Source organism: Lethenteron reissneri, chromosome 57, assembly GCF_015708825.2.
Source record: "Lethenteron reissneri isolate LAM-NWPU_2019-01 chromosome 57, ASM1570882v1, whole genome shotgun sequence".
In the NCBI taxonomy this organism is placed as follows: domain Eukaryota; kingdom Metazoa; phylum Chordata; class Hyperoartia; order Petromyzontiformes; family Petromyzontidae; genus Lethenteron; species Lethenteron reissneri.
The window spans coordinates 1,204,615-1,485,629 of record NC_083835.1 but is presented as its reverse complement, the minus strand read 5'-3'; the positions used below and the strand labels follow the sequence as shown (position 1 = coordinate 1,485,629).

The following is a 281,015-nucleotide window of genomic DNA, read 5'->3' as shown; positions in this document are numbered from 1 at the left end:
CACAGAAACCCAACCTGCATTGTTGTAAATGTGGAGCACTGATCACCTTACATATGCAGGTGGCCCTATTATCAGAGCGTTGGCATCATTTCGTGCTACCCCGATGTTTTTTTGTATGAATCCGGGACCCCTTGGGCTGCTTGGAGCCCCGAGCTTTACTCAGTTTCGCTTACGCCTCGCACCGCCGCTGAGTCACCATAGGAGCAAGAAGGCAGCAGCAGCAGCAGCAAAAGCAGCTGCTGATCTCGGAATGACGTCGTCCAAATACAATCGAGTGCAACGTGAGCGAGTGGCAACGTCGTCGACACTAACTTGTGGGAAGACGATCGGCCAGGATCGTCCCGGATGGAGGAAGTTCTTTTTTGCTGGAAAACCTTCACGACGACAACAACATTCGCGTGATCCACCAATCCTCGCTGCCTTCACAGTGCTCCGTGAACAGGCCACGCGCATAGCCACCATCGCCGCTACCGAGCACGCCGGCTTGCCTCGTCAAAGCGCGCTAGCAGACGCTGCGGGAACGCGGCGTGGGATTTTGGCTTCTGAAACTGTCAAAATTCGTAAATGTGGCCTCCGAATGCGGCGAAAGAGTCAAGGTGACAATGCAGATGAAGGCGTCGAGACAAGGAACGCGCTGATGCTCTCCAATTCAAGCACACGCAGTACAACGCATGGACCCCCCTCCCCCGCAGACTGGTGGGCAGAGGGAAATGTAGCTTCAATAAAAGCTCACGCTGCAGAGAATAGCAGCGAGATCTTTACACTTAAACGTTTTTTAAGCCACAGCCAGCAGAAATGCGACGCACGGGGGGAACTCATCTTCTGCACGGTGATTTTTTTTTGGGGGGGGGAGCGGGAGGGTATCGTTATTGGCAGATCCACTGGTCAATGTCGACATGTTTCATCATCATCATCATCGCTATCGTCTCGCCATGCTCAATCCACTGCTAGATGAAGGTTTCCTTCCCCAAGCCGTCGCCATACCCCCACCATCCCGCGATGATGCAACGAATGGAACCACGCCCGCGGGCCTAGCGTCAGCGAGTCGTGAGACGCGCTCCGTAGCTACTTCTATCGCATGGAGGACACGTGTTCGACTTGGTGGGAGTCATCACATCGAGGATGAGTGTCCACCGGAGAAGAGCGTTCATTGCACAGCGCGCAATAACGCGCCGCACGCGCTGACACGTACCTACAATCTGCAAGCGCGTACAGTGCGTCACAGCAAAACAATACTTGCACGCATTGTAAACAGAACAATAGCAGCAAATACAACGTGCACATGACATTAGCGGGGACTTGACACGGGCATTGCGCGCGCGCGTGTGTGCCAAGGCCACGGGGAGTGGTGGCGCAGTGGTTAGCGCGCTGCGCTACGAGCCCGGTACACCACGACCCCGACTCACGCTCACGACCCAACACGAGTGGAGAATACTTTGAGCCGGTCCTGGGCCTCCCCTAGGTCGACTCAGCCTCAAATGAGCACCTGGCACGCTGTGTCAAAACATCAGCACTGGGGAGACAAAGGCGGCCGGGCGTGGTATTGGTCACACAAACGCCTCGTGTGCCGTTCCGGCCTTCACTATAAGCTGCCCGCGAAGTGCCCTTGCCCTAAAAGACTGCTTGACGCTATACGGGGGATCTTTGTTTTCGTGCAAGGCCAACGGGTTAAATCTTTTTTTTCTGGCCAGGCCGAATTTGGCGTCTGCGTTTTATTTGAGACGCAGTGGTGCAGTGGTGGTGGTGAGGGTGGTGTGGTGGTGGTGAGTGTGGTGAGGGTGATGGTGGTGTAGTAGTGGTGGTGAGGGTGGTGTGGTGGTGGTGAGTGTGGTGTGGTGGTGGTGAGGGTGGTGAGGGTGATGGTGGTGTAGTAGTGGTGGTGAGGGTGGCAGTGAGCGTGGTGGTGGTGGTGTGGTAGTGGTGGTGGGGAGAGTGGTGGTGGTGAGGGTGGTGGTGGTGGTGTGGTAGTGGTGGTGCTGGTGAGGGTGGTGAGAATGACTCAGACGAGGATTTGCTCAGCCAATGGGGAGGAGAGAGGTCGGGCAGTGTTTTTATTATTATTACTAAAACTTTATTATTATTATTTACACTTCATTATTATTTAAACTTTATTATTATTATGAATACTTTATTATTATTATGAATACTTTATTATTATTATTTACACTTCGACAGCCGCATCGATTCGCTCGGCTCCGAGCCCCCCCCCCCCACCCATACGTCTGCTCGCTTGCGAACGCCTGGCATAGCTGCCCCCCCCATCCCCTCGCCTGCCCCCCCTAAACCCGGAGTCGTTTCACTTCCCCCGGGGCTCCCCGAGCCCTGCCCCCCCCCCACAACCCCAAACAGCACCGCTCCTGAAGCGGGAAGCGCAAACCGCAGGTCTCGCAACGCCGGAGCAGCGGCGCTTATTGAGGAGGGAGGGGGTGGTGGGTGGGGGGAGGGTCTCGCGTGCGACAGTGTCAATGCCTGGACGTTCTGTCCTCAAAAAAAGAGAGAGCATCCATTAGTCTAAAAATAGCTCGGCGTCTTCACGTCGCCTCCTCCTCCTCCTGAGCCCTCGTGCGGCGCGCGCGTGCATCGCGGCGCGCAAATTCATGCGCCGTGCGGTCATTGAATGTTTTTTTGTATTTCGTTGTTGCATTAATCGTCGTCGTTGTCGTCGTGACGATTAACACCACGTTTGACCTGTGCGCTTTAAAGCAAAACGATTGCATTGTTGCGCACGCGGGCAGAACGTGCGTCTGTGGCGTGGCAGAGAGACAGGCGAGTGCGGCGTGCAGGCGATGGAAGAGGAAGGCGGCGTGGCCATTTGACACGAGGCGCACGGGCGGCTTACTCTCGATGCGCAAAAGAGAACAGGCTCGGGCTGCGGAGCGGTGCTGGGCCCGCTCGCTGCTGCTGCTTCTGCTGCTGCTGTTGATGTTTTTTTGCTGCTGCTTCTGCCGCTGCAGCTTCTTCTGCTGCTGCTGTTGATTCTACTTCTGCTGCTGCTGCTTCTGCTGCTGCTTCTGCTGATGTTGCTTCTTCTGCTGCTGCTGTTGATTCTACTTCTGCTGCTGCTTCTTCTGCTGCTGCTTCTGCTGCTGCTATTTCTTTTGCTGCTGCTTCTGCTTCTTCTTCTGCTGCTGCTTCTGCTGCTGCTGTTGATTCTACTTCTTCTGCTGCTGCTGCTTCTGCTGCCCTAGCCCTTCGCGGCGGTGGGTCGTGTCGTGGCGGCCCCACGCCACCCGGGCGTCTCTGCGCTTCTGGGAGGACGGGTTCCCCAGGAGGCACAGGCACAGACACAGGCACAGGCAAAGACACAGGCACAGACACAGACACGAGCAGCCCATTCGACATTGCCAAATGCGTTCACGGCGCCGGCAGGACCGTTGCAGAGTCCAGCCAAGGGGAACCCCCGGCGGCAGCTGCCCCTGTAAGCAAGGCACACGGGTGAATGGCGTGCATGGGCTGTGGCCAGCTGCTGACCATGCCAAGTCAGCTTGCGTGCGTTCTGACCGCACAGGGCTGTGGCCGGGCACCTCAAGGGGATGCATCGACCCCCCCCCCCCCCCGACCCACTGCTTTAGTTTACGAGATCACTACCACCACCACTACTGCTACTACTGCTACTACCCCCTTTATCTCGGTCATTCTCTGTGGACACAGCCTGTCCGGCGACGTCACGCCCGTGTTGCCAGACGAGAGACATTGCCCCCATCTAGAGGTCGCATGAAGAAAATAAAACGATTTCGGATGGTTGGCAACAATGTATATTGTTAAATGAGCATTCATTTTTTACAAGTGAGCTTAAATGTAATTGGCTATGAAGAAGGCCCATTCCCCAAAACGTCGCCTATTACATATATATTTATTTTTGTTCCTTAAAAGGCCACCGTCATTGCCAAATGCAGCGGCCGCATCACCAAATGATGAATTTGCAGACGCATCTCCTTTTCAGATATCTGACCACGTGGTCCCTGTGACGGGGCCCACCAGCGAGCGCTTTTTAAAATCGGCAGCGCGGTGCACTGGGCACGAACTCGACCCCCTGGTGAAGACGCCAAAGGCTCGTGGCATTCTCCGACCGGCAGTGAACGTGCTGGGACAAACATTCATTGTACTGCTGTGGTGGCTTCTTTCGCTTGCGTTTACAATCAGCGGAGGGAGTATTTTTTATGATGATTATTATGAAAAAATATTTTAACGATAAAGATTTGCATTTACAGGATGCTTATGAATGCTTCGGAGACTCAAAGTTCCTGACATCATCACATCTCAACCATCCCCATGCCCTGCTCGCAGTCTAGCCAAGGGTTACCCCCCCCCCCCCCCCACGGCAGCTATAAGGCACAAGGGGAATTCAGCAACAGTGGTCTACAAGTGGTAAAACAAAAAAAAAACTATAAACAATTTCCTCGTTAAAAAAAAAATATATAGAATGTTGGGACTTGAGATGGGTTGACAATTCCAGCAGTGGAACGTTGTGCAACTTAGTTTGTCCACCTCTTCCCATAAAGTTCCGATTGTTTTTGTTTCCCCCGCAGTCTATAGAAGCTTTTTTAAATCCTTTATATTAAGTTCACTTGCTTGCTTGCTTACGACCGTGCAGATCTTTCGGTCGTTTTTTAACCCACTTCCCGTGATCCAATCGAGCTGATATTTTGCACACAGACTCGTTGTGTGTGACAATGTATTTTCGTGAAAAAAAAAATTCCAAAATTTTACACTTTTTAGGATTTTTTTTTTATTATATTTAATTACCAATTGCTTAATGGTGGCAGCCATTCATCTGACTCATAGATGGCAGCCATCTCAAGCCAGAGGACGAGAGGACTCTAGCCGCCACGCATATAAAGGATTTATAGTGAAAAACTTTGTTTTTACGGGTTAATTTTTTTATCTCTAGATCTGGTAACAGTGTCCGACACTTTTTTTCTTACGTTGCCTCCTCCTGGGAGCGCGACAGCCGAGTGCCTCGGCCTTGCAAGAGGGGCCACGCAGAGGCGCGGTTGCTAACAGAGGCGTGGCCGCATCGCACGTGGAGGTCTTTAAAGCCAGGAGGAGGTTTGGCAGCTGTTGTCTGCAGAAGTAAACAAGCTGCTTGGTGGTCGTCGTGGTGGTGGTGGCGATGCTGCTGCTGCTACGTTGGCAGTGGTGCACCAGAATGGTTAACAAAAAAAAGTCAACATTTATCAACGACACTTAGGGCAACGTTTCGGGCAATGCCCATTTTTCACAGCGCATAGAGAGGCGGAGTGAATGTGCCGTCATGTTTGGTGTACATCGTGGTTTCAGGTCGATCCGATGCGTGCTTTTTTAATCCAGGATTGTGCGAAATTTCACATCTCATCGAAGCTCGATTTGCGGATCGCTTTTGTTTGTATTCGTTTGAAAATTGTAATCACGTCTTTTAGTGCGTACCTAGGTATTTATCCAGATACCCAGGTATGTACAGCGCCTGGGTGAGACGATAACCTCCGCGTCATGCGGAGTGAAACGTCGGACACCGTGCCGAATAAACCCACTCGCTTACGACCCAAAACATCAAAAACAAAACACCAAATCAGGAGCCGGGGCTGCTCTATTTTATTTCCCTCTCCCTTCTGCCAAGACACTTCGCGCATTTATATTCTCCGTGCACTCGCAAACACCCTTAACAGCCACCCGGCACAATACATCACGTACCTTTGACATTGATACCCCAGGTATTCTTTGAAGCTCGAACCACCACCACCACCACCAACCAGCCAACCACCACATTTAATGCTTTTTTTTCCCCATTACGGCACAAACAATATGCTGTGCCGGGTCACCATGCCCTCCTTCCTCTTCCTTTAATGGGGCGTTCTGGGTACTGATGACCCGTGCTGCTGCGGCTGCTGCTGCTGCTGTACGCACAGTGAAGAGCACCGAATGTTCGCTGCTTTTACTCCCGCGCTCTCTAAACGCCACGCATGTTTGATAGCGGCCTCTCAAAGGCTGCTAACGACGGAGTTTAAAAATGGGCAATTGCTCTCTCTCGCTCGCTCTCTCTCTGCGTGTGTGGCGGGGTGGCTGGTGGAGTGGGAAGAGTTCGGGGGGGGGGGGGCAGTTTACTCCTTCACTGGCTGGCGGTGATGGTGGCGGTGGCGGCGTGGATAGTTCGTAGCTTGGTCTCAGGCGTCGCGGTGTTTGGCTGCGGGGTGGTTCAGTCGGTGGGTGGAGGGGCTCGCAATAAGGGCTCCGAGTATGTATGCATGTACGCTGAGCTTCTTTCGCACCGTACGTAGCCAACGGCGATAATTTGAGGTGCGGAGTTGAAGGGTCCCGACAGAATCGTCTGCCATCTCACGAGGGCGGGTTTTGTAAACACTGAAAGGGGATTGGGGTGCGCCCGAAGAAGAAATTAATAACTGCAATGCACAACATCCCAAGAGGCAGTCATAGATGTGGCAAGATTAGAAAAAAATGTGTGGCGGATGGGGGATGGAGTGAGATGAGAGATGCAGGCACCAGTGGAGATTAGGGCACGTTATGTTAATCGCAGTGTTATGTTAATTACGATTTGCATATAAGCTGCTATTTGACGCACCCACATGTTTTCTCTTGAGCTGCTTGAGGCCCTTACGTGTGTTTTCTGCTTGGGTTTGCCTTGTGCCCAGCGCTGCCACCGAGGCTGCTCCACAGACCCACAACGGCAATGTCAGGGAACCGTCGAGATCTCGGGGGTTTAATCTGGGCAGCCACCCGTGATGAAACCAGATTCTCGAGCGAAGTGAGTTGATGGTTTTACCCGGGTCACACGCACACACACACACACAAGTTCACACTTAAACTGCCTTCATTTTTCGATTTAAAGCTTTTGTGACTGCAGGAATTCATCTTCTTGGTTCTTTCGGTAAAGTCACGTAGAAGGGAAATAATAATAAAAAAACATAATAAAATACAATTCTCACGACGTTTCGGCCACAACGCAAGCAGCCGTCCTCAGGTGAAGAACAGGTCTGTCGGGCTGACAGACATGTTCTTCACCTGAGGACGGCTTTATGGGTAAAATATACGTGCATTGTTCTATCTGAATGTGAATAAACGATTGTTGTAGGCCATGGTACGTCTTGAACACTCGAGTGCACGTCAGCAGCAGCAGCATGCCACGTGACTCTTTGTCGTTCGCAAGATCCTCCCAAATGTCGATCTTCTTCTTAGTCGTCCGGCGGCCGATCTTGACGTAGAGCAACAATTATAATTGCACATTGAAGGCGGTTGAGCCGGACGATCGCGTGCGGAGTAGCAGAGCGGCGCATCGACGCCTTCTTCGTATTTGCGAATCGGTCATTGAGTCCACGTCCTATGTTTCGCGGTCGTTTCCGGGTGACCACAGTCGCACACCGGACATGTATTTTAAAGTTCCGTTTGTGCGTCGAGTATTCGCATCCGCTGCTGCTGCTGCCACGGTCCGTTTTGCGGACGCGGTTTAGGGGATGTGTCCCAGACGCTTCGCGGAAGATCGGAACCCTTCCTATCGACGGTGCGCTGCTCAAGGAAATTCATTGGCAAGCAGTGGGTTTTTCGTGCGATCATCTTTCCAGGGGGCACATTTTTGCGAAGTTTGCACCGGCTGCGAGAGTTGCGGATGGCAGTTGTCACGTGCTCTGGCATGATGTACAATAACGGCACACCTGGCAGATCATCGGTGCTAGAAAACACACGATACCTGTAATCATTGGGGGTGGCCAGGTGGCTGAAGCTGTATCAGCACTGACTGGAGCTGTATGCTTGCCAGAGCACTGAGGCGCCACTGCTGAAGACCCTGGGTACAAACTCCAGGCTCCCATCAGACCCAATTCTGATGCGTAACATTCTACACCGCATCAGCACAACGACTCCATTCACGCTTGCTGCTATATATTTGGAGTTTGCGGTGTCTCTCTCTCCCCGTGGTCGCGTGGATTTTTCTCCGGGTCCTCCGGCCGGTTTTCCCCTCCACATTTAGAATATTTGGCTGCAATAAATTTCCGCGTGATGATAAGCCCACTTCGTTGAGCTGTCATTTATGATAGCCAGGTCGCTTCTGAAAAAGAGCTACACAGCTCAGTGGGCCTCAGCTGGTAAAATAAAATAGTTTAATAGTTTAATAGAAACACTGCAGAGCTGCACCGTATTGTTTGTGTTCTTGACTAAAAGGTGACATCTGTGGACGTCTCTCAAAGTGCTCCACATTGATCCCGGAGGGCCGAGAGACCGAGTCATTCACCGACCGGGTTTTGAACTGGCCACTTCCCCTAACTGTGAGTCAAGGAGCGGAATGCCACAACCCGTTTCGATAAAGCACTTGTATTATGACTAAGAACGTGAGTGCGTGGTAAGCATGAACAACCCTTCCAACAAATGGGGCGATCAAGCTTGGCTGATGGTGATGATTGATGAACTTTAATCAATGCGCGAACATCGCGAAGACACCGTTCTCAATGGGAATGCCAGCGTTTTTTTCCGTTTCAGAGTGTGTATCTCATCCGACGGGGCTTTTCACGAAATAAACCGCATGCCCGGAGGCTTGTGCTCATTGCTGCGGCCGAATCGTTGTCTGTACCAGGGAACGCAGGTCACGCACAGGCAAAGGTTAACCAGTAGGCAGTTTTATTTACGGATGTTTAATTCATGGAGCTTCACTCGCAGACGCGCACGTGCATAGTCTGCTGCATGTTTAATGAAGTGGCTTGGAGCTGTGGAGAAATATTTACACGAGAAATCTGAAATCCTGCCAATTTCACGGGTAAGAGGAGTTGCCCAAAAGTTTGCGGAAACATTCATCCTATTATCCGCATTCATACTCATGTGACCGCATGGATACAGCGGAGTTCATTTCTTGGTTGCACGAGGATAATACGATGCGTCAATAGCGCCCCCCCCCCCAAAAAATAAAATCAGCACGAATGAGGAGCTTCACCGGATTCCCACCCCCTGCATTTGCACACTTCAGGAAAAAATCCCCGGTTGTGCCGGACCCACTACAGCCAAACCCTTGCGGTTCAAGGTCTGAACTCGCAAACCCTTCCGACCGCGAGCCACTCGCTCTCGAGCCGAGCCACCTGGTCCAGCGTTCAATGAGAAACCCTGGCTGGGTGATGACTCAGCCCATCACCCCCCCCCCCCCCGGGCTCAATAACGTGAGCACCACTCTTGTCTGGAATTCGCCAGCTTTTTTTCTCCTTTGGGATAGACTCAGCCCCACCATAGGAACGCGGAATTGCCACCACGGGCCCAGGGCTGAGAACGGTAGGCGAGCACCGCCAAAATAGCTCGTTTGAGAAGGAAACTGCTCCAACTTTGTGTTGTTCTCGTTGCTGCAAGGCGTCACGAGATCAGGGGTGCAAGGTGGAGGTGGCTGTGACCTCCTGCGCGCAATGAGGAAGGCTCCATAGGCCGTGAGCGTGGCCCGCGTGAGCAGACCGTTCGTGAAGAATAATCGTCATGATAATGATTAACCCACAATAATTACCGGAGCTTTAATTTCGCTTTATGGGTTCCGGTATTTGTGGTGAGCAGCCGTGACGGCCTCGTCACCGCGATGAGATTCCTCGTGACCCCCCCCCCCCCCGCCGTTGTCCATCCGTTGCTGTGAGCCATGGACGAGGGAAGACGCGTGGGGAATATTACAAGGAGCGTGGAAGCCATCGCGGAGTCAACGCGCTTCGTCTCGCGGACCCTGAACGTTGACGCCTTCGCCGTCACTCTGCGTCCTGGCCGCGTGCTACACTGATCAGGTAGGAGGAGTACGAACCAGGTACGAATGACTCCCCACAGGCATCCTGCCCTCTCGCCCTGACGAGGGTAACTAAACGGCGCGGTTGACTTCCCGTTGGCACCACGGACGGGTGATTAATTTTCACTTAGCGGCCGCCTGCCGGAGGAGCCGCCGCTCTCTCGACGCCGGCCACAATTTTGGTTTCGCGGCAAGGGGTGGTGGTGGTGGTGGCGCCGGCGGTGGTGATTCTGCGAAACCCCAGCCCCGGGCGAAGAGCGGGCAGCGAGCGAGTGAGGCGTGGTGGCGCGAGTCGGAGATGGGTTCATCGCTATCCTCTGCCCGCGTCCTCTTCTTTGAACGCGGGGAGGCTGGGGGGGGGGGGGGGGTGCCGGCAGGAAAAGCCCCTCTGTACCGGCGTGAACGGCACCCTCCTGTTCACCTTCTCACGACCACCACCACCACGTGACTTTTTTTGTGTCGTTGCGCGCGGCGCGTCGAGCGGCACGTGGCTTTTTTTTTTCATTGTGTTTGGTAATTATTTGTCGCTGGTGACTTTGTTTCGTATCGAAATCGGCTCCAGTGCTGTTGCTGCTGCTGGCAGCAATGAAAGTGGTTTAGAAGTCTCTGCAGCCGCGTCGGGGCGGGGGGGTGTTACCTTCACGTGGCACAGGGGAGCGGTGGCGCAGCAGTTAGCGCTACGCTGCGTTACGAACCCAGCGACCCGGGTTCGAATACCGCTCACGGCCAACACCGGTGACAATTATCTGAACCGGTCCTGGGCCTCCCCGAGGTCGATTCAGGCTCAAATGAGTACCTGGTGCGGTGTGTAGTAAACATCACGGGATTCGGGCGTTGTGTTGGCCACCCACCCCCTCGTGTGCCGTGCCGGCCTTCATATGTGCTTCTCGCTAACAGGACTTGCCCCTAGAGTCTGGGCAAGCTGCACGGGTGGTCTTTATCTTTGTTACCTCTGCGTCCACGCACAGGAGCCACGTGACCTGTTTGCGTCGAGGACTCGTTAACAGCGCTCAGGAGCCGTCCATAAATGACGTCACGCACCTGGGGGGGGGGGTCAGACATTTGTGACGTCACATCAAAATGCGCAACTTTAAATAAATATAGACAACACGTTCTACTTAATTAAATAGACTTTTTAATAAATGTTTTCTCCTACAACATCAGAGTGCAGCGCCACATTAAATACGGACTACAATGACAATAGTTTAAAGCGATTTGAAGCATGTTAAAAAATTTTGGGGGGGGGGGGCAGAGCTTCGTGACGTCATATTTGAGGGGGGGGTCTGACTTTTTGTGACGCCGTGTGACGAAGGGGGGGGGGGGGGAATAAAAAATCGTCCAAAATCGCGTGACGTCATTTATGGACGGCCCCCATGCAAACTTTGGAGCATGTCGTCGACCCATAGAAATACACAGAGACACATAGAGATACTAAGAGACTCGGAGAGACACGTCTAAACTCATAGAGATGCACTGGGACACATCGAAATATAAACATACACATAGAGATGTAGAGACCCACAGAGACACATAGAGATACTGAGTAACACATCTAAACTCACACAGATGTCGGGACCCACAGAGACAGATAGAGATACACAGAGGCACATAGAGATGTAGAGACCCGCAGAGGCACATGGAGATACTGAGTAACACATTGAAACTCATAGAGATGTAGAGACCCACAGAGACAGATAGAGATACACAGAGGCACATCGAGATGTAGAGACCCACAGAGGCACATGGAGATACTGAGTAACACATTGAAACTCATAGAGATGTAGAGACCCACAGAGACACATGGAGATACTGAGAGGCACATAGAGATGTGGAAACCCACAGAGACACATGGAGATACTGAGGGACACATTGAAACTCATAGAGATGTAGAGACCCTGAGAGACACATGGAGATGCTGAGTAACACATTGAAACTCGTAGAGACCCACAGAGACACATGGAGATACTGAGAGACATATTGAAACTCATAGAGATGTGTAGACCCACAGAGACACATGGAGATCCAGAGAGACACATGTAAACTCACAGACATGTAGAGACCAACAGAGACACATGGATATACTGAGAGGCACATAGAGATGTCGGGACCCACAGATGCACATGGAGATACACAGAGGCACATAGAGATGTAGAGACCCACAGAGACACATGGAGATACTGAGTGACACATCTAAACTCACAGACATGTAGAGACCCACAGAGACAGACAGAGATACTGAGAGGCACATAGAGATTCGCGTGTTTGTTTCTGGCCACTCTGGCCTCGCAACCGCGATAAAAATAAAAACGAATTGCGATGTGAGGAAATGCGGAGAAGCCGGAGGAAAGCCACCCAGAGCAGGGGGAGAGAACTTCACAGAGAAGTCCACGCGCGAAAGGCACCCAAGCCGGCAATGAAACCCAGGGCCTTCTTGCTGTGAGAGACACGTGTCACCCACTGCGCTGCTGTGGCCCACTTTCATTCGCAAAAAATGCGTAAAACTCACGAAAAATGATTCTTATTATACAGCTTCTATGCAGCATTTGCAGCGGCAGCAGCAGCAGCAAGACGCTGCGTTTTGACAGCTCGCCCTGGCTGGCATTACAAATCGATGTCCCCTCCCATCCCTCCCCTCCCTCCCGCACAGTCTTAAGCTCGTGTGCCGCTCGTCTCGACAGCCGCCAGGGCGCCCTGCCTCGGCATCGTCTGTGCCCACGTAACGATGAACATCGCGTTCGTCGTTACGGGCTGCCTGGCGAGGTCGTGTTCTGTGGCTGCGGCAAAATCCGTTCCGGTCCGTGGAGATTTGGGGGGCCGTGGTGGGGGCGGGGGGTACACGCCACCCAGCCGCGCGCACCGCGCACTCACGCGCGCTCTCTCTCTCTCGATCTCGATCGGTCCAAATAATTTCAAATCAAAAGCCAAATAATTTGCTTACCGGGCTCATGTCACCACCACCACCACCCCACGAGCGACGTCCAAGAGCTGCCCCACCACCACCATCACCCTGCCCAGTGCCGGAGTAAGCTAGTGCGGGGCCTGTCGCAAATGTTATAAAGGGGTCCTAAATAAAGTAAATAAATATTAAAACACAAATTTGTAACTAGCATAGTAAATTCATTGTATTTTTTCATTGGCTATACAGCCAGATAATACAACAAATCGCTAACCTTGAACACCCAGTCGTTCGTAAAAATTGAAGGCGGTATAGTACTATAGTAATAGAGCAAGTGCAGAATCACTGAACCGGAATTGATGGCTTGAAAGCATTTAGCGCGGGGCCCTTGAAATTGCGGGACCCGTAGTACATATGTAGCTGCTACATGTGTAGCTACTTGTGCTACTACGATAATCCGGCACGGACCGTACCCCACCAACACCTTCGGGTGTTTAGAAGAACCCCCACCACCCCCTCCCCCACATGTCGGCTTGGCCTCCTCCTCTCCCGGTTATTTTCTCAATTTTTGTATCGTTCATTTGTCCGAATCTGGCGTGTCAACTCGACGATCTGGGGGTCTCCCCCAACCCCACTCCGCCACCACCTCCTTCTCTCCCGCAACAGCACAAATTAAAAGTGGTTCGATAAAAGATAACGACAACAACAACAACAAACCCCTTTTGTGCAAAAGAACCAGCAACAAACTACGGCTTAAGAGTTGGGAAGAAGACCAAATAGTAGCAAACGTGGCATCACGCGAGGCTTCCCAACGCGATGTGGGAGTAAGCGCGTGCTGATAATTGCTACGGAAGCAGTAGGGGAGTAGAGATGTGAAACAAAAACTACATTTACAAACAGTCCCATGTATCGATCCGGTTTGGGGTGGTATAACCCCCCCCACCACCCCACGTTTGATCAATTCGTCTGGGGTTTCATTGAAAGAAAAGTCCGCAATCGCAACAAAACTCAATCAAACTTTATCTTTCGTTAAAAGCGCCTTTCAGTGTGCGTTAACGATGTATCTCTCCATTACAAGCGATTAAAGTGATCGCTAGGTTCATCTGCGACCATGCATTTTGTGACATCAATTGAGGTGTGCCCCCGCCAGGCTAATAAAACAGGCACATTGTTCAGTGTTTTCGGTTCGTTTTAACTTTGGAAGGGACTGGTTTATTATCCCAGTAGCACAAGTGGCTACACATGTAGTAGCTACATATGTAGTAGCTACACATGTATATGTAGTAGCTACACATGTAGTAGCTACACATGTAGTAGCTACACATGTAGTAGCTACACATGTAGTAGCTACGGGCCCGCACTTCCATGGGCCCCGCGCTAAATGCTTTCAAGCTCTTAATTCCGGTTCAGTGATTCTGCACTTGCTCTATTACTATAGTACTATACCACCTTCAACTTTTACGTACGACTGTGTGTTTAAGGTTAGAGATTTGTCGTATTATCTGGCTGTATATCAAATGAAAAATACAATAAGTTTACTATGCAAGTTAAACATTTGTGTGTTTTAATATTTACGTGTTTTCTCTCTTTAGGGCACCTTTATGACAGATGCTACAGGTTCTAGATTTGACGCTTTCGTGACTGCAAGGATTCATATTCTTAGGTTTTTTTTTTCGGTAAAGTCACGTAGGTAAAAATTTTAACTTAATAAAAGTAAAAAGACGGAAGCTTGTGTTGCCTCCGAAACGTCGTGATTTTTATTTATTTTATTTTACTTTTATTAATTTTAATTTTATTTTTTTACCTACGTGACATTACCGAAAAAACCTAAGAATAAGATGCTACAGGCCCCGCGCGATCTTCATCCGGCACTGGGTGTGAATGAGGCGTGGGCACCTCCACGTGGACTGCCTGTGGCCAAAGGCACACGGACGAGCTGGCTCAGTCGCTCCGCTGGCTGCTGCTGTCTGGAGATCACTCAGCGGCGAGGGACCGAAGCGGATGTGACGACGACGAGGAGGAGGAGGGGAGTGGATGGCGAGCAAGAAAATCCTCCAGGTAGCCGGGGTCCCCTGCTCATATGCCCATTTCGTAAATGATTCTTAAAATGCATTTATGATATGTATATGCCGAGTGGCTGTTGCTGCTGTGTCCGGTACAGCGCTTTGAGATCCTTGATGAAAAGCGCTCTTCTTCTTGGTTCTTTCGGTAAAGTCACGTAGAAGGGAAATAATAAAATAATAAAAATTAAAGATAATAAAATTCAATTCTCACGACCTTTCGGCCACAACGCAAGCAGCCATCCTCAGGTGAAGAACAAAGCTGTCGGAAAGACAGCGTCTGAATGAGACAGCCCTGTTCTTCACCTGAGGACGGCTGCTTGCGTTGTGGCCGAAACGTCGTGAGAATTGCATTTTATTATGTTTTATTTGTATTATTTTATTATTTCCCTTCTACGTGACTTTACCGAAAGAACCAAGAAGATGAATCCCTGCAGTCACGAAAGCTTTAAATCGAAAAGCGCTTAGATTCGATCTGTAGGAGATCTAGAGTGACACCAACCCTGGTACGGATGGACACACGGCACTGATGCATAAACGCGTTAGACCGTTTTTGTTACGGGCAAGTGTTGAATTCATCACCTGCTTGTGTATCTTTGTTTGAATTTAAACAAAATCCTGATATTTGTATTCTTGTTGTTGTTGTTGTGTCGTCATCGCCGCTCGCGTTGTTGTGTGAAGTGCACGGCTGTGATAGATCGTTACAACTTCGTTACAACGTCCCCGTCCCATCGTGAACCACCACCAGCCCCTTTGCAATGCGTTCTACTTTTTTTTTAACACAAAGTTGCTGAGCTACACGCCCAGAGGCCCCCCAAACGCCAAGCGGCCAGCAACAAACAGGCACTTTGGAAGTTGTAACAGACAAGAGTTGACATAGGCATGGAAAGGGGGGGGGGATTTAAGAAACTCGCCCCATTGTGTCAACTGGCACACCGGGAGATCGAATCAATCATCGCAAGTCGAGTTTGCGCATCAGTCCACCGTGTAGAAAACGTTTACCCTTTGAAACGATTTTAGCCGTAATTTGGTAACAAAACATAAACACACACACAAGGATGGCACTGTAATTGCTAAATCTATTCGTTATATTCGAGGCGTCATGCTCCTCTCCACGCAGTCAATGTACGGGACAAACTGTTTACGACACATTAATGTGTACATTAATGTTTGACGAAGCTCATTATTCCGTTACGGAAACAGCCTCCTGGCTCACACACAGAATATCTCTCTCTCGTTAAACGCGTTTCAAATATTGTCGGCACGTTGTATAAATATTCGTGGCACTGTAATATTTGCAGGCCCTGTGGGCCCTTTTCTTATGGAGCCTGTGGAGAGATTTGGGGCCTCCTGACTAAACTACTTTGAGGAAGAAATGAAAAGACAATAACATGGAGCAATAATTGTATTGTAATTTCTTAATGCTACAAGTCAATAGGCCAATGATATTGTTAAGTGTACAATACTGAACATGTTTTTTTTTACAGAAATGGACACGGCTAATAAAAAAAATGTTGAACGTTATTTTGTGTTACCTGGTCTTCTTTCGTCATCTGCTTAAGTGCCTTGACCTTTAGAAAACTTAACCTGAGTGTCTCTGTAGCACGCTGCACGGTAGCGCAATCGCTGTTCAGACGAGTGGGGAGATGGGCAGTAAGTGAAGTTTCTGTGCCTTAAGTGAAGTTTTTGTGTTGGAAGTGAAGTGTCTGTATCGTAAGAGAAGTTTCTGTGCCGTAAATCGGACTGTCGTGAACCGGATTTAATGTTTCCCAAACTGAAAATCTAAATGATTTTTTTTACTTTCATAAAAAAACATAAAATCAATACTTAATTGAATAGTGACGTTTCGCATATGTTACGCGCTAACAAAAAAATAGGCTTTAAAAGAAATACAATTCCGGATAGAGTGACAAACTCACACTTGCGCCATTATAAAACACCCTGAGATAAAGTGATGAAACCGGTCCTGGGCTTCACCTAGGTCGACTCAGCCTCAAATTAGTGCCTGGTGCGGTGTGTGAACATCGCCACTGGGGAGACAAAGGCGGCCGGGCGTGGTGCTGACCAGCCACCCCCTCGTGTGCCATATGTTACGCGCTAACAAAAAATAGGCTTAAAAGAAATACAATTCCGGGACAGAGTGACAAACTCACACTTGCGCCATTATAAAACACCCTGAGATAAAGTGATGATAACCACCGTGACGTCATGGTTCGCAGCAGCCCAGAGGTCACCGGTTCGATCTTTCGGCACGGCAGTTGAAGCAATGGGGCCACGTGTTTTAACCGCCCCCCCCCCCCCACTCGCTTGTGGATGTTGCGTGTGGTTGGGTAAAGTGTGAATATTCCCATCTCTTCGGAAAAGACGTCTGGCTAGTGTGGAAGAGTAGGCCAAAGTAAAAATGTCCTCCACTGAAGGGAGCTCCAGTCTTAGCCTCTCGAGCGGAGAACATTCCGCCAGCAGTGACTTGAGCAAGCTATTGCAGGGCTGCGCCTATACATATTCGTGGACTTGTGAGTGGGTTCTTGCTGCTGTGGTTTGTAGTGGGTGCACGCTGCTTGGCACTGCGCTACGCTGCGCTACGAACCCGGCCACCCGAGTTCGATTCCCGCTCACGGCCACCAACACCATCAGAGACGCTTATCTGAAACCGGTCCTGGGCTTCACCTAGGTCGACTCAGCCTCAAATTAGTGCCTGGTGCGGTGTGTGAACATCGCCACTGGGGAGACAAAGGCGGCCAGGCGTGGTGCTGGCCAGCCACCCACTCCTGTGCCGTGCCGGTCTTTCTCAGGCGCTCCTCGCGAACAGCACTTGCCCTGAATAGTGTGTTGTGCACGCTTGCACATATACGTGTGTGGGGGGGGGGGGATCTTTATCTTTGTGTCGCTACAGATGTGGGGTTCCTCCTGTGTGCAGCACGGCAGGCGGACGGGGCTACGTCTTGCACGGCTGCTCTGAGCCATCGGCGCTCAGCAGCAGCTCACAGCTGCACCGCGACCCCGCAACGCTGCTGCTGCTGCTATTTTAGTACCGAGGCGTTTTGGGGTTTTTTTTGGGCGGCGGGCAGGCGAGGAGTGGCGGGGGACGCGGTTTGCGCAAAGCTGTGCGGGAGCTTGAAATCCGTTGTGAAATGAGACGAACCCTCCTCCATCCACCGATGTGTTTTCTCTCTCTCTCTCTACAATTGCACGACTTAAAATGTGCGTGCGCGCGTGTGTGCGTGTATCATTGCGGCGTTTAAAAAAAAAACAATAACCACGTCACGTGCGTTTCCAAAAGGGCTGGGGGACCTTGCAGCCAGACATTAAAAAACACCCCGACACACACAACAACAACAACAGGGAGCGAGCGAGAGAGAGGAATGGATGGATGTGTTTTTGTCGCTTTGGAAAAAAAAACACATCTGTGCTCATTTCACGACTGGGAGGAGAGGAAGGCACCAAATGCGATCGTTGTGGCGGGGAGGTGGAGCCACAACCACCACCACCACCACGTCTCTTACATCTCCCGCTTGCTGCTCGCTGTGCCTACGGCCCCCCCTCGCTACCTCTTGCAAAATGTTTCTTGGCGTCGGTGATGATCTCGTTGTTGAACCGAGATGACGATGCGGAGAGGTGGGGTGTGTGACTGGTGGTGGTGGTGCCTCGGTTATCTGGGGGGATTTTTTGTTGTTGTGTTTGTTGGGAAGCTTCATTATTGAAGATCTACCCCACCACCCTCTGTATGAACGCCATCCCCGTCTCCCTGCCACCCCTCCCGTATCGTGGCTGCGAGATGGTAGAGTCCCAGACTGACGGCTCTGGAAGGGTCACACAATGCGCCGGTTTGCCCAGGCTGCTCTCTGCGGGCACCGCTGCCGGCTTGCGTGTCGCGGTGGGGGGAGAGGGAGGTAGGGGTGGGGAGACCAGCACCACACATTTTGCAAACAAAACGAAATAAACGTGAAGTCAAAAAAAAATCAACAGCAGCGGCGGTCCCCGTCGTGCATTTCACGTTCAGAGATGGAGCTCTCTGTTCACGGAGGCCGCGTCCACGTCGCACGGCCGTTGCGGTGTCGTGCGTCGTGCGATGATCGTGATGACGATGGCGACGACGACGCTGCCCGTAGAAGACGGCGCCATGCGCTCGATGGGATGGATTAGTGGCGGTCCTGATGCATCACCGAGACGAATGATGCAACTGAGAGCGCCGTGGAAGGTCACGTGACGACAACAACAACAACAACCGTGGATTGGGAAAGATGGCTTCAGGAGAGCCGCCGTGCAATTGTATTAAATTAAATTCGGCTGATTTACAGATTTTTGTATGAGAACAACGTTGTATTGTCCATCATTATCGTTGAGCTCAAACAATTACTGATGAACATAATTTTTTTTATATATACTGTATTCTGGGTGGAGCGGTGGTTAGCACCGCTGAGCTCCCAGCCCATCGACTTGTGGGTTTCTTGACTCCTGCCCACGGCTAACATCAGTGGCGTGTGACATCTGACTCGGTCCTGGGCCACCTCTCCCTTCACCAACCCGTACTGAGCAGCGTGGTGAAGTATGGTCAGAATGACCCCCATGACCGACACGGCGTGGGCAGGTCGCCATCTGGCTGCGGATTTACAAATGGCCACGGTGATCATGCTGGATCCACTGCTGGATGAGGGCGATCCTGCGATGTGACAATCCAGCCAGCGCATGCACAGGGGCTGACTCCATCACTCCATCTCCACAGTGGATGTGCTCTCAGACGCGTTGCATTTACTACGTATAATACATTCCTGCGGAGAGAGCTGGTAGGAACGTTGGGTTGCTCGGTCAATGGCCAGGGTCAACAGCGTGTATTCCGCAAATATGCCCGACTGTGAGGGCGGGCACAAGCCGGCGTGAGCAGGTTAAACGTTGAGTTTTATAAGGGCACCACGGGGTGACCAGCCCCACCCCACCCAGCCCCACCCCTCCCACCCCCCACCCAGCCCCACCCCTCCCACCCCCCACCCAGCCCCCCCCCACCCAGCCCCACCCCTCCCACCCCCCACCCAGCTCCACCCTCCCCACCCAGCCCCTCCACACCCTCCCCACCCAGTCCCTCCCCACCCTCCCACCCAGCCCCTCCCCATCCAGCCCCACCCTCCCCACCCAGCCCCTCCCCACCCTTACCTTCCTCCCCACCCAGCCCCTCCCTGCACGACGGACGGACACAATAATCCGCTGTGGGCTGGTGTAACCAGGAGTTTCCTACCAGTATATCGTACATCTAAATCACGTGACTCCGGTGTGGCCACGCCCACTGCATCCCTGTCCCCGCCCCCTGTGAAAACAGACTCCGCTCCTCTACCTAGCGTGGCCTCTCACTGTCCTCGTCTCTCCCGACGCTTGGCTCCTGCTGTTGCATTCATTTCCCATCCCGCCCCTCTGATTTCCCGTTCGTTTTCTTCTCTCTTCCATCTCTCGCTTCTTTTTTTAAATCTTTCCACGCATTGCATCCTCGACTCCCCTAGAATATTATAAACTCCCGAATAAATGAGCCTATATATGTACAAGGACTGTTTTCTTGGAATTTCTCTTACTTGATACAGCTATCGTGCTGTGACGGTTCCACCTGAAGACGGAGGCTTGTGTTGCCTCGGAAACGTCGTGATTTTTATTTTATTTTAGTTTAAATTTTATTAATTTAATTTTTTACCTACGTGACTTTACCGAAAAAAACCTAAGAATATGAAAAATTTGCCTTCATTTGCTCAGAGAGTCAGGATGGCACCTGCTCTCAACATGTTTTGATGCGAATCATTTTGAAAGTCTTGTTACCCGGACGGCTCCGTGGCCAGAAAATAGCAGACGCCACACGTTCCCGCTCATCCAGAATGTGTGTCACGTGACGTGCGGGTTTTCATCGTGGTGCGTCTTTCAAAGACGACCGCTTGCCGGCGGCATTTGCAACTTTTAACAAAAGGTCACCACCCATACACCCACCCTATTATTATTGGAGGTGATAAGCCAGATTACAACGCGTTGGCGTACACGCGGGACTTGCACTCAGAACGCGCCCTTCACCCACTCTCCACGTGGCATTACGCCGCCACAGCAGGCCCGCTCAACACTCTGGCCTCTCACAATCAATGGGCCAGGGCAGACATTGGTGTGGGTTTGTTTTTTTTTTGTTTTGGCGATGGTGGTTGTTGTTGTTGCTGCAAATTCTAAGCACCGCATTGCCAGGCTCGCAGCCAAAATTATACGACAAGGCCGAGCTTTAAGCCTACCTCCTTAAGACGTGCGGCGCTCACACCCATCACCCATGGGGGTGGTGGGGGGGGGGGGGATTCCTGAATATTTGAGCAAAGTGGCCTCAGACCGCTGCCAAGAAAACCCCAAGCAGGTTTGAGTGGTCACGTCGGGATCGCTCTGCGATGGAGGTTTGTGAGCGCATCCGCACGGTGCTGGTTGGGGGAGAGTTTCTTCAGGAGCCGGAGTGGAACACCTCGAGTGAACCCAAACTCATCCAGGGAGCTTCCCCAGAGCTCCTCCTTCTCGAGGCACCGAATTCGCTGACTTCCTTAAGAAGCCTTCAGCCGCGCGGGGAGAAACGTCGGACGTCACTTTTGGTGCAATAGATTGATGTTATATTAAATCATAATTACAGCTGGGTAGAGTGAACTTTCCTGAAATGTACAGTATTGAAATAATATCATACGGATGGCTACACATCTCATAAGGACACATCGTATTTTGATTTAAAGCTTTCGTGACTGCAGGGATTCATCTTCTTGGTTCTTTCGGTCTTTCCGACAGCCCTGTTCTTCACCTGAGGACGGCTGCTTGCGTTGTGGCCGAAACGTCGTGAGAATGGCACGTCGTATGTTGCTGTTACTGACTTTATAACGTGAACTGGCGCAAATGAGAGATGCCGTTGGCAACGCGAACGCACTTGCGCGTGGTGCTGCAGGGAACTAGGAGACGGGCGAGCACAACAAATCCAACGACGACGACACCCGCCGTCGTCGTCGTCTGACGCGTCTCTGTTGTTGTGATACACAGCACCCGGCTCGCATTCCCCTCCCATGTTTTTTGTTGTTGCACGGAGCGTTGAAATGCGGTGTTTTTTTCTGGAAGACTTTGCTGTTTTTTTTTCAGGATTTTTCTGTTGCGTGTAGTTCACTTTAAGATGTTTTCTTGTTCATGTTTTTGTTTTGTTGCGGTTGCACCCGAGTGAAGAGCCGCATGGCTCACAGGGTCATTACCTAATACATGAAATTGAAACTGACCGCTTCTGCCCTTCCACCTCGTGTTCTCCCGGGCTAATCCCTCGGTAGGGGGCGGGGAACCATAGCACTGGGTGTGGCTTTAACAAGTAAAACAAATATATATATAATAGGCGACGTTCCGGGTAATGGTCCTTGTTTGCAGCGCATCGTCAAGAAATGTCCATCGACTCAAGCCGCTACATCTTTGTAGATTTCCTTTCGAAGCCACGGGGTTTATTGGCTAAAGCGTCGTTCCTCCAAATGCGTGTTCCTCTGAGGGGGAACAAAATAAAACGCGTTTCGTCCCGCTCGCGAACAAGATTAGCAAAGTACTTTTTAAATATGTTGTTAAATACCGAAAGACTCAACAAGAACACCGTGGGCTGAACGGAAGATAATAATCAGCAACGATCGGGAAATGCCCCCCCCCAACCACTCTCCTTCATAGCACACAAAGAAGGGCCATTGACTGAAACGTCGACAATTATATATATATTTCCTTTTAAGGCCAGAGTTTTATTGACGGACGTGTTAAGCTTGTTGTTGTTGTTTATTAATTGGTGCCTGTGCACCACTGCCAACGCAGCAGCCGCAGCGGCAGCATCACCAAATAATTTGCTTCATTTCGGACAAAAAAGGAGACGTCTGAGAATGTTCGTAGCTGGCAAACCCCACTTTTCACCAGCCCCCCCCCCCCCCACATGTAAACTTTTAAACATAGAGTCACTAAATACGTCTTGCATTAGCTCAGCAAAGTGTTTACCATGATCTAATAGTCTCCCTCAACCCTGCATGCACCCACAAGTCGCCAAGTTCATACCCCCGCATCCTCAGCACCCATTTCGTCTTTCCGCGGCAGCGAGATGTTATCTCCCTCGCCCGGTGTGCAGGAGGTCGTGGGTTCGATCCCGACCCTGATGCCGGCTGCTGTATATTTGGAGTTTGCGTGTCTCTCTCCCTCTGTGGTCGCATGGATTTTTCTCCGGGGTCTTCTGGTGTTTCCCTCCACAGTTAGAATCAACATCACGCGTTTAGAGTATTTAGCTGCGATACATTTCCACACGATGAGCCACTTCGTTGAGCTATCAGTCGTGACAGCTAGGTCGTTTCTGAAAAGGAGCTGCATAGCTCAGTGGGCCTTACCTGAGAAAGTAAAAAAAAAATCCAAAGCTTTTTTTGAAGACCATCAAATCATAGCCAGCTGAAATCCACATCCCCGCCAATGACTGCACAAAAACATTGGTTGTGTGATAATGTTAAGCCCAATGACCGCAACGAGAATGATCCCCTGTTTAACTGTTGGGGCACGTGATATGCACGAGCAGCACCAACGAATGCCAGTCGTTGGGTTCACAGTGCGTGAGAGGTTGGTGTGGCCACCTTTGTGTAGTCATCAGTGTTGTTGTTCTCATTTAAGGTTGAGTCGACCTAGGGGAGGCACCGGATCCCTTTTCAGATATTAACCATGAGGAATAAAATCAAGTCGCCCGGTTCGTAGCGCAAGGGCGATAACCACGACAAAAATAAATATCCCCGTATAGCCGTAACAGACTGTTGGGGCAAGTGCTGTTAGCGAGCACCTGTGAAGGCCATGCCAATACCACTCCCAACACACACACAGCCCATTCTTTTGTCTTGGGTGGAAGCTCAGGATTTAAATCCAGGCTCTTAGCATCGGTGGCTCATCAGCTCTCTTAAGTCCCCGCAGCCACCTCTCTAGTTGTTGTGCTGGTAGGAACGCGAGTGGGGAGAGGAGTATTGTGAGATTACACAATGGGGAGGGAGGTGTGGTGAGGGTGGAGGGGGGGAGTTGAGGGTCACCCTGACCCAGCCCAAGGTATAGCGTTAGGAATGGCATCAACCCGCTCCGGGGTTTCGAGACTGTGAGACTTTCCACATGACCCACGCCGCAAAAATGATTACATTGCTTCGTTTCGCATTGGCAATTATTTTCCATGGCACCTGCCATTTAACATTATATATATATATATATAACTCAGACACCTACATTAGTTAAACATGGTTGTTATCAAGATTAAGCAGCGTATATTTATTTATTTGATTATCGCTCAAGATTGAATTGGGGAGTAAGAGAAAACAAATCAATCAAGCGTAAGGATCATATTTATTCCGACAGCTTGCAATGAATGTTTTAATTGTTATAATCGCTTTATTTATTTTTTCAGGGGGCTTTTGCAGTTCCCCGCGTGTGGTTCATTCAAAGTCGTTTCACTCTCCGAGAGAACCCCCAGGATTTCCGTGCACATCGGCATTGCCACTCCAACCATAATCGTGTGGGTGATATTCACCCACCTGCTCGCCCCTCTCTATTTAAGTTGGGAGTGGCTGGTGGATGCTCAGTATCCATTGTAATGTACACGATGATAATATAATAATGTGTACGAATAAATTAAATGAGCGATTTTTTTCAACACTTTTTGGGAATGCTGCTTCGTCTAAAATTAAATTCATCGTCATCGGCCATCATCAGTCCACTGCTGGATGAATGCCTAGCCACAGTTAGCTGCTGCCACTTGTCACGATCCGACGATGTAGAAATCCGCCTATAGCACGTGCACACGGAGGTCATCGCTCCATCTCCTCCTCGTTGGTCGGGCCTCTCAGACGCATTCCATGCCATTGTTATTATTGTAACTATTACTATTAAAATTCACCATCGGCCGTTAAAAGAAATGACGTGAAACTTTGGTTTGGTTTTACTTGAAATAATTCAAGCACGAGAGGGTTTAAAAAAACGAATTGGAGATTTTGTTTCTCCTTCTTCTTGTTGTTGTTGTTTTAACGGGGAATGGAGGGATCGTCCCATTCCGCTCCCGCCCATCGCCTCGACACCCACTTCTCCCCCCGGCAGTCCCGTCTCGCCTCGCAGACAGCACCGCGTCTCCCCTCCCTCCCCGCCTCCCTGCAGCCTCTCTCCCGCCCACCCGGCCGCTCCTCCAGCCACCCAGCCACCCAGCCATCCAGCCAGCCACCCACCCAGCCACCCAGCCAGCCAGCCACCCACCCACCCAGCCACCCACCCACCAAGCCACCCACCCACCCACTCACCCAGCCAACCACCCACCCAGCCACCCAGCCAGCCACCCAGCCATCCAGCCAGCCACCCAGCCAGCCACCCAGCCATCCAGCCAGCCACCCAGCCACCCACCCAGCCAGGCACCCACCCAGCCAGCCACCCAGCCAGCCACCCACCGGGCCCCCCGCCACCCCCACTCGGGCCAGACCGGCGCGCTCCGTGGCGGCGCGGTCCCTACGTGCCCAGCCTGCGAACAGCGAAACTCCCGCGAGGAGCCTCTCTCTCTCTCTCTCCTCCCCAGCCGTCGTGGTTCGCGCTTGGGTTGGGGAGGTGGTGGGGGCGGTGGAAGGGGATTAGGATTGAGACTGGGATTAGGACTTAGGGTTAGAGCTCAGGTGAGAGGTAGCAGAGTGGCTATATGGGTGGGGCTGGCGTGAAGGCTGAGACCAGGTTAGGTTGGGGCTTGGGGTCAGAGCGAGCGTCAGTAGGGTTAGGGGTTTGGTAATGGCATGGGTTTGGGTTTTACGATTGGGACTAGAGTTGGAACGAGACTTTAGTTAGGGTTAAGGCTAAGCTAAATGGTTGGATATATAATTAGGGTTGTGAATGTGGTTAGGATGGGGATTGAAGATAGATTTTGAGTTGAGGTTATAGGTAGGAACAGCCAGTGCTGTCTGGGGCTCGATATTAAAATATTTCCATGGGAGGGGGGGGGGTGTAGACTAAAGGTGAGCGGTACAGTCAGGGTGAGTGTGCAGGTAAAGTCTGACGTGAAGGTTTGGGGCTAATGTGCAGGCTTGGATTAGGAGCTAAGCGACGCAATAAGACAATCGCTAGAACGTTAGCAGAGGCTGTGCCTTGCGAGGGTGTTTGGGCTATAGGGCAAAGCGTCGGGTTGCGGCTGTGATGAGGGCGACGTTGTACACGGTTACATGCACCGGATGCAATTGCGGTCTTGTCGCAGGGTATCATGTACTTATGTCATCCACGTGCACCTCGTGTCTCTGTCCACGTGCACCGCATGTCTCCACGTGCGCCTTCTCTGTGCCTGTCCGTGTGACTGAACAACGAGGGGGTCGGCTACCAAAATAACAAGAGGAGACATTTTGTTTTCGAATTCGGTAAAACAGCAGATCCCTCGCTTACTTCAGCAGTTTTTTTTTTCTGTTCCGGCTGTGGTTGTCCCACCTGATGACGATTGCTTGTGTTACTTCGCATCGGCAGCCGTTCGAGCGCCCCTTCGCTAACCACCCGTTAGAGGGCGGGCGAGTTCGCATCCTGGTTTGGTGGGGGGGGGGGGGGAGGAGGGGGGTTGACTTAGCCCATCATCCTTTCGGGGGTCGATAAAATACTACCACTCTGTGGGGAGAAGTGTGGTCGCCCCATGAAAAGACTCGCCCTTGGCCGTAGCAACGTGGAGTTTCCACCACTGGTAAGTGACACGCGGTGGGTACACAATAAATAATTATTGCTCCTTGGCTTTCACCTGGAAATGCAGTCCCATTACTTATTGCTCATTTAATTTGTGTGCGTGCGCGCGCGTGCACGGCGTTATTCGTGTAACTGTGATAACTGTGCAGTGCACATTCTGTAAAGGCCGTGAAGGTGACCGCAAAAAGTTGATGCCCGGGGAAGTCCCGTCCCACACGGAGACTCATCGCCTTCCTCGCCGGTACCGCAGTGAGCAGTGCATCACCCTGTTTAGGAAAACGGCCTGCGAAGATGACCTCACATAACTACTTCCGAAGTCATTTAATTTTTTAATGTTTACCTCTTCAACCCACACTTGGGTGGGAGTCTCTGTATACGCAAAAGTAGTGTTCATTAAATGTCATTCAAACCATAATTTCTAAATCCACTTGTTTGCGTTAAGATGAATCAAAGTAATTGGAGAAATACGTACGATGTAGTTTGTGTGGTCATTGGTCAGCGCGGTTAGACAACCAACTCGTTAAAATTGAGAGCCCAGATAAACCACAGACAGTGGCTTGACACCCGCGACCTCAGGTTTGAACCCAGGACCTCAGCGAAGCCGGGGCTTAGTGCTCTGACTCCTTGGATCACCTGGGGTGGTGACCCTTCCTGTGCTGAGGCACGCGTGGGTTCACCCCCACACCTGGGTCCAAGAGTCGATCTCCATGTCCACCGTGTAAACCGCACCAAAAAGAAACGCAAATATACCTAGCAATTGATTCCTTTGTATATTAAGTTAGATATTGCATCCAACGCTGAAGTTGTGACATGTAACCTCCAAACAGCGCATCAAGATCTCGGGAAGACCCACAGACAACCCGGGACATATGCTACCTCAAAAGAGAGGATCCTGGAAAAGAGAAAACAAAACAGGACAGGTGGCAACCCATCGACGTTGATGCCCCTGGGTGCCTTACGAGCCCAGGTGGCAGGGCGGCCTTGGCGAGGGGCTTCTCACGTCGCAGCGCACCGATTTGGGGGGGCGGGGGGGTTGGGGGGCAGGGGTGGGGGGTCTGCGCCCACCCCCAAGCACGTGGCGACGCGACACTTTGGCTCAGAGCAAATCCGCCTCCCGAACGTGACTCGCGTCTGCTGCACGCGGCGCGGGCGTCGACAGAAAGTCGACTTCTCGTCGGGGGCAGAGAGAGACACACGCACAAAATAAATAAATAAATGAGCGATGGCTTCGGCCTTTTAGTTACACGAGAATTGTGCGTCTCTCGAAGCTCGCGAATATATCCGATACGCGACTGACGCGCGTGAGTTGTGCTGATGCTGTTGCTGCTGATTGCGCTGCCTGTGATGGTACTGCTGCTGATGCTGCTGCTGGTGCTGATGTTGCTGCTGTTGCTGATGCTGATGTTGCTGCTGCTCCGATGCGTGTTCGGGTCACGCCGCGCGCCGTTCGAACAACGACGTTCCGACGCCTCGCTCCAGGCGTGCCGGGAGCACAATTCAGTTCCACTCGTGGAGAAGCCCCCCACCACCCCCTCCCGCGGCACGAGCCACAGAGCTCCACCACGGGGTCACTATTCTCCACGAAGTCACCGCCGCGTGCCAACCCCGCTGTTGTTGGATCCGAGGCTTCCGTGCTCACATCGCTTCATGGGGGCTGTTTGACCGCAAGCACGGCAACAACGGATGCGTCGCTGGGCGCGATGGAGCCACGTTTTAAACCCATGAGCCCGTTTCGTTGCAACTTTGCCTAATTGTTTTCGAGGATGCACACGGCGGCTTATGATGTGCGGTCTAAATCACCTTGCTCCGTCTCGCGAAGCGTCACGCTGAGCGGAGAGAAAGTTTGCCGTGAGACAAGGTCCATGGAGATGTTACTCAAGGCAGACATGCTAACGAGACAGTTTCACGGTAAAGGTTTAACAAAGTATCCCCAAATTGGCCCTAGAAGAGTTTAGTTCCTTGGGCCCAGTTGATAAATTAACTTAGCAGAAATAATTAGTGTAACGGTAGACCCTTAACGTGCGATATGCCTTTCAGTGCTCGGCTTGAAATTCAAAACGTTGCAACGTGAATTCCACTTAACCACAATAACAACAATAAAGTCGCTTTGCGTGTGGCCGCATTCGAGGCACCGATGGTACGCTGCAACATATTTTGATTCCATGTTTTATCATCAAATCGACAGGAAAGCTCAACCTCTATAGGTGCCACCCCTCTCACTTCATGCCCCCACCCCTTCTTCTTTAGGCCCCGCCTTTTTCTGTTTAGCCCCTCCCCCACGATTCTCCAACCATCCCCCGGGGGACAAGGCGTTGGGCTGGTTTCGGTGGACGTGGGGCATTGTGGAGCAGTAGGTGAGGGGATAGGCGGGGGACAGCCTCACCACAACAACAACCACAATCACACTTGGAGCAGAAATATAGAGTCGTAGTATCTTGCAGCCGAGTGCGCAAGTTCACGCCACGATCTGAGAAGCTTGTAACCTCTAGGATTTACAGAACCAACTTGCACCGTCTCACGTCCGATGTGATCGTTTGCAATAGTGTTGACCTGCACGCGTTGCTGTACATAGCCATCATCCTAACCCGGGACATTTACAACTTTAAATAAAGTCCCCAAATCATAGCCCTAGCTTTAGCCCCAGCAAGTACCCTGTTCCTCAATTGAATACTCATCTAAGACTTAGTCTTACCTCTACTCTAAACCTTTATACTATCTCACACCCAAAACCCGAGCTCCAACGCTAACTCAAGCCCCAATTTAGAAGCTGAGTCGATTGTCAAGCAATTTCTTTGACCAAATGAGCAATAGAGTGGCATTCATTTCCAATGGTGGACCTGATTCAATGGTGGATATTCCACATTCCCATGGCGGTGGCGAGTCTGTTTAGAGCACGAACCAACTTATTTACTGACACGCAAGTCAGCAAGCCGACTTAATTTGCACTTGAGCGTGGAGTGGAAGGCAGGCCGAGTCAGAGTTGAACTCACAAAGCCGGCCAGACCAAGCGAGTCGATTTGCCCACAAATCAAGGTAGTGTCGCCGCGCCTGCACCGGTGCGGGGAGTTTTCCCTGCGAGGCTGGGTCGATGCACCTTCCGTGGCTGGCCCTAGCAGCAGCAGGAGGCGGAGGAGGCTGTAACGCCCGTGAGCTCGTAGGCTTTTTTGTTTTTCCACGGCGAACGGAGCTCGCGAGGGCGCTCAGACAACCGATGGCGCGCGAGCCGGGCACGTTTTGGGTTTCGCCCGCGCAGCGTTCCCCGAATTCCGCGCCTCGTCTGGCCACGTGGCCGCGGCAAATGCCGCTCCGCCCGCGCGTCCTCGCCAATCTGGAATCCCCTCGGCCGCTCACCGAGTCGACAAAGGCTCCGTTCAGACCGCGGCCGCTTCAGTGCAAAAGTAGCGATGTTAAAATTGCAAATTGGTGCGCAGTCGTAGGCGCTTTCCGCAGTTGTTGTGAAACGCGTCTGCGGGGCTCTGTCCGTGTCAAAGAGCGGCTCTTGGCGGAACACGAAGCTCCGATAATTCCCTCCCCCACCCCCCCCCCTCCTCTATATTTTGGCCACTTTTCAGATGACTTCTCGGAATCCCGTGAGAGGAGGCGATTGGCGAGAAATGTAGCGGGATACAAAAAAGTGTGTGGGGGGCGGGAGGGGGGGGTGGGTGCGGTGGAGGTGCCACGTTACGAAGTGACACAAATCTCATGCAAACGATCGAGCAAAAAAAAACTATAAGAGCGAGAGAGGTTTGCGTTTCCCAGCGAGTCGTGTAAATCGATGCGCGGCGCAACGTCGAGAGAGCCGTCGTGCGTTCGTGAGCATTCGTTAGCCGCCACCGCCGTCACGGCTCTCTTCATTTAATGGCACCGAAGGCCCCCCCACGCCGATGAGCAAAGGGGGGGGGGGGGGGTGGGGGTTGTGTGGTAACGTGGTCGGCGATTGCATAACGCGGCATCTCACTCCGTGCCCAACGGACCGCGTTTCATAAACACATTCCAGGCGGCTGCGCGCGTCAAACTCCCTCCTCCTCCCCCCGGCCGCAAATTCTTATCACGTTGCATATTGAACAACGACACAAACCCCTGTCATTAGCGAAGAATGTCGCTTGGCAGTTGTCCTGCGGGGCGACGTTTACTCGGGCAGTAACCTTGGATATCGACGCCGGATTTATTGTTTGTGTGTGCAGACGCAGAAAGTGGCAGCCCGTCCAGACGGTGCCAACGCACCGCCTCGACCTCGGTTGTGCCCAATGCGCGGACGTCAGATCCCCCGTGACGCCAAGATTTGTCGAAGCCGGGCGCGTGCATCGACTTTAGCCATGGAGGGGGCGGGGGGTGGGGGGCAAACGCTTGCCTGGGCCTGCCTGCTCCTTGAGGTGTGCAGGTCTCGCTGGAGACAAAATCTGCAGTCGACTCAAGGGGCGCGCATGGCTGGCCCACGGCTCGGGCTTGTTTGGCTTGGCGATGTGTGGGTGTCCGCGTGCTTACGTGGCCGAACATCTGTGACTTCATCTTGGACGTTTACACGCGGCATCGTTTGGCTATGGTGTGCGTGCGTGTGTGTTGTCTGAGCATTAGGCTCCCGCTCACGGCCAACATCAGTGACGATTATTTGAACCGGTCCTGAGTCTCCCCTAGATCGACTCAGCCTCGAATGAGTACCCGATACGGAGCGTGAACATTGCCAATAGGGAGACAAAACTGGCCAGGCGTGGTGCTGGCCACACACCCCCTCGTGTGCCGTTCCGGCCTTCATAGGTGCTCGCTAACATCACTTGCTCCAACAGTCTGTTAAGGCTATACGGGGGGTCTTTGTATTTGTCTTTGTACTCGGATGCCACTCAAAAATCAAGATCGTTATTTTCAAGGTAACGCCTTCTTGTCTGTTACGCTGAAGCCACTGCTGAGTTTAAAGACGACCCCGCAAAAGCTATGGGGTTGCTCGACAGAGTTGGGCGACGCATTCGAGTCAACACACACGCAGCACAGCCACGCGAACTCCCTCCTGAAGCCCTCTCGCGGCTCGCTGCGGACCTCAACGTTGTCATGTAGCTCCCGAACATATTGCCACGATACGCAGGAAAAGAATAGAGGCAGAGACGAAGAGACGAAGATGAGGAGTGGACCGTGAGCAACCTGTCAATGTGAACGGATTGGAATGATATGATCAGCTGTTGACTTGGACACCACCGAGTCACAGTTTGGGAAGAAGCATCCAGAAGTATCAATTCGGGTCTCTCGCAGAATAAAAGTCGCCCTCCGTGTTGGAGAAACTGCGCACGGGTGCGAATTCCACAGGGAAACCTCGACTGGACGTCTAGTGAAGCTTCATAGCTCATCGGATTCTTCCAGTCTAAATACAGATTCTGATTCTAGATTTGAAGCTTTCGTGACTGCAAGGATTCATATTCTTAGGTTTTCGGTAAAGTCACATAGGTAAAAAAAATTGATTAAAATTAATAAAAGTAAAACAAAAATTAAATAAAAATCACGACGTTTTGGAGGCAACACAAGCTTCCGTCTTCAGGTGGAACCGTCACAGCACGCTGTGACGGTCGTGATTTTTATTTTATTTTTATTTTACTTTTATTAATTTAAATTTTTTACCTACGTGACTTTACCGAAAACCCAAGAATACAGATTCTGATTGTGCGATCCCTTCAAGTGACACCTGGTCTCTCTGCTAGTAATGTTCGCCCCTAAAACCGATATTTTTTAATTCGCAAAACCGGAATTTAACAAATTTCCGTGCGGAGCCAAATTGAATAGGACGGCGTGTATTCTTGGTTCTTTCGGTAAAGTCACGTAGAAGGGAAATAATAAGATAATACAAATAAAACATCATAAAAATTCTCACGACGTTTCTCAGGACGGCGTGTGTTGCGTGTTTGTGCGTCTTTGCAGTCATTTGTGACCTGGTTGCGACCCACCGACTCTCTACGCATCAGAAACCAGGTGGAACCAGAGGTGGCTGAAACCTGGTGTCGAACCTATGACCTCAGCGGCGCGAGCTCAGCGCTTTGTCCTTCTTGTAAGTAATACAAATCTAAAGCAAATATTTACAACAAAAACACGCAGCTCGGGGCTCGTGTTACCCAATAAACCGCATTCGACGCGTGGCAGAACGTTAATAAAGTCAAACGTTTTGGATCATTTATGCCCCCCCCCGTCCTCCCCAACAGCAGTGGCGGTCACGCGCCACACCAGCAACTTACTTTGACCCGAGTTGACCAAGTCGCAGGGCCAGTCTGAAGTTTAAATTCCGGCTGCGGCTCGTGTTGCGTGTGAATAAACATTGAGGCCCGGGTCACCCGGATCGAGTGAGGCTGCGTGTGAGTCGCTGCGTGCGCCGCTCCCCACGCACACAAAAGCGAGCGACGCACGCGCGGACGCACAGGCGCGTGCGGGCTGTCAATAGGCTACTGGGGACACGTCGCACTGGGCCGGTTCGCTTGGAGTTAACGGTTCAATTCTCACGTAACGTCTGCCAGGGACTTTTGCCCACGTCTGCCATGTGCGAACAATGAACGCCGTGACGTCGCTGCGTGGCATTTGCCGTTCTGCGGTTGCATGCCCGATTCCTCCTCGGTTGTCGGGAGTTTAAATCGCACGCAACATTCGCCCGCAATTGAATCGTCAATAATCCGGCTGCGCGGCAACTGCTCGACTCACGAAACAACTTTGCAGATTTTCGTTTTTTAAATCACCAAATCAACTTTAAATTAACGCCGCGGATCGCGTCGGAACCTTGGGTTGCTTCTAGAGGCGTCGAGCCTGGTGAGTGACTCAGATTGGGGGTCTCGTTGGGGCGGGGGGGGGGGGTGCCGAGTGCGGAATCACTCCGCCTGCGTAATGTACGCAGTGCCGGATGAAGCGAGTGCTGGGCCTGGAGCACGATGTTATAAAGGGGCGGTGCGGGGAAGAACAAGAAACTCAACACAAATATCCGTTCTTACTTTGGTTTCTTACCATTGAGTAAAAACTAAAAACAAACAACACTCCTTGAATTAAAAAAAGGAATCACAAATCTTCCCGATGCAGAATACTCACAAAGAAGCGGCCACGTGACGAATGTTTCAGTGCAAAATTCACAAAATCGCATCTGCAGACGTTCTCTGATGCAAGGGACGCACTGCTGTGCAAGATTTATCCACGCATTTATGTGTTCCAAGTCTCGATGGTGATAAACATTGTGATGAAAAAGATATAAAATCACTAATTGATAACAGTGGCGAAACATCCTAAAACGGGATTCTCCTGGGTAGCAGTTTTGAACCTTGGCGAGGCTTTCTTGGCTAATTACTGCCCTGATTTGTGCTCTCACACAAAAACAAATATCCTCCGTGTAGCCTCAACAGACTGTCGGGGCAAGTGCTGTTAGTGAGCACCTATGAAGGCCGGCACGGCACACGAGGGGGTGGGTGGCCAACACCACGCCCGACCGCCTTTGTCTCATTAGTGGCGATGTTTACACATCGCACCAGGTACTAATTTCAGGCTGAGTCGACCTAGGGGAGGCCCAGGACCGGTTCAGATAATCGTCACTGGGTGTTGGCTGTGAGCGGCAATTGAACCTGGGTCACCGCTACACTACCGCTCCCCACTGTGTACACACACAAAGACAAAGATCCCCCGTATAGCCTTAACAGAGGTACACACACACACATGCGCGCCTGCATTGGAACAGGTTGTACAACTTGTTTAGACTGCCTTGCCAAGTTATACCGCCGCCGTTGTCGTGTTGTGGTCTGTGAGGTCGCGCGGCTATCGAGTGGAGCGCGTGTGAAAGTCCACGCGGTGCCGCGTTACTGGACGATGGCTGCCACAAGTTGTCGCGTGACCACGCTACGGGCTGCCCAGCTGTCTGAGCGTCTGAGCGCTTCGTGAACTGACCGCGATCTCGCGTGCGGCAAGGCGATGTTGGACCTCTGGCGGTGTCCGTGCGAAGTGCAGCCCAGCCAAAGCGCACGGAGGGAAGTTGCCCCACGACTCGCAAACTCACAACCAGCAAACAACAACAACAACAGCTACAACACAGAGAGAGGAGGGGGGGGTCTTAAAATATCCCGGTCCACGAGAGATTTTGTATCAACGTTTGCAGGATTGTTTTCCTTTTCAGGCTGGCACTTTTTTTTCCCCTTCTTTTATTTTCTCTTTCTGGAACACGACCTCTTGAAACTACGCTCGGCATTCTTGGTGCGATTAGCGGCCAGCTGAAACAACCCCGATGGGGGTGCCTCCGACAACAAGGAAACGAGGATCCCTCGGACGGACGGTGACCTGTCAATCAATATCAAGTCGCCAAACTCAAAAGGTTCGGCAGACTCCTGAAATCCCGTGGGTTTCGGCCCTGCTTGCAATGCCTCCCCCCCCGCGCGTATTGGGCTCATCACACAGGACGTGGAAATGCGATCTCAGCGTCGGTGTCGAATGGAATTGACCAAACATTGTGATGTCCTGAGTGCCTCCTGACACAAAAAAAGAGTATTGATACCAAGTAAGGCTTTACCGGACAAATAAAGAATATTGATACCAAGTAAGGCTTTACCGGACAAATAAAGGCCATTACGGTCATCGTTAACCTTTACATCTGTAGTCGATGACATCCATTCAACATGGCAAATGTCAGAGTGTAGTTTGTTCAAATAATCGCGGCGAGGGCCAGTCCTCATCACTGTTGGTAGCCCCGAGATGCGGTAAGAGCATCGACATTCCCATGACAGGGGACAGCGTGTCCCAACGGCACGGCCACTCGTTGACTTTCACACAGCTCTGGAGTGCCGCAATGTCACGGGGTCGTCGGTCAGCAGGCCGAGAGCCGACAGTTCGTCTCCCGTGGCTGCCCGGTAATGTTTGAAGGGCATCACTGACGTTCTAAGGGCACAACATAGGACGAGGACACCGATTAAAATGGTCACTTTTTTTTACTGTAAACGTATCCAACTGCAGGTAAAGGCAGCGGGATGGGTGAACTTAATTTCAGGGACACGATGGTTCTGAGCTGATCTACGGTCGACGGTGCTCTTAGTTTCGGGACACATTCTGTCACGTTTTCGGGTCTCTCTAAAGTAATCTAAACTATTTTTTTATTTTACCAGCTAAGGCTCAACTCGAGCTATATACAGATCTTTTCCAGAAGCGACGTGGCTATCACAGCTGATAGCTCAACAAAGTTGGTGGATTATATCATCGTGTTCATTCATGGCAGCCAAACACTCACAACTCGACCAGATCAAACGTGGAGGGGACAAACCGGAGGAGCTGGAGAGACCACGCGGGAGAGAGTCACGCAAACTACAAATACACAGCAGCAGGCGTCATGCTTCGAATTTGGGAATTGTAACCCTGATGCCGGCACACGATTACCTACTCTTGCGAATAAATACCAAACTCAACTATTTTTAATTTGACCAGGTAAGGCCCACTGATCTATGTAGCCCTGTTTCAGAAGCGACCTGGCCACAGTTGATAGCTCAACGAAGCGGCTTATCACGTGGATATTTATAGCAGCCAAAGACTCTAAACGCGCGTTGATTCTGAATGTGGAGGGCGGGAGAAAAACTCTGAGGACCTGGAGAAAAATCCACCCTACTAGCGGAGAGAAAGAGACATCCAGACTCGAAATATACAGGCACCAGGATAGGGTTCAAACCGACGACCTCTTGTATACCAGGCGAGGTAGTTGACATCTCCTTGGCCACCGCAGCGTCCCATCTCAGTTTGGGTCGTTCGCGGCGCAAGACGTCGGGAATTCGCGCCTCCCATCAGCTCCCCGTCCGCGACAACCACACTCGTCGCGCGAACGAGGAGTTGGCAAAGTTAAGGGCACCAAAAGGAGGAAAGATTGACGCGAACTACGCGGGGAGGTTCAGCGACGTTTGCCAACGTGGCCCGAGCGAGGAGAGGGGGGGACCCGTACGTCACAAGGCGCCACGTACCGAAGGGCACAAACCAAGGGGGTGGGGGTGGAACAATTTAATAGGGTCCGTCATAAATGTAGGGAAAAGGGTAAATGTCATCGCCGCACTTAATGAATCTTTTTTTTGTTGTTGTTAAATAAAATGTATGTTTTATAGCGATGCACAACGATGATTCATAGCCCTGGAGTGCGGTGGGGTTGGGGCAGCGTGCGGGATCACTTCGCCGCGGAATGAAATAAACACGGCGCGCTGTGAGCTTCGAGGGGACGAGCGAGCGAATGGTTTCGCTGCTCAGACGGGCAGTGGGCCACTCGAGGTCCTGCCGCCCGTTAATCATTTGGACAAACAAGGATGCGTGAACATCGGTTGGTGGAGGAGGAGGAGGCCCAGGAAAATGTCCATTATGAACGAATCGAGGGCTCAGGTTCAGCGTCAAGTGCTGCCCCGTGCTGGTCACTTCTCGCCATGAAACGTTTTCGATTCTCAATCTGAACGCGAGCTGCGCTCTGCCACAGCGGACGGGACCGCGAGCAACTCCGCTGGGCTTGCAATGGCAGAGGTAGCATGATCGATGCGATCGCCCGGCGCGGCAGTTTAAACAATTGGCAAGTACATTTTTTACATAATTTAGGTTTTTGGGTAAGATCGCGTTATTTATAAATGTCAACACACCGGTGGGCTAAAGTAGTCAACTATTTGTCTTTCGTCAACGTGACACTTTTTTACTGATTGGCCGTGTCGGGTGGTGAAGGGTTGCGACACATTTATAAATAACGCGATCTAACCCAAAAACATTAATTATGAACAATATTCTTCGCGAAAGCCTGCTACGTGTTAAACAAAATTACCTTCATCAAAATAAATCTATAAATTTTTTCATAACGAGATGTTAGCTACCTCGCTTGGTTAACAGGAGATCATGGGTCCAATCCCGACCCTTACTCCTGTATATTTGTAGTTTCCACGTCTCGCTCTCTCCCCATGGTCGCGTGGATTTTTTTCCGGGTCATCCGGTTTTTCTCTCCACATTTAGAATCGACATCACGCGTGTGGAGTATTTGACTGATAAAATTTCCACGTGATAAGCCACTTCGTTGAGCTATCATTTGTGGGCAGGTCGCTTATTTGAAAGAGCCACGTAGCTCAATGGGGCCTTACCTAGTGAAATAAAACATCGCTTTAAATCCTCCACCACCACTGCCTCTGTCCACCCAGAAGTTTAAATGGGTTCCCAGGGGTTAAGTTAACCCGGTGGCCGTATGTGGCGAGGTAAATTTTGGCTTCTCCAAACTTGTTCAAGATGTTTGGGCAGCCTGGAATAGTCGACAACACGACCCGGAGTGGAGGCCTTTCCACCCGCAAGAAGCCTGAGTAATCACAGGACTGCCACGGTTTTTTTTTAGACTCCTGCCATAAACTACGAATTCAAGGAATATACAAGCCAAATATCAGCTCTGACCCTGTAGCTAACACGAAACTCATCTTTCCCATCAGCGTATTAACCGCCATTCCTATGATTCTCAGCACACGGACAATCCTTGACGATGGGTCGCCTGTCAGTGGTTTCTCAGACGTGCCTCAGTAGTGCTACTTTATTTGTTGAATGTTTCATCACCAAGTATTTGGAAACCATTTGGTCGATTTGTCTCTGGCATCTGTAGGGCGAGCCCCCGATAGTCAACGCAACACGATGCTTAAGTCTTGGATCATCTTTAGGAGATGTATCATGACCCCCCACCTCCTCCCGTACAGACAGACACACGGACAGACAGAGCTAATGTTATTGACGTTTTCAACCATAGCTGTAAGTCGTTAAAATATACTTGTAAGCTACTGCCATTATGTCACTCGAGTGGTATCACTCTTATACACCGACGTAACGATTTAAATCCTCCTCCTTGTAGCCGATGTTGATGAAGAGCAACAACTCTTATTGTACGCTGCAGCAGTGCAGGATTATCGTAGCAGCACAAGTAACTGCAAATGTAGCTACGGGCCCCGCACTTTTAAGGGCCCCGCGCTAAATGCTTTCAAGCTATCAATTCCGGTTCAGTGAATCTGCACTTGCTTTATTACTATAGTACTATACCGCCTTCAACTTTCATGAACGACTGGGTGTTTAAGGTTAGCGATTTATCGTATTATCTGGCTGTATAGCAAATAAAAAATACAATTACTTTACTATGCTAGTTAAAAATGTGTGTGTTTTAAGATGTATGTTTTTTTAAACTAGGGTCCCTTTTATCACATATGCTACAGGCCCCGCACGAGCTTCATCCGGCACTGCGCGGCAGTCGTTGAGCCAGACGTTTTGCGTCAGGAGTTGCAGAGTGGTGCATCATCACCATCTTCACCATCCTCCTCCTCCGTGTGTTTGTGAATTCGGGCATCGAGTCCACACGTGACAGCTCCACGGGTTCTCTCTCCTTCTCGATGGCCGCGGTCGCCGCCCACTGACGGAGGGTTTCATTTATTGATGTTAAACTTCCATTTGTGCATCAATGCGTCGGCAAACGATGTCACTCCAGCGCAACGATGGCGCCAATAAACCGCGAATGAAAAAAAAATGTCTTAATTTCTATGAACGAAAGAGGCTTCGGGCCACGTGACATAGGTGTGTAAAATCAACGTCGCGCGTTTAGAGCATTCGGCTGCTACAAATGTCCACGCGATAAGCCACTTCGTCGAGGTATCGTTTGTGATAACCAAGTCGCGTCTGAAAACAGAGCTATAGAGCGGCTGAGTGGGCCTTACCTGGTCAAAAAAACCACACGTGTGTTGAGTTTATAGTTTAGTGTAGCTACAAGATAACAACTGTTTGCTGTCCTCGGCTGTGTCTTCCCTGACGCACTCAACTCCGAGTGCCTGCACAGCCACACTGCTCGAGGGGCTTCCGTGGCCGTCCAAAGACCTTTTCGCAAACACTTGGGGCCGTCTGTTTGTCGCATCTCCCCGCTGTTTGTGTTTCTCTTCATTCGATTTGAACGTGCACTAAGCCCCCGGAGAGACTGACTCGCGGTTGCAGGAATGTAGCACTTGCATCGAGGATGCTCACCGGGATGAGCCCCACTCCGACGAGCAGGGCGGCACGTTGAATAAATAATTCACCGTTATTTTGTTTATGGCCTTCGCCAAGTCTCGAGACTCGTTGCGGGAGGGATGTTTGACCATTCCCATTGGTGATGTTGTTGTTTTTGTTCTGGCTTGTGGGAGGAAAGTCGTGTTGAGGAATCGGTCCACCAGGCTGAACGTTACGTACTCTGGGTCATATCAATGCACACGCTCACCACGCTACAGGTCAGAAAAACTCACTCACTCACCACTCTACAGATCACAACAAACCACGTGAACCCAGGCACGGAACGCAAACGGTTTAATCTCACGAGTAATATTAATTATCGGACACATTCACCCACTCGCGAGGAAGCGCAACTGTTCAAGTCTGCAGCGCAGATCGCCCGGCAGCCCCGTGGTGATGGCTCTCGCAGGAAGTTGCCGCCGTTTAAAGCGCAGCGCCGGGCCAAGACCACACGGGGCCAGCCTGGGAACGCTGCCTGGGAATTCCCGCAGGAAAGAGTCTGTGTGTAGTAGTGTATAGTAGTGTAGAATGTAGTGTATAGTGTATAGTAGTGTAAGTGTATAGTAGTGTATAGTGTATAGTAGTGTATAGTAGTGTATAGTAGTGTAGAATGTAGTGTATAGTGTATAGTAGTGTATAGTGTATAGTAGTGTATAGTAGTGCATAGTGTATAGTAGTGTATAGTGTATAGTAGTGTATAGTGTATAGTAGTGTATAGTAGTGTATAATGTAGTATAGTGTATAGTGTATAGTAGTCTATAGTGTATAGTAGTGTATAATGTAGTATAGTGTATAGTGTACTGCAGTGAATAGTGTAGTAGTGTATAATGTAGTAATGTATAGTGTATAGTAGCGTATAGTGTATAGTAGCGTATAGTGTATAGTAGTGTATAGTGTATAGTAGTGTATAGTAGTGTATAATGTATAGTAGTGTATAGTGTATAGTAGTGTATAGTGTATAGTAGTGTTTAGTGTATAGTAGTGTTTAGTGTATAGTAGTGTATATTGTATAGTAGTGTATATTGTATAGTAGTGTATAGTAGTGTATAGTGTATAGTAGTGTATCATGTAGTATAGTTTATAGTGTATTGTAGTGAATAGTAGTGTATAGTGTATATAGTAGTAGTGTATAGTGTAGAAGTGCATAGTAGTGTAAAATGTAGTAGTGTATAGTATAGTAATGCATAGTGTCTAGTAGTGTATAGTGTATAGTAGTTTATAGTGTAGTCACTATGTGTAGTCACTATACACCACTACACTACACTGTAGTGTAGTGGTGTATCGTGTAGTGTATAGTAGTGTATCGTGTAGTGTAGTAGTATATAGTAGTGTATAGTAATGTAGCGCTAAAGTCTGTGTATTGTAGTGTACAGTGTAGTGTATAGTGTAGTGTACAGTAGTGTAGAACTAGGAGTCCGTCGCCAGGGAAAGGGAGGTGAGGACCACCACGACTTAACGCGCTGCTGTAGTGTATAGTGTAGTGTATAGTGTAGTGTATAGTGTAGTGTATAGTAGTGTATAGTGTAGTATAGTGGTGTAGTAGTATATAGTGTAGTGTATCGTGTAGTGTGGTGTATAGTGTAGTAGTGTATAGTGTAGTAGTGTATAGTGTAGTAGTGTATAGTGTAGTAGTGTATAGTGTAGTGTAGTGGTGTAGTAGTATATAGTGTAGTGTATAGTGTAGTGTATAGTAATACAGAACTAGGAGTCTGTCGCCAGGGAGAGGGAGGTGTGGACCACCACGACTCAGCACACTGCCGCCGCGACCCTCACCAGGAGATGTGGACTGAGAAACGAGCGCACGCAGCGCTTTGGAGATTGTGTTGGTGCGTGTCTCAGTGGCGGTCACATGCACGAAGCTACCGACCTGCAGGGATACAAAGTGTCCCGTGGATGAGGGTACATCACAAAAATAAAGGGTTCTGAGCTCTCCACACGGTCGTATTGAGATCAACACCCTGGTTTGCACGCATTTTCAGATTCCAGACAAGACAAATATCAAAAACCATTTATCCCCAGGGTTTGTTGAATTAATTGCGGTCGTTACGTTACTCTATCGGACGATCAAGTGATATGGCAGACCACTCGCCTTGCAAGTCCATCTAGTCATCCCACTCACTCTCCAGGGTTGGATAAAATGTTCATCAATTTGCGTGAATTTTAAATCGGATGTCTTCTGGATGGACCTGTCCCACAGGAATACGAAATGTCCGTTGATTGCTCGGAACCACCGAGAGATGAGAAGTCGCAACATGTATGTCGGTATGGCATAACACATTGTCTGTTATACAGTTAAGACTATATATATAAAAAAATATGATTGGATAACATAGAATCCTTGCCTATCTGGTCAGATGTGAGACGCTTAGAAAGCCGCCGAGACAGTGTTTGAATGGGCTACCCTCCTTGCTCGGCTGGTGTGAGACTACATAGCAGTGGGAAGTGCAGTAAAGTCCATTGTTGTACTGCACTCTACCGCGATGTCTATGTTGCCCGCCGCCCTCACCAACCGGCACTCGGACCACGACCCCACGCAGCACGGGGAGGCCCTCAATCCAGCAGTGGACCGACAAAACGAGCCGCAGAAGGTGAAGCTCGTACACGCGCGTGGGGTGACGTGGCCCACCGCAATTTTGATCTCGAGACGTGGAAACTCACCCCGGATCATGCGGCGTGGGCCGCGTTTGCTCTGACGGAGCCGCAGTCCACTCCCAGCGCCGACCGACCGACCGACGCGTTGACCCAGGAGGAGGAGGGCAGGGGAGGGGTGACGAATTAACGGAGCGCATATTAATACTGTCAATATTATTCATAATCAAGGTTTTTGGGTCAGATCGCGTTATTTATAAATATGTCGTAACCCTCACCACCCGACACGGCCAATCAGTAAAAAATGTGTCACTCTTTCAAAGGACAAAATAATTCACTTCTTTAGCCCATTTGAAAAAGTGACACATGTTTTACTGATTGGCCGTGTCGGGTGGTGAGGGTTACGACACATTTATAAATAACGCGATCTGACCCCAAAACCTATATTATGAATAATATTGGTCGCGAAAGCCTACGTGTTAAATTGTTTTAAGTATGCTCGAACGCGTGCATTATTCATACACGGCTAATCGTTAATAATGGATGCTGGCAGGGGGTGGGGGGGGGGGGGCGATCACTCGGCGTGTCCCCCCCTCTTACCGTGGGAGACGACGGCAGCCGTGGACAGCCGCTGTGGGTCACGGGGTCACACTGCACCGCAAAGCCCCCCGTTGGTTCTCTGCCATCACTTGAATTAAGAGGGATTTCAACTTATTCTTTGGGTCTTTTGGTAAAGTCACGAAGATAGGTTCAAAGAAAAAAAAAATCTACCACGTTTCGATCGCAACACAAGCAATCGTCATCCTGATGACGATTCCTGATGACGATTCCTTGTGATCGCTTGTGTTGCGATCGAAACGTCGTAGATTTTTTTTTCTTTGAACCTATCTACGTGACTTTACCAAAAGACCCAAGTAATATGAATTCCTTCTTGCTATGAATTCCTGCAGTCACGAACGCTTTAAGTCAGGATTTAAACTTTTTATTGCCTGAATATATACTGTATATCTATAGAGACAATAAAATGTAAAAAGACAAACAACACACAAGACGCGTGTCGATAACATTATGACCCCAAAATAAATATATTTATATTTTATCACAGGCGACGTTTCAAGCAATGGCCCTTCTTCACAACACACAAATACAGATTCCAGAAAGAGATATCGCGTGGATGACAATATTTGGAGACTGCACTTTACACCGTGGGTCCTAATGAGAAATAGATTTACAAAAAATGTTTCCAAATGGACCGTTTCAAACTGGCGGCTGAATTGTTACTACACTAAGAGTGGCTTTCGAATAACACACAAATAAATCAATCATCAAACATAATTACTCGTGATTAATTTGTTTATTAAACTTATGGAGGGGTGTAGCAGTGGCACAATGTTGCAGACTGTGCAAGCCAAGTTTGAGTCGGGGCCACGGCTAATAGTGCGTGGTCGTAAGTGAAATCAAAATCCGTGAAGAGGCTCGTCAAGGACGCTGCTGCTGGGAAGTTGGAGGCAGTCGCCCTCCAGCAGCAGCGGAGGGCAAGAGGAGCGACGCTCACAACAACGAGCGGAGCGCTGGACGTATAAAACGCAGCAAGTATGACACAGCAGGGAGCACGCGGTGGTGCATCTGCCAGTCATCTCAGTCAGTGAAACCACAACACCTGGGTCTGTGCCGTGACCTCCTGCCGGCATCAGTGCACCTGGCCTGCAGAGGCGTTGTGCTGAGGTCACCGCCACCAAGGTGGCGAGAGTTTGTGTCTTCTGACCCTCTCTTCAGCGCGGGTTCCCTTTGGGTTCTGTGGCTTCCTACCAAAGCAGCACAAAATACAAATGTAACTGGGATTGGGGAAAAAACATCCCAATGCTGAAAATGACTCAAGTTGGATTACACACAACATTGCTTCCTACTGCTAAAACTTGGCAGCCCCCACCGCCTATAAGAGTATGGGGACTCATTGAGGCTCCCCTATGTAAACGAGCGTAATCCTAAATAGGTAATGCAAGTCGAAATATATACTGTACGGCACGGTCAGGAACTGGAACTTGGGGCTTGATGTTCTCCTGAATATCACCGGGCCACCCACCGGTCACTGAAGTCGACCCAGTGACTCGTAGCCACAGTCAGAGAGGTATCGTGGATGTGGTGTGCCGGGTGGACATGATTATTTATTTCTCGCGGTTGCCGACCCGACAGACCCGGTTGAAATTCGGCCCAGCCTACACTGTACCAAAGAACAAGGCAACCATCTCCTTGTAGCCATTAACTGTAGGGGCAAGTGCTGTCATTCAGCATCTTTTTAAGGCCGGAACGGCACACACGAGAGGGTGGTGTGGCCAGCGCCGCGTCCGGCTGCCTTTCTCTGCCCAGTGATGATATTTACACAACGCACCGGGGTGCTCATTTGAGACTGAGTCAACCTCGGGGAGGCCTCGGGACCGTTTCAGATATTCGCCACTCTTCTTGGGCGTGAGCGGGATTCGAACTCGGGGTCGTCGGCACCGCAGCGCGGCGCGCTAACCACTCCGCCACCGCTCCCCACACCGCCAAGGACACGCACGCGCATGTAAACCCCGTACAAACATTTATTGCAGTAATTGTGCAACACAGACCGATTTCACTTGATGCGGGTTAAGGTGAAAGATATTGAGGCCACAATGTCATAGAGGGGGGACCCTCCCCCACAAAGCCTTCGCTAGCCCACCACAGCACAGCAGCCCAGACCCACACCGGCTCCTTGGCCCGTGTATCCTCCTTCCCCACCCCCCCCAGATATTCATCTTCGTCTGGGTTGACGATGTTCGTTTGTCTAACGCTCAACGGCGATGCCTCCGAGACTGCCCGTACGCACCGAGCCTGCCTTAGCTAACAGGGGCGGGGGGGCGTTGAGCCGCACCTGCGGTGGGTGGACTCAGGCTTGAGTAAAACGAGCCGAGGCAAATTCATGGCTTCACTTCCCTCCCCCTGGGTGGATGAACCCGGAGAGACGCGCGGCACTCGCGAAAACGTGGTGCGAAGCACCAAGAGGAAGGAGGATTCGGAATTTTCTCAACGATCTTAACCGCTCCTACTGAACGTCTGTGAAAATAAAAAGAGCTTTATAGCTTAAACACGTCGGCTTTCGCGACCAGTATCATTAATCGCTCATTGGAGTCATCGAGCGGTGTAAATACAAGATTCTGATTAGGTGTGGAGATGGGACGACGATTCGTTCCCCGAAATGTCTGCCGCCTTAGGCTTGCAGAATGAAGGAGTAGAAACCGTGGCCAGCTTTTCTCACGCTCCTGGGTTCTAAATCGGAGTGCGGAATATGGGGGGGGGGGGGGGGTGGGGGGGGCATGAATGGTTACGTTCAGGCGGCATCTGATCCTGTGATGAGTGCCGAAACCCCTGCACCGTCTCGAAATCATCAAAACCAATGTCAACGAAACATTAGGTGGCCCGTTGCGTCTCTATGCAGCTTGCCCATTAAAGAACGAGAGAACACGATCAGCAGGCAGAGCATACCGTATTCTCTGGATTAGAAGACGCTCGGGGAATTCAGACGCGCGAAGCGAGTGTGCCCGGCGTCAATCAAGTTATACGAATCTGGTCACACGCAGACACGCGCCTACGGGATGACAGTATAAGATGCACCCCCCAAATGTTTTTGCGTTAAATTACAAGGGATGAAAAGTGGGTGTTATATTCGAGAGAATACGGTATCTGCTAAGATGACCATCTGGTTGATGACCTTGACAAGATATCCATCCGTTTTAAAATACGTTTTGCGAACCTATCAAATAACGAAAAAAAAAATTCGACTGGTTAATGACAAAGGCGACGTGACCCAGCCGAGACAATTCTAATTCGAGCCGCGAGCATTATTATCGCACGCCGTTTTGTCGCGCATCGCAAGGAATTTTCGGAGAGATATTTGAAACCTGATGAGTTATTGGCATCTCCCCGTGTCGGGATCATCGTTAATCAAATGCTCAAATGACGCAAGCGGTGCCATCCATCACAGTGTGATGAAATATCTAGCAACAACAACAACAACAAAATATTGTTTTTCCTTATTTAACGGAGACATTGGGATCGTTGAACGGCTCTGTCTACATCTGCCCATTAATGAGCACAAAGGCCATTGGGGGTTCCATCCCAAAGATGTCCGAGCCAATGTATGAAAGCGTGGGCGTGCACGGTATTAATGGAGCCCCCACTCTGCAATGAAATCATTAGCTGGTGTTGAGAGATGAACGCAACCTTTGGAGAGCATGGGTCGATGTGACCTAACCTGGCCGTGGGAGGATGGGGAACGCGGTGGGGGGGAGGGGCGGGTGCATCAGTGCTGGAGATAAAAAATAACAGAGAAAGGTGCAGCGCTGGAATTGCTTTCTCAAGCCACTGCTGACAGAAGGGCCTCCACTAGAGGGAGCTGTAGACAGCTCCTTTTGAGGAAGTGTTTGCCCATCCATGCGAGCAAGACGTTTTGTAAATGAAAAGGTGGCAGTACCCACATTCTACCCCACCACGTGCAACCTGCCGATCGACTGTGGTTCAGTCATTTGTGCCGCTGGGTGGATATCGGCGGTAGGGGGTGGGGGGGGGGTTAAAAAAAAAGTTCCCCATTCCTTCAACTGCCGCGCCGGGAGGTCGCAAGTCCAGCACGCGAACCACGACACGCACCGCGGCAGGCGGGAGTCCTGGGTCACCTTCACAGGGTGCTTAATTTAGTGTTTTAACACTTCTGAGAATTTGCAACAACACCACGAGAGATGCGCTGCCTCCGAGCTCTGGAGACCACCTGGAGAAGATTCCAGGCGCGCGTTGACAACGATGGCGAACAAGTGGGAGAGACTCTTTGACTTGTTGAAGCTGCTAACATCACATTTGTTATCACGTGGTAGTTTATTATCCATATTCTTAGGTTTTTTTCGGTAAAGTCACGTAGGTAAAAAATTTAAATTAATAAAAGTAAAAAATTAAATAAAAATCACCACGTTTCGGAGGCAACACAAGCTTCCGTCTTCAGGTGGAACCCTCACTTGATACAGCTATCGTGCTGTGACGGTTCCACATGAAGACGGAAGCTTGTGTTGCCTCCGAAACGTCGTGATTTTTATGTTATTTTTATTTAACTTTTATTAATTTTAATTTTTTACCTACGTGACTTTACCGAAAAAACATAAGAATATGAATCCTTGCAGTCACGAAGAGAGGGTCAGAAGACACAAACTCTCGCCACCTTGGTGGCGGTGACCTCAGCACAACGCCTCTGCAGGCCAGGTGCACTGATGCCGGCAGGAGGTCACGGCACAGACCCAGGTGTTGTGGTTTCACTGACTGAGATGACTGGCAGATGCACCACCGCGTGCTCCCTGCTGTGTCATACTTGCTGCGTTTTATACGTCCAGCGCTCCGCTCGTTGTTGTGAGCGTCGCTCCTCTTGCCCTCCGCTGCTGCTGGAGGGCGACTGCCTCCAACTTCCCAGCAGCAGCGTCCTTGACGAGCCTCTTCACGGATTTTGATTTCACTTACGACCACGCACTATTAGCCGTGGCCCCGACTCAAACTTGGCTTGCACAGTCTGCAACATTGTGCCACTGCTACACCCCTCCATAAGTTTAATAAACAAATTAATCACGAGTAATTATGTTTGATGATTGATTTATTTGTGTGTTATTCGAAAGCCACAAGCTTCAAATCTAGTTTATTATCCGTTCTTTTTCCATTAAAAACGATGGTCCCATGTATGTGTTAACATCTTTTTGAAGCCCCCTGTTTATCGCTGCGGGCACGGTGCGAGTGGGTAGGTGGGGGGGCCCGGAGGTGGGGGCTGACGGCTGTCTGCTGCTGCTGCCGCCGTGCTGCGTCGCGAACATTGGAGAGTGGAGGGCGGGAGGTGTGGAGTGGGGGGGGGGGGAGCTTGAGGTTCCTTCCTTTCCAAGTTTGATGTCCTTCCCCCGCACCAACGATAGAGCACAGGTTGGCTACGTACAGCGATAAAAAAAGTTCAACGTATACGCACATCCTTTGCATCGATGCGGACGAGTGAGAGTCGCCACGTTGTGTAACATGCACGCGCGGCGTGCGCCGTTGGGGTTCGTGCGACTCGTTACAGGCAGAGGAAGCGATGCGCCCACTCGCTGCTGCTGCTGCTGCTTCTGGCGTTAGTTTGAGGTTTGTACCCAGCCCGTAGCAGGAGTTGTAATTGAAACGCAACCCGGGGGATTTCGTCAGCCCCTTTGCAGTGAAACTGGCTGGTGACTCAGCGGACACAGCGACTTCGCGTGCCGCTTCACGAGGGGGTGGATACGATTGGTACCACTTTGAACAGGACCCAACAGTGGTTTCTTTGCCCCGTGGACAGACTCGCCGTCGTCATAGAAATGTGGAATTTCCATCGCTGGCACAGAGCTGTAAACAGGGGAGATGAGCACCCGCAGCATTGCTCATTTGAGCAGGAAATCGCTTTAACTTGAGCTGAAACCAACAGGCAACTTTATCAGAAGCCTGCCCTTTTTGGGGGAGGAGGTATTGCTTAGTAGAGACTGTTCTGTCAAGCTATTGGCTAAATACCTAGAGGAATAGAGCTTTGGGTGGCCAAGAGAGGAAATGTGATAAATCCCCACCTGGTTAATGCGTTTCTGAATCGTCGCGGAACGTAAGCCTCTTTGCCAAGGCAGGGGAGAGAGAAATCCTTCATTTGCAAAAACGTGCGAATTGATGAGGAACCGGGAGGACGGCTCGTTCTGCATTGCGCAGAGCGAGAGCGGCACAGAGGGAGAGGGAAGAGAGAAAGAGAGAGACAGGGAGATGGGGGGGAGAGAGGGGGGAGAGGGAACAGAGGGAGAGAGAGCGATAAAGTGAGCGAGGGAGTGAGCGAGAGCGAGAGGGGGAGTTACATAAAGCAAAGATACAAAATACGAAATGATGAACGAAGCAAAGTGCCGACTACATCGAGCATCTTCTTGTTTCCACTGATCGTAAAAAGAAAAGAAAAAAAAGAGAGTGGGAGAGGGAAGAGAGGGAGAGACAGGGAGATGGGAGGGAGCGTGACAGAGAGGTAGAGGGCGAGGAGAAGCTGAAGCAGCCGGCGAGTTTCTCACGAGGGAGACGCGAGCTCTTGCCTTGTCCGGAGACGATGAGCATGAAGAGATTTGCGAGCGAGGACGCAGCAGCAACAGCGGCGGCGGCGGTGGCCGCAGTGCAACGGCCGCGTGTTCGACTCGCTGGGGAACTCGGGGTGTAGGCGAACATGCCAGAAAGGTCGGATTCGTGAGTGTAAATATGTCAGTTACATAATCATCGCATTGGTGCACGGACAGGCTTGCTGGTCGTCAAAAGCGTCGAGTAAACTGGCCGTGCACATTTGGCTGTCAACCCCTTATCAGTGCCCCTACATTATTACGGACCAATTCGGACAGTGTTTGTCATCCGCGTGCCCCTTTATAAATCTCAACGTTCATCCGACAAAGTCTCATCACGAGGGAGAAATACAAATAGGACGAAATCATTTTTGTCGCCCGCATTGAAACGGCTGTCCGCCGTATGGACCTGAAACCTCAATTTCCCTGTACAAGACTACGGGGTAAAAACCGCGTGGGTCGACAGCCACGCAGAAGTAAGCGAACGTACGCGGGATTCAGAATATACACTGCTGTGCGACCAGGTGGGATTTGTGAAACGTGCGTTATAACACGCACGGTGGAGCCGTGCATGTGTATACCACAGCGCGCGACGGGTCGTCATCGGCTACTGGTCTGCAATAAATCGGCGCTTTTGAGGCTCGTGAGTTATTTCCATACAAGTCCAGGACGTCAATGATAATACAAATAAAACACTCCCTCCACTTTTTTCCCAACCGTGCCATCAGAGACATGCCACTGGGAGCTCAGTGGCAGAGCAACGCATGCGACACCGCGCAAGAGTGCGGGCCGTGGAAGGAGATGCCACAGAACTGCTTTCAAAGTCCCTTCAAGTGACCTTTTATCCACACGATGGGGCACTGAATGTTCACACACTAGATAGAAAGAAGCGTGAAAACAATAAAGAAAATAAAGCGAAAGAAGCTCAGCACAGCCAAAGCAACAATTTTAATTGTCAGAACCGGAATTTGGCAAAAACAAATGGTAAAAAAAACAAAACAAATCTAATCAAGTGTGTTTTTGCGTGTGTACTTTTATGAGCAAGTCGAGTTTCAGGAACTCGCCAAGCTTGAGCCGCGACTTCACTCACGGGTCACTCGGAGCCAGCAACTCGGTGGTGACCGCTGGGTCGTCAAGGCGTCGTCCCTTCTTCACTCGCAATGCGAGGGCAGAAACAATCACATTGCGTGGACCGAACTTTAAATATATTTTATTTTTTAAAGTGGCCAATGGCGCTTCTTCATGGACCATTAATGGAGAGGCCAGAAAGATAAGTGTATAATAATAAAGGTTTGAGAATGCACTTTACACCGTGGGGCCTGAATTTAATTTTTAAAACGTTTTCTGATGACCAGTTATTATTTTAAATTGGTATATGAATAGTTACTCACGAGCTACTGTTCGGCAACTATTGATGTGCTAATATTCACGTGAAACCAACTGGTCATTCGAATACATTAGAAAAGAAAATGAACATGCAGTCTCAACCAACTCCAATCGTCCACTCTCTCTCTCCCTCTGTGGCCTATGTCGTTGTTTTGTTTGTTGAGTGTGCTTGTGCATCACTGCCAATACAGCAGGAGTGTTGTTTACCCAAAGTATTGCCTGATCAAACCCCTCTCTCGTGACTTGTTGCTGTGATCAGTCTCTCAAACGTCTCTCAATCCGAGCTCAGCATCCATGCTGTTTAAACTAAAGGGGTGAGGTGAGGGGATGCCCACTCCTTTTGATATCGCGCGTCACTTCAGTCACTTACCTTCACGTTTAAAATGGTGAAAATGCTCTCGTTAAATAGCGACACACATTTATTCCCACCGTGTTCGCCCAGTGGCTCGCCGAGCTACATTGGCCTCCGGTTGCCGAACGAATACGTCATGAGGTCGCACTCATTGCACACACACACACGGAACAAAGTGCCCGCCACAGATGAACCACAGTACCTCGCTGGTCTCGTCAAGGAGCATAAACCACCGTCACGCAAACTCCGCTCATCCTCGCAGCGACGGCGGCTTTTGGCTGACAGCCGTCGGACAAAGACGGTCGCCGCATCGCTTTCAGATGCGCTGCTGCGGCCGTCTGGAACGCTCTTCCTTCCGATATTAGGAAGCCACTGGAGCTACGCGCTTTTAGATCATCAAGATTGACAAACTCATTTCTTTAGAAACTGCTTTTTGTGTTTAGTTTGTTGGCCTTCTCCCGCACCTCCGATTAGCGCGGTTGGCTACGTAGCGGTGCTCGAAAGAAGTTCAACGCGCTTATGTACATTATTGTTGTTACACACACAAGACGGTACCTCTCAATAATAAGTCACTGCACGTTCACAGGAGACACACAGCTAAAGGGGGGGTGGGGGGGTAAGTAAGGAGTGACGTGGCTCAGGTGGGGGGAAGGAGGAGGAGGGAGGGGGGGGCGCTTTCGTGAAGCAGGTAGAGATCGTCGCAGCGTTGACAGCAGTCCCAATGTGCAGGAGAACGGTGGACTGGGGGGTTACGCACGCACGCACGCGCGGACGCACACAAATGTTCGCATGCCAAGAAAACAAAATAAGAATTCCGCGCAGAAGAAGCTTGCTAACACCGATTACAAAAATGTCTTACAGCACAGCTGCTTTTGTACATAAAATGAACGTATCAAAACGTGGACGCGAGTGTAAATATATATATACGTGTATTGAACCATGGACCATGGTGTATCAAAATCGTCAGTGGCGGCGCTACTTTATGCAAAACCTTAAATGTAAAAAACAAAAGTGATATGCGTTCAAAAGTCCCTCTGTAAAACCCCACTGACCAAATAAACCCAAGAGCGCTGCGTGGAATATTACAAAGGTTTGTGTGCACAGGGAGCAATACATCATCCGCAATACTTTTTGTTTAAAGATATTCGTTTTTTTTAACACTCAATTGCATATTTGTAGTAAACTAGATAATAAATAAATTAAACCGAACCTGAATTTGAAAATTCCATTATGACATTACAATGACCGACGCACGATCGCCTTTTTAAAGACCCCCCCCTCCCACCACCCACGGCTTTGACAAGAGCACATTTCAATTTGTACAGGGGAGAAGCGCCACAGGGACGGCACCTCGAGCTGGCCAAGCCGGCAGGAGACGCTCACTCCACACGGCCCGACCCAGGGGAGTTGAAAATCACGGTCTCACGCACCGCCACGACACCCCAACACGGTGCCCTCCCACGACACTGGCGAGCGCCACGCCGTCCCGGACGTGGCCGACCCGCAGCACCGCCGCTCTCGCTAGCGTCCACTTTCCCCGTCGGAGAAAACTGCGGCGGCTGCGTCGATGCCCGGCGGCGCGCAAAGACGAAAAGTTACGAAGGGTCCCATCCCATCGCGGCCCCGCGACCGCTCGGCGGTCACATGGCGGTATCCCACACTCCCTTGCGCTGCTGCAGCTGCTGCTGCACCTTGGCGGTGGCGGTAGCGGCGGCAGCGGCACGACCCTCCCCCGCCTTGCCGACTCCGTTCTCGATGGGTGGTCCGGGCTCGGCCGAGCCGTCACGAGGTCGCGGGGCGCGGGCCGCTCCGACGTCCACGCGCACGACGACCCCGGCCGCGGCGGGGGCGGCGGCGGCGGGGTGTGGGGTCGGCGGCCCTCCGTTCTCCGAGGGCCCGTTGAGGTGGGGGCCCGGCTCGACGCGGGCGCCCAGGGAGCCCTGCTTGCGCAGCACGGCGGGCAGCGTGCCCGGAGACGCGGACGCCTCGGCGGGAGGGCAGGGCTCCTCGCAGAGACGTCGCCGCCACTCCAGCACCTCGCGCAGCGCCGCCTGGTCCCGCTCCGTGCTCAGCTGCTGCCACATCTGCTGACCAAACAGGATTCTCGTCAGACTCCACGTCGACACCATCAAATAGCGACGCTGGATCGCGACAGTTCGCCAAATCACCAGAGTGGTAAATCCTTCACACCACCCCGCACCCTCCCCCCCCCGATGACGCTGATGACGGTGATGTCGAACCATGATCTTGCGACCTGGAAGTCTACTGCCCAACCAAGTAAACTATATCTCCTGCCCAGAGCGCAGACACAGAACAGTGAGCTCGAGGAACGTCACATCACGCATTGTGATATTCGACTGACGATGGTCCTGTCATGCGGCCGCAACATTAGATGACGAAGACAACGACGATGTGGATTCATCGATGAATAATTGATGATCGCGACAATGATGACGGCCGACGACGATGCCGACCTGTGGATGGCAATAATGATGCCGTCAATCTGATATTGTGAACGGCAGGTGTGACTTCCCCCTGCGCCAACGTGGAGTCGAGTAAAACGAGACACCAAAGTGACACCGCAACTTATCGTCTCGGATGGCACCACTAAATAGCACAATTAATGGCAGGTGGATATTTCAATGGTGGCGGGGGGGGGGTTAACATGACCCCTGTGGAGTTGAAGCCCCATCCAATTCATGTCACAGGCCATTGTGTTCCGTTTGCTGGTAATAACCGCAATGTATTCATTATAGCTCTCCTTGATTTCCCACAGTCAGTGTTCCGGTACCCTTGGGATCCGACCCCTGGGCTCATTATTTGCAATGCCGCTGCCGCTGTTGCGATGTTTTTTGTTGTTTGTTTTTGTTACGGAGGCGGCATTCACGGCTTGGCAGCAGGACACAGGGTGCTGGCAGCAGGAGGGGGCTAGGGGGCTCTCGTGGCCCACGGGAGGCACCAGAGCCAGCGGTGAGCGAGAGTCACAGCGCCGTGTCCCAGACAACTCTCACCAACAAATTGCCCGCGCAACTCACAAAAAAAATAAAAGCAAATCGGTCCAGTTTGCAGCCTCGGTCGCGATTCCCACGGCTTACGGGTGGGTTCAGCAATGACACTTTTCCCAGGTACACATCCGAGCCGAGCCAGCGTAGGGCCGACCATAGCAAGACATCTGAATCTGGCTCGAGGGGGCCAAGCAGGGCCAGGGGGTGGGGGTGGGGGGCGGGGCTGATGACGAGTGCGTTCGCGTACGACGTCAGCAGTGGAAAATCAACCCGCGCTCGGCTGGCTTGAATGTGCCATTCATTGGAAGAGAGCACACGCGAAAAAGAGCAATCAGCAATGAGCTACTTAAATGCTGTGCATCGGTCTCCAACACACCGTTCATGCTGCTGAAGCAGTAACAAATTGACACGTTTGTTCACCGCGTGACAACTTTCTGAACTGGCTGTGTCGGGCGGTAGAGGGGATGCACGACACACTTCGGAATTGTATTCACGCGATCTGCCCCAAAAGTCAATCATGAACCACAACATCGGTCGCGAAAGCCAATCTTTCAAATCTATTTTCCATCCTTACAACCTTTTAAAATGGATGGCGAACATTGATAAAAGATATTTCTGAAAGTGGCATTTCAATAATGAAGGTAGCACCATTTGTCTCTCAGGTTCACACTTGCAGAGGAGACTGGCGACACGTGAGCGACCCGTGGGAATTGAACCACAAACGAGAGTGAAATCGGCTCAGAGGCACACATGATGATGGGATACTATTACAACAGTACACTATACTATTATAACAGCAAACTATACTATTATAACAGTATATTATACTATTATAACAGTACACTTTACTATTGTAACAGTATATTATACTATTATAACAGTTCGCAATACTATTATAACAGTATACTAGTATAGTGTAATATGATATATTATAATATACTATTATAACAGTACACTATACTATTATAATAGTATACTAGTATAGTATACTGTTATATATACTATTAAACTCGTATCATATTCAGCTGCCATGTGACACTTGCAAATGAGACTCACCCTCGGCTCAAGTTCTAACCCCGGTTAAACAAAATAAACTTGAACACTGAAAACGAAACACCCATTCGGTATCATGTTCACATCGTTCCCAAAGTGCGCGCTCACACAAACACGCAGCGCGTAATGTAACGCGTCAACGGTGGCGCAATAGAAACCAAGTACTAAAGACAACCGCTAACACCGTACCTAATGGCAATGTTACTATTTGATACTCTTAATTATTTAACATTTTTCCAGGTAAGGCCCACTGAGGATTACAGATCTTTATCAGAAGCGACCTGGCCATCAATGACAGCTCAACAAAGTGGCTTATCGAGTGGAAATGTATGGCAGCCAGATGTATGTATGTTGAACTTCTTTAGTACCGTACGTAGCTAACCGCGCCAATCAGAGATACCCTAAACGCACGTCGATTAGAAATGTGGAGGGAAAAACCGGAGGACCCGGATAAAAATCCACACGACCACGGGGAGAGAGACACACGAACTCCAAATATACAGCAGCAGGCGTCAGGGTCGAGATCGAACCCACGACCTCCCGTACACCAGGCGAGGTCGTTAACATCTCGCCACGGCGGCGCGTTCGTGTACACGAACCATAAATACTGCGCGCCGACTCCTGCACAGTGGACGTTGGCAAAGATCGCGTGACGTTATTCGAACGTCGGTCAAAACAGAAGTAAAAAAAAGAACGGGAGGCAGAACAAAATGACCGTCCGCTGTCGTAAGTAGCACCGGCGATTTCTGCAAGAGCGGAATTAAACACGGTTTTCAGTGCGACGATGTCTAATTTGATCACATCACTCAATTGTGATAAAACCCACACTGGGACATTGTGCGCTACTGGCAGGAGGCAGCGGTGCTTGCGCTCCACCCCTCCCTTCACCCCCCCCCCCCCCTCCACGGAGCGCTCACTCGCTTGCTGCGACATTTGGTTGAGCACGACAGCAGCGCGGGTCAGCGCGACCGTGTTAGCAGCGAGCGGCACAGCGAGCGAGAGTGGGCGCAGCTTTCTCCCCGGGGAGGCGTGGGGCTTTGCCGGCGTGGGGCGCTCTAAGAACGGAGAGGGGGGGGGGGGGGGCACTGCCGCCCCGTGATGTCGCAGGCGAGGCCCCGGTAGGGTCACCGAGATAACTGCGGCTTATTCTACGACGCAAGCTTCGTGATAGTCATGCCCAGCGATTCATTCAGCCGGAAGAGTCCGGAACGCTGTTCCAGACATTATTTTAGCCACGCCACGCCACGCATAAATCTCATCTTATTTTGTAAATTTTTTTACTGCATTGAAACCTGTTCAGAAGATTGTCAGAACATAGGACTACAACATTATTTACTGTAATGTTAGTACCTTATGCCGACAAACCCTACTCCATCCAAGCCCTAATCTTGTTGGTAATTTAGCTAATAAATAAAAAAAAATTCGTTATTATCAAAACCACGTGAGAATTCACCGTGAATCAGTGCATCTGTCACCAAGGTAGCCCTGGATCACGTGCATGGTGGAACGGACAGGGCGAGCAGTGGGAGCAGCACCAAAGAGGGAGCGACCGCCCATTGAAATAGCAAAGGCGTATCCTAGGGGAATGCAGGCTTAGGAGGCAGTGTTTGTTGATGCAAAGAGAAATTGTGCCATCTTCTGTAACTTATACGTCATTAAAGATCCCGTGCACACAATGAGGGAGGCACACTCTCTGTCACAGCTCAATGGTGCACAATGTAAGCGTCACCTCGCCACGATTACTTTCTACCACCGAACCCAGGGCCGTCGTCGGCGGGGACTGGAAATGTCAAGCATCGTCGTGAGCAAAGGCACGCAAGTGCATCGACTTGTTTTGGAATTGTCAAAGTGGCAACGACAGATGGTGAGCCCTAATTACTTAACTTCTGGGTCTTGGGTAGAAGGTAAACGCGCAGCCACTGCAATTGCGTGCTCATGTCACTGCAGGTGGAATGGCCCCCACTGGGTGTCTCAGCAGTGCTGGCTCAGTATGTACGCTGACGTGAGCATTATTTGTCTCCTCAGCCACCCAGCTACTCTGGATACCTCGATGTCACAGGTGATGGGTGCGATGAAAAGTGCCTTTGACTCATGGAGAGTGTGGAGGTAGGAGGGGAGTGGTAGGGCGCTGCGCCACGAACTCGGCGACCCGAGTGCAATTCCCGCTCACGGTCTACATCAGTGACAATTATTTGAACCGCTCCTGGGCTTCCCCTAGGTCGACTCAGGCTTAAATGTGTACCAAATGGGGTGTGTAAACATCGCCGCTAAGGACACAAAGGCGGTCGGGCGTGGTGCTGGTCAGCCACCCCGTGCCGGCCTTCATAGGTGCTCGCTAACAGCACTTGCCCCAACAGTCAGTGAAGGCTATACGGGGGACCTTTGCCTTTGTCTTTTGTACCGTTGGGTGTGAGTGCCTCTAACAAGTACGGTGACAGGTACAAAACAATATTTACCCTTGGGTTAATCTGACCCAGAGTCTTGGCAACTATGTAGTCAAACACAATTTGAAGTCATTACATGATGCAAATTACCGAAGGATTTGTACTACGATGACGTTTTTACTGCATAAGTATATTTTTTCAAGTGGGGCAGGCGCGGGTTGGGGGGGGGATGAGGTTATAAGTCAAAACGGAAGAAACGAAAATGAATGCAAAGCAGAATAGGGGCAAGGTTCGTGAGCGGCATTAATCTCCGCTTTACTAAGTAGCACAGACATTTTTTTTTCATATTGCAGAATTAAACAAAAATCAAACAAACAAAACCCCAAACAGCCACCGTCAGCTTTTTCCACGTCAAATGTTCGGCCACGCGGCATCAGGACACACGAGGCTGTAAATATACCAGGGTTGATCCAAATGAGCTGTCACGCATCAAAACCGATGGTTAATAAGGAATATTTATATATAATGTAGAACCAGACGAGACAGACACCGAAGAGACATCTAGAGAAATAAATAAAACTCTGAAGACGCTTAAACTACAGCCACAACTTGACAAGAGGGAGTAGTTGAGAACTCAATGGGGATGACCCGAATCAGCGGACACATTTTGACTTTTGCAGCCTTATTTTAAAAAGTAGCAAGAGCCATGCCGGGCATAAGCCTAATTTAAAACTGTCGCTTTAAGCAACATTTTAATGACGTGGCACGGAATAAAATTGAATAACAGGGGGGGTGGGTACACGTCCTGCTGAAAAAAACGAGGTGTCATTTGTGGAAGAATAGGAAAAAAAAACGCTTTCCCAAATGTGGATGGTGGCACTTCTCATTTTAATTGACACTGAGGAGAGGGAAAGGATTAATGAGGGCCTGGTTGTTCGGGCACGACAGGCACCCGCGAACAGTCGAATAGACTGCGGGCACCGTGACCTGCTGCTTTGACTGGGGTCAAACAACGATAAATGATGCAGGTGGCAGCCTGGGTGGGGTCCGGGCGGGGGACGACGACGACGACGATGAACGCGGCTTTAAACGAGCGGCCTCGAGCCGAGCCCGGTGGGAATGCGCGCACCTGCCAGGGGAGGCGATCGTGGCGCCGGCTATTAACCCCCCGCTCCCCCCGCCGACTGGAGTACAACGAGAGCCCAGGAGTTGAAGGAAGGGGGGAACGAGGCCCCTTCAGCCCCATCTGTCTCGGCACCCTTGTCCCACCCGGGCCACGAACACCGTGTCCCCTACCCCCCCCCCCCCCCCCCCCGTCGATGGCAATTTGTGAACAGGCCACTCTCCCCTTCCACAACTGCCTACCCGCGTACAGATTCACGCACGCGCACGTGTGCACGTGTGCACGTGTGGGCGTGGGGAGCGGTGGTGTCGTGTTTAGCGCTACGCTGCGCTACAAACCCGGCGACCCGAGTTCGATTCCAACACCGGTGACGATTATTTGTAAGGGTCCTGGGCCTCCCCTAGGTCGACTCAGCCTCCAATGAGTACCCGGTGTGGTGTGTAAACATCGTCACTGGGAAGACAAAGGCGGCCCGGCGTGGTATTGGCCACCCACACCCTCATGTGCTGTGCCGGCCTTCATAGGTGCTCGCTAACAGCACTCGCCCCAACAGTCTGTCATGCCTATATGGGGGATCTTTGTGTGCGTATTGGTCCGGAGGTTCGGGCACTGCAACGAGAACCCACCAGAGTTACAATGTCTGCCACAGCTGACCTCCCTTAGGTTGACTCAGCTCTAGTATACGCCACCTTTTCGATGCCCGCGGGAAGGGAATTTTGCACCATCTGTGTCATCCACCAACCCTCCGCAGTGCTGGATTAGGGGACGCGAACTGCCACCACGAACAAATAATTAGCTGCATAATTCCCAAGTCATATTCAGGGCCGGATCAACACAGGGGCCATCAGGGGCTCTAACTCGGAGCCTCAGACTTTGAGGGCCCATCAATGAAGGAAATATCCTACTCTATGTTGGTTCCAATACAATGCTGTATCACTTTGATAAAGCCTAGCAGGAAATTGGGCTGTGACACGGCCTTGCGGTAGCGCGTTCACCACCTGAGGTTCATGGTTCGAGTCCAGTGGCTGCCCTGGTTAATACTAGCGACCCGTGTATTTTATTCCTGTTTAGCGCAGTGGTTGTCTCACTGCGCTCCGAATCCGATAACGCGAGTTCGATTCCCGCTCGCAGACTACAACGGTGACGGACATCCGAACCGGTCCCGGACCTCCCCTGGGTCGTCTCAGACATAAATGAGTGCCTGGTGATGTTGACGCAAAGTCAGTCGAGCATTACATTCTGTCCACACCACTCCGTTGTGGGCCGTGCCGGCCTTTGCAGGCGCTCGCAAGTGGCGCTCGCCCCACCAGTCCGTGCAGGCCACAATGTTTGTGCGTGGGGGCGAGTCTGCGGGGGCAGCCTGCCCGTGCCTGGCGCTACCTGCTGTTTGCGAGCAGCCTCGTGCTGGGCGCTGGGGGCCCGGGCGACGGGTGGAGGCGACTGGGTGCTGCCGACGGCGCTTGGCGGCTGCTGCTGCTGCTGCTGCTTTGGCTGTGGAGGACGGCTCCCTGGGGGTGCCTCTGGCCCATTGGGAGCTGTGTGCGTGTGGGTGAATGCGTGTGCGTGCGTGTGGGTGGGTGCATGCGTGTGCGTGCGTGTGCGTGCGGGTGTGTGCGTGTGGGTGCATGTGTGTGGTCATTGGTGAGCATCGGGGAATGGGGAGATGAAGCAACAACAACAACAGTTCCGTGAGAATTGCTTGTTGAAGAAGAACGCGATTTAGTCAAAATTGTGCTGTTGTCTGTTCCTATATTAGGTACACAGAGTACGACACTTAACAATCGTCATTAAGCATCATCGTCAAACCATTCAACACCAACCAAGAATACATCTCCATCAAACTAAACCGAATCACCTTTAAACTCACAAACCATCACCTTTAAACTTGGAAACCAAAAATTTGTTTCCTTGGATCTTCCTTCGTCTGCCTTTCTTTCAACGTCTTCTTTAATGTCTCTCTCTGTATTGGTCTCTCGTCTGCCCCTTCTCTCTCGCTGTCTCCCTGTGTCTCGAGGGCCCTGCTTCCCCCACACAGAAGTCTCTGCCCATCACCAGAATTCCATTGCTCACCAACGTATGATCACCAACTAATCACTTAATTTTTGTATGAATGGTCTTTAAAAGTATTTTGTCCCACTACAACTTTTGTTACGGGAAATGTATTACACATCGATTCTGTTTGTGCACTGCGTTCGATTTTTTTCTGCAACCCAGTTTTTTTAAACTCTGATTTACTATTTGCTTAACCGTCGTGCATAAGCTGTTATCCGTGTTTTTTTCTCACTTTAGTCATTTTGACCACCCACCTCACCGTTACAAACGTCGCTCTCCCTGTCGCTGCAGCACTCGCCTGGTTCAACAAAACAAACGACAAATTCAAACGCAGAACCCGGACTCGACAAATCCCATTCGCCCTCAAAACGCCGTAGTCCGCCCGCGGGTCCCACCGGCGTTCGGTGCCTCTGCCGGCGCCGTGCTGCTGGGTTTGGGCATCGCGCTCCTGGTTCCGTTGCTGGCGGCGGTGGGGGCGGTGGTGGTGGTGGTGGCCGTCCCCTCCTCGTCGAGGCTGGGGTTCCCGTTGAGCGAGTCGCTCCCCTCTGCCACGGGCAACGCTGTTTACGATCGCCGCGCGGGAACAACGCCGGGGTGTCACGCGAGAACGCGGTTGTTTTCCGACTTTTTCACGTTACGATTCGCACGGTAAATGTACGCGCACGTCTGTGTGTGTGGTGGAACTTCTTTCGCACCACCTTACGTAGCCAACCACGCTAATTTGGGATGCGGGGGAAGGACAACAAATGAAACACAAAAAACAAGTTCTAATACAATTCGTTTTTTTTCAATGTGTATCTAAAAGCGCACAGCTCGAGTGGCTTCCTAATATCGGAAGGAAGAGCGTTCCAGACGGCTCGCAGAAGTGCATCTGAAAGCGCCACGCAATGCGGTGACCACCGTCTTTGTTCGATGGTGAGTTGAAAGTTCGAGGGTTAGCTAAGGGTCAAATGGGTGGGAGAAGGTGGCTCCTTCTCGCAGTGGGCCCACCCGTTCCGTGTCCTCACGTCACCTTAAGCGCAGCGAACGCCGTCATCTAGGCGAACATTGACGGGCCGATGCGTACACCCTCCTTCACAAGGGGAGCATTGAGGGCACAGGCCACAGTGCAAGTGCGATCTGCAAACCTCACTACATCTTACTTATCTGACGTAATTGCGGAATTATAGCATTCTTGTGGTTTTACCAAGACAACCTCGTGGTGTTACCAGGACAATCTCGTGGTGTTACCAAGACAACCTTGTGGTGTTACCAAGACAACCTCTGGGTTTTACCAAGACAACCTCGTGGTGTTACCAAGACAACCTCGTGGTGTTACCAAGGCAACCTCGTGGTGTTACCAAGACAACCTCGTGGTGTTACCAAGACAATCTCGTGGTGTTACCAAGACAACCTCGTGGTGTTACCAAGACAACATCTGGGTTTTACCAAGACAACCTCGTGGTTTTACCAAGATAACCTGCTTTAATCACAGGCGGTCGCCCGGATTCAGGATCTCAGCTGTGCTCCAGCACATGCATGATTGTGTTTGTTAGAATCAAGAAGCATTAATCATCACCATCAGCCATGATCTATCCACTGTTGGATGAAGACGTCCCTAAGCCACCGACATCTCTCACAGCCTTGCAACGCAGCAATCTAGCAGTAGCAATAAAATTTTCTCCGGGACCTCTGGTCTTTTCCTTCACATTCAGAATCAACACGCGTTTAGAGAATTTGGCTGCTATAAATTTCCACATGATGACAAGCCACTTCGTTGGGCTACTATTTGTGGCCAGGTCGCTTCCGAAAAAAACAGCTGTGTAGCTCAGTGGGCCTTACCTGGTAAAGTAAAAAAAATTGTTTAGTTTAATTCCATTCCTGCAGGAACCGTGGACGGCTCTACCAGTCCACAATTGCCACTCACCGTTCGGCTGCCTGATGCGTCTCCCGGCCGACGACCGGCGCAGTGGCAGCTTCCCCGTGCTGAAGATGCTGTTGAGTTCGTCCAGGGGGCTTGTGAGGGCTTGCGCCGCAGGGCCGCATGCCGCCGCCGCCGACGACGCCGCCGTCCACCGCGGTCGCTCGGCTGCCGCGTGGCACCCGCCGGGCGCCCGCACCCCGCGCCCGTCCTTCCGGCCGATCGCCGGCAGGGTCTCGCCTGACGCGGGACGCGCGCCGCGGCCTCCGCCGGTCTGCCCGTCCTTCCCCTGGGCCTTCGCGGCCGAGTCGGCGGTGTCCTCGGAGGCCTTCGCGAAGTCGGCGCCCGCGGGGCATGACCTCGCCGCGCCGGACAGGGCCTGCAGCCGCTGGGCCTTGCTGCTGGCGGCGCGCGCCAGCTCGTTGGGCGAAGGCAGCGAGGACTGGCGGCAGCGCAGGGACGCCGCGGTCGCTCGCGGCCCGCGCGGCGGGGCGGCCGCGGTGGCGGTCAGGGGCGGGGGAGGGGGCGGCGGAGGGGGCGGCGGGGTGGTGGCCCTCGCTGCGACGCCGAGCGCCGGGGCCTCCTCGTCGCCGGGGGACGCCGGGCCGGCGCCGTCCGGCGGCCGCGAGACGTAGCCGATGATGGCCGTGTCCAGGATAGGCAGCTGCTTCACCTCCAGGGGCGTGAGCGGCGACTCGTCGAAGGGCGGAGGGCAGCAGTTGGAGCCGCTCGTGGGGAAGACGAGCAACGGCGGGCGGTGCGGCAGCAGGTCGGGGAACGGCGCCGGGATCCGGTACGACGGCGGCGGCGGCGGGGACCGCGCCAGGAACGGCGGCGACGGTGGCGTCGCGGCCGCCCCCTCGCCCGGCCCGTCGTCCTCGTCTCCCGCGCCCCGCGGTGGCCTGGCGAGGCGCCCACGGCGCGAGCCCCCCGAGTCGTCCGGCCCGGGGCTCGGGTGGAAGTACTTCATCTCCTCGTACTCGGACTCGGCCGCCTCCGGCGTCGAGCCCCTGCCGAAGTCGCCAGCCATCTCGATGTAGACCGGCTCGCCGTCGTCCGCCTCCTCCGCCCAGAGGCGGCCGGGCTCGCCTCCGGCCGCAGACGGCGCGGGCGGCTGCGGCTGGGCGCCGATCTCCTCGTAGGAGCCGCTGAGCCGCGTGCTGGGGTTGCGCTTGGGCTTGGGCGGCGGGTTCTTCTTCATGGTGCTGTAGTCGTCGCTGTGGGGCCGCGGCTTCAGCTCTGTCGGGGCGCGGGACCGCAGCGAGGGTTGTTTTACTGACCGTTCACGAGCAAGTCGTCGTACGGCTGACCAGCTGTCAACACGGTCGCCAGTCAGATCACGTGAGTGAGGGTTGACCGTGTGGATCTCGTGCATAGCTGCTAGGTTAACATGAAGCCACCGCATCTCTACTTTTGGTAGACCTCAATGCTTTTGAACAGTCCCTACCCAATAAGTATAAAGGGCCCCTATTACAGGGCATTATTTTGGAACGGTTTTAGGCAATAAAGGTAAAGGCGCCATAAGGAAGAGAATTGCGTTGAGCTAAAATGGATCAGAATTGAGATAAGTTCACTAGAGAGTTCCAATTAAGCTGACTGCCACTTGGCGTCTGACGTTTGACAAGATCAATCACATGTGGGGCGATTTGGTCAAAGTGAAAACTCTCGCCACTGCTCCAACGATGGGCGGTAGCACATATTTATGGGCTTTCAAGTGATTTAAAAATCGGATGGCTACCTTCTAGGTACGATTTTAAGATTTTTAACGAACATTTCAGGTGCTTTTTCACATTTTTTAAAATCATTTACATGACATTACAAAACTTACATAATTTAGCGCTGACACCTATTTTGGTAAAAACAGCACGGAAATTAAGACATTGATGATGTCATATCCTGTGACATCATACTATCGGATGAATCTGAAAACGAGGTCTTCTACGGATCTTCCAAAATCATCTCGCTACCGTGGCGCCCACGGTGGCGAGGTAGTCGGTTCGATCCCGACCCTGAGGTCTGCATATTTGGTGTTTGCATGTTCTCCCCGTAGTCGCGTGGATTTTTCTCCGGATCCTTAGGTTTTTCCCTCCACATTTAGAATCAAACATGCGTTTAGAGTAATTGGCTGCTATAAATTTCCACGTGATAAGCCACTTCGTTGAGCTATCATTTGTAGCCAGGTCGCTTCTGAAAAAGGGCTACATAGCTCATCGGGTCTTACCTGGTAAAATAAAAACATTTTAATAATTTATCTTCAGAATTTTTGCTAGATCAATCCTAAAAATAAAATTGACAACACATTCCTCCCAAACGCTGACCTGCCCTTCACAAGAACCAATCTGAGTTCACTACCCACCATCTATTCCCCGCCACTTGGCATCTCACCGGACTTGTCGAAGGGCTCCGCCTGGTTCGTGGCGCCCGCGGAGGAGGTCCCGCCAGTCCCCACCGCCTCGTACGACGCGCTGAGCCGCGTGCTGGGGTTCCGCTTGGGCTTGGGCGGCGGCTGCCTACGCGGTGAACCGGCCGCCCCTCCGCCGGACCCCGGCGCTGCCGCGGCCACGCCGCCCACCCCGGTCGCCCCCTTCCCTCCGGCCGCTGCCGCCCCCCTCTCGCTCCCCGTCGTCACCTTCTCTCCAGCCGCCGCCGCCAGCGAGTGGAGGGACGGCGAGCGTGGGATGGAGCGGCCCGCGGGACGCAGCGCCGCCGCCGCGGGCAGAGTCAGCGAGCCGCGGCCAGCGCCGGACGGGCCCTCCGAGCCACAGCAGCAGCGGCCCGGGCCGGTGGCGGCACCTCCGTCCCTCCCTCCGTTCGTCGCTCGGCCTCCGCAGGTGCTGCGAGCGTGGGGAGGGGGGGGGCAGGGGGGGGGCAGGGGGGGGGGGGGCGGGCGACGGCGTTCACAGAAAAGCACCGTCGGTCAGTTATCGGTTATCCCTCGACCGTCACGAGAATCGTGGCGCCGCGCGTTATCGGGGCACCGCGCGTTATGGCTCAACGATCGGTCGGCTTTCTCCAAAGTGTCCCCCCCTCACCGCGTTCCTCGCTGCCGACGTCAACTCTAACTTCACCGTTCTGTGCTCGACCGCTGCCTCGCACTGTTGAGCCGTACTCTTCCATTGTGGCATCCTCACCTTCTCCCTCCCCCGACGCCGAGTTACCAGCACCAGGCGAGTGCGCTTCGTGTTCAAACCACGCCGGGCTCAATGTTTCTCTACGCTACCTAGCGATGGTTAAACCGGCTCGCGTGCATGCCGGGAGACGGCGGCGTGGCCCTCAACCGACAGCGGATTGCCTCCACCTAAGATATGTGGACGGTCGGTATCGCAGCTTTGGCCGCCGCCCGCGACGTGCAGAAGTGGGAGCGGCGGCTCGCTCTGAATGTCAAACGGCCTTTCCTCCCCTCCAGAGACGCGAAGCATCGCCCACTAGGCTGTGCGGCGGAGGCAGCATGGATGAAAGTACAAATGTCTGCTTTGCCCCCCCCCCCCCAACAGGATAATGCAATAGAGAACATATTGTGAGGGCACAGTAAAAAAAAAACTCGGTACATTAGTCAATAACACTGCGTTATAATGAACGAAATGTATACATAATAGGTGACGTTTCGGGCAATGGCCCTTCTTTATTGCACGTTTATTTGCTACGAAGAAGGTCCAATGGTAGAAATGTCGCCTATAACAGTCGACATTTAATTTTAAGGCCACAGTGTGACCACAGTGTTAAGGCCACAGTGTCATTCACAAAGGCACAGTTCTGATAAAAGCAACGCATGCTCACATTGCACCGGTGGGGGAAAGAGAGAGGGCCACTTCTCATCCAAGCACACCGTGCGGAATAAAGAAGAATGCAGACGTAGGCACAGGCGATCCTGCACTGAGATGTTTTGACCACGGGCACCGAGCAGCGCTCCTCATGGCAGGAGGAGAAGAGGCCAGAGTCCCCAGAGTTGTGTACGAGGAGAGCGACACTCAAAGCTCCACACAGACTCACGGAGGATCCCTTGCCGATCGGCGTGCTGCCACCTGCACGTCACCTGGCAGCCCTCCTCTCCCTTCCTCTGCCTACCTCCACCCTCAACTCCCCCCCCCCCCCCCAGTGTTCCCTTCAAGGCACCAGACACCCTGAACGTCGTCCCGTTACGTCAACGAAAGCTCGTACCGCGGAGAAATTCTATTCTGCATCCACCGCGATGGTGGCAGAAGAAACGATTTACACATTGGAAAAGATGCAGGCGAATGCATGCGAGGTGACGATGACGATGGCGGTGACGCCGACGACGCCGACGATGGCGGCGTTGGTGCCGGCGGCGAAGCCTGATCACGGCGGCGCACCGCACGGCTGACGGCCGTCACCCGCAAAGCAGAGGTACCGCCCGTCAGGCGGGGGGCGGGGGGCAGGGCGGAGATGACACCCGCGGCACTCACCCCTTGGCGGGGTCACCGCCGGCCAGACCTCGGCGCGCCGCGGCCACGGCCCTGGCGGTGGATCCCCGCGCCCGGGCGTGCGAGCGAGCGGCGCCGCTCGGTGCCGCCGCGGCCGTGGACGCGCGCAGCCCCGCGTCCTGCGCCGAGCCCGGGAAGCCCTCCGCGCACGCCGAGTCCCAGCGGCGCATGGCCAGCCGCTGACGCAGCCGCTGACGAGCTATGAAGCGCCGAACCGCTGTCGGGAAAGGAACGAGGCGGGGTGGGGGGCGACAGAAAGAGAATGGGGGGGGGGCGGGGGGGGAGCAGCGGCAGGGTTACGGGGGGGGGGGGGCGGCCCACGTGAAAGGACGGCATGGAAATGGGGTCTCTTTACATATGAAAGGCACACGTGGGACCCAGGGACCGGGAGGATTGGGTCTGACACTAGCACACAGCTGGCCTTGTAAACAGGGTTTTTTTTAATGTTTTTTTTTGCGGGGAGTGGTTTGTGTTTTTTGTTGTTGGGCGACTGGCTGAGGCACGCGTGCCATATGGGCTGTGCAGCCCCCCCCCCCACCCCTGTGTGCGCTCGCGATTGGGAATTAAAACGCTGTCTGGTGGGGGCGCCGAGGCTCCCTCGAATGCTTACAAAGTCAAATTTTCTCTCGCCCCCCACCGTGGCAGAGAATAATTTCTCAAAGCGGCGCGACGCTCGTCGCGATTGGCCACCGCGCTCTCCCTCCGCGTCGCTCTCGCCGCCCACGGTAAACGTTCCCAACAACGCGGGTTTAACGACGAAATCATATTTTCGTGATCTAAACCAAGAAAGAAAATCTCTAGTACGTTCGCAAACGCGATCGCGTTGCGGGATTTGAGATTATTTTACCGATGGCCGGCGGAGATGCGGCGGGTTTCTTCAAGACCGGCGAGATATCGACCGCAGATTTAAATGCAACGTGCGCGTGTCTGCGTGACACCGCGCAGAGAGGCACGTGAGTTTACGCTTAAGGACACGGGTCGTCTTAATCGTAAAGTCATGCCAGCCTCGAGAACTCTTACGGGAGACCCTTGTTCTTGGATTTTAAACTTTTCTGATCAGCTTCATCTTAAATAACAAAACATTTCGTAATTTTTGCCGCGACGCATAAAACATGTGCGAACACGTTTTACGATTTGATTAATTCACCGCGGAAAGCACCGAATCCGAGAAGACCTTAGAAGCTAAGCAGCACCGAGCCTCGATAGCGCTTGATATGTGTTAGTTATTTTAAAAATTGTGCATTATTAAACATATGCCTTTGTTTGTTGTTACAGCGGTAAGTCAAGAAAGGTCTAAGTCTGTGCTCTCTGGTTTATTGAGTGAAGAGTAGGCCTATGTCCTTGCCCAATCATGGCCAGCTGGACCACCACGGTGGTGAGATGTTCACTACCTCGCCTGGTATGTAGGAGGTCGTGGATTCCCGACCCGACGCCTGCTGTATATTTGGAGTTTGCATGTTCTCCCAGTGGTCATGTGAATATTTCTCCGGGTCCTCCAATTAACCCTGCTGCTAGAAATTTCCACGTGATAAATCATTTGTGATCAAAAGGTCACTTCTGAAAAAGAGCTACATAGCTCAGTGGGACTTACCTGGTAAAATAAAAATAGTTTAGCTTTAAATAGTTTTTTTTTAACTCTACACACACACAAGGTGGCCACCATGCCCATTACATCAGATGTTGTGGGCACTGTGTGATGAAGTATACGGAAGGCCGACACTTCTTGGCATGATGTCATTTGCCACATGGGATGCGGATAACCGAAGTAAACTCAAATTGATATTGTAAATAACGGTACCCCCCCCCCCCCCGCTCCAATGTTAATTTAGCCAGGCTCGTGTGACAGACACGGGCTGGCACATTCACACGCTACTCAACAACAACAAAGTGCTTGCCACTCGTCAATGAACTACAATAACTCGCTGATCTCATCAAGGAACATGAACCTTCACGCAAACTCCGGTCGTCTTCACAGCAGCGGATTTTGGCTGGCCATCGATCTAACAAAGACGGAGGTCACCGCATCGCACGGCGCTTTCAGATGCGCTTCCGCGGCCGTCTGGAACGCTCTTCCTTCCGATGTTAGGAAGCCACTGGAGCTAAGCACGTTTAAATGATCTAGATTGAAAACGCCTTTCTCTCGAACTGCTTCTTGTGTTTAGCTTGTTGCCTTTACCTCGCACCTCCAGTTAGCGCGGTTGGCTACGTGCGGTGCGAAATAAGTTCACCGAAACGTACGTGCAGCAGCAACTGACAGACACATGGGTGGATTAAGATAAATGTTTGTTTTCATCTGGTGATTAAACCAGTACCCCCCTCTCCCCACACTTTTTTGCGCAATGTTTGTTGAACGTTGTAATTAATTTCTCCAGAGAAGCAAATATTTATCACACAATGTGTCCTGACCGTTGCCTTCCATGTGTTAGCCTTCTTTTTGAGCTCGGCAAACAGAGATTGCAAACCGAGAGACAAGGCAGTCAAAGTGGAGCCGCGAGCTGGAAAGACACCGAAGTTGGCTCACCACCAACAGCTTCCGAGGAGCATTGCAAATTGAGAGGTTGAAAATAAACTGACTATAAATGATCATTATCATCATATCATCAACATAAAATAAAATTACTGAAGATTAATTATCATTTTGTTTGTTGCGGTTGCACCCGACTCAAGAGCCGCATGGCTCACAGGCCTCTACCTAATAAATGAAACTTCAAACTTGAAAACTTGATAATCACCATGATTATGTCCTTTATTTTTAACCAAGCAAGAGCTAAATGACTCGAAAAAGTACGTTTTAAATGTAGACCTGGGGTAAGACAGCATGAAACAAAACACTAAGGTAAAGGTCCAGCCCTGCGATTGCTTGCTCACACCACCGCTGCCAGAAGGATCATCACCAGAGGGAAGTCTCAAGCGCCTCTCTCGAGGGTATGGGCCTACTCTTCCATTCTGGTCAGGCGTCTTGGGAGAGTGGGAATACCCACGTTGAACCCCACCACACATGACCATCGACTAACTGCGATGCCCCATAGAATACGCCGGCAGATTGGATCGCCAACCTCTGGATTTCAAATATGACACAAGGTTGTTGCACTTATCATTCATAAAGTTCACGACCAATTTTACACTGATAACAATCCCCATGCGATAATACACGGCACATCCATAAAGTAGGCATTTCACAAAGCCGTCGATGCATTGATGCAAATCAATTCTCACGCCAACGATGTTGGCATTGAGATGGGTGTGTGTGTCTGAAAATCAATTATTCATGATTCGTGACAATTACATGCAAATGATGTGACATTGCAGGCTAACAAGAGAGAACAAATGAGCGGCAACAAGAGACAGAGAGCCAGTCAAGCCGAGACGAACGTGAAACATTCTGAAATCAAAACTACGATGATGAACCTCGACAATTACGTGCCGAAGAAAACACACGCCATCCTGTCCCTCTCATTGTTGTCGTTCACACTCACGAGTTTCCTCCCGAGTGAGTGGACATCCACTTAGGGCGACTTGGGGCCGTTGCGTGTGATTGCTGTCCTGGCTACGTACGGTGCTGAAGTACATACCACCATCATCATCACCACCACCATCCTTACCACCATCATCATCATTACCACCATCATCATCACCACCATCATCATCACCATCACCATCACCACCACCATTATCATCACCACCACCACCACCATCATCACCACCACCATCATCATCACCACCATCATTATTTCCCAAGCTCTGCAGTCCTCTATATATAAACCTATTTTAGGCAATTGTTTTTCACCTGATGACGATTGCTTGTGTTGCGATCGAAACGTCGTGACATTGTTATTATTTTTTTTTTTCTATCTACGTGGCTTTACCGAAAGACCCACAGAATATGAATACAATTAATACGTGTTTATACACGTGGAAGGAAACCGGAGCACCTAGAGAAAACCCAGTCATGCGTAGGGCAACGCTGTATCCCACACAGAAGGAACACATGGTCTGTACATTGATGTGCTGCTTTCTCTTGGTGATCCAACTACCCTCGCTGCCTCCACAATGGTGGATTACAGGCGAAGTGCATAGCCAATCATCGCCCACATACAAGTGATTTTTTTGGAATAAAAAATATATCATAAAAAGCTTTATATGAAGGTATATACAGCCCCACTAGGGGCCTACTCTCCCACGCTGACCAGAAGTCTTGAAACAGTATTATTATTACTACTACACGATTAATCATACGCACGAATCGTATACACTCAACGCACTTATTTTGGCAGCTGCTCTTGCGTGCGCTGCTGGGATCTCCTCCCTTGGAGCCGCGGCGAGAGAGAGGAGAGGAGAAGGAGGTAAGAGGCTCAGGGATGCGCGGTGGATGCGTGATGAATGACCAGCGTATTTATCAAGCCATTTAATGCGCTAATCCCACCTGACACCCCCCGCTAATGTGGCAGCTGGGGACGTCTGTCCAGAATGGGGCTTCCTGGCAGATTACCCTCATTATTATCATTACTGTGCAACACAACCACCGTGCATTATATAGTCATTGAGTTTTTAATAAGTGGATGTTTGTGCGATCCCACGCACCAGCCCTGCACGTTTGCAGACAATGTGCCGAAATGCATTTCGAAGCGACGATTTCACGATTTTATTTGTTGCTGTTGCTAGCTCGGACCCACTGAGCTACATAGCGCCTTTTCAGAAGCGGCCTGGTCACAAATGATAGCTCAACTTAGTGGCTTATCACGTGGAAGTTTATAACAGCCAGATACTTTGAACGGATGTTTCTAAAAGGCCTATCTTCCTTTCTCATTTTCATCGAGTGTGACGGTGGCGGGTTTCACGACACATTTATATATTTACGCGATCTAACCACAAAATAATCTGTATCATGAAGGAGGTAATTAGTAGGAGTCTCAACGCGGCTGGAGAAATGACACCTCGATATTTACAACATGTCAGAGGATCGTCGTCGTTCACCCGGTATCCCGTCCCTTGCTGCGCACACGGAGTCTTCTGTCCTCTTACTCATAATCAACGTCTTTGGGTTCGATCGCGTTATTTATAAATGTGTCGTAACCCTCCACCACCCGACACGGCCAATCAGCAAAAAAGTGTCACGTTGACAAAAGACAAATATCTTCTTGATTCTTTCGGTAAAGTCACGTAGAAGGGAAATAATAAAATAAAATAAAAAATATAATTAAAAAAATATAATCATAAAGTAATATAAAACAACATAATAAAATAATTATTTTATTATACTTATTTATTTAATTTTATTATTTCCCTTCTACGTGACTTTACCGAAAGAACCAAGAAGATGAATCCCTGTAGTCACGAAAGCTTTAAATCGAAAGGATCCATTCTGTCCAGGGTCCAGAAAACATTACTCGTCCGAAGGCCCTTCCATGTAAGACGACTTTGACGATAAGTTTTTTTCTTTTTTGGGCGAGAAATAACAAAGAATGTGCAATGTTCCGAATGAAAATCGAACGTGGAAACAGATCGCATGGGTGTATGTTCAAGAGGATCAGCTCCTACACGGATGGACGGATTTTCTTTTGTTGACCACGTAGTTCATGTATAAATTATGTAACCATAACAGTGGGAGATTGCCTAGTGAGATGTTGCCCCGTATCCTCTGCTGCCTCTCCTCCCCCTTCCTCTTCTCTGTAGTTTGGATTTCCCTCCCATCAGTCACCCATGCTGTTCACTCCCTGCCCAAGTCCAGGCTTAAGACCTTCCCTTGTTTTTATTTCCCCTATGACAGCCTTCTAAAATATAAATAATACGTACAAAATAATAATTTACATTTATAAGGCGCAATGTATCCAGGGATCTCAGTGCGCCAATGTATCATATGCGCGCCTCCTTTACCTACATGATGCACACGTTGTCGCTAGTTTCTATTGACATATGCTTACATGTACGTGTCGCGATTTAAATCCTAAACTGTTAAGAATCATTCAAGTTTAGCAATTATTTTTTTACACCAATCCTGAAAGTAAACATTTGAAATGTGGATTTGACCAATTAAATATTGACGAAAGAAAATATAATGACTGCGTGTGAACCGTGCTCTGGTATTGAAATAAATATCTGCATACTTCAACTTTAAAATTACAATAACGAATTCTCAAAAATACTGGACCGTTGTATGACGAAAACTATCGAAAACGAATAAAATCCCCAATTTTGTCGACAAATTAGCAACCCCCATCGGCGTAGTGTTTGTGAACAGGCGGAGGGAGCGTCCGCGCAGTGATTCATGCACGGCACCAAGCACGTACAGTCGAACTGTGTTACATTCTTTTCTTTCTCAAAAAACGTGTTGTCGGTCAAGGGGCCCCAGTTGCATACCACTGACTAATACATCAAACGCTGTCCTAATCAATGCTGGGTGACATGGATCATCGGCTTGGCAGACGGCCAGCGATCACCTCCTTGCCCCACCCACCCACAACAAACACTCGTGCTGGAAATAATCTACACACGTGAGCGGCGGAAGACAGCAGGGGCGGCTCAATCTCAGCATCGCCAGCTTCAGCTGTGGCGCAGAATGCCAAAATGTTATTTGGCACCACCCCCACGCACCCCCGTCCACCTCGCCCGTCACATCCACCGCACGAAGGCGACGCTGTGTCGACGCTCTTTAAGGCAGCGCAAATTACTGCGGACAAGAAACATTCATCTGCTAATTGAAATTGAAAAATTACGGAGAGCCGAAGTGAATGTCAATGGAATGAAGCAACACAGCTTTGCAGAACGGTTCTGCACCAGACCCTCCTCGCTATTCTTAAATGCTCAATAGGTTCACATTAGGTCGGCTCTATTCACATAAAACAAAAACAAAGATCGCCCGTATAGCCTTAACAGACTGTAGCGGCAAGTGTTGTTTGCGAGCATCTATGAAGGCCGGAATGGTACACGAGGGGCTGGGTGGCCAGCACCACATCCGACCGCCTTTGTCTCCCTAGCGGCGATTTTACACACCACACCAGGTACTAATTTGAGGCTGAATCGACCTAGGGGAGGCCTAGGACCGGTTCAAATAATCGTCACTGGTGTTGGCCCTGAGCGGGTCACCGGGTTCATAGCAGAGGTCGCAAACGGATTTTGATTCCTTACCCATACCCGTACCCGGCCGCACCAGGGTCGCAAACGGGTACCCGTACCCGGCTGTACCCGTACCCCACCCGTACGGGTATCGGGTACCTGATTGCGACCTCTGGGATGAATCCATGTTGCAGGCGCGGGTGGGTTGATTCTAGGAACTTGAATTGTGAGAAGAGACAAGACGTTGGGAAATGAGTGACAAACAGTTACTCACCAGTGACTCACGGCCTACCCGTACCCGTACCCGGCCGCACCAGGGTCGCAAACGTGTACCCGTATCCATACCCGGCCGGGTACGGGTAGCCGGGTATCGGGTAGGGTACGGGTATCGGGTACCCGATTGCGACCTCTGGTTCATAGCGCAGCGTGCTAACCACTAGACTACCGCTAATACACACACACGCACGCACACCTAACAAGTACTAGCAAATACAACCTTCAATCACAGTAATTGACCCGATGGTTCCGCGGTAGAGCGGGCGGCTCGCAATGGGAAAGGTTGCGAGTTCACATCCTCGTTGGCGTGGTGGGGGGTTGACTCAGCCCATCATCCCTCTGGGTCAATAAAATTAGTACAACTTTGTGGGCAAGTCAATATGCTGTTGAATGACTTGCCCCCGGTCATCAGAATGTGGAATATCCGCTCCACCTCGGGCCACAGGGCAGGATACGGGAGATGAGTACGTACCGTCTAAATGTTAATTCGAGCAGGAAATCACCGACTCGTTTGTTTGTTTGGACTATTGCAAAGCCGGGAGCTTGTAATGCCACGCTTTGGCATAAGTCCCCCGGCTGGGATCGGCTCAGCTGCGAGCGGTGAGATCAGGGGCTCTGTGCGGCTGTACCAGCTGCCCCCTTTGCTCTCAGCCCTGGCAGAGTGGTGGCACGTGGTCCGATTCCACGTAGACGGAGGGGAGAAGACGGAACGCAAGGAACCGCCTGACGCCAGAATCAGAATCGCTTTATTTAAACTGGAGGAATCCGATGAGCTAAGAAGCTCTTTTTCACACATGCCCAGACATCTTGGCAGCCGGGCCACATGGTGCTTATTCCATTTTCCCACCGTCAAACTGGACACTAAGTCTCGAACTTGTAGTAGTAGTAGTAAAAATAGGATTGGTTAAACTACTATTTAATAGTAATACTACCATTGGTTAAACTACGACGTGAGTGTTCACGGTTTAACCTTTGGTTAAATAACTACGTGTTTTCACGGTTTATTGGAAGGCTAAAATACTGTGTGTTTTAATAGTTTAACTATTGGCTAAACTACGACGTGTATTTTCACGGTTTAACTATTGTCTAAACTACTCTGGGGGTTTTCACCGTTTAACTATTGACTAACTACCTACTACGTTTGTTTTCACGGTTGTGCGAGCATCTTGTGAGATTCTCGTTCAATTCAATTCCTGAAAAAACTCCGAGCACGTGGAGCGAAACGTCGGACATCATGCCGGACAACACAGATCCGGGTACAGACGTACAACCCAAAGAAGCATCGAAGAGCCGCACCTCTCGTCAAGTTTGGGAGGGAAAAAGAAACCAACCCGTTGAGATGATTTCATCAAAACTTCGAGCGTTTTGATGGAATAATCTCAAGGGTTTTGCCTCGAATGATGGCCTTGGGTCAGGAGTGGAAAGGCCATTGACGTGGAAGGAGCCAGACCTTGGATTCAGCTACTCCTGTTGACTAGCAGCAAAACGGTATATTTTTGTTGTTGTATCGGCCATGGAGCGTTTACAAACTGAGTTGAGTTCCAACGCGAAATCAGTTTGGTTTACTGACGTTCAAATGTTCCCCGATTCACTCCAATCACACATTAACTTTCAGTGGCTTCCTTATCACTCTTGTATTGCTTTTACCACGTCACCTGCTTCCATAAGTGTCACACCTTGCACAAGTGTGTCTTCTCAAAAAACTGCGTCGTTTCCTCTGACACGTGAAATGCTCGTTAGTATAATCGGCCAAACAGCCTAAAAGCTGGACCTTCTTTGAAAAAGTAGCGAGTTTCAAGTGAGGCCTTGCAAGGAAAATGAGGGAACGTTATTATCCATAATAAAGGATTTTTTTGGGTGAAATCGTGTAAATATAAATCTGTCGTTAAACTCGCCACCACCTGACACAACCCATCAGTAAGGTTCGTCACGTAAACAAAACTTGCCAATTAGTTACTACTTCAGCACACCGGTGTGTTGGAGAGTAAATCCACAACATTTTACAATTCGGGTACTGTGACGTTTTGCTGGTGATTGCAACCAGCTTCATCGGGCGACAGCCAGAATTGGCAACAATATCCACCTTTATCATGGACAATATTGGTCGCGAAAGCTTACGTGGTCAAACAAAGTTTTAGACATCATTATCGTCTTCATCGTAACTGCCTCCGTCCGCGTGCGTGCGCCGTGGTGCTGGGTGCAAGCTGAGCTCCGAGTGACCCCGGCTCAGTTTTAAACACGAGGACATCTGGCCTTGGCAAGCGCTCGAGTGCAGAGACAATCTGAGAACTTGCCAATGGTGGCGTGGCGAGTGATCTATTTATATATTCATACATCAGATCACAAACAAGGGGCTCTTATTATGAACCGTAATGAGATTGGAAAAAAAATCCGCACAAATTGGCATAAAAGCTCACGGCTTTGGTCAGTGTTCTCACGAAACATTGTTTTTCCCAGAGCTGAGGTTAGAGTTGAATTCGTAAAGCCCCGGAGGTGGGCATATTGCAGCATCCTGGTCACCAGTTGTTGCCGCGAAGCAATTCCGCGCGTGCGGTCGGCACGAGCTCATGCCACTTGTGATAACCCGGGTTTCAAGAGTCACGTGTGAATAAATATGCTTACTTACTCTTCCGATCGTTTGCTCCTGTTATTGGTATATCCCCATGGCGCCAAGTCTGTCTCGACTCTCTTCTCATCTGGCGCTGTGACTTTCTATCTGCTATCTTCTTTGTTTCTGTTTTCGTTGGCCAGTTACTGATCGCTGCCTCCACTACCCCGCACCCCCCAGCGTGCGTGATGACCTGTGTGGTCACACACACTCCACGAGCCACGTGGCGTGGTGAGACGCTCATCCAGCAGTGGCTGTACATAGACATATGTGTATACATCCCTGTGAGAGACCAGCACTGAGAAGGTGCAGTGAACGTGTGTGTGTGTGCCATTTTGGCTGTGGCGACGTCGTGGTTAGCACACTGCACCCTGAACCCGGTGACTCGAGTTCCATTCCCGCTCATGCCCAATGGCAGTGGTGAACATTTTAACCAGTCATGGTTCTCTGCTAGGTCGGCTTAGCCTTAAGTGAGAACCTGATGCTGTGCATAAAACATCAGAACCGGGGAGAGGAAAGCAGCCGAGCACGGCGCTGGCCACAAACCCCGTCGTGCGCCGAGCATGGACTTCCTGGCTGCTCAGCTCTTGCCCCGGCATCCTGTTGAAGCTATACGGGGGATTTCTGTCTCTGGTGCGCCCTGCTGCCCGGTGGACGTCGAGGGGTTAGAGCGCCCTACCCTTTTGGCAGACGACCACCTTCCGCTGCAGCTGGTGGCAGATCTCGGCCAGCTGGTCTCCGTGCCAGTGCTTGAGCAGGACTCGTGAGGGGCCCAGCTAATGGAGACACACGTACACACACAGACAAAGAGACAAAGCTCCTCCGTATAGCCTGAACAAACTGTTGGGGCAAGTGCTGTAAGCGAGCACTTATTAATGCACGAGAGGGTGGGTGGCCAGCACCATGCTCCCCGGTGCCGATGCTTACACGCCGCACCAGGTACCCACTTAAGGCTGAGTTGACCTAGCGGAGGACCAAAACCAGTTCAAAAATTCGTCATCGCGAGCGGGAAATCGAACGTGGATCGTCGAGAGTTCGTAGCGCGGTACGCTAACCGCTGCGGGACCGCTCCCAATAATGCAATCACACACACGCATGCACACATCAGCAATCAAACGTAATTACATTGTGCCATGAGCAAATATGCACTGTAGGCGAGCACGGTAACACGCATGATTATTATTACTTTCTAATGTGCAAAAACATACAATCACCCTTAAGGCACGAACACCATTTATATGCACCGAATAAATCAAATCAATCCGACATATGGAGAGGCTGTCACTTTGCATGCTCAAGACATCAAAGGGCCATTCTAATGTGAAAAAGCGTGGCTTAAAACACAGTAAGTGGAATTAACGCACACGAGAGGCAACAAACAGCCTCCTGCCTGCGCCCGCGTCCCCAGCAAACGCGTGGCGACCCCCCCCCGCCCCCCCCCTCCACGATGGACGCGGGTTCGATTGATCTACGATTCACACAAATGTTGCGTCTTAGGCGTCGCGGGATTGACGCGCCGCAGTCCTTCTCAATTAAGCCTCGTCCGTTATCACTCTGACATGGAAGAAGCCGCGGGGATGATCGATTTAAAGTTCGGCGTTGCGTGTGAATGGTTGCGTTTGCCTGCAGTGGTGCTCGCTTGGTCGAGAGCGAAGGAGGGTTACATTTGCCCCTGTCTCTCGCGCATTTTTCAGCGGGATCGCACCGCACGTTCGTCCAGACGTCCGACGTTATGTCGGAGGTTTCGTCGAACACCGACGAGGTGCGGTGGCGCCGCTGATTTTGCTCCCATTTCTATTTTGCCTCCTTCGCTGCACTTTACGCGACTTGTTTCACGATTTGTCATTTTGGCGACGCAGGTGGGTCACCCATCATACAGGTTTGTTGGGTCAGATCGCGTGAATATAAATGTGTCGTTACACTCGCCACCGCCCGACACGTAAACAAAACATGTCAATTAGTTACTAGTACAGCACACCGCTTGTGTGTTGTAGAGTAAACCCACTACAACATTTACAATTCGATTACCGTGATGTTTCGCCGGTAATTACACGCAGCCTCATCAGGCGACGGCTGGACTTGAAGGAAATTCCTCCTCCTGTTTGGGGGTCGTGGCATTAATCGGGGCGGCCGCGGGAGTCGAATCGTAAAGCTCTGCAGTGAGCGGAGAACGCGGAGGCGGTCAGCGCCGCCCGCCAAGTGTGACAAGTTTAAAAACCCACAAGTTAAAAAATAAAATCTACGAGTTAAAAAACCCACGGGTTTAAAAACACACGAGTTAAAAAAACACACGGGTTTTAAAACACACGGGTTTAAAAAACACGAGTTAAAAAACACACGAGTTTAAAAACACACGGGTTTAAAAACCCACGAGTTTAAAAACCCACGGGTTTAAAAACACACGGGTTTAAAAACACACGAGTTTAAAAACACACGGGTTTAAAAACCCACGGGTTTAAAAACACGCGGGTTTAAAAAACACACGAGCTAAAAACACACGAGTTACAAAAACCCACGAGCTAAAAACCCCACGAGTTTAAAAACACACGATTCTAAAAACCCCACGAGTTTAAAAACACACGATTCTAAAAACCCCACGAGTTTAAAAACACACGATTCTAAAAACCACACGACATCGTCGCTCTACGCAGCGCCGCGTTCGTCTGGAGGAATGTGATGTGATGACGTCTCAGCGCGCGCAACGGGATGGCCGCGGGAAAGATGGAGCGAAGACATCGGAACTCAATGGGGAGTGAAATGAATGTCGTTTGTGCGGCACCGTGGGTAAACGGCGGTGCCCGCGTTGATGGGTTCAACCCTCGTTTCCTTTACATATCCTTCTCTCCAAACGCGGAAAAAAAGTAATTCTTGCCAAATCTACTAGCCGCACAGGAGTGGATAATTCTATAATTTCAGTCGCATTTATTCAGGACAAGAAAACTCTGGACCGGGTTTCGACATGCAGTGTCTCCCCAGTGCCCGTGTTTACAGACTGCGATGGAGTACTCATTTTTCAGGCCGAGTCGACATAGTCGAGTTCCCAGGCGCGGTTCAGATTATTGCCACTGATCTTGGCCATGAGCTGGATTCGAACTCGGCTCGCAGGTGTCGCAGGGATCATAGCGTAGCACGCTAACTGCTCCCAACTACCGTGCTAATACACACGCACACTCACATATGCATTCATACAGACACAGAATTCACAATCAGGCAAAGTGCAGACACACACACACAACTCTCACACAAATCATAACACTCATGCATAACACGAGAACAACAGATAACCCTTGTGTCCCACCTTTCAGCGGAGCCACATTTCCCCATAAATTCATTACGAAAGATAAGTGGATTTCCCCCCCGTCCACCGGTCATCATGGCGATGTCTCCCCTCTGTCAACGTCCTGCGCTCGCTCACGCCCAAAACCTCGCGCGTCATGCTTTGTTTTGATGGCTCCCTCAAGGAGACGTGGAAATAACGGAGTCGTTTTGTCCGGGGTGGGGGGGTGAACTCGCAAACACCGACCAACCCGCAAGACACCCCGCCGACGCAGGAGGTGAGCGTCAGCGCCGTCGTCCGACTGACGGAAGGCAGCGAGGACGCTGCAGCGATGCGTGCGGTGCGGACGCCGCGAAAGGAAATTGGATTCACGTTGCGATCGCTATTCTTTCTTAACAAAGTAACAAAAGCAATCATATCTATGGGATACCTTTTTTTTGCCAGTATAAAAAAATGAAAAACAAGAATAAGTTTTACCATTATCTGGCAATAAAAGAGGTGTTCAGATGTTCAAAGACCAAAAATATATCTTTTGCAAGGCATTAAGTCTGCATTAACCACACATACTTGTGGCATAATAGGCAAACAAACATGCTCTGGTAATATATGCATTGTCTTTGAAATGGATTGGCGTACGTAATTACGGCCCCCTTTATGAATCTACGACCGAATGAAGGTCTCTTTGTTCTGGTAGTGTCCGCCGTGGAGATTATTTGACCGTACTCCACCACACCGGTTAGCGCGTGTTGGGCTTGTTCAGATGCCACTCGCCACTGATCTTAACCACGGTCGGGAATTGATCTCAGGTCACCAGGTTTATTGCCGTCAGTTAACGACCGCTCAACCCCACACTATGGATATAATTACATTGTTATCGCTGAAAAAAGCAATTTTTTATTTTATTTGTTCAGATTAATTTTAACGAGGCAATACAAAGTGTGAACAATATTTAATTGTCAAACACGTGACTGGAAAATGTTAAGTTAATTTTTGCCGTAAACCCAGCAGTGAAATCCTATTCCAGCAATGCTGGAAGTTCCACGCATACGCAGCGAAACGTCGGACATGGTTCTGAACAACGTTACGCAGTACGAACCAAACACAACTTCTAGACAACGCTACGCGGTATGACACAAACACGCTTCTAGACAATGCTACGCGGTGAGACCCAAACACGCTTCTGAACAAGGCTACGCGGCAAGACACAAAATAAACTTCTCAGAGAGCCGCAGCAGCAGCAACACAATGATAGCCCAACCCTATGCAGTTGCAAAACCGTTAAAACAACAACAACAACGTGGGTGTTTGTATGTATGTTGAACTTCTTTTGCAATGTACGTAGTCAACCGTGATAATCGGAGGCGCGGGGGAAGGACAACAGACTAAACACAAGCACGAGCAATTCTAGAGAAATGAGCTATCAATCAACAATGGGGAAAACAAATTAACTGAGAGTGCAGTCTGTATAAAGAAGAAGAATCTTATCAAAATGTCAGTCTGTCCTTGCCAAAGTAACCACCCCGGTGCGAGGGAGCTCTGTGGTGCTGGCCTCAACGGTGAGCTTGAGGGGAGAACAACAGCAGACTTATGTGCGAGCTCGATGAACAAATTCCAACAGCGATACATTCCATGAAAATCAACGCAACTATGCCGGCCCGTTGACGGTAGAGCCATGACAATGGAAGTGCCACGTAAAAGCAAGTGCAAACCCCCCCACTACCCCCTAAAATTTGAAACAAATAAAAAAAGCGCAGTGCCACACGTGTGGTTTGGACCAGAGAACAAACAACCAAAAGAAAGAATTTAACATTTTTAGGAGAGAAAAAAAACATCGCTCATCCCACAAACGAATAAAAAAAATATCACGTTATTGTCTGAGAGATCTGTCGAGTAATTAATTTCAACGGAGTCATTCACCATCTGCCAAACGCAGAGCGATTAGCAAGTCAAAGCAGGGATCTGCGCTCCCAACATGGAGCCCGAGAGCTCATCAATATTTCAAACGATCGCCGGTTTGAGAAAATGTGTGGCTTTCGCACGGAAATGTTGGGTTTTTATGATGCAGTAACATTGGCGATCGCTTTAACACGAGGTGGCTTCGAGGCTAATGACACCGTCGTGAGAGCACTCTAAGAGCCCGGGGATTGAGTCCCGGTCCACTCGCCCGAGAGACAAAATCGGATTCTCGTGTGTGTGGAGTTTGAATAGCCTCTTTGCGGCCACCAATTACTGAACAACCCAAAGACCCCCCCCCCTCCCCTCCTGCTACCCCAATCCAACATTGACAACAGATTGTTTTCTCCACTCTATCCGAGTTAGCCTTGTGCGAGTGCGATATGTATTGTTGACATGCATGGTAAACATTTTAAGAGAAATAACTCGTGCATCTGCACACAGAAAAAGGAGTGTAGGCCAGAGCATAGTTCTTCGTTGCACTGGCGGCCCCTGACATGCGGCCCCAGACAATACACAAAGAGTGACAACACCACCCAATCATCATCGTGCTGTTGTCAAACCCCCGATGGTTTCAAACGGTGTGCTGGCCCTCCCACTGATGATGTCTTATCGGCGAGAGCGCCCCCCCTCTGAAAAGGAGTGAAGAACACTGGGCTGGGTGGTGGCTGCGCGAGATGGACCCATTGTAAAGGAGGCCATATGCGGCCTGTGGTGGTGAACATGGCAGTGTTTAAGTCTTAAGTCTGCTCGACGAACCTTACGACTCATTATTGTTTTTTGAGCGGGTTAGGCCATGTAAAAAGAAAAAATGTCTGAACAAAAAAACCACCACCAATTATGAATCATAATATTGGCCGTAAAACAAAAAAAAACATACCGTGTTTAAGTTAATTGTGGAATGTTAATCAAGCCTGAGTCTGTGTGTTTGACGAAGTCTAGTGTTGAGTCACTATTTCTAAATGTAATGACGAAGTAAAAAATTCCAAAGACTCTTCGACAATCTCAAAGGTTTCCTTGACCAGGCCCAGCCCCATTTTAAGCCTCAAATTCTCACGATGTAAAAGACACATTTGAACTTCTGGTGTTAACATTCTGACCGAGCGAACGCCAATTCCTGGTGCGCGCGTTCACGCGGTACGCTCCCTGGGACCGCGGCAGGCACCACCATCAACCCGCGAGCTCGCACCCTACGGTCCTCCTCCATTGCCTCACGTCTGCCTGCCGATCCGTGCCCTCTCAGATCACTACGCCCCCCACCAGCAAACCCCCAACGTGCTCTCAGCCCCCCAGTCAACCTTCGCTCAGCAGTCCGAGGTCACGTTGTTCTCTAAGTCCTTGAGCCCAGTGGTCCAGCCATCTGCGCCGTCCACTCCCTGGCCCTGTTTAAAGTGCAGGCGAGAAGACCGTCACGCTTTCCACTGGACTTTCATACTTGAATATGAAAGGCACTTCATGAAATAGTGGTTGTTATTATTGTTACTATGAACGACCGACTCTCATTCTCACCGTAAACTTGCAATCGATAAGAGTGCAACACGCTTATAGGAATGCGCGAGGTTGTTGTATGAGCTTGACGGGAAACAGATAATGGGAGGGAATTCCAAAGTGGAGTGGAGCGAGGGAAGACGCGGCAAGAGGAGTGTGGTGAGCTGCGGTGCGGTGGTTGAACGCGGTGCGGATGAGACTCTGGTAGACCGAACGTTTAACATAGGTGAAGCAATCAGTGAGCCTTGAGATGCTTGGTCAGTTAATTCATGTTCCATTGATAAGGGGGCGGCTGTCACATGGCGCAGCAATGCAGCGCTACGGGACCAGGGCGCTCACGAGTCCGAACACCACGCAGTCCAGCACACACCAGCAGCGAAACACGGGAGCTTGTAGACGATCATGCACACGGTGGCATTGAAACTAAAACTACAAAAAAAACAGTGAACTCCACTTCATGAAAACCGCAACTGTGTAATCGTCTGCTTTGTCGCCACGCTTTGTCGCAATCCCTTCTCTCACCGCTACCTAACAACGCATGGGGGGACTGCCATCCGCTTCAGAACACCATTGCCGACGGTGCGACACACGCGGTCTTTAACAGGCTACGGCAGATGGCACGCTTTGGTGAATCTCCTCGCAAAAATCGTCTGCCAGCTGTAGCAATTGAACCATCACACCACCCAGCTCATCCATTGCTAAGACTTACGGTTTTCGAATGTGTTCTCACCTGGACATAAATTAATAGAATTAAACAACACTACAGAGTGCGCGTGCCGAGTTACTAACCTCAGTAGCCGTCTACCCGTAGAGAAAAGCGTGATACAATGCCGCGCACAACACCGTTGGCATGTGTTAAAATACAACGCTCATGTCTGCCCTGTTTAATTAAAATGCCACTGCGAGCAGAGGGTTATCTCTTTTCGAGGAAATCTACACAAAGCAAGCGTGGATTTAATAATGACATTAACAGGGTTTCTAAGCCAAGGTCATACACACAATTCGTCTTTTGTTCTTTCGTGTAAAAAAATGTACAACCGATACACGGGAGGTTCTTTCATCAACCTCTAAGTGACCTCCACAGCGGCGACAATTACATTTACATACGCGCGTATTTTCAAACGCAGGCGTGCGCGCGCGTACAAGAACACAAGGACGCAGAGACAAAGATCCCCCGTGAAGCCTACACAGTCTGTCGGAGCAAGTGCAGCGAGCGAGTGGCACCCGTGAATGCCAGGGCGGCACGCGAGGGGTGGCGTGGCCAACACCACGCGCAGCCGCCAACGTCTCCGCAGCGCCGATGTCTACACGCGTCGCTCTCAATACTTATTTAAGGCCGAGTCGATCTAGGCGAGGTACAGAACCAGGTGAGATATTCGCCCAGCGATGTTGACCGCGTGCGGGAATCGAAAATCGCGCCGCGTGCTAATCGCGGTGCGCTAACCGTGACGATTACCGCTCCCCAGACAGGACATACACACGCGCGCGAAGCACACTCAACGTTACCAACACGGGCAGACTTCTAGTGTCACAGTGCAACCCCGACATGGTGACGCCGCTTCCCGGGAGGAGCTGGCGCTGGCAGGGGCAGCAGGCGAGCGAGCGAGCGAGCGTGGATCACCAACAACCACGCCGGCGAGCGGCGATTGCTTTCGCAGCAGTCAGTCCGGCGGCGATGCCGGCAACCACCAAAACACCGACCCTAGTATCCGAGCACAGCGCGGCAAGCTATAAAACCCATCGAAATGCCTTCCGGGCTCGTTTTATTTATTGCAAAAAAAAAAAACCATTTAGCTTGCTTCTGCGAAATATGAAAAAATAAATGGCTTCTTGCGCGCGTGTGTGTGCGTGCGTACGCGGTCTCGGATCGCCTGGCCGCCGCTTCTATCGCGATCTCGAGCGTAGCTCCTTCCTCCGCCCGGCGCGCTGCAAAGTAATTTTATATCAAGGCACAGGTGCGTGCGCTTCGCCGCGATGAAGAAGGCAGGGCTGGCGCGTCGCCGCCGCCGCCACCACAACGGAGGAGGGCGCGGGGGGTGGTGGGGGGTGTGGGCGCAGGGATGGCTCATTGCACGGGGGGGGGGGGGGGGATGCGTGTGGATCGGAGCGAACTCCTCTCGCCGCCACCGCCCGAAGCGTTTGGCACCCGTAGCGGCGAGCGGGAAGCCGGGGGGAGCCGAGGGCACGTGGGCACATCGAAGAGAGGGGAGGCGATCGCACGCCGAGGAGCGGACTCATCTCTGCCCCAAGCACGGTGCGCGGGACGGAGACGTCAATGGAGTCCGAGTGTGGGTGTGCGTGATGAAAGTGCGCGCGTTGGTCAATGACACAGTTCCAAAGAGGAACAATGATCCCGTATTCTCCGGATTGTTGGGGGTGCTGACTGTAATCTAGTAGGTGTGTGCGTGCGTGATGAGGTTTGTATAGATCACGGTGGCGAGATCTTAACTACCTCGCCTGGTGTACATGAGGTCGTGGGTTTGATCCCGACCATGATGCCTTTACATTTGTAGTTTGTGTGTTCTCTCAGCGGCGATGTAGATTTTCCTCCGGCTTCTCTGGTTTTCCCCTCCAGATTTCGAAACGTGCGTTTAGAGTTTGTGGCCGCTATAAATTTCCACGCGATAAGCCACTTCGCTGAACTACCGTTTGTGGTCAGGTCGCTTCTGAAAAAAGCTACGTAGCTCAGTGGGCCTTACCTGGTAAAATTCAAATAAAACTTGGAACTTTTTTGACCAGGGACTCGGGTTTGATTCCCACGCTGCCCCCTGCACCGTGGATCACGTGACCCAGCACTGTCATCCCCCGACATCCCCCAGCCTCCTTAGAGGCTGCTCAACGGCTTGAACGGCTCAAGAGCCCCGATAATCACAAATAAAATGTTGCAAATTTCACAGTGTCATACGAAAGCAGACGAAGAAGACTGAATACATTTCACCAACCCAAGCAGCCTCCATCACAGGACTGCCTGCCTCGACAGCTCCCAGATCTGCGTTCCCCACGGCTGGTCAGCATCGTGAGCTCTTGCAGCCTGAAGCCGCCTTGCCTATGAAACACCTCGCGACAAGCCTGGGGTGTTTCATTCAGACGCTGTCTTCCCGACAGACCTGTTCTTCACCTGAGGACGGCTGCTTGTGTTGCGCCCGAAACGTCGTGATTTATTTTTATTTAATTTTCTACCTACGTGACTTTACCGAAAGAGCCAAAGAGCATGGATTCCTGCAGTCACGAAAGCTTCAAATCAAGATTGAAAGGGGAAAGGTTCGTAGGTCGTGAACGCGTTCTTAGAACCACCACTCGCACGGCCTACGATGCGATCGCTAACTGATGAATGTGACGAAGTGAAACGTAATAGAGGTTTTTGTGTTAGATCGCGTAAATATATAAATGTGTCGTTAAAACCCGCCACCACCCGACACAGCTAACTAGTAAGTGTTGTCACGAACACATAACGTGGCCAATTCGTCACTAGTACAGCACTAACCGGTGTGTTGGAGAGCCAAGCCACAACATTTACAATCTGAGTACGACGTTTCGCCAGAAATTACGACTAGCTTCATCAGGCGACAGCCAGATTTGTGGAGAAGTCTTAATGTTTTGTTCCTTATGTAGAGGCGTAGATGTGGTGACCACGCTTCTGCGCTCTTGCACAATGGGGGGGGGGGGGGATTACTGAGTCAACGTGCATTATGCATGTGCATTATGCGAGCCCTTTGAACTTGTCCTTCCTGTCTATGCACGTGCATAATGTACGCATGTTTTCCAATCCTGCATCGTGCAATGTTTTCCTATTATCTGCAATTTTTTGTTGTTGATAAGTGGAGTAACATTGGGAAGCGTATCCTATCATACGCGGGTCCTGACTGGCCATGTCCCGAACCCCCCAACACGCCCTGCATAAAATTCCATCGCAACTCCTGTTATGTGTCACATTTTCTTATTGTGCAAAAGTGGAGGCCATCTGGGAAAAATGTATCATATTTTCAGTTCACCCACAAACAAGCGGCGTGAATTCGCCGACATGAGGATCCCCAATTGCCATCCCCCACATTGCCGCGGACAGCACACACTTGCTCTCTCATGCAGCATCGGAAGGCACAGCGAAATGAAGACGCACGCTAAACCTACACAATGGTCCCTTCGTGCGGCCAATGGCAAGTGGCCTGACATCATCAAATCATTATGTCCGTGGAATGCCTTTCGCACAGTACGTAGTCAAACCGTGCTATTCGTAGGGGCGAAATTATAGTCGAGAACCCGCTTTGAATAGCCCAGAATTTGTCCAGAAACCTTAGAGGTGTTGTGATTGAGTCCTAGAAATTATGGCAGCAAGAGTAGTTTGTGAGGTCACGCGTATGGGGCAAAACTCCTTTGCTGTCCATGCACGATGACCGACTGCATTAACCTCCAGTCTCCCCGGCCACCTCTTGCATTGTCCATCTCAATGAGCCCTGAGGACAAACGAACGAGTGAACGAACGAACGAACGAATGAAGAGGCGCAAGAGCCGCCGGCGGCGGTGTGGCCAGCGAGGGTGTCCCATGGCCCCCGAGGCTGCACGTCGCGTGAGCCGCAGCACGTCGCTTCCCGGCCCACGCGACGCTGGGAACGACCGGCGGCTATTGTCAGCCCCGGCTCCTCACCGACAAGCAGTGGCCTCGCCGCTCGCATGCGGTCCACGCAGGAGACGCGGACGGCATCGCCGCCGCGAAGCACTTCTTCGTGTTGTGAGACGGGCACACAAACTCGAGTGCGGAGAGAGGGTGCTGACACGGTGAGAACAGTCAGCGGCGCTGGACTTGCAGTGGGAAATTTGCTTAAATCCAAGCCCACCCCCAGCTCACCCCCCTGTCTACCCAGCAGCGTGCGTGGCTATACTGCAGTGTACGTCGCGTGTGGTGGGGGAAGGGTGGGATACTCACACCTCTTCTAAGATGTCTGGCCAGCATGGAAAAGTAGGCCAAATACAACTTCATACGGGCTCTCTGGAGCTCCCCCTAATCGATGCCCTTCCGCCAGCAGCGGAGTGAGTGAGCAATTGCAGGGGCTGCACCTCTTGCCTTTACCTCGGACGCAAGTGAAATGACTGGCTGTTGTAGAAATGTTAATATCTCTAGAATATTCTTGGTTCTTTCGGTAAAGTCACGTAGAAGGGAAACAATAAAATAATAAAAAATATAAAACAATAAAATTCTCACGACGTTTCGACTGCAACACAAGCAATCATCATCAGGTGTGAAAAACACAGCAAGAACATTTGAAAAAAGTGGCGGTTTTTTCTTAATGTTAGCACCACGGACAGCGATTTTGGCAGTTGTTCAGATGGACGAGTCCATCTATGTAAAAAAATTACTACAATGATGATGTCATCATCGCGTGTATGACCTTCTACTCCGTGCAGAGTAAGTGTGCTCCTCCCCAGTGTCATTCGCAATCATCGTTCATGCGCTGCCAGTAAGTTATTACATCCCAAAAAAATGACCACCTGTGGTCACGTGATTTTGTTATAAACACCACAGGCTGATTTTCCCCAGCAGTCTCCGATCCAGCGACTACACCGGGCACAAGCGTCACGGTGGGCTCCCGAGATTCGGCGCCTTCAGGCTGATCTCGTTAGAGGCAACACCAGGCTCTTTCCAGAGTCCCTTGCAAACGTCATCACGCTCGCCGCAATCATTCCCGGCGAGGTGGAACTACAAACGAGATTCGCTCCGGGAGCGGGATGACGCAGGAGGCCCCGTGGCTCATGCACGGCCCAGTGAACGCAGGGAGCAGGCCAGGTAGGCGGTCGGGGGAAGGGGGGGCAAACGGGAGGCCCTTTTTTTCCCCGACGCAGCGTGAAAACCCAGGGGGGTTGCTGCCTCTGATTTCAAATTCTTTTCTCCAAGCGGTTGCCATTGATTCCGCGCGCGTGTGCACGTGCGTGCGTGTGTGAGTGCGTGTGTGTGCGTGCGTGTGTGCGTATTTTGGAGAGCGCCTTCATAGGTGCTCGCTAACAGCACTTGCCCCAACAGTCTATTGTTAAGGCTAAAAGAGGAGTTCTTTGTCTCTGTCTTTGTGCCGTGCAAGCCTGTGATGCACGCGGCAGTTACACCGGCAGCGATTGTGAAAATACCCTTGGCCGTGTATGGGTCAGCTGAGGGCAGCAGCCCACAAGGGTAGCACGCTATTGATACGACAAGTCGTTTGTAAATGAGACCTTAGGGGTGAATTAAATGCAAAAAAAAGAGTCAATTTTTTTGTTCAAAATTAGCATTGAGGCGGTGCTCGTCTATTCGCAGTCCTTAGCCAGTAATGTAAATTCCACATTACTATGGCAGGGGCGAATCCCACCACAGGACACTCGCCGTTGATTTCCCACAAAGTGGCACTCATTTGATCGATCCCGGGATGAGGCGATGATGCCGCTGAGTCAACCCCCAACCCGGGATTTGAACTCGCGTTGAGCCACGTGGCTGGTCGAGCGACCCGGCTGGAAACGATCAGAAGTGAGGATGTGAAATAACCAGGTTTGTCCGTGCATAACGTCATGGAAAGATTGCGCACGAGAACTTGCAAATTGAAGGAACGCTCAAAGTCTGTAAAGCAGAAGCTTCAAGAGTTAGCGGGTTGAGGGAGCAACCGTTTCGATTTCAAGCTTTCGTGACTGCAGGGATTCATCTTCTTGGTTCTTTCGGTAAAGTCACGTAGAAGGGAAAGTAATAAAATAATAAAAAGAAAACACCAAGTAGAGGAGCAACCGTTGTTGTGCGATACACGTATTTGCGATGACCGTTAAACACGAAGCCTGACCGACAGACTTTTATATTCGGTAACAAAGGAAGGGACCAAGATGCAGTCAACAATGCACAGATAAATTTTAGGTCAGACATGAGGCTAAATTCAGTGGCAGATTTTACCCGGCGAGTTTAGGTTTGGAGCAGGTTTGTACATAGTGGAATCTGAATGAATAGTGATGGACATCTACAACAAGAGCGATATAATTCATGGATATTTATGGGGAAAACACGATTTAATTGAGTGCAGATATCTGCATTCATGGATATATTATATTTAATTTATGCTATTATATGTATCTGAACTATATCACCATTAAGAGCCCCTTTCCCAAGATCATTAAAATGACTCTGTCCATCTAACCATATTCTGAATAATATCCAAAATCAAGTGAATACATATTTTTTTAAATATAGAAAATAAAAGTGTACTCGTGCTCGAATACCTGTGGAGCGGAATCTTATTTATATTGGTGGCCCCCAGAGCCAGTGGTGGCAATTCCACATTCCTATGGTGAAGCCCAGGAGATCCGTATGATAACCGCCAGTGACGTCACACACTGCCGTACTCGCTTTGTTAACCCCGTTCGGAATGATGAGCCGAGTCGATCCCCTACTGGGATGTGAACTTACATCCCACCAAATGTGGGTTGAGTATAATGCGCATACAACACACAAGACAACAAAGCTCACTCGCCTAACCATTCACACTCTCTCGGTTGCGTGAGCGAACAAGCCGGGCACAGCCACTTCATGGCGGAGGGGGCTGCCGGGACTAAGTTAAGCGCGATGCTGTGAGTGAAGCTGCGCCTGATGATGCATGTCAGGGGTAGAATAGCAGGTTGCCATGCGGCATTACATTGAGCGGTAGACGCTTTTACACCATTGGAACCTCATTTGCCAGTAGCAAAATATGATAATTGATTTTTTACCCTTTTATCTGACAACAAAACTGACACCTTTTTTATTTACAAGGAGTCATGTTTGAATTGACCACAATACCTGCAGTCAGGATACAAAAAAAGTGTCAGTTGTGTTGCCAGATAAAAGGGTAAAAAAACAATTATTATCGGTGACGCTTTGTGCGACGGGGTCTGTGATGCTGCCTCACGATGCTGCAAGTCGGTGATCTGTGATTGATGCTGTGCTGCCAATGTTGCCCGCGTGATGATGCACGTGAGTAACGAAGCGTGCAAGTGACGCCGTGTGTGATGCTGTGTAACGCTGCAGTCGGTAACCTGTGTGATGCTCTGTGTGATGCTGCTGTGCCTGTGGTATTGTCTGATGACGCTTAGCTGTGATGCTAATAATATTAAGAACTTGTAACGCGCTGCCGCTGTACGATGCTCACCCGCTTCTCGTAGAGACGGAATGACTCAGAGGTACGAGGAACCACAGGACAAAGTGAGAAGGCAGCCAACAAGGCAGAGGGGCCAGTGCCAACGTTTCTTCCAAGCTCTGCGATCCTCTATGTTAAGCTGCTATCGGCCAATGAATGAGTATTTACACTTGGAAGGAAACCGAAGCACCTGGAGAAAATTCACAAATGTGAGGGGACAACACTCGATCCCGTACTGATGCAACAGGTGGAGTCAACATTTTGATGTGCCACTCGTCTCCTGGCGAGCCTAGGGTATGGCACGTCCCCGACGCCCTCCGGAAAGGGAGCGTCACAACATCTTTGGGGTGATCTGCCAATGCTCACTGCCTCCAAAGTGCTGGATCACAGGCCACATGCGGCATAACCACCACCGCCCAACTCATCACACGATGCTAACGTGTGTGATGTATGTGCGAGTGACGCTGGAAGAGGGTGACGCTGTAGCGAGCGGTGCTGTGCTGCGTGCTACCTGCCACTCCTTGTAGTCCGCAGTACTGCAGAATGCGACGGCATTTCTCTTGAGGGGCCATCTTGCTCCTCAGAGGGATCAGCACCAAGGACAGCTCCCTGTACCTGTCAACATGGGAACCACGTGTCAATTAGCGTGTCAAACCGCGTGTCAATTCGCGTGTCAAACCACGTGTCAAATCACGTGTCAATTCCTTTGCAAGGCCTCCCCCAATATGGGATTGTAACCACTGTGGCGCAGGCCTGCTGTTTATAAGATGGCGTTTTGGTGGGAAAGCCAAAATCACCGTCAACCTACAAACCACGGTCGACATAAAAAGTTATAAGTTACAAACAAACTCAATAAGGATTTCCTGAGCGAAAAAAACCCAGAATAATAATACAGTTGAACCAGAGCATCACCACACCGCACAACATTCATTCAGGATACGCCCTCACAATTATGAGACGACCGAGGTGAGCTGCAAGTAGGAATTAAACGGGTCCCATCCAGATATTACACGACTGCTCGAGACGAGCGCTCATGAGGGATTGCCAGCATTTGACCTTGGGGGACCTTCGTCCTTTACGTCAAACTGTCTCCGCGCGCAAATGAGCGTGGGAGCCTCACTCATCTCTGACTGGTGGCACTGATTCGATGGTAGACATTCCACGTTCATGTGGCATTGGCCAGTTTATCCTTTACTAGCACTGGAAAGACCGTCTCTATGCAATTTCAGAATATTTTATTTTATCCATGGAGAAATCCGATGAGCTATGAAGCTCTTTTTCCACAGATGTCCAGTAGTAATGGTTTTCAGAGTATCACGATGTGCACGAATGTAATAGACTCTTTATCGTGATAATTCGTTGAATCGCTGATGGGATGGGATGGCGAATATCTCCACGCATAGTCAAATCACCCATAAGAGGTTGAGCATTTGGTGATCCTGGACCGATTTTACCTTCCAAGCCATCCTTACTCCGCCTGTAACAGACATCGGCTGACCAGCAAGCAGGATTCCTTCCTTAATTGGGGTTCCGCAGTGGCAAGATATTCACTACCTCGCCTGGTATCCAGAAGGTCATGGGTTTGATCCCGACCCTGACGCCTGTTGTATATTTGGAGTTTGCATGTTCTCACCGTGGTCACGCAGATTTGTCTTCGGGTTTACCCTCCACGGTCAGAATCAACGTGCTATCATTTGTGGCCAGGTCGCTTCTGAAAATATATATCTCAGTGGGCCTTAAATGGTAAAATGAAAATGAGTTTAGTGCGATGAACGTAAATTCTGGTCCCCGTTCAATCGCCATAATTCACGGAACGCGGACGACAGCAAAGTGCACGCAGACCGCCCGTCTTTACTGCCCCCCCCCCACAGTGACCACGTGCCCCCCATTAGGAGGATGTAATGGCCCATGGGGAGCCCTGGGGCGATGCCGCGAGGTCAAGAGGTGGGGCCGTGGTTGTGTGTTCACACGGCACCCCTGGGACAGTCTACCGGCTGGCCCACGGGCATCAGTGCGGGCTAGGGTTACTTAACTTTTAATGTATTGCTCAGCTACAATGGCGTTTCCGTTCTGGAACTGTGCTGATGTATATTGGTCAACGCTGTTATACCCCGCTGACTCCCTTCGGCGGTTCTCACGTGATCCATTGTTACACCTGTAATGCTGCTTACAACACAGACACGTGTTTCCCTTGCACAATGGGCTCACGTTTAAAAGGCGCATCATCTTACACAATCACTCGACAGAAGTCGGTCACCTCACCTGTACCAGTGAACTAAATTAACCCGATGTGTTGACTGAATAAAGTCTCGGGAGTGAACTAGGCTGAAGTGAAATAAAAACAAACTAATAAAGGAATGTCTTTATGTTGCACATTCATACATGGCCAGACTCAGGTAATTAAACTCTGATATATTGATTTGAAGCTTTCGTGACTGGAGGAATCCATACTCTTTAGTTCTTTCGGTAAAGTCACGTAGGTATAAAATATATTAAATCACGACGTTTCGGGCGCAATACAAGCGTCCAGTCATCAGGTGGGACAACCACAGCAAGAAACAATTGCTGAAGTGGACAAAAGAGCTGCTGTAACAAGAGGCTATATAGGTAAGAAACTTTACCGAAAGAACCAAAGAGTATGGATCCCTGCAGTCACGAAAACTTCAAATCTAGATGGATTGTTTTATTTTATACCTACGTGACTTTACCGAAAGAACCAAAGCGTTTAAACTCCTGATACTTGAAGACCAGTTTTAATCAAAAGCGATCATCATCATCATCACCATCTGTTCCCTTTCTGCAGCTCATTAACGACAATGGGACTTGACAGATTTCCACCACCGTTCTCTGTCTTTAACCAGTATCACTGCGTCGCTCAGTCTCAATCATTTCCCTCCAACATCTTGAACCGTTGCCTCGATTTCACCGTCTTGGCCTCTACTCCTGATTCCTTCCATTTTTGTAATCACACGGCCAAGTACAGGATCCATGTTCGGGGGGATCAGTCTCATGACGCATCCAAAACCACGCCATTCTTCTTCCCTGCACTTAGTATCACGTCGTTGTTTTTCCTGGCAATTCGAGTGAGCTATCAGAACTCGAACCCAGGCTATCCCAGCGAAGCTCGCTCACGGCTACGACAGGGGAGGATCATTAGGCCCCAGAGACACCCGGCCACACCTAGGACACTAATAGCATTACCGTTTTAATAGCATATTCCCGTCCACCACAAGCAGAGGAAATGCCAGCCCGAGTGTAAGTGGCTGTCGAGTTGGGTGTAATTGAGACAAGTCATTAGGACGATACACCAGTGAGCGTGTGCATGGGAGACCCGGTGTCCCATTACATGCTTGAACCTGACGCCAGCAGAAGGCACGACAATCATCATCTGCAAGTGCAGAGGACAGGAGCGAGGCAGCTGCCCCATTACGGGCGTCATTATTGTCTCTGGCAACTGATCTCATTCTCGGGGGAAATGTGGAAAATTCTAAAATATTTCTCGCCACGGCCGCACGCGCTCGCTCGGCTCAGCCAGCGGAGGTTTGACGTCCCGTCCATAATCTCGTATTCATTATTTTCTTCGATGAATGTTGTTGTGTGAGCAGTCGTTTGTTTGTTTTTCACGATTTGTTCTGCAGTGTACGACGCGCCGGTCGATTTTGTTGCCGAAGGCGCCGTCTGGATACAAACACCGATTTGTTCGCAAACGCACGCGAAACGTCGATTCATTTGCTTATGTGCGTACATCGCAAATGTGCGTTTAACTCATTAGCCCGGAGGGAGTAAACACCTTGCTTGTACACAGAAACATTGCCAAGGTGGAAAACGAAATAACTTTAGCAAAGGAATTGTCCAGGTATTTGGGTGTGCTCAAGAGTAGAGAAATGTTGTCGATCTGCTGCCACAATATGTTTTACGCAGAACACAGAGATGAAAGCCACTGATGTCCAGCAGACAGGACCGCTGGTTCAGGTCTCATTATTAAAACCTACGCACAGTACTGGGTGAGCGTCGGTGCAGTGCCAACGGCTGAGCTCTGGCTCTGAGAGAAGACAGTGCCCTCTGCTGATGGCAGACAAGAGGCTTCATGTGCCATGGATCCCAGTCATAGGACCAGGCTCAGGTAAGGTTCTCATCAGGGTAATAATATTTATGAGCGGCGCAGGTGAGAGCCAGACGATCGTTGTCTATCGGTGTCGACTCCAGCCGGTTACTTTGTTTTAATTTTCGATTTAAAGCTTTCGTGACTGCGGCCACAAGTTTATGCCGATTTTGCAAGAAGCGTCAAATGAAAACCAGGCATGAGACAGTTAATAGATGATCGGCATATCGACAAGGCCATGCTGAAAATAGTAGTGCATGATGATGATCATCATCAGCCATGATCAATCCACTGCTAGACGATGGCCTCTCTGTGTCCTCACCGATCTTACGATGCTGCGATGTAATAATTCACCTAGCACCTGCACACGAGATGATATCATCGTTCCATCTCCTCAGTAGACGTCCCTTCAGAGGCGTTCCATGACTGCATGGTATGATTGTACGAGTCACCTGAAGCCTCATCCAATCACTTTTAACCTCATCATTTGTACACAACCAATGAAAGGTACATTGAACAAAAGTACAAAAGAAATGACCCGTAAATATGTCAAAGCCATATCTAGAAATGGGAAAGTTATCTAAAATGTGTACAAACCTTTGACGATCATCATGATGAACTGTTTTGCTCCGTTTTTTTTGTCTTGGTCAAAGGCCACAGGCTATGCTTGGCTCACCATTACTACAACGTTAGGCTCGACTGGTCCCTTGTGGTCAGTCAACTCACGACTCTACACTGAACACACACCCAGGCCCTCTGACTCACAGCCTCACTGACTCACAGATGAACAACTTGTATTTCTTGCAATGCAGGTGGCCCACTTTGGTAATTTTCAGAACAACGCTGGGTCAGGGAAATGGAATTTAGCCGGGTGGTGGTGGCTATGCACGTGGCTTATTATCCAGCCCCGTGGAGGCAGCCGCGAGGGTTGGTGGGTCACCACACAGATGTTGTAAATCTCCCTTCCCGTGGGCCTCGAGGAGGTGCCGTCCCCTGGCTCGCCAGGAGAAGGCGGTACAGCCAAGTGTAGCCTCCACCTGTTCCGTCTGTACGGGACAGAGGGTTATCCCCCTGGCACAAGTGAGTTTTCTCCGGGAGCTCCAGTTTCCCACCACAAGTAAACACCCATTAATTCGCCGATAACACCTTCATATATAAGAGGACTGCAGCTCTTGGCAACTGTTGGTGCCGGCTAACCACGTTGTTGCTGCCTTTCCCACTTCCCTCTGGTTCCTCGCCACTCTGAGAGGTTTTCTCTTCTTCGAGAGCGAGAAAATCCTACGCGACGGCGCGTCACAATCCGGGAAGATCATTGTCATTATAATCACGTGATTGGAACATCTGAAACTGTATAAACTGGTGCAACGAGCGGCTTGCACCTCACGCAAGCCCTTTTGTCCCTTTCGCTCCCCATCGACTGCAGACTTCCTGCGGGCAAGTGCAGCCTTCATGCTGCCTAGCTTAGAGATCTGGGTGGGGGGGCCCGCACTGCATACGCCATCCCCTGTCACCTCCTCCCGGCCACTCACGCCGAAAAGACAGCGTCCTCGGACAAGCCTGAACGTTTCCATTAGCGCTGCGCAGCGCACAAATGTCAGGTCTTTAATTACAAGGTGACCATCGTACCTGCAGATCAATGGGACGTTAATGGTTACATTTGCCGGGGCTCAATTTAAACCTGCCCACCGGAAACCCGAGCTTCTGCTTGCGATGGGGCAGCAAGGGCTCAGCCACGTGATAGCGACGAATCAACCTGTTTTAATTCGCCACAGCCCACAAGATGCCACCTGACGGACGTGCGGGCACAATGCCCACGGCAAACGAGAGTTGAAGGCAACAGCGGGAAAAAGGAGGTCCACAGAAGCGGACCGGACTGGGTGTCACTCGGGAATAATTTGGACGTACGAATGCAATGCCAACAGCTCCTCCGTTTACAGAAATAGGCGGAGGAAGAACTCCGGAATGGCCTGAGGAGCCACGAGACCTCGCAGAGCCTGGGATGGAGAGGAGAGGAAGACATTTCTGGAAAAATATCGGGTTTAGAGCCAGTCAAGCACATACATTGCCGAGAGGTGCAGACTGAAAGTCCGGTGACGTGATCTACGGCAACCGGGCCTCGGTCCATCAGACTGCGTCGTCTCAGTTGCAGCACTGTGTTCAACCCCCAAACACCCCCCCCCGGTCCTGCCACCCACCCCATCTCCCCCCCCCCTTGTACCCCGCCCTGCCCCCCATCTTGCCCTACTTACCCCCCCCTCCCCTTACCGTCCCGAGACATTGTCGCAAATCAGATTCGGGATTCGATTCAAGAATTTTGGCGAACGCAGTGGCCGCTCGTGGTTGCCGGGGTCACGTGAACTCATTACAGGCAATGCACAAATAGAAACGAACATCGATTCTTGCACATGGGGGTCGCGATTCATGGCTCGAATTTACATGAACGAGTTGGTGCGTTGGAAGCCTCGCGACCGAAGGCAAGAGAATTTCAATTCGCCGTGATCAAAGTTGCTGTCGCCCTCGTATTTCTGCAATCGTTTCCTGGACAATTGGCGATTGTGAAAGTTGCTGGGTTTTTCACCATTTGTTTCTCATGATATTGGAGCGTGGACACCAAAGCTAGGGATACGTGTGTATGGATATGCACGTGTGTTGAACTTCATTCGCACCGTGCGTAGCCAACCGTGCTAATTGGAGGTAGGTCATCGTGACCTCTACGGCAACAGGCCACGGGCAAAGGTCCTTGCGGCCTGAGGTTCAAGGCTCATGTTGGCCCCAAAGTGGGGCCTCATAACCATGGGTGCCCTCTCATTTGTCTTAATTTAAATTGTGCAAATTTGAGATTTAGGTTATCACATTCGCATTACTCTTGTGACTGATGCCACGGCGCGACCGACGACCGCATCGTGCACACCATGGGCTGCTGTAGGAATCAAACTCGTCCACGAGGCTCGGTGGAGACGGCGTTCGGCATGGAGGATAAACCACGAGCCGGCTTGCGCGGCGGTCAAACGTGCACTCGTTTCACCTCGCCGCTCACGCGCGCACACACACACGCGCGCGCACACACACACGCGCCCCAGGGGACTCTGGTTAAGGTGTAAACACCGTCGAGCTCGCAGGGTGATGGACACGTGAAGCGCGCAACGAGATTTTACGTCCTTCAACATCACACATCAACGGGCCAATTACGTAGCGCTGCACACTCGCCTCGATCGAGGGTTGAAGGCGAGCGACCGAGCGAGCGACCGAGCGAGCTGGTCTCGTTGCCGCTATTTTGACACGCGGCTGTTTCTATTCCTCTCCTTGAAATGTATTTTTAATACGCGGCGGTGGCCCGGCGCACGCAGGCGGTTGATCACAGCGGCCGTGCCCCTCGTGCGCTCGCGGGGAGGTGGAACCTAAAAAGGATTCCGGCGGAGTCCTCCGGAGCAAAGCGGCGTGGCGACCTTCGCGGATGAAAGCGACGGGGCCGGTTGTCACCGGCGGAGGAACGGCGCGCGCGGGACGACAGATCCCGGCACGCCGGTGACCTTTCCACGCTCGGCCCGTCAGCGACGCCACGTTCGCTTTCATTTTCTTTTTCCCCAGGGGATACATTTTTTTTTTCCAGCCGAATGAGCGAAACGTCAGAACGTGCGTCGGGGACGACTGTTGATGATGATGTTGTTGTTGTAGCCGCCGTTGAAACCCGTGGCTTCGGGGAGGCAACGGAGAGGAATGTCTCGGGGTTAAACCTGGAAGGAATCGGGAACTCCACTCCTTCATGGCCGCTGTGCACCAAGGACCCTTGCTTCGTGCGCTACGCGATCATTTGGCATGACAGCATTGTTTACTAAACATCGATAATGATTATTATCTGTACGCTGTTGTGTCTAAAGACCTGCAATTGCACCAGCATGCTGTGCAAGGCAACCTTGAAAATATGAAAAAAAAATTGGCGATTACGCTGCTGCATTGTGAGTGGTGCACGCGCACCTTTAAGAAACGCACAGATCCGTCAACAAACACTGCGGCCTTAAAAGGAGAACATGTATAATAGGTGACGTTTCTGGCAATAGCCCTTCATGTGCTATGAAGAAGGGCCCCGATGTTAAATACAGTTTGTTATTTTAAGGCCACACAGTGTTGTTGACGAATATGTTGAGTTTTATTTATTTATTTATGTATAAATAAAATAATTATTTTAACTTATAAAACACCCTTAAACGATCGTTCTCAGGGCGCTAAACAGCATGGACAAAAGCAAACGACACACCGGCAAAATCCGAATGATTCCCTTCAAACATCTACAGATATTCTGCCCGCCGCGAATCAGAGAGGAGAGATCACCCCCGACCATCACCAGCACCCCTCGGGGAAGAGAGGGAAGGCAACGTGGCCCAGCCTGGCAGGGGGCAGTTCTGCGCCAGGGCACCGTAGGGATTCGAGAGCGAGGCTCGTGCGACCCAAGACGGCGACTCGCGACGTCGTCGAGGCTGCGTTGGCCACGTCGTCTCTTTCCGTGTCGCTCGCTGCTGTGATCACAGAGGCCGGGCGAGGTTGTCAGCCACTGCCACGAGCTGGACGCTCGGCGAGGGTAGAGGTCAGTCAGGGGTCAAGGCCGGGAGATGTCGTGCATTGCTCGACGACGTTCAAGTACGAAGATAAAAAAAACGCCGTCCGCTCGGAGGAGCCGTAGCCGAGGTGACAAGAGGACACGGGGCTGCTTCGTTGGAAATCGGTCTTCGATCGATCGCTTTTAGTCTTTTCCGATTGATTTTATTGTGCCCTCAAGAAGGGCCATGTACCGAAACATCGGCCTATTATATATATATTTTGTCACGGCTTTCAATATTAAGGTCAGGCACAATTGGAGGCACTGCACAGAGAAGAGGCAGCCACCGGTAGCAAAGAGGTGGAAGGTCACAGTGCATTGTTAAGCATCGACCAGCACTCATCGCTGAGAGCAAGCTACGCGGTGATTGTTTCAAATCGATGCCACAAATCCACCATCCAGTCAAACTCCAATTATTATCCATGACAATTTGGCAATGGCTCGGTACGGCACCTTGAGTTGTAGTTTTATTTTAACACCGTAAGGGGTAATGGTGCGGCCCTGCGATTGCTTGCTTAAACCGCAGCGCAGCGCGCTAACCACTACAAAGACAAAGATCCGCCGTATAGCCTTACCAGACTGTAGAAGCGAGTGCTGTTAGCGAGCACCTATAAAGGCCGGCACGGCACATGAGGGAGTGGATGGCCAACACCGCGCCCGGCCGCCTTTATCTCCCGAGTAACGATGTATAAACATCGCACCTGGTACGAATTTGAGTCTGAGTCGACCTAGGGGAGGCTCAGGACCTGTTCACATAATAGTCACTGATGTTGGCCGTGAGCGGCAATCAAACCCGGGTCGCCAGGTTCATAGCGCAGCGCAGCGCTAACCGCCACGCTAACACACACACACGCACGCAGCAACAGAAACTGCACCAAACAGAGACTCAGCGCCGGGCAACGCACCGGTCCAGGAAGTCGGCGAACGGGAGTCGCGCCGGGAACCCGAAGCGGCGCAGGCGGACGGTGTGCAGCACCCGCGCGTGCCGCAGCTGGGCCGACACCAGCTCGGCCTCGAAGGCGTCGGGCCGGCCGGCCTCGTTGGGACGCACGCAGCGCAGGTGGTGCTGGGTGCAGCCGCCCAGCCGAAGCAGCGCGTCGCTCAGCGACATCTGATGGGGGCCGGCACGGGGGTGGTACGGTCACTCGGGGAGACAAGAGTCTTCAACATGGGTGAAGGAATCAATGAGGTAAGGTCACTGGGAACAGTAACCAAGGTAGGAGCGATATGAGGGTGGTAAAGGATGCGACCGATCGCCGGAGAGCGAGTCGGTGAGTGCTGGATCATCAATGACCGCGATTGTAGAAACATTCTAGAATTATCATTAGCAGCAACCATTATGAGTCCACTGTTTGATGAAGAACTCCAACCCCGTCAGCATCTCGCATAATGCTGCGATCCAACCTTCTATTAGCCGATGTCATCGCTCCGTCTCAGCGATGGACATTGTCCGAGGTGAGTTGCCAATGTTGTTAATCTCATCTCTTCGCGCAATGTCTCCTGCCCAAGCTCACTCACGTAATTATAGCAGCAGACGTATTTTTCAAGTCGAATCAACCACTAACTTATTGAATTTTTCAAACATTCCAATGCAGCACCCTCCACTGGAATGTCTTGAGACTTGGCGAGTCTTTTGCTGGATAAATAAAGGAACATTATTCTTACTGCCACATCAGCTGGCACCAAACTCCTCTCTCTGGCCCATGTAACGGTAACCCCCCTCCTCCCTCTGAGCACTTCATGAGCACGGCCGTTCGTGACCCCACCCCACCCTCCGTAAGGTCACGCTCGCAGCTCGGCCTCTCAGATAAATTCACTCGCAAGCGGCGAGCACAGGTGACGGCACGGGGCGGGGATGTGACGGCCACCAGCGGCGGTGATAGCGTCGAGGGTCACGCGAAAGCGACCGAGCACTTTGCACCGCCACGCTCCGTGGGGGGGGGGGGGGGGGGGGGCAGTGTGGGGTCTCTCGCCTGTAATGCTTCTCTCAGCGGGGGGCTGATGCCTCTGCCTCGAAGCCGTTTGCTCTCACGTCTGGTGGTGTCATCGATCAGCTGTGGCCTCCGCTTTTTTCCGATTACACCACCCACGGGTATGGTCCGGAGTTATTGCAACGTTTGCACACGTATTTTGTAATTTCTGTATCTCAGTGAGCAAGGTTTTATTTTTACAGTAGAAATCCGGGAATTTTTAGTCATCTCTTGGCAGGATGAATATGAGAGGTGGGATTTAGACTGATAATGTCATAACGTGCGCTCCGTGTTTGCATAAATGAAATATGTGCTGCACGTGCCCGTGATTTGTATGTTGAGCTAGAATGTTTATTCATGTTGCTGAGTAAAGATATCTTGTGCATTTATGTGTTTATTTTCAATATTTGTTTTTTGGTCTTATTCCTATTCATAATCTGCTTTTGCTTCCAGTGTCACGTCACGGGATGGAGTGTTCATTCAGACCTCTCTCTCAGCAGTGCATACCCAGTCTGTTATAGAATGATCCGCAAAAGGAGATATCACAGAACCACTTCTGAATTCCCTTCACGTTACGTTTTCCTCCCAGCACAAAAGGGAATGGTGGACTATTCCATATTCCCTACCAAAAAAATATATATATATATTTTGCTCACAAATCAAGCAGATGTCTTTTTTTTTACTCGTGAAAATTTAAATTTAACATACATGTTTGTGTACAGTTATTTTTGACCAGGCTGAAACCAGCAACTCATTACAATTGGGATCCGTATTAAATCATGGCGTTGGGTGCTTGGATGCGAACCCAGGATCTGAGTGGTGCCGGGCTCAGCGCTCCGACCCCTAGGCCACCCGGCTAACTCCATTACTTTCCCATGCGTACGGAATACAAAGTGTGGTCTCCCGGATGAGGTCGTGAGTTGATCAGTTCTTCTCTGAAGCTCTCTCCACGTGCTAACACAGGCATCTGCAGGTGCTGATGAGGCCACCACTGCGCTCGGTTTAGCACACACACCCTGCCACCGGTAGAGCTGCTACATTCACCACAAAGTCAGAAACATTCGATGCTTGAATTGAATCGTGATCATGGATCACGAAAATGTGCCAAATCACACGGGGGGTAAAATCGTTCTGAAGCTTTACTACACTGTGCAAATTGCCAGCTGCACGTGATAACAGGGGCGACACGGTGGTGAGATGTTAACTACCTCGCCTGATATACAGGAGGTCGTGCGTTCAATCCCGACCCTGACGCCTGCTGTATATTTGGAGTTTGCCTCTTCTCACCGTGGTCGTGTGGATTTTTCTCAGTCGGGCTCTCTGGTTTTTCCCTCCACATTTAGAAAGAGGCGTTTCGATTATTTGGCCGCGCAAATTTCCACAAGATAAGCCACTTCCTCGAACTATCATTGGTGGCCACGTCGCTTCTGAAAAATAGCTACATAGCTCAGTGGGCCTTTCTTAGTAAAATAAAAAAGCAGATTATGGTTTATACATAAGCTCCTGCCCCAGATTACGATCATCATCGTCGTCGTCATCATCAGCAGGTGTACTCACCCGCAGCTGAGACGTGAGTGTCAGTTGCTGCCCCTGATTACGATCATCATCATCATCGTCATCATCGTCGTCGTCGTCATCATCAGCAGGTGTACTCACCCGCAGCTGAGACGTGAGTGTCAGTTGCTGCCCCTGATTACGATCATCATCATCATCGTCATCATCGTCGTCGTCGTCATCATCAGCAGGTGTATTCACCCGCAACTGAGACGTGAGTGTCAGCTGCTGCCCCTGATTACGATCATCATCATCGTCATCATCGTCGTCGTCGTCATCATCAGCAGGTGTACTCACCCGCAGCTGAGAGGTGAGTGTCAGCTGCTGCCCGTGCTCCAGGCTCTCTGCCAGGCTGCTGGCTTCGCCCTTCTTCTTGAGCAGCTGCAGGAGGAAGAAGGAGAGAACATAGCGACAACGCGTTTGGAGTTCGCCGACACGACAGCTATCTCACAGGTGCGACGCGGGCGGAAAGGTACGACCAGCACGCTTTGGCTATGTACGGTGTGAAAGAAGGTCAACATACGTACACTCGTGTACGACGAGGGTTACGCACCGATGCATCTGTTTCATGCAGAGTCAAGATCAAGACGCCATCGTGGCCAAAGCTGTAGATGCCACCACCACACCTCGCTCAAACGCATTCTACCAAACGCATTTTGACCGCAAGTGTTGTGGTTAATGCAAACATGATCTTTGTATAAAAGTTTTGTTGCCAGATAAAAGGGTAAAAACCTATTACTATATCTTGCTAATGTCAAAGGAGGTCTCATAATGTAAATGCTTACTCCGAGCTCTCAATACTCTGATGGTGCATTGTCTTTGAGTTGTGCGCCTATTGGCGTCATCTGGTTCAACACCATGGGAAAATGGGCTCTAAGAAAAGCTGTCTCGGGTGTGGACCAATCAATTTCAAGGACAGTGCATACATTATCAGAGTTGACTTTTTGTTTGCATTTTGACTGCAAGTGTTGTGGTCAATACAAACATGATCCCTTGTATAAAGGTGTCAGTTTTGTTGCCAGATAAAAGGGTAAAAACCTATTACCAGATCCCAGGTATCGACAAAAGTTTTGGTTGAGTATGTACGAGTCGCGATAGCGTGTGATGCCACTTGAGTGATTCAGCAGCATGCCGTGGATGATGTGTAGTGAAGAGCAGTGTGTGATGTCACTGCAGTGTGACACATTCATTCCTTAAAACATTCCACCTGGATAATTGCTTCAGATGGAACACTTTATTTGCACGGGTGTCCAGGGTGCCAGCTCACATATACGTAGCAAGCACGTGTCGACGCGGGGAGAATCATTTCAAATCTAGAACTTGTTGCTTTGCTGTGAGAAGGCACGGCAGTGCCCACCCCAGCCTCACTTGGCTGGAGCCATCGTGAAGCCGGTAAGATCATCTGACAAAAAAACGAATTTGAAGCATCACATCTTCCAAAGCATTGCAGCTCGCGAGCTGCAGCTGGCACTGTGCAGTTGGACCCAGAGCTCGCCTCGTCACAACGCATCGGACGCCTAAGCGCGATGAGTTCGGTCGCACGACGGCGTAACCGCAATTGCAGCGACGAGCAGCCGGGCTCCGAATCGTTCATCGCCGCAGCGGCCATCGCATTCCACTACCGGACCCACCGATTCGAACTCGGGTCGTGCGCGCGAGCGAGCGAGCACGGTTACAAGATGCACGGACGCCTCTCTCTCACGCTGGACGCCGAGAGTAATTCCGAGGGTGATTCCTGCGGCGAATTCTCTTCGCAGAACTCCCCCCCCCCCCCCGCTTCTGATTACCGAAGCTAATTCGACCGCGGACCCCGGGCGTATCCAGCGCGGCGGCGATGGCGCTTATTGCGGCTAACGGCTCGCTTATTGCTTCCCATCGATCAGTGGCCCCCGCGGTTCCGGGGGGGGGGAGGTTCCTTGCGAGGGGGGCTAGAGGGGGAGTGCCGCGCTCACCGCAGCGGCGGCAGTGGCGTCTTAGTGGGACGAGCACCGCGTGTGGCTGGTATCTGACGGAGTCGACGCGGCTCCGCTCGTCGCGACGCGCGACAAGCGGCGGGGTCAGGCCTGACACAGCAGGGGCGGGAGGAGGACCCTGCCTCGCTTTGCCCAACACGCATGAATATATAATAAAATGCAATGATTCCACATTGTGCCATGGATTGTACGTTTCTTTTTGAGTTTTTGGGAAGTGTTATTAAGTTATTGATAGTCGTATTTTTCTAATTTAATTTCCTTACAGGGTAAAGCCCACTCAGCAATTAACTCGTTTTCAGAGGCAACCTGGCCATACATGCCAGACACGACAGCTCCTCGAAGTGGCTATATCATCATCATCACCATCACACGTGGGGATTTATAGCAGCAGCCAAATAAGGGAAAGACATTCATCTTCTTGGTTCTTTCGGTAAAGAGTCTGACTCTGTCGAGGAGACAGAGTCAGACTCTGTCTCCTCGACAGACCTGTTCTCCACTTGAGGACGGCTACTTGCGTTGTGGCCGAAACGTCGTGAGAATTATTTTATTATGTTTTATTTTTATTATTTTATTATTTCCATTCTACGTGACTTTACCGAAAGAACCAAGAAGATGAATCCCTGCAGTCACGAAAGCTTTAAATTGAAAGGGAAAGGCATGTTTATAAATGTCGAGGGGGGGAGGGGGGGGGGTGGCACAAAACTGGAAGGACCTGGGGAAAAATCCACGCGACCACCAAGGTGAGAGAGAACACGCTAACTCCAAATATACAACACTTGGGTCATCTACATCATGGGACCTCCTTTGCCAGTAACGCAATATGAGAATAGGTTCTTCCCCTTTAATCTGGCAACAAAACAGGTTTTAAGTTTTTAAAACTGACATGATTCCTTGTTAAAGGTTTAAGTTTGGTGCTTTGACAAGTTAACACCTGTTTTGTTGCCAGATAAAAGAGATAAACCCTATTCTCATACAACACTTGGGTCCGGGATCGCACCAACGACCTCCCGCGTGCCAGGCGAGGGAGTTAACATCTCCTCACCACTGATGTTAGATATTACTCACCACTGATGTCAGATATTACTCACCACTGATGTTAGCCGTGGTGGCTGGGGAATCTAACGCAAGTCGCTGGGCTGACTGCGCAGTGCATTTTCTGGCCGGTCATCGAACAAAGATTGAAAAGTATTTCTTGATAAGTGCTTTGTGTGTATAGTTTGTTGTCCTTCCCCCGCACCTATGATCATCATGGCTACGTACGGTGCCAAAGAATTTCAACATACGTGCGTACATTAACCAATGGTCCACTGCTCTGCCTCGCATGCACATTAATAGGTGCTCGCTAACAGCATTGACATTGAAAGTCTAACCAGACCAAACACTCCGCTTGTTGAAGTGTCCCCATGGTCTCACACCGGCTGTTGTTTTATTCTCCTGCTTCATTATAATTGTCCTCGATGTGCACGGTTCACGGTTTATATGGTTACACCGTACCGAATCTCGAGATGGTCTTTGTATTTCATTCATTATTCATATGTTAATGATTATTAACGCCCTCTGTATATTATGCGTGCGTGTGTAAGGTGTGTGTGCGTGTGTGTACAGAGCTTTGGCAGAGCAAGAGTGGAGTCCTGCGCTACAAAGCCGGCGATCGGAGATTGATTCCCACTCACGGCCTGACACCAGTGCCGATTATCTAAGCTGGTCCTGGCCCTCCCCTAAGTCGGCTCAGCCTCAAATGAGTACCTGGTGCCATGTGTAAAACATCACCACGAGGGAGACAAAGGCGGCTGGGCGTGGTGCCTGCCCCCATCCTCCTCGTGTGCCGTGCCGGCCTTCACAGGTGCTACTCGCCAACAACACTTTCCCCAACAGCCTGTTCAGGCTATACGGGGGATCTTTGTCTTTGTCTTAAGCTTTGATGGCAAATTGAAAGTCTTTTAATGCACGATGAGAAGGAAAGTGCAATTAATTCTGCACGCTAGCTCGTACGCATTTATCTCCGCGTGTCAGCTCGCATGCATGATTACGTTGCGTGCGTGCACGCGTTCATCCACTCGTTCCTGCACGTGTTCATTTCAGATTACATTCGAAATGTTGTGTCGAGACGTGTGCATCGTTGCGTTTTCTGAAACGTGTGCAACGTGAGAAACGCGTGCATGCGCGCACAATACACAACACGCTTCAGACGCTTGAAAACATTCAAATAACATTTTTTTTGTTAAAGTCAGCGTTTCCTTGTTCATGCAAATGAACGGTAGTGCTAATTTATGTTTACGCTACTCCCCCTTCCCCCTCCTAAGGAATTTCCATGATGAAAATTCCATGATGGAAATGGCACCGTTTTCACCGGGAGCAGTCTATCTGAAGCACAGGCCCCTGCTGCTTCCCACGAGACGAGAGTCGATACATCAACGGTGGAGAAAAACAAGTACGGGCCGAGTGAAAGTTTAAGTGAGCAAACCTTCCCTTTTGCGGGATAGCTGCTGGGCCGCTGTCGGGCAAGTCTCTTTTCTGTGAAGTAAAAACGAAACACCGTCGCCTGGCGGGACGGACATGGTCACTAAATGTTTGCAAGCACCCCGGACATCGGAGCACCGGCCTTCAGACGGTGCGTGCGTACTGTATGTACGTTGAACTTCTTTCACGCCGTACGTAGATAAACCGTGCTAATCGGAGGTGCCGAGGAAAGACAACAAACGAAACACAAAAAGCAGGTCTCAACAAATGAGTTTTCAATCCAAATGTAAAACGCATGCAGAGAGGGGGGCGGCAGCGGAGCGGTGATACACGTGCCTCGCTGCAAGGAGTCCCTGGGTTCGATTCCCGACTCACGCCGCCCTTCCGTGCGGAGTTTGTAGGGTCTCCCCATGTTCTGCGTGGATTTTCTCCGGGTTCTCCGGTGTCCTCCCATAGGTAAAGGCACACGGTGCCATTATTTAGGTGTCGGACCGAACAACCCAATGTAGGAGCCTCCTGGCTTTGCAGTGGGTCCAGCGCCAGTCCTTTGGACTTACACCAGGGTGTGGACACGCCGCGAGCCGCCCTCAGAGCCAGCATTTAACGTTCTCTGCTCTCTATCAAGGAGAGGGTGGGAGCCACGACTGCCGGACCCGCGAGGCAGCCCAGGTGAGGGCTCTAAACAAGAGCAGTGTGCATCTTATTCAAACACTACACTTACAAATCAAATATACAGTCAATCATTGATTATCCGGCGCGCGATTATTCGGCTGCATCCAAGATTACCCGGCGGTTCCTGGCCGATCCGGTGAAACCGGCAAAACGGCTCCAAACACATCATGTTGTTGAAACAAGAGCGTAAGAGTGCGTTCATCACCCCTGGCAGAGTCTTTAAGATTGGAGTGGTAAGTGTGTTAGAGTAAATACCGTGACTTGTTACTGAATGCAGAGTGACCCCATCACCCCGCACAAGAAATCTGCTCTTATCAAGACGCTCATTCATTGAGCTAGAAAGTGTCAGATGGTGACAGTCTGAGAAGTGAAATTCAAGATGTGAAAGAAGTGCTGCAAATGAACGGTTACAATGATTCACAAATCAACAGGGCATTGAATGCCAAAACAAAATCAAATAACACGAGCATTGAAACTGCCCAAGTAATTAAAATACCATACATTGTGGGAGTAACTGATAAACTAGTATGATGTTTGGAAAAACAAAACATTCGAGTCAGATTTGGCACGGTACGTAAAATACAAAGCTATCAATAGAAGGTGTGTACAGGATTAGCTGCAAGTGCGGTAAATGTTTGGTTGGGCAAACAGGATGAATGATCAGCACGAGACTAAAAGAACATCAGAGAAATATAAAATTATTCCAAATACAACTGTCAGCAGTAGCAGAACACGCGTGCCAACGAGGACACTCAATTGATTTTGATAATGTTGAAGTTCTGTACAAAACTAGCTACTACTGGACAAGACTAATTCGAGAATCTATCGAAATTGAAAGAAATAAAAATAACTTTAACTGTTCAGATAGCTACCGCCTTAGTGCTGCGTGGAAGCGAATCATCAAATAATTCATTATTTAAATGCATGCCTATACAGGCCACCATACTTGAATAGAGATTACCGTTGGTACAGCTATTTTAATACCCACAATAGACAGGAAGGCCAAGTTCAAAGGGCTCGCACAATGCATAATGTACGTTGACTCATTAATCCCCCCCTCCCACTTTGCGCGAGAGCGCAGAAGCGTGGTCACCACATCTACGCCGCTACATAAGGAACGAGACAGGTGGACTTGGCTCTCCGACACACCGGTTAGTGCTGTACTAGTGTAGGGCTGTTACAGAGGGGCTGTTTGTGTAGGGCTGTTTGCATGGGAGCTAACGGATAACAAACACAGTGGGCGGGGACTCCGTGAGCACACGGGGTGGTGCCCGCAACGACGTCCGCACTGGACGGCGTGAGGGGGGTTTCGATCCTCTAGGGGGGTATAAAAAGGGATGAGCCAGAGAGCTCGGGGTTGTGTCTTAGAGTAGTTAAGGGAAGAAGGAAGACCGGCCAGATAGGCCCTGGACTCCCCCTGGGACGCCGCCCTTGTAAGGGCAGCGCAGGCTGGAGCCAGTGGCGTGGTCCCGGAACCAGAGTTAGTCCTCTGGGATTCCGGGTACCGTAGCCCGACTGACCAGTGTCGGGCCAGACAGCCTCCCCTAGCCCGTTAGTGGAGGACTCGGCTAGGAAGGCTAGTTAGAGGTGAATTCCCAGTTATACGGGTGAGGGGGCCGATACATCCCTCAGCGCTGTAAGACATTGAGTAAATAAATACGTGTGCCTTACCTACGGTGTCCACGCGTCTTCAAGAGTACTTCACTAGTATACTACTCTACACTATACACTACACACTAGTGCTGTACTACTGACGAATTGCCACGTTCTGTTTACGTGACAACCCTTACTAGTTGGCTGTGTCAGGTTGTGGCGGGTTTAACGACACATTTAATATTTACGCAATCTAACCCAAAAAAACCCTATATTGTGTATGTTTATTTATACCAATTACACATAGTAAACAAACTTAAAACATAAAAAAAGCATACACAACACCTGTAAACATAATCTTACGTAAGAATGTGCAAAAATAATATATATTAAATCACGATTAATAGTGATTATCTGGTGTTTTTGAAAATCAAGCACCCCCTTCCCTCCAAAGCTGCCGGATAATCGATTATCTACTGTACGTACATATGCATGATTTTATATATATTTATATATATATTTACGTATAAAATAATTTATATGTGTGTGTAACGGGATACGTCGCTCGGAGGGACGTTGACCGATGGTCAGGGATAATAGCAGAGGAATTGAACGCGTCCGAGGGGACATCCACCACGGAGATGGAGCGGCGGCTGAGATCAGCTTGTATGCAGCTGTGAGAGTGAGGCTGCAATACAATGGGGGTTTGGTACGAAGTCTTACGAGACCGCGTACGGGCTGATCCACAGGTGTGGGATTGTGACTGGAGTTACGAATTAACATTACATATTTGCCCAAACTGCTTCTTCCTCAACCTAAATCATTAGCACTAATGAGTCGAACTCCACTGGGAACAGCACCTTAATTAGCCTGCCATATTCGGTGTAATGAATGCGAAGAAATATTGTAACATATTTGTAATTGTCACTGGCATTTTAATATATATATTTTTTCATTCGTCTAATTTCCACGATTGCTGTGGATACCTTAATTAGATTCTAAATTAAGCACAGAGAACCGCTGGCCTCGACAATGGTCCCACATGCCCCCTATTAGCCACTCTATACTGTGTTCTGAATTGCGTTCGTAATATTCTGTGTGCTGTGCATCGTATTCTGTCACATCACAGTGTTCTGTGCCTCTTAATAATTTCAACTCGTAACGCACACCGCACAGTATCCACTCACGTCTCAAAGAGAGAGAGAGAGAGAGTGGATGAATCTCCCTGCGTATAGCCACCCAGGGCAGTCTAATCGCGTTACGCCAGTGAGTTGATCAGTGGGTGCTCCCCACCCTCTTCCAAGATGTCTGGTCAGCGTGGAAGAGTAGGCCAAACACCCTCTGGAGGGCCAGAGAAAGCTCTAAACGTGGAGGTCTTCCTGCGAGCGGCAGTGACAGCAGGCAATTGCAGAGCTGCACCCTTTATCTTGGTACACTGTGCTCTGCGTATGTGTAATGACAGGGTGCCACCTGCCGGCCTGGACGGGTAATCGCGGGTATGGGCAAGGCTATGTAACAACTAATCAGAAGGGGGCGTATCTGGGTTAAAGGTAAAAGTTGGGGTTAGTCGGGAAGCTCCGGGAACCTGCTGGAAGGTTCTGGAAGGGGGCGTGGCCAGATGCGGGGCCTGGCCACGCCGAGAGGTATATAAGGGAGATGGAACCGAAGGTTCAGGGTTGTTGCAGGGTCCCGGGTCCTGGCTGCGTCGCTGCTCGCCGTTCATCTCTCTCCATCATCTCTCTCCATCGTCTCTCTCCCGTCATGTCTCTCCGTCATCCGGCCGCATGGAAGATCCTCCGCACGGCTCCCATCGCCGTCATCGTCACACCAGTCAGCCAGCCGTGTGGTTGGATGTAGGCGATGGGACTATGACGAGAGGTCGGCTGTGTGTAGCTAAACTAGAGACGTATCTATATATTACTCGGTGTTGTGCCCAGTGTGAGAATAAATAAGAAGCCATCTACACGAGGGGTCTCGGCAGTCGCTCATTACGTATGTATGAATGTGAACTTCTTTTGTGCCGTAAGCAGCTATCCGTGCTAAGCGTGGTAATTGGTACGCGAGTGGCTGCTCCTTTGCGTGCGTGCACACAGATAGTGGCGCGTCGATGCCGTGTACATTGTGGTCCGCATATCATGCAATAAACTAAAAACTATGACAACTAAAAAACATTTCGTGCAATGTTCTGCGTGGCACACCCCATTTCACCTCGGTGGTGAGATGTTAACTATCTCGCCTGGTATACAGGAGGTCGTGGGTTCGATCCCGACCCTGATGCCTGCTGTCACATTTGAAGTTTGCGTGTCTCTCTTCCCATGGTCGCGTGGACTTTTCTCAGGGTTCTCCGGTTTTTCCCACCACATTTAGAATGGACGTGCGTTTAGAGTATTTGGCTGCGATAAATATCCACACGATGAAAGCCAACTTCGTTGAGCTATCATTTGTGGTCTGGTCGCTTCTGTATAGCTCAGTGGGCCTTACCTTTTAATATAAATAGTTTTTTTTTTATTTCCTGTGCCCGTTTTCTGCACAGTGTTATAACCGCGACATTCACCCCCCCCCCCCCCCCCCCACCAGGGACGTTCGGTCAGGGGAGGCAGGGAAGACAGAGCCTCACCTGTCATACTCCAATGAAAATAGCTATTACTAAAAGTAAAAAAAAGAATAATCAAATAAAATAAATATTAAGATGTTTCCACTGATCTGTGTTATAAATGTCATTTATGTACGATTCCAATAAGTTTTATAGTCAAAATCGTCCAATTTGCGGAGCTCCGCTGCAATTCAGTTTTTTTAATCTCCTGTGCCCGTTTTCCGCACGGCGTTATAACCGCGGCATTCACCCAACGTGACGGGGGCGCTTGCCCCCCTCCCACCCCCTCCCACCCCCTCCCACCCACCCCCACCCCTGGGGGCCGTGCCACGCACCTTGCTCGTGAGCGCCGTCGGCTCGCGAGGCCGCGCTGCGGTGGCGGTGGCCGCGGCGGCGGCTGCTGCCGCTGCTTGCGGGTGCAGGCGGCCTGCCTTGGCGAGGCGGAAGGGGAAGCGGTTCCCCGTGGGGGGCAGCAGCGCCCCGGTGGGCGACAGCCGGGCCTGGAACAGCTGCCTCAGCACCACGTTTTCGCTGGCTGCACAACAACAGCAGCAACAACAACAACAATAATGATGTCAAAACAAGGAAGGAAAATCATGCGTATGGGTTCTGTTGTCGTCGTCGTCGTTGTCAGCTTGTGATTTCCCACTGCTCGGAAACCCCCCCCCACCCACCCACCATTCTCTCCCATTCCTTCCTTCCCTTCGTTGTCCTTGTCGAGCATTGAGCCTTGAACTCTTTGATTTCGATTCGCTAACTCTTCCGCCAATTCTTCCTCCGCCGTTTTTATATTCCCGTCTTGGCCTTTGCTCTCCAACAGCCGTTTGTCCTCGGATGTGTTTATTATTAGCAGCGCAGAAGCCAATGGGGTAGAGGGCAGGCCAAAACGTGTTCTTGCAAAATACATATTTGAAAATACAGTCATGCTTTCAGCACTGGTTTGTGTTAAAACCTCTTCAATCAATCACTACAATCACCACCATGAAAATCAACCGTCACCATCAACATCATCGTCACCGCGTTATCGTTTTATTGGTTCCGGATACACGCGCACGTCACATTATACAGCCCGCTCGCATGCACGCTCACTTACTCTTCATGACAAAGAGGAGGCTTTGAGGGAGCTGGTCTTTGTTCTTTGCTGCCGCCCCCGTGAGGTCGTAGGTGACCTGCGAAGGAAGACACCGGAGGGCGTTTCACGCACAGCTTCCACGGCTCCAGCGGCGCGAATTTCACCGCAGCCAGCTGACGCACCACTCAGGACGCGTCTGCTGTCATTCCCAACTCCGAACGGTGGTCCGGAAACGGGACAAGTCAGCCAGCAGTCACGTCGGTCTTCTAAGGACGCCACCCAAACCGATTGCGTCTCGTGCGCCGCACGGCATCATGTAGGGCCCTTTAGTCGATCCACTGCTGGATGAGGGCCTTTACGATGGGTCAGCGGTGGCTACGCACGTGGCCTGCGATCCACGACTGTGTCGGCATCGAGGGTTGGTGGATCAGAATCAGAATATGTATTTATACTGGAGGATGTTGTGGGCATCGAGCTGGAGCCATGCTCAGTACAGCAAGTGGACTAATCGCCATCTGTTTCCATCTTTATGGGGATAGAGTGCTGCCACGAGCAGGTCGGAACGAGACGCGGGCACTTCTTAAATAACGCCGGTTGTTGGCAATACCTCCCGTCATCCTAACTGGCCACTGAGAATTAATTTATTGCACGTTAAGGGTACCGCAATTTAATTAACGCTTTATTGTAATGGAGAGCAATGGTCCGGCACACAAAGGCACTTCCGAACGAGACGTGAGAGCCGTGTTTTTCATTAGATTTACACTCCCCCTGGGTCGGGTTTGTTTAAAGAAAAAAACACACCAAACGGCCAATTATTGTGAAATATCAGCGGTGGGCAGAGCACACCGAGGGCATGCCGTGGGACGGCGAGGTCTAGCGCCGAGGGTAGCGGAAGGCGACAACTTCTTGGCTGGACGGCTCTCCAATGCGCTCGCTGGTTATTTGGCAAGACGACCGACGTTTCGCTCCGCGCGCTTGGAGCTTCTTTGGGAGTTTAACATTTTACGCTAGCTTTCTGAAGAAGCTCCCGGCACAACCGGTCGATTAAATAAGTACCACTCAGTCGGACATTTAACGGTGGTTATCTATGGGGAATACCCACCCCCGCCATAGGAACGTGTAATGCCTACTCAATACTCAATTGAACAGGAAATCGCTGCGACTATTAATCCAGGGCGCGGCTGCTGGACTCGGACCGCAAACCGAGGCGGCGTCACCGCCCCACACATCAGGAGAGGCTCGGCAGACAGGGGTCAATACCTCTCCGGCAAAGTGCTTGATGGTGAAAAGGGTCTGGGCGTTGCCGTTGCGGTCCCTCCCCGGCATGCTGAGCACCCCGTTGGTGTGGCTTCTCTCCAAGGAGCCCTGTATCCTCTTCACCAGGGCCTGGTCTGACGGCTGAGGCGACGTGCTCTCTTCATCCAGGAGATGCAGCATGCCCTGCGGTCTCTGTGTGCCGCAGAGTAATCACAGGGTCATAATTATCCACCACCACCACCACCCCCGCGCCACCACCTCCTCCGTTTCATGGCGATTGTGCACGGCGGTGAAACCCTTCGTGTTAGGGAACGACCCACGGAAGTGGCTAACACAGAGCTACCTCTGAGATCTCTTTACTGTGCGGGCCAAACGTCTCTTAGAGGGCGGTACTTTCCCATCCGTTACGCAGGTGAGAGTGATGATCGTCGCATGGGAGTCTTTAAACCAATATATTGTCAGTTCTTCAATCGCACCTCCAATTAGCACGGTTGGCTACGTCACGGTGCGAAAAAAGTTTTACATACATACGAATTTAGCCAGAACCAAATGTAAAGTGATGGGTATTTATTCGCAATCATTCGTGACCGGGCTAAGACCATCGACTCACTACCTTCTACAGAACGGTTTAACCGCGACGCGGCTGCCTGGATTCGAACCCAGGATTCTCAGCGGTGCCAGCTCAACGGCCCGACCTGAGCCACCTCCCAGCGGAACTCCGCTTATTTTTCATGGGCGGGGGTCACTCGGGGACGCATTCATATCACGCACGTGTTACCCACGCACACAATCAAATGCGCACATCTCGTGGGTCTCACATGGGTAGAGCCGCCCACTACTATCGGAATTCGCAGAATGCCCCGGCGTGCGATTGATGAGGCCGCCGACCAATCATTGACTGCGGGCCCTGCCTACGCAGAGAGGTAAACCCTCAGCGTTCCCGCGGGCCCGTTCCCGCGCACGCGCCTGAACGCCGCCCTCCCCGCCCCAGAGAGAATCCCATCCCCGTGTCCTGCGCTGCCCTCTTGTTTAACATCGTCATTTGCAGCCGCTTTAATTTGTCCGTGTAGGTGCGGTACGTGGGGGAGAGGGGGGTGCAGTGGGGTAGCAGGGGAACGCAGAATCAATTTTGATTCACCGTCTGAATGTGTGTACCATCTGTGCAGTGCTATCCGGCGCCGCGTAATCTCCCTCCCCCCCCCCCGTTGCGTCCGTACGGGTAGGACGTGTACCGCGCGCTATTCAGCCACAGAGCGCGAAGAGCCTCCGCTCAGTCTTATCGACTTGCTGGGGAAAGTGATCTCGGCGAGCCGTTTCTAGACGGTGCTTTGTCCCGACTCTTCCGCACCGTCCAGACGTGATACGGCAGATCGACTGACTGCGGCATACGTTTTTTTTATTTGCTGCTGGCAGGAAAGAGGCGAGGCGCGATTTAAGATACGCGCATTGTTTCAACCTGTGGCAGCATCGGCCATGCGCGTTAGAAATGCATAAATGCGTGACACGCACTGACACGCGTTGTCTATTACACCTTCGCGAGTGCTGTTTGTTGCTGGCGGCTTGGCAATTTTTTGCCTTTGGGCTTGTGCACAACAACAACATGTACATATGTATATAAGAAGCACGCAAACGAAATCGCAAACAAAAGCACCCGTCAACAAATTTGGCAAAAGTCCAACGTGCGACACCAAAATATAGCCGGCGCAACAATTCTCCCGTCTCCGTGTGGAAAATACAAACGCTCATCCTTGGCACGGAACCCAATTAAGACGGCGCGGTGGAGGCGGCAGTGGCACCTGGAAGAAAAAGTCGAGGAGGCGCTGGTTGCCGTGGAGACTGCCGGTCTCCGTGGCGACGCCCTCCTGGGCGCACTGGGTCTGCTCCAGCGCGAAGAGCTGCAGCTCGGTGTGCTGCTGCAGCCGCTCGCTCGCCAGGTTCACGCACAGCTGACGTGCACGCGCACGCACACACACACACGCACGCACACGCACACACACACACGCACGCGCGCGCGCACAAACACACGCGCACGTGCACGCGCACACACACGCGCGCACAAACACACACGCGCACGCACAGATAGGCACCTGCACGCGTGCACACTGGCATGCACGCACGCACGCACAAGCCGGTCGGCACTTGTGCACAAATGCACGTGCATTTGTGCACGTGCATTTGTGCACGGGCGCATGCATACGCAGATAGGCATTTGTACACACAGGCACACACACATATTTACGTGCACTTTTACACACAATTGCATACAGGAATGCATGCACACGCAGATAGGCACTTTTACACACAGGCACACGCACACAGGCACACACATATATACGTGCACTTGTACACACAAATGCATACAGGAATGCATGCACACGCAGATAGGCACTTGGACACACAGGCACGTGCACGGATCTTCTACAAGCTGACATGTAGATGCTACGATTGGGTCGATAGAATGCTAAAATATAACTTACATAAACACCGCGTGCGCAAATTAGACAAACGTATGTTTTTCCTATCAGCATAGGAGTAAAATACAACTTAAGGTTTGGTCTATTGGCCTTCTTAAGCGAAAATTCATTATCGTTCCACACACATGTACGTATTTATATATTACTCATACATGAGTGTTTCAAGACATAGACTTGTTTTTTTTACTATAAAAAAACATTTACTAGAACATCTATAGCCAATTTGCCCACATAGGCAGCGTCTACTGAAACAATCTTGTGCAGGCAGTCCACACGGCTGCCCCGCTGCTTTCAAAGCACTCGTCAATGTCCCACCACTTGCCAGCTACAGATTCTTCTCGACGTCCCAACAGATTAATGAATCCGACGAGCCCGGGTCTGGCCTGTGTGACAGGTGCTCCAGAAGATCCCATTCAAACTGTCCCAGACAATTACTGCACCACCGGTACATGCCGTGTGCAGATTAGGGTTTGCCAACTATGACTTGAAGATATTCCGTGAGATTTTTTTCTTCTTCTAATTAATGTATTTTATTTAAATATCCGATTAAAATATCTTTCAATAGACACGGGGAGGTCGATGCCAATTCTGGTAGAGACACCGGCCAAACCTGGAGGGTTGTCAACTCGAGTGTAGGGGTACATGCTTGTCATGGAATTCCTTTAGATTTTTCTTTATGAGTATTATTTTTAAAGAAGATGGAATTTTCTGATGAAGTCAGGCATTTTCCAAAATCAATCTCGACACAAGCCTGCTTTGGGTGGAGTTGCAGCAGCAACTGGGCCATCATAAAAATGGTTAATGCCTCGATTGCCACATTTCTTCGATACAATATGAACTGTATTTACATCCTCAGAGTTCAAATGACAAAACAGCTTGTCGCCGTTCTCATGTGCAGATGAGCAACGGTGCCACCATCTCTGATCACGTTACGAGTCTGCCATCTAGTGGCAGGTATAGGAAAATCCATATTGCACGAGCACTGGCATCATACGATATTTAATGTACAATTTTTACGAAAAACTCGTTTTACATTTTACAAAATTACTATCTTTACGTGATAAAATATCCAATCCAGTTATGTTGAAATAATTGGGCATAAAATGGCTGTAATTTCACTTCTTAGAAAAGTTAAAAGTTACACTTTTGTAACATTTTAATTCCATTTTTATTTGTATTTTATGGAACAGCCCTTACTGGTATAAAACTCAACACACTGATCCTCAAACCTTGCCCATTAAATATAATTTAATAAACAGCTGTAGCTCACTGGCAGGTCCATACAAGTGCAAAAACTAAACTTGAATCGCATTCGAAAGTTCCAATGGGTTAGTAGCACATCTCCTTTGTAATGGAATCGTAGCTGCTCCACTATAGAGGCCATTCGATTTTCCAAATCCATTTTGATATTGTTCGAAGAGGATATCTGGTCCTTAGTTGAGAAGCCAGCTCACCCATACCTATTGTCCCCACCCACCCGCTACGTACTTTCACGCACCTCCGATAATCACGGATGACTACGAGCGGTGCGAAAGAAGTTCAACACAATCTTGATTTGAAGCTTTCGTGACTGCAGGAATCCATACTCTTTGGTTCTTTCGGTAAAGTCACGTGGGGTAGAAATAAAATAAAACGATTGCTTGTGTTGCGATCGAAACGTCGTGATTTGTTTTAATTTATTTCTAACTACGTGGCTTTACCGAAAGAACCAAAGAGTATAAGTTCAACACACACACACCTACCACTGCTACTTCTTCCACAACCCCCCCACCACGACCAAAACCAGCCCAACCCTGCGTCCAGAGGAGGGGGCGGGGCTTAAACATAAATAGGCGGGGCTTAAACATAAATAGGCGGGGCTTAAAGATAAATAGGCGGGGCTTAGATAAGAAGGACCCCGCACGAACGAGAGCCGGGTTCCACCCCAATGATCGAGATTCGAGTTGGCAACCTCCCGCTACTCTACGATGCCACGCGGCTGGAGAGTTAAAATTGCTGGAACGCACAATTCAGAGCGATGGGAGGACACGAAGTGTGCGGAGACTGGCACGCGAGGAGGTAGAGGTCTGCCAATAAAACACGTCCGCTGGCGCAGCCGCATGGCTTGCGGTCGTTTACCTGCTCGAAGGAGTTCTTCTGAAATCGCTCGAAGCCGCATATGTTGAGGATGCCAATTTCCATCGTGGGTTCGCTGCAACACAAAGCGTACCGGCGGTCAGGGCAGGAGACATCGCAAGATATCCTTCACCGTCGCCACGTCGATGTGCGGTGCGCACCGTATGGGTGGCAGATCAGCCACGTCGCACCTGACTGGACTGCCCAGCGTCGAAGGAACAGCAAGCAAGAGTGAACGCCCGGTGTTTATGTTTAAGATGATATTGCTACGTACGTGTAAGCATCTAGATTTGAAGCTTTCGTGACTGCAGGAATCCATACTCTTTGGTTTTTTCGGTAAAGTCACAGCAAGAAATAACATTATTGCCGTGGTTTTCCCACCTCATGATGATCGCTTGTGTTGCAATCGAGACGTGATTAATTTTATTTTATACCTACGTGACTTTACTAAAATAACCAAAGAGTATGTGTAAGCATGTTGGACTTCTTGCGCACCGTACGTAGCCAACGTTGCTAATCGTGTTTGTCCGCTGGGCGGGTTGTGCTTGCAGAAGGGCAGTGTAGCTTGATGGGCTTCACTGGAGAAAGACACTTTCTGGCGTCCCATACCGGTCGGTGCAGCCAAAGTAATTTCTTCCACAGGTGTCTTTGTCTTGACGAAAACCACTCACTGCCCAATGGAGTCAATCGAATCAAGTTGTCATTTATTTTTGCTTAAAAGCCAAATGCAGGGTGCTTCAAAAAAATGCGAAGACTTATATGGAAATATCGTTTTTAATGGTAAACAACGGATAAGAATACACTGTGACATGATAACAAATGTAAATGTTAATAGCTTTAAAAAGTCAAAGAGTCTCCACTTGTTCACCATCGTAGTCAACGCGTTGCCTGGAATCTTCTCCAGGTGGTCTCCAGAGCCCGGAGGCAGCAAATTCCCTGTGGTGTCGTTGCGAATTCTCGGAAGTGTTCACATTTTTTTAAAGCACCCTGTACATGAACAAGTATAATGACGCCTTTTTGCCAGTATCAAATATGTGCATTGCCTTTGACAAGGCCGTAGCCATGTTGTAGTCAACATTGGGCGGGACCAAATCTTCCAGGGGGTGTGGGGGTCCCCCCCCTCCCCAGAAAAAAAATATCTAAATTTGAAAACGAATTTCCTGCCTAAAATATAAAAAAATTCACTAACACATAGGATGGATTTTTTTTACAATAATGTCTAATAGCGTATTGTATTACATTGCTCTGTTTCTTTTTCCTTTTTTATTGTATGTATTGGCAGAGATTAGGGATTAATAAAGTACAACCATAACCACAATCACATAAACAGAAATCTATTTAATAGCAATATATTGGGGGGGACATTTAGAGCAAATTTGAATATTGTGATGTCCCCCCCCCCCCAATATATTATAATAACGGCCTTGGTCTTTGAAACTGATTGGCTTAGACTTACCAGTGTTAGACCAGAGCACGCTAAAAGGCGAGCTGTACAAAGACAATGCACGTATCAGAACATTTACAGCTTGGGGTGAGCAGCTATATAATGGGACCTTTTTTGCCAAATGAAAGTATATCTGCAGTATATATCAGAGTATGTTTTTTTTGCATGATCACCACAATTACGGTGTGTGGTTAATGCAGACTTTGATTCCTTGCAAAGGGAATCAATTTGGTGGTTGAACATCTTAACACCTGCTTACTCCTTGGTTCTTTCGGTAAAGTCATGTAGGTAGAAAAATAATGTATTGTTATTTGATAATTTTTTGGTTCTTTCCGTAAAGTCACGTAGGTAGAAAAAAAAGCACGTAGGTAGAAAAATAATAAAATTTATATATTTTTTTTCACGTAGGTAAAAATAATACAAATTATTTTATTGTTTTTTTCACGTAGGTAAAAAAAATTTTACGTAGGTAAAAATAATAAAATTTTATTTTATACATGTTTTGACGTAGGTAAAAAAATAATAAAATATTGTTTTTATTATTCTTCTACCCACGTGACTTTACCGAAAGAACCAAAGAGTATGGATTCCTGCAGTGACGAAAGCTTCAAGATTAACACCTCCTGTTTTATTGCCAGAAAGGGTAGACACCTATTATTATTTTTCATACACCAATGAGCATTTAGACGTGGGAGCAAACCGGAGCATCCCGGAGGAAAAAAAAAACGCACACGCGTGTGAGGAGGCGGGGGGGGGGCAACGCTATCTTCCGTGTACAGGTGGAACAGGTGGAGTCCACGTCCGCTTAACCGCCCTCTCCTGGCAAGCCAGGGTATTGCAACCATCTCCTCGGCGCCCAACGGGGGAAGGGAGGTTTCACGACGTTTCTGTTTGATCCACCAAACCCGCTCGCTTCCAGAGTGCTGGGATCACGTGCATAGCAGCCACCGCCGTCGTCTGAAGCTGATAGCTACCGGTCAACACAGCTCTCCTGCTTCCGCTCTTGTCTCTCAAATTAATATTTAAACAATCCCAAACATGGGCTGTCATCTTCTCAAAAATACCTCTGTCTGCTGCGGTGTTTCATGACCTTTCATTCTTGGGCCTTTTTGCTCATTTACAGCTTCAACGTAAACATTCGTGTCGTTGCTCATGTCACCGAGATCTGCGATTTCATCGACGCAACACAAGCCACTCCGCATTGTATTCTCTCACAATCTTGGATTGGCTCGAACTTGACCCAATTAGACATTGTCAAAACTGACGTCTTCCTCAAAGGTGATATTCCACTGCTGTTTCTATATCCTGTCTACTGCTGTGACCGATACATATATATGCCTTCACCACCTTCCTCTTGATACGTGTATGTATGTATGTTGAACTTCTTTGGCACCGTAATGTAGCCATGATAATCGTAGGTGCGGGGGAAGGACAACAAACTAAACACAAAACGCATTTCTAAAGAAATAACTTTTCAACATAGATTTAAAACAGCATAGCTCCAGTGGCTTCCTAATATTGGGAGGAAGAGCGTTCCAGACGGCCGCAGAAACGCATCTGACAGCGCGCGATGCAGTGAAACTTCTAACTCTCCTAGATGGTCTCCAGAAATCATTCGCCAATAAAATACATAATCATCGAGAATGTAACAGCCAAACTCATCACCCACGTCGCCCAAATCCTCAGATCCCTTCACGATTGTGACCGCAACAACCCGGCAACGATGGAGAGCTACCGTCTTCATTTGTGGTTACCGGCAAAAAATCGTCGGCATGGAAAGAGAGAGAGATTAAAACCCCACGTACACATTGCAAAAATTCAAATTGCTCAGAGTAAATGACACTGGAAGGTTAATGTCCGTGCTCAACTCCATTATGTAACCGAGGCCTGGACATGTGGAGGGGCAATTTAAGGTAATTTTCAGTTCAATTTGCTTCCACTTGTTTAGAACCAGGTGGAGTAGTCGTTTAAATCCACCCCCCACCCCCACTGTTCTGATGGGGGATTGGCAAAGCTGGATTTAATTGTGGTACCCGATTTTAATTACATTTATTTGCAGATGCATTATCAATCATTTTGATTCTGTCGATGTGTGTGGGCGTACAATGTTGCCTCTCTTGTGAATGATGTCACAGATTTCGTTGGTAGCAACCCCGCTCGGTAATTCGCTTTAGAATTTGCCGGGCCGAGCTGGAGCCGGTCGCGGCTTATGGGGCAGAGGACTTGGCCGGCATCGTTGAGTTCAACGGTTCAAATTAGTCTCGGTCACGGCCTTACTCGAGTTGACGACAACCTGCAGAATTTTAGTCGACCAGTTCTATGCTGATGTTGTTGTCGATGTTGCTGTCAATTTTAGTCAAGCCAATATTTTCATTTAACCATTCCCTTGGTCTAGTTGGCTGAAGCAATCAAAAATGTAGTCAAACACTCGCAGGTCTCTAAACGCCGGTGTGAGATGCGCACAATTCTCCCTCCACGACGCCGATATTATCAGCTCAGCCCATCGGTGAACTCCGTAACACCAAAAAACGTTGAATACAGAAGCAGTAAATAGCCTATTACCAGCTATGGTCCTTCCTCCTGTCCACCGCAGCCTCCAATAACATTACCGATAACTTGGGTCCGCGTCCTCATTCAGACTCGTTCGTCATTTCGTCTCGTCGCGGTCAGCGCTTCGGTCTCTGACGGGCGGGCAGCAGCCGGCGCGTCGTCACGCTGGACATATTTTCATCCACTCACGGCCAGCGTTGACAAAAGGAATAATGAAAAAAAGAATATTTGCCCCGCGAATATGTTCACCGCTAAATTTCTTCCGCGAAATTAACACCCGCGGTCGCGTGTCACCTCCCGCTAATAGCGCCGCCTGCCGCCGCCGTGCATCGTAGCGGTTGACGCGTCTTTGCGGGCCGCGTCGCCGCCCGTGCGATGGACCGGCGTGTCCGGCTCGCGTCGAATGCTGCAACGGTGACGGCGGCGGCGGCGCGCGGTGGCCGCGTGAGTAACGAGCGCGGGAACGACCGCAATCGATAAACAGCCGGCGGGAAATGTTATCGTTCCAAAACACTCCGCGAGGCCTCGATATCTCTCCGGCGGTCCTTTTTGAGGTGCGTGATAATGCAGTTCTTCACTCCTCCCAAACACAATAAATTTTACCCGAGTCCCAGCCCTTATCAGCGGCTCATGCGGGGCCGTGAGTGTATTAACATGTAAAAGAGATGTGTATGAAATGGGAACGTAATGTAGCGCGCGTGCGTGAGCCTGCCCGACGGGACAATGAAATATCTCTCTCCCGCGGCTTCTCGCCCGCGCTTGCCTCGGCAGAAAACGTTAATAAATAATAAATGACGCTCTATCGGGAGAGCGGTGACTCAAGCAAACTCCGTGCGGTTGTGCCGTGTTTGTGTGCGCGTGTTTGAGTCCTCACAGAACTGTATCACCGACAGAGGAAGCAATTCCGCACGGCAGCGGCGCAAGTGATGCCATCGTAAACACGGTGTGTGAGTTTAAATATGTGACGGGCACCACTGTATCATCATCATTGCATCGCCACCACCAGCACGCCACAAGTCGACATCTAGAAATACGAGTGGAGAGAGGTAAGCAGAGACAAGGAGTCTCTTCGAGATGGTGAGGGCAATCGCGATCCGGGATCGGACTGGAGCCGGCTGAGCAGTCTGCGGATTGGGGTGTCGCGGTTTAATTTGCAGCCCAGGAAGCGGCATTACGGATCATCTTGAGTTTGGAGGCGAGGACTTTGAGGACACGTGCCGCACACGAGGGAGCCGTGGCAGTTGACGGAAAATTAGCAGAGTTCAAAAAATAAAATTTGTCAAGCTACTTGGTCAGCGGACTTCGCTACGTTGCTTTTGTGTTTAGTTTGTTGTCCTTCCCGGCAACTCCGATTAGCAGGGTCGGCTACGTACGGCGGCGCGAAATAAGTTCAACATTCGCGCAAAGCACAATTAAAAAAAAATAACGAGTCGGTTAAATAGCGGTAAACGTGTCAAACACAAAACGGCGCCGGGGAGGCCGAGACGTACCTGCCAGCGGCCGCCTGCAGGTAGCGGTTGGCGCCTTGGACGAGGAAGCCGAAGAGGCGGCCGTAGATGGCCCTGGCGAGGAGGTCGCGCGCCCACGACGCCGCCTCGGCGCTCAGCTTGCGCGCCAGCAGCTCTCCTGCTGCGGCAAGCACACGTGGACCAGGTGGGGGGGGGGGGGGGGTGTGGACCAGGTGGTGGGGGGGGTGGACCACGTGGGGGGGGGTGGACCAGGTGGGATGGTGGACCAGGTGGGGGGGTGGACCAGGGGGGGTGGACCAGGTGGGGGGGGGTGGCCCAGTTGGGGGGGGGTGGACCAGGTGGGGGGGGGGGGTGGTGGGCCAGGTGGGGGGGGGGGTGGTGGACCAGGTTGGGGGGGGTGGTGGACCAGGTGGGGTGGGTGGACCAGGTGGGGGGGGGTGGACCAGGTGGGGGGGGGGTGACGGACCAGGTGGGGGTGGACCAGGTGGGGGGGGTGGACCAGGTGGGGGGGTGCACCAGGTGGGGGGGTTGTGGACCAGGTGGGGGGGGGGGGGTGGACCAGGTGGGGGGGGTGGACCAGGTGGAGGGGGGGTGGACCAGGTGGGGGGGGGGGGGGACCAGGTTGGGGGGGGTGGCAGTTGTTTGATGGATGGTTTCTGCTGCCCGGTCACGTTACCAGGTAAGGCCCACTGAGCTGTAAAGCTCTTTTACAGAAGCGACCTGGCCACAAGAGACAGCTCAACAAAGTGGCTTTTCACGTGGACATTTACAGCGGCCAAATACTCAAAACGCGTGACGTTGACTCGAAATGTGGAGGGGAAAATCGGAGGACCTGGAGAAAAATCCACGCGACCACAGGGAGAGAGACACACGAACTCCAAATATACAGCAGCAGGCGTCAGGGTCGGAATCGAACCCACGGCCTCCTGTAGACCAGGCGAGGTAGTTAACATCTCGCCACCGTGGCGCCCCTTCCTGATCCTCTTCACACCACGACAGCTCGCCGCTCACTTCGTGACGCCGCTTCCGTCCGTCTGCATCTCCATCGCTGATCCTCAGCCAAGGTGAGTTAAGGCAATGACGCAAGGACAATAAGGGTAGGCCTGAACTAAGTCTATTTGGTTGAACGATGTAAGAGAACTCAAGAGGCCAGGATGTAGTCTGATTTGCAAGAGCGATCCTGGGTCAGCAAAAGGACAAAAACCAGGTTCGCAGCGGTGCCAGGCTCAGTGCTGTTGATGTCCGAAGCCATCCCGGGCCGCGGGATCATGGAGCCTCTCTGTCACAGATTGCTGTGCACCGCTCCCTCTGGAAGAAGACCGCGTGGCCCATCGCTCACACGTGCATCCCTGCTCGAGCCCACAGCTGTCCCCTACGCCAGATTGACCACACCGTCTGCTTCAGCCACGAGGCCATCTGCATTAAGGAGTTGTGCGGCCGTAATCGCTTCACCACCTTGGGCCATTAACGCCGCTTTTATAACACCAGCGTACAGAGTTAGCTAACGATGTAAGGAGGCAATGGCCCTTCTGGAAGAAAAAAAAACCAGAGAGAGCGTAGCCAGATTGGCTAACAGACTGCAGTTTACGAGTGCAATGCCTGGAAACCATTGCAAATGTTATAAAAAGCTGACAGTTGCGAACTGATGTCGCCAATAAAACCATCTCCATTGCTAAATATCAACTCTTTTGTTTTACCAGGTAAGGCCCACTGAGCTGTGTAGCTCTTTTACAGAAGTGACCTGGCCACGAAAGATAGCTCAACGAAGTGGCTTTTCACGTTGATATTTACAGCAGACAAATACTCTAAACGCGCGATGTTGATTCTAAATGTGGAGCGAACAACCGGAGGACCCAGAGAAAAAAATCCACGCGACCACGGGAAGAGAGAGAGAGACGCAAATTCTAAATATACAGCAGGCATCAGGGTCGGGATCGAACCCACGACCTCCTACATACCAGCCGAGGTAGTTAACATTTCCTAGCCACCGCGCGCGACGATAGCGCCACAATTGTCTCAGCAGCGAAGACGATTGCGGTGCAGTTATCAGCGTGGTCGAGCAGAGACAATCCCTCACTCACGCTTCACTCTCAGCGGTGCTCGGGTCAATCGGTCTGCGGACTCAAGCGGACCGACACGACCGACTGTGGATCTCGGCGAGCCACCTGCCGTGCACAGCGCAACGAGGGCTTCCCTTCTGCTGCCCCAGTTCCTCCGGGAATTCGCGCTCTGCGATGATAGCGACGCCGAGGGGCAGCTCTCTATAATGCATGGGATCCCCAGAGTGGAGGGGCGGACGCGTCCACATGCTGTGTTGGCTAGCAGCTGCCGCTACCGCCTCCACTTGTATCCACCCAGCACAGAAGCTCAACTCAACGCTGCACCTGTTACTCTAACATAAGACAGCGCCACTGGCGGAAATGTTCAGAAAACTCCAGATATCGCTCGAGAAAATCCAACGACTCACTCCTCCACCCACATCTTCTACTAGAAATGGCCGGTGGTGTTCGCTCAACCGTTCACCTCACATTTGCTCATCCCAACAAGGAGCTCTGTATATAAGTAGGCATCGGACCTGTAATGCCGGGCAGTGTGTGTATCGTTGGAACGTACCATGCGTCAAAAATGTTCCTAAAGAACATCTAAAAAAAAAACAGTTTAATTCACGGTCAGCGAACCCAAGACGTACGCAACGCGATACCTTTAGTGTAGATCGTGTCCGAGGTGAGGGCTGTGCCGAGCTCCTCCGGAGACACTTGCAGCATGTAGGCGACTGCCAAGAAAGTGACGGCCGCGGGCGTGAGCAGTGGACACGTGCGCGCGGTTACACAGAGATGCTCAAATCATCCAACTGTTCCAGAACGCGGCACGTGTCCTCGTCAATGTCAATCAGCTGCGTCCGTCACGAGAAAGTCAACGGCACGCTGGATCGCGACACATCACAACGGGCAGCAAACGTCACTGTGGTCACATTTACATTTTAGCTTCCTGTCCACATTCCGCGTATACATGAATCCGCCACTTGCACAGCAGCTGGGCATATATATCTACACACATAAAGGGACACAGAAGCGAGGCCCATAAAGCCACAACTAAGGCACCTTTTAGATTCTTACAGTTAAATTTTAATGCCAGAGGTTCAGAGCAAAATAAATGAACAAGAAGTTGTTGTGACGTTCTCACCCCGTGCCCCTACCAGACATCTGTGAAGAAGAGCTTTACAGCTCATCGGATTCCTCCAGCATAAATTCATGTTCCGATTCTGGTTGTATGTATGTTGAACTTCTTACGCACTGTATATACGAATCGGAGGTGCGGGATCTGATTGGCGTTGGGCCACGCTCCTTGAGGCCTGCCCCGGGACTCCTGTGGGTTGTACCCCGTGATACTGGAGCGTGTTTCTCAAACTTTCTTGGACCCACGGACCACTCAGCCGATGCAAACATTTCCACGGACCACCCAGCTCTTAAATGCCAGTAATACAAAATGATTCCTTCTGTGTTACCGGAACATTTTTTGTTAAACGCAGCTGTAAGTTTTTTTTTAGGGTGAAGGCATTTAGATCTTACGGTGATGGTAGTTTAATCACGGCAGACAACCTAATTCCATTTTCAAATTCAATATCCTGAGTCAAATATGAATTAACGTCCGAAACAAAAGTTATCAGCATGGTCATTATTTCCCGATCAACGTGCGTTTACACCACCGCCCCGCAGACCACCTGGAGGAACATCCCAGACCACTCGCTGGTGGATCCAGAGGAAGCACACTCTGATAACCACTGGGCAGAGGAAGCACACTCTAATCACCACTGGGCTGCAGGGACGATCCTGGGAGCAGAGGCAGGCGCCCCACACTCAACGCTCTTCACTCATCAACAAACACCGCCGACAAACGGCTCCACGCGTCGGCGCTGGCGATACGAGATGGGCCAGAGCACATTTACCGGTGTTGAAAAAAAAATCAATCACGGTTTAATGTCTTTTATTTGAATAGATAATAGCCCACTGATGTTAATTTCCACTTTTACAAGGAAAACGTGAGAAGTTGAAGATGCAGCGGTGGTTAATTTAATTTTAACAGATCTATGGGGATATCTTTATCAATCAGCGTGGAATCTTCCCATTTAGGGTCAGATACACGTCTGGATAAGACAGTATCGAACACAGTCTGGTGGGATTCACCCCACCGATGGTGACAAGAGCAATTTTTACTCAAAATTATTTGGACAATTTTATTCGGCTTTTGCCACTCGATTCATTTATTGACCTCTTGTGGGCATTCCTGCACAGCCTCAATCGCGGGCAAAACCAGCGAGTTACGTGAAGAGAAAGGCACGATTCCCTAAAGCAAAGCCAGACACTTAAGATATATTCTTGCCTGTACGGTATACAGAGTTTTGCTCGTGTGTCTATACGCAATTAACACACGGAGAGAGCAGTACGTGTTTTTATTAACAGGAATTCAAAGGGACCGAATTCTTTCGTCGTAAGTGTCCGCTTGGTACCTTCATGTGGTTAAGGTGCTCGCTGTAGCCACGCCATTTACGATGTTACTCGAGCGGAGGCGGTGCAGGCACCGCACCGGAAGTAATGGTTTTGATGCGTCAAGGAAAGGGAAACAGACGTCGTCTTTGGTTGATTTCCCCACCGGCCGCGCGGCTCCGCGCAAGTGAACGCGCAGGAACCCGTTGCGCTATCGCTCCCCGTTGACCCATCGTGCCGGGGGCGTGCGTGCACAAGCAAACGTCCCGGCAAACGCGAAGCCGCGTGCCGGATCGCACGACGCGGAAGATGGATCGTGTGCGCTGGCCATGCAGAAGCGATGCAGATGACAAGTTCTTTCTGAACGGCTGTTGATTTCAATTGCAGTTGCTGCCATATGGAGGGTCAATGATGAATAGCACGTCGAAGTTGCAATGCAGAGTTTTACACGTCGGTATCCCTGCGCGGCAAGGTGGACGTTGGTCGAATTTCTTAAATTCTCCCTGCCGCTGTTAACCCAGCAGATATATATGGAGGACAGTGAACAGCATTATCTCAAATGTTTTATTTCCTTATCTTATATTTATAAAGCGCCGTTATCCAAGGCGCTTTACGAGGGATATGAGTGGTACAATGAGGGTAGTTAAAAGTGATACGGCGAACAGGGATGGGGTATGGGGAGGGAGGTTCGTGGGGGAGGGGATTACGGGGGGTACCTCGGGATGTATGGAACGATGGGCCAGGCAGAAGAGGTGGGGGGTCTTGAGGGAGGAGCGGAAACGAGACAGGGAGGGCGCTCGCTTCATGCGGAGGTGAATTTTGTTCCAGTTGCAAAGAGGGGAAATTAAAATGGCAGAACACCACGTGGCTTGTGTGGGCATCGTTCTACGCTGACTGGTCACCGTTCGTTTTCACTCAAAATTGCACCCAACTAAGACCCATATTTTGCTCTATGCGTCCAACGCTCAAGAGCACACAATTGGATTGCCGCTCATTCAGCTCTAACTGTACCTATTACATTAAGCTTCCGTATAGGAGCATAACGCCATTGCGTGTCTCCACGGAGATAAAACAAAATGAGTCACAATGCAGTGGCCTATTGGCTTTCCAGACCATTATCATCCGGCAATATTTGTTTAAGCAAGCAACACTCTGGAGCGGTTTCCACCTTCTGGGTCTCTTCAGACGTCAAGGATCGTTGAACAAATGCAACTTTGCTACGAGGTGTTGTTAGAAAGTGCACGCCAAGTCTTGTCTTGAAGCTTTCGTGACTGCAGGAATCCATATTCTTTGGGTCTTTCGGTAAAGTCACGTACCTACGTGACTTGGGGGTCGTGCATAAATGACGTCACGCGATTTTGGACGATTTTTGACCCCCCCCTTTCGTCACACGCGGTCACAAAAAGTCTAGACCCCCCCCCTCAAATATGACGTCACAAAGCTCTGCTCCCCCCCAAATAAAACATGCTTCAAATCGCTTTAAACTATTGTCATTGTAGTGCGTATTTAATGTGCCGCTGCACCCTGATGTTGTAGGAGAAAACATTTATTCAAAAGTCTATTTAATTAAGTAGAACGTGTTGTCTACATTTATTTAAAGTTGCGCATTTTGATGTGACGTCACATTTCTCAACCCCCCCCCCCCCTCGTCACACATCGTCACAAATGTCTGACCCCGTTCCCCTCCCCCCCCCCCCCCCTTAGGTGCTTGACGTCATTTATGGACGGCCCCTTTAGCCAAAAGACCCAAAGAATAAGTGCACGCCAGTCAAACTACCGGTCGTGCTGTATTGCATTGAGAGTGAATCTCATGGCGGGAAGCGTCACAGCTCTGAGCGCACGTTCCTCCCCCCTCTGCTGGTACAACTCAGGGTGGCAGGGGGCGCTCTCGATGCATCCGCTGCGTTATATAATCCCTCGCAGTGGCACCCAATCGGACAAATCTGCGCGCTAAAAGTTGGCCATGTAAACCCAGTCAGTTTGGCATGGTCCCCACATGCCCCGGTAGACGATGAAACAAGGCTCTGTTGAGAATACACCACAATGGCTTGCTGTGCTCACTCACCTATATCAAGATACATTCATCAATTGATGTGCTTTGCTGAAATTGCAGCATTGGCGGTGCTCAAATTTGTTGGTGTCTCCTTAGCCAGCGATAGAAATTCCACATTAATATGGCAGATGCTATGACGGGTATGTTAGATGCAGATCGCTAAAACGAACCCATCAAAACGATAAAACAGGGCCACAAAATTATCAGCGTTGGCTTTCCGACGCGAATACATCAATTCGACTTTAAACTTTTAAGTGTGACGCTCGGTATTTTAATACGCAGATATTTCATGGCCACGATAAATCCCTGCTTGCATTTTAATCAAAGCACTGTACTAAATTAAGGGGGGGGGGGAAATGCCATTTTTAATTAGGGGCACCGCCACGAAGCTGTGAATTTCAAAATGCCACCCTGCCATCGTGCCCGCGGTACAATATCGCGGGCAGTAAAAAGCGTGCCGTAATGAATTTTTTGCCGAAACCAGTAAATTCCCCCGTATGATATCTTGACGGAGGGCTGAAGGGGGTCGCGAGCAGACATCTGCACGGCGCGTTGGGCTCCCGTCTCTCGCCGGGAAATCTGCTCGTCGTTTTAATTACGAGGGGCTGGCCGCAGATGCCCTGTTTGGCCAGCTACGCCTCCTGGCAGCTAGAGATAAGCCCAGGGGCCTGGATCTGGCCAGATGGCCTTCAGCATCTTTGGCTACACTACAGCTAAACCGTGGCTTGGGGATGGGAAGGGGATATTCGTAACACTACTATACGTGTCTTGAAAGGGGGCAGGTCTTTGCTTAATGTTTCAACACAGATACACCAGGGTCAAAGGGAACTTATCAGCGGGTGTGCTAGCAGGGCTTGTTGTTGAGGTATGTGTATATGTACGTTGAAATTCTTTCGCATCGAACGTAGCCAACCGTGCTAGGCCAGGGGTGGCCAGGGGTGGGGATTTTTATGAGAATAGATTGTGTGGTAAATGGTTGAACATTTGCAGGATTGATATTTCTGTATATTGCGATGCATAGGGCAAACACTTGTCAGTCTTCTTGCAATACCTCTTCGGTTGAAGTCAATAACTATAGACACATATTCAATATCATTATCCTACGAGATGATTGTGAATTCCAATGCGAATTTTGATGGTGGCTGGGTACCACTTCTGACATCCGGAGGTCCCCTAGGCTAAAACAAACTCCGCTCAGAGACGTTTTGCTATGTTATGGGTGCAGTATAAATGCAAATATTGACATTAAAATATTATTACGTAGATTATTTTTCAGGTGGCGCTGCAGGGCTGCGGCCCTGTGCAGTCATCAGGGCTAAGCCCTCTTGGGCTTCTCCTCCACGCACTCCGCAGAGAAGTGACACAACTGACCGGCCATGGAATGTGTGACATTGTGACCATCCTTGGAGACGTCCCACAGCAGGACAGCTGATGCCCGGCCCAATTGGAGGGATGGGGGGGGGAGCCATTCATCAGCATTTTCGCTGTCGCTTTGACGCCGAGCAGATATCGTCATCGTGCGCAGGAATCCCACTGACCGCCACGAGCTCGCGGTGTTCGGGCAGTGTGGGAATCCCCCCCCCCTGCTCTTCCCCACACCCCCCCCCACCCTTCCCCCCACGATTGACCCGCAGGCCTCTGCCCCCAAGAGGTTTGATCCCAAAGGTCGGACACGTGCTCCGTATAGAGGATGCGATTTAGCATTTTGTCAATAGCGACGACGACAACCACAGGGAAACCCTTCGAGAATTGCGCTGCTGAAATGGTCTTTTCACAAAGCCACTAACAGTTAGGGATGCAAGTGAAGAGGAAAGCTTGCGTTCAAATAAATACATTCGAACATGCTCCGTCCTGAAAATCACTAAGTCCAAACACTTCCCATCTTTATCTTGTTTGCCTTTTTGTTGATCGATTTTGATCTTGATCAGCCTTCAATAATCACCAGAGGTTTTCATGAATATTCTGCCTAATGCAATTAGTGAGGCGTTAGAGATGCCACGGGGGGCGCACGACAGCCGCAGGAGGAGGAGCAGAGGAAGGCCAAGGGAGAGATGGTTTGGTGTGGTGGAGCAAGCTACGAGGACGGTGGATGTGACTTGAGAAGACGCTCAGGGTGGAAGGCGCATGAAGAGAGGTAAACTCGGTTTTCAAATTTGTCTCCAACAACTGTTTTATTTTTGCAACCTTTGCGGAATGTGACTTTTGTTATTGCTGTCGTTGCTGTTTTTCTCAAAATGATACGGCAACAAATCAAAGTGTCTGGTCTGAAGAAGAAACTGTTTGACGAGTAAATTATGACCAGCTTTGAATTGTGGTTTAAACACGTGGAGTGCACAACGAGGTGTAGAGAGGTGCATGCTCAGAATTGGACAGGGCAAGGCCGTAGCTATGGAGTCAACATTAGGGGGGACCAAATCTTCCAGGGGGTCTAGCCCCCCCCCCCAGAAAAAAATCTAAATTTAGAAAACAAATTTCCTGCGATTTCCTGCCTAAAATATTAAAAAAATTCACTAACACATGGGATGGACTTTTTGTTAATTTATTTTACAATAATGTCTAATCGTGTATTGTATTGCATTGCTCTGTTTTTTTCTTTTTACCTTTTCTTGTTTCATTGTATGTAATGACAGAGATTAGGGATTTATAAAGTGCAACCACAACCACAATCATATAACATAAATCTATGCATTGTTATATGAAGATAAGTCCAGATATTGTGGCCAAGGTTTAGCAATTTTTTATTTATTTACATAGCATATCGTTTTTTTAAAATATTGTTTATAGCAATATATTGGGGGGACATTTTGAACATATTTGAATATTGGTGGGGGATGTGTCCCCCCCAATATATATTATAATTGCGGCCTTGGGACAGAGACAAGAACAGGAACGATTTCAAACTAAACAACTGTTTTATTTTACCACGTTAAGGCCCACTGAGCTATGTAGCTCTTTTTCAGAAGTGACTTGGCCACAAATGACGGATTATCATGGAGAAATTTATAGCAGCCAAATAATCCAAAAGCATGTTGATTCTAAATGTGGAGGGAAAAACCGGAAGACCCGGAGAAAAATCCACACGACCTTGGGGAAAACATACGAACTCCAAAAATACAGGCATCAGGCTCGGGATCGAACCCACAACCTCCTTCGTACCAGGCGAGGGAGTTAACATCCATGCTATTTACAACGTTTAGGCTCTGCTTTGATAGCAGCTGAATACTAAGTATGTGCGTGTGATCGTTTTGTTTTGTTCACTAACACCGCGCTGTGCCAAGTGTTTGAAAGCAGATGCTGTATTCGACGAGGCTGGTTAGTCGTTTGTGGTTATCTTTATATATGGCTGCTATAGCTGCGCAATTACAAAGATCGTACAAAGCAAGCTAGCAACAACAGAAATGTGTTTCTTTGTAAGATCGATGTTAAACAAAGCATGGCCAGACAACCATGTGTCAAGGTCAATTGCTGACCTACAACAGACCCATTTGTCAACAAGAATGTGGAATTTCCGCCAACGTCACACGGCCACAAATGAAGCCGAGTGATGTCTCGACGTTTGTTGAAGTAACACACCGCATTCCCACATGGACTCACGTTTACACGCGCGGACACACACAAACCGCACAATGCTGACACACAGACAGCAAGAACTACAAACTACATTGACGTGTACTATGAGCGACACACTGCAGGCAGACCTCGAAATCGTTTCCTCCCAATCGGAGCCGAGTTAACGTCCATGGGCATAGATCTTAGCTCTGCAGAGAGCCACAAGGGGGCACCTGTGACTCGGGCACGCAGATATCACGGAGTTATTGAACTTGATTTGGAGCTTTCGTGACTGCAGGAATCACTCTTTGGTTCTTTCGGTAAAGTCACGTAGAAAGAAAAAATGAATTAAATAATAGCATACGACGTTTCGATTGCAACACAAGCAATCATCATCAGGTACAAATGAAAGAGAAAACAAACCTAGTAAACTAAAACATATATAATGCAATACAACACAGAAAGTCGACTAGCATAACATTGCTTGTGTTGCAATCGAAACGTCGTATGCTATTATTTAATTATTATTTTCTTTCACCGTGACTTTACCGAACGAGCCAACGAGGAGTTATTGAACATTGTTATACCGGCAACGAGCACTGTGCCGTGCGTTTGTGTTGCTTTTGTTGTTTTCGTCTGTCTAGCTGTGTTCACCCGCTGCTCAGGAAGGGACCATTACAACTAAGTTAGCATCAGGGCCGCCACCAGAGGGTGTCTGGAGTGGGTCCTCACAACATGACCACAAGGGGTCTATAGCCCACCCAAGTTCACTCTCCTCCTAAGCGCTATGCTTTATATCGTCACAGTGGTGAGATGTTAACTATCTCGCCTGGTATACAGGAGGTCGTGGGTTAGAACCCGAGCCTTGGACGCATGCTGCTGCTGTATATTTGGAGTTTGCTTTGTCTCTCTCCCCGTGGTCGCGTGGATTTTTCTCCGGGTCCTCTGGGTTTTTCTTCCATATTTAGAATCAACGTCACGCGTTTAGCATTTATACATTTCCACACCACTAGCCACTTCGTTGAGCTATCATCTGTGACAGCCAGATTGCGTCTGACAAAGAGTTATACAGCTCAGTGGGCCATAGCTGGTAAAATAAAGATAATAAAAGAGTATAGTAGTAATATGGCGGCCCCCCACACACCACAGTTCTCCTACTGGCCCCCCAAATGAAGACGAGCTGGAGCCGGTCCTGATTATCAAATTAACCTTATGGCGGGACCCCGGGGTCCCGAATAAATGGAAGTCAAAATCGAAATTAAATTAGTTATTTTTGGCGACTTCATTCCACCGCGCACACAAACGCCGTGACCCGTCTGGCGCGGATCGTTTCGTTGCCGTGTCGTGTCCAAGCGCAGCGGCGAGGACGAATGCGCACAAGAAACAAAACTTTGAAACTTTGATTAGCGCGTCGTGTAGAGCTCGTCGAGAGGAATATATTGCCGTGTCGTTCGCCTTAAACAGACATAAAATTACGTCACAACGCAGTTTTTGCGAGAGCCGGGGACTTATGGGACCCCGGGGTCCCGCCATCAGGTTCATATAATTGACACGTGATAACCTTAGTAGAAGAGTACTATGCTCTCAATATGAAGCATGTATCGTGGGCGTATGCGTGGATCAGCTGGTGATTCAACGCGGCGGTGGAGCGAGCGGCTCGCAAACGGAAGGCTGCCAAGTTCAAATCCCGAGTTTTTTTCCGGTTCATTAAGCTCCTAATTCCCCACGGGGGGTCGATAACATGAGGACCGATTTGTGTGGGAAGCCAACTGTGGCCATCCTATGGGTAGGGTCGCGCCCACAACAGTCACAACGCTCGGGCACTCCACCGCCCTTCCTGTGAAGGTCTCCTGGCTACTTGTGTGAGAAGTTGGGATTGTGGTCTGGGATGCTGACCTAATAGACTCGTTTCTCCGCTGTGATAACTTGTTTTCTTCATCATGGGACCTCCCTTGCCAGTATCAAAATATAAGAATAGCTTTTACCCTTTCTGGTAATAAAACAGTTGTGTTGAGATGTTAAAACACCAAAATGAAACCTTTTGCAAGGAATCATGTCCGCACTGATGCTGGCAAGGGAGGTCCCATTATGTAGCTGCTCGTTCCGAGCTCTCAATGCCCTGAGAGTGGCATTGTCTTTGTGCTGTTCGCCTTTTGGAGTCCTCTGGTCGAACACTGTTTGTGAGACGAGGCTCTAAAGAAAGCTGTCTCTGGTGTGGACCAATCAGTTTCAAAGACAATGCATCATATACTACCAGAGTTTATTTTTTGTGTTTGCATGTTCACCACAAGTATATGTGGTTAATGTAGACATGATTCCTTGCAAAGGGTTTCTGTTTGGTGTTTTAACATCTTAATACGGCTGTTTTGTTGTCAGAAAGGGTAAAACCTACTCTTGTAAACTTGTTTCTTGTTTGCGCCTTTTGTTTTGGTGAGATTTCTTCATACTCTTTGTTTTTTTCGGTAAAGTCACGTAGGTAAATTAAAAACAACTAAATTAAATGAAAAACCACTAAATTAAATGAAAAACAACTAAATTAAATGAAAACAACTACATTGAATGTAGTTGTTTTCATTTATTTAATTTTTCTACCTACGTGACTTAACTGAAAAAAAACAAGAGTATGAATCCTTGCAGTCACGTAAACTTCAAATCTAGAATTGAATTTTCTTCATGTTTCATTTATTTTAGATTTCCTGAGGGTTTTCACTTGCTTGGTAGTAGCTATATATAGGAATTGGCCCTTATATATAATTAACGTACAGCGTTGTGGGATGCAATTAGCATGACTGACACGATGTGAAATTAAATTATTATTGTTAATATCTCCTGCACTGACACGGTGGTGTAAAAGGGAGGTGAGCGCCAATGCCCCAAGGCTCATTTGAGCAGCATGAAGTGACCGAGCGAGTGGGCGCCCCTTCACGAGAAGTCTATACGACTCTCCGTCCTGTGGATCGACTGCAGTCGAGTCTGGCGTGTGTCGTGACGCTGGCCAGCGGAGTCGGTTCGAGAGTCAGCTGGTGCGTGGGTAGCCGGCAGAGGTCGCAAACGGGTTTTGATTCCTTAACCGTATCCGTACCCGGCCGCACCAGGGTCGCAAAAGGGTATCCGTACCCGGCCGTACCCGTACCCGGCCGGATAGGGTACAGGTATCGGGTACCTGATTGCGACCTCTGGGATGAAGCCATGTTGCAGGCGCAGGTGGGTTGATTCTAGGAACTTGAATTGTGAGAAGAGACAAGACGTTGGGAAATGAGTGACAAACGGTTCCTCACCAGTGACTCGCGGTCTACCCGTACCCGGCCGCACCAGGGTCGCAAACGGGTACCCGTACCCGGCCGGGTACGGGTAGCCGGGTATCGGGTAGGGTACGGGTATCGGGTACCCGGTTGCGACCTCTGGTAGCCGGGCGGGCGGGCGCGTGAGGAGCCGGGCGGGCGCGTGGGGAGCCGGGCGGGCGGGCGGGCGCGTGCGTGTCACTCACTGCGCTGCAGGAGACGCGTGTCGGTGACGTGCGCCGCCTCCGTGCTGGAGATGCCCAGGAAGTGCAGGTCTCCCAGGTGAAGCACGGCCGACAGCACGAGCAGCAGGTTTTCAACGTCCTGCCGGAGGCAGCGCGGGCGAGAGAGTTAGCGAGCGCCGGTCACGGACCGTTCACACCCGACGTGCACGGCCTCCCAGTGAGCGCTGGCGGATTCTCTGTCAACGAATGCTGGGCGATCGGCGGTGCACAGCCGCCTACGTAACTGTGAAAGGACAGCTGCGTCCGCACGCAAGGAATCCGCACGGTCATCGTTAGCGGCGAGCCGGCGAGCGCGCGCTACTCGGGAGAGCTGCCTGTCAAGGAGCCAGGCAAAGTCAAGATTTACGCTTCCGCTCATCCTTCTCCTCCTTCTATCTGTGTTGCTATGAATTGAGTAGCCGCTCTAATTGGAGGCTCAGCGGAGCGTGAAAATCCCTCGCTACCCCCGGAAGTCGTCCGCAGTGGACACGGGTCCACGGTGCCGCTCTGCCCTCGCCGTGCCCCACAGCCGCATTCCCTTCGCCGCCTCCCGTAAAGAGGCTGGCAGCACTGGACGATCAAACGTACAGCCAGGTACGACGCGATTCCCGATCCACAAATACGAAGGCGACATCACGGAGATACACTCAGCTGTTCCTGGCGCGGTTTTCTGGTTTGACCGACTGAATGTGAAATTGTAGTTGTCGCTCTGCATCAACAACAGCAGCCGGACGAAAGAAGAACACCAGATACGGCCATGAGAGGGCACAGAGTGAGCGTGCAAGGGAAGGGTGCAGCGCTGCGATTGCCCGCTCGTGGGTATTTGGCCTACTCTTCTCACGCTGGCCAGACATCCTGGAGGAGGTGGACGCGTCGACCGCTTTATCCCACTGTGCACGACCTACTGGGGTGAATCTGACTACACTGCTGGCTGCTGGGTGGGCACAGGCGGCGATGGGTGGTTTATGAAACTTGCACCAATTGTCTCAACTGCCGTGCCGGGAAATGGAATCGATCCGGCGACCTCTTGATTGCAAGTCCATTGCGCGCTGACCATCACATCACTCGCTAACCGTACATTAAAAGATCGCGCGGCCAATGTGTTTCTTTTTAAGGGGTTTCACATGTGATTACTTCATGTGTTCTCACCGTAACAGAACATATTTTCCACTTTTGGCTATACTTGCACGGAGGCTATTCGTAATGTTCCTACGTAAGGATTGTAGATTTTATTTTTGCCCGTACTTTGCTCCGCAGGATAGCCGGATCTTGAAAATGACCTCACAGCTTGTAATGTCTTCTGCACAGCAGACGGTGGCACTTGTACAATTCCCCAGACACTTCGGGGAAAATAAACCTTTCACCCCTTGTAAACTGACTTTGTGGTACACGAGCTCACTGCGAGGCAATTCATCAGCGATCGAAGGCAGTGACATATTTTTTTTCTCATCCCCCTAAATGTGGAGCGCACTGCGCTTAACGAAGAGCGATCCCTTTTATGGGGGAGCTCCTCGAGCCCTGCAAACACAAAACGTCGCCTTCCAAACGCGATGACGATGGTCAAACTTCATCTCCCTCTCCAGCCGTCATCAATCCACTGCTGGACGAAGGCCTGCCCAATCCTCAGCCCACCGCCTCCCGCGATCCCGCGAAGCGCTAATCCACCCAGCACCGGCGCACCCGAATCAATATCATCACTCCATCTCCGAGGTCTGGGTCCTCTCACGAACGTAATTATCTGCCGGGTGGCAGGGGAGGGCCGGGAGGGCAGCCAGGCAGACAGGCAGGCGTTGTTATGGCTGCTCATGGCCAGGGCTCACTGGGCTGTAGGCAAAACCTTCCGAGCCATTCGACTACCATCTGCCTCCCCACTCCGCCCCGCGTTCCACACCATGGCCGTTGCCGGCCAGAGGCCACGGAAATACAGCGGGGAACGAACATCCCTGAATAAAACCCCTGAACAATTCTGCAACTCAATGCGTTCTGCAACGCATTGGCACCGTTAATGGGCTGTGTGCGCTTTCGATCCGGGCCGGACGCGGGCGCATGATCATATCCACACCCTGAAGCGAGAAATCGTCGCGGCGAACGCGTTCACCGCTCCGGCGGATTTTCTATCGGCCCTCTTTTTACCATCCATCAGTGGAGCTCCCCGGGGGGGGGGGGGCGAGGCACACCAGGGTGGATCAATGTGTCGCGGCCACTCCACTATCTGCACTGCGCACCACCGCTGAGCACCCCCACCGCCCTACCCGCCCTCTCCGGGCCTCCTCGTCCGTAGCCGGCAATAATAATGAATGGATTCGTCCGGACTGCCGCGGGGGAATAGCGTCTGTGGCAGCACGCCGAGCCCGTGGCTCCGAGATCCGGGGGGGGGGGGGGTTGAGGCCACGGCGTTGACAGCTGAGAAACGAGCGTGGGCTCTCTGGCGGCGTGAAAGCGGTTGCTGTGCTCGGGTTTAATAACCGCAGGCCGGCCAGCGTGGATGGCACACTAATGCAAGGGTCCACCACCACCCCACCGCCCCCCGTGTAGCCTGTAACAGACTGTAGGCGCGAGTGCTGTTAGCGAGCAGCAGCAACACCGATGAAGGCCGGGCATGGCACACGAGGGGGTGGGTGGCCAGCACCACGCCCGGCCGCCTTTGTCTCCGAAGTGGCGATGTTTACTACACACCGCACCGGGTACTCATTGTGAGGCTGAGTCGACCGAGGGGAGGCCCAGGACCGGTCCACCTTGGTGGCCATTTCTACCCCCAAAACCACCCCCAGTATTGACTATTATATTGATTACTACATTGACGACTATATTGACTATTATATTGACTACTACATTGACGACTATATTGACGACTATATTGACTACTATATTGACGACTTTATTTACCCAAGAATGTCTGTGTGTAACGCGTGTGACGTCACTCCACGTCGACCAGCCCCCCTAATTAATAATCATGAACGGGTGACGTCACTCCGCAAGAAGAAGGTGGAGCGGAAACGAAAATTTGTTTACGCAAAACAGCTTTCATTTTGACCTTTCTTCATGGAAAGTAAAGCTAATAAAGAAATCAAAGACTGTGTGTGCGTCCTGCGCGTGACGTCACTCCACATGGGGCAACGCCGCCCCCCCCTCATTAATAATCATGAGCTGAACAATTTTTCTATTTAATATTTCATATTTACTGCAATAAACACCCGTCCTTGGACGGGCAAACAAGCTAGTTGACTTATAAAATTCCCCACGAGGTGACGGAGGAGATATAGACAACATCTAGAACTGTAGCGAGATGAGAAAATGGGACAGATGCAGGGCAGAGAGATACAGACAAGAGGCAGACATGGAGTCAGATGAGACAAGCCAGTGATGATAGATGCATTAGCTCTTGAATGCTCATTGTGGTTTGAATCTGAGCTGGGATTTGGTTCACCCTGAATGTTGTTGCTTGGGCTCCTGAGGATCCCCTTACATTGCTCATGCCCAGCGCCCCCGCGAGACTAGGAGAACACAACGCCGGCAGCAGAGAGAGAGAGACAGATGAATATTTTCACGCCACAAATTGACGGCGTCCTCTCTAAATCTAAAGTCGTCGGGGTGACGGCAACGAGAAGAGGCTGAGGCGACCGGTGACTGCGAGCGACTGAAGCTGACGCCACGCGGCAGGGGACGCTTCCCACTAGGGCTGAACGATTAATCGATTTCAAATCGAAAATTGAAACAATGCGATTAGCACATCGCAAAGGCTGCGATTTTTTGCGATTTGAAAAGTACTATTACTTTCTTGTTGGAATAGTTTTATTATTTATTATTATAACTTTATTCATTTAACTTAACAATTGTTCTATGTTTGATTGTTCTATTTCAGTTAAAACATTTTAAGAAATACATGTTGGAAGCAATTCATACATTCTTAGTTCTCGTCCTCGCATTAGAATATATAGAGCAGTTCATATTTTGATGGTATCATGTGGTAATGCTCCATCACATGTTTTTAATCTATTACACAGTGAATATTGAACTGAAGCTTGACTTTAAAAAATGTCATCGCAAATCAAATCGCAATCTCTGTCAGAAAAATCGCAATTAGATATTTTCCCCAAATCGTTCAGCCCTACTTCCCGGCAGAGGGCGCCGACACTGAAGCCGCGTCGCGCGCGCTATCACAGATTTCGTCAGGGTCGGGCACTGCCGATGCAGATAAGGGGACTAAATGTTGGCACTGGATGCATGTTGAACTCATTTCGTGCCGTACGTAGCCAACCGCGCCAATCGGAGGCGCGGTGACACCGGTGCATTGGAGGGAACGAAGATTGGTACTGAAGCCGCATAAAGTGCAAGCAATTACCGGCGCTGCTATTGAAGTTTGCCTTATTTCGTTTTCTACACACAGGCAGCCGGCTCGACGGGCACATAAATGAAAGGTGACACGTGCAGTCCTGCAACTGCTTCATCACACCGCTGCTGGCAGAAGAGCTTTCCAATGGAGAGCTTCAGAAAGCCTCTCTCAAGGGAATGTTGGCCTAATCGTCGGCTCTGAAAGGTCAGCATTGACCCCGGCAGGAGTCAAGGCCTCTGAGGCTTGCGGATGCTGAGAACCGTACGGTTATAATCGGGGTTTCATCTCACTCAGGTCTGACAATATTTCCGGACCCCTGACACACCACATCCAGGATACCACTCACATATGGCCGCGACTGCTGATCGGTCAACCGGTGAATCGGAACATATTCGGTGAGCAATGAGCTCTTGGTTGTGACTCGAGCGCGACACTGGTGGCTGCTGCTGCTGCTGCTGCACCGTGCGAAACCACCACACGTCTAGCACACGGGTCGGCAACCAAAATTACAAGAAGAGGCATTTTTTTCGAAATCTGTAAATAAAAAAACCGCAAAGCATCAATAGCCGCAATGCGCGTGAATACAAAGACGGTGGATTGGTCCTCAATAAACGACGTCTCACGAAGCGGTCCTTAAAGAGCCGCAGGTTGCCTACGCCTGATCTAGGACGCCCCCGCGTGAACGTTTCTCTGCACGGGTTTTTTGCCGACGAGGCGTGCGTGTGCGTGTGTGTGTGCGTCGTGGGAGGGGCGCGCGTACGTTGTTGCTGAAGGAGAGCGCCTGCAGAGCGGTCTTCACGGCGTCCAGCCTCTCCTTGTCGCTCGTGCTGGCCGTGGGAGTGCTGCCGCAAGTGCTCTCCTTCAGGTACCTGCCGTTCAACACAGAGCCACCGCTTCACTGCCTAAGCCACGCGAAGGGCCATCGCCGAGGCGGCCAGATGGTGACCACCTCGCCTGGTATACAGGAGGTCGTGGAATTCGGTCCCGACCCTGACGACGCCTCTTGTATAATTGGAGTTTGTGGTGTCTCTCTCCCCACGGTCGCATTTATTTTTCTACGGGTCGACCGTTTTTTTTCCTGCCGCTATTAGAATTTACATGCGTTCAGAGTATTTGGCTGCTATAAATGTTCACGTAAGCCGCTTCCCTGAGTTATAATTCGTGGCCAGTGCACCTCTGCAAAAAAGCCATCTAGCTCAGTGGACTTTACCTGTTAAAATAAAAACATTGTTGGGTTTACTGTGTGTGCAACCCGTAAACATATGTCAGCATGCACGCTGCAAGGCGGCGCGCACAGCAGCCAAACCGACTGCAGCAGCAGCTGCTGTGATCTCTGGAGATCGTTGCTTTGGTTGGGTCCAGGGTTGGATTGTGCCACTGTCCAACCAGGCCTTGCGAGGAAATTGTTCCTGGAGCTTGGCCAACCCACACACGCTCACCGCAGTGTATGCCATTTGCCAGCTGATCGAGGTTCAGCTTGAAGTGGGGCCCAGTGTGTTATGGCCCAACTTGCTCCATCAGCAAATGGCCATTTGCTCATGGTCCAAAACAAAAGCTCTATTACCAATGGCTCTGTTCTGTCTCTCCATTCATAAATCATGGGTTTTTTTTAGTCTAACAGTCAATTGGCTTTCCAGACCAATATCATCCAGCGGCATTATTTAAGCAAGCAAACTCTGGACCAGTTACAGCCTCTTCAATCTCAATTTTCCTGGTTACCAGACGTTATAAATTATGGGGGCCCGTTCAATACAAAAAAGCGATTAAAAAATCAAAATATGTTCATATTCTTGGGTATTTCGGTAAAGCCACGTAAATAGATCAAATAATAAAAAATCATACAAATAATACCAATATCAGACGTTTCGATCGCAACACAAGCAGTCGTCATCAGGTGAGAAATATCTCGGATGACGATTGCTTTTGTTGCGATCGAAACGTCGTGATATTGTTATTATTTTTTATTATTTTATTCGTATTATTTTTTATTATTTTATCTATCTACGTGGCTTAATCGAAAGCTTCAAATCTATAATTTACTGAAAGACCCAAGAATATGAATTCCTGCTGTCATGAAAGCTTTAAGTCAATATTTAAAATATGTTTAGTCCAGTGTTCTTCATTGCAAGGCCCGCGGGCCACTGGAGTCCCATGGTGACCTTTCATGTAACCCCTGACGTGCGGCCCCCGACAACACAGAAATAGTGAAGACACTAAATAAAAAAAATATATAATTGTTATCGCGGCATCTCTTAAGGAAGGCCAGCGTCTCGAGAAGCTGTGACTTCTTGTCTCGTTGTCTGTTAAAAACTCTAACAGATAGGTGAAATTCCTCTCCGTAGAGGGTGTTAATTCTAGATTTGAAGCTTTCGTGACTGCTTTTCGGTAAAGTCACGTAGGTAAAAAACCTAAGAGTATGAATCCTTGCAGTCACGAAAGCTTCAAATCTAGAATTAACACCCTCTACGGAGAGGAATTTCACCTATCTGTTAGAGTTTTTAACAGACAACGAGACAAGAAGTCACAGCTTCTCGAGACGCTGGCCTTCCTCAAGAGATGCCGCGATAGCAATTATATTTTATTATTATTTATTTTTTACCTACGTGACTTTACCGAAGAACCTTAGAGTATATATAGTGAAGACACCCCATCACCGTGTTGCTGTAAAACCTCCAATGGCTTCAAATGTGTGGGGGGCCCTCACGTTGATTGATGTCTTATCGGCAAAACTGATCTCCCCCCACCCCCCTCTGACAACCGGTGAAGAACAGCGGTCTTAGTCCACGACCTAACCACCTGGCCATGGCACAGAAGCGCACGGCTCGTGAAGGCAAGCGGCGTGACTTGCCGGAAGGACGCCATGTTGGACAGGTAGAGGTAGCTCCGCTCGTCGGCGGTGAGCCCGCCGGACATCAGGCGGAAGATCTTGAAGTTTCCCTGGTGCGCGGGCGCGGACACCAGGCGAGACTTCTCCAGGCAGTAGGCGAACACTCGGGCTGCGCGCCGCCGGAGGGAGACAACCCCACAAAGTCAGCCTCACGGGCAGGAGAAGCAGCGAGCGAGCAAGAGAGAGACGCCAATGAACCAGAACGTGTGTTTATACTGCAGGAGGAATCCGATGAGCTGAGAAGCTGTTTTTTCACAGATGGTCACGAGGGAAGAACGGGAGACGAGCCATTCTTCCCGTGGCTGTTGCTCCCCGACGTCTCACAAACACTGCGCTTTAGGCGGATGGATCATCCAATAGGTCACGTGCATATGTACGTTGAACTTATTTTATATGCGTACGTAGCCAACCGTGCTAATCGGTGGTGCGGGGGAATGACAACAAACTAAAAACGAAATGGTAAATGCTCCATGTATAGTTTGTGATAATAGGATGCGTTGTAATTTGCTCAGCGGAGCTGAAGGAGTGTAAGATTGTCGCGGGGACCGTTATGATTAAAGTAAACATAAACACCTTTGTTCATCCTTTCATTACTTTGCACGCGTATCTCCTCGCGCGTAATCACAAACACACGCACAGGTTTAGAGATGTGTATACAAGCACATACTCGTGCTCACACAGATAAGCACGTGTGCACAGGGTTGTATATACAACACACACATCGCCCTCACAGAGTGATGGGGAAAGTGCTGTTCACGAGCAGCCAGTCTCAGATCTTTCCCCCGCCGTGGGATGGCTGCAGGCAGATTTTTATTCATACATAAAGTGTAAATGCGATTCGCATTTCGCGTTGTTTTATTAATTCGTGACCCCGTAACGTACGTGCCAAAAGTGATCCCTCGCTTGACGCGTTTTGTCTCGACGCGTCGCTTTTCCAGGGATCGCGTCCTAAGCGCGCTGAGCGAGGCAATCAGCTCATCGCGCACGGCCAGCGCCAAACCAACGCAGCCACGCGCGGGGAGGACCGGCCCTCGGCACGTCACCGCCGCGGGTCTCACGCACCACGCCGGCCCCGCCTGCGGAGTCCGCGCAGCCGCTAATTTGCACGCGCACGGCGGAGCTTTGTCGCGAGCCGCTCCTGGATGCGAGGCTAACGGCCGCGAATTGGCGGGTCCCGAACTCCGCGGCGGCCGCGCGATGGGCCGGGTGAGGCTCGCCGCTAATTGGCCATCGCCCCCCGCGCGCGCTCCCCCGTCACGCTTCGCCGAGGCGATACCTTCCAATGGCAATTACACCGGCGTTGTCGCCGCTGCCAAGGTGCTGGTCTGACACGCGGAACCCATGGATTTCCGCCTGTACTGTATTTATAAATCTTTCTACTGGCGCTGTAATGTGTGTGCGTTTTTTTCTTTCTCATTGCTGTTTCTTTTCCTTTCATGCAGGACAGCAAGACGCAATTCTGACCACACCTTGCCCCCCCCCCCCTCCTTGCCATTGGCCCCGCCCACTGGTCCTAGGCCCCGCCCACTACTCAGGTATCCTTGACTCACAAGTCGCGTTTAGCGAGCATGTAAGTTGAACTTCTTTCGCACCGTACGTAGCCAACCGTGCTGATCGGTTGGCTACTACCCAGGTAGCCACGGTAACTTCTGCACTTGTATAGCTCCGCCCGTATACTGTGTTGAGCATGAAGCCAGGAATTAAAAAAGAAACATTAAAAAAAAACCTTTTTTTAAAACACGCTTTCATGAAATGTACTAAAAAGTTAAATAGTAATGGAAGAACTCCACGACTCCAGGAAGTGGCCCCGAAGCTTGCCATAACATAAGGGACCGTGGGAAATTACAGCCAACGTTAGTTGACCGTGGACAATTAGACCCAAGCCGAAACATAACATGTAAAAAAGAATGTTTAAAAATATATTTTTCATAATAGAATATAGTATTGTCATCAGTAAGACATAAGCATACCAAGTTTGCAGTCGATACCACATTGGGAAGTGGGTTGAAATAGAGTTACAAGATTTGAGGATACAACAACAACAACAATAGACAGAGTGAGTTACATGAAAGCGTGTAATAAAAATGTATTTTTCACAAACGGCTGGGGGCACCGCTCCAGCCTGAAGCGAGCGACGGCACAAGCTGGCGCACCGCGCACCTCCAACAGGGCGGCCGCTCCGCGCGTCGAAGTGGATCTCCAGGTGCTGCGAGAAGCGGCTCGACTCGGCGTTCACTGGGCGTCACGGCGTTGCCGAACGACTCCAAGAGGCAGCTCACCTGTCCGGCAACAGGCACAGCGTGCAAAGACAAAGTTCTCCCCCCCCGTATAGCCTCAATAGACCTGTGGGGCAAGTCCACATACACACACACAATCATGGTGTGCTCACGTGGCGCCTAAGCCAAACCCAATCTAACCAGGGATTTTCTCATCAGAATCTGGTAAAGACGAGTGAATTTCAAATGCCATTGTGGCTAAGGGCAGCTCAACACCTGAGCGATCATCTTCTTGGTTCTTTCGGTAAAGTCACGTAGAAGGGAAGTAATAAAATAATAAAAATAAAACATAATAAAATAAAATAATTCTCACGACGTTTCGGCTACAACGCAAGCAGCCGTCTTCAGGTGAAGAAGACGGCTGCTTGCGTTGTAGCCGAAACGTCGTGATAATTATTTTATTTTATTATGTTTTATTTTTATTATTTTATTACTTCCCTTCTACGTGACTTTACCGAAAGAACCAAGAAGATGAATCCATGCAGTCACGAAAGCTTTAAATCGAAACCTGAGCGATCAGTTGAGCAATCCAATCACTCTCACTCATCGCCTGCTTACACGAGGACATCTTCGGTTTGAAGAGCTCCACTTCATTCAGTCCCACGCACTACCGAGTTGCATGCCACTCATCATGAAGGCGTGCGCCTGACTTCCGAAGATGGCTGCGAATTGGGGAGAGCCTTCATCCAGCAGTGGACTGATCATGGATTGATCACGAGTCTGAGGGTGCGAGCATCGGGCTGGAATTTCAATTGTTCGGGTCGAGCGTTGGGCGTGAGTGCCGCGGTGCGGGGAGAGGAATGGAGACACACACTAAATAAGGAGTGTACACACACACACAAGGAATGGAGAGCTACTCTGCATCCTTTAGTATAAAAACAAGGGCGGAAATCAGGCATCACTAATTTAATCGAAGAGGGAGGCGGTGATAATTTCAGACCCAGGAACACAACCCTATTTTCCCCACGAGGTCGATTTATTTGTCGAACAAAGCTTTTCCTAACACGGCATTTTCCAGGAACGTAACCCCCCGCTTTCGGCGAGGTCTGCCCGCATAATCCTTTCATCCCGTTGCACAGCGCAACGCCAAAATGCCACCCGCCCATCCACCACCCTTCTTTGTTGTTCTTCCCCCCCCCCTCACCTCCGATTAGCACAGTTAGCTACGTACGTTTGTGGAAGAAGTTCAACACACGTACCAACACACGGAGAACCGTACGTCCGGTGCCGCACGCTCGTCCCGGTGCCGTATCAATTCCGCACGCAAGTACGGAATTCCCCGCAATTCCGAGCGGATCGCAACTTTGTTAAAACCGTAGTCAACGGAGAGCGTGCCGAGCTGTATCCGCACCGAGCGGTGGTCGCCAGCTTAGCGTGGGACGCGTTGCAGCCGCGCAGTTGAACATCGCCGGGCGCTTTCGGCCGCGGTGGATTCTCACTCGGTGCTGATTTTTATTTTCGCGGCAGAGCATCGGACGCAAGCACGCGGGCCCACTTCGCCTGCAATCACAGCCACCGCCGCCACTTGAACTTACACACGCGGCAATCTTGCCCTTTCACCCTGCCTCCTCCAACCCGAATTGCTTCGGTGCAATTTGAGGGAGATAATTAGCCACGGAGGGGGGGGGGGGTCCCTCTCTATTTGCGCGGTGCCCCTCCTGAGGGCGACACAGCTGCCGACGCACACGGAGGCGTGGAAGCCAACCTGGTCATAATCTAATCTAATCAACGCGTTCAAAAAATTAAAGGTTAAATGGCTCGAGGACTCTCCAGGAATACACCAGCACCCCCCCTCTCCCCTCCTCTACCGTACCTCAAGTGCGCTTACATAAGCAGCACAACAACACGCGACATCTCAACTCCCAACATTGAACAAGCAGCACACACGCCCCGTGCAGACACTGAGCTTCCACGCCACTTCAACTATTTGAACGGAAAAAAAAGACAAGGGAAGGTGAGATGGAAGGATAAAATTAACAGGTCTACGACAGTGGCTGGCATGGCGTGAAAAAGCGAGGGAGGGGGATTGGGGGGCGTTGGGGGGATGGGAGGATGGGGGGGATAGGGGAGAGACCTCCCGGCGGCAGCTTTCCTTGTGCAGTAGTGGTGGGTGGGGCGTCGGTGGGGGGTGGTGGGGCGTGGGGTGGTGGGGGGTGGTGGGGGGTGGGGTTACAGTCGCGCATGCTGTATGCGCTTGGAACAGGTGAGAGCACCTGCACCTTACCCCACTGCAACACGTGCACTCGCTACGGATCACTGTGGTTGTCCCCGTTTATACTGCAGGGTGGACAGACGTCGGTGACGCCGAGGACTTTAGGAAACTTGCGGCAAAATTAAAACGAAAAATTCTCCATCGCGGCGGTGCGTGGGACTCCAAGGTCTCGTTACGAGGCCATCGGCTCGCGATGCGTCACATTGAAATAATTTTAGCCATGAAAGCGAAAAGGGCAGCAGGGATCGCAGCATTCGTACGCCACCAACTCACGACAGACTGACATCTCCGCATTGCCTCCAAAAACTGTTCGCAGGCCGTTTTTTATTCGAATGGCCCGACCGAGAGGCGAGCTTCTTCACGTTGTGGGCGCGAGGAAGCCTCAACAAAGCGCTCGCTACTCCAGCTGACATAATGGGCAAAACCCCCCGCTATTTATTTAGAATATAATGGTGGGGTGGGGGCATTCTTACATTGCACGGTCCATCACAAGCGCGCGGCGTTTCACAGCGAATTTCGACCGTGACTCCGGCATGCCAATGGCACTACTCATTTTCGAATGACGTCAGGAGACCTTCAATGTCCGCAGTGTAGTAGTTGGGGCACATTATTTCATGATGAATACACCCGTGGCAATAACCAGGGTGGCCTGCTGGATTCGAACCACGATCCACTGGCACCGCTAGGACATGTCACCACCATGACCCACCTTTGTTTTCCCATCAATATTCATTTTATTATGTTGAACGTGACAACCTGTCCGTCATGTGAAGGTCTCTGCTGGTGACAGTAATTGGGGATCGCATTAGGTACGTCTCGAGTCGAGACCTTTCATCGGGAATGTTTAATTTAAGAGCGTCATTGTTACCCCTAGGGTATCATTACTGGGTGAAGGCCTGCTGAGGGAAAATGTGAAATGAAAAAAAAGGGAAGGTGAGCATAGACGTGTCTTTATATAGCCGGATAATTAGACGTAGATGTAATTTATAACCAGTTAGTCTGCATAAAGAATCCATTTGGATCTCACGCAGAGGAGTATGACTCTGTTGCTATTAAATCTTGATTTTAAACTTTCGTGACTGCAGGAATCCTTGCTGTCTCCTTGCTGCGTCAGAATAGCCTGTGGATGGTGATATCGCAGCTGCTTTGGAGATGCCTTCACGTTACCTCGAATCCAGACACTTCGAGGGGAACCCCCTTTCCTACACGCCCTGCAATTTAAGAAATCATTGTCGCTTGCTACAAAGCGTGGATGCGGTTAAATTACGGACAGCCGAATACCTGGATTCAACCCCCTGGATCTCAATGACGATGCTGTCTCAGTGTTTCTCTGACCCTTGAGCCTCTCCCCCCACCCCCTCCTCCAACATGCCATCGTAATATTCTTGGTTCTTTCGGTAAAGTCACGTAAAATGGAAATAATCAAATAATAAAAATAAAACATAATAAAATAATTCTCACGACGTTTCGGCCACAACGCAAGCAGCTGTCCTCAGGTGAAGACCAGGTCTGTCGGGAAGACAGCGAAAGAACCAAGAAGATTACGATGGCATGTTGGAGACAGCGTGTCTCCCCGACAGACCTGGTCTTCACCTGAGGACGGCTGCTTGCGTTGTGGCCGAAACGTTGTGAGAATTATTTTATTATGTTGAATTTTTATTATTTTATTATTTCCATTCTACGTGACTTTACCGAAAGAACCAAGAAGATGAATCCCTGCAGTCACGAAAGCTTTAAATTCAAAAATGCCATCGTAAGTTCCCGAACGGCCACTCGTAAACACTCACGTGTAGAAGTCGCGCGTGCAGCTCGGGCCCGTCCCCAGGCCCGCGGAGCAGCAGGTGCTGGGCGATGTGCTTGCTCGCCTCGCTCTTCCCCGAGCCGCTCTCTCCACTGACGCACACACGCAAAGACAAAGATCCCCCCCCCCCGTAAAGCCTCAACAGACTGCTGGGGCAAGGGGCCGTCCATAAATAACGTCACGCACCTAGAGGGGGGGGGGGGGGTCAGACATTTGTGACGATGTGTGACAATGGGGGTGGGAGGGGGGGGTGAGAAATGTGACGTCACATCAAAATGCGCAACTTTAAATAAATATAGACAACACGTTCTACTTAATTAAATAGACTTTTTAATAAACGTTTTCTCCTACAACATCAGGGTGCAGCGCCACATTAAACACGCACTACAATGACAATAGATTAAACGATTTGAAGCATGTTTTATATATTTCTTTGGGGGGGGGCAGAGCTTTGTGACGTCATATTTGAGGGGGGGGGGGTCTGACTTTTTTGTGACGCCGTGTGACGATGGGGAAGGGTAAAAAATCGTCCAAAATCGCGTGACGTCATTTATGGACGGCCGCCAAGTGCTGTTAGCGAGTAGCAACTATGAATTCCCGCACGCCACTCGACGGGGTGGGTGGGGCCAGCACCCCCATGCTGCCGGCTGCATTCATCTCAAGTGCTGATATTCACACACACCGCAGAGGGTACTTATTTAAGGCTGAGTTGACCTAGAGGAGGCCCAGGACCGGTTCAGATATTCGCCACCGTTGCTGATCGTGAGCGGGAATCGAACATGGGTCGCTCGGCTTGGAGCACTAACCATTACACTACCACTCCCCAGCTATGTGCAAAGAGTACACACACACACATAGATGACACCGATGTACTCTGTAGTCAAAATTAAATATGTTTACAGTCAGAGTGAGAGAGAGGTCAAGCCAGCGTCCACAGAGGACATCGGTCCTGAGGTATGACCACCTCCTGACACACGCATCCACAGCGCCACTCGTTGGCCAGCTGAGTTCATGTTGAAGGTGGGCCAAGTATGCAATGGACCAAATCCAGGACCAACTGACCGCATCAGCAAACGCTCAGTTCTTCTTTACGAGAGTCATTGTGTCACCCCATGGTACAACCAGGCGGACGCGGACAGATGCACAAACAGACGTACGGACAGACAGAGCTAACGCATTCATGCTTTTCAACTCTAGTTTTGGAATACGTTAATAACAAAAAAAAAGAACAAAAGTTCTTTATGGATGGGGAGAAGGGAGGATTGGGAGACCGAACATTGGTGGAGACAGCCGCTCAGAAAACAGCGACGATAACCTTTGCATTCGTTAGAGAACAGAGGAGTCGCAAGCGGCGTGGAGTGAGAGGCAAAGAGAGTGAAGGGGATGTGGTGCATTTCATCTTGGAAACAGCCTCGGTATTTCGAATGGGACGCTTCACAGAGGCTTTCGCAGCAGCAGCCGCAGCAGCAGCAGCCGTAATAACCCTTGGGAGAGCGTGGCTAGGGAGAGGTAGGGCTCGTCCCAAGATTGCATGGGTTAGGCTCGAGAGAACATAATTTACAAAGATAAGGGGGGCGAGATGGGAGGCGGCTTTGGGGGGCGAACATGAGCCAAATAGCCATTGCTGTGGAGGATAAGGAGGGCGGCAGGCAGTGAAATATTTCAATATCAGAGAGACGGCTTTGCGTTAAGTCACGAGCACTTCACCGCCGCCCCCACCCCACCCACGAGGCAATGCTCTCTGAGTTACTGCCGAGCACATCCATAGGCAACCCCTAAAAACATCACCCTCCCTCCTCCCTCATCGGTAAGCGGCTCCAAGCAACGACAAGCGTCACGGGCAACCGACTGCAAGATCCTCAATCATTCGCCCGGGATGCTGGTCTCTGGACGCCCCCAATATGTACATGTGTACGGTGAACTTCTTTCACACCGCACGTAGCCAACCGTGCTCATCGGAGGCGTAAATCTGCACAGCTCCCCGGTGAGATTTCGGGTCGCGGCTCGGTGTCGAGGTCTGACGTTCGCTCCACGTTCTGGGAGCTTCTTCAGGAACACGTGGGAGAGAAGCCTCGGAAGGGGCGATACTTCTTCAGGGAGGCCAGGAGAGATATCTGATCTCTTGAAGCTGCAGAGGCTTATTAAGGACGTCACTCAAATGGGTTTACGTTGGTAGTTGCATGGACCTCGTCACGGTTGGGCAATGGTGTATTTTCCTGTGTTGAGTCAAGAGAAAACTCCGTCTCTGCACTTCGACAAATGCCATCTTCAGGAACACACGTTAAGCCTTTGGAAGCAATGGGGCAATGCTTATCTTCATTGCTGTGGGCAGGAACGAGCATAATAATACTTTTACAAATTCAATAAATAAAAAATAACAGCCATTTGTGGTCTCCTACCAAGTGAGACAGAGAGGATGATTCCCACTAAACCAGATCTAGAGGTACCGTGAGCCGATGACACTTTTCCCTGAAAACTGATCAAATATATAGGCTCTGTTCGAGATCTGGCCTAGCAGGCAGGGCCCAGGTTCCCATAGTAACTCTACTGGGTGAACTAAACATCCATCAGGCTTGCGAGCAGCAGTACATAAGCCATCGATAGGGCCACCATTTAGAATGTTCCTCCAGGTGCCACGTTCTGTCAGGCCCTATCCAGACCTAGTCCTGGATAGGCAGGGTCCGTATCAAGTCACGTTTGTTGAAAGAAAGAAAATAACTCCCACAATTTTTTAAGAGTGAAAATTAGCAAAAAAACAGTGCCATTTCAAGCTCATTAACATTTCATAATTACACCGAAATCTGCGTTAGATGCATAAGACATCCCGAAGGGCAAGAGGTTTCCACACAGGGCCAGCTGCTATCTCCATCCATGCACTCCCACTTCTCAATTGCTGATCTCATAGCGCCCGAGAGGACAGTGCGCTCCCCTCCGTGAACGCTGCCCAACAAAACCTCCTCGTAAATCAGTGGGGTGTTGGGGGGGGGGGACACACTTCCCCACTCATTTGCAATTCAACCGTAGGCGACTTCACGTTCAGACCCAGAGGCCCTGCGCAAACAATCCTCCGCCGCCGCTGAAAACCTCTCCCTTGCGTCAACGCAGACATGGCAAGGGAAATGCAGAAATGCGCAACGTACTGGGCGCCCCGGCCGCTTCATTCGCAGCGTGTGGCCAACTCTTTAATCACACCCGGCGCGACTCGCGAACGTCTGCAGTTCATTTACAAATCATTCTTCTCCCAGCTTCCACTTGCGTACTATTGCTCGAGCCGAGTTAATATTTCAGACTTAATAAGCGCCGCTGAAGACTTTTGCACGACAAATAAACGACCGTCATTCAATTACCTGCAACGCACCACACACAATGCCCCGCAGTGACCGAATCCCAAGATGGATCGGTGTAAGAGGGGCACGTACGCAGTTCTGTTTGGCCTGATGCTGGTGCAGTGATCTCTAAGAGTACTAACTCTTAGGTTTTTTCGGTAAAGTCACGTAGGTAAAAATAAGCAATAACAATAAATAATAAAATGATAGAAATAATAATAGAAATAAAATAATAAGTCACGACGTTTCGGCCGCAACACAAGCGTCCGTCATCAGGTGGGACAACCACAGCAAGAAACAATTGCTGAAGTGAGCGATTTTTTCTTGTGTTGCGCCCGAAACGTCGTGATTTATTATTTTATTTCTATTATTATTTCTATCATTTTATTATTTATTTGTATTACTTATTTTTATTATTACCTACGTGACTTTACCGATAAAACCTAAGTGTATGAATCATTGCAGTCACGAAAGCTTCAAATCTAGAATCTCTAAGTGTAGGCAGCAGAGGGATGGGCCACCCGGCATAACTATACACCTGTGCCTCACAGCAGGAAAGACCTGGGTTCGACTCCTGGCTCAGTTGCCTGTATGTATGGAGTTGTTCTATGCTGCCCCTGTTATGCATGGTTCTCCTGTCCCTCCTATAGCTAGAAAACAAAACGTTAAATCTAACTGGTACTGACCAAAAACAACCCAATGGTAAAAAGTTACCTTTGCAATACTCAATTGGGATTCCACACCGGCAACGTTAGTGTCGACACTTGCTATTGGACTCTCTTGTGAGTCCAGTCCGATCACAAATTCGCGCTGATCACACGGTGTACGCTCTTTGGAACAACAACTGTTTAAAGCCAAAACTGGCTCACACTCAAGGATGGACCCTGAACATCTGTCGCTAACTGGTTCCAGGTTTGTTGGGCCAGAGACCCATACTGAAAAAAATGCTTGACAGGACCATTTTGAAAAACGAGTCTTGAGACTGAGTGAGGCTTTACTGGTTAAACAAGAGCGCTAATTTAGACTAATCAGAGCCAAGTCCTCCTACACTCTGCTCGATTCCTGAGGAGCCACCGTACATTGTACTGAACGCGTAACGATTCGCTACACAGCGCTGCCCACATTCAGTTAGATCATTACGTGGCCTAAATCCCCCAAAAATCTATTAAGAATCGCGCAACAAATTATTCATCTCGGGAGCAGTGAAACTCATTCAGCCACGAGCCTGACTAGGTGAAAGCGGCTTTAACATCTCGCAGCGGTAAACCGACGCGGGCAACATTTCAGTCTCGTTAGGGACGGTCGTTACTGCGCAGACTTGTTATGAACCCCACCGCTACGAATATACCTGCCTAGGGGGGCATTAGCCACAACGACTCTCTTCACCCAAACGGGAGGGCTTGCATACAAATTGGGCACTGGCACGCTCAACAATCCCATTCCCAAGACTAAATGAGCACAAATCCTGGCTTTACGGCCGTTCAGCTCTGGCCACCGCACCGAACGGCGTTACAATACAACGGCTCTTTCCCCGACAGAATCGCCAATTGCTTTGCCGCTTTCAAAAGGCCACGTGCTCAGCTTGTTTAAGCTGTTGACCCGATCTGCGAGCTGCGCACGTGTAATGCGTGCTGGTTTTATTGGCGAGGCTTGCGAAGCACCGAGGGTTTTTTTTTCGATCAAAATGCCGTTCATCGTCAACGCCTTCCGTCTGTCTTAACGTGTCACGCGACGGGCGGTGCGCACAGATACGCACACTTGAGTCATGTCACGTACGCAATAGAAGTAGTCTTCCCGTATTATAATGAGGACGTCAATTTAGATTCTCGGGATCTGCGTCACTGCCCATTATCGTATGATGTTCCAATTTGCCTGTGGTGGCGAGATGTTAACTAGCTCGCCTGGTATACAGGAGGTAGTGGATTTTTTCCCGACACAATTTTTTTTTGACCAGGTAAGGCCCATTGAGCTCTAGATATTTTTCAGAAGCGACCTGGCAACAAATAATAGCTCGAGGAAGTTTCTTATCACGTGGACATTTAAAGCAGCCAAATAATACTCTAAACGCGTGTTTATAAATACGGAGGGAAAAACCAGAAGACCTAGAGGAAAATCCACGCGACCACAGGGAGTATGTGCAAACTCCAAATATACAGCAGCAGGCGTCATGGTCGGGATCAGACCCATGACCTCCTGCATACCAGGCGAGGTCGTTAACATCTCGTCACCGTGGCGCTCCATTGGACAAAGCATTAAGGGGAGGATGCAATGGAAGTAAACAGCGTGGCAGGTTTTTGCCCAGTCGTGAGAAGTTACAGGCTGACAACAACGGCAACAAACTTATCACGTACCACTCGCCTGTTCTGGCCTATACACACAATTATTAAGGTTATTTTAATTTTAACACGTAGGCTTTCACGACAAATAATTTCCATAATAGAGGTTTTTGAGTTAGATCGCTTAAATATAAATGTGTTGTTAAACCCGACAGCTCTGTCTGTCACCTGGTGATGCAAGTGGTAATTACGTGGTACTCCAATTGTAAATGTTGTGGGTTTACTCTCCAACACACCGGTGTGCTGTACTAGTATTGAATTGGCACGCTTTGTTTACGTGAAAAACTTTAGTAATTGTCTGTGCTGGGTGGCGGCGGGTTTAACGACACTTTTATATTCGATCTAACCCAAACAACTCTATTATGGATTATTGTTATTTTTATTCCAGTGGATGTAAATTCCCATTGGTTGGGCTGAACGTTGGTTCGTATAACGCACGAGGACTATCGGCGCCAGTGGGGGGGGGGGGGGGGTCACAGCTCGGCTGGACGCGAAGGGGTGCGGGTGGTGAACCAGTGACAGCTCCCGCTGTGTGTGCCCACTGCCGCCGTCGCGATTGGTGGCTGCTGCAACATTTTCGCAATTCATGCAACGCCGCTTGCAATCCATTACCACCCAGCACTGGAAACACCTGCTCGCACCGCTGTGTGCGAACGTCTTGGAAATAGGCACGCGCGCACACAATCACCGCTCTCTCGTTAATGATGGAACTGGTTCAAGCCGATTCTTGTTGGTGCGTTATTATCCGGTGTGAAAAGAAAATTGCCCATGTCTTTAAACGTACACACACACACACGCACGTGTGGCACATGCAGGCCGGTGGCTATGCACGTAGCCTGTGATCCAACACTGTCGAAGCGGTGTTTGGTGGATCACTTAAACGTTGTGAAACTCCGTTCCCGTGGGCATCGAGGTGCCAGGAGGCAGTGGTACAGCAAAGTGCGGATTCAAATCATCCGAGTTGGAGAGCAATGTCCAACACATAAAACAATTGGGTACGACGTTTCACTGGTAGTTACAGCCAGCATATTCAGGCGGTTGCCAGAATTGTGATGCGCATGTTACGTACGCGATCTGACCCAAAAATCTATTATGAATCGTAATATCGGCCACAGAAGCCTACTACGTGTTAATTAAGCCTTTCTGTATCAGATGGTGCACCATCAATGCTTCTGTAACTCTCTGCAGAGCCATGCCAATCAGGCTATGGCAGTGAAGCGTGTAAATGTGCCGACGTAATGCTTCCTGCCCTTCCCCAATGATGCTTCACGGCATTTCCCTGGGTCAAAACTGCAAACACACAGAGGGCTGCTAGCCTCCATGTAGAAATGCGCAAGCGTTAGGAAGTTTTTGTGTGCTGCTCACAATACAGATTTTATTCATTTTCACACAACACTAATGCCGTTACATTTTCCACAAGACACACAAACGCAATATTTTCTGTCCCCGTTAAAATCCCTCTCAGTGCACGTCATTTATGCGAGAGAAGTCTCATAAATCTACGAGGCCTCGTGTTGCAACCAATCTCGCGTAAGATTTCCCAAAGGTGGAATAGAACCAGCATCGTATATTTTAATAAAGAGAACCTGAGGTGGTTTGGATAAGCGAAGGTCATTCGGTCCGTCTGGCTCGCACACAAAAGCCGTCTTGCTTAATCTTGTTTATAAACAGTATGTAAATATAAGTATGGTCAAACAACCTCCAATGAACATCACCCACATTGGCAGGCCTTCGTCCAGAAGTTGATTGAAAAACGGCCACGAATTACCCGTCTGATATTTTGAAATACATCCTTCACCGTCTTTTTGTTTTGGTGCCAAGTCTTTATTTTTTATTCATTTTTGATGTTGCCTGTCAGGAGGGCTTTAATTTGCTTGGTGTGTGCATGCGTGCGCGCATTGGGATTCTTTCATGGCGTAACGCAGGCAACCGCGTATACGCGATTTGGCCCTTGTATATATCTATCAATTTATGTACAACTTTGTGGGATGCTGTTTGCATGAATGACGCTGCATAGAATGAAAGTAATTCTTCTTGGTTCTTTCGGTAAAGTCACGTAGAAGGGAAATAATAAAATAATAAAAATGAAACATAATAAAATAATTCTCACGACGTTTCGGCCACAACGTCCTCAGGTGAAGAACAGGTCTGACATGTGTGCATGTCATTGGGTTTGTTTGTGTGTCTTTCCGACAGACCTGTTTTTCACCTGAGGACGGCTGCTTGCGTTGTGGCCGAAGCGTCGTGAGAATAATTTTTTCATGTTTTATTTTTATTATTTTATTATTTCCCTTTTACGTGACTTTACCGAAAGAACCAAGAAGATGAATCCCTACAGTTACGAAAGCTTTAAATCGAAAAATGAAAGTAATTATTATTATTATCACCGTAATTTTACGAGACGATGCGAAATCCTCAAGACAGAAGACAATGGGAACAGCGAGCGCGTCGGCCAGCCTTGAGCAAACGCCAAGGCCCCACGGAGGCATGGTGGAGAGCTGGATATTTTAATAGGACAACCCCGTGGCGCAGTGTGAGGCTTGAACCCCCACCGCTACCTAAATTGTGCTCTTAAAATGAACGTCGTTATACACGCGGCCTTACTGAGGGCCTCCCGCCGAGTGCTCGACACGAGAACGTGAAAAAATGAAAATCTACGGAAATAAAAAAAAGACATGGAAAAAAGACGACTACACATTGAGTGCAAGTAGGTGGAAACGTACCCATCGTGCGGTGTGAGGGCTTTACTGGTTTGTTAGTCACAGTGCCGCGTGTGCCTAGAAGTCGGGGCTTTGTCTCTCGTCGAATTAAACCCAGGGGGAGGGCTGAGACGTTAGGTGAAAATACAGCCCGGAATATAGCTCAAAACAATGATTTTTTCACCAATCTGGGAAGTTTTTGACAAACGGATTTGCCCACCGTGCCCTTCTGCCAAACAGATGCGCAGTGGGGCTAATAGTGGATTACACATACCGTCATCATTAAATTGCAAATACATTTATAACATTTTTGACATGCCTTTTTCTGGATTTTGTTGTTGTTATTCTGTCTCTCACTGTTCAAATAAACCTACCATTAAAATTATAGACTGATCATTTCTTTGTCAGTGGGCAAACGTACAAAATCAGCAGGGGATCAAATACTTTTTTCCCTCACTGTACCTACGTGTATTAATTCCTGCAGTCACGAAAGCTTCAAATCAAGATTATACTCTATTGTTATTGGGTTTTCACTGGTGTGCCAGTGTTTTATTTTTAATAAGATTTTTTGTTTGTTACCTTTGACGCACAGCACAGCGCTTTGAAACCGCCCATTTAAAAGGCGCTTCACAAAACCGAGTTTTTGTTGTTCCGATTATGATCTATGGAATCTCACCCGAGGATGAAGCACTGAGAGCGCCGCTCACGCAGCATCGTGTGGAACGCGCGCTCGGCGCAGGCGAAGACGTGCGGCGGCAGCGACGGGCAGAAGCGACCGCAGTGGCTCGAGTACAGCTGCGTGGCCTAGGCGGGGACAGGGCGAGGCACGCCGCAGCGGAGTTAACTCCCCGTTGCCGTCTCGGCCTTTTATTATTTCAGCCGGCAGAGGCCCCATTGGGCCGAGCAGCTCGGTTGCAAGGATCCCTCGGCAGTGGCAGCAGTAAGAGCCCATCGCGGGGCGGAGGGAATGTGGAAACTTAACAAGGGCAAAAACACCTCCAATAACATATACGAAACCCTTGCCAAAACTTGCTGCGAACAGGGTAAATAATGAACAGTGCTTAAATACAAATAACAAACGGTGTCAAAATGTCCTGCCACCGACATATGCAAATAAACCGTATATGTACAGCCTCATTTCATAACGTAGCTTAGTTAATGCATCTATGAGCACACACAGGTGGTCCTGCAGCATGGACTTAACCCAAACATGGCTCGGGAAGGTACATGTGGAGTATTTAGTTTGGTGGTGAGGACATTTCAGAATGTGGATGCTGTGTAAGAGAAGTCCGTGGAACCAGTCCGCGTCTTTTACCCCAAGCCTTTCGAAAAATTCAGCAACGTGCAAATCCATATGTGTTACAACTTTGGCCGCTTCTCACTGTTGGGTCCTAAGGCTTGTGCTCAGCAACTGTTTAAAATGAAACTAAATAGAACACAGCGCATAACATATTTCCAATCCTATTCCTTGTCCTTCTCCCGCACCCTCCGATGAGCACGGTTGGCTGCGTACGGTGCCAACAAAGATCAACATACAGACATCCAATTGTGCAGTTGACCTCCCACTGGCGGTCGCTGGCGCCAGGTTGGCAGAAGCAAGCGCTGAGGGCCCCCAAGCAGCTCATGGGGCTCCGGATTCAGAGTAAAAATATTACGGACACGCAAAATCGAACACTGATCTGGATTTTATCAACAATAAAACACAGCCACCAGTTCATGGGCCACCAACGAAATAATGAAGTGCCATCACCCTCAAATTAGTATGAGGTAGTACTCTTATCGCAATGCGCTATTGAAACAGTGGTGGACATTACATGTTCACAAGGCAGGCCAAAATACTTTTCCGAAGACAACTGTAAAAATGTATCCACAAAAGAATACCCATTTTATCAGTTCCAGAAGGATGATTTGGCGGTCAACTACAAACTGGGATTCAATTCAACATGCCAACCTGTGAGCCAAGTGCCCTGCCAATAGCACCATCTCGGCTGGAGCCACCCACGGAATGAGTCAGCCAGCCAGCACACATCGGTAGGTTTACCGCAACGCATTAAACATATATCATGCTGAAGACATCAGATGTATGCATACGTAACACAGAGTCACCGAATGCATGGGAAATTTGAATTATGGGGTTAGGGATATTGTGTAGGGACACAAAGATTAATGCATGGGACCCGTGCCATACCACTTACCATGTTCGAATAAATTGGGAGCTCCTTGCAAGGGTTCACAACAAGCAGGGTATCTCCGATGTACGTCTGCAATGACAACAAAAGTCAGAGCGTCGGTTACGTGATACCGGTAAACATCGCCACATCGCAGCGACGTCTGCTTGGCAAATGGCTCCATTGTTCCACCGCCGTTCCAGTGCCTCGCCCCTGACCCTACGAGCATTGCCCATGCAGCTCATTATGCTACTATCGATATACAGAAAGGAATTTGTTATTTACCATTCTTCCTGCAACTCACGAAGCTAAAGTACCACAATGGATGAGTAAATCACTGAAAAGAGAAAAATAAAAATACCCTCTTTCCAAAATACGAGTGTTTTGTTATTTTCAAAAGGTCACGACCTGAGCTGAAGGAGCATGCACACGCACGTGATGCAGAGAACGGCTCGGCAACCACTGCCTCACTGTCATCTGCGAGTCGTAAGACGACTAGATATTGCGCGAATGGCAGTGCACACACGGAGCTTGCTTTGGACGAGGCGAAGAGAGGAATGGAGAGACCGCACGCCAGCCATTGGCCTTCCATCCCTTGAGGCGGACAACCAATGGCAGACACGACCGCCAGCTCCTCGGGATACGGGGCTGGACTGGTCAGGGCAGTGGTGGACGGGGTGGGAGTGGTGTGCACGACCAGCAGTGGTACATATGTATGTTGAACTTCTTTCGCACCGTACGGAGCCTGCCGTTCTAGAGCGTAACTTGTTTATTGATAATATAATATTTGTATTCACGGCGCAGGAGTACATGTGGGAGTTAATGCTTTGAATGCAGGCCGCTTTCCCTCTTTCTATAAGTCAGCGGATATGAAGGTTGGAGCCGGGGAAATGTTGACCTGGTGAAACTGGGTCGGGTAGAGATGGCCAATTGCGGTAACTGAATTGTGATTGGTTAAGAGCTCGGCTCCAATTTCCCAGAGCTCTCTGGAAAGTTCCTCCTAGAGCGTTCTAGAAAGTTCTCTCTCTAAAGCTCCCTCTCTCGTGGAGGCACCTTCCGCCAGAAGTGGAGTGAGCAAGAAAATGCAGGGCTGCACCTTTACCTATTTAAACGTAATCCGTGCCTCCTAATATCCAATGAGCATAGAAAGGGCCACAGAAGAAAGCCGTAGAATAACACGCTCTCCGCGGCCCAAATTTATACGAGGCCGCGGTGCCCCATGCCAGCCAACTGCCGAGCCGTAATCAAATCTTGTAGCGTTAAATTGACATACCAAGGTGCAGTTACGGCCGGCTCAAAGCGGCAGGCAGGCAGCCCAGCGACAGTTTTACACTTCGGGAAGCTGGCAGCCACCACCGCTTGCAAGCGGGAGCATTCATCGCATTAAACGGCCGTTCAGCAACACGGGAGCATCGGGGACCGGCGGAATTCACACCGACTGGAATGCTACGATGGGCGACTTCTTGCGCACGATGTTCCGTGGGCCATCACGGATAAACACAATTCACTTAGCTTCTGCGTGTTATCTGCTACGGTGCGGATTAAGGATTTTTTTTATTGACGCTATACAACAGTAAAACAGTGCTGTCTGGATGTGCATGCACACACAGACGTCACAGCGAGATTAAGACCTTGTAAAAAAAAATGTTTCCGATTTCCTCGTCATATTATTTTAAAATGTTCGTGACTTTTGTTGTTGTTGATGTTATCCAAACCACAAATGTGATCAAATATTGCCGTACACAATCATCGCATCATCCACACCAGCAGCACGCCTCTCATGTGCCCTGTAAAGAGTAATGCGACGCATCAATAGAGCAAACAAATCATGGTTTCCTTCTCAAGTAACAAGACGCATGGATTGAGATGGATTTATTTTGCATGGCGAGCGAGCTAAGAACGACTCTGAGTTGACCATGCCAGTTGCACGCCCACAGTGCATCTTGACCATGTGCTTTTGTGTATTTGTGGTGTTGGAATAATCTTAATAAAATAACAATTTACCATCATCAATTAATTTTTACATGGCACCCACGTGGCAGGTGGGGGTTCCAGTTTGATCATCGGTGGTTTCCACAATTTTCAGAATCAGAATCTTTATTCATCCTGGAGAAATCCGATGAGCTATTAAGCTCTTTTTAATAGATGTCCAGTAAACCAAAGGGTCTCAGCTCAATAATCCACTAAACAATTGCAAGCGTAAACAATCATACTCTAGGTGCAATAGGGGAGGAGAGGGAAGAACCCCCATGGAATATAATATATAGTAATCATGAGAAACCTTTGACTAAAAAAAAAACATGATCTATTTTTAACTATTTGAAATTGTGGACGTATTTGAGAGAATCTAGTCATGGGAATTCTATCGTACAGTAGTTCTAATTCCTGCATTGTATACTGCTTGGAGGAAATCTCCTCTTATCTGCAACCATCTTATCTGCTGCACCTTTGATCGATTGGGGCTGGCTAAAATTGACTGTGTATTTTTTCTTGTTAACCGCAGGCTTATGATTGACTTTTTTACGTTATCTGTAGGTTCCTTGGACTTCCGGCAACGACACACGTGATCAAAAGACACAGAGTGACGGCTTAAGATTTTACATGGGATTAACCTACTCTGATCGCACATATACCATGCATTTACACAGATATAAACTAAACTCTCTGGTTCTCTTTGTAACGTCACGTAGATAGAAAAAATAACAAAAGAAAACACAACGTTTCGGTCGCAACACAAGCGTCCGTCTTCAGGTGACTCAGTATGGATTCCTGCAGTAACGAAAGCTTCAAATCAAGACATAAACTAAACTATTTTTTATTTTACCAGATAAGTCACACTGAGAAATTTAGCTCTTTTTCAGAAGCGATCTGGCTATTACAAATGATAGCTCAAAAAAGTGGCTTATCACGTGGAAAGTTATCGCAGCCAAATATTCTAAACACATGTCTAAATGTACAGGGAAAAACTGGAGGACCCGGAGAAAAATCCATGCCATCACAGGGAGAACACGAAAACTCAAAATTTACAGGCGTCAGGGTCGAGATCGAACCCATGACCTCCTGTATACCAGGTGAAGTAGTTAACATCTCGCCACGGTGGCGTCCTTATACGCGTGCACGAATGCCACCACGGGTGACGCCTGACCCCGGACAGGAGCGCGGTATTCCGCCAACGAGCGCGACATCGCGAATGCCGACGTTCATCGAGTTGGAGCTCAGACAGGCCCCCGATACGACAAGCCAGCGGGCGTGCCAAGCAAGTTATCTGAGTGTTGACTCGCAAGCCCGTCTTTATCGAGATGATCGCGGTAGGTCACCCCGAGCTAGACTGGGTGCGGGTCACGTCTCAGCCTCTGCCCACCAACGCTCATCGTGGGCAGCGCTGCTGGATGAGGGCCTCCCCTCGGCACATGGCTTGTGCGGGTTATTTGTTCAGCGCGGGCTGGCGAAGGCGTAATCCAACAATGATTTTCGCTGAATACGTTGGCATGGCTACGACCGCTAAGGTATCGCTGTATTCGTGTTGGTCGGCACGATGCCGACGTTGTCCCCCAAGTGCCGGGAGCTTTCGCTCGGCACCGAATTAAATTCAGAGAGTGAATTAACAAAAACCCGTCGGAGAGCCACACCGCACGGTTGCTACAGCGCCCGAAACGTGCGTCAGCATTGCCAGGGGATGAGCCCGTTAAGAGCTGCGCTTGTCAAGGGCCCCCTCTCTGCCTGGTTCCGATATGCGTCCGAGCGGCTCACTTTGCGGCCGCGTTGATGCGACGGCAACGGCAACCGTCACGGCGGCCCGCCCGTGCGGTCAGGCATTAAGGAGGCCGTCGTATCCCGACGCTGACCCCATCCCTCGGCGGGGTCTCGATGAGATAATTTGACGTGCGCGGAGGTGAGGCTTTAATGCGACGGAGTAATGCATACATCGCGCTCATGAATAATGCAGTGGCTACGCGTCTCACTCGCGGTTTTGTTTTCATTTTGTCGGCCGCTTTGATGGCGGCGTTCGGCGCACCGCACAGTGGCATCTCGCGTCTGCTGCGGTTGTTGCTGTGGAACTCGATGTTTCTGCATTTAAAAACATTTAATAAGTCCATGCGTGCGCCGACGTTGTGCAATTATTACCGTTAAGCGCTCACACGTTTAAACTTTGTTCTAAATCCGCTGCTTGTAACAACGTGACGTGTCGCCGTTATGTTAATCTTCGAATTGTAATGTTTTCATTACAAAAAAGGCAGGGGGGGGGGGAAATCACACGTGTGAGCTGTAGCACTCGAAAGTGCCGGAAAAACGATAGACGCAGGCATTCGCTGCTGCAGCGCCATCTAATTCTGGCCTCAGTGCAGGTCAAGCCTACAACACCTGATATGTTCACTTGGCAGTATCCCATCCAAGCACGTAACAGGCTCACTCGCTGAACAGCTTCCCACGTCGAACGAGATCGCACAAATTAATATAACGTGCTTAGCGCAGCTTTCATCACCTCTTCAATGTAATGGCTTCGCTCACGTCAGGTGCACTCCATTCCCTCTCGGCGTGCACAGATGAACGAGTTTATAATGTAGTACGCGGGCATTAGTAATTGTGCAAGAAATGACAGCCCGTCTTTTCATTTTGGTGCTAAAAATCAACTTTCAGCAGGAACTAGAAGCGAACGAAGCGATTTTTAACCCCCTCCCATTACGGCCGTGTGCCCGGACAGTTCGCACGGCCCGAAGATCTACCCTCGTCACGAGTTAACTTCGCGAAATAAAAAAAACATCGGTCGGGGCGCTGCTGTTTGAGGCGTCGAGGATTTGGGGGAAATCCGGCGGCATTGGCGCTCGGCAGCCGCACTGCGAATCGTCGCTGCCTGAGACTCGCAGCTGTGTCACCCCCATCATGTGGGGAGCGGAACTCCCGTCCGCGCACAGACTTTCTCTCTCTCGCAACGACATCGGGCGATCGTGGCCATCCCTACACATCGATCGCTTGTCCATGATGTTTACTCAGGACCTCGTGTTGTTGTTGTCGCTCTGTGGACCGGGAGATCGACGATCGATGTTTGGTCGCTTCGTTGACGGCATTCGTCGCGATTTCTCACTAAACAACAAGAGTGGGGGCCGTGTGAAGGCTGCCATCTTCCACTAGCGACGCAAACGTCCGATCCACAACTACGAAGGGGACGTTATGGCGATCCACTCCGTTACTCCTGACGTGGCTCTCTGGCTTGACCGCCTGGAGGTGAACTCTTTGTTGTTGCTCGGCATCTTCGTAAGCCACACGAAATAATAATAATAAAAATACGACTCAAGAACTCCTCTGCATTAGATCCTAGTCCCCGTTGCATCCAGTTATTCTAATTGCTCACTGTGTCTTGTGCTACCTCGAATGTTCCCAATCAAGACACATTCATATTCAGTCTGTATTCACGTTTCCTCATTCCCATTTCGACCGCTGACAGTGATGAACGTTAAATTACTTATCCTTTATTCTATCAAGCGAAGATCAAATAAGATTTCATATCCCGTGCGCCAGAGTGACCTATATAGTGGCAGCTATATATAGATAGCGCTATATACATTCTTAATTGGTAAAGACAGAGTTTATTTAGCTATAAAAGCCTCAGCAAGTCTTAAGACTTTTTTTGGAAGCATCCGCTTGAGGATCATAGACAAACTCAGTTGGCAATTCTCTTGCACGCACAACCGAATTAAACGTGCTAGCACATCGCTTTTAGTCTGTGGCTGCCACGTAGCGCACATCCGTTAAGCAGAGGTCGCACGCCAAAAAACACCGGGGGGGGGGGGGCGGGGTGAACACGAGACAACGTGAACCTTTCGAAGCGAGAGACCACTCTGGCGTGGTGGCATGTGCATGGCAAGGCTGGCGATGTAGAAACAAAACAAGCATCCTTTCATGATCGACCGAGACGAGATAAGCCGAGAGGAAGCATTTGTGGCTGTGAGCATGCAGAGCCTCGGTCAAAATGACTCGTGCCACGAGCTCCCTGGCTAATGTGACAAAGCGCAGCGTGGTTCCATTACTGAGATGCAATGGGACACCCCGCGACATTCCCGCTTAATGAAACCCACACAGCGCGGCCTCTCGTTACCGCAGTGTGGCGGTTACGCACCAAGAGGCGGAGATAATGCGGGAAGACGCGCGCGGTGCGCTGACGAGACCCGGCACGAGATTCGGCGTTCGGGGCGTGACTGTTCAAGTTGGCGTGGAGGACGGGGACGTGAGGGGCGATGGTGGCCGAGACTGGCGATGGGGGTGGTTGTGCCGACAAATGGAATACGCCCGAGAGATGAGGTTGAGATGAAATTGGCTTTTGCCCTGGAGCTCGATGGCTCGTGACATCAAGGGACCACACGGGATCGTGACAACAGTGGAGGCCTTCATCCAGCAGTGGATGAATCATGACTGCTGATGATGATGACGATGTTGTTACGTCTATGCTTATGGGATGAATACAGCTAGGCAAGTGACACTAAAAATCGAAAAAACTATACAAACGTCATGGAAAAAAAACCAGAACAAAAATAGGTTATTGATGAAAACTTTGACCCTGAAGAGTATTCATTCGCAGACTCACTGCGGGAGTGAATCGTTGCATGCAAAACAATAATGACATTAATGACGGCACTACTGATGACAATGTTGACACTGGCAAAGATAATGACAATGATAATGATGACACCAATTACTAAACCACTGTGGTGTGCTCTGAGGAAGGGCCAATGCCCAACTGCACTTAATTGGTACATGCAGCAGCTATCTTCCTTTGGTAGATTGGACAATGTTAAAAATATATTTTAAAAAATGTGAATTATAATTCAGGAAAGTACAGTTTTATGTTATCTTACTGCCAATGCCTGGAAGGAGGACTTTTCCAACCAAAATCAATATTTATTTTAAAAAGAGATAATGTGATTTTAGAGTAAGCCACATCTGTGATAACTCTTGCCTTTTTACACGTGACACGTCGTTGTGTTCGACACTGGACAATGGTCCCATTGTCGTTATAATCAATAAACTATTGTCCTTTTTTCCTTTTCAGCCAGCGTTATTGACGAACGTGTTGAGTTTTGTTTATATATCTATATATATAAAATCGTTCATGTCTGTCTGTCTGTGTGTGTGTGTGTGTGGGCGAGGTTTAGGACTGTGACTCATGCAGCTGCAATGGCTGCTTTGGGTACGCGGTCCAGACCTCCCCAGAAACCCTGGCTGACAGAGGAGGTGTTCAGGTTAATTGAGAAAAAGCGACAGGCTCACTCTCATCGCCTACAGCATCCCACGTCAGAGAATGAGGAGGTTTACCGCAGCCTTCGCTCGGAAGTTCGGAGAGCCGTAAGGCGTTGTAAGGATGGGTGGTGGTCGCGGGTTGCTGAGGAGATGGAGTCTGCCTCAGTGGCCCGTGATCACAAATCACTATTTAACTCCATCAAAAAAGTAACCTGCAGCGCCACACCTATTACCATCATTAGAGGAAAAAACGGTGATCCAATCTCCGACCCCCAGGAACAGGTTTGCAGATTTGCTGAGCATTTCTGTGAGGTCCTGGGGGAGGGAAATTCTCTCAACCAGGAAAACATCATGGCACAAAGTGGGGATAACCCTGCTGAGGCTGCGGTGCCTCAAATATTGGAAGAGGTCACCCCCTGTGAGTGGCTGGCTGAGGTTCCAGCTGTTGAGGAAGTACTGAGGGCGATCCGGAGTCTGAGACCAGGGAAGGCACCGGGCAGAGATGATCTCCCAAGCGAAATGCTGAGGGAGGGTGGCGTTTGTGCACAGACTGCCCTATATGACATCATAACAACAGTCTGGACCACTGGACGGGTTCCGCAGGACTGGAAGGATGCCCTGGTGGTCCCCCTCTTTAAGAAGGGGGACCGCACAGACTGTAACAACTACAGGGGCATCTCACTCCTCAGTGTGCCGGGTAAGGTCCTGGCAAGGATTATTCAACATCGCCTTGCTAGGCACGCTGAGGAGGGGCTTGCGGTGCCCCAATGCGGTTTCAGGAAAGGGCGGTCCTGCACAGATGCCATATTTTCTGTCCGTCTGCTACAGCAGAGGTGTAGGGAATTCCAAAAAGACCTACATCTCTGCTTTATTGACCTGGTCAAGGCCTATGATACCATCAGTAGGACTGGACTCTGGGTTATTCTTCGTGCTTTCGGAGTCCCTGACCCTCTGCTCACGATCATTAAGGACCTTCATGATGGTGAGCGGGCCCGGGTAAAACTACGCGGCCGGGAGTCGGAGCCTTTCCCTGTACACCTTGGGGTGCGACAGGGATGTCCTCTGGCTCCCACATTATTTAACATCTATTTTGACCGCGTAGTTCGTGAAGCCTTCAATAGCTGTACCGGGGGAATTTCCGTTTGGTACAGATATAATGGGAGGCTGATCGACGCCCGGGTGCGATCAAGGGATGGCTCCCTATTGGTCAACCACGTTATGTATGCCGATGATTTGGTAATAGCTGCTCATTCAGAAGAGGAGTTGGAGGCGCTGCTGCTGAGACTGGAGCGTGCCACTAAGAGGTGGGGCCTTACCATCAGCCCCACCAAAACCAAGCACCTGCCTGGGTATTTTGTACCATCGGACACTCCACCCCCACAACTCCCAATTGGTGATGGGGCAGTTGTGGAGAGAGTGGAGAGTTTCCCATACCTGGGCAGTGTGCTTATGACCGGCTCCAGTCTATCAGCAGAGGTCTCACTCCGAATCAGTCGAGCGGCAATATCTTTTCATCGGTTGCGTAACGCTGTGTGGAAGCTACCTGGTCTGTCGCTCCGCACGAAGCTTCAGGTCTTCTCGGCCACGGTCATTCCCTCCCTTCTCTACGCTTGCGAGACGTGGACCCCCCTGGTGGAGCATCTTCGCTGGTTGGAAACATTTAGGCTGGCCTGCCTACGATCCATTCTGGGTTTAACCAGGCTGGATTGTGTGAGGAGCTCACAAATCCTTGAAAGATCTGGGCAAGGTCCCATCAGTGAGCTCCTCCGGCAGGCAAGGCTGCGTTGGCTGGGTCATGTAGCCCGCATGCCCAGCCACCGCATGCCTAAACAGCTTTTGTTCGGCCGGATCGAGGGGGCTAGACGGGCGCGGCACGGGCTGGAGAAGAGATGGAGTGATGTGGTACAGGAGGACGTGGAGCTGAGTGGACTTGCCGATGACTGGTACCAGCGGTGTCAAGATCGGCCTCAGTGGAGGAGGCTCGTGAAGGACGCTACTGGGCAGTTGGAGGCAGTCGCCCTCCAACAACAACGGAGGGCGGAGGAGCGACGCTCACAACAACGAGCGGAGCGCCGGGTGGCTAAAGCACAGCAAGTTGGCACAGTAGGGGGCACAGGTGGTGCATCAGCCAGTCATCTCGGTCATCTCGGTCAGTCGACCAGTGGCACCTGGGTCTGCCCCGTGACCTCCTGCCAGCGGGCTTTCGACACTTCACGTGGCCTCAAGGTGCACTTGGCCTGGCACAAGCATCGTGGTGACGTCACCGCCACTTAGTGGCGAATGGCGGTTGTTGTTGTTGTTGTTGTGTGGACTTTGGCCCATACGCACTTTCATTGGACGGCGGTTGCCCCTGGCAACGGCTAGCCACGCCTTCGCCGCTTTCATTGGACCTGGCAACGGCTAGCCACGCCTTCGCCAAGGGCTGCAGTTTCATTGGACGGCGGTTGCCCCTGCCAACGGCTAGCCACGCCTTCGCCACTTTCATAAGCTCCGTATTTAATTAAATAATAGCCATTACACAGTATTGTTGGAGCGCTAGGGGGGGGGGGAAGGAACGCCACCCGTACCCTGCCTCTTCCAAGCCGACAATTTTAGGCGAGGCCGCAGGCTTTGCACGCTACTAGGCCTCGACACCCACCACGCCACTCTGAGGTAAATTCATCAAAGTTTTTCCTACTCTTCACTACACCCCCACCACAATGTGTGCTATTAATATTACTTTTAAACCCAACGCGCCAACAATCGATTACTTTAATGTTCACTGTACAAATACTCATTAAGCTGGGTGAGCGTACTGCCAGTCTATCATGTACACTGTAGCCTGCTTATTAAGCTCGGTGAGCGTACTGCCACTCTATCATGTACACTCTAGCCTGCTTATGAAGCTGAGTGCGTGTACTGGCAGTCTATAATGTGGACTCTTGCCTGGTTATTATAATCGATTCTTTATATGTTCTTTGTACAAACAGTCATTAAGCTGCTTGAGCGACCCCAGTTCGATTCCAACTCACGCCCACCACCGCTGACGATTATTTGAAACGGACCTGGCCCTCCCCTAGGTCCACTCAGCCTCAAAAGCGTAACTGCTGTCGTGTGTGAACATCGTCACTGGGGAGACAAAGGCGGCGGGGCATCGTGGATCCAAGTCCCGGGCGAAGCCGGGTCATGTGTATGTGTGTTTGTGTTTATGTGTATGTCTGTGTGTCTCTATGTATGTGTGTATGTATGTGTATGTATGTGTTTGTGTGTATGTGTGTGTATGTATGTGGGTTTTTTTAATGTCTTTATGTGTATGTCTGCGTGTCTCTATGTATGTGTGTATGTACGTGTGTGCATGTGTTTGTGTGTATGTATGTGTGTGTGTATGTATGTGTGTGTCTATGTATGTGTGTGTATGTGTGTGTATGTATGTGTGTTATGTGTCTGTCTGTGTCTGCATGTATGTGTGTGTGTATTGTGTATGTGTTTGTGTGCATGTATGTGTGTGTTTGTGTGTATGTGTATGTCTGTGTGTATGTGTTTGTGTGTATGTGTGTGTATGTATGTGTGTGTATGTGTTTGTATGTGTTTGTGTGTTTACGCTCGCATTACACAAATGTGTTGCTGGTCTAAGGCGTTCCTCGCACAGCATTGCCGCTTTATTATTTCAGTCGTTTACTGCCTTACGCACCCTGAAAGTCGTGTGTGTCTGCAGCAAGCGCGTGTATGTGTACCTATGGACGCGCGCGCGTGTGTTGTGTAGGGGGAACGGTAGTGTAGTGCTTAGCGTGCTGTCTGTGTCTGTGTGTGTGTGTCTGTCTGTGTCTGTCTGCATGTGTCTGTGTGTGTGTCTGTGTGTGTGCGTGTGTGGTGTGTGGGGAGCGGTAGTGGAGTGCTTAGCGTGCTGTCTGTGTGTCTGTGTGTGTGTGTGTCTGTCTGTGTCTGTCTGTGTGTGTCTGCGTGTGTCTGTGTGTGTGTCTGTGCGTGTGTGGTGTGTGAGGAGCGGTGGGTGTAGTGCTTAACGCTACGCTGCGCTACCAACCCGGCGAACCCAGTTCCATTCCCGCTCACGGCCACCACCGGTGACGATTATTTGAACCTCCCCTAGGTCCACTCAGCCTCAAACGAGTAACTGGTGTGGCGTATTAACATCGGCACTTGGGAGACAAAGGCGGCCGGGCGTGGTAGATCCAAGTCCCGGGCGAAGCCGGGCCATGTGTATGTGTTTATGTGTATGTCTGTGTGTCTGTATGCATGTGTGTATGTATGTGTGTGTATGTGTTTTTGTGTATGTCTGTGTGTGTATGTATGTCGGTTTTGCCGCCGTGGTGGATCCAAGTCCCGGGCGAAGCCGGGTCATGTGTATGTGTTTATGTGTATGTCTGTGTGTCTGTATGCATGTGTGTATGTATGTGTGTGCATGTGTTTGTGTGTATGTATGTGTGTGTGTATGTATGTGGGTTTTTTTGTATGTGTTTATGTGTATGTCTGCGTGCCTGTATGTATGTGTGTATGTACGTCTGTGGATGTGTTTGTGTGTATGTATGTGTGTGTCTATGTATGTGTGTGTATGTGTTTCTGTGTTTGTATGTGTATGTATGTGTGTTATGTGTCTGTCTGTGTGTCTGCATGTATGTGTGTGTGCATTGTGTATGTGTTTGTGTGTGTTTGTGTGTTTACGCTCGCATTACACAAATGTATAATGCGGGTCTAAGGCGTTCCTTACACAGCATTGCCGCTTTATTATTTCAGTCGTTTACTGCCGTATGCACCCTGAAAGTCGTGTGTGTCTGCAGCAAGCGCGTGTATGTGTACCTATGGACGCGCGCGCGTGTGTTGTGTAGGGGGAACGGTAGTGTAGTGCTTAGCGTGCTGCCTGTGTCTGTGTGTGTGTGTCTGTGTGTGTGTGTCTGTGTGTGTGTCTGTGTGTGTGTCTGTGAGTGTGCGTGTGTGGTGTGTGGGGAGCGGTAGTGTAGTGCTTAGCGTGCTGTCTGTGTGTCTGTGTGTGTGTGTGTCTGTCTGTGTCTGTCTGTGTGTGTCTGCGTGTGTGTGTCTGTGTGTGTGTGTCTGTGTGTGTATCTGTGCGTGTGTCGTGTGTGAGGAGCGGTGGGTGTAGTGGTTAACGCTACGCTGCGCTACCAACCCGGCGAACCGAGTTCGATTCCTGCTCATGGCCACCCCCGGTCAAGATTATTTGAACCTCCCCTAGGTCGACTCAGCCTCAAACGAGTAACTGGTGTGGCGTATTAACATCGGCACTGGGGAGACAAAGGCGGCCGGGCGTGGTGGATCCAAGTCCCGGGCGAGGCCGGGTCATGTGTATGTGTGTATGTGTTTATGTGTATGTCTGTGTGTCTGTATGCATGTGTGTATGTATGTGTGTGTATGTGTTTGTGTGTATGTATGTGTGTGTGTATGTATGTGCGTTTTTTTGTATGTGTTTATGTGTATGTCTGCGTGTCTGTATGTATGTCTGTGGATGTGTTTGTGTGTATGTATGTGTGTGTCTATGTATTGTGTATTTGTGTTTCTGTGTATGTATCTGCGTGTATGTATGTGTGTTATGTGTCTGTCTGTGTGTCTGCATGTATGTGTGTGTGTATTGTCTATGTTTTTGTGTGTATGTATGTGTGTGTTTGTGTGTATGTGTATGTCTGTGTGTATGTATGTGTGTGTATGTGTTTGTGTGTATGTGTGTGTATGTATGTGTGTGTATGTGTTTGTATGTGTTTGTATGTTTACGCTCGCATTACACAAATGTGTTGCAGGTCTAAGGCGTTCCTCGCCCAGCATTGCCGCTTTCTTTTTTCAGTCGTTTACTGCCGTACGCACCCTGAAAGTCGTGTGTGTCTGCAGCAAGCGCGTGTATGTGTACCTATGGATGCGCGCGCGTGTGTTGTGTAGGGGGAACGGTAGTGTAGTGCTTAGCGTGCTGTCTGTGTCTGTCTGTGTCTGTGTGTGTGTGTCTGTGTGTGTGTGTCTGTGTGTGTGTCTGTGTGTGTGCGTGTGTGGTGTGTGGGGAGCGGTAGTGTAGTGGTTAGCGTGCTGTCTGTGTGTCTGTGTGTGTGTGTCTGTCTGTGTGTGTCTGCGTGTGTCTGTGTGTGTGTCTGTGCGTGTGTGGTGTGTGAGGAGCGGTGGGTGTAGTGGTTAACGCTACGCTGCGCTACAAACCCGGCGAACCGAGTTCCATTCCCGCTCACGGCCACCACCGGTGACGATTATTTGAACCTCCCCTAGGTCGACTCAGCCTCAAACGAGTAACTGGTGTGGCGTATTAACATCGCCACTGGGGAGACAAAGGCGGCCGTGCGTGAGTGGTGAGGGAGGGAGAGTCGTGAGGGAGGGAGAGTGCTGAGGGAGGGAGAGTGGTAAGGGAGGGAGAGTGGTGAGGGAGGGACTCAGCCGCAAAACGAGTAACTGGTGTGGCGTATTAACATCGCCACTGGGGAGACAAAGGCGGCCGGGCGTGGTGGATACAAGTCCCGGGCGAAGCCGGGTAGTACAGCTAGTATACTATATTTTACTTTGTGTACCACTGTCAAAGCAGCCATCAGCATCACCAAATAATTGGTGTAATCTCTGTGGAAGGGTTAGCCACGGAATCACCCAGGACAGAATGAGCTGCGATGGTGCGCGCCGTGGCCGCCGTGCTCACGTAGATCTGGTTGTTGCTGTAGCGCTTCTGTATCTCGTAGAGGAGGCTGCTCTCCGTCAGCTCGCTCAGTGTGGCCAGGTCGTCGCTGGGCGCCGGGGGCATCAACTTCACCTGCTCGCCAGTGCCACGCGGACGCAGAAAGCCGCGCAGGGTCAGCCGAATGTAAGCATCGCTTGAAAAAGGTCATGCGCCTGCACATCACTCTTTCACCGGCATTTCCGAGCCGAGACAAATGTGGGGACCTCCTTGTCAACGGTGGTTTGCTGAGCCACTGAATGGGGCCAAGCAGCGCCAGGGGGTGGGGCTAATAGAGCTTAATTTTGGAGCTTTCGTGACTGCAGGAATTATTTTTTGGTTCTTTCGGTAAAGTCACGTACATTTCGATATTATACTAGGTTATTTAATTTTAGTGTGTTTTTCTCCTAATTTTCCACTCATTGACATGCTAATTTTTTCTCTGCCCCCTCCCTCTCTCTGCCCCCGCCCCCTCTCTATATTTAAGGCCCCGTCACAGAGACGACCTCTCTCTTTGTGCCGATACGTGTTCTCTCTCTGTGTATCTTTATAATGTCTGTCTGCTTATATGTCTGTCTATAGTATTCTGGTTAGATTTTTGTTGCTATTTCTTTTATACCTGATGATGATTGCTTGTGTTGCAATCGAAACGTCGTAGTATGCTATTATTTTATTATTATTTTATCTTTATACGTGACTTTACGGAAAGAGCCAAAGAATAAAGCTAATAGAGCTGTCATAATGTACATTACATCACTGCGTCAACTACACGCGTCTCGCCTCATTCGCTGCGTGCGACGTCGGTGGCACGGTTCGGCTTATGCAGTGGAAAAACAAAGCTTGTGCCTCGTGAGCCATGCCGGGCCGGCTCGGGACGGTCCCTGGCACGGCTCGGTTGTGCCAGTGGAAAAGAGCAGTCGAGCATCTGATGTAGCTCATCCCTGCTCTTTTCTAAACGAAACAATTGTTTTTATTTTACCAGGTAAAGCCCACTGATCTGTATTGCTCTATTTCAGAAGCGACCTGGCCACAAATGATAGCTCAATGCAGTGGCTTATTGCGTGGACATTTATAGTAGCCAAAAACTCTAAATGCATGTTTCTAAATGTGGAGGGAAAATCCAAAGGTCCCAGAGAAAATTCCACGCGGAGAGAACATCCAAACCCCATTTTTCAAGGCATTGTTAGGGTCGGGATCGAACACACGAAGTCCTGCATACCAGGCGAGGTAGTTAACATCTCGCTACCATGGCGCCCTTTACCTAAGCGCGTGGGAATACATCCCTATTTCCTCCGTGGCTGCGCATCACTAGCTGTGGCAAATTATTGTCGTGTAGCCTTTGTGCCCTAGAGTTAGTAACGGATTACACCATCTTTAACAGCACTGAGCCGAAAGGGCTCTCACCTGCTTTATAAACAAAGCATTTAATCCATTCGTTACCGCCATCCTCTTGAAATAACTCAGATAGATATTCAACGCACCGCCGCACAGCCAATGGCAAATGTGGTCATGCTGTGAGTCAGCACGCAAGCTAACGCTTATCGCTGCCGTAGAGGTGACACCCTGGGCTGAAAGATGATGGATGCAGCCTCACATTAACACACGGCGGCCTGAGATAGCGGCAATGTGCAGATGTAAAGGAATTACTTTATTAGCCAGGAATATTGAATCTTCACAAACGCATTACAATCGATAAGATAAATTTATGCAAATAGATAACCCATGTTCATCTGGTGATACGGCTACCGCTACATGGCCATGAAAGATAGTGCCAAAAGGATGATTGCATGCGCAATCTCACCTTGTATCAGCTATTTCTCACAATGTTTTAGCACCATCCTATTTCTTATTTTCTTCATATTCTATTTGGCCCAGCAGTACACTGTTGGTAATGTAATCTTCTCAATTGTCAGCAGAGTAACAAATAACCAATCCCGGTTAAAGGCCTACTTAGCATATCATATTTGAAGGATCTATATCTTAAAGAACATTGGTTCAAGCAAGGCTGACTGCTGATGAGACACTTTTATGCCGAAACCAGTCAATGCTGCTGAAATAATGTATCCGTGGAAGTCCTTGTATTTGATGAGAAGCATGAAAAAAGAAATACGTTGATTTTTAACGTGCAGGGTCAGATATGTAAAGGATATATATGTGTGTTGTGTCGACCTTAATAGGTGCTCGCTAAAAGCACTAGCTCCAATAGTCTGGTCAAGGCAATACGGGGGATGTTTGTCATTATTTATTACTGTGGATATATAAACAATTTGTAAAGTCTCACTGTAAATCGTACTGGTGTAAGATCATGGAATTATAATTTTTAACAATTGTTTATTGATGAGAAGTTAACGGACCAATTGTAAATCTATAGCTTCGTCGATGCTTTGCTTAGGAAACTAATACGTAAATTGATGGAAATAGACAGCATGATTTTGCATCGTTAGTGAATTGCCCAAATGATGGTAAATGCTTCTCAAGAACGTGTCATTGGATATTCCTCCACCTCCTCCTGTCACACAGATCTAATGGTCTCATATATAATTAATCCGCTATACATTTTATTGTGATCGCAATGATGTACTGAGATTAAATATGCATTACCCAGCCCGCATAAATCTCTGCTTGGTACAGAAGTCAGTGTGATACGATATATGTGCATTACATACACTGCTGACGCAAAGTAATACGCCACAATAATTTGATGAAAAAAAAAACTATGATAGTCAATATCAGCTGGGTCCATTCTGGTCAGCGTCCGGGATAATATTTCCACACACAACAAAGCACGACCAGTGTACCTCTCGCGGAGATGCCTATGACTCCGAGTTATGTGGCCTCTGGAACTTGATATTCAGTGAAAGATTCAACCCTGGGCTAATGTGTACGTTGGGATGAATCAATGGAGAGATGCATTCTGGGCAGTACAACTCCTGGCTCTGCAGAGCTGTAAACGTCAGATGAGCACCAATGCCTCGATGCTCATTAGAGCACAGAGTCACTTTAACATTCTGCGGGCATTGTTCTCTTCATTGCAGATACATCATCGTACAATGCCTCTTAAATATATTTGATATATTTTCTACAAGACTCCTCTCACTAGTGAGGATTGAACCTACGTGAAGATTTTTAAATCTTGATTGAAAACTCATTTCTCTAGAACTGCCTTTTGTGTTTAGTTTGTTGTCCTTCCCCCGCACCTCCGATTAGCACGGTTGGCTAAGTACAGTGCGAAATAAGTTAAACATATGTCCTTACATCATCACCGGCATTGTCATTGCCATTAATGTCAAAATTGCCATCATTAGTGCATTCATCATAATCATTATTGTTCTGCATGTAATGATTCACTCCCCCAGTGATTCTGTGAATTAACATGATTCAGGGTAATATTTTAATCAAGAATATATTCTGGTTGTATTTTTTTTGTCCAACACGTTTGTGTAGTTTTAATGTTTTGTGTCGCTTGCACAACTGTGTTCGCCCCATTAGCATAGACGTAACAACATCGTAATTACCATCATCGGCAGCAGCAGCCGTGATCCATTCACTGTTGGATGAAGGTTATCGCTACTTCTCTTTCCTATGGCTCATGTAGATGCAAAGCAAAACTACAATTTCACCTTCGGGTGGTCAAGCCAGATTACTGCGTCATGAGTAGCAGCGGAGCGTACCGCCGTGATGTCTCCTTCTTCGTATTTGAAGATCAGGCATTGCATCGTGATGCGTTGTATGATCTGTTGTGGATGATTTTAATTTTAGAACTTTCGTGACTGCAGTAAATGATTATTTGGTTCTTTCGGTTAAGTCACGTCTAAAGATAAAATAATAAATATTTAATTTAATTTATTATTTTATCTTTAGACGTGACTTAACCGAAATAACCAAATAATCTGTTGTGGATGACTACAGTCGCACGCTGCTGGATCGTTTTAAAGTTTCCATTCGTGCAAATGACCTCGCCTGTTGTCAACAAACCTACAAAGATATTCGATCTGCACTGCATCTTCCGCCGTCAGTTTGGCCTGCGAGACGCCGTGAGTTCGTGGAGAGCGGCACGTGGTGGCGGGTACCGACCTGCTCGTATTTGTTGAATATGCGACTGTGGCCGCCGTTGCCGTCGTCCAGCGAGGCTTGCTTGAAGAGGGCGCTGCCCTTGAACATTGCGTCCTTTTCTGCAAAGCTGTCCTGCTTCGAGATGGGCAGCAGCAGAGGCTTCCTGGTGCGGCACAAGGGAGGGCTCGAGTGAAGAGCGTGGGGCGTTCGCGGGGCCAGGTGACAGGTGCAGTGAGCTGTGGTTACGAATTGTTTTCTGAATTTGATTCCATCCCATCGTCGTCATCATCATTACTAGTTCATCAACGTCATCATTCAGCCTTTCTCAATCGCGATCAGCCAACGATTCATGATGATCGTTATTCATGAAGCCATCAGGATCATCATCAATCCATCACGATGATCATTCATAACCATTGCTATCATCGTCGCTAATTCATTGATCATCATCATCATGCATCATCGTCATCAGCAGTTCCAAAAACGCCAGCAGCAGTAGTAACAGCAGCTTCAGCACAATATTATTGAGTGTATACCATTCATACAACAGTCAGAGAAAGCTCTGCATCACCTGCTGTGCTTTGGAGTGGTGTCAAGATGTAAAATGTGTTATAACGCGTGAGAGAACGTGTCATCACTCATCCTCATGCATATTCGCCTTGCTGCATGTGCTACTGAAAAGCGATGTCATGCAGAGACTTTCAACCTACAGTTCTAACGACCCACCGATCGATCTTCTCCGTTAAAAAGAAAACAGTTGTCACACGCTAGACATACCAGATGATTGTTAAACACATACCACGTGGCCTAGACAGCGCTAACTGCAACGAAGGTCTCTATTTCTGTTCATAATAATTTTCGATTCGATTAGATCAACGTGTAGGTAGAATGTACATCACTTTTTTACTTGTAAATGTTTTGGGTTTACTTTCCAACGCACCGGCGTGGTGAACGAGTAACGAATTGGCACGTTCTGTTTACGTGACACACCTTACTAATAGGCTGTATCGGGTGGTGGCGGTTGAACGGCACATCTATTATATTTACGCGTTCTAAACGAAAAAAATAAACCTTTACGATGGATAATGTTGAACGTAACCCTCCAATCAGGTTGTCACATGGGCAGACATGCCTTCCTGCCTGAAGGTTGCGAGTTCAAATCCTGTTGTGTGGGGGGGATTGACTCGGTACATCTCCTCTCCAGGATCGATTAAACGAGCAACGCTTTGGCGGAAAAGTCACGGTGGTTGTGCTACGGATAATTCTCCTCCCCGCCATAGCAATGTGGAGTTTCCACCACCGACTCAGGGCTGTAGACGAGCGACGAGCAGTTGGAGAATTACTTTGACAGCAAATTGAGATGCGTCTTCAAAACAGACGTGCTCGATAGCTGCTTGACATACGCTGAGATTACGCTGAGATTTCACGGCTTCATCTTGGCGCAACACCTGTCAATCATCCGCAGCCTCGCATCTGATCGCTATCCCTGCCGCAAGCCACGGCGACCTTCAGGACGTGCGCATAAGCCGTCGCTTGCCCGCGTTGTGACCGTGGAAATGTTTAAAATCATGAAGATATTTTATCGTAAAAAAAACTCTGATCTGAAAGTTACAATGAAAACCAAATAAATGTAGCTGCCGAAAACAAAACAAAAAAATACTATTCACAAGAACGAACATTTGACACTTAAACAAATTACTCAAGCAGTTCAATTGTAAACACCCGTATGTTGTGCTGGCAGCGCGTGTATGTATAGCCAACTTATTTCGCTCCAAACGTAGCCAACCGCGCTAATCGGAGGTGCATTAAACAGTGCAGTTTTCTTACACTGCAACCACCTACAATGGGCGAGATAATGTTCGCAGGATATCACGCGGAATGCAATGAGCCAATGTTAAAATCTCTCTACAGATGGACGTGCTCGATGAAGTCTAAATTGCATGCTATGTCAGCAATTACATTTTAGTTCAATTGTACCCCCCAAAAGTCGGTATTAACAGCCTAATAAATGAGGACCCAGCAGCCAAGGAAATCTCGAGCCTTGGACCCGAGCGTCTGGCGATGGCGTGAGACGTGCGAGCGAATACGATTGAACGCAGGTGGGAGAGAGGCAATGGAGCACAAATGGGGAGCGCTGACAGAAAACCCCTAAAAATGATGAGTGCTCACAACATGAAGTTTTTCGTGAAGAATGGCAGCTTGCTGACATAAATATACCTCAAACTGTTGTTCTAAAATGTTTTTTTTCTCCTTCTGACATACACGTTTGCTGCCGGGGATCTGTTAGCTAAAGGTTAGGCTGTCGTTTGCTGTTAAATTAAAATGAGGTTGTGAGCAAGGAGTTAGCAGAGGCCCTCCAGAGGAGGCGGACTCAGGCGGGTCACACTCCCCGTGGTGAAAATCAGCAACATGGGGCGATCAACACAGACGTCTCTCATCGCTGCTCAATCCGTAGCCGTCCCAGGGAACCCAGCAATGCACATACCAAGGGCGGATTTAATATACATGGAATAAAGCCCTCGGGTAAGATTCCAACGTTGGATACTTCCGATTTGGATTGAAAAAAACACAAACCTCCCACCGTGTGCGTACGGAATTAAAACGTGCGAGTGATCGGTTGTGACGGGACCCTTGGCATCGTCTCTACGTCGTGGCTGTTGGCAGGGGAAAGCGACGTTCAACTCCTGTTGGTGCGCAAGTTAAAAGTGGAATGAATTTTGGAGGAACGCGTTTCAATCAAATCGATGGCGTTGTAACAATGTTATAACAATGTTATAACGAATCACGACGTTTCGATCGCAACACAAGCGGTCGGAGGTGCGAAAGGTGGTTGATAAATGTGTGAAGTTATATCATACGTGAGATTCATCGGTGAATAATTTAATAATGTATGAATCTAACAAAAATAAAATAACTCTGATAACATTGAAATCTATATGGTAACGTAGAGCGATATAAAATACCTTTATAAACACATTGGTCATAAACAATGTGGTTTCCAAGAGTAACCAGCGAACACAAACAAATATCGTCACGCATGCAGTTACCAGCTAGTTAGGATATTTTAACACGCAGGCTTTGGCAACTAAAATCATCCATAAGAGGTTTCTTTTGGGTAAGATCGCCTAAATATATAAATGTGTCGTTAAACCCACCACCACTCGACACAGCCAATTAGTAAGGGTTGTCACGTAAACAGAACATGCCAATTCGTCACTACTACAGCACACCGGTGTGTTGGAGAGCCAAGCCACAACATTTACAATCTGAGTACGACGTTTCACCAGTAATTACAACCAGCTTCATCAGGTGACAGCCAGATTTGTGGAGAAGTCCTCCTGTTTGGTTCCTTAGATAGAGGCGTAGATGTGATGACATCGCTTGTGAGCCCTTCTTGGGCAAAGCGGGGGGTTAATAAATGCAAGTGAGGATACCGCAACGTGGGGGGGAGAGGGGAGATGGGGGAGCAGTTGCACGCCAAGTGGCCGCGCGTGCCACGTACAGCTTGCGGAGCAGCGCGGCGTCGTCCGTGGCGACGTCCGGGGGGGCCCTCCCGGCGGTGTCGGCTCCGGCGACCGCCAGCGGGCGGTAGCGCTGCCGCTCGCCGCTCTCCGCCTCCGCCTCCAGCAGCAGCTCCTCGATGGTGTCCGAGTCGGACACCTCTGCGTGCGGCAAGCCCGTACCCCCCACACCCCATCCACCCCCGGGGGTCAACACCTGGCAAGTGCCGGATCAGCACCGACGGACGCCTTCGCGAGCACCCGGCGGCTTTTAAAGCGACCGTCGGGGAGCGGCGGGTGACCCTCGCTCGGCCGGCCACGTCGCCCGCGGTACCTGCGGTGGCACCTGGGCATCCAGGCTGCGACTGTTCCACGCGATCTCTGTGTGCCTCCCAAGTGTATGGGTCTCTATCTCGTGTATGCGTGTTGGACTTATAATAATAATGATAGGGTTTTTCCCCTTTTTTCTGGCAACAAAGTTGAAACCTTTTTACAAGGATTCACGTGTGCATTAATCACAATACTTGTGGTCAAAATGCAAACAAAAAACACACTCTGATAATATATGCATTGTCCTTGAAACTGATTGGTCCACACCAGAGACGGCTTTCTTTTGAGCCTCGTCTCAATTGGTGCTAGACTAGAGGACGCCGAAAGGCATCAAAGGCAAAGGAGGTCTAATGATGTGTTGGACTTATTTCGTCACCGTACGTAGTCAACATGCGTTCAGATTTAGATTATTTTACTGCTTTACATTTCCACACGATGATGAGCCACTTCGTTGATCTATCATCTGCGGCCAGGTCGCTTCTGAAAAAGAAGCGAATAGCTCAGTGGGCTTTACATGATACTATAAACATTGTTTAGTTTGTTTCTATATATTTTGAAGTGATTTCTTTACCTTTCTTATGCTGTGCACTACGATCGTGTTTTTGTATGTGAAAAAAAGAGCTTTGTAGCTAATCGGATTTCTCCAGTCTAAATAAAGATTCTGATTCTCTGTGTGTCTGTGTGGTCGTCACCTGAAGGCTTCTCTCCGTTGCAGTTGATGACGTTAGGGTCTGCGCTGTGCTTCAGCAGCAGCTTTACGATGCACGTCTGAGAGATAGAATGGAAGACCGCGGGTCCAACAGCGATAATGATAATCACATCAGGATTGCGCCTCTCATCAAAAGGGCCACTCCAAAACATGATGCATTGCCGGAAGCCAATGGATCATACCTCGCTCAATAATTAATCATCAGCCTCTAAGCATCAAAACCACACGTCCCCTAAATAAAAAAAACGTGCTCATTTCTTTAAATGCAATAGGATCGAGGCACGCTTTCACGACTCACCTTAACACAGACACAGAAGGGCATGACCAACGTTGCAATGGAAAAGGGGGCTTCATAATGACGACGCTAATTTCACGAAACTTATTTCAATGCTTGGAAGGCAGATGGGTTCACGGGGGGGGGGGGGGGGGCTGGCCGCGATGGATTACAGTGGCCGGGCCTAGGATGCTTGGGGGGGTGGGAGGTGGGTTGTGGGCTCTGAAATAATCGGGCGCAAATTCACGGCTTCACCTTCAAAACGTCGGTATCCAGATGTTGCCATGTCTGGCGGGAAGTGCTCATTTGTTCCCTTATTCCGCAGAGTCGATCAACCGAGTGGCTGCAGTTTGTAGCAGCTGACAATTTACATCGAGCCGGGTTGAGTCAGGAAGAACGCCACGAATGGCAATGCCATTGTCGCACTGCTGGCGAGCCGGGAATCGCCCATCGGTGACGGAGAGGACAAACCCGCATCTTGCAGTGCGACTGTGCTCCGAGTGAGCTTTCAAAGCGACTAAACAATGACAGCCCCAACACCCCCTTGAGACCCTTTGAAAGAGCAATTCATGAATTACAATAGCAGTGCCTCTCGTTTAATTCGCCCTCGTCGTCGTACGTTGAGCTTCTTTTGCACCGTACGTAGCCAACCGTGCTAATCGGAGGTGCGGGGGAAGGACAACAAACTAAACACGTAAAGCCGTTCTCAATAAATGAGTTATGAATCTATCATTATTTATATTTTCCGAAGCCCTCTTAACCTCTGATAAAAAAAAAAATCCGTTAAAACTAGACGAGTTATATTTGTTGCTAGCCCACCCTTGGCATTCTGGGCCTTTTGCGCCTTGTGTTTACAAACAACAACAACAATGATCACATCAAAGCGCCTCGCGAGTGCCATAGCGGAGGCCCGTTGGCGGAGGCCGCCCACGCCCGCTGTGCTCCGAGCCGCCCGCCCGCCCACCCAACCACCCACCCACTCACCTGCCCACCCACCCGCCCACCCACCCACCCACCCACCTGCCCACCCACTCACCCACCTGCCCACCCACCCACCCACCAACCCGCCCACCTGCCCACCAGCCCACTCACCTGCCCACCCACCCACCCACCCACCTGCCCACCCACCCACCAACCCGCCCACCCACCCACCTGGCCGTACTTGGCCGCCAGGTGAAGCGGCGTCCAGAAGGTCCCGTCCAGGCAGTTCACGTTGGCGCCCTTCTCCAGCAGCAGGCTCGCCACGTCCACGTAGCCATTGGCGCACGCGATGTGCAGCTTCCGCGGCGGACACAGAGACGGAGGGAGGAAGAGAGAGAGAGAATAAGAAGAGAGAGAGTTTGCGAGGCGCTGACTCTGCTGCAGGGGTCAATGAGCCCACCATCGAGGCCTCGAGCGTCGGGAGTGACGGCGGTGAGAGTCCAGCGCAGGGTGAAGGGAACGTGCTCAACTTAGCCACAGCAAACAGGATACACGTGAATTCACTTAAAAAGCGCGTCATCAAAAACGAAAATGCCATCACGGACGTTCGCGTATAATAAACCCCACATTACCGTATAGCCAGAGACGTAACGGCGCATAGTTGCAGCGTACGTAACAATTGTATCTTGTAAATTGGTGGATAAGATCATGGCCGGTGATAATGATGGTGATTATCGAAATATCATCACCACAGCCTCGGTCAATCAACTGCTGGGTGAGGGCCTTCCCACCTCGTCTCACGATCCTACGATGCCAAGCATCCAGCTGGCATCCTCTGGGATGCGTTCTGTCTCTCGGCTTCCACTCCGTGGTCCATCTTGACCGTGGTCCATGGCCCCCTCGTTGGAAAATGCCGAGTTTCCTAAATGTCGACGCATTTTGGCCTGATTCTCGTTTTCAGTGCCGGGGAGCACGAGTTGGTGAATGTAAACAACAGCGGAAAGGAAACAAACTCAAAACAGCGTAGTCTAAGAATTCAATGATGTTTAAACCATTAAGTCACATCCAATTTCATAGTCTAATCTCACTCAACGTTTAACTCATCCTTCTATTGACCAATTGTAGTTGTTACTTAACGTTTCCAATATACTCTGTCACTGCGCGTGATGCCGGATTTGACATGTTTTGTTACATTCCTGTCTATTTACATTAGAAGTGTCGTGGTAAGCGCTACGCTGCGCTATGAACCCCAAGAACCCGCGTTCGATTTCTGCTCACAGCCAACACCAGTGACGATTATCTGAGCCGGTCCTGGGCCTCCCCGACTTAGCCTCAAATGAGTACCCGGTGTGGTGTGTAAACATCGCCACAAGGGAGACAAACGTGACCGGGAGTGGCGCTGGCCACCCACCCCCTCGTGTGCCTTCATAGGTGTTCGTCAACAGCACTTGCCAGAACAGTCTGTTAAGGCTATATAGGGGATCTTTGTCTTATATAGAGTATATGTTATAGCATTCGCTTTGAAATCTGCGTATCTCTCGTAAAAGAGTCGTTCGGTCTCAGCAGAGTCTTACCTGCTCTGTAAATAACGCGTGTGAATCCCCTGTGTGTGTGTGTCACTGCGGAGTGACCATCAAGTAACACTCGCACGCCTCCAATGCCATTCTCTTTATTGCACGTGTCGGCACACTTTGCGCGTAGCACTTGGCTTCGATTGCGATCATAAATTAAATTTACTCAGCCCATCAACTGTTCGGTCAATTAAATAAGCAACCACTTTGTGAGAATACAACAGCGGTAGTCTCTTAGGGAGTGACTGGTGCCTTTCCATGACAATGTGGAATTTCCACCGCTGGCTCAGGCACTTTAATGTTCGGCCATGCCACATGTGAACCCCACCTCTAGATGCGTCTTTAAACGCAACGTCACGTCAAGCAACTACCCTGAAGTTGACCCGTTATGACCACTGGCACAAATCTCTTCGCTTGGCCTTTGTCACACAATGCCATCCATTCGCCGCAAGACCGCAAACCCTCCAGGAAGTCCAGAGAATCGTGGAAAACCGTGCGTCTCCTCACCAACCGGAATCTCAATAACGCCCCACACCACCACCCCCACTTGAAGTCACGCAAGCCCTTTTGGATCCAGGCCCTTAACCTTCAGCAATGCCACTTCGACCCTGATGATGCGTTGAAAGCCAAATGGAGGTCACAAGAAGTTACGAAGACCTCGTGAAAGACCCGGCAAGGAATATCCCTGGCTTCCATCTTCCACAGAGCTCATGGGCCACGCTAAACCACTTCCACAAACGAACCATGGCAAAACATGCGGATACTTGATGCAAGAATGGAAAGATAAAAACTGTCCGGTGTGCCATTGTGGTCACCAAGAACAGAACCATGGAACGTAGAAGGTTGCCTCAAAGCCCGATTCACAAACACGCTGGAGCCATCATCACAGCGACACATTGATATGGCTCGATCACCTCACCTCAAAGTAAAATGATAGTTGTTGCTCTACACCTCCATCAGCCATACAAAGAAGGAGACTCAATACAATGGCCTTTTCCCACACTGACACTTCGCAAGGCACAATGTATGTTCGCAATTATCCCACTTGGGGCTTGGTCACTTTCTTTGCCGAGTTATTTTTTGCGATTGTGAGGAAACCAGTGAACCCAGAGAAACGTTCGAGGTAACAGAGATACAATCAATAAATTTACGTTCAGTAAAAATCAAAGTAATACATGAAGGGACTGCAGGCACGGTGATGTACAATGCCCCTTTGTCACAGCAGTCGTATCTCTGAACATGGGCCACTGCTTGAAATGCTAATTCATTGTCAATGTGTTATACCTGTAACATGGTTAGAATGTGGAAACCTGTGTTTCTCTCTGCTTGGTATATATATACTGATATATATTACTTAAACAGCGGTAGATTGAAGTGTAAAAAAAAAAATGGATGTTTCCTAAACAGTATCATTTTTTTTCAAGGAAAAATTGGAAATTGAATGAAAAATAATTTAGTCGGCACAAAGCGTCGCGCTGTACAGACGGGGGCGTTGAAGCGGATTGGTTTGAAGGGACAAGTGCTGAACTTTGGGGAATGAGATTGGCTCACTTTGAAGAGAAAATAACGACAGAAATATTTTTTTCAAAAGGATTGTGGCAAGCCGGTCAAGCCCAGCATTGGTGTCAGGGACTTCAAGAAGGGCCTTTCAGTGTCTCATCGCTAAAGAGTGTCCCTAGTTTTAGGCTAAATGAGGTGAAATACACCAAGAGTAATGCTTGCGATGCCACTTCCGCCCTGCCAGCCGATTCCGACAATCCCCAAATTAAACAGCACGCTTGGTACAAAGGGTGCAAGAGGTCAAACACCTGGCATCAGGTCTGCAGACACCGTACTCGCTTCTCGTAAAGTCCAGGACTGAGTTCCAAGCTCGCAAACTTGGATTTTAACATTTATTTTTACCTACGTAGCTTTACCGATTAAAACCTAAGAGTATGAATCCTTGCAGTCACGAAAGCTTCAAATCTAGAGCTACCTACTGGGTCACGTGCCGTTGTTCGGCAACTGAGATGGGCAGATTTACGGACTATTTTAAAGAGCCGCCTTCTCAGGCTCTATAAATTGCACCTGTCAGGTAAATCAGGTGTGCGTGACTAGAATGCACATCCTCTGCACATTCGGCCTTTAGACGCTGGCAAAGGAAAGATATATTGGTGGGGCACGGAAGCCTGTGGCGGTGAGAGATATCTCGCGTACTGTATATATATTTTAATCTCGAGTGAAAGGCATAGCCCCAAAGGTCCCAAAATGGCAAGCGGCCAAAATGACACGGCGCCAATTAAAGTCGTAATAGACACGAGTGAAATGATTTCTTCAATTATTGAACCAAAGTTCTTGTGAGATCTTGGGAAGATAATCCATTATAGGAGTTGTTGAGCAGCACGAGGGGAGAAGCAGGAGTGTTGCGTTGTGGTTCACCCAGTGGGGGTGAGACTAAAGAGTCAGTCTGGCAGACTGAGTCGTCAGCATGGGTGAGGAATCAATGAGTGAGATTCACAGGAACATCAACCATGGCAGGGACAGAGTAGACGGAGGTGGCGGCGGTGGTGTGCAGTTTGTTTATCGTTATAATGAACAGGCAAGCGTTGTTAAGGTGTTCTGCTTTCGAGCGGGGACCGACCGCACAGGGCCCCAATGACTGGCAACCACCGGACACCTGAATTGGCCAACACCTGTCGGACAGAATTGGCAGGCTGGTCATGATGAGCCCGTGCTCCCTTCCCCCTCCCACCTTGAGACCGACATCGCTGCTGTTATGTTAGTCATCATGTATTAATCATTCCATAATTACATGGGCACGCGTGTCACCCTCTACTGCCAGTAATCGCATTATCTAAGGCTCAGAGGGGCGTATCGATTTCACAAAAAATAGTTCCAACGTAATTAGGCCACAGAGTGGGCGACGATGTATGTACGCTTGCATCGCGAAGTTGGCAGTGCGAATCCAAACGCGATCTGAGCTTTCACTCCAAACTCATCGAATCTTGCCAGCAGATGGAAGGGAATGTGAATGGTTGGGAAATCTATTCTCGCCGTTAACGTCACGGCGCACGGACGGTGCTACGGGGGAGGGCAGGGGAGGTACGTCTCCCCACGATTTGACAGATTTTCAGGGCGTATGATGGCGACCCCCCCCCACCTCCACCACCAACCGATATCCGTCAACAGGAGGTTATGAGCCGATCGACTTAAAGTTAACAGTAAAGCGTATATGTACATTAGTATTACGAGTAAATAATCTTGTGTGCACTCGTTCATTTTATATGTAGCCTGTCACGACCAATCCGATTTTACAATTCGTTTAATTTTGATTCGATCGTGTAGGTATGTAAACGTCGTTTTTTTACGCTATAACCCTCCGCTACCCACTTAGCCACTCAAACGAATTTGGCACATGAGCAAAAAGTGCCAATTGCACCAAGTACATTGCAGCAAGAGAACAGCATGGTCGCGAGGAATTGGAACGTAAAAGCCCCTGGCCACGACTACGACACGACCAGCAGTGACAGAGGGGGCGTGAACGCGATGGGAAGCGATCAGCCAGCGCAGGTGAATCCCCATCAAGGTGACGGTCCAAGCACAAACACATCCAGGAGAACGCGCAGGGCCTGGGTGTGTTTGCGTGTAAACATCACAATCGCAGCTGTTGCGAGTGTGAAATTTGCTGTGTACACATATTCCCCTACGGGCGTTCTGGTATGTTGCCGACAAAGGCTGTTTGCGGCAGTGGTGTAGGAAGTGTACAGAGAGATAATGGGCGTTTGCGGGGGTGGGGGGAGGGCATGTGGGCAGGAGAAATGGCCACATGTAAACACGTGTGTGCAGACTTGACACGTGTGTGTGTGTGGTATTGGCAGGGGGATTCGCGGAGAAGAAGAGAGGCTCTACGCAGTTTAAGCATCTTAACGACACGTCGATCCATCAATTTAAACAGAATGTTACGGTTGCACGCATTGGATTGTGGCTGCGTGCGTAATAATCGATCATTTATAATGTGTGCAGATCGTATGCAAACGAGAACAGACCGGTGCGGAGGAGACGGGAGACAGGAAACGACACGAGCGACACGTCAAAACCCAGACGAAATTTTTAATCTGGTGAGCAAGGCAGTGCTGACCTTTACAGAGACCCCGATGTGTGTGTGTGTGTGTGCGGAGAGTGTTGGTGTGTGTATGGGGACCGTGTACGTATGGAGAGTGCTGGTAGAGGAGCGGTGGCGTAGTGGTTCGTCCCCTGCGCTACGATCCAGATGACCTGAGTTCGATTCCAGCTCACGGCCACCAACACCAGTAACCATTATATGAACCGGTCCTGGGCCTCCCCTAGGTCGACTCAGCCTCAAATTATTACCTAGAGCGGTGTGTAAACGTCGCCACGAGAAAGACAAAGGCGGCCGGGCGTGGTGTTGGCCACCCACCCCCTCATGCGCCACGTCGCCCTTCACAGGTGCTCGCTAACAGCACTTGCCCGAACAGTCTTTTAAAGCTATACGGGGGATCTTTGCCTTTATACATATATACAGTAGTAAATATAGCATTTGCTTTATAATCCGCGTATCCCTTGCAAAATACTATACGGGGGATCTTTGTCTTGTGTAGGTGTTGCTGGTGTGTTTGTATGGCGTGTGCTGGTGTGTGTGCGTGTGGAGAGAGGCCTCGTGTCCGTGTGGGCGGAGGAAGCGTCACTCACCAGCGTGACCCCCTCTTCGTTGGGGAGGTTGACACAGCTGCCCGAGGCGACGAGCTTTGTGACGTCAGCCAGCATGGACAGGGGCCTCTGATTCCTGAGCTGCCTGAGGGCTCCCACGTCCACTCCTGAGCCGGGTGCGGAGGAGAAGGGAGACGCAAATGAATTTAAAGTAAACAGTCACCAGCCCTACAGCGTTGTGCATCCTTGATTGAGACCCCTGCTGTTGTCCCATCAAGCAGTGGGGGCACAGGAGCGACATGGGCTGGCTAAGGAGGTTAATGTCAGGGTGCTGAGCCGAGTCAGCACCTCGGGAGCGTCAGCCCTGGGGGGTGAAGAATAAAAAATAAATATAGCCCCCAGCCCCCCACCACGAGCCCCCTTCAGTGGGAAAGAAAATGTTACACTGTCGGATGTTGATTGATGACCGGGCGTGCATTTTTTTAATGCAGATCGCGCGGATGAACGAGTTTATTTTACAGAGAAAAAGCCTTTGGCTTGGACAGCGACGTTCTGGACCACAAGCCACAATCAGTGCGGGCTCCACCACATCTCTCGCTCTCGCTCTCCACGGCAGCGCGGGTCGGTGTTTGTAATTAAATCGCCGGCCACCGTTCCCCCGGGAGTAAGAATGCAGAGAGAGAGAGAGAGTATGACATGCGAGAAGAAGAGAGCGATTCGCCAGTGAGAGGGATCGGTTCGCTATGCGGGGTACGAATCGACTCCGACATCGGGGCGAGTTTCCCCCATTCGGCGATTGTTCCGAGCCGTGAGCTGAGTGACATGGGAGCAGCGACGATGAGAAGGCATTGCTCCCCCGGAATGCATTTGCAAAGCTGTCGCACAATAAAAAAAACAGAAAGAATGAAACTGTGAACCCAGTGCATAGGAATTGGTTTACGCACGAGGAATATGAAATAAGAATGCGGTCCATAGACGACAGTATGAAATGTAATTCTGCACTGCGTTAATAATTAAGCATTGTAATTTCACGAAGACAAACGTATCGCAAGGCATTAACAGTCATCGTAACGATGGTGATCGCAATCATCATCAGAAATACTATAATTGAGCAAGTGTGAGTTTGTCTGTTACTCTGTCTACCTGAATTTGTGATATGTTATAGTATTATGAATGGTTAATACGTTGTTTATGTAATTAATTAAACTATTCCTTCATGTTATTGTGTATTCATTTCTTACTCAGAGTAGAAGTTTAGATTTTACTAATTCTTACTTATGAAGCCTAATTTTTAATTAGGCCCGAAGGCCCCCAAGACCTCTGCATGACCTAGGAGATGAGAGCCCGATAATTAAATTCAAAACAAATAACACAACAAAGTTAGGACATTGCACAATTAAAGTTAAACTATGGAACATAGGAGCTATATTCTTTGGTTAAACAAGCGGAACAATAATTGCATCTCCGATTAGCACGGTTGGCTACATACGTGCGAAAGAAGTTCAACATACATAATATAAATGTTTCATTTTAGACAGGCCAGTCACATGTAGAAGACTAGACGACAGACAGTCTTGGGCCCTGATCTGAACAGAAACTTTGGGGGGTGTGGAGTTGGCAGCATTACAACGGGCACGAGGAGAGAATCGCAGACTGGCAGTCATTTAAGCCAATAAGTTCATCAATATTTGTTGTGATCGGTGCCCTTTACGGTTGTGAACCGCCGCCCCCGGTGGGTCAGCGGACAGGTCAGATCCTTGCTGCACTATTCTTCTTTGAGCAGCAGCGAGAGCGTGGGTGGGGAAAAACCCACCATCACTGCTCGCTTAATCATGCAAAATATTAAACATTTACACTTAAAATATTGACCGGACTCTAATGGGAAATTCTTAATTTCCCCATATGAAATATTAACAAGCTGAGATAAACAATGAATGAAGTGATGCTGCTGCTACCTCGTAGTTTCACGTGGGTTGCATTGTCTGGTTATTGAGTTGTGTTTTCGGGTCGTAACAGCATGCTGTTCAGAAACGATGTCCGACGTTTACATTCCTGTCAACCCCTTATCAGTGCCTACCTTACTACAGACCAATTCAGACCGTATTGGTCACCCCGTGCCCTTATAAATCTCAACGTTCATCCTACAAAGTCCCATCACAAGGGAGAAACACAACCAAATAGACATTTTCCCGTATTGAAACGGATGTACGCCGTATGGACCTGAAAACTCAATTTCCCTGGACAAGAATACGGGTTAACCGTATGGGTTGACAGCCATGCGTTCAGCTCCAGGTACCTAGCAGTTTTTTCGGGAGCTCAGTTCCTTGAGGAATTCAGTTCCTCAAGAAGCTCCCAGCGCGTGGAGCGGAACATTCGACATCGTGCCGAACAACACTCGGTGCTAATCTATGAAGAGAAGCCTTTAAATGGCATTGTACGGAAGAGGGGCCATTTCCAGAGAATTCCATTTATGGGGGAGCAGGTGTGAGGGCAACCCTAGATTTTGAGGCCACAACCCCTCGGGAATGGTAACAAATAACCCTAAATCTCCACCGGAGCGGTCAGACAGAGACGACTTTGCTCCGAAGGGGAGTGGCAGTTTGGTCTCCACGCAAGGACCTCCCCACCGATGTAAAGAAAAAGCGTAAATGTGCGGAGGGTTTATTGCTTACAGTGACATGCCGTGCAGTCATTGATATGAACTCTATTAACTGCCACGCACATACTGAAACCCATTAACCTTTGTAAATTTCCAGAATGTAAATCTTTGCTCGGGGAAATAATTCAGTGGCTGCGCTGCTCACAAAGAGACGGAAATAAATTACGGGGCCTGCTGTTGGCAGTGGGTGCAGAAGGCACGGCCAGGGATTAATTACTCACTGAATATTTTCCCGGTCGCTGGTAGACCGGAGTGGCTGGCATGAAAATAGTGGCCACTGCAATAGCCACAGGTACATTATACTGGATGTGGTGTGTTGGGTGCAAATATATTTTACAGGTCGCTGACCCGCACAGAACCCGGCTGAAATGAATCCCTGGGCACAGCTCAGAAAGCACTCACACAAACGTGCCTGCGTGCATCATTAACACTGCTTTACAACAGAACAATATAGTGGGCCGACATGCTGGACAATGGCTGGCTACTCTGATGGAATACTCGCTCACTATCTCACTCACTCGCTCACACACAACACTATAATATGCACTTACGTGCGCTGCCCTTTAGACGGGCAATTGCCCAACATATTCTTATATATATTTTTGTCCATGATAGAGCGATGATAATATGAGAATTCATGTGGCGAGTGGGTTTTTTATTCGTGCTAACAATGTACACGTGTTACTGTGTAAACAAAAGCATTAATAGAAAGTTCCTTCATAAAGCCTTTATAGATTTTTAGGGGAAGTGCTGTGAGTGAGCACCGATGAAGGCCGGAGCGGCACACGAGGGGCGGTGTAGCTCGATGGAGTTTACACACCAGGCCAGGTATAGTACTCACTTAAGGCTGAGTCGACCTAGGGGGGAGGCCTTTGACCGGTTCAGATAATCGTCGCCCGATGGTGGCCGGGTGTAAAGCTCGCTGTGTGTCGGAGTGCAGTGTGCTAACCATCACCACTGGCCCTCCTCTAGCACACACACACTCTCTCGCACTGCTTCCCAAGTACTCCCAGGAATACCAATGTTGGTTTCCATGAAAATAAAAAGGACCAAAGGGAGAGCTGTTTGTTTTCCCTTCCAGCGGAATGCCCTATCAAACAAAGAGGCAATGTTTGGCTCTCGAGCGCTGGGGGAGTGTTGTGGGGGAGCTGCTGTTATGGGGGGGGGGGGGGGCGAGGGGGGGCACCTCCATGGACAAATGATGCACTGCAGGCTACGCTGTTTGTGTTTGGCATGTTTATGTACATTAAAATCTAATGCTGCTCGCGAATGGTCCCGATGTACATTAATCTGCATTAAAACGAAACGATGCACGCGCGCATTGCATGGTTTATTAAAGCGCTCGGAAATTAAACTCCGCGAATTCGCTCGTCAGTACGTCCATCGCGATGGGGTCACGGTCCAGGCCGTCTCCCCGCTCAAGCGAGCAACACCGCGTCGCTCGCCTTTCTTCGAGGCCTCTCACCACAGTGGTAGGAATTCCACATTTCCACACCGAGGAGGCCAGTCCTTTCCATTAGGCTGACAAGCAATTTCTGTAGATCTACTTTTTGTGTTTAGCTTGTTAACCTCTCCCCCCCCCGCAGCACCACCGATTAGCACGGTTTTCTGCGCACGGTGCGAAAGAAGTTCAATTTACTTCGGTGCATCGTAGCGACCAATAGACTCGCAATGATGGCTGGTGATGAGAGCATAGACATTTGAAGCTGAAAGAACCCGATGCACTATGAAGAGGCAGGCTATGCTGGCGATGGTGGAAAATTGCAGAGGAAGTTACATTATAAACAGGCATACATAAACGCAATTGTACGCGAAATCGAATAAGACAAAATCATATCGAAATGAGAAACACAGCTATAGTTGTTAAAATTACACAAAGTGTAAATTAGACTTGTGATATCACAACTGTCAAACCATAGTTTGCAACAGTAGTGCTGATACAAGAGACACGATAATGAATGCATGACTAAAACGACGGATCTATAGCGATTATCGCATATAGTTCGCGACGATGATGACGACGACGACACAGAGGGTCAAGCAACAACAACAACAACACGTCCTCGAATCGCGCCGAGCGACGCGGAGGTAAGTAGCGGGTGGGTGGGTGGGTCGCCTGCGGAGCCCACCGTTCTCCTCCAGGTGCCGCAGCAGCAGGTGGCGGCACTGGGTGCCCTCGTGCGTGTAGTCCAGTGCGACATTCCCGTCCACGTCCTGCAGGAGCACGTTGGCTCCGGCCTGCGGGCAGCGGCACGAGAGGAGGGGGGGGAAGAGTGCCCGCGTACGGACGGCGTTACCGCAGCGCACGGGCCAGTCGCTGCACGTGGCCCGCACCGACGGAGACATTCACGGCAATGCGCTCGTCGTTGTCAGCGGCAGCAACCACCGTCAATCGACTGTGGGATGAAGGCCTCGCCGTGCTGTCGTCTCTCGCACGATTCTGCAATCGGCTCATCTGCCTACTTGCACATCCCGAAGACCCTCCAAAGGCCCCTCTCTCTATCTCTCTCTCTGTGTATGTTCACGACGAGTTTGTTGAGAGATTAAAATCTGCGGTGATGGTAGTGCGGCGACGTGGCCCCGCGGCAGCGAGTTCGCCACTTGTTGCAGAGGTTCATGATTCGAACTCCAGCGGTCGCGCTGGTCAATAACTGCAGGTGATATAATCATCATGCGCTGCCCTCTGCTTCACAGTGGACGTTAAATATCCTCTGATGTTATTCGTAAAAGAAGGCCATTGTGTGGCGGTGTCAGGGCCCAAAATTGCCAAGTTCTAAAATGGCTCGCAAATGACTCAATCGGGATTATACACAGGCAGAAATCATCGCCCCCATACTGGCATGACGCATACCCCAGGTCACTCCTGTGAATGAGACTCATGCTGATTCCTTTAGTTCTCATCTGGTGAAACACCTTGTTCATGAGCAAACATGGAAGAGCATTCTCTGATAGAACTACTGAACTAATAAACGTGCATACAAGTCATTGTGAGCTGTGGTGGTGGAGCATGTACCATCGTCATCATCATCAGACATGATCAACCCTCTTTTGGATAAAGCGTTCCCAAAGCCACTGCCATCCTTCATGATTCCGTAATGCAACAATCCACGTAGCACCTATAGAAACGTTGATTTATTCGGTCCATTTTCCCAGTGGACATCCACTCGCGTACCTTTCTTTGTTTGCCAGTTCGTTATTATTATTAACCATCACCAGCACTCCTTCAATAGGACGAATGATATCATCAACTTGCGTATTTCTCTTAATGAACGTGCTCTCCTTTCTGTCCCCCAACTTCATTACAACTTTTCCCCTCTCCAAGTTTCTTGGTGCAATTTAAAGCCATGCATTTCACCAAATGTCATCAGCATCATCATCATCGTCGTCGTCAGAGTTATGATTTGAAATAGAAATCCGGAGATGGCCACGTGGCTCTGGATGAACCGAACCAGCACGCCCGATATTCTGGTTTCCACTGAGGGTGACGATGGTGGTCGGGGGCTTAAAACGAACGAACGAACGGAGGTGCCCTACCAGAAGGAGGAGGAGCAGCACGTCCGCGTGGTCGCACGCGGCGGCGGCGTGCAGCGGCGTCCACGAGTCGTCGTCCTGCGCGTTCACGTCCGCCCCGCGCTCCAGCAGCAGCTCTGCCGCCAACACGTTGTTACTGCGCGCACTCTGGGGACACGGGGACACGGGGACACGGGGCATGGGGACACGGGGGCACGGGGACACGGGGGCATGGGGACACGGGGACACAGGGACACGGATATACAGAGACGCGGGGGGACATGGAGACATGGGGATACAGGGACATGAGGATACGGAGATACAGAGACATGGGGGAACATGGAGACACCAGGATAGAGGGAGACTTTTGTCAGGGGTATACAGGAACATGGAGACACAACATTTAACAATGGAGTACAACTGAACCAAACTGGGTACAACTGCACACAATTGTGAAATGTGGATTGTTCTCCAACACCACACCTGTGTTGCTGAATCAGTAATACATCGGCACGTTTGTTCAAGTCTCAACTTTATCAATTGTCTGTGTCGGGTGGAGGAGGGTGCACGACACATTAATTCACGCGATCTGACCCACAAATCAATTATGACTCATGATCTTAGTGAGTGAGAGTCCTGTACGTGCTGTTTCACAAGCTCTTTGGTGGTGAGGGGTCCTGAGAGCCCACACTGTAAGGCTAGTGACCGATTTCTACTCAATGTCATTTGTTTCAAAGCCTTTCAAAGCGTGGTCAACCTTCGCGTAGACTGGCATAGAAATGTGGAATTCCCATGCCTGTCGCGGGCTGCCAATGTTTTGAGTGTAGGGGACAGTTTTATCGTGAAAGTTGAGGCAATGCATGCTGGGTAATACATATTTAATCCCAACATGCCACTGCCACTGCTCAGAGGTTAAAAATGTTGAGGTGGTGATTATGAAATATTTACATGCCAATGTGTGCGGAAATAAATTGGTTTGTATGAATTATTAAAACCCATATCCTCCACTATTTGAAGGGGCTCTGTAGCAGGAACCTTAGCTTCCTGCTACAGCTTCCTGCTATGGGCAAATCTCTGCACAGATGAATAGAGCCAGTGAATAGAAATTGTACCCATCATCATCATCATCAGCCATGATCAATCTACCGCTGAATGAAGGCCTACAGTCATCACAATCTGTCAAGCTCATGCGATGTAATAATGCACCTGGTACTTGCACGTGTGTGCTGATTCCATCGCTCCATCTCTACTTTGAGGCATTCCATTGGTTAGCTGCCACTCCATAACCCTTGAGAGCGACTAGCATAATTCTTTCTACCAAACGAAGTACATTTTTTGTCTCTGTATTGTCTATCTCACTCGTCAGCCTAAAAGTAGTAGCATTTGTATCAAATTGGCATGATATTAATATCATTCTGACAGGGGCAATTCGAGTGTGCTTGCATTCATTCCACATGCCCAGTTGTGTCTGGCACACACACTGCCCGTTCCCTTCCCAGATTTCTCCGCGCAGAGGGCATCCGTTGCCTCGCCACTGTCCGCACGAGCCGTCTAGTTCGCGTTGTCTTTTTAATCCGTCTCCATCATAACGATCTCTCTTGCTTCCACTCTGCCTCGTGTTGTACACTTTCATCAGAGCCATTCATCCACATTGCATTTCAAGCGACGTGACGCACGCTTACCAAATTATATTACACACGTGTAAATTCAACATGACGTCGTCTTACTCTCAGATTTTATTTCCTCTTTCGAAGCAAAAGTCAAAGTGTTTTCCTGCACGACCGAGCGTTCGCCGGTACGGTCCCTATAGGAGAACCCCTCTCATCCGTGGCCCTATTACCCGCTAATCATACTCTCCGTGGCCCTATTACTCACTAATCCTATCTACGGTAGCTGTCGGGTTAACGAAATCTACTGTAATCCGCGGCCCTATTTCTTTCCCTTATCTGTGGTTATTCGCCCAGAGTGAATGTAGCAAAGTGGTCCTCTTAATGCTCGCAATTTTTGTCAGGGATAAGAGGAGCCGCGTGGCAAATTCATCGCATTCTCAGCGAATATGATCAGGTTATTGCCATAATTGTGAAAAATCGTGGAAAAGTCTTCATCCACAATTCTGCCAGTCGCCACATAATGCTGGTTATGAGCAACAGCGAAGCGTCATGCTCAAATTGTAAATGCTGTGGATTAGCGCTCCAACACACCGTTTCGTTCACGTGTACCGGGTGGAGGTGTGGTTACGACACATTTGCATTTATGCAATCAAACACCAAAAAAAAAACGTTGTCATGAATGAATGTATATTATTTGTACTCTCTGCACTCACGACTCTCCCCTTTTTTGAGCAGAACCATCTCATCGGTGTTTCACCAGTCTCTCCACCCACACTCAAAAACGTGTACTTCATTTTGAAATCTCCATGTATATTGCACTCGTACGAGGCTTATACCTACACTGGAACAGCCCCGCACAAGGAGTCGTCCAATCTGGGGCGCTTTCATGCATTATTACACACAGCAACGTACATTCTGCAAAGAGCCATTATTGAACAATCCTTTATATAGAATCGCGCGAATGTCAATGAAATGCCACGCGGTAACTCTTATCTCGGCGACCAGAGGAATGACAATGCATTGGCATTACAATCCACGTGATTTGATCAGTGGAAATTAGAAAATAATAACAGCGCAGTTATTAGCCTTTCGGCACGTGTTATTCTTCATCACCTCCCTATTACATTTCTATCCATTACACTTGACCCTGACACTACGGAGGAAATTAAGATCAAATTGAGCCTCATAATGTGTAGTGATTAACTCATTGTCATTATCATCAACAGCCAATATCATCTTTCTCAACAATTACGGCCCGCATATTGGAGACCACGAGATAGCTATTGTCAGTGGGTTGCCACGATTCACTAAAGCCCAGGGCTCACAACGTCCTACCTGGCCGCCGTCATCAGGCCGGTAGTGTCATCACGGTTATCGGGTCGGATTTAAAACGTTCTGTTCAGTGGCGGCCGCCTGTAATTGTAGTTTGATTGGGGCAGCATGATCACCCCGTTCCACTCCCACGTTGATGACACGGGCCTCTGTGTTGGATGATTGGGCGGCTTACAATGATGCCCGGACATTTCGCGCAAAATCGATTCCTCCAATCCCGCCACGGTGCCACCTTTCCCTTGTCCGTTCACGTGCAAATAAAGTAATTGTGCACCCGCACACACGGCCGATGACCGCTCATTTACGTCTACGTTTGTGTATATTTGCGTCCCATGTTTTATAGACAAGACCGCATTCAAGTTAAGATATTTCAAATATCAATATGAAGCAATGACTAAGATTCGTCGTGTAGTCTTAACAGATTGTTGGGGCAAGTGCTGTTGGCGGGCACCTATTAAGGCCGCAATGACACACTAGGTGGTGGTTTGCCAGGTACCATGCCCGGCGCCTTCTAGTGCTGATGTTCACACACTGCACAAAGGTACTCGTTTAAAGCTGAGTCGACCTAAGGGAAGCACAAAACCGGTTCAGATCATTGTCACTGATCTCACGGTCGGTAACAACCATCGCGAACTCACCGTGTGAAGCAGGGAGTTTCCATTCAAGTTTTTTGCGTTGGGGTTGAAAGAGTCTTTAAGCAGCTTCAAAACTGTGGCGAGAAAACACACACAATGTAGCCTACGGTCATCCGACTTGTTCACAGTGAGCAAGCTATTGATGAATTGTAAGGCATACCATCCCATTTTCATATTCTTGGTTCATTCGGTAAAGTCACGTAGATAGAAAAATAAAAATGAAAACTAAACCCCACGACAAAACGTCGTGGGTTTGAATTTGTATTTATTTAAATTTTAATATTATCATTAGTCACGCTGTCCTTTTTGTAAATGCTCTTGATGAGTACAACGTCTAAGTGTTCACCCTCATCCATGCTCAATCGACTGCTGGAGAAGGCCCTCCCAGGCCACCGCCACCATCCTCGTGCAAGCATCCGCCTCGCACCTGCAACGTCGACCACTGGGTGGACGCGTTCCATCCCTCGTGTCGCATTCTGCACGCTTGAATCCGTCACGGGTTTTCCCAGAGTTCCAAGGCTCGTTACGTTAAGAAGATTCAAATTAAGATAATTGTCTCATTCCCGAGGAGAAAGATGAAACACAATTTTAATTTTACTAAGTGAACACTCGCATTTCATTGGAAATGGTATTCCTCTATATTTATAATCAATTTCACACACCGACGACTCGCAGATGCTGAGCCTGTAGCAGGGAGGGGGGCATGGTGGCTCTACAGCCACATGTGTGGCCTCTTGGCAAATGGCAATGCCCAGTGCAATTTTACTAAAAATCAGAAGCTGACAGTCCCGCTTAGCGTCAACCACACCCTGAGTGAGAGGCTGCTTGGCGCAGGACAATCACAGAGACACATCAAGAGCTGCCGAGCTGACGCCGCTCACATCCACGTTAATATCACACGCAGACGCGCACGCAGGACGAGAATAAGCCGGGTTCCTACCTCATGTTTAGCTAATGGTAGGTATCTTGGTAGTCAACGGCTACAAAAACATGACACGTAAAGCGTCGTGGCCAATGAACCGCTTGCTCGCACAACTGCTGGTGGAGGGGCCTTCGCTGCAGAGGGCTCTAGAGGGGCCCTCTTCTCGTGGGTACCTGGCCTTCACCTCCACGCTGGCCAGACATCTCGGAAGAAGGTGCGTTCACCGAACGTACTACAGGCGGTGGCGATCGACTAACCGTTGTTGCAGGCGGGGAGAAATTTGAGATTTGGACAGAGGTAGGCATAGGGGGTGGGAGAGATTTAAGAAACGTGCCCCGTTGTGTCGACTGCCACGCCGGGAGATCGAGCCGGCGATCACTGCTGGCTGATGTAACCCACAAAGCAAGCATCCGGTGCTCAGATTAAACCGAACTTTAATTGAGAATAATACGTAAAACAAATCAATGCTGCCATTACTGTGTGAAGTTAATTTAATTGACAAGACAAAGGCTAAGATGGATAATGGCATTTTAAGTCTCGTTTATTAGCTTGCAGACTGGGAAATTAAATTGAGGGCCTGTTTATAGATTATCCGGCAAGCGGAAGACAAAGTGCGACATTCTGCAGTCTCGTCCCACCAGATTCAAATTCATCTCGAAAAGTGCCCCAACAATGAGACGCTGATTCTTGGCCGAACGCATTGGATTTAAAATGGCGTTTGGCTCTCGCCATCGTTACAATTTCACAATTCTATCGATTGCTTGAAATCCTCAACCTCAAAGTGAACGTTGTGCCCACGTAAAAATGTGTCTAAACTCAATAAACAAATGCTACAATTCTCTGAACACTGATATATAATATGACATTGCAGCCTGCCTGGCAAGCGGCTCAGGCATGAGCGACCTTGCTAGGCTGTCACTGTCCAGAAACATTGTTATTGATTGCCGTCTGGATGTCTGGGATGGCAAACAAAATTGTTCAAGTTTATTTGGGGAACCACGGTAAAAGAGAATGCTATTGAATGGCACTTTAGAGCAATTTAGGAAATTTACACATTTTAATAGGACCAGTCTGAAAGTTGTGGCGATTAGGGAGAAGCGTCTGTTGTGGTTAATGGGCGAGGCCTTCGGATAAAAAGAAAGTACAATAATAATGTAGACTGCTTTAGTATATTTAAGGAAAGATTAAAGTTGGCAGCAATTACTAAAATGTAAGACTCGCTCCATTGTTTCAGCTGCCGCGCCGGGAGTTAGAATCGAACCGGCGGCCTCTGGTGGCAAGTCCCGTGGTGCTAACCGTTCCGTTAGCACCACGGTAGCGTCCACGTGACAATAATGTAATCAAGATCAACCCGTAGTCTGATCTCACAACCTCATCGCTTTGGATATCACGTGGAAGGAGCCCCCATCTGCTGCGCAGAGACAAGAACTTGCCAAAAAAAACCTGTAATTACAGAGCGGTCGTTACAATAAAAAAAAGACTGCAATTGTATGTCCCAAAAGTGCAGTTTTCAGGCTGTTACGCCCGGAATGCAGCGACCTCTTGACGATCAATGGTGTCACTTTTTCTTACGGCCATTTACAGCAGATGATGCCGCGCCGTAAATCAAAGAGAAATCACCGCGTGGCCCAAGGAATGAAACCATCGACCTCCTCCCCAACATGGATTGGCTCCGTGGTGAGAATGTACGTGGGACAGCGTGTCCGCGATTGTCCAATTGGCAAGACGTCTGGAAGTTGTGTGCTGTTCCACAATTTTACAGCTGCTATTTCAGGACACGCTTTGCCACCAAATCACCTGGAATGCACCCGATCCCATCAACTTCACCGGGCTGAGCCTGGACGAGTGTTTTCATTGGTGAGCACCATGCACATACAGGATTGTCGTAGGGTTTGCGGAGCTACGCGGTATGCAGTAGTGCAGATACATGCATTGTTGCACTGTACTTCTGCGTCCGTGCTGTCCGCCAGCACCAACCAGCGCTGACAGGCGTGGTGCATTGTGGTCAAAAACCTGCCCCCTCCCATGGTACTCATCCAGCAGCGGCGTGCAAATGCACATTCTGCACAGGGGTTGAGTGAGTTTGATTCACGGCTAACGTCAGTTGCTCGTAATAATCTGAAGCGGTCTTGCGCCCGCCCCTTCAATAACCTGCACTGACAGGCGTGGTGAAGTATGGTCAAACACAACGCCCCATTACCGACACGGCGTGGCGAGGTCTTCATTCAGCAACGTACCACACTGCCTTGAGATCCAATGGCCTTGAGATACGATAGCAATACAAAGCTGTGGTTGTAATTGCATGCCATTTGTTACACCCCCACATATTGTATATCAATAATAATAATACAAAATGAAAACTCTGAACTGCCCTTGATGTAATGCGCACAATGGTGATCTCCAATGTTGTATACTCTATTCCCTAAGAATGGAATAAAAATAAACGGACCATCACTTGGTGAGAGGTGGTGTAGGCTTGCATGTCCCTGGGCAGCAATTAGCGCTACGCTGCGCTACGAACCCGGCGACCCGAGTTCGATTCCCGCTCACGGCCAACACCGGTGAGGATTATCTAAAGCAGTCCCTGGGCGTCCCCTAGGTCGACTCAGCCTCAAATGAGTAACTGGTGCGATGTGTAAACGTCGCCACTGGGGAGACAAAGGCGGCCGGGCGTGGTGCTAGCCACCCACCCCCTCGTGTGCCTTGCCGGCCTTCATAGGTGCTCGCTAACAGCACTTGTCCCAACAGTCTGTTCAGGCTATATTGGGGACCTTTGTCTCTGCATGCGCTCGTGTTCATATATTCCCAGTAAACATGCCAACGTTGGGAAAACGTTGGCATGTGGTTGGAACCGTTGGCCCAAGAATACGTGTTCAGTGTGTTTACGTGTGTGTGTGTGTTCACGTGGGTGTATTTAAGGCAGTGTGTGTGTGTGCTGTATCTGCGTGCGTAACATGTATGTATTTATGCGTAAGTGCATGCGAGTGTGTGTTTGCCTCTGTACGCAATATTTGCATGAACGTGCTGACATGTGTGTGTATGTGTGTGCATGCACATGTTGAAGCGTGCGCGTGCTTGCATCCGTGTCTGCAGAACTCTCCGCCACAGTAAACGTCGAACGTTGGAGCAACGTTGGTGCGACGGTTTCGACTGCATGCCAATGTTGGGCCAGCCTTGGCAAGTTACGGGTAACGCTGCATATTGCTCGGCACGATGTCCGACGTTTCACTACACATCCTGGGTGCTTCTTCAGGAATGGAAACGCCCGACGGAATGCCGAACAGCAACGCTGTTTCAGCCCCCCAAGTAATACACTGGGGAGCCTGTGCAGCGCCAAAGGCAAACACGAACGCGGTGGTGCCCGTGAGGATGTGAATTTGGGTGCTTGTGTGCTCAAGCATGCGCCCCATCACATAGTGTGTTTGTGTATTGAGTGTGAGCGTGTGTGTGCGTGCGAGCCTGCGTGTGTGTGCGTGTGTGTGACCGTGTCTGCGTGCGTGTGCGTGCGTGTGTGTGCGTGTGTGTGCGTGTGTGTGCGCGTGTGTGTGCGTGTGTGCGTGCGTCTGTGTGCGTGCGCGTGTGTGCGCGTGTGTGTGTGCGTGTGTGCGCGTGTATGTGTGAGTGTGTGTGTGCGTGTGTGTGCGTGTGTGTGTGCGTGTATGTGTGAGTGTGTGCGTGTGTGTGTGTGCGTGTGTGTGCGCGTGTGTACGTCGGGGTCTTTGGGAGCACAGCGGTTGGTGCACTCCCCTCCGAATCCCGTCCGCGCCAATTCACGTCTCAGCCGCGGTCAACATCGGCCGCGATTATTCAAACCATTCCTGGGCCTCCCCTAGGTCGACTCAGCCGCAAATGAGTACCTGGTGCGGTGCGTAAACATCGTCACTGGCGAGACAAAGGCTGCCGGGCGTGGTGTTGGCCACCCACCCCCTCGTGTGCCGTGCCGGCCTTCATAGGTGCTGCTCGCTAACAACACTTGCCCCTGCAGTCTGTCAAGGCTACACGTGGGGCGTCGGGGGGGGGGTCTTCATCCTTGTCGCGTGTTGTAGACACGTGAGCCACCGCACATTACACAGCAGCAGCCTGCAGAGCCTCGCCGGGGTCCCGCGCCGGTCGACTGCCTCGTCAGCCCGTTGCCGGGACGACGGCGAACGACGGCGGGACGTGGTGGCTAGGGCGCGCGTAATGGCGTGATGAATGAGAAGTGTGACCTTGCAGCCGCAGCAGCGGCTGCAGCGGTGGCCTCTGACTGCACTGCACTGGGACTCGGCGAACGCTCCCTCGGAGATCCACGCCGCGCATCGCCATGGATACCTCCTCCCTCCGCCTCCATCGCCACCACCAATCTCCTCTTCTCCAGGACTTCAAAAAAATATTTTCGCGTCTTTTTTTTTTGTATAGAATCATACCTCGACACGTGACAGTATTTGAATTTCAATGAGAGACGGAGTGCGGTAGATGACGAAAAAAAGGAATGCCACGGACAAAATCCAGAGAACGAACGGCAAATGAGAGACACGTGACGTGTAAAACGTGAATGAGTCAACGTGGGCCTGTGTGTGTGGTCGACTCAGCCTCAAATGAGTACCCGGGGTGGTGTGTAAATATCGCTACTGGGGAGACAAAGGCAGCCGGGCGTGGTGTTGGCCACGCATCCCCTCGTGTGCTGTACTGGCCTTCATAGGTGCTCGCTAACAACACTTGCCCCAGCAGTCTGTTAAGGCTATACGAGGGATCTTCATCTTTGTGCAGGACACGTTGACAGAACGTGTGACGGCTGGTGGATGGAGACTTATGGCTAAATGGCAGTCAAAGATTGAAGAAGTCTCGCTTTAAAGAGGGGGAACCCCCAGGGAGATGGAGCGAGATCATCGTGCGTCTAAAAATGGAACTGGATTGCATTGCAGGGTCCCGAGGGATGATAATGACGACGATGATAACTCGAATAGCCCTCAATCTAGCAGTGGCTCTACCATAGCTGATGATGAACATGATTTGGATGTCTAGATTTGAAGTTTTCGTGACTGCAAGAATCCATACTCTTTGGTTCTTTAGGTAAAGTCATCATCATCATCAGGTACCTAATGATGATTGCTTGTGTTACAATCGAAACGTCGTGATTTAATTTATTTTATTTTATACCTACGTGACTTTACCGAAAGAACCAAAGAGTATGATTTGGATGTGTCTAATTCTAACCCAAAATATTGTCCAGGTATAATTATTTTCTTAGCTTTCACTGTGTTTGTTATTCTTATAATTGTTGTGCCACTATGAGTAATGGAGCGATGTGATATTTGGCTGGTATATCACCGTGTGCCAGAGTCACGTGGTGATGGGGAAACGGCGTAATTTCAGCAACAACAACAACAACAAATTAACAACGTCAAGCAATGTCTCTGCAAGCTACATGGCATTTGTTAAGGTCCCAGGGCTGCCAAGGGGTTCAATCTGTTTCTCTGCAGGTTTCTCTCGCCACCGACAAATTGCGTCTGAAATGGCTCTCACCTTGACCCAACGTTTAATTGTAATTCAAATAAATGCCCTCCTCCGTTAGCCTCATTAAAGGTGGACGGTTGAGCTTTCGTAATGCCCCTACGTTAGCCCAAGTTTTTGCCACACACTCGCTAATTCAGCCACCCAGCAGTAACTTAACAATAACAACATATTTCATATTACGTGAATGGATAGGCCAGTGGTGTGTGTGGCAAGTCTGGGCCCATACAGAGCATTACTAAGGCTTAACCATCCACTTCCAAGTGTCCCTGAGTGCCCCCTGTAGTGTCGGGGGTGAGGGGTGGGGACTGTTGGGGGCTATGCCCCCCCCCATTCCGCGCCACCAGTCGCTGAACCTCAGCCCCGCTTAAAAATTCTAACTGCACAATGAATCCACAGGTCATCGCAGCCATTCCTCATATCACATCCGAGTGAACGATAGTAAAATTTTTTTTGCTGATGCCCCAACTGCTAACTCGGCATCATCAGATAATTTGTGAACTGAGTTCAGATTCGTCACGTTTATATGCTTTGTTTAAATACTGTGCACTTTCAATTGTTCGTGATGTAACCAAATCGCCCGTTGCGAAAGAGGGCAATGCTACTCCACGTGGGCTGCTTCAATGAGGGAGACGAACGGGCTGACCGATATTCGAGATAGGGGGTCAGAGATTGTCCAGAAAGCAGTTGGACTGTAAATGAATGAACAGCCGAAATCAGCGTCTCATATCGGGTTGGTTTAGGTTCAATAATTACAGCCAATTTTGGCAATCTGAATGCTAAATGGATTCTTGTCGTTCACCATAATTTCAAAAAATGAAACACACTCACACGTCCTAAGTTTCTCACGATGTGAAGCTTTAAATGTTTCGCAGTTTAAGACAATTTAATTGGGGGTTACTTAACCAGATGGTGGCCAACTGAGATTCGTTACGTCTCTTGGTAGACTGACTCGAGTGACAGTAATTGCGTAGAAACGAGTAAACAATATGTTTGTTCTCTTACTATTACATTGCAATTTCCAAAGTTGCGGAGTCTGGCTCTGTACAATGTGATAAAATAGCCTTCCCTTGGACCACATGTTACACTTTCAAATCAACCCTTTCAAAATGACTCCACAACTGCCGGGATTTAAATGTCGCAAGCTAAGCTACCTGACGAGCCAACGCTATCAGAATGAAAGTGACACATACTGCTGCTTTTCCATTGCCATGGAGACGAATGAAATATCCCCCGTGTAGCCTTAACAGACTGTAGGGGCAGGTGCTGTTAGCGAGCACCTATGAAAGCCGGCACGGTACACGAGGGGGTAGATGACCAGCACCACGGCCAACCGCATTTGTCTCCCCAGTGGCGATGTTTACACGCCGCACAAGGTACTCATTTGAGGCTGAATCGACCTAGGGGTGGCCCAACACCGGTTCAGATAATCGTCACTGGTGCTGGCTGTGAACGGGAATCGAACCCGTGTCGCCGGGTTCGTGGCGCGGCGCGCTGACCGCGACACAACCGCTCCCGACACACGCACACCACAACACACTCCACAATACACACACAACAAAGAAGACAACGATCCACCGCACAGCTTTGACAGACTGGTGGGTGCAAGTGCTGTTCGCCAGTAGCACCTATGAAGGCCGACACGGCACACGAGGGGGGGGGGGTGTGGGTGTCCAGCCCCACGCACAGGCGGCTGTTGGACCGATCGTCGTGACTTCGGGAAGAGAGACGTGACAACAGGGCCCGGCCCAGCGCGGCCCCTGTCCGTCACCCACCGGCCAAACGACCCCCAACCGCCCCCACCTCGATCGAACCTCCTCGCTCGCTCGCTCGCTCACTGCCCTGCTGTGAAATCCCGATCGCCACCTGTCCAAAATCAAAACGCCACGTGTTTACTTAGCAGCGATCTCGATGCTGCAGCGGTCAGCGTGCGCGCGCCCGATCGTCAAGCGCGAGCGTGCGGCGGTAAGTTGTGTCGGTTCACGGCGAGCCGCATTTGTCCGCGATTTTTGTTGTCGTGAATTTTCTTCCACCCCCAGTCGTGTCCTGACTGCGATGTCGGCGTCGCGTCAGGGAGACGCAGCATCCTTTCGGACTTCTCGCACAGCAGGCTGCAAGCCCTTCGCGTCGCAGAACGGCCCACGGAAGCGGAGATCACAGAGCTACCTCTGAGATCCACGCAAGCAGTAGAGGCCAGCACTTTCACACCTGCTCAGCGTACGAGAGTGAGATCAGACTCACAACAGGCTGAACCTTACATTTTGCAGAGCTATAACAAGCGCAGTGGCTAGTGCGCTGCGCTACGAACGCGGCGACCTGAGTTTGGCCAACACCGGCGGTGAGTGATATCCGAACCGGTCACGAGTCCCCCCCCACCCTTCACCAACCAGCACCGACCTCCACTGGCTAGCGTGGTGAAGTATGGTCAATCTACCCACGTGATGACACGGGCGTGGTGAAGACATCATACAGCAACAGATTGACGTAAAGTCGTACAGAATTTGCGAAAGCGATGGATTTCAATAGGGGTGAATATTTACGTATCTTATATAGATATTTCATTTCATGCTGCTGTGAGAGAGAGAGAGAACTGTTTCTGCTAAATTTAAATGGATAGGAAGATAGATTTAGCTGGAAGGGCTCCCAATCAGAACGCCATATTCAATTCATATCTTTACACTCGTCTTGTCACTTCCATTGATGGGGAATTCACTTCCTCAGCCAAATCATTTGTGCACGTGATCGTTTTTTTTTGTTATTGAAAATGACTGAACACGAACCAATAACACTCATGCAAACAGGGGCCATAACTACAGCCTTTAAAACTGATATATCCAACCCTAACAACAACGTAAGAAAAAAACAGATTTTTTAAAATGAAATTATAGAAAATAGCAAATATACAACGGTGAACGTAAATAAAAATCGGGGCGGAGGGAATTATTACAAAACCGATACAAATGCCGGCGCTAAATATCAAAGTGTTTATCAGCAGGTGAGAACCAATTCACGTCGAGTATCTGTTTAACAAAACAATTAGATTGGAATAATGTCAGCAATTTAGATTTAATTCTCTTCCTGCATTCGCAAATAATGTTTGAATTTTTTTTTAGCAATTGGATCCATAAATAGGCCCAGCGAGGGTGATAGTGCTGTGAAACCAACACACACCAGATCCCAGTGTGCCTGACATGTGCTATCTTGTCATTCAGTGTTGCTGGAAGGTCATCTTTCTTTCAATTTGAAGATTTCAAGGACAATTTTCACGCCCATGAATCTCCCGCACATTTCGGGCCAAGGGCAATCATAGTTTGCCAGTCCCATGTGCATTTTCACAAATTTGCTTAAATCAGGCGTGGTGAGTGGAGCGGAGTTACCGCACCACACACCGAATGCTCCACTGCAGCCTCCTGGCCAAGCGCGACTACTGGGAACGTAGAAGAGACGAATCGGAGGATCACCCACGCCTGGGCCTCTGTCTGCAGTACACACCTGCAAGTTCATGATGCAAATGTCAGTGCTTTGTTTCAAGAGGTAATACAACTCAGTAGAAATTCTGGATGATTTCCCCTTCCCTCTAAAGCGAAGCCTGTGGCCAGCGTATAATGTGTGTGCTTTGAATGGTAATTTGCAATTCCAAAGAGGATTCCCCTTCATCTGTGAACCTTTCACCCCGTGCTCTCTCTTGCAGGGACATCACAATAATTAATAATGATTTCAACTTGTAACGCTCCCACCGCACGCTATCCGCTCACTCGTAACGAGAGACAATGACGCAGAGGCACGAGGAGCAACATAGCAATCGTGGCATCTCGTGTTCGCTGACATTTATACGATCAGTTATTGAGCGCATACATTTTATGATAAGAAAAAAATGTTTATCGTATTCGAGTGGGTTCCTTAGACCAAACTCACATTGAACAAAAGCACACATTTTGCTTTGCGTAATTTGAAACGCGAGAGAGTTAATAAAGAGTCGTGGATGCAGCAACCTCAGTTGCTGCAGACGTCACGTGACCCAATTACACGCAACTTCTACTTCAGCCTGTTTACGTACGTACGTATTGTGAACTTCTTTCGCACCGTACGTAGCCGACCGTGCTGATCGGAGGTTTAGCCATGGCGCGGTGGTGAGCGGCAACGGCAATAAAAACCCAGAGACCTGAGTTTGATGAACGTCTTCTGCTAACATTGGCGGCGAGGGATATCTGGAACCAACCCTGGGCAGCATATTCGCTGACAGGCACTGACCAACGTGGTGAAGTATGGTCAAACACCCCTCCCGGTGACCCGCAGGACGTGGGTTAGACCCCCACCCTTCAGCGGGGCATATAAAGCTGTGTTTGTGCCTGTTTGTATAGATGAGGATCGGTAGTGTATCGGTTATCGCGAAACACTACGAATCTTGTGACCCGAGTTCGATTCCCGCTCGCGGCCAACAGCGGTGATGATTATCTGAACCGATCCTGGGCCTTCCCCTAGGTAGACTCAGCCTCAAATGAGTACCTTGTGCGGTGTGTAAACATCGCCACTGGGGAGACAAAGGTGGCCGGTGTTGGCTACCCATTCGTGCCTTTATCGGTGCTGGCTAACAGCACTTGCCCCAACAGTCTGTTGAGGCTCTTACGGGGGGCCTGCGTCTATCTCTATATAGATGACGCGCTGCTGCTGCTGTAAACCCATCAGTGAGGTGGCAGGAGGTGCCCCATCGAGCAGCGGTGGCAGCGATGGCAGTCAGTGTGGGCGGCCGGCAACGGCAGTGTTGAAACTCTTTCATTTCTGCTCGATTGTAGAGCACAAAAACCGAGCGCTCACAGCGTGACCCTCGGGTCGCGGTTTTCCCTTTGCGGGATGCATTCCTGACCCGCATCGGGGGCCTCCACCCTGACCCGAGCTGCCGCGGCACCACAACACCGGGGCTCTGGTTTGACCCAATTCAGACTGTTCAGTCTCTCTCTCTTTCTCTGTGTCTCTCCACTGCTCATCATAACGACTTCGGTGGCACGCAATTGCTCTTCATCGATTCACCAATTATGTTACAGGGTGGCACTGTGCTTGTGCGTTCTTCCCCTTCGGATTCTCCGCTTTCTTCCAATAGCTAACCTGCCCCCATGCAATGTATTTCGTGTCGGGCAAACATCCTATTGCTAGCAAAAAATTATCCTGAAATTATTGAATTGGGGTGATTCAAGGGAACATTACTTCGACTGTCAAAACCTGACAAGATGGCCATGAAAATGAGTCTTGAGACTCAGGGCTTATTGGGTAATCAAGGACGCTTATACAAAACATATTTCTCGAGCTTCTACGAAAACCACTAAATAGCATGTGTGGGAATTAATCCGTTATTTTGTAGCCTTTTTCTGTCTGCGGGAATGTATCTTAAGGATATATTTTCAACCAGTGCACACTGACAGCTATGACATGGATCTGAAGATTGACAAGACGAACAAACACTGAGAAGTACGCAAATAAGCACGGGGAGATGCGCGCCTGGTACCAAAACTCGCACCACACTCGGTCCACACTGAGGGACACTGAAGGGAACACGTGGACCAGGGGGCAGACACACCATCTGAGACATCTTAGCGATGAACACTAACAGGAGGGCACGTGGTGGAATGCCATCCGAGAGACGCGTTCAAGACAACAACGACGGCGACTACGCACTGATGTAACTGTGAGCCAAGTTGAAATTCACTACAAATAATCATAACACTGCAATGCACTTGCTGTGAGCTGGTTTAATTTGACTTGCGTTCACAATCGTATCTATCTGCACTTCTAATTAATAGCGCATCTGCCGACGGAGCAGCCAATGGGGGCTGACAGATGGGGCTTATGCCTATAAACATGAAAAGGCATTTGACCGAGATAAAGGAGTTTGCTGACAGTTGGATAAGGCTGTGAACGATGAAATGTCTCTCAAGAAATATTGTGTTAACCCAGGAAAGCCTCTGCTGAGTCTCGAGACTTTTTTCACGAGGGTCTCGGTTAAGTTTTTTTTTCTCTCGCAGAAGGTGGTGATGTTGGTGTGTAACCCCAAATGAGTGATTTAAAGGTAATGTTTCAGCATCGGGATGTTTGGCCAATACCAATAACATTGTGAATGTGTTTATTTTGCTACAGGAAGAAACCAGAAAACTCAGAACTCCCATTCAGGACAGCGAGAGAACATGCAACGCCACATGCACACAAAGACAAAGCTCCCCCGTATAGCCTTAAGAGACTGTTTGGCAAGTGCTGTTAGCGAGCACCTATGAAGGCCGGCACAGTACACAAGGGGTGGGTGGCCAGCACCACACACACCCCACAAGGTACTGATTTGTGGCTGAGTCGACCGAGGGGAAGCCCAGGATCGATTCAGATAATCGTCACTGGTGTTGACCGCGGGAATCGAACCCCGGTCGCTAGGTTCACAGCGCAGCACGCTAACCACTACACTACCACTCCCCACGCACACACTCACACACTCACACACACATACTCACATACTCACTCACACACTCACATACACACTCACACACTCACAAACACACTCACACACTCACACACACATACTCACATACACACTCACACACTCACATACACACTCACACACTCACATACACACTCACACACTCACATACACACTAACACACTCACACACTCATATACTCACACACTCACATACTCACATACTCACACACTCACACACTCACATATACACTCACACACTCACATACTCACACACTCACACACTCACACACTCACATACTCACACACTCACATACTCACACACTCACATACTCACACACTCACATACATACTCACACACTCACATACTCACACACATTGCAGAACTGGGGGAGAATTCCACACAGAAAGTCGCCCGAGTCTGTAATTGAACCCAGTTGCTTGTTGCTGTGCGGCACGAGCTTCACCACCACGCCACCACCTTGTCGCCCTCTGGAGTGTCATCTCTCTTTCAACGTGATTTTGCGACGCAATCAACAAATGTAGGCTGCAAGCCTTTAATCGGAATAGACTTAAGAAGGCTGGGACCAACAAACCTAACAGATTTAACACGCAAAGGTGTGCTGCTCGCAATCGGCAGGGATGCACGGCTCCCACCGTGCGTGCTCACGCCACGTTCACTCGATTTGTTTCCAGCCTGCACGCGTTTTCCCCCGTTGCGATGGGATTTCGTATCACCGGCGGTGTTGCATTTCATTTTTTTCTATTTTGTTTCTTTCTACGTGAGAGCAAATGTGTTGCTGGCACGGGTTCGTCGCGGTTGCAGCGGCTTCTCCGACGCGCTTTCGGATTCTTGTCTGGCGAAACATTGAAACGAATCGTTTCATCGTGGCAATTCCTCACGGATGCACGTGGGGGGTTGTTGCTGTTGTTGCTGTTGTTGTTATTTTACAGCCGTGTATGCGTGCGTGCTTAATTGGCGTCGATCTCCGGCGAGGATAAACCCTCTCGGTGACTGAAAACAACAACAACTCCAGATGTTTGTGCGTTTTACCGCCTGTGTCAAATAAAACAAAAAATCATGTTTAGACGCACATGGCCTGGCTCAGTGACTTCGTGAATGATACTAAAACAAGTCCAAATGATGACGCCGATGATGGCTTACAGAGACATTGACGTGCAGGCGATTTACTGCCATTCACCGTGCCCTCACCTGTGCAGGTAAATAAATAAATAACAAGTCCACACCTATGGGGACCTCATTTGCCAGTAAAAATATGATAATTGGTTCTTTACCCTTCTATCTGGCAACAAAACTGACACCTTTTTGCAAGGAGTCATGTTTGCATAGACCGCAATACCTGCCGTCATAATACGGTCTATGCAAACATGACTCCTTGCAAAAAGGTGTCAGTTTTGTTGCCAGATAGAAGGGTAAAGAACCAATTATCAAGTCCACACCTATTCTCAATCGTTAGCTGTGGACAGGAATCGAACTCGGGTGGTTGGGCTCACAGCACGATACCGTACCCACTGTACCATCCATTCATGCACCTGCCTTGCAGAAGCAGAAGGATCAAGATACAATATGTTGAGATTGCAATCCACAGTTACGTCCAGGAATGGATGTTGTGGGACGTGAATTCCCTTCAAGCCAAACCATCGTCTATGCACAAGTTGGGTGGCAATGCAGATTCGGAGGTTCGCGTGATTCACTCCGTCTTTAAAGGGCCCACAGTAACGGCAACAATAAGAACGGAAATTGAACTCATTCTCATGATTCAGGACTCTGGAAGTGGATAGGGTGGCTAAGGGGTTAAAGCTGAATTCCTTGGATTTAATGTGCACAATGAAACGATACCAAAAGGTCTTTAAGTGGCCACTGTGTGGCAGGTGACACGCGGACATCGCCAGAAACCGTCCGTCACCTCCACGCGAACTGCCCAGGCGGGGTAATAAAGTGTGGCCAGTGGCCGTCCGTCTAGACCAGGGGTGGGGAACCTTTTTTCTGCCAAAGGCCATTTGGATATTTATAACATCATTCCCGGGCCATACAAAATTATCAACTTAAAAATGTGCCTGTTATGTTTCGTCAAACATTTAATTAACTCACCCCTAATGTGACGGCTGGAACTGCATCTAGTTGGTGAGGCGTGTGATGTTAGCTGGTATTAATGATGTTGCTACTCGCAACTGCTTTTCCACGTTTGTTCCTAAATTTATTGAATTTCGAGTCCAACCTGCGGTTGCCTTGGCATGGCCACACCAAATGATTTCGCGGGCCTTACACGGCCCACGGGCCAGACGCTCTCCACCCCTGGTCTCGGCCGTCGCTGTGAGCGAGGAGGTATCCACCCTTTCCGATCTCACCACGAAGCTGTACTCCCTCTGGTTGCTCCGCCCGGTGCGATCGAGCGCCAATCTTCGTGCAAAGCGTCGCCGACTCTCTGACCGACGCGTCCGTTTCGACTCGCGGAGTCTGTGGCGGCGTGTGGCGGCGTGAGTGGAGCGGTTTCTAGTTGTGTGTTCCTTCCCCTCGATCGCTGGGTGTATCTCGCGATGCGGCCTTGCCCGGACGTTCATTCGCCCATGGGGGCCCCATTCACTGGGTGACGCGTTCCCCAGTACTCCATTTGTTTGGGGGGTAAATATGTCATGGATGGATTTCGGGCGGCAATTGATATGCCTCGCATCATGGGTGCTGTGATTAGCAACGGTGGTGAGATGTGAACTGTCTCGCCTGGTGTGCAGGAGGTCGTGGGTTCGATCCCGACCTTGACGCCTGCTGCTGTACATTTTGAGTTTGCGTGTCTCTCTCTCCCCGTGGTCGCGTGGATTTTTCTCCAGGTTTACCCCTCCACATTTAGAAACGCGCGTTTAGACTATTTGGCTGCTGCCATACATTTCCACATGATAAGCCACTTAGTTGAGCTATCATTTGCAGTAGAAAGGCCGCTTCTGAAAAAGAGCTAAACAGCTCAGAGTAAAAAAATGAAAATAGTTTTTTAAAGCGTGGCCGCAATCTAAATCGTTTGCTAACCCAATTTTTTAAAAGCACAATCTTTGTGAGCAACGCGCCTGGGCAATAAGAACACATTTCCTATTTTCTCGTGATCAGACGGCTACACTGCCTCCCTGTGTGCTGCCTTGACACCTGCGTTGGAATGTTGTTAACCAAATAAACGTAATATAAAGTTACATTAAAAAAAGACAAATCTAATATAGATATTTGTATTTCAGCCTGCAACGCACGAATGCCCGTTTTATCCCAGCGTGTGGCGTGCACGTGAATGCTAATGTGGCCGGCGTCTTTGGCGGCCCTCTGTGTGTGAGTGTGTGTGCGTGTGTGCGTGTGTGCGTGTGTGGGTGTGTGTGTGTGCGTGTGTGCGTGTGTGGGGAGCGGTAGTGTAGCGGTTAGCGCGCTGCGCTATGAACCTGGCAACCCGAGTTCGATTCCCGCTCACGGCCAACACCAATGACGATTATCTGAACCGGTCCTGGGCCTCCCCTAGGTCGACTCAGCCTGAAATGAGTACCTGGTGCGGTGTGTAAACATCGCTACTAGGGAGACAAAGGCGGTTGGGCGTGGTGCTGGCCACCCACCCCCTCGTGTACCGTTCTGGCCTTCATAGGTGCTCGCTAACAGCACTTGCCCCTACAGTCTGTTAAGGCTATACGGGGGATCTTTGTCTTTATGTGCGTGTGTGCGTGTGTGAGTGCGTGTGTGAGTGCGTGTGTGCGTGCGTGTGCGTGCGTGTGTGTGCGTGTGTGTGTGCGTGTGTGCGCGTGTATGTGAGTGTGTGTGTGTGCGTGCGTGTGTGCGTGCGTGCGATGTAGCAAAATTGAGGCCCGATGTAGCTAAGCGCCGGGGCCACATTGCGGAATCAGTAAATCACTTAGAGCCACAGAGGAGGCCAGGACACAGGCAGTTAAGCAGAATGATCACCCGAGTGTACGTCGGCTCATTATGCACACGGCGCTCTCACGGTGAAAAAAAAAGGCAATTCCGAAACACCTCCATGACTTGAATAATAACAACTACGACGACTACTACTACTATTATTATTAGAGCAAACGCATTGGCTACCACGGCAGAGATAGCCTTGCCTCGTTTGCCCCGCATCTTTTTTTGGTAATTAATTAGCGATTAGATTAATTCCAGCATTCACTATTGCACGGTGATTATGAAAAATAAATACCATTTTCAGCGGCGCAGTTATTATGAATGAAAGCGGTGTTTGTTATGATCACGTTCATTATTATCAGTTAAATACCTCATGAATCATGGGTGCGAGTCTACATTAAAGTGCTTCGCTGTGTAATGCTGCTCTTTGAAATTGAACGATACTATTGGAAGAAAGTCGTTATCGATGTGTTTTTTTTCATAGTTTTTCGTGATTAAACGGCGTGGCCCAGATACGTCGGTCCGTAATGGTTGTTGACCCAGTGAACACATCAATTCGGCAGCATTGTCTCAAGACAAGCAACCGCTGGACCGGTTTTCAAGCTCAGTGATCGTCAGCAGAGTGAGGCTCGCTTGAATCAATGCTAGCGAGCTGCCAGACGTTCAAGGCAAGAAGCCTCTCTTGACGCTACGGGATCCGAGTTCCACGCAAATATCTCACAATACAAAACTCAACGTAATCACGAACATCGTCGCGCAGAAGACATACATTCCTTATATATTTATGAAGTTATTTACACAATTACAAAGTATTATATACAGTATATACGTTCATGAAGTTATTAAAATCCTCCACGACGACGCCAATGATCACTGACAGCTGAGACAGCTCCTCGTTATCCGGTCACGAGGGGCGGTGCGCCCCAGGGAGCGCGGTTGGTTGCCGACCGAGCGAACGGGCGACCGGGCGACCGAGCGAGTGACTGAGCGAGCAAGCGGCCGAGTGACAGAGCGAGTGACCGACCGAGCGAGCGACCGAGTGACCGATCGAGCGACCGATCGAGCGACCGAGTGAACGAGCGAGCGAGCGACCGACTGAGCGATCGAGCGAGTGACCGAGCGAGCGAGCGACCGAGTGACCGATGACCGACTGAGTGACCGAGCGAGCGAGTGACCGACCTAGTGACCGACCGAGCGAGCGAGCGAGTGACGTACCCTCCTTATCGTCGTGCTGCAGGATGGCGTCGTGCAGCATCTCCAGGCGGCCGAACGCCGCTCGCGCCACGGTCCGGCGCCCGCCGGCGCTCCTCCCCGTCCTGGGCGCTCCGGCCCCACCGCCGGCCCCACCGCCGGCCCCACCGCCGGCCTCACCGCCGGCCCCACCGCGGCCGCCGTGCCGCCGCAGCTCGCGCTCGCGCTGGTAGTAGGCGTGCAGCTGGGCGCAGCGAGCCCTCCGCACCAGCCGCTGCCGCTGGCCCAGCGGCAGGGACTCTAGCAGGCACTGCTCCACGTCCATGTCATAGGAGCGGAAGGCATGGCACAAGCGGTAGCAACCTGGGGCGGGTCACAGCAAAGACAACGGTCCCCACGTGGAGCCTCAGCAGACTGTTGGGTGTGAGTGCTGTTCGCGAGTGGCACCTATGAGAGACCGAGGGCGTGGGTGGCCAGCACCGCGCCCGACCGCCTTTGTCTACCCAGTGCGTGGGTGAATAGGTGGGTAGGTGAGTGAGTGTGTGAGTGGGTGAGTGGGTTGCATGGTGATTGGACACAGTGCTAAGGGATTTAAGAGTCAGTCTGGTAGACCGAGTTCTCAACATGTGCGAAGATCACGGTAACAGTAACCTTGGCATGGAACTTCCTTTACAAATGTAGCCACTAAAACACGTAACGTGCATTAAAAACCCCAAAAATTCTACAATCGATTCTGCTCTCTGTCTCTCTCTGTGTATCGACGGATAACTGTGAAACCCATTTGTTATTTTTCCGTTCGGGCGCAGTGTAAAGTAGTCATCCACAAAGACCACTCGAGACATCGGGGGGGGGTCTCTCATGGCGCATCACCAGCTGTTCATAGGAGCCGTTCACTCCGCGAACCGCTCCACGGCTGTAGCTACGGGCATCGCCATCACAGCACGAACGAAGCCAGCCGCAGGCACAGGGGTGATAGCACGCGGATCGCAAGCGCAAGGTCGTGAGCTCAAATCCCTGGTGAGAGGTCAGCTCAGCCTTACAACCTTCTGGGGTTGACGGAACGAGTACTGATCTTGCGGGGCAGTTGTCAGCAATTAGTCTGTGTAAAGCCTCACCCCCGGCATGGGAATGTGGAATTTTTAGCACTTGCCCGGGGCTATAAACAGGAGTTGAGCGCTGCTGGATGCTCAATTGAGTGGGGAACCCACTTGGACTTTTATGATAGTGGGAATAAACTAAATTAAATGCCAAGCCCAATTTATGGGATGGTTCTTTTTGTGCAGCCATTGGTGACGGAGTCTATTTGTGTGAGCTGGCTACAAGGGGGGTGGTGAATTACCGATCCGGCCACCTGGGGTGTGAACCCAGAATCTTAGCGGTGCTGAAAACGGCGTCAAGCTCCCCTGAGCTCCCTGACTCAACTTTAGCGGTCAACGCTATTTTCATTATCATAATCTGTACGTGGGAATTTGTGCAACACTAATTCTGCTTGTTCGTTTACCAAAGTCAAGTATGTCAATGCTCAAAAGCCTACGATGAGCAGATCACCCCGAACGCGCCCGCTCTAAGTCGGATCTCAGCAGAGAAGCTGGGCTGATCATTGTTGGGCAGTTGAACAGAACCCCGGGGCTTGCCAGGTTCTGTAGACGTAGCGCTGCGAGGTGAAACCACGAGATGACAGTGCCGAATGTCACCCCCTCACACGCGTGGGGATTTCTCTGGGTTCCCCGGTCTTCGTGTCTTCAATGGTATTTGCCAAACGTCCAAATGCAGGTCTCTCCTACGAAAGTGTCTCAAGATTTCAGTGTGGCTTTCCAAGATAAATAATAACAGGCGTTATTAATAGTATCTGTGATGGTGGAGGGTGCAGGACTGGTTCAAATCTCGCTCACCACTTTTGTTAGCCATGGCCCTGGATACAACTCAGCTCGATGGATTCTTTAGGCAGAGTGTTAACCCCTGTGCCACCACTCCACCCCAACCTGCTCGAACCAGCGTTGTGAAGTAAGGGGAAACAGCGCCCACGGTATTTGGTGACGGGATGCCTTCATCCAGCAGTGGATTGACAACGGGCCGAAGAAGGATTATCATAAAATGAGGGTGTGAAGTGTTCTTCTCTCTCCATAGGTGCCTCTGAGACAATGTTTGCATTTTCACATTCCTATGACGGAGGCCAGCTTATCCAGAGGATCCCATGGGGACGATGGGCCACGTCAATTGAACTTTCAATTCGAATCTCTCCGCGTAGGGGTTCCCCGCTGTGTTTTCGGGCCGTGCCTCGTGCTGTTCCGACAGCTCGTTCAAAATCTTGGCTTCTTCAAGAACTGAAAACATTGGACATCGAGCCAAGCAGCCCCGATTTACAACCCCGGTAAAACGCGGTAACTGCAGCACAACGCGTGCACATTTTGGTTTTACAAACGAGTCATCTATAATGCAACGCTCTCGGGCATTGTTTCACTTGATGCACGTGTCTTCGTTGCGTGTGCTTGCTCCCAGATTGCTGGGCCCCGGTAGAATTGCTCCGCACGTGCGTACACCAATGCGTGTGTTGTCGCGCCAAGGGAAGTGAGAGGAGGAGGCGTGGGGCATTGATTCCCGGTTATTGAACACTCGCCCATTGCTCTAATCACTTCATCCAGCAATTACGATTGCTCAGATTTTAACAAAATTATACGAAAAAAATCGATGACGTTACACGTGGCGCAGTGCTTATTAGCACACTGCGTTGTTAACTTGGCGAGCCAACAAATCAGTTGTGATTGACATCTGAAGTGGCTATGAGCTGCCTTTCTCTAATTCACACTGACCAGCAAGGTGAAGTATGGTCAAACAGGCCCCATGACCAACACGGCTTGGGGAGGCCTTCATCCAGCAGGAGATTGACAAGGGGCTATAAATTATTATACTCCAGAATTCACATTTCAGATTATGTCCTTAAATTAGTGAAAACATCGCATCACGTGTGTAATTTCAATGATGATGATGCAGTGCAGTAAGAAGCAGTTACATAAGTCATAAACTCAAACACTGGACTCTAAACCCTGAACCATAATTTGAACCCTGAAGTTTTGCCCTGACCTTCACCTCCTAATGTGGAACCCTGGAACCGTTGAATGTGAACCCTGAACCTGAACCATTATTTGAACCCTGAAATCTACCCGAACATTCGTTTCTTGAGATGGAACCCTGGTACCGTCGAATGTGAACCCTTGAACCCTGAAATCTACCCGAACATTCGTTTCTTGAGATGGAACCCTGGTACCGTCGAATGTGAACCCTTGAACCCAAAATCTGTGAAACGAAGCGATCAATCTGAATCTTGAACAGTGAATGTTGAGCTCTGAAGCTGGCCGTGGCCTCTCCCTTGCAAGCGAGATGAGTCATCTCAGTGGCCTGTTAACGTAACACGTAGATGGTAGTAGCCAATACAATGACAAGATGTTGTAGGCAAGAGCACGTTCACAAATGGATGACCTTACACTTGATTATAGCTGCACAGGAGACGATTTAGCCAATTCCCACGACAAAACATGGCCCTCTCAGCTGCGTCACACACACACACACTTCCCAGTATTATATTCTCCTGCACGAGCAGTGTGTGTTGATTTTCAGATCCGCTGGGAGACTTTCAATGAACGTGGCCCTACTTTCAATGTACAGCGGTGTTTGGGCCGCTACAATCCTATTGATTTATGCTGGAGACACTTCTTTAATTTCAGGTAAAACGCATGGAGTTAAACTGATGAATCTAAGCTATTTTATCCCAAACCCTAATCCCTTTGAGTGACACAGCCACCCGTTTCTAGTCATAAGTAAAGCAGCAGCAAGAAGCAGTAAACAAAAATACAACTTTATTTTTAATTATATTCTTAGGTTTTTTCGGTAAAGTCACGTAATTTAAAAAATATAATTAAAACTAATAAATAAAAAAAAAATAAAGTGAAAATCACGACGTTTCGGAGGCAACACAAGCTTCCGTCTTCAGGTGGACCGTCACAGCACGCTTGCTGTATCAAGTAAATGAGAGATTCCAAGAGATACTACCCCGTATAAATACTGGTTGAGGGGGGGGATGGGCCAGGACAGGCCCCCTTTGTATTATTATGGTAAGGTGCGGCTTGACTTTACCGATTAAACTTAAGAATATGAATCCTTGCAGTCACGAAAGCTTCAAATCTAGAATTTGTTTTTAATTACCAGGTAAGGGCCACTGAGCTACGCAGCTCTTTGTCAGAAGCGACCTGGCTATCACAAACACCAGCTCAACGAAGTGGCTTATCACGTGGACATTTCTAGCATCCAAAAACTCTAAACGCGTGACGTTGATTCTAAATGTGGAGGGAAAACCCGGAGGACACGGAGAAAAATCCACGCGGAGAGAGACACGCAGTCTCCAAATATACAGCAGCAGGAGTCAGGGTCGGGATGGAACCCACGACCTCCTGTATACCAGGCGAGGTAGTTAAGATCTTGCCACCGTAGTAGCGGCAGCAAACAGCAGCAGCCAGCAGCAGCTGATGTTGCGTTGCCAGAGCAGGTGAGTAATCAGTGCTCCCTGTAGGGTGAGCGGTGTGGCCGTGCTGCTGCTGTTGCTGAGGTCAATTCTCCGAGGCCCTCCAGATCAATCACAAGGTGGCGATCGCAATCCGTGGCTGTTAGCGGGAGCTGCCGCACCGAAGGGCACTTTGCAGCCGGTGTACTTGGAGCGCGGGGACGCTCGCCAACGAAAAGGGAATTCTGCTTTATTTTCTCTGCAAAGGGGCGAGCAGCGGCGTTGAGCCCTCGAGCCATCGGGACAGAACGGCTTATCGGTACCGCGCAGGGGTGGCAATAGCGAACAATTATTTTCTTGAAGCACGCTATCTCCAGATTACAACTGTGGACGATAGCAAGGTCACCGTGGTAGCATTTTATGGGCTAACGGTCGTTAAAGAAGGGGTTTTGTAGCATGTTAGACGGAGAATATAACTATGGCGGGGGGGGGGGGGGATTGTGGACAAAAATGCGATGAAACAAGCAAATAAAGAGGAACTGTGTTTAAAACACAGACTGCACCGCGAACGCTGCCCATGGTGCTGCATAATTGTGGCATTTCCCTCCCCAGGTGGAGCCAACCAGCTGGGCCGTGGGCGAATGGGGGAAGTGGCCCCGGGAACTTTGGGGTCTTGAGCCGTTGCCAGAGCAATCGGCCGACACAGCGGAGACTCACGGGTTCAAATGTGGGTCTCAGAGCCAGGAACTAAGTCAGAGTTTACACCATTGGTACCTCATTTGCCAGTAAAAAATATGATAATTGTTTTTTTACACTTTTATCTGGCAACAAAACTGACACCTTTTTTACAAGGAGTCATGTTTGCATAGACCACAATACCTGCAGTCATAATGCAAACAAAAACATAACTCTGATAATGTATGCACTGTCCTTGAAGTTGATTGGTCCACACCCGAGACAGCTTTCCTGAGAGCCTAGTCTCCATTGGTGTTGGACCAGATGACGCCAAAAGGCGCATTGTCTTTGAGTTGTGCGCCTATTGTGGTCTATGCAAACATGACTTCTTGTAAAAAGGTGTCAGTTTTGTTGCCAGATTAAAGGATAAAAAAACAATTATCATAAGTCAGAGTTCTCCCACACAGTGCCTGGAGGGAGCTGTGCTACAGCACACCCCTCAGGCACCTTCTCACCCAGTCTCTGCATCACGACGTTTCGTGCCGAGCTGCCGATTATTTACGATAACTCGACTCGCAATTGCACCATTCCCTTCTCGCGACGCTTTAAAATTGTTCCCGTCCAGGGGCGGACGATTCGGTTCAAGAATCGTTCTCGCGTTTAGTCTCGATCGTGACGGGCGGCCGGCACCGCGCGTCTCTCATCTGTCTGCTTTGTTCTGCCTCGTTAGATTCATGAAGTCGATTGCGACGTTTGCATCGGTAATTTGAATGAACTCTACGCGCCTGCTTCTGACACGCACAACTTGACGCACGTCTCGCGAAGTTGGGATTGAAGTGCATTCGAAAGATTTCGACATTTTTAACGCATGTGTCATTCTCCCCCGCTCCCCACCGGTGTGACCTCCACAGACTGTTGGGGCGAGAGCTGCTGGCCGTTAGCACCTACGGACACCGCTACCGAGGCACGTGGTGCGGCGGTGAGGCCAGCACCATTCTTGGCCGCTTTATCGCCTCCATCGTGATGTTTATATTCTGTGCCACGTGCTCATTTAAAGCAGAGTCCACATCAAGGATGTCCAGGAACAGTTCGGATATTCACCAACTGATTGTGCACCCATGAGCTGGAATCAAACGCAGGTGTATGGTTCGTAGCACAGTGCGCGGTAACCACTGCACCACCACTCCGCTCTAACACAAATACACACGCACAAAGACAAAGGTCCTCGCATAGCATCAATTTACTTTTGGGGCAAGTGATGTTCATGAGCACCTACGAAAGCCGTCACCAGGGGTGGGTGGCCAGCACCATGCCCGGCCGCCTTTGTCTCCCTAGTGGCGAGTTTTACCCACGATGCTTACACATTGCTCTAGGTACTCATTTGAGGCTGAGTCGACCTAGGGGAGGCCCAGCACCGGTTCAGATAATCTTAACTGGTGTTGACCGAGAGCGATAATCAAACTCGGTTTGCTGGGTTCGTAGCGCAGCGTGCTAACCGCTACACCACCGCTCTCCACGCACACACACAAAGAGACAAAGATCCCCTGTATAGCCTTAACAGACTGTAGGGGCAAGTGCTGTTAGCGAGCACCTATGAAGGCCGGAACGGTACACGAGGGGGTGGGTGGCCAGCACCACGCCCGACCGCCTTTTTCTCCCTGGTGGCAATGTTTACACACCGCACCAGGTACTCATTTGAGGCTGAGTCAACCTAGGGGAGGCCCGGGACCGGTTCAGATCATTGTCACTGATGTTGGCAGTGCGCGGGAATCGAACCCGTGTCGCCGGGTTCATAGCGCGGCGCGCTAACCGTTACACCACCGCTTCCCACACACACACAGACACACACGTGGTGGCAGCAGCAGACAGCACACAACCCCGAGCGTAACGTGGAAATGGGCCTCTCAAGACCGTCAGCACATCACGGAGCACACCACACATTCTTCAAATTGCGTGCTTCCTTCTCGAATCTCACGGAGCCCAAGATAGAGCCGAGCTCTGGGACAAACGTCATTAAAAAGAAAAAATCACTCGCTCTCCGCAGCCCAGCACAGACACCGACTCCGGATGCCCTTCGAGTCTGCCGGGTAGCGGAGGCCACGGCTATTTGGCGAGAAACTCTATTCTGGTCACGTCCCGACTCCGCTTTGTATTCCCAGTGCTCTTGGGCACGTCCGTAGCCTGTGCCAGGCGCTCCATTCCCAGCGAGCTGACCGAGAGCCACCACGCCGGGGTTGTTGTTGTTTTTTTTACCGGGAGGCTTTGGGGCAAAGGAAAGAGGGGGGGGGGGGGCTCTAAATGGTGGCAAGGGGTTCAATAGGTCGCCCGCTGACCGCCTTTCCACTCTCTTGCAGAATATGATCCCGCCGGCGGCCTTTGGAGAGTGGTGAGGTCATTGCGGCGGCAAAAGCGGGGACGGCTGCCGCTGATTCGCCAGAATCGACAGATTAGCTTCCAAATCCGTTGAATGTATCGCCCAGAGAACAAGCAGCTGTTATTTTGGAAAAAAATATACAGAAGCATGACGTGTCTCGGGTTGACAATGCACTCTAACCCACTACTCAAGGTCGTCACAATTGAACTTCTTTCATCCATATATCTGCTACGCGACGCATCCGAATCCATCCGTAGAAACTCTTATCCACGTTATATATTTTTTTTATTTGCATTATCATCAGCGCTTACGCACGACCGAGAGGAGGTGCCGTGAAGTGGCAGTAACATTGCACCTTTTAGAGCAGCCGCGACTTGTAAGGCGCCGCCGGTAGCCCCTCGCGGCTGCTCTCGGACAGAGAGCCGCCACTCGGGGGCGCGAGGAGGAACCACAGACAAGCCGGTGAGCTGGCGGCAACTTTCCCCCAGAGCTCTGCAGTCCTCTATGTATATCAATCTGTTATTGGCAATTAAATGAGCATTTACATGCCAATTAATACATCGTACCCGAATTGTTAATGTTGTCTCTCAACACATCGGTGTGCTGTACTATTAACGAGCAGCCATGTTTAGTTTACGTGACAAACCTTACTCATGGTGGTGGCGGGTTTAACAACACATTTATATTTACGCCATCTAACCCAAACAAAACCCTGTATTGTGGAGCATTTACATGTTAACCGAATCTGTATTGATGAGATCAGTGATCTGCAATTGGTGACAAATTCATCCAATCACCGAGTTCATCTGTGCTCTCGTCATCTCGATCCACGGGCAGGTAGCTCGTCATCGGTGTCCACTGCACATTTCGTCATTTGTTGTTCCAAACTTTCCCCAAGTGGTGCTCCACACCTTCCAGGCAGCAATCTCCCTTGTCGTCAACATGGTGCGACTTTCATCGATAAACACAGATCATAGGATCCTTCCCCAGCACCTTCCGGATGAAATCAGATCGGTGGGCACTCCGTTGTTGTGGGCTTCGCCAGAATGCAGTTAATCAGCCACATTTGATCATTTCAACGTTGACATATGAATCGCCATGCGTGCATGCGTTTGACTTTTGTCGTCTCCGCGATGGTTGTCTACGAATGGAAGAAATATTTACGTGACAGTTAATTTGTCAACTTTTTTTTAAATGCCCTCCCCCCACCCCGTTCTCTGAGAGCACCCGCAGAGAAAAGTGCGGTCTCCAATTACAAGGGCAGTCACTGCCACTGTCCTGCATGTTGCTGTGTTTTGACCGATGCACTGTGTAATGTAACAAATAATTCGGTGCTCCAGTGGCGCACGAAACACGAATAACAAAAAAAAACTCTGACAACATTCTTCAATATCAACACTTCGTGTGGCCTAAGTTGAAAAAAGTTAACAATAGGTGACGTTTCCGGCAATGGCATTTCTTCATCGTACATATATAGAGAGGCCAGAGAGCGAGAGAGAAAGAGTGGATAAGAAAATAAGTTGTTGCGAAGATGGGCCATTCAGAATGAATCCGATGAGTTATAAAGCTCTTTTTACAGATGTCTAGTCGTGCGCTTTGAAGAAGGACTATTACCCGAAACGTCACCTATAACAATATTTATTTTTCTATTTAAGACCACAACGTTATTGACGCACGTTTTTGAGTTTCACCGAATGCTTAGTTGACCAACGGTATATTTATGTTCTAAGGCAGCGTTCACGACGAACGTGGGATAATTTATATATTTGTGTCGCCTGTGAACCACTGCCAGGCGCGGTCTATTAACTTTCGTGGCGTTTTGTTGCTGTCGATGTCCGATGTGAGTTTTGAAGCTTCGTTAATGGGAAGCGAGACATTCAAATTACGGGTCAAGAGCTTCTGCACCGACCACTTTAGCGGCGGCGTCACTCCCGCAGGCATCGTGTGCGGGGGAATCACTGCCACGGTGGGTGTCGTCGTCGCTGATGAGAAGCATCGACAGGCGAACACATTTGGAGTTTTAGCGGCCGCATTTCCTTTAAGCACATTAGCGGAAGATCCCCCTGGGTTTGATCTACCACAAGGCTCAGGGTCCACCCTAAACCGCATCGACAGCGCACATCGTGGCAGTAGATGCGGATACCTGATGCACAATTGGGAAGTTAAAAACTCTCCAGTAATAGTTGGCGACTGTGGTCATCAGGAACAGACCGTACAAGGTACAAAGACGCAATGCCTGATCCACAAATATACGAAGGAGACATCACGGCGATACACTCCGCTGCTCCTCACGCGGTTATCTGGCTTGTCTGCCTGAATGTGACATTCTAGTGGTTACTCTGCATCTACATCAGTCATACAAAAGGAGAAGATGAATACACTTACAAATGTGAACAAACATTTCGAGGTGCAGCCCTGGAATTCCCTGCTCATGCCACTGCTGGAAGAAGGGCCTCCCCAATGGGGAACTCTAGAGTGCCCCTCGTAGAGGGAATTTTGGCCTACTCTTCCACGCAGGAAGACCAGTAGAACCCGGAGAAAAATCCACAAGACCACCGGGAGAACATGCAAACTCCAAGTATACATCCGTCAGGGTTGGGATCGAACCTACGGCCTCCTGTATACATGGCTGGCGAAGTGGTTAAAATCTCGCCACCGCATCAATGTTAGCCTGTGGGCACAACATCGACCTGGTGCATTAAGTCACGACGTTTAAACATGCCAGGTTACAATCGCACAATTCGCTTTTATTGGCACCGTAAAGAAATTGGTACCTTTAAAATTTTGCCACTCCAGTTGGTAATGATTTGCAGCCTTGCCCTTGGAATCTGGAGGAGGGCAGGTGACCAAGAAAGGTACTGGAGTAGCACCCAGGAGGTGTGTGACCAAGGTGAAGACCTCGAGCCAGATGTGCCATGAAGAAGGGCCATTGCCCGAAACGTCGTCTATTATATATTTCGGATTATCAAGGCCACAGTGTTATTGATGAACGGGTCCGTTATTTTTGCTTGCGCATCACTGCTAACGCAGCAGCATCACCAAATATTTAATTAAGTTTTAAAGCCAGATGGTGGGGGATACCGTGAAGACAGCCTGGGTCGGTGTGATGTATGTACGCATGTACGTTGAACTTCTATCGCACCGTACGTGGCTAACAGTGCTAATCGGAGGTGGGGTGTGAGACAACACGGCGGAGGCTGGGCGTGTCGGCTGTGCAGCAGCTGTGGGATTTGCCAAGCGGGAGGAAGCAATGGCACACGGTGTGGCGATATCTCTTGCTAATTGGTCGTGATGACCCCTTGACCTTGCTCGCTCGGCTAGCCAATTAGAGGGATGCTTATCACTGCAGCGAAGCAGCGGGTACTCGTCTCTGTGCCGTAGCTCGGTAGATTGGGTTCATTTCGACTTGAGATCCAAATTTATTAGGCGTGAGACCAAGCTCCCGATTATTTTTGTTATTTATTTTATTATCCATAACAATGTTAAGTGGATGATACCGTGGTGTAATGGTGAGCATACTCGACTCTCAAGCCAGAAGCCGGTGGTTCAATCAATCCTCCAGCGTGGCCTTTGAAACATTGCGGCACGTCTTAAATACCCCCCTCACCTCGTCTATGTCTACCCAGTAGTATAAAGTAAAACACATCAAAGTTAGTCGATCGGCAGTTCATTTGTGGTGGGGAAAAGTGTGGGTAATGCCACTCTTCCATGACGTCTGGCCACCGTGGAAGATTATTAAAAAAATCCCGTCTTTGTGGGGCTCTCCGGAGCTCGCTGTAGCGGAGGGCCTTCTGCTGGCAGCGGTGGCGTGAGTGAGCGATTGCAGCGCTGCGCCTTTACCTTCACCTCACCTGAGTCATGCAGTACAAAGAGCCACATTCTGGCCAAGCTTAGTACCTATGAGGAGAAGGCTGGGGGTGCAGTAGGAGTTCGACATTGCTTCGCGTATCGTAGCACTGTGACAAATTGAGGTGGTGGAAACCGGTCACCTAAACATTCTGTCCGACAAATCTTCATGTGTCATATCAAAGTAAATTATGGGTTATAGACAGCGGGAAGAGTGATTTCAGAAGGGATTTAAGGGTGACCCGGAGTCTGATCCACATCGAGATCTATAGCCTCAGACACTCTCCTTTAATCCTATCGTTCCACACCTGTCACCTGCCAACCCGCGGGACCGCGTCCCGATATTGCAGACGCTGATTTTTTTAGGCAATGATTGTGCATTAGCTGAGTTAAATTGTCATCAGTACGGCGCGTAATGTGTGTGTTCATGTAAATAGTGATTTAGACAAGATGCCAAGATTGCATTATTGGTGCCTCTAACACCAATTACGACCATTACACAGGAGGGCTCCCTCGCTGAATGGCATTCGCCGTTATTTGTTAATTGGTGTTACAAAGAGAGCCATCACAACACGTGGCCTAACGGTTTAAAAACACCGCTCTCTCTTTCCACATGCCTGCACATTGAGAGCTGTGTTGTGATTTATTATTTAACGTGTATTTAATATATAATATATTAACATATAATTCGTATATGTTCTTGTTTCCAATCGTTGTACTGTTTGCGTGATGCCATGCGACAAAAGTGCCCATTAAGATTTCCCCACAGAGCAGTGCAACCCATTTGTGCTCGAGAATGGCCCGCAGAAGTGGATATCACAGAGCTGCTATAGATTCCTTCGCGTGATGTCTCTTTCCCACACGGGAGCGGGCAGCACTTTTCCACCCACTCTGCACGGGAGGGTGACAAGTCAAGCCAATACGTAAGACTGCTAAATGAAATGCGTGCGTGCAGTCATTGGTGACCAGGCTGAGGTCACCAACTCACTCCACTGAAAATCCAGTTTTTAAATAATGGGCAGCTGCCCTGGATTTGAAACCCAGGACCTCAGTGGGTCCAGCTCAGTGCTCAGACCTCTGACCCACCCGGTTCCCCTCTGAACTGTGTACTAGAAATGATGATTTACGATAACGACTCAACAAATCCTTATGGTAAGCTGCACCGCTATGAATTTAACCTATGAAAGCGCAGCACCTGTAGATCATCCCGAGAGTACCATATCCATCATCAGAATGACAGCTCACATCGCTGGAGGTGCAAGAAAGCTACTTTACCAAGCCCACATCATAACGGAAATCACCGCCGGGCATCCCAGGGGCTCCTCTCGACCATTCATAAGCACCGTTGACCTCCGTGACCTTTCCACAATCCTCTCTGCCCCCATCTGGCCCTTTTCTCAAAGCAAAGTAACCTTTATTTTCTATAACAGAGGAACCGCCTCCTTTGCCTCTTGTAAAGGAGAACGCACACAGACACGCACGTGCACACGACGATACACATCTCACCCCGATAGCCACACAGGCTGCTTGGTGCAAGTGGCTGGCACAACCCACGCAGGGTGTGGTGCTGTCAGGACCACACCTGGGCCGCCTTTATCTCTCCTTTGCTGATGTTTTACACGCGACACCAAATGCTCATTTTAAGGCTGAGTCAACCTAAGGGAAGCTTAGGACGGGTTCAGATATTCGTCACCGATATTGACTGTGAGCGGGAATCGAACTCAGGTGGCTGGGTCTGTAGCCCAGTGCGCTAACCGCGACGCTACCGCTCCACGTGCGTGTGTACACAAGACAAAGATCCCCCGTGTAGCCTGTAACAGAGTGTTGGGGCAAGTGCTCTTAGCGGGCACCTACGAAGGCCATAACGGCACACAAAGCGGTGGGCGACTAGCACCACGCCCGGCCGCTTTTGTCTCCCTAGTGGCGATGTTCACACATCACACCAAGGTACTAATTTGTGGCTGAGTCGACCTAGGCGAGGCCTATGACCGATTCAGATAAATCGTCACTGGTGTTGGCCGTGAGCGGGAATCGAACTCGGGTCGCCGGGTTCGGAGCGCAGCGTAGCGCTAACCGTTACACCACCGCTCCCCGTGCATATGTGCGCGCACACCTACACACAAATGCACATGACATTCAATAAGGGAACATATGTTTGCATCTTAGAGTGGGGAGAGTTCAGTGAGGTTAGCTCCTGTTCTAATGAAATGAGAAACAATCCCCCATCCTTCGCTACCCCCCCCTCCATCCCGCGGTCTCAGCTGCAAGTGACATCAATCGTCAGTCGACACGGGCACAAAGCCGAGTTGGTGGCTGGCGCGCCGCGTCTGTGTATAGGTGTGTGTGTGTGTAGGGGTGTGTGTAGGTGTGTGTGTGTAGGTGTGTGTGTAGGGGTGTGTGTAGGTGTGTGTGTAGGTGTGTGTGTAGGGGTGTGTGTAGGTGTGTGTGTAGGTGTGTGTGTATGTAGGGGTGTGTGTAGGTGTGTGTGTAGGTGTGTGTGTAGGTGTGTGTGTAGGTGTGTGTAGGGGTGTGTGTAGGTGTGTGTGTAGGTGTGTGTGTAGGTGTGTGTAGGGGTGTGTGTAGGTGTGTGTGTGTGTAGGTGTGTGTGTGTGTAGGTGTGTGTGTAGGTGTGTGTGTAGGTGTGTGTGTAGGTGTGTGTGTGTGTAGGGGTGTGTGTAGGTGTGTGTGTAGGTGTGTGTGTGTAGGTGTGTGTGTAGGTGTGTGTGTAGGAGGTGGGGCCTTACCATCAGCCCCACCAAAACCAAGCACCTGCCTGGGTATTTTGTACCATCGGACACTCCACCCCCACAACTCCCAATTGGTGATGGGGCAGTTGTGGAGAGAGTGGAGAGTTTCCCATACCTGGGCAGTGTGCTTATGACCGGCTCCAGTCTATCAGCAGAGGTCTCACTCCGAATCAGTCGAGCGGCAATATCTTTTCATCGGTTGCGTAACGCTGTGTGGAAGCTACCTGGTCTGTCGCTCCGCACGAAGCTTCAGGTCTTCTCGGCCACGGTCATTCCCTCCCTTCTCTACGCTTGCGAGACGTGGACCCCCCTGGTGGAGCATCTTCGCCGGTTGGAAACATTTAGGCTGGCCTGCCTACGATCCATCCTGGGTTTAACCAGGCTGGATTGTGTGAGGAGCTCACAAATCCTTGAAAGATCTGGGCAAAGTCCCATCAGTGAGCTCCTCCGGCAGGCAAGGCTGCGTTGGCTGGGTCATGTAGCCCGCATGCCCAGCCACCGCATGCCTAAACAGCTTTTGTTCGGCCGGATCGAGGGGGCTAGACGGGCGCGGCACGGGCTGGAGAAGAGATGGAGTGATGTGGTACAGGAGGACGTGGAGCTGAGTGGACTTGCCGATGACTGGTACCAGCGGTGTCAAGATCGGCCTCAGTGGAGGAGGCTCGTGAAGGATGCTACTGGGCAGTTGGAGGCAGTCGCCCTCCAACAACAACGGAGGGCGGAGGAGCGACGCTCACAACAACGAGCGGAGCGCCGGGTGGCTAAAGCACAGCAAGTTGGCACAGTAGGGGGCACAGGTGGTGCATCAGCCAGTCATCTCGGTCATCTCGGTCAGTCGACCAGTGGCACCTGGGTCTGCCCCGTGACCTCCTGCCAGCGGGCTTTCGACACTTCACGTGGCCTCAAGGTGCACTTGGCCTGGCACAAGCATCGTGGTGACGTCACCGCCACTTAGTGGCGAATGGCGGTTGTTGTTGTTGTAGGTGTGTGTGTAGGTGTGTGTGTGTGTAGGGGTGTGTGTAGGTGTGTGTGTAGGTGTGTGTGTGTAGGTGTGTGTGTAGGTGTGTGTGTAGGGGTGTGTGTAGGTGTGTGTGTAGGTGTGTGTGTGTAGGGGTGTGTGTAGGTGTGTGTGTAGGTGTGTGAATGGGGAGCGGTGGTGCAGTGGTTAGCGCGTTGCACTACGAACCTGGCGACCCGAGTTCGATTCCCGCTCACGGCAAACACCAGTGACGATTATCTGAACCGGTCCTGGGCCTCCCCTAGATCGACTCAGCCTCAAATGAGTACCTGGTGCGGTGTGTAAACATCGCCGCTAGGGAGACAAAGGCGGCCGGGCGTGGTGCTGGCCACCCACCCCCTCGTGTGCCGTACTGGCCTTAATAGGTGCTCGCTAACAGCACTTGCCCCTACAGTCTGTTAAGGCTATACGGGGGATCTTTGTTTGTAGATGTGTGAGGGAGCGGTGGTGTAGCGGTTAACGCACTGCGCTACGAACCTGACAACCCGGGTGCGATTCCCGCTCACGGCCAACACCGGTGACGATTATTATCTAAACTGGTCCCGGACCTCCCCTATGTCGATTCAGCCTCAAATGAGTATCTGCTGCGGTGTATAAACATCGCTACTAGGGAGACAACGGCGGCCCGGCGTGATGCTGGCCTTCATAGGTGCTCGCTAACAGCACTTGCCCCAGCAGTTTGTTAAGGCTACATGGGGGATCTTTGTCTTATGCATTATCCAGTTTCCCTGCCGCTCGCTCCGCGCTCGTACAACGAATTGGCCAAAACGTGCAAATTCTGAACCACGTCGACGAGACGACCCACACTCGGTGTGAAGCTTTCATGGTTAGATACATTTAACCACTATTTTATTTTAACATGTAAATTATATTATTAATAATCAGGACACGCAGGAACGAGTGTGCCCACAACCCCGTGGTTGAACAATGCATCGTGTGCACAAATATTGTGGATAATTAATCTCAATTGAATCTGACCTGCTCCTCGGGCAAAAGGGCGTTGGAATTAACAGAATTAATTAGCACGTTTATTGGACGTGACAGATTATTGCACGTCCTCATTTTTGTCTTCCCAAAAAAACAATACCCCACCCGAGTTGTTGATGCGGTCGTGTTCGCTGGCAGAGGCATTCTCCATCAGCCGTGACGCATCCACGCGACTGTGTCTGACCTTCAGGACCTGCCTAGCCAGAGCGCAGAAGAGCGACGCTCACAACAACGAGCAAAGCGCAGGGCGGCTAAAACGCAGCACGTTGGCACAGTAAGGGACACAACTGTGTGCATCTCTGCCAGTCATCTCAGTCGGTCAACCCATGGCACCTGCTGGGTCTGTCCCGTGACCTCCTGCCAGCAGAGAGCCTTCGACACTTCACGTGGCCTCAAAGTGCACCTGGCCTGCAACTGGCGCCGTGGTCACGTCACCGTCACTTAGTGGCGAATTGTGGTTTTGTTGGTATTGTGAATCGGCCTAGCCAGGGTTTGGGTTTGTGGGTCTCGGGGTGGATCGTGCAGATTTGTTTAACTACCAAAGCCCACTCGGTTGCACAGTGGATAGGAAAAGTCATCACAGCAAGCGGAGGATCTTGAACCCATCTGTATGGATCTTCGTGTGTTGTCGTACGATGCCAACTAGGATTGCTTTAGGTTACGCGTGTGTTTGCCAAGGTGAGAACTAAAGAGACCACGATAGTCTCATTTGCTACCGGAATGGCAAAAACGGAATGGAATAACGAATATAGCAAAGGAAAGTAAAACAATGAATGTCATTAAATCAATTGTGTTACCAAAGAAATATCAAATATTCCACGAATATATGTCAATGTTAAATAAAACACAATTTTCGAGTAGATAATTTGGCTCGGTCCAATTACTTTTAATACGATACATGTAGCGTAACAGCACACGTGAGAATCAATTATTTACAATTATTTATAATACGGAAATAGTTAGACTGCAGGCTACTGAGGCAAAAGAAGAACACTGTACAAGACGAGACAGACAGCCGAGCAATAAAAATGCGGTGGAAGTAGATTTTTTAAAATGGGACGAAAAAAATGTTAGCGTAGTCACAAATTAATTATCGACGCAGAGTCGTGACAAACCCCGTCACGTCGTTGGGGCGGTGTGGGGAGGGCGATGATTGCGCAACACGTAACCAACTCTTGCAAGCGTCATACTCACGACTCTAAGAAGCCTCGTGATAGAGGAAGACCAACCATCTCTGGCTGTCGCCTGATGATGCTGGTTGTAATTACTGGCGAAACGTCGTACTCGAATTGTATATGGTATGGGCTTACTCGACAACACACCAGTGTGCCGTACTAGTAACCAATTGGCATGTTTTTTTTACTTGACACATCTTACTAAATGGCTGTGTTGGGTGGTGGCAGGTTTAACGACACATTCATATTTACGCGATCTGACCCCAAAAAAACTCTATCACGGAAGATCAAAGAACCACCACAACGCAGCATGGCATGTCAAGGCCCTCATCCAGCAGTGAACTGACGAAAGAGCGATACTACAGAAATATAATTATTATTATTAAATGTCTATATTCGGTGATGATTTGGCCAGTGGTGTCTCGCTGCTATGAACAAGGGCCATTGAACGACGCATTCGAGTCAACACACACGCAGCACAGCCACGCGAACTCCCTCCTGAAGCCCTCTCGCGGCACGCAGCGGACCTCAACGTTGTCATGTAGCTCCCGAACATATTGCCACGATACGCAGGAAAAGAATAGAGGCAGAGACGAAGAGACGAAGAGGAGGAGTGGACCGTGAGCAACCTGTCAATGTGAACGGATTGGAATGAGATGATCAGCCGTTGACTTGCACACCACGAGTCATCGATTGAGAGAGAGAGGAGTGTGTCATCCAAGCAAACTGAAACTTAACTTTTCCACGTGTGTATTGAGTGGTACCCGAATATTGCACGGTATGTATACATAGTGTGATTACACGTATATACGCCAAGCTTAACAAAAAGAACATAGCTTATTTAGTTCCAAGGCGGTTACGAAGTCAAGATTAACGAGCATGGGTAGATGTGCATTCAAGCTTTGTTCCGTTTGGAATGGAATGCGATGATTCTAAGCAAAGCATTCAAACAAGCACGAGGCAAGTGGCATTTCTGGCGTATTTAAAAACGGCGTTCGACCACTAAAAATAAACGGTGAAGACAAACATTGTACTCTGTCGCGAATAGCAGCCCGATGCAAGTCTCCTCCGAGCTATAAGAGGTCCGAGTTATGGACATGTCTCAAACTTAACAGGCTTGCCTATGTTTATATTGCTGGAAAATGTGCCAAAAACACGATCCCAGGCTTCTAAGATCTGCCAGCGTGCAAATGACAAATGGATTGTTTTTAATGCTTTCAACAAGCCGGTATTTAGCCGGCCGTCACATCATCTGCTGGGACAGGCAAGCCCCCCGCTGTGTTCGGTTTCAAAGCTCGTTAGCGTTCTGCACAAGTGGCGGCGTGTTTGGAGTGCGGAGTTTGCGAGCCCAAGGAAACTCGAGCAAACACGTGCGAACAACTTCCTGACAAATGCAGCCCAATCGTAGGCTCATTAGTGCACAGTCGTTAGCACAAACGCCGCACACATTGCCCAACGTGTGTATTTAATCGCGTTAACAATTGCGGCGTGCTGTGCAGAGGGAGACTACCGAGGAGATGGCAGAGACGAAAGCAACGGAGTCCGATGACCACTGCTTGGGCAGCAGTAGCGGGGGAGCGAAGCAACGGAGGAGAACGTGGCGATGGGGGGGTCCTTGCACAATAGGGCGAAGTTACAGGCTGACATCAAGAACAACAACATGAGTCTATAGATATTTGTGTGATGAGTCTATGGGTATCTGTGTGATGAGTCTATGGGTCTTTGTGTGATGAGTCTATGGGTATCTGTGTGATGAGTCTATGGGTCTCTGTGTGATGAGTCTATGGGTATCTGTGTGATGAGTCTATGGGTATCTGTGTGATGAGTCTATGGGTATCTGTGTGATGAGTCTATGGGTATCTGTGTGATGAGTCTATGGGTCTCTGTGTGATGAGTCTATGGGTCTCTGTGTGATGAGTCTATGGGTCTCTGTGTGGTGAGTTTATGGGTCTTTGTGTGATGAGTATATAGGTCTGTGTGAAGAGTCTATAGGTCTTTGTGTGATGAGTCTATTGATCTTCGTGTGATGAGTATATAGGTCTTTGTGTGATGAGTCTATTGGTATCTGTGTGATGAGTCTATGGGTATCTGTGTGATGAGCCTATGGGTATCTGTGTAATTAGTCTATGGGTATCTGTATGATGAGTCTATGGGTAACTGTGTGATTAGTCTATAGGTCTCTGTGTGATGAGTCTATGGGTATTTGTGTGATGAGTATATGGGTATCTGTGAGATGAGTCTATGGGTTTCTGTGAGATGAGTCTATGGGGTTCTGTGAGATGAGTCTATGGGTCTCTGTGTAACGAATCTATGGGTCTCTATGAGGTGAGTCTATGGGTCTCTGTAACGAATCTATGGGTCTCTGTGTGAGTCTACGGGTCTCTGTGTCGTGGTCTCTGCGTGAGCCTAGGAAACTAAAGCGTGAAACAGAATGGGGGAAGTATGTCCCCAACAGTGGGAAGTTCCATGCTAACAATAACAACAACATAAACAATGTCAGACCAAAAATTGGGGGATGAATTCAAGACAAACTTCCACAACTGAAGGAACTGCCTTGAAATGAACAATAAATAATAAAAGAATAGTAGCAATGCTCAACTCCGCCTATGATATATTGAATTATTTTCATTTGTACGTTGGTGCGACTGCATCGGCCACGAGTGGCTGCAGTTGTTTCGTGAACCCCATTGCACGGAACGTACACAGCCCCGATGACTTAATGCAACATCCAGCAATATTTTAAAAAATGTGTTTACAAGAAATATACAAGCCTTGATAACCACGGGTGCAACCTATTGTCTAAAACCATCTTGCTCACTCCACCACGAGCGCGGGACCACAGACGAGCGGGAAGGCAGCAGCAGCAGCTACACAGTGAGCCGTCACCAACAATTGCCCCAAGCTCTGCAGTTCTCTATGTATGAAAGTGTTATCAGCCAACTAACGAAACTAATGTTTGGAGAAAACCCACACGTGCGAGGGGGAAACACTCTATCCCATAGAGACGGAACAGGTGGGGGCCACACTTTTTGCAGCACCAGACGGCTCCTCCTCGGCTCCCACGGGCAGCGAGTGTCACGAAACCTGTGCGGTGATCCACCAGCCCTCGCTGCCTACCCAGGGCTGGATTGCAGGCCACGTTCATAGCCACCACAGCCCGGCTAATGACTCCTGGGCGCCGTTCGTTCCTTACCTAAAATGAAGAACGTGCTCTCTACACTCTTTGGTTGTTTCGGTAAAGTCACGAAGGTATAAAATAAAATGCTTTCCCACCTGATGACGGACGCTTGTGTTGCGCCCGAAACGTCGTGATTTATTTTATTTTCTACCTATGTGACTTTGCCGAAAGAACCAAAGAGTATGGATTCCTGCAGTCACGAAAGCTTCAAATCAAGATTGTGCTCCCTATAGTTTATGCACGTTTTGATGTGGGTTGTATGTCCCTTCTGGGGAGCGATGTTTGTCTTGTGTGCATACGTACGGGGAGCGGTAGGGTAGCGGTTGGCGCTACGCTGCGCTACGAACCTTGCGACCCGAGTTCGATTCCCGCTCATGGCCACCGACAACAGTGACGATTATCTGAACCGGTCCTTGGCCTTCCCTAGGTCGACAAAGCCTCAAATGAGTACCTGGTGCAGCGTGTAACAACATCGCCACTGGGGAGACAACGGCGGCCGGGCGTGGTGGTGGCCACCCACCCCCTCGTGTGACGTGCCGGCCTTCATAGGTGCTCGCTAACAGCACTCGCCCCACAAATCTATTACAAGCTATACGGGGGTCTTTGCCTCTGGTATGGCCCTCGAGTTAGAAGGGGTGCCAACAAGCGGGGCGCCTCGGAAGGGGCGTGCAAATCCCGAGCGACGCCGGAAACAATCCCGCAAATCCCTCCCGGCACGGCGTGCACAGCTGCCCTTGCCCACGCGGCACAGCTGTGCATGCGATCAGCACAGCGAAAGACTCTTACAGCACTGTTAACCATTGCAGCTATTTATATTATATTTTACCAGGTGAGGCCCACTGAGTTATGTACCGTAGCTCTTTATCAGAAGCGACCTGGCCACCACAAATGATAGCTCAACGAAGTGGCTTGTCGTCACGTGGACATTTCTAAGCGGCCAAATACTCGAAACTCGTGACGTTGGTCCTAAATGTGGAGGGAAAAACGGGAGGACCCGGAGAAAAGTCCACGCGACCACGGGGAGATAGACACACAAACTCCAAATATACAGCAGCAGGCGTCAGGGTCGGGACCGAAGGAACCCACAATCTCCTGCATACCAGGCGAGGTAGTTAACATCTCGCCACTGCAGACGGGAATGTGAACAGAACTTCAACACGTGGAGGATTTAGAGAGATCTGTGGGCACCTAAAAATAGAAATGTCCTCCCTTCGTCGATTTCCCCAACGTGGTGGGGGTGTAAACAATGACAGAGTCAAACAGGTGGCCTGATGCTCAAACTCATCTTATAATAATTATTATAATTCTCGTTAGTAAATTGGCGCCTTTCGTCCATAGATCCCAACGCACCACCGTGACTGGAAAGCAAGGAAATAAAGATAACCTTCAGGGTAAATATGTGACTCTTATTTTCCCCATCTGTATAATCAGCCCCACTTTGCAGCTTAGTTTTTTTTTAAGTTCTTAAATAATTGCCTGCAGTTAATAAGCATTGCTTGTTATGGTGGCTTTGTTGTCAACTGACGTGATATGGTAATAGTTTCACATTGTGCCTTGATTTTTCCAATCCAATATTCATCAGTACACGCCTTCTTCTATAAACAATGTAACAGAGGAATTTGACACAGTGGGCGCCACGGTGGCGAGATATTAACTACCTCGCCTGGTATACAGGAGGTCGTGGGATTGATCCCGACCCTGGTGCCTGCCGCATATTTGGAGTTTGGATGGCTCTCTCCCCGCTGGAAGGGTGGATTTTTCTCCAGGTCCTCGGGTTTTCCTTCCACCTTCACAAAACACGCGTTTAGAGTATTTGTCTGCTAGACATTGACACGTGATAAGCCACTTCGTTGAGCTATCTGAAAAAAAAAACTCCATGGCTCATTGGGCCTTACCTGGTAAAATTAACAGGACAAATACTGCCATCATTCAAGCTCTCAGAAACCAAGGCGCGCCTTCGTACAATAGGTAAGGGAAGTAGGATGAAAACCGTTTATAAAGGCTGTAACAGCCACGTGGGGTTTTTACGTAAATAAAATAACTAAATACGAATTACAAGTGCAGTCAGAGCAGCAGACACGCTCTTAGCAAGGCTATTGCGCATAGCGCTACTCCACAGCAAATTACATCTTTGAGTATAATGTTTCTGGGCTAGCAAAGGAAAAGCCACACACACACACATATTCAAACAGGATAAACAGTTATGGCATAATCGGCCAGCTAAATCGCTTCCAATTACACATTACTGTGCTGATACGCGCTTCCTTTCAGTCTCAAATATCATTTTCTCACTCAGTGTTAAATTATGCATTACTTAAGCATTCTCATTTTCGGCTTTGTCATGCAAAGGCGCTATGACTGAATATCTGGCACAGAGGCAAGCCAGCATGCACGGCAATTGTTGTGCTATGTATCGAGGCGGGGGGGGGGGGGGGGTGCCGTAGAAAGATGCAAATTCTCGCTACCTATGGAAGGTAATGAATGTGATAATGATGGTGAAAATGATAGTAGCGTGTTATTGGAATTGATAAAGACAATGATAATGGTGATTGATCGGCGGTGTACAGAAAGCTGAAGGTGAAACGAATCGCAGAGTTGATCAGCGATGCCGCCGCCGCTGCCGCTGCTGCTGCATACGCTTAGTGGTGTAGAGTAATTAATGACAATCATGAGCATTAAGCTAATTTGACTAATGTCCGTGTCACATCAATGTACATTACCGCGACTAATCCCATTGCACATTGCTCGTTGAGAAGATATGCAAATGACAAATGCAAATGCACAGGTATTCGTGCGAGCGTGCGCACATGTAAAGCACACACACACATGCAAAACTTTACACGCGCAGACACAAATATCACCCTGAACAGATTGTCTGGAAACTGATGTAAGCGAGCCGCGATTAAGGCCGGGCAGAGTCCACGAGAGGGATGGGTGTCCCACACCATGCCCAGAAGTCGTCGTCTCCCCAGGGCTCACGTTTACACACCGCACAGCAACTGGTTTAGGTCTGAGTCAATCTACGAGAGGCCCAGACGCGAGTCGGATATCACTTGCCCGACTGATGTTAGCAGCGGAGCGGCGCCACCGTTCCCCCCACACACTCACGGGTACAATTTATTAAATGCGACATTCCTCGACGATAGCGTGATCCATTTCAAAAGTAATGGGTCCGAGTAAGCAGGTTTTAATAGATGTACCGTCACTGATGTAACAAAAATAGAATGAAAAAAAAAGTGTCGGAACCAATTACATTGGCGTTGTACTTACAGCACTTGATAAAATCATAGTGTGACATCTCAGAGCGCGGAGTGGCAGGCGTAATTATCAAATAACTCCCGTCTTGCAGGTGAGCATCTCCCGGGCGAGCGAGAAGACACCACTGCAGCCAGGCCTCGAGCTGCTCCGGCACAAGCACACACACAACTCTGCACTCTGGGGTGGCAGCATTTATTTACATTTGCATGTTTTATTCATCGGTGGGTAGCGATACCGCGAGTGGCCGGGTTTGTCACGCGCGTGGCCTGCTGAGAGAGAGGTGGGTTGGTGGGTGGGGGACTCACAGAGGGCTTTGAGAGCACGCAGACCTATAGCCCTGCCTGCCTGCAAACAAATGACAAAGCTCCTCCGTAATGCCTGGACAGACTGTTGGGGCAAGTGCTCTGAGCGAGCAGCTATGAAGGCCTGCACGGCACACGAGGGGGGGCCAGAACGACGCTCGGCCGCCTTTCTCTCCCCAGTGGCGATGTTTACACACCGCACTGGGTATTCATTTGAGGCCGAGCCGACCTAGGGGAGATCCAGGATCAGTTCAAATAATCGTCACCGGGGTCGTGGCACTGCGCGCTAACCACTACACTACCACCCCCACACTACTACTACTACACACTACTACATACACACACAAACTACTACACACTACTACACACACACACACTACTACACACACACACTACTACACACACACTACTACCACACATGCTTCGTTGTGTCCCTGGTTTTTATTCCCCGTTTTTAACGAAACATGTACATACACACAGACACATTATTTAGTAGCAAAGCAAATACCTGAAAAGGCAGAACATATATAGTTTGTTGCCGTGTCCGATACACGGACATATGGATCTAGAGCAGACCACAGTTGTGATCTCAGGCGGGATTAAGAGAGAACGCAGAGGGTAGAGACAGTGGGGAGGTAGAGCGTGCGAGAGAAGAGCAGATAAAGCCACGAGCTTTTGGAGGAGAGTACATTTGAACGGTGCTGTAATATGCAGCAGTGCAGACACACGTCGTGTACACACTTCCTACCAATTTAAATGTGCATTCATCAATTATTGTCATCGCCTCACTTGTTAATAACAGCAATATCACCACCGAATGCTCTGGTGTTATACTTCATTATAGTAACATGCTACATAATACAGAACATTACGATTGCAAATGATGTCATATAAATTTGAAAATCAATTAACCTTTGCGTATAATCGTATAATATTCAAGTAGAGCGGAACACGGCATCATATACACGTGTACAATACTTAACAAATAAACATAGCTTACAACCCTTTGAAAAATCCAAAGGCCATATCAGTCATGGGAGTTTGTATTTTTTTACAAATCTTCACCACGCTCATCAAGGGTCGGTTTGCTATAGCGGGGAGTCCCACGTTTCGTTCAGAACTTCACACTTCACTTGCCACTGAATTAAGCCGGCCACGTTCATATAGCTCTGTGTGCTAACCGCCGTGTCATCACTCCACCCCCATTCCTGTATACACTATGATAGTATTATTAGTAGTATTGGTATGCAATATGTGTCGCGAGACAATGCTCGTTCCTTCCTGTGGGCGCCTAGGTGCCCTACCATGGCACATGTGGACTCCACCTGTTCCATCTCCATGGGATAGCAGTGTTGCCTCCCTCCCATGCATGGCGCTCTGGTGTGCTCCCACAAGTAAACACCCTTTAATCGGCAGGAAACACCTTCCTATGTAGAGGACCCGCAGAGCTTGGAGAAAGTTTGGTTGCGGCTCACTGCCTGCCTGGCGTCTCCGTGGTTCCTCCTCGCGCCGCTGGGTCGCTGTCTCTCCTTGAGAGCGAGTAATTAACACCGTGAGGCACACGATGTGGGCAATTGCCTATGCACGCAGCAGTGTCATAATGAACATTTGCAGTTCAAATATTTAAAATCCCGCAATAAGCCAATGTGTGATACAATAGAACAATAACTCAATTTGGAGAGCGACATTACATGGAAACAAAACTAATTCGAATGCGTTAAGAGGATTTATTCAAAATTAACAAGTTCAAATCATTTTAATCAATGAAGTTATCTCATTGTCATGTCTCATCTAAGCATGTGATCCTTATTGAAGTTGACTCCAATAGTTCAACAAATTTGTCAATATACACTGTGGCATTGAAATAAAAACATATATTAGGCGACACTATGGTCAATTGCCATTCTTCATCACGCCAAAAAAGAGCCATTGGCGTTGTGAAAAAGGTCCGTGGCCTGGAACGTCGCCTATTTTAATCATGTTTCTTTCAAGGCCACACTTACTGATGACTGTATCGAGTTCGTGTTGATATTTGTGCTCATACACCGCTGCCAACGCAGCAGGAGCGGCATCACAGAACAGTCCCCACAGCTCTTCTCTGCCACCACCACCACCACCACCCCCATCCCTTCCTCGGTAGCACGCGTGGCCCAGACGGGGCTTGCCAGCCCGAACGCGCCGCGCTCTCTTGTGCCGACACAAAAGAGGCGCGTGTCACCAGGCTGTCATCTTATCTGCGCCCATAAAAGCGGATGACACAATGCATCAAGCCTCTCTCCAGCCGCAGCCTTTGTGCTCCCCTTGAACAAAAAAAAACCACACACATCGTGATAACGATCAGGAGTGAGCCGGTCCAATAAAGACACTGGAGGGAGTCAATGAACCCATCCTCCCCCCCACTCCCTCCCCCACTCTCCTCCCCCTCGAACAGTATTCACCTGGCGAATGCTCCCATTACAGGAGAGCAGTAGCCTCGCACCACCTGACTAATTAATAAACCGCCTCCCTATCAGGTTTACTCTTAAACTTAAAAGTGAGCGGTTTGCCGGCCTCGACAAAATAGAAGCTGTCGACAATCGCCTCCAACGAGGATCTGAATTATTAAAATCCGCGGAAAATGGCTTCTACGAATTCAGAACGGGGTACGTAAATGTTTCGCAGACTTTCCAGGGGCAAAAAGAGATGATTCCCTAATTGGAGAGGCCTTCGTCCGGAAGTGGATTGAGAATGGCTGATAATGATGATGATGAATAAGAATACATCTGTGGAGAAATTCCCATAGATAGAATAGGTGGTACTAAAATAGGAGTATTGGATATTAGAGTCTCTGTTAGGCCGAGTCTCTCTCTCTGTATCACAGGAGGATAGGTGTATATTATGGTATAAATCTACATTTTCCCAAGGAACCACAGACCTGGAGATTATCTCATCAAACTCCTGCAACAATTTACTATCTGTCACTTGGGAAGCTGCTCATTATCATGAATATGGGCTACAAGTTTCTGCACACACTGACCAAACTTGGCTGCCCGCTCTATGCCTGCCCAGTAATTACGCCAAGGCCAATCAGCAGTTATGTCGATCAACGGGTCGCATTTGTTGGGGTAAAGTGTGGGTGAGCCCAACACGGCAGAGCACAATAAATACCTTCCAGAGTTCGCTCGAGTGGAGGTCTTTCTGCCACCAGTGGCGTGAGCGAGCAATTGCAGGGCCGCACCTTTATCTCAATAAGCAGTTGTAGTTAAACGGAGAAAGGACACGGCCTTGCTTTCTCTCGCCTCACCCGAATGTTTCAAAGACGAAGTCGCTGTACCGCCCAAGACATCGTATCAGCCTTTTAAAAAAAATTCTGATAAATCCATTCATTGCAAACATTGCTTTGAAAAAAAGAAGTCACTTATTTATAGATCTCTGATTGGCAAACCCGAACATAAGTTCATCGGAGGTCAGGCACGGGTTAATGATTTTGCCAAGAGCTGCTAATGGAGTGCCGGGAAGGGCATCCCTCTGTGCTTAGAAGCTATCCATCAACACGGGGAGTAGGGCTGACTGAGACTAGCAAACGCATGCCTTGGTACCAAGAGAATCGGGCTAGCCCAGAGAACTGTGGTGCCGCAAGGAGTATTGTGTGTGCGTGTGTCATGGGCCCAATTTGCCGCGCAGCTGTTATAAGGCCCACAACAGCTACAATATCAGTGTCCCACAGTTACAGGCCAGTGAATATAACATCGCGACAGTCTCATCGTCTGTGTGGAATCGCACGGAGCGAGTGACACATGCTCCGCCACTTTGTTGCAGTTGGTTGAATTTGAAACGCGCGTGCCAGTTTACATTCGCCGCTTGTTTTCTTCCAGAGACGATCCCGGCCCGAACCGAGGAATTCACACCCGTAAGCTTAAGGTAAAGAATGTTTCTCCTTATTTTACCAGCTAAGGCCCAGTGAGCTAAAAAGCTCATTATCAGAAGCGACCTGGTGATCACGAATGATAGCAGTCGAGTCTATGTGGAAGAGTCGGCTAAACTACCCTCCAGGGAGGGATCTCTTCCGTTAGCTGTGGCATGCCTGAGCAATTGCAGGGCTGCACCTGTACCCTCAACATACGTGTGATTCATGTGGATCGGCCAAGTTGCCAGTTCTCGATATATTTGCTATTAATATTGCTTCATCGGCTGAATATATCATTACGATAAGAACTATGAAAATAATACAAACAACACAAGCAATGCTCCAGATCGCAGAGGTGTGCGTAGCGTATATTATAGTGGCATTAATACACTGTAGGAAATTACGCTGCGTCCAAAAAAGTGGCAGTCCTTTGCCCAGCATAGATTCCAAGGTCAGCGCGGGCCGCTGAGTGTTAATCACACGCTTCTAAAGGGCGGATGTTAATAACTGGCAAAGGATTTTTTTTTCCTTTCATATTACACCAATTTCAGCGGCTACCATTAATTAAAACTTGATAAATGAACTGGCTCCCAGTTAATCTCTCCGCATCAGTCGCCCGTAAGCCTGTGGACAGATAGGCCACAGGAACCCCATTGCAGCTGTGGGGTTTTGTCGCCCGGAGGTAAAAGGAAGGTCTCCCCTAAAAAACGACAGACACGTGGCCTCGACGGCTCTCACCTGGCTTAAATAAAGGAACTGTTCGCGTGTCTACAGCTGTGCGGCTGTGACATTTAACATTTAAATATTTGAGAGAGAGAGAGAAAAAAAATCATGCACAGACGAATAATATAGACCAAAAGCTTTCAACAATATTCACCACCACCACCATCATCAGCCATGGTCAATCTACCGCTGGATGAAAGTTGCCACCTACATCTGTCATGATCCTGTGATGTAGCTATGAAACCAATTTTGAATAAAAATTGCTTCCCAGATTTATTCATTACCGTTTTTGCCCTGACGCGCAAGGTTCAAGTTTGAGGTTTTTAAGACTTCCACTCAATGAATCCAAAGTCAAGGACGTTGCATTTCCTTTCGGGCCACAAATCCAGACGACAAGAAGGCTGATGTGCGTATCACGGGTGTGTGATTTCTAGCGGCAAAACATTTTAATGGCCAGCTCACTTGCCACACTAGATCGGTTTTACAATGAGCGATGGTTTAATTCTGCCATTTGGTAATTTTTGCTGTGTGGGGTTATTACCAGAGCACTCCATCTCCTATAAAGTGGACACAATAGCCACTGTGGTCATTTGTAAGGCGTACGCCATTGTGTTATTGGTGTCAAAGCAAAACATTCTAATTTAAATCCCTCGCTATACTATAACAATAATAAATTGGCCCTAAAAGAAATACTACGACCCAGATCTCCATGAGAAAAAAAGAGAAAGACTCTCAATGGGATCGGTCCCGGTAAAAATAATAAGAAAAATGGACAAATAAATGAAATATTGTGCATATTCTAATATGCGCAATTTGCATTTATATAGCACCTAAACACTGCAATATATGCAGACATTGCACAGCTAGGAGGGAGGGGGAGATAACACGTGTATTAGGTAGTGGGGTCAGGGAATATTACCTGCACTCATTTAACGGCAGCGTGAGGAATACAAATTATGCGCAGCTGAATTTACAGGGCGGTGAAGTGGAAATATTGTGCTTATTTACCACGATCGGGAGACAGGTTCGGAGAGGCATGAGTAGGAAATGTTAATTCGGAGGTGGAGCAGAAGAAACACGGTTGGCTACGTACGGTGCGAAAGAAGTTTAACACGGAGTGAGTAGGCTTTCGCGACCAATTTTTTTCTGAAATAGAGGTTTGTTTGGGTCAGATAACATTATAGTTGAATGGTAAATGTTGTCGTGGGTTTACTCTCCAACACAGCCGAAACGTCATGTTTTGTCTACGTGACAAACCTTACTAATTGGCTGTGTCGAGTGGTGGCGAGTGTAACGACACATTCATATTGACGCGATCTAACCCAAAACAACCTTCTATTATGGGTGCGAAGGAAGATCAACTTACACACAAAAACAAATACCCCCCGTTTAGCCTTAACAGACTGTAGGGGCAAGTGCTGTTAACGAGCTCCTATGAAGGCCGGCACGGCACACGAGGGGGTGGGTGGCCAGCACCACGCCCGGCCGCCTTTGTCTCCCCAGTGGCGATGGTTGTAACACGCTGCACCAGGTAATCAATTGAGGCTGAGTCGACCTAGGGTAGGCCCAGGACTGGTTCAGATAACCGTCACTGGTGGTGGCCATGAGCGGGAATCGAACTCGTGTCGCCAAGTTCGTAGCGCAGCGCGCTAGCCGCTACACAACCGTTCCCCACATAAAGATAAAGATCCCCCGTATAGCCTTAACAGACTGTAGGGGCAAGTGCTGTTAGCGAGCACCTATGAAGGCCAGAACGGTACACGAGAGGGTGGGTGGCCAGCACCACGCCCGACCGCCTTTGTCTTCCTAGTGGCGATGTTTACACACCACACCAGGTACTCATTTGAGGCTGAGTCGACCTAGGGGAGGCCCAGGACCGGTTCAGATAATCGTCACCGGTGTTGGCCGTGAGCGGGAATCGAACTCGGGTGGCCGGGTTCATAGCGCAGCGCGCTAACCTCTACACAACCGCTCCCCACATACACACATACACACACATACACACACGCATGCAGAAGCAGGTGTTCCCACCGGCCTTCAACAGGACGAGAAATTGAGCAGCGTCGACAATCGCCGGGAGGGATTTCGCAGACTGACCGCACCGGTGGTGACCAAGGAGAAGGGCTAATCTCCTATTGATGGCAGATTTGGAAAGGCCGTGGCTGCTGGTGCGGAGAGTGGGTGGTGGGAAGTAGGGCGAGACGAGATTAGAAAGCTAAGCAGAGGTGAATTAAATTAATGTACATTCGTGCGTGTGTGTCAGTCCACTGCTGGATGATGGCCTCCTCATGCTGCTTTGGTTATGGAGGTCTCTGATCATTTGATTTTTTTCAACCATACTTCGCTCCGCTGGTCAGTGCGGATTGGTGAAGGGGAGGGAGTACCCAGAACGAGTGTAAATGTTTGCCATGACCGGGTATCAAGCTCAAGTGGTTGGGTCTGCAGCGCACTCAGCTGACTACTGTGCGACCACTGATTTGTGAATGAGCCCCGCGCCATGAGCCACGCCACTGCATTAACAGCGCGATGGGAATGGAAGGGCTCGGGGTGAGGGTCTCGGGGTGAGGCGTGGGCAGAATCATAGGCAGGGTGGAGTGCTTGGAGACACTGGGAGGATGAAGGGAAGTCGAAGCAATGATGAGTGGTGTTGCTAGCCCATCGGGTGCCCTCAGCAAGCATTATTTTAGTCGAGAGAAGAGATACAGTTATAGCGGGATAAAATAAACACAGTGTAGTCACAGAGAGAGAAGTTGGTGAGAGAAGAGAGGTGCGCACATCATAGAGACACAAGTTGTTTTCTTTAAAAAAAATTAACTAACGTGTTGTGTTTTTTATAAATTGAATTTGAACTGATATTGGGAGTTCCTCTGCTTTTTTTCTCTCACGAATTTGGAACATTCGAGCTGCTTGGAGCCCGACGCATTTGCTTGCTTTTCTTTGTGCCTCGTGCTGCCTCTGGCCGCGATGAGGGTGGCTACGAGCTGCGGCGATCGGGGCTTCGGTTTCAGGCGCCACGTGGAAAACCGCAAGCGCCGCTGTGAAGACCAGCGGATGGGGAGAGGAGGGGCCGTGCTGAGAGATGGGCAGCGAGGGCTGCGTTCATGGCTGAGGGCTGCGAAGTTGTGGGAGAGTGCAGAGCGACAGCAGGAGGTGCTGCCGAGCGAAGCTGTTGTGAAGACGTGGGGGGAAAACACGTTTTCAACTAGAACGCGTGAATTCGCACGAAGGACACAATACGTGTATACACATTATATATACACATTATATCTAGACACAGGGTATATATGACTGCGTACAGAATTAACGCACTGCAAAACAAATTCTGATGAAGGCCAATTTAAAAATAAAACAAAAAGCGAAGGACGTTTCGCGGAGTCATGAAGACGGCGGCTCACGTCTCAGCAAACCGGGAGTTGAAGCTGCGGACGCTCTGTCGAGTGATGATGCACAGCGCTCACAGTTGTGTGATACGTCATCCCCGTAACGTGTGGGCCACGTCACAATTCGGAGGGGGGGGGGCGATGGGTGGGGATGTTACCAATTGTCAGCCAGTGGCAGCCCCAGCCATCAATTCCTGATACAAAACAAAACCCATCATGAACGTTTGTGTGTGTGTGTGTGTATGTTACCATTATGAACATGTGTGTGTGTATGTGTTACCATTATGAATGTTTGTGTGGGTGTGTTTGTTACCGTCACCGTGTCACCAAATCCATGAAAACACGCTGACCCCACTTTCACTGCCACACTGAGGAGCAAATTCTCATGATTGTGTTAAAAGGCTCCGCACAGGGGATCACCGTTGTTGCGCTCTCTGTCCGTCTGTAGGGGAATTAGCAGAATGTATGCTTCGTCACCTCGTGCCATAACTCCAGGCACGGGCAACTGAGATAATGCATTTGTTGATTACGTTAAAGATATATCGTACAATACGTTCCATATATATTTATATTTGTATCATGAAGGAGAGAAATTGCCAGCCACTGCAATTTTCCCCCACGCTATGTCATCTGTAATAGGGTACACTCTTAGAATTCGATACGTAATATATATTGCTCATATAGTGTATTGTATTATTTTTATTTTTCCACATTCGCTTAACGACATCAGGTCACATTGAGACTCGTCCATTTTGTTTTTGCAACCGAGATAAGTAACGGTGCCTGCACTGTCAGGACAAATACGACCTTATCAATATTTCTTCGCAAATTGTTGGCTTTTAAATTGGAGATATGGTATTGGCGGCACACGTTACCCTCTGCCACTGCATACGGTGTACCAGGGTCTGTAAAATCCAAATTACATCAGACGATGCACTTCGATAATTCCCGGAGAGAATGGCCCAGGTGTCTGTGCGAATCAATCCATGGTCTTGATGCACACTCACTTAGTATCGAGCGCCGCTGATCGCCACGTTTCTCATACGCTGACGATCCAATTCCCAAATTTCATAATTCCAGCCAGCAGCTGCTGTGAAAGGGGCGGCTGTCAAGTGGCCGTGAAAGATGTGTCCCTTTTAGCTCAAGGGCAGGAGGCTATCAAATTCCGGTAATATCGCAGCTCTCTAAACCTGTGGGACCATTGCTACCCGTAAATAATGATAATCGTTCATTCCTCTCCCATTAAGGAAGTTGGCTGTCGTTGCTGTCCAAGGCGGTGTGCCGCACCGTGTTGTTGGCACGATGTCCGACGTTTCGCACAAGGAACCGAATAGAGCAGCAGCAGAAGCAGCAGCAGCCGCCGGCAACCCCTGCCACATAGAGTGAGCTGCTCAAATCAGTTCCCGAATAAGCTCTCAGCACGTGGAACGAAACGTCGGACACTTCACCGAACATCAACGCGGTACAACCCGAAAACACGTTGCAGAGAGCTAGACAGGCAGCACAACCACAAACACCTGTGCCGTTTGCTCTTTCATATAAACATCTTTGGCGGCTCTGTCCATCAGAAATGCGTGTGAATTGATTCTGGAAGCTAGAGGCCACACTGCCTTGCCCTTGTCCATCTGTGTTGGTATTTTACCCATTGCACTCGGGCGGAGAATGCTATTTTCATCACAAACCAGCACGGCGAACCCTGCCATCCTGTGCGACAGATGGAATTCACTTTGTTTAAATGTCACCGGCAAACAATAATAAAAGTGCAATGGGAAAGAGAGTGAGCGGCGCATGTTTGGTTTTGCACGAAACCCCAAAAAATAGACCACAAAATCAATGTACTCGTGGCACAACACAATCAACGCAGGTCATGGCTTTGTCCCTCGCGTTTGACCTCTGACCCCTATCCGCTGTGATTTCGTTAATCTCGGTGTTTACTCGACGTTGTAGTCGGACATTGTGAATATGTGGTAACTCCGGCCGTACGCATACTCACTGTATAAATATTAAGGAACTGTGATGATTCATTAATTTAACAGTCCAGGGAGCACCTCCATTGCTATGCTGTGCCCACTGTCTGGAATTCTCTCCCACCCTGAAGCCATGTACACTTACTCTCATTCACTATTAACAGTTTTTGTTATTTTACCAAGTCGGGCCCATTTTTTGATCTTTTTTTTAGAAGCGACCTCGCCAGATTATTAGCATTTTTATTTTTTAACCCAATTTGCAATCCAACCCATAAAACGTGAAATAAACTATCACAGCATCATTCTACACCGTGCGCCGTGACAGCCTGCATCGACACGAGGAGGCTGGCCTGATATAAACAGGTGGGACACATTCATAGGAACACGTGGGACACTTTCATAGAAACACGTGGGATACAATAATAGAAACATGCGAGACACATTCATAGAAACACGTGGGACACATTCATAGAAACACGTGGGACAGATTCATAGAAACACGTGGGACACATTCATAGAAACAAGTGGGACACATTCATAGAAACACGTGGGACACATTCATACATTTATAATCTCGGAGATGCATAAGTAACCACGATGAATACACGCATCAAGACTCCGTGCATGTGAATGTGGGGCACAGCAGCAGGGCAAGAGGCGGAGCGCCTCGGGAACCTCCCAGGTTGCTGTTGCCAGATGCTGCTGCTGCTGCTGGCTGCTGCTGCTGTTGCGGCTGCTGCTGCTGCTGTTGCCGGCTGCTGCTGCTACGGCTGCTGCTGCTGCTGCTGTTGCTGGCTGCTGCTGCTGTTGCCGGCTGCTGCTGCTGTTGCTGTCACAAATCCTGAAGACCACCAAAGCCGCCCCCCCCCCCCCATTCTCTCCCTCTCTCTCCCTCTGTGTCTCTCTCTATATAGACTCGCGATGAGTCTGCGTGTGAAATATTTGGCTTTACAATGAGACACGGGAGTGGGCCTGGTGAAACATTCGCTGACGGGACCGCTGCACTGACGAACTCGCCGTGCATAGCCCGCACCTCCGGTTAGCGCGGTTGGCTACGTACGGTGCAAAAGAAGTTCAACATACACACGTACATATCATGGTTCATTTTCGTCGTCATCGTCATCATCGTCAGTCATGGCCAGTCAACCCACTGCTGCTGGACGAAGGGGTCTCCAAGCTATTGACGTCTCTCCCGACCCCTCATGTAATGATTCCCCTGGTGCCTGCACGCAAACTGATTTCATCGCTCCACCTCTCGGTGGACGTATTCTCAGATGCGTTCCATTTCCTTGGCCGCCACTGCGTTATCATTATTATCATCATCAGCATTAACCATCGGTTATTGTCTATTCAAGCCGTCCCTTGTCTTGCCCAAGCCCACGGTATTAACAGTGCCGACGATGCCTTTAGCCTGCCTATGTTCTCTACTCGACGTGCTGATCACCATCCTGCCTCTGGGTGTTATCTATGAGCACGCAAATCTCCCCCCACGCTCCCTTGTGGAATTTACAGTTTTCGTTCCATTCTTTGCGTCGATGAGCCGTGTTTCACGACAGGTAGCAGGCGATGATGAAACACGTTGTTATTCTTCTGCTCACCGCATTGGTATTATGCTACTGGCTCATGGGTAATTAATATATACCATTGGAACCTACTTTGCCAGTAGCAAAATATGATAATTGTTTTTTTACCCTTTTATCTGGCAAAAAAACTGATACCTTTTTTACAAGGAGTCATGTTTGCATTGACCACAATACCTGCGGTCGGAATGCAAACAAAAAACACAACTTTGATAACGTAGCACTGTCCTTGAAATTGATTGGTCCACACCCGAGACAGCTTTTCTTAGAGCCTAGTCTCACATGGTGTTGGACCAGATGACGCCAAAAGGCGCACAACTCAAAGACAATGCACAAATTATCATATGTTTCTACTGGCAAAGGAGGTTCCAATGGTGTAAATGCTTACCCCGAGCTCTCATACACAGACGGCAAGTCTGACTCTCCACGTAAATAAAATGTGTTTATTTCCGTCCATCACCTTGATGTCTATCTTGAAGGAACGATGCAACCAATCAAGCGCAAGACAGCGGACAGGGTGACGTTAGTCCTGACATACCACACATCAAACCTGGCCATCAACGAAAACCGATCGACCCTGGACAATTTTCACACCCGACGAGTGATGCAGTTGCTGCCAAACATTTCTGTTGTTGAACGACTTCCATGTTGTGTGTTCCGCACAAGCACAAACCTCGGGGATCTACCATTACTCGTCTCCAATGCGGAACGCCAGCCAGCGACAGCAAGAAACAACAGAAGCATGTCGGGCTCCTTCTCGCATAAGCAGCGACGACACGGAGGGCTCTGCATGAAAACAAAACCCTGGAGCCCGTTCCGATCAGCGACGGCTACAGAAAATGCGTGCACAATCCGCCAAGCACTGCGGTGGAGGATACTGGACAGATAACAAACAAAAAACCAACGCGTATCCTGGCTGATAGACACTCATTCTAGATTTGAAGCTTTCGTGACTGTAAGGATTCATACTATTAGTTTTTTTGGTAATGTCACGTAGGTAAAAAATGAAATAAAATTTCATAAAAATAAAATAATAAAAGTCACGACGTTTCGGAGGCAACACAAGTCTCCGTCATCAGGTGGGACTTGTGTTGCCTCCGAAATGTCGTGACTTTTATTATTTTATTTTTATTAATTTTTATTTCATTTTTTACCTACGTGACTTTACCGAAAAAACGTAGTGTATGATAGACACTCGTGGCAATTCGCGTTGGCTGGCCTCATAAACGCGGGCCAGAGCTCTCGTGATGGCAACATTAACTCGAGCGCTGCAGTCAGCGTTTCCCCAAGAACAACATCAGGAATACGGGGCGACCTTCCCACTAGTTTACTCGGCACGCCATGCCATGCTGGTGTCAGCAGAATTTTCACGAGCTCCGGTGGATAGTTGTCCTAATTGCCTAATTTAGGGAATATACATTTTTTATGTCTTTAATTTTAGTACACCCAGACGATATGGCTAATCACAGCCGTCACGTGGCTACCGCTACTCACTGTATGTTAGCCAATGCCTGCAAGTACTGAGTTAAGGGTATGATTGCGAGTGCAATGCTTGTTGGGGATTAGCTCAGCCCATCATTCATGTGCGGTCAACAAAACGAGAACCACTTTGTGGGAAAGTCAACAATAGCTGTCCTATGGATAGACTCGCCCCCTGCCATAGGAATGTGGAATTTCCACCACTGTCTCAGGGCTATAAACAGGAGATGAGCACCGCCTCAATACTCATTAGAGTCGGAAATTACTTTCCTCAACAAAACTAAAATATGTGAGGCTGTGGTTGAGGGTCAGTGCGACTCATGATGCCGATTGTATGAAGAGGACAGCCCCAGAGAGTCTCAAGGCTCTTTGTCAGGAGGGTGCTGCATTGGGATGTTTGGCTAACTGCATTCCAATAGTGTTTGGCTTCATGTGGGGTACATTAGAATATCTTGAGAAACCCCATGCATACTCAACAACGACATCTGTTGGGTCACCCATCCAAGTTCTAAACCAGGTTTCAATTTTTTTCAGCTCCTAAAATTCTCCGAGATCGGGCATATTTATGGCGATTCGTTTGTAGGAAAATATGTACCACAGCAAGCAACATAAACATTGGGGTTCCTCAAAATGTGCCACATGACTTAGTTGGAATCGTACATAGCAATCAATCTCCATCGAACAAAACTGGTCACCGCATCGCACGCTTTTAAATGCACTTCTGTGGCTGTCTGGAATGCCTTTTTCTTCCCATATTAGGAAGCCACTGAGGCTATGCAATTTTAAATCATCCAACTTGAAGACTAATTTATTTGCAACTGCTTTTTGTGTTTAGTTTGTTGTCCTTCTATCGCACCTCCGATTAGCACGGTTGGCTACGTACGGTATGAAACAAGTTGAACATACGGACACACATTCTCTAATTAACTCATCTCCAGCTCGTGTCGCGTGCAATCACAAAACCAGGAGTGGATGTTCGCTACCGATCCGAACTGGAGCCACGGCACACATCTCTGGCCTGACCCTAGTCGTGGGCTGCACGCCAGGGCAGGGAACCCCACGTGGCATCGCCCACGTGGCTTGCAGCCGAGGTCCTCAGCGGTGCTGCAGTCATAACCGTGACAACCTGTACTGAAATTTGCACGGTGCAAAAACATACACGCATACAGACTAATGCCGCAGGTCACTCTTGCAGGTGAGACGATCCTGGTCTTTTTCGTTCCCACTTGGCTGAATAAATAATAAAATATAACCGTGGAGATTTGGCCATCGACATGAGAATGTGGAATTTCTACCATGGGCTCAGGACCATTTTCTTCTTTGCTGCCCCTAAGCAACGTCCTCTCCGGCTCCCCCTGAGCCAACGTGTGGCGCGTCAGACGCGCGGCATGGACGAACGGTGGCTGGCTGTGATGGACGGTGATGGGGGGGACACCGGGAGGTGCGCAGAGAAGGGGGAAGAGCGGAATCCGAGTGAGACATCAACCACTGGAACAGAACGGAAGCTGCCTCAGTCGAAAGCGGCAGCGACGGGCGGATAGAAAGTTGAGAGAGAGAGAGGAGAGAAAGCACGGCGAGGAGATGCCAGGGAAGGGAACGGCCATGCCCCAATGGCTCAAAAGGGGTCAAAAGGCCAAGGTAGTAGAACAAGGGGGTGCATGAAGTTGATGGATCAATGCCTACAGCTGCTCAGCCATTCTCTTTTTCTCTTCTTGCAGGAGGCACACCATCTGCTGTGAGCTGGACATTGCTACACAAACCCAGCGTCCCGCCCGCTCCGCTGTTTGTGCGCGGGTGGGAGCGGTGGTGCAGTGGTTAGCGCTACGCTAAGCCACGAACCCGGCGACCCGAGTTCGACTCCAGCTCACGGCCAGCACGCGTGGCCACTATCTGAACTGGTCATGGGCCTCCCTTAGATCGACTCTTCTTCAAATGAGTACCTGGTGCGGTGTGTAAAACATCGCCACTGGGGAGACAAAGGCGGCCGGGCGTGGTGCTGGTCACCTACCCCCTCGTGTGCGGTTCCGGCCTTCATAGGCGCTTGCTAATAGCACTTGCCCCAACAGTCGTTAAATTTATACTGGATAATCTTTGTCTTTGTGTCTCTTTGCGTGTGCGTGCGCGCGCGGCAGAATTACAGTCCAATCGCAGGATTACCCTCGGATTCATTGCGCAAAGTAACCAACGAACCCCCATATAATTAAGCCGCTCCGTGTATGCCTCACCTGGCAGAACAAAGAGGCATTGATCGGGCGATGGTTTTGATTGCGCGCTCGCGAACGGGGGGGGGGGGGGGCTGCTGTGACGGCGCATAGCCGGGCAGCGCTGGGGACGCGGCGCGGTCAGCGGCACAGGGAAGGCGCAGCGGCCCAGATGAAAACAACAACAACAACAACCACCACACCATTGTGTGGCACATCCACGTCAATTTAGCACGGGCGGCCTTCCGCGGTGCACGGCGGTCACTGGTGACGCGACGAGACGATCTCGGCGTCTTCACTCAGACTCGGGCTCACTCCGTCTCGGCACGGTCGCTCGCGCTTTGGCCTCTGGCCGGTGACGATGGTGGTGGCGGTCGTGATGAGCGTGATGATGGTGGTGGTGGTAGTGATGAGGGTGGTGGTGGTGGTAGTGATGATGGTGATTATGGTGGTGACGATGGTGGTGGTGGTCGTGATGAGGGTGATGATGGTGGTGGTGATGAGGGTGGTGGTGTTCGTGATGAGGGTGATGATGGTGGTGGTAGTGTTGAGGGTGGTGGTCGTGATGATGGTGATTATGGTGGTGATGAGGGTGGTGGTGGTCGTGATGAGGGTGATCATGGTGATGGAGGTCGTGATGATGGTGATTATGGCGGTGGTGATAAGGGTGGTGGAGGTGGTGGTGATGATGAAGGTGGTGGTCCTGATGATGGTGGTGATGGTGGTGGTGATGAGGGTGGTGGTGGTGATGATGAGGGTGGTGGTGATGATGATGATGGTGGTTATGACGATGGTGGTGATGGTGATGATGAGGGTGGTGGTGATGATGGTGGTGGTTATGATGATGGTGGTGATGGTGATGATGACGATGATGGTTATGATGGTGGTGATGGTGGTCGTGATGATGCTGGTTATGATGGTGGTGATGATGATGGCGGTGGTGATGATGATGGTGGTTATGATGGTGGTGATGGTCTCTGGTGGGCAGCGGTCGTTGACACCGTCACGCTAAATTATTTCCGTCCACTCGCAGTCACCGTCGACTAAATTTAAACACGCTTCTTTGACGGATATTTTCGTCGCTAAATTACGCTGAAAAGTTCATCACGATCCAGATTCAACGTGTGACGGTTGCAAATCTCCATGGCAGCTGTGGATCTCGAGCAGAGTGAATCGTCATTGCAATCCGTGGTCTCGCCACGGGTCGTGCTTAGACGAATTCACCTGATTCAAAATCATCAATCGGTCAATCATTAAATCAAAGCCCTTCATTTAAGCAGCTGACAGCTCAATATAATTAATTATCTCGCTTCAAGCAAAGACCGAAGCAACCGTAGTAACATATCGACAATTGTTATTTATTGGCAGTGTTCATTTGGAAACTTGGCATGGCACGTAGCCGTGGACTGCTTGTGAATGCGCTTGGGATGTCTGTAACGGCCGCCCTGGCCTTTGTGGAAGAGCGGCAGCACTCGTTGCTAATTCCCTGCAGAAATTACCAGGGATTAAAACGTCGACTCAGATCGGTCAAGTGGAGATCTGCGCTAATAACCAGGCTACCCAATGGCCCAATTTACGTGGTGAATTGATAAGACAGACAGGCCTGGAATGCCACGCTGCCGGGGGAGAGCCAGGGAATTCCTCGAGGAGGCAGCTCACAGCCGCTTCTTTTTGCGTTTCGTGTTTGTCGACCTTCCCCGGAACCTCCGATTAGCACGGTTGGCTACGTACGGTGCGAAAGAAGTCCAACGGACGGTACATACGTGCTACCTCAAGCAAACCCAGCCTACGGCTGGCTCGTCACATCCACCGAACGTCCGGCCCGCGGGCCATATAAGGCCCCGCGAAATCATTTGGTCTGGCCCTGTCAAGGCAACCGCAGGCGGTATTCTAAATTCAATAAATCTAGGAGCAAACCTGGAAAAGCAGTTGCGAGTAGCAACATCATCAATACCAGCTAACATTACACGCCTCACCAAAGAGAAGCAGTTCCAGCCATCGCATTAGGGGTGAGTTAATTAAATGTTTGAACAAATATAACAGGCTAATTTTTAAGTTGATAATTTTAAATGGCCCGCGACTTATGTTATAAATATCCAAATTCTATTTGAATGAGGCCGGAGTACCCCCACTTAACCTCACCAGGCCTCGAGCCGCCGATCGACTCACTGTGGTGCGCTCATCAGTCCTGGCGTGTGGACAGAGGTGGAGGGATTCAAGGACACCTGCTCCGTTGTTTCAGTTGCGGTGCCAGGAGGCGAATCGAACCGGATTGCAACCCTGGATCGCAACGCCAGCGTGCTAACCACTACGCCGGGGCAGATTCAGAGAGATGCGGGACAATGCTTTGACAGACACCCAACTGGCCCATGAGCATTCCAAGTATTCGCTAATGATCACACGTGGAAATCTGGTCTCTTGGGGGGACTGGTCAGGAAGATCCGCTGCTGCAGGTCCCACAGAGAGTGGCTTCTGGCGGTTGGCTGAGCAGTGGGCTCAATAATCCCTGCCCGAGCGTGCCGTCTTCTGTTTGACAAAATAATGAACGTTCAATGGGCGCAATCATTACATCAATACAGCCCTTCTGCCTCCCCGCCGCAGTCCACCAAAGCCGTGTCGCAAAGGATCAGCCCTTGCGTGGCAACAGCACTGGCCTCTAGCCGCGTGTCTGTCACGAAGCGCATCTCAGGATGATGACACGTGGCACAGGCACCGGCAGCCCGACAAGCGGCAGGGTTCCGTCAAGATGTCCCGGTGAGCACGGCTGACTGCTTCTGCATCAATGAGTGCGATGCTATGTAAATAGGTTCAGGTGCAGCGCCGCTATTTTGTTTTTCCACGCCACGGCTTTTCAGGATGTCCCTGCACTATTCGGAGCGACAGAGAGAACATTATGTAGGGTGTGTTCTTTGGCGTACTCCTCCACGCCGACCAGACGTCTCGGGAGATTTGACGTCTCTATGTATTGTGCCGTCAATTAGTTTTGTAACTACAGAAGAGTTTATACGCGCTGCAAACCACTGTAATCCACACTCTGCATTTTTTAGAAATACATAATTGTTAATGCAAGCTTGGGAGAGGCTCTAGTAACCAAACTTTATCCCACCGGTCGATATACTGTGGACAACTTGCCCATTTGTTTTAATTGGCGTGCCGGGAGATTGAATTGAACTGGAAACCTCTACATTGCAAGTCCGGTGTGCTGGCCATCACACTATTGCAGCATCCCAGTATGTAGGGACAAAAATTGCGCTGTCGGTAATGCATCTCCATTGGAACCATGTTATAGTGACCTCCTATAGCAGTTACGGTGACGCATCTCCATTGGAACCGTGTTATACTTACCTCCGATAGCACTCTTTCGCATAGCGCTGCGTTGACCAAGAACGCATCCTGAGCGCAATAAGAAGTGTGCCTGCATTATGCGATATAATGAAAAAAACGATGTACAGTATACCACAATGTGTGTGCCAAATACATTAAGCGTGTGTAACGTGGAGGGAAGGATAGATAATTAAAAAGTCTAAATATTGCACAGGCATTAAGTGGACAAAAATCTCGCATGCACACACGCATGCACACAGCCTTGTAATTACATGGAAATGTGTCGTTTGAAAACCCTGCGGCTAAATGGTTTGTTCCTTCCTCGAGGAAGTGCTGGCAAAGGTGTCATTAATCACAAGGTCTAGACACAGACTGTACCATTTATACATGTTCGGGGGAAGGGATGGGTGGGGGGGGGGTCCACACACCTACACGTGAGTCAATTTTTTTCTGTATTAGGTGACTTCCCACAAAGCCTACAAGTCTTGAGTTTCAAAAAGATCCAACATACTGAACCCAAATAAAAAAAAATGAAAAGAGTCCAGCTGTTAAATAAGATACAACAAAACTGTAACTTGTAAACTAAACGTGTCACCAGGTAGACATTTCTGCAGTGGAACGAGGGTTAGCACGAATCTCTCGTACAGCAGCTGGTGTGCAAGGCGCCACTGCGGTAGAAATTACCCATCGACAGAATGTACACTCAGTTTGCAAAAGCAATCGTTCGTTTGTGTTTCTTTCACGTGGCATTTTGAAGAGCAAGTGGCAACATATTATAGGTGCGCGTCGAGTCTGGTAAATCCGTTGGATGCTATCGCGAGTTGCTTTGATGCACGTTCAGTTCATCGGAGTGAACGAGCGGCGAAGGCAGTTGATCATCGAGCATGGCTCGGCGCGGGATTGCGCGAATAGTGAATTGAATAGTCTAATGAATAGTGAACTGAGTAGTGAAGTGAATAGTGAATTGCATAGTGAATTGAACACTGAATTGAGTAGCGAAGTGAATCGTGAATCGAATCGTGAAGTGAATAGTGGTTTGAATAGTTAATTGAATAGTGAACTGAGTAGTGACGTGAATAGTGAATTGCATAGTGAATTGAACACTGAATTGAGTAGCGAAGTGAATCGTGCATCAAATCGTGAAGTGAATAGTGGATTGAATAGTTAATTGAATAGTGAACTGAGTAGTGAAGTGAATAGTGAATTGCATAGTGAATTGAACACTGAATTGAGTAGCGAAGTGAATCGTGCATCAAATCGTGAAGTGAATAGTGGATTGAATAGTTAATTGAATAGTGAACTGAGTAGTGAAGTGACTAGTGAATTGCATAGTGAATTGAACACTGAATTGAGTAGCGAAGTGAATCGTGCATCAAATCGTGAAGTGAATAGTGGATTGAATAGTTAATTGAATAGTGAACTGAGTAGTGAAGTGAATAGTGAATTGCATTGCGAATTGAACACTGAATTGAGTAGCGAAGTGAATCGTGAATCGAATCGTGAAGTGAATAGTGGATTGAATAGTGAATTGAATAGTGAACTGAGTAGTGAAGTGAATAGTGAATTGCATTGCGAATTGAACACTGGATTGAGTAGCGAAGTGAATAGTGAATTGAGTCGTGTAGTGAATAGCAAATTGAAGAGTGAAGTGAATGGTGGATTGAATGGTGAATTGAATAGTGAATAGAACAGTGAATCGAACATCGAAGTGAACAGCGAATTCGAACAGTGAACACAATTTGTGAATTCAATAGCGAATTCGAATGGTGAATATTAATTGAAGGGTTATGTGAATGGTGAAATGAAGAGTGAATGGAGCCGTGCTTGCCCACTTCGCGAGTGAGCCGCGAGGTCTCCGTGTCGTGCTCACGCGTCAACTGCAGCGTGGCGAGAAGGGCTTGCGCCGTGCGTCTTAGCCGAGGAGGCGCGCCAAGAGGCACGCCACGACATTTGACCACTCTGGGAGTTCCTGCACCTCTAGAGTCAACGACGCTTTGTCACAGTTTGTGATGTGAGCCGATCGTGCACACGCCGACCATGAACCACGATGCTCTTGTGTATGACGGTTGAATCATCATCATCATCATCACCGGCAACAGCATCATCATCATCATAACCATCGATGTATCTATAGCACAAGATGCACTGTGACAGATTCAAATGTTGTCATGCAATACAATTGAAGTATGAATTCACAGACCGTGGTTAATCCACTGCTGGATGCAGGTCTCGTCACACCGAGTCATGATGTCGCCAACACTCAGGCTCTCGCAATGCGGTCCGCAAGAGGCGGCGATTGTTTGACCATACTTCACCACGCTTGGCCAGAGAGGGCCAGTGAAGATATTTATGCACGCAACGTTTAAGCACTCGTCCTGTTTATGGTTTAAAAAGGTGCCTCTGTGAGACTTTCCTGAACTCGGCTTATACTGTTATTATAGTGTACATGTATTAAATCAAATCTTAACTTGCATTTATGCAAACTATGAATATCGTTAGCATGGCACGGGCAATTAGACTGCTGTCAGTTTGTCGTATTGCTTCGATAGCCGATCGAGACGTGATGAAATTCCAAGTAGACATAAAAAAAAACTAAACATACACACACGCAACTGCATCGTTTAAAAAGACCAACAACCGACAATCGTCCGTGATAAGTGCCGCCAGATCTCGCGTGATTCTCCAAAAGCAGCTCAAAAGCAAAAGAGCTCGATGGGCTGCACGTGGCTAAACGAAGGGCATCGTGAACGAAGACGCCGTGATTGAAAGGCACGAATCAACGCTCCCCTCGCGCCGCAGCTCCCAGCTGACCGCTCACTCAACACGAGGAATCTCGCGCCGCAGTCGAGCGCACCTCCACAGGACGCCCTCAATAATTAAACAAAATCCAAGGAGCCCACGGAGCCCCCGCACGTCGGAACGCCTCACCTTACCGTACGCGGCAGGGGCTGCTGCTGCTGCTGTTGGCCTCGGGGCTGTTGCAGAACGTCGAGTCAGCTTCTCACGGAAGGAGACTGAGCGCCCGACGCGCTACCCATATCCAGCGTGCATGTCAATGCGGCATCCTCCTCCTCCTCCTGCTGCTCCTTCCTGCCTCCTCCTCCTCCTTCTTCTCCCACGACCACCGCACCAACTCCTCCTCGTTTCCCCAGCGGCCCGTGAACATGCGCTGCTGACACACTCGCTGGGGATGTGTGGGGAGGAGGGCGATGTGGGGGGGGGCGGCTAGCGGGGCTTGGTCAAGTCTTGCTCCGCGGGGGGGGGGGGGGGGTGCAAATCTCTAATTACGGCATCATTTGCAGAATTTAGATAGCCGCCTATTGAGTCCCGGCACGACAACACGCACGAGTCGCGGGTTGTGTTATTTTTAGAGGGTCTGGTGCATGGGCCCCACTGCGCGCGAAGACTGATGCTCAGTCGCGTCTCTCACTCTGTCCACCTCCCCTCCCCCCGCTGTTCATCTCTCCCCCACCACTCTCTCTCTCTCTCCTTGCACGTTCTGTCTGTCTCCTCCCTCTCTCCCTCCTCGACTGCTCTCTCCGCTGCATTCCTGATCAGGATAGCGCGCACAGCTTCCCCGCATCCCAAGAATGCTTTGGGAGACTCTCCGCATGCCCCCTGCTGCTCACTGCCAATGAGTGTTGCCTTCAAGCGGCGAGTGGCGTCGTGACTCAACAGCGCATGGGTCTCTAGCGGCACGGTGAACCGAATAGCAACTGCAAGAATAGCTTTTAGCCTCTCTGCAATAAAACAGTTGTGTCAAGATGTGAAAACACCAAAATGAAACCTTTTGCAAGGAGTCATGTCTGCATTGATGCTGGCAAGGGAGGTCCCATGGTGTAGCTGCTCGCTCCGAGCTCTCAATGCCCTGATTGTGGCATTGTCTTTGTGCTGTTCGCCTTTTGGCGTCCTCTGGTCTAACACTGTTAGTGAGACTAGGCTCTAAAGAAAGCTGTCTCTGGCGTGGACAAATCAGTTTAAAAGCCAATGCATCATATACTACCAGAGTTTGTGTTTTTTGTTTGGATGTTCGCCACAAGTATATGTGGTTAATGCAGACAAGATTCCTTGCAACAGGTTTCAGTGTGGTGTTTTAACATCTTAACAGAAATGGTAAAACCTACTCTTGTATTTTGATAGTGGCAGGGGAGGTACCACGAGCACAGCAACCGCCGCTGTGCAAGGACGGCCACTGTGGTTCCGTGCGGCTCTCACATGTCCGACGTTTCTGTCCGCATGTCCGGAAACTTCGCGAGGACATTCAGTTCAGCTCAACTTCAGTTCAATCGCCGGACAAGCTCCCAACACGACGCGTAAAACGTCGGACGTCGTGCCGAACGACACGCGGTACGACCCGGAAATGTCATCGGTCCTTGAAAAGTTAAGCACGCTTTGAAAGTTGTGATGATGTACTTTATTTTTTATCACAATATATAATTTGTACATAATCAACGTTTTTGGGTTTAGATCGCGTTATTTATAAATGTGTATAATTTGTAATTGTTACCATAGCATGCTTACTAATGGGCAAATTAGTGCTGTCAATAATTACATTCAGGTACATGCCAATTCTGCTGCCAACTGGACATTGCATTACGCTGGGAGAGGTGGTAATCGTTTTCTGGTTTTATGCCAAAATCTCACGTTTGAAAATTGCACATAAATTATATTAATTCCATACAAAATGCCCGTCATCATATAGAGTACATTTAAATCCTATTTTACAATTAAGTTATTTTTTTGGACGGGCACAGTGTACTGTACAGACCACTTTCTTCATCCATCCGATTTATTTCCCGAGCAACTTTTGTTAAATTCAAGAAATGTACAATTATTTGGACAAAATAAATAAAAACATTTGAATTGTAAACGGGCTTTATGGAACTCGAATGCTATTTTGGATAAGCCGATCTGCAAATGACCGTCGCCTCACGAATGTCTTAAACAATTAATTTCGCAAACAAGCAACTCAGCGAACCAGATTCTGAATGTAATCACGAACCATAATCCATTTAGACGCCACACACAATTTAGTTGTCGTAAGCGCAGCTTTATACTGCTTAGCGCGCCACTTTCACCACGATGACATTAATACGGAATGCCCAGCCAATCTTATAAGTTACCCTCTCTCCCGCATCTGCCAGGTAATGGTTTTGGCACCAAATGGCATCACTGGGGGATTTTAATTAAGGAAGAATCCCCCTCCCTGCCCCCTCTCCCTAGCCTCATACGTTGATGATGATCGCTGCCCAGCATCTCTCGCTGGTGGACCCGGAACAAGGGGCAACTGTTTCGATTTAAAGCTTTCGTGACTGCAGGGATTCATCTTCTTGGTTCTTTCGGTAAAGTCACGTAGAAGGGAAATAATAAAATAAAATAAAAAACTTTTATTTTAATTTTATTATTTCCCTTCTACGTCACGTAGAAGGGAAATAATAAAATAATAAAAATAGACCTATTTTTATTCTTTTTTTATTTCCCTTCTGCGTCACGTAGAAGGGAAATAATAATAATAAAATAATAACATAAACCTTTTTTATTATTATTTTATTATTTCCCTTCTACGTTACTTTACCGAAAGAACCAAGAAGATGAAAGGGCAACTGCTCTGCAAGCCACTGAGGTCGTGAGCCTCGACCCTTCCGCTGTCTCCCCACGTGCCACTCCCCAAACAATTGTAACCGATGCGCACCAAATATTGTCACCCATTGAACAAGTGCTTCTTAATCTCCTCGGGGGCCGGGGGTGGACTAAGTGCGCTGCGCTATGAACCGGGCCAGCATCGGTGGTTGAGTGCAATCTGAACCGGTTGGTTCTGGCTCTGCCCCTTCACCAAGCTGCAGCGACCAGTTTGGTGAAGTATGGTAAAACAATAACAGAAACAAGGTGGAATTCCAACCTCTGAATCATGGCCAACATGATAATAACTATTCCTCTACTGCACGTTTGAGCAGGCAAACAGTCTGGCTAGATTGATCAGTTTGCTGACAAACTCTACAAACACTGTTCAAGCAGATAACGCAGCTTGTGTGCTGGTCTACACGTTGAAGCAAGTGGAACCTCGGATGTTCTTAGCCAATGCATTCATAATTGATCACGGGTCAGGAGGAAAGGCAGGGTTGAACCCAGTTACACAACATACATGACAATTCATGCTCACAGAATTGCAACTTGTGTGTGTGTGCCTTGTCCATCTCGCACACTTCTAACTAGCACGGTTGGCTAAGTACGGCGCAAAAAAAGTTCAACATACATATTGAATACAGCAGTCTACTGTCCAAGATGGGACCTGGGACATTAGCCTGCCAACCTGGGGTGGGTTGATGTTTGCCGCCGTGTAATCCCAGTCGAGTAATTTGCAGAGAGATCTTCAAATTTGGTAAAATCTGGTTGATGTGGGCAGAGCCGTGTCCATGGGGTAACGGTAAATCGGGGCGACGGCCCCGGGCCCTGCGCTCTGGGGGGCGGGGGGCGCGCTTTGACGTCACGGTGTAAGTTTGAAGGCGTCAATGGGCCCACACGGTGCGATTTTCCCTAGGGTCCGCACCCACCCCCCTCCCCCCATGGACGGCCCTATTTGTAGGCGTACGAATTGCGGCCACGGGATCTTTAACGTTCAGCCATGAGGCAGAGAGCGTCTGTTGTAGCATCGGCATGGCTCTAAAGACTCGCAGTCATAATCAAGTTAGTCACTTTAACACGTAGGCTTTAATCAAGTTACCACGGGCAGGTACCAGGCTGCGCTACACGGTTGGTCAGCAGAGTGCGCTTCACCATTGGACTGCTCTTCTATGCTGTCGCATCTGTGCCACACCCCTTTGCACCAACTGGCGCTGACCAGCGTAGTGAAGTACGGTCACGTAGCATCGGACAGGGCCCTCATCCAGCAGTGGATTGATCGACGGGCGTGAACATGTGCACGTTAACATCTAGGCGGTGTCGACTGGGCAGCCAAACACAAGTTGTGAAGCTTTGTTAAGCAAGAAACATGATGACTGTGTCAATTAAGATGTGACTTTCAGCGTCACCACCTTAGCACCCTCTGGTGGCAACAGCGAGTCCGCAGTCCTCTCTGAGCTATTGGGTCGGGACCGCGTGCGGGTTTCCGCACGATGTCCGACGTTGTTGCCCCACACACGAGGAGCCTCGTCAAGGAACCGTCAAGGAGCCAGCCACCAAACGTGAGGAGAGGGGCGATCCGTTTGTAGATTTGCGGGAGGTTGAATCGAACCGGCAACCTCTCAGTTGCCAAGTTTTTTCCAACCGTTCCCATTACGCGCCAACGTTGACCCAACGTTGCCATGTTTACTAGTGGAGGTAAATTCATCATCCCATTACCCGGGTCCTTCCACAGAGAGGGGGCATCACGTGCCAAGTGGGAGGGCTGGTCCATTCTCCCTTCTGCGTTTATCTGGGAACAGCTTTGCGGGGAACAGGGGTAATTTCCATAGATACATTGCTAAGAGGATGTGTGTAAGTTGAACTTCTTTTGCACCGTACGTAGCCAACCGTGATAATCTCGTGGCGCCCGGGGAAGGTAAATTAACTAAATACAAAAATCAGTTCTAAAGAAATGAGATTTCATAATAACTGCAAACTCATTCCTTAACAACTGCTTCAGGATCTGTCAAGAGCGCCTCCGGCAAAGTCACGACAACCCTTTGTGAGTCATCCTGAATTCCTAAGCACACGAGGAGAGTGTCGCAGGCATGTAACAATGAACACATTCGACACGTTTGTCCATTCGTTTATTAAACGAGGTTATTTTTCTCTAGGTTCTTACTCGCGAGATACGTGACACACACACACACACTCGGTTCTTACCCTCTAGACACATGCATTGCATCAGTCGAATGAAGATGAATCTACTTATTATTATAATCAGAATATTTATCATCGAAGAATCCGATGAGCTATGAAGCTCTTTAAAAATATGAATACCCATTAATTTGCCTATTTGTTTCCACATCATATGCAAATGTAACAGGCTCACGGTGTGGAGGTCACTCTCATCTGCTGCTCCCACTGTCTGGATCTTGCTTCCCCGTGCCATCCGTGTTGTCGCTTTCCCTGCCCCTTTTCCAGTCCAGGCCAAAGCCTCTCCTCGTCTCACCTGCCTACGAGTGCCTGCCCCTTCTCTCAATCAATGACCACAGTGTGCACCTCCGATAAGCACCGTTGGCTGGTAAAGAAGTTCAACAGACATTCACGATATGCCTCTGAGTTAATCACCCGGGATAAGCCTGGAATGACCTACAACGTGCATGCCCTCTGTTGGCGCATTTGTGCATAGGGTTAGTGGGCTGTGTGAATACATGTACGGAGGAACGTGAGTGTATGTATGTTGAGCTTCTTTCGCACTGTACATAATCAAGCGTGATAATCGGAGGTGTTTGGGAAGGATAACAAACTAAACACAAAAATGCCATTCTCAAGAAATTAGTTTTCAACTTGGATTTAAAAATACATAGCACCAGCTGCTTCCTAATATCAAAAGGAAGAAATTATTTAAAACTAAACTATTTGTTTTACTTAACAGGTAAGTCCCACTGAGCTATTTAGCTCTTTTTCAGAAGCGCCCTAGCCACAAATGACAGCTCAACGAAACGCATGTTTTTAAATATGGAGGGAAAAATGGAGGATTCGGATGAATATCCACGCGGCCATGGGAAGAATATACAAACTCCAAATATACAGGTGTCAGGGTCGGAATCAAACCCACGACCTGCTGTATACCCGCGGAGGTAGTTATCATCTCGCCACCGTGGAAGAGCTTTCCAGACGGATCTGAAATCGCGCAATGCAGCGACCGTCTTTGTCCGATGGCTATCAGCTAAAGTCCGCTGTGAGGATGACCACCGGAGTTTGCGGGACGGTGTATGCTCCTTGACGAGATCAGCAAGGGAGTGTGGTGCATTTGTGTTTGGCTGTAGTTGGAATGCAGTGATATGTAATAACTTGAAAAAGCAAATATGCGCTTAGAACTTAATTCGGTCGGTGAATCAGCATTATTGTTGTAATAAAAGGCACAAACAGAACCTTGGAAAGTTTCCCCATTTCTAATGCAGGCATTGGCACATTTCCCAAGCAAGAATATTCTGCCACAAATTAACTCTTTGTCAGTTTGAGAACCTGGCCTGGTATGAGGTGGTATGCATAGCAACAGTTTCGTGATTCAAGTGCTGGTGCTAAGTGACATTTCTATATTTTTCATGAATTCAATTATGTTTTGTGAAAGTGAATGACGAACTGATAAAATAACTGATAGTTTTTTTAATGCTGCTCTCTACAGGGTGAACCAGAGCTCACTTGAAAAGGTGGAGATCTCGGTAGTAGCTCAACGATATGCGCTTGCGCGGGGCGTTCTCTCACACGGAGGGTCGCACTGCTGGCTGAGACATCATGACAAAGAGAAAATGAAGAGCAGAGTTCCACTCGGAATGGCGCCGTCGTCGCATTCCTGTTGAGGCGACAGAGCTTTGGGTATTCTGGTGAGAAAAAAAAAGAAACAATAGATAAAATTGGCCTCGGAGTGAATTAATTAGAGTTAATTTAAAGCAAACAGTCTTAAATAGCGTACAGCTGGTCATCATTAGCTCTGTTCGCACCGTGGGCTCGCTGCCAGCTGGACTCATCTCCGTGGTGTGTGCCGTTGATAACGAGTGCCCCTCAAGTGCAGGAATAAGTGGTCGTACCAGCAGCACTTTTAATTGTAATTTGTGGCTACGTCCAAGACTGTTGTGAAAAACAGCTAACGTCGACAGAGAGTCGGAGAGAAGCGCCTTGCTCGTGAAGCGGATTCCTACAGCGATCATTTGCCGGAAAGAATTAAAACTTGTAGCGTGTGGCCGCGCAGGATTCGCTCGCTCTCGTAGAGAGAGGACGACTCAGAGGTTCGACGAGGAACCACAGACGAGCGGGAAGAGAGCCAGTCAGTGGGCCGGTGCCGATAATTACCCGAGTTCTGCGGTTCTCTACATTACCGGCCAACGAATTTTTGGATCAGAATGTGTATTTATCCTGGAGGAATTTGATGGGCTGCAAAGATATTTCTCACAGATGTCCAGTAGGGGCGGGTCAGAAAGTTACAACAACAAACAGTACAAAAACACGATAGGAGTGTAAGCAAATCACAATTTATTGTTTGACCAGGTAAGGCCCACTGAGCTATTAGCTGTTTTCAGAAGTGACTTGAACACAAATTATAGCTCTACGAAGTGGATTATCACATGGAAATTTAAGGCGGCCAAATATTCTCAGCAATCTAAGTTAATGAGTGTTCACGTGTGGACGAAACCTTGCAAAGTAGAAACACTCAGATCCCATATCGTTGGAACAGGTTGAGTCCACATTTGTGCTGTACTGCCTAATCGTGGCAAGCCAAGGGTACCTGGTGCAATGGTTGAACGTTGTAAATGCACCGTCCTCGGTGGTGCATTACCTTGCAAGCGGACAACAAGGGGGATCTTCGCAGATGTTCCCCCAGACAGCGTCCTCAAAGGGAAGATAATCCTGGAAAAAAACCAGGACAGCTGGCAACCCTGGCTTGAGCGTGTTTGAGAATAGAAAACACCGCAGAGAATTGCTACAGAGAGGCCGTGAGAGTTTAATTGTATTTTCTTTGTCCAGTAACCTCTGTGTTCTCTGGCCTAGAGGTTCATGTGAGCTGTGTGGAAGTGTAATATCCGCGAATTCAGGGTGCTTCCAAAAAATATTAACACTTATATGGGACTATTGTTTTTAATGGCAAAAGAACGGATAAGACACTGTAACGATATAACAAAATTTGATTTAAAGCTGTCGTGACTGTAGGGATTCATATTCTTGGTTCTTTCAGTAAAGTCACGTAGAAGGGAAATAATAAAATAATAACATAATATCAATATAAAACAATAAACATTCTCACGACATTTCGACTGCAACACAAGCATTTATATTATTTTATTATTTCCCTTCTACGTGACTTTACCGAAAGAACCAAGAATATAATATAACAAATGTATGATAATAGCTTCAAAAGTCAAAGAATCACCACTTGTTCGCCATCATTGTCAACACATTCCTGGAATCTTCGACAGGTGGTCTCTAGAGCCTGGAGGCACATTCGTCGTGATATTGTTGCAAATTCTCAGAAGTAAAAACAAATGTAAGCACCCTGTATGTCTTCCCGCTGAAGTCATCGGCATGTGCACGCATTACCTGGCCAACACCCAGCGCTTATCGACTCGATATGCATTTAAAATATCCCGAACGAAGACCTGTCTGGGGGAATTGTAGGAATAGAAGACAAAGTAGTTTCCGACGGGTGTTCTCTTAATGGGGTCCCCACCAACTGCAAAGACACAAAATCCGCCGTATAGCCACTGTTGGAATAAGGGCTGTTAGCGAGCACATATTAAGGCCGGCACGGCACACGAGAGGGTGGGGGACCAGAACCAGGCCCGGTCGCCTTTGTCTCCCCAGTAGCGATGTTTACACATTGCACCAGGTACAACATTCAAGGCCCAGTCGGCTTCGGGAAGTCCCAGGACCGGTTCAGATATTCACGTCGCTCCATTGATTTTAAGAATTAGAAAGTGGCGATTAAAGCACTCAGCTCGTGTGCAGCTACTATTACACCACATTCATCCAGCATTGGATTGAACATGGCTGACGATGATGTTCGAAATTGAATAATTACTAGCCCATGAGCCCAGGGCAGTTATGCCACTTGTCGGTACCACCTAAGGTGGCAATTTATTTACGTGGCCAATGACCGTGACTTGAAATGAGTTGGGTTTTCGAGTTATTTTCTCTCATTGGCCGTGTAAATACATCCGCATGACGAAAGTTTCGTTGCCTTAAGTGGTACTGATGTCTGCTCTGGCTCATGGACTATAGTGGTCAATCCCTGCCTAGCCATTACTTTTTATTTTTATTTTACCCAACGATTCATAAATACAGCACTTTAATCTGACAACATTTCTTGTTTTAAAGGGTATTTCTCATAGATCATACTTGTTTAATAAGTAACAAGTGAAGCATAATTTAGAAGTTAAACTTTAATGCTAGAACTCCTGGCGATGGCAAAGAGAATGTTGGACGAGGCTTGAAGCAGCCATCTAAATTATCTGTGATTCCAGTGACTCCGTTACAACCTGCACGGGTGATGCACCCACGGGCTCCCTCTGCTGGTATATTCTTACTCTGTTAAACACGTGGTGAGGTTTCGCTACCAATATTATCCATAATAGAGGTTTTTTGGGATAGATCGCGTAAATATATAAATGTGTCGTTAAAACCCGCCACCACCCGACACAGCCAACTAGTAAGGGTCGTACTCAGTTTGTAAATGTTGTGGCTTGGCTCTCCAACACACCGTTAGTGCTGTACCAGTGACGAATTGGCACGTTCTGTTAACGTGACAACCCTTACTGGTTGGCTGTGTCGGGTGGTGGCGGGTTTTATCGACACACTAATATATGTACGCGAATTAACCCAAAAACATTCTTCCTCTGCATGTCAAAGTTCAAAGGCGAAGCCCTGCAATTGCTCGTCCAAGCCGCTGCTCGCGGAAAGGGGCCACCCCCACCACACCCTAAACCCTAGCAGATAAATTGGCCGATTCTTCCACCTTTGCCAGACGTCTAGGAAGATGTGACGTCTCTTTGCACAGTGCTGTGCAATTGAGTTTTGAAACTTAAGAATACAAATATGTCCATGGATAGAGCGCTTTTCATCAAGGATCTCAAAGCGCTGTGCAGGATACAACAGCAGCAGCAGACATTCAGCATAAAATAAATACAACGCAATAGAATATAAGCACTCAAAACCACTGTGATCCACGCGATGTATTTCCTGAAAGACACATTTGCTGCTGCAAGTTTGGATTTCCCTTCATGTGTTAAAAAAGGAAAGTCACACATGTCCGAGGGCACGAATATTTAGCAGAATTCAAACGTCGTAGTGGGTTTACGCAGCCGCTAGAAGGTCTGTAGCCTGGGCCCTCATTTAAAAAGGGTGGGTAAATAAATATAAACATGCATTGTATGAACAATGAATATAAACATACATTGTATAAACAATGAATACTAACATACATGGTATAAACAAGAAATATAAACATACATTGTATACACAATAAATATAAACATACATTGTATAAACAATTGTATAAACATACATTGTATACACAGACAGCTTCGTAATCAGAGTGGCAAAGCTGGAGAGCGGAAGTGCCAACCAACAGCGATTTTTTTCTCGTAAGATCAGCAGTTCACCCTCATTGCTTCAAGAAGGCCTCATTCTTTGCCGAAGAGACACTGCATGTCGAAACCGGTCCAGCGTTTGCTTGTCTTGAACCAGTTCTGCTGAAATAATGCATCCCCACAAGGCCGCGTGGCTGATGCATTGTGTCAGAGATACTTGTATATTTATGTAGAGGTGGAGAGACGAATTGATGAAGGAGATATGTTCTACTTGAGTCTCGTGTATTGCTGCCTAATAAAAAAGATAGTAAAAGTGGCCGGCATAACAAACAGCACTCGGTGTTCCTCATCGTAATGGTTTCATTTTTTCCATAGAGCTACCGTAATGCACTTGAATAATCGGTTATACCAAACATTACTTGGTAAGTGAGAGCGCACGTGGTTGCACCGCGCGGTTCTTCGATGCTTTCTGAACGTTGAGAATGACGAGGGTGGTGAAGAAGGCGGCTTGGACGTGAGACGGAGGAGGCGCGGACAATAATCCGGGCAATCATGTCGGAGGCGTGTCTTGTGTTTGGGTTTAAAAAATAAACACACACAGTACCCTGGGGAAACGTTTTGACAAGGGCGAGCGCAATGCAACAACATTTTTACTTCGCCAGAAGTCATCTCCCGAAGAAACGCAATGCACACAAGTGTACAATTTAAGGCTCTATACTTGGCATCAGGATGGTTGTGTGCTACGACCTTGGGCTGTCCTACAGATGCAATGGGATGATGATTGCCACACAATCTCCACCTCGCTCACTTCACCTGGTCCACACATGATACAACAACAACAACAAACAACTCAACACGTTCGTTAATAACAACACTTGCTGTGATTGTGTGTGGCCTTAACATGAAAAACCTAGAATCGGTGACGTTTCAGGCAGCGGCCCATTCTTCATAGCAAAGACGTGATCGGCGTTTCCCGTGAGCCACGGCCTTTCTCAAAGGCGTCAGCAATTGAATCTACTGTTCAAATTGCTCAAGGAACATTTGTCTGTATTCCATAATAGAGGTAAGGCTATTTTAATACACACAACGGACAGGAAGGACAAGATCAATGTGCTCGCATAATGCGCATGCATCATGTACGTTGACTCATTAATCTCCCCCCCCCCAAACGTGGCGCAAGAGCGCAGAAGCGTGGTCACCACATCTAAGCCTTTAACATAATGAACGCAACAGGAGGACTTCTCCACAAGTCTGGCTGTCGCCTGATGAAGCTAGTTGTAATTACTGGCGAAACGTCGTACTCAGATTGTAAATGTTGTGGCTTGGCTCTCCAACACACCAGTGTGCTGTAATAGTGACGAATTGGTCACGTTCTTTTTACGTGACAACCCTTACTAGTTGGCTGTGTCGGGTGGTGGCGGGTTTAACGACACTTTTATGTTTACGCGATGTAACCCCAGAAAAAAAAACCTCTATTATGTCTGTCTTCCTCTGCATATTGTTCTTGTAATTGCAACAGTCAAAGCGTTTACATTCAGTTTCTCCATGTCTCTCATGACGTGTCCAAGTAATCTAATTTTGCCTTTCCTCAAATTATTCTTGTTAATTCCATTGTTATTAAACCCTTCTGCTATCTGTTCTACATTCATGTCACTTATCTTGTCTGTCCGTGACATTTTTAACATCCTTAAAAAAAACTAATTTGCTATTGCTTCGAGTTTGCTTTGTAGGATTTTTGTAACTGTCCAGCTTCAAATAATGTGTCTAATCGTGCGCTGTTGCAGTCTTGCTGGCGCTCGCTCCGCGTGTTCATTTGTTACCCGCAGAGGGCAGCGAGGCAGTGGTTTGTCCCACTGGATGTGTTTGGCCGATTCAAAAGAACAATCGCATCATTGCCACCCTTAAACCGACGACGCTTGGTAAAATGGAATAATTTAGTTTGCAGATAGTTTTTTCGTATACCGCGCATGCTTTTGTTCAGCTAAGTTATGGACAATTCTCATTTAATGCATCGATTGCTGTTTGATCGTCGGTAAAACGTAGCGACGAAATTCATCATTTTGTCAACAAGCGCACGCGTGTGCACAGTAAAGAGCTATCGAAAAGTTGATTACACGAAAGCTAAACCCCCGCGATTATAAATGTGTGGAGTCGTGGAATTTGAGTGAAAATAATAAAGCCCTACTAGGTGAATGAACCAATGACATTTTGCAGTGTGAACATGAAATGGCACCCAATAATGAAATATTAAACTGTGACAGTTTAGGGTTTTTTTTCTCTCACGACCACACTGACATTTGATGTTGTAGTTTCATACTCGAGACTGTGAACCAATTACACTTCTGACAAGATGGTTTTAAACGTGTTTAAATGTATAGGCACAGTCATGTTTCACCTCTGGAAACATGATTTGTTAATGACCTAATATATTCTTGCCTGTTTCGCCTCCCTCCACCAAACATTTAATTTTCAGAAAGAAAGAAAGAAAGAACCTCGACTCGTCCGTCAATAACACGGCGGTCTTAAAATGGAAAAATAAATATCAGAGCCGACGTTTTGGGCAAGCGCCCTTCTTCATAGCACATAAAGAGAGAGGCCAGAGTGTTCGATAAGAGTTGGAAACCTTCACGCCGCAGGTAGCCAACCGTGCTAATCCATTGGGCCTGATGACAATTCATTTTTAAATATGTTCTATTGAAATTTTTCTTTAAATCGGCATGTGAATAGTTGCCCAATAGTAGCTATTGAGGAACACACAAAGCATTTGTCAGAGGGTTAAAACGAGTATCACTTTGTGGTAAGCCGACACTGGTTGGCCGACAGAGATACTGACCCCAATCAGGGGAATGTGGAATCTCTATTGCTGGCCGAGGGATGCCAATTAAGAGCGGGTCACTATTCCATTCGGAGATTGAGGAGGGATAGACATCAATGTTTTATGTCCATGGATACCAAGGCAGACAAGACACTGCCACCTGTGGATAATTCCAGCTGGAGCTGCCCCGGGGCTGAAGTCCAAAAAAAAAACATGTTCACAAATCAAGCACACCACATGCACGACGTTCCACCCACAACACCAGCCTTGCAAGGGACCTGCAAAACGTCCAACGAGTGATGACAACCCAGCTATCGCCACCTTGTCGCCCCGAGGCGCACTGACATCACGCTCCAAGCAGAGATAGAACCCTGACCTGCAAAACAATAGCAAAGTGATGGCCAAGGACGCTCGGCAGGCATCTGAATGATCGTACGATGGTGCGCTGGTGAAACGTGTTGCCGAGCTTTCGACTTTCACTGGCATGCATATTTCATGCCACGGCAATTTGCCGTGAAGGACTGGGTGTGAAGAAAGTTATGTTTTAAGTGCCAATTTTGTTGGTACAAAAAAATACGTAAATACTTTCACGTCCGCCTCCGCTCAAATGCTCCATGGTGGCGAGGGATATAGCGACGTGGCATTTACGTTTTGAAAGTGGAAGCTCTTCGGGTTTCTCTGCTCATTGTTCACGCAAATTTTTTTTTAAAAAAGCCATCACAGGCGAGGCCATTTCTCAAACACCGCCCATAACGTGAGGTCACGCGAAATGCGAGTTCGCATGTTCATGAACGCCTCCCAAAGCTGCGCCGTAATTAAGTCACGAATTTCCGTCCCCTCGCATCTAGTTTCAAGGCGGCAATTGATTCCGTGTCATTTGAAGCGGCTAAATCGCATTGCTGCTTGACGCGGCCTCAAACACCCCTCCCCACCACCGGCACAACGTCAAATTGAACACGTGTAAGTAGCGCAACCCTATTAATGTCAATGTTCTCTTAACTGTTTCATCATCACGCCGCGTACCTCCCCTATAAGAGAGACATAAAGAACAAAAACCTCCCGCAATACCGCACATCCACCATGCTGCTGAGCTGACATTGCGAATGGTGAAATATGCGCGTGTCCGTGATCTGACGCACCGGCCATATACAAAATAAGGCAATGTGTAGGGCGCAATTAGGTGCCGCGAGTCAAGGGGAATATGCCTGCCTCGCGAAGGCCCGATGCTGCAATTATGGTACTGGACCAGCACCGCTGAAGCTGTGGGCTTGAACACTGCCCATTTACCCCGCAAGTGTAACACACAGATTGTCATTGCCTATTGAAGTGCTGCTGCTCTTTTTTTCACGCAGTAATAGTCGTCTGCTCCCAGTGCGTGCTTTGTTGAACAAATTATGTTTTTAATAATTCTGATAAGCTTTGTCGACTGTGTGTGTGATCATTCCCAGGTCATTTAAAACAGGGCGATACGTGCACAGTATTTCTCCCCTCCTCCCCCCCCAACAGGATAAGAATGATAAATTTGTTGCAAGCCCCTGTCGGTCACGAATGTTTGCGATCACCCTGGAAACAGTCTCAGATGGTTCACAGATGACCACCGCGATTAAGAACATGACGAGTCTCAGACCAGTCTGACCAGCGTCAGACCTCCAGAGATTGTACCAGGGACCGCCACTAATCTCCCCACAGAGCCAATGCCTAAAGGCTATCTCAGTCTCTATCACGGGGAATCACAGAGGT

The 281,015-nt window shown here is 49.6% G+C and overlaps 1 protein-coding gene across 1 annotated transcript; it reads right to left on the bottom strand.

The window, feature by feature from the left end:
- Nucleotides 1-50,286: 50,286 nt before the first annotated feature.
- On the bottom strand, nt 50,287-221,033 carry LOC133357201 (unconventional myosin-XVI-like). The gene is given in 36 exon segments (XM_061575030.1): nt 50,287-52,917; nt 59,776-59,930; nt 60,843-61,007; nt 62,354-63,586; nt 64,733-65,181; nt 66,772-67,006; nt 77,406-77,502; nt 91,795-91,847; nt 92,070-92,173; nt 101,160-101,365; nt 104,076-104,159; nt 113,405-113,604; nt 114,163-114,238; nt 115,402-115,590; nt 117,195-117,344; nt 119,991-120,063; nt 125,472-125,610; nt 128,152-128,223; nt 139,024-139,141; nt 144,135-144,243; nt 146,223-146,370; nt 148,422-148,500; nt 148,502-148,540; nt 152,537-152,642; nt 161,588-161,715; nt 163,107-163,172; nt 176,947-177,057; nt 181,036-181,177; nt 184,517-184,676; nt 185,537-185,612; nt 186,980-187,105; nt 193,009-193,133; nt 197,755-197,863; nt 199,160-199,303; nt 202,716-202,786; nt 220,703-221,033. Coding segments are annotated over 36 exon segments (6,285 nt in total). The 5' UTR covers nt 221,004-221,033; the 3' UTR covers nt 50,287-52,470.
- Nucleotides 221,034-281,015: the final 59,982 nt, after the last annotated feature.